Source organism: Leuresthes tenuis, unplaced genomic scaffold (assembly GCF_036924035.1).
Source record: "Leuresthes tenuis unplaced genomic scaffold, fLeuTen1.0.hap1 SCAF_3, whole genome shotgun sequence".
Lineage (NCBI taxonomy): Eukaryota > Metazoa > Chordata > Actinopteri > Atheriniformes > Atherinopsidae > Leuresthes > Leuresthes tenuis.
In genome coordinates, this window is record NW_027325357.1 from 18,641,187 (window position 1) to 18,874,640 (window position 233,454).

A 233,454-nucleotide genomic window follows, 5' to 3' on the forward strand; every position below is an offset into this window, starting at 1 on the left:
AACTGCCAGGCGTAATCCGGCAGGAAGCTAATTTGTCTGTGAAATGTGCAAGCGGGTATGAAATAGACCAAATAAAACTAGTCAGTTAGAAAGCAAGTATTATTTTTAAAACTGTATTTTATCACAGTTTTTAAATATATATGTAGCCTATTGGGTCCATTAATGCAGGCTAATCCACATACTTTTTCATTTTTTTGCAGAGTGGACATGATGTAAATCTTTTCCATTCAGCACAGCCCAGGTTCTCTGGCTGAGAATGTTAAGTTTTGTTTTAATACCTTTAGGCGTCAATAGTTAAAAAGTCCTTCGTTTTCTCAAGTCAGGTATTATTTTCTTGAAGAATTAGGAAAGATGTTAAAAACAAAATCATGCAGGACACCCTGGTGTAGAGGTCATCGACTCTGTCGGCGCGAGTTCGAGTCCCGGTTGGGGCTCTTTGCTATACATCCTATCTCTTTCTCTGCCCCCGTTTCCTGTCAAGGAACTTTAAATAAAGGCCACCATTGCCAAAGGTCCTTAAAGAAAAACGCTTGTCATTTTTTTGTCATTCTTTCTTTGTTTTAATTGTATTTGTTTTGTCCTAAATGTCCTATTGATCAATCACCAAAGGCTCAAGTCATGTCACAGTTATGAGTGAAGTAATAATTACTTGTATTAGAAGTTTTATAAACAGCATAAACATTGCATCATTTACATTTTTTAAAATAATGTAACATTTGTGTGTGTTATCCTAGTCAAACTGTCTTTATATTGAATAAATAAAAAATAGTTCAGAGCCTTTAACTCTTCCCGTCACACTTCTAGGAGCCTAATCTTATGTTTGTAAAGCATTTTAGTATCTGTATATACTCTTTCTTTGTTATCTGTTCATTTTGATCACTGGTTAGTCAGTCTGACTTTACACAGACAAGTTATTTTCAGACTCAAAATTAAATGGTGTCTATTGTGCCAGTTAAAACAATCACACAAGGTTGGAAATTACAATTGATGCATGTAATGTCTCTCTGCATGTCCACTGGCCTTAAAGTGGCAGTGCAAAAGTCTTCAGGTCATGTATGGGTTTCATTGTCTTGTTTTTAACTAGCTGCACCCATTAAGATGTAGATTGCCTTAGGCTTGCAGGGTTTTTATCAGTCTTGCCTTTATCTCTGCCTAGGTTTGGGTAGCTATTTAGTCAAATAAAATCCAAATGTTGTAAGCCACCCAATGTTGTAGCCTGGATGAAACTTACCGATTTCTCAAGAACATTTCAGTTTTTTACTTTTTGCTCTCAGCCCCCTTTTAGTGATTGAGAGACTGACCATGCAAAGGCAAAATATAAAATCATAAAAAGCATTGACATTTGTGAGGAAATGGGAAAAAATAATAATATTTTAAGAAATGGCAGTGAATGACTGAAACAATTAAATGACTCCCTGCAAATGTACCCGAGAAAGTGTGCTAATGAGCCACACGGACGAGTTGACAGGCAGAGGAACAGGTGAGTAAAATATGATTCATATAATCAAAGTTGATTTTAAATGAGCTGATATATGCTTTCAAAAAGTGTGGTTTTAATAATCTTTTATATAATTCATGACTCAGTAGGCCCTTTGTTGGTCAGTTATCTTTTCAGAATTTCCTCAGTTCTGCTTTTATATTTTACACCTGCTGTTTCTACAGAGTCAGATGGTGACAGCAGGCATTACTATTTGCAATAAGCTCTGGTCTTAAGTGTGATGTATTATTATGCTTTTGAATGAATTTAACACATTTTCTCTCTTCAACCGGGTTCTAGTGAATTGAGTAGAGAAAGAGTTAAAAAAAATAGGTGCATCTTGCTATTATGAAGAGGCTTTTTTTTTGACAAAATGACAGAGACAATGATCTCATGTGCATGTTGGTCCAAGGCAGAGCTTCTTATGCTGAGGATAATAATCCTTTCCAGGTGGGTGAGAGTGTTTGGTTGTGTGTGTGTGAGTGTGTGTGTGTGTGAGAGCGTAGAAGATTGTTTTTCTTCTTCCTTGTTTTGGCTCAAGTATGTGTATTTGATTGATTACAGCCACTGCTGCAAATAAAGCAAATGACTCAAACAAACGCTATCACATACTTAAAACTGTATGACTGTTCCCTGGAAGTACGTATAATCTTACAATATATCCTATGATATGGTGTAGATATTACAGAAAACATCAAATTTATGTAAAATGTATATTTGACAAATAGTATACAGTTTGAAAAAAAATGTGCATAACTCCTAATCATAAAACATAGTTTATGACGACGTACCATCTTAATCAGTGGGTCTAGAAAAAAAAAGGACTTTTGTACAAAAGTCGCAGGAAATTAATTAGATATGAAAGAACAGAAATAACAAATCAAAATATATGTCTGAGTGTTTTCATTTCTCTGACCTTTCTACTGGTCCTCTTCTTGTCAGAGGCTTAAATTAACCTTCATTAACAGGGAATAGGTGTTAGTGTTAGTGAGTGCATGTGTGTAAATCTTACATGACCCAGACTAATTTGTGAAAGTCCAGAGACAACACTGGGAGAAGAGAATTGCTCCTTGAACTAGTATTCCTCAGACTCTCAGTGTGTTTGTATTTGCTCATGTGAGTGTGTGTGCACATCTGTGTGTAAGGGTGTGTGTGTGTGTGTGTGGGTTTGGTTAGTGCATCCGTCTGCGCTGACGGGGAGAGAGAGAAGCCTATTGATTATTTTAATCCTCCTATTTGTGAGTCTGTGATCCTCTCGGCTCAGCCTTCCACAGGAGGATTGCTAATGGGCCTGAACGCTTCCCTCCTCAGCCCACTATCCCTGTCCAATTAACTGAATCCCGGAATCTGCAAGGAGAGAGTGCTGGGACTCAGAGGAGGGGTGAGGGGCCTCTGTTGAGACACAACCCAACCAACTGCCCCAGCATTTCTCAAACCAGTCATCTGCACCACATTCAGCAGGAACGCCTTCACCCAGAATAGTATTACTTCTCACCTTTAATTAAAAGTCCTTCTCCTTGTTTTTATTCTGGGGAGGTGAGAACTCCCAATCATGTCTCCCATTTTAGTTTTCACAGGGTGGCTTTGCTGAGAAGCAGCAGAAGAAGAGGAAACAAGCTTTTAATGGGAAATCTACCTTCACGCAGGTTGCTCTAGCTGTAATTCCAACATGTCTCTGATGTTTCAGTATTTGTCCCAGTCGTGTGTTCAGCTCTCCTGAGATAGATTGTGAGAACCAAAGCTTTGCATGGTTATTTACCACAAACTAAACAATATGGTCAGTGTACATAAAGTCAACAGGAGATGTTTTAGGCACTAATACATCTGATGCATTTTAAGCCAACAAAATATCTATTCTGCAGACGCTGTGACATCTAGTGTTGTGGAAAAAATGGTTCTTCAGATGTGACTTGTAGTGCTTGTAGGTATTTGATAGAATGTCCAAGGCTATACTCAGATTCATGTTGATATGTCTTCAGAACTCTACAAACGCTCTTAAACCACAAATGATTGAATTATCAATCTCATTGCTGTGATATACTATCATTTCTATATTATTTGCTTTTCTCTACAGATCTGGTTCAGCCGTTATTGCCTGACAGATTTATCCTGAAATAATTGCTAAACTAGTGTCTAATTGCTGTACTTGATCATTTATATTAGCATAACAATGTGTTGAACTGAGATGGTGAACACGATAAACAGTGTCTACATGGGTCCACACATTTCAACCCAATCATTCCACCAAGTTGACTGATTCTTCTCAAATAACCTTTTGATTAGTGTTAGAAGACACAATGTTGTTCCCCGAGTACATTTATACATTTGCAGTATACAGAATACTATATTGTGCTATCATAAAAAGGAGTGTTTACCAGCGTTAACAAACAAAAGATTCAGCTGGCTATGGTTAGAACTCCATCTGGTTCAAAAGATGGGGATTTCTAACAATATCAAATGTTAGAAATCTCTTTCTGGCTTATTGAGGGTTGTGTCCTGCCCCTTCTGCAAAATACACCGACGTAGTGTTCGCACAAACGAAAGCTCACACTGAAATGTGTCCAATTGAGCATGAATCTTCGAATCCTGTTTTATGCATAACCACAAGACCAGGTTGTAACATCCAACTTCTGCGACATCATCATGTTACCACTGTGAGCAGAGTTGGATATTAAAGGCACTGTGTATGTATATCCTGCTTACATTAATGGTATTTGGTCCCCAGTATTATAACACCTTTCAGTCTTGTCCAGGCTACACAAAGCTCTTTACGATTTGTTTCTCATTTCCCTATTCACATTACACATAGTTTAAAAAAAATTATTATTAGACATTTGCACCGTCTATCTTTGCACTGTCTATATACACACTGCCTTTTTATTTCTTTCTCAAAAATCAAAAGCCATCAAGCATATCGGGGGCAATGTAGAGACTTAACCAAGGACACTTCGACACATAGAGGGGCTGCGATCAAACCAATCTGTCATCATTGTGTGTATGATTGTATCTGACATGATCTCAGAATAACCCACTCACTAATTTGGGGAATTTTTAAAAGTATTTTGCCATAAATTATTATAGTGGCGTCACAATTCTGACACAACTGGGAGGGGAATTGGTCCAGGTTGCTTCTCTTTTTTTTCTTCTCACTCATAATTCTTAGGTAATTCTAAGGATTTACATCTAAGAGGCTGTAGAGTTGCACATTTGAATTCAGTTTAAGCTGTTGCATGAATTCAACACTATGTTTTTTTTTAAAAGTGCTGTATGGAGGTTTTTTTTGTTTGTGTCCCCCTTATATATCCAAACCAGAAGAAAACCAAAAACACAATTCATCATTATTTAAAAAAAAATTGATCATCACTTATATGGCAGTTCCAACAATGCACGTTACAGGAATGAGAGCTTAAAGTTCAAGTGTAGATTCTTGCGGCGTAACAGACGAATTGTATTTAATTGCATTAAATTGTAAAGAGAAAATCTGTTCTTACCTTCTTCAGTGGTGACTCATTATCTGAACTTTGCCATTCAATGTCTTTTAATCAAATAAAAATAATGCAATAAACACCACCCAGTGTGCAGATAAACTTCACAACACCTCATCTGAACATCTGCCTCTTAATCTTTCTTTAATGTATAAGGGGAAAAAAATCAAACACACATTCTACTTGGTGACAGCAAAATAGTCTTGAATTTTCTTTTCTTTTTAATTGTATTTCATGGTCCTCAAGGGCAGAGAGAAATCTATGCAGATTACATAACAAATACACACAACTCAGCTTGCAAAGTACTGTGACAGCAATTTATCCATACTGCTTGCAAACAAAGGTAAGAGTGCCAGAAAACACACACAGTTGGATGCAGCATGGCACAGAGGTTATGTAAAGCCACTCAGGGGGAATGTCTGTGTTCAATATACAGTGTCAGGTTGATTTTCAGTTACATCACAACAATGAAGAGTTGAAGAGATAAATTCACATCCAGATGTGATCAGGGTTAAGTCATGCTACTCACCTTTAAAGCTGGGCCATTTGCTGGGACATGAGTCTCTGTCATATATATTAGGCCAATATGAAAGTCTCTTTTTGCTCGGCACTAAACTACAATAAATATATCCAAAGAAATTTGATATTGTACCCCTCAAAACATTATATATAATTTAGTTACATCACCAAATCTGTCATTTTTGTAGATGTAGAATTTGAATAACATTGTCATGTTGTTTGTTCTCAGCATACAAAAATCTCTGTCATATATATTAGGCCAATATGAAAGTCTCTTTTTGCTCGGCACTAAACTACAATAAATATATTCAAAGAAATTTGATATTGTACCCCTCGAAACATTATATATAATTTAGTTACATCACCAAATCTGTCATTTTTGTAGATGTAGAATTTGAATAACGTTGTCATGTTGTTTGTTCTCACCATACAAGAGTAACGTTCGTCTCAGCTTGTATCAGTTTATGGGGGCTTTTACAGGAGTGACTTCTATCCTGTTACATACAAAGATTCACAGTCACGAGCTGAAGTTAGCATTTCATGAGGTGATATGTATCAACATTCAAAAGGGCTGCCTGTGTTATAAATAGGAAATCCCTGCCAGTTTGCTGTTGTATCACATGGATCAGATTCTTCACGGAGCTTAAATTTAACAAGGGACACAATCTCATGCATACAAATTAAAATAAATCGACAGTATAAGGCACAGAGAACCTATAAGTGTGACAAAAGGCAGTAAAACACCAACAACAGTCACTTGCATTTTTAAGAAACATTTTAAAATGTGTACATTCACAGTAAAATTAAATAAATGCTTTCACATTTTGGGAAATAGACACTTCAAAATCGTTACTTATTCCCACTACTCTCTGTGGCTGTCCTGCTGTGCAGAGTTAAGAAAAGGGTGTTTTGAATCTCTGGCTCTCTTTTACTAATTCAGGTACTATTGAGTGACACACTAAAGAGCTTTCAGAAGAGAATTGTTTAAAGGGAACATATTATGCTCATATTCAGCTTCACATTTTGAGTGAGGGACACCATTGAAACAGCTTTTCAGTTAAAAAAGAAAAAGAAAATCATTATTTGTCTCATTTTACCTGCTATATTACTCCTTAGTTGAGTCTCTACCTAAAAGAGGTGATATTAGCCAAAATGCCCCCTTTTCTCTACCTTGATGTCTTATGGATGGGCAGAACCACATGTTTGGAAGCAACCCACCCCCTGACCTATTGCTGGTGTGGATGTCCCAAATCAGACTTTAAACTTACTATGGAGGATAACTTGTGGCCTTTTATTGGTATTGACAAATTCTCAAATCCATCCACACAAATTGGAGTTGATTCAGTATTACAGGCGGACATCCATTTTTGGTAGATATAATGCTCACACACAATATTGACCAAAGAGGCATTTTGAAGGAGTTTTTCATTACTTGGAAATAATATTTAAATGACGATGACTCGTGCTGTTCTTTCAGGGGTCTGCTAAAACTGTGACCTATTCAACTTTTTCTCGCATTTTGAATTTCACTAGAAATGATTAGGTATGGTGGGCCGTGTCTGCGCTCACCAACAGATGTGTCATACAGATTTGGCTTTTTGGGGAGGGAAGGGGGGTGACCTCCCTGGATTCTGATTTTACAAGAAAAACATAAATTGCAGAGGTGTAGACCCCTCTGCTCGCTGTTTCATGACAACTTTAAAATGAACATCTGACACAGTAACATTGCTTCAGAAAACAAAATTAAGCATAAAGTATCCTCTTTAGTTAATACATCTGTAGCATCTACCAGTATCAGTTTGGAACGAATACGTTTACATTTAAATTCTGATGGAGCCAAACATGCCTCAAAAGCTACTTCTCTTATAGAATAAACCCTCTGAATTGCTATGCAATGGGCAAAACTTTTCTTGCCTTGCTCTGAGCAAGAAAACAAAATTTCAGTTATGCAGCAATCTGTGGATGTAAGGATTGTGTGTGACTGAGTAGGTGAGGCTGCAGAGGACACCTCAGCTCATTAGCAGGATATGATGAGGCTTCGAGGCTCAGGATCCATCTCAAAGCTAAACCTCGGTATTGATAAACTGTGTGTGTTAAGGGACTGTTACCAACAACTTGACAACCTCCTTCCCTTTAACAGGAGTCAGAGATTGTGACAAGAAGCACGAACAATAACATGATACTTTCATACCTCAACAGAACTGACGGGCAAACACATTCATGTGCTTCCACACGGACATGAGCGCAGACATACAACACACTTGGCTATGATCATGGAGTTGGCTGTATTATCAGCGGTGATCAATATATTCATGCTTTTTCTTGTTTGGTGTCTACAGACATATTGAAAATCCATCTCACAGTGAAGGTGAGAGGCTGCAGCCAAATACCCCCACTCGGATTGACAGTCTACATTCAGATATCATTTCAGTCGATTCCAGTCCAGTGGCTGAAATGGTCAGCGTGTCTTAGAGTAACAACTGAGGTTCAATTAATGCGTGCAGATTTGTGTATGCAAAATGTATGCGTGTGGAAAAGGTCTGAATAGTTTTTTTAGCCATGCCTACACATACTGTACCTGGCACTGAATAATGATTACACAGGTATGTGCATCAGAGGTGTCAGTGTAATATATACAATATTATATTCATTTTTACACAAATTCTCCTCAAACTCTTTTCATAAAGTGTTCTTGTTACTACATATTTGCTGTTCTGTGCAGCAGTGAAATCACAAATGATTGGAAGAATGGCGCGGTAAATGAAGATAGGAGGGGAAATGTTTTGCTTGATACAGAGAGGAAGAGACGAATGTGATGCTGTCAATCAGGGTAGACGAGGAAGCCAGAGAAGGTGCTGTATTTGTTGGTGTTTCCCCCGTGAACTTTGCCCCCGTCCAGCTGTATGCAAACATCATCCCCTACGTCAAGGTGCAGGATAACGCTGTTAGAGGCGTAGTCGTAGTTCTGATCTGCATCTTGAGCGATTGCACTCGCCCTCACCTGGAATGACAAGAAAGACAAGAAAGATGATGACACGAAAGACGCATTGACGTAAGCTGCATATGTGTTATTTGTCTCAGTCTGTCTTTGTTCTTTATTGTTTCATTGAGCATGTCAAATCTTCATTATGGTTTGTGAGGGAGAGAAAGATGCAACAGCAGCGTGCTTGAATTGATTTGAATAGGACAGGAAGCCTCATGTTAGTGTTAAATACAAGCCAGTTTTTTTCCCACCAGGATTTTTAGAGGAATACTAGTAAAGAACGGACACTTAAATCTACTCAGTTCAAAAAGAAAGTTTTTTATATTTTAGGTACATTGATCTTTGTGAGCTTTTTTCTTTTTCTTTTCTTTTTTTAAATCAGACCCCTTTGCATGTTTATTATACTCTTAGTGTGACCATAAGTAAGAACATGAACAGTGGGCTTTGTTCAAGACTTAAAAAGAACATTCAAATCCCCCAAATTAGACCTTGAGCAAAGGAAAAATGTTTTTGGAGAAAATATGTCAAGTGAAAAGCAAGAGCAATTTTCTCAAAGACTCCATTTAAACCTGACAAATTCTGGCAACAAGAGGAATTAGAGCCCCAATTATGTTTCACACAAGGAACGCAAATATTATACAGTCCAGTGATCTAATGCAACGTATTGAAGGTAAAATCACATGAATTATGATTGTATAAAAATAAAGGAGAAAAAAATTACTGCAATTCTAAGATGTTTTTACTCTTATTTCTACAAATATTTCATTTGGGTCATCAGTAAAATCATCCTTATGACAGATTTGTTTTGCTTACTTCTATTTTTGTCTCATTTTATCTCAGTATCCCACCACCATCTCGTTGGTTCACTTTATTTGGAAGCGACCGGTGCCATTTTATTTCCTGTTTCAGACTGTGATCTTGGTGTAATGTCATCAGTACTGATACCTTCCTGCCCACTGGGTAGAAAAATGAGATGTGCAGTGATCTTTGGCCTCAAACCTCCATCTGGGAGCACAACCTTTCTTAGTCACTATCAATTTTTCCAGAGGATTGTTGCTCTCACACCTGATCCACCTGTTGCAGAGGATTTCAAAGTCTGATGGGATTACCAGGGATGATGGTATCGGAGAACACATCAGTTCATTTGTCAAGTAGTTACAGAGAGCACGATACGCCTTCACACGTATGCATTCTGATCACTGATATGGGCATGTAACTGCTGATCACTGTTCGTCATCTCCTCTCTGTCTTTTCTTTTGCCCATGTTCATCCTTTATAAGTTGTGTACCAGACATCCACATTTGAAAATGGTTTTCTGATATGAAAGCATTTATACAAAAAACTCTCCATGTGATCCTGCTTCCTCTCACTTCCAAGAACATGCACGTTAGGTTAATTGATTTTTCCAAATGAATGTGAGTGTGAGTGACCCTGTGATGGACTGGTGACCAGTCCAGGTCGTACCCTGCTGGACGGGTGGATGGATTTTAAAAAATAAACTATCTCTATAGCTAAACTATCACACCTGAAAAAATAGAAGAAAAAAAATTAACGTAGCATTAATAAGAATTTAATCTTAATAGAATAACAGATATTTTAAATAACAAGATACCCATGTTGCCCATGTTATCCATGTTAAATCAACAGCCTGTCATTGAGGCTGATTTCTGGAGTTCTATGACAAAAAATGAACGATCCTTAAACAGAAAAGTTGTGTGGGTGACAGACTTGAACATAGTAAAAGAAATGTGTTTTTAATTAAAATATATACAGTATGTATAAGTGTGGATGTATCCTTAATTTTGTTTACAAGAAGGGGAAAATGACTTTAGACAAGCAATAAATCCTACGCTGACCTTTGAAATTGTGAACTATGGATACAATTTCCTATTTACTTATGAACCATATAGAGAATTATAGGGAAACATTATTAATGTTTGTCTCACTCTTGTCAATGTGTTGAGAATAAATCAAGTTCACTGGTCTCTTCTTAGCTCTACAAAACATACTGAACTCTAAATGCTGTGCCATATTCAGTGCCGTATTCACTAGTTTGGCACAACCAAGTCACTGGGACAAAAAAATGCTTCAGATGTATGACAATTTTGCAATACATACATGCAAAATGTAAAAACGCACACACACACACAGTGTTTTCTAACTAAAACGTTCCAGCATCACTCCAACCTGTCACATACCAATGCTTTGAGCCACCTGACACAATTCCAATCAGTGTATTTCAGTAAGATGTGCGGTTTGTGTATCCAGTGGGTTTTCTGTCTTTAGTCGAACGGGTGGATGTTGTCATTGTGTTTTTTTTCAATACCTAACCTAAAGAACAGCAACTGAATCCTAAAATGACATTTCATGTTAAAGTTACTTAGAAACATCAGTGGTTGGGACAGGAGTTGAAATCAGTAGTTTGGCTTGACAGTCGTGTGTGTGGCTCTATCAAACCCTACTGGAATCCAAACACAGACTTCATCACCGGTATCATTAGATGCATCTATTACTTCATGACTTTTACCGCTGTGTAGCTACTGTCCTGTCTAGTAGCATTAAATCTGTGGCAATCATGCCTCTGGACACCAATTAATAATTTGAGTTTTTGCGACTGTTTCATGTTTTACTGTGACACTGGATTTCTATAACACAGTTACAAAGAGTGCTTGAACTTTTAATCGTTATAACTCAGGAATTAATTCTGCCACAGAGTACATGCCAAATCTTAAATTAGGGCTGAACAATATATGAAAAATGTATCATTGTCACAATATCAACGAGAGCTATATCACATAGACTGCATCAATGTTGAACAGTCATTTTGACGTGAATTAGGATAGGCACATGTGTATCAAGTGGAACTACATTACACTTCTTTTGTCTTTTGCGCATGTTCTACAACTAACTGACACGCAGTCTTTGATTAATTCTCTGGTATAAAGACCTCAGAACCTTCAGCCCAGAATATTTTCTAAGATTGAGCACAATTTTGGCAGAATAAAACATTCTTCACAGTTTCATCTATCTACTGTACATCTGGACACTTTTGTGTTTAGAGAAAAAAAAATCCACCCATGTGATACTGAGTCTGTAATTGTATAACCAGCCAATTCAGAGCAAGTGTGATGATTACAGTAGACATTTACATGTCAGTTTGTAATAATATGTTAATGCTTAAGAATGATTAAGTGGTGTCCCCACATTATAAAATGGTGATAATCCCATATATGATGCTAAATAAACACAGCAGTGTTTTCAAGTTGCAAATGAGGACTTGAAGAATTAGTAAGCCCAACCCCCCAGGATTCAGTTACACACATCAATGGTGTAACACAGCATCTTTCCTCATTATGTTGTTAAATGTTCCTGTGTTTTCATCCATTCCACGTAAAATCTGTAACACTCAGTAAGCAAATCTGTTTATAATAAATTGCACTTTCACTGGCCAAGTAACAAACTATTCAAGCAGACAAACAGAGGAGAATAAAGTGTGCATCTGCATACATATTAATGAATGCAAATGCAATGCTCTAACTCCATCCTTGTCTCCTCCATTGGGTCTGAGTCTGACTAAGGATATGGTTCATCATCTGCACCAGTCATCAGGAGTCCGTGATCCCTTGTGATCACAAAGACATCAGATATGTCCAAACTGCCCATTGCTCTTCATCTCGTACCTCTGCTCAAGTAATTAGTTTAATACATTTCTCTGTACAAACATTTATTTCATTTTGAGGTATATGTTTTAGTCCCTTCTTGAAGACAGAAATTAATCAATACATTTCCTTTGTTTTTATTCAGCTCACATCTCTCCATTAATTGTTGTCTCCCTCCAGACATCTTACCCCTTCCATCATCCCTTTCTCATTCACCACCCTATCCCTATCTCTTCATTCTGAACCCATCTATCCATCTTTTTGTGTCCGCACACTGGAATAAGATGCAGGTCACGCACACACTTTCTCTCCCCCGCCATGGCAGTGTTGGCAGGAGCAGCGACTAAGTGTGTCCCTGTCCGGTCTAAATCGGATTGATTAACGACGTGCTGCTGTGGCAGGTCTCCTGAGAACCCCTACCCGACCCCCAAACTGCCCCTCCCCCCCTCTTTCCCCCACCCCCTTACAACACCCCTCACCCCTCCTTACTCCTTACCTTCCAGATGCATTAGGCCGTCCTATACATGGCTGCAGGCTACAGTAATTGGTAGTCTGACAGCCATGGCAGATCCCCGCCTAATAGGTCCAACTCCTCAATAACTCCATACAGTCACAATAAATGGGGGCACAGGATAGGCAACAGTGGTCAAATAGGCCCATGAAATACTAGCAGGAGGTCAGTATTAGATGCTACACACACATCATCCCTTTCTCTCTATACATCTTGATAAGAGCAGCTCTCTTTCCTTTTTGTTTTTATGAAGCTCAAGTGACCAGTTGAGAAAAAAAAATTAGAGCATGTGAGACATTTTGTTACTTTAAGATGTTAGAGTACATTGCTCTGAAAGGACTGAGCAGCTCCCCTGAGGAGACCTAATAGGTTTTTTAGAAAAAATACAACAATAGGAAAGATTTTGACAACATCTGTCTACATGGTTGAATTCCCCTGACAGTACTGTCAGCTCAGTTAGAGGCTGTCAGGCATTTGTAACTAGCTTTGAGTACAGTGTACCAATCAGCTAAGAACATTAATGCCACTCATAGATTAAATAAGTAGTGCTGATTATCCAATACCAATTGTGCATGTTAAGGCCAGGGATACATTAGAAGAAAAAGCTTGAGCAGCTTGAATGACCTTTGTGGTAATAAATCTGAGTAGGAGCATATCTGTAAGAGAAAGATCAGTCAGCAATGGTGAGTCCTTTCAATGGGAGACCAGACTATGAACTCGCTCTGATTGGTGGATGGGCTGCAACATCTGATCCATCGTGGTTCTACCTTCGGACTCAGAGGACTTAAAGGATTCAATGCTTAAGTCACAGTGCCAGATACTGCGAGACACCTTCAGAGATCTTGTAGAATCAAGACCACTTCAACGAATATGAAGGACCAACAACAGATTAAGCTGTCGAAATATTTTTTCTTATTGGTGTGTAACACGTGAATTAATACTACTTCACTTCACTGCATATACAGGATACGTGCTATGGTACAATAAATCATCCTAAAATTTGGTCACAATTCTACATACCTGAAGTGCCCACATTCAAGGCTCACAACAAAAGTCGCAGCAGTGATATTCACACTATCTTATTGAAATGGCCTTTTAAACACGAACATCGGCTAATTATATTTGCCAGACAAAAGGACACAATGTTATTTATGGCTTATGGTTGACTTCCTTATTAGGCACGTGGGTTTTGCTTAGTCTCTACTTAAACAGTGGAGATGCTGACATTTAATGTGTTGTGTTGTGTTTATGATTAATTCATGGTTTCACTCTCCTTTTATACTTACAGTAACCCAGTGATCAGATTTTCTTCTTCAGACATTTTAAGCACAAATTTACAGGAGCGTGACATTTAAGATATTACTGCAGTCACCCTCAGTTGACACAATGGAATATTTATGTTGTCTCAGTATGACTAAGCTGATATGAATAATGTCACAGAACAGAGAAAAAGATGCAATAACTTGAAAAAGATTTACAAAAAATTCATGTGTTCAAGTTTGACAATAAATTACATCCTCAAATATGTGAAAACACATATTATTTGAGTAATGGAATTTATACATACATGTATAAATATAGTTTTACATTGTTGTGTCTGAGGAGTCTTTGTTTAACCCATAACTGAGAAACATATTTCTTAAACCAAGCCTATAATGATCAAAGGTTACGACTCGATTTGGCTCTAATTGAACCACCGTTCTTATGCCAGCATACATGCATGGGATCAGAATCGAGCTATTGGCTAAAGTAAGTCCAAGGGCAGTTCCAACTTTATCTGTCTTAGATCATCTCATATTTAACTATGGCTATAAAACTATATATAAGTTCAAAGCACAGATGTTGTCTTTAAGTTACTAGAATGTGATTTTGTCAGTTGACACTGCGGTTATGACATCAGGATTTTATTAGAGCAGAACAACAGTGTGTAAAAGCTTTCAGTGACCGCAAGCGGACACATTGCTTTAATGGGCTGATTTTAGTCACAATTTTTAATGTTTTTAGTTGTCTGACACAAGAAACAAAAATATGTAATTGAGAACAGCTTTATTGTGAATTTTTCTGCATTAATACACTTATAGTATACCTTTCTTAAAGCAAAAAATATTCAAAAAGAAATAACTTTGAAGCATGACCGATTAGAGTTGAATGCCTGTGTGCAGAGAAGAGAAATTCCTTATGATTTCAGTCAGACTAAGAATTTCATATTGAGTTTTAAAAGTCTAGTTTTGGTCAAGCCAACAGATTTATTTATTTTTTTTTCCTAGTGTCATGTAAACTAACTAAAAGGAACAGAAATCAGTCTGCAGGTTCAGCTGTCAGAAACAATCAGAGCGAAACCTTGTTTTCTTAAAGTGGGCAGGACACACTGGGGCTTTGGGAGTGAAAACAAAGAAGGAAAGGCAAATCAGGATTATTGTCAACAGCAGCGGAGATTGATAGCGACAAGGGGGAGAATTTCTGTCTGTTGGGCCAACGCTGTTTTGACTTGATCTGCTGTTGTTGGGAAGAGGGGAAACCCAAGAGACAGAAGAGAAGATTACACTGCCTACACTTTTCATTAGGGGAGCAGCATTAAATGGGGATTGAGAGCCACAGAGAGATGGTAGCAAGAGGCAGAGCGGGGAAATTGACAGCACAGAAATAATTCACTTACAGTGGTAAATGCACACTAAAATCTCAATAAAATCTCAATTTTTCAGCTGTTGGACTTATTCTATCACTAATCTGTCTTTGAAAAAAAAATGTAATCCTGAGATATTCACCAGTTTTATGGATCCGTGCTAATAAGATGCTTAAGCTATGTCTTTTTGAAAACCATTGGGATAAGGTGATAGGGCCAGGAGGAAATAGGTAAACAATGAAAAGGTGGTGGTGAAACCAGAAATCTGGATAAGGTCACATAGATAAGGAAACAGCTGCATGTGCTCTGGCAGCTGAAGCATAGGGTTCGGGTAAAGTAAGCCAAAGCTGAGAGAGGCCTTGAATGATGGAGAGGGTGCCTATTGGATAACAAACTGATCAAGCATGCCTGTTTTCAGAGGAGGAGGGGGGATAAATGAGGTTGGGGAGGTATGTTGTCCACGTAGTGGGTTATTTTTTCAGTTTTGTTTTGTTTCACAGTGGTGCCTTGATCCTCTGGTAATAAAACTGACAGGATTCATTCACTGTGATGTACAGACCTCTCAGAGCGGAGCGAGCGATTGAGACAGGGTCTCTTAAACTTACCTGAGGGACCTCTAAGGGTGAACTGGAAGAGAGAAGAAGGGCAATTGAAATGGCCTCTTTTTTTGTGTGTGTGTCTATAAAGGCTGCCATGTCTCTGCCTCCATCCATGTGTACCAGCTTGAGGTATCATGTTTCTATTATGCAGGTCGACATGTAACCCTTTGCCTGCACTGCAGACTTACACACTAATTGGCATACTAAATGCTAATATTTTGCCATGACACTCAAGACCCAAGGTGTCAAGATGTTGATTAGAAAGTCTCTAATTGGCTCTAGACTGAAACCTTTGAGGGAAGAGAAGATGGCTTAATTGGATATAAACGGGTTCTCTGGCTGGTCTACCTGCAGAGCATCAGCTACAGCCAAGGTTCTGTTCTTGAAAGTTAAAATTACCCGATTCCTTAACAACATACTTTTTCACTGTGCTGTAATGTGCTGTAAAACGTTTACACCCACGCACCTGTATACACTGTGCATAGACACATATAGCTTGTTGGCACAAATAGCCATACAGTCCCCTGGAGGGACCAACTGCAGAAAATTTATATAAAATATAAACCTCCTATAAAATATGTGCCACGGGTCAAACGTTAATATCTCTCTTAATCATGCATATCCACTCTGTTCTCAAAAAGCAGACCTTTTTTATTTTTACAATTGTTCATGCTCTAAAAATGTATACAACACTGTGGCCCACTGCCGTTTATGAAATAGACAAAACACTGCTTCCTTGATGAGGTGGAAAAATGATATAATGGGGAGGCAAAAGAAAAGCACAACAAAGGCTAGCCTAAGCACAGCAACAACCAACAGCGTCCTTTTAGCCCTCAGAATATAATGGCCTCAGCCATTATAACAGAAATATATAGTTAAATAATGGCTGTGTGCACGAGCATTGACGTAAATGTGTGTGGTCTGGGAGAAAAAACAAGAAGAGCAAGAAGAGCCGCAGGATATATGAGAGGATTCTTTGTGTTTGCTCTATAAAAAAATACTGTCTGAAGAAACTGACTTTTATCTTTATATCACATAATGCCCCCTGTTATAATGCCATACCAATGTGACATTAAAGCACAGTAAAACACAGACAACAAGTCTATGAATTAATCTATCTAAAGTATTGAAGGAAAAAGCAACTGAAAATTTGCCAAAAAAAAACCCAGAAAGTAACTGCCTAATGAAGAGGAACACACTGGCACCTTGTCTGCCTTATACTCTAATTAGCAGCTTTCACCTCACACAGCAGCAGCATCACTCCTGCCTACTTCTAATTGAGTCCAAGCTTGTCATCACCCCAACTTTTAAGAGGTACTTCTCGTTAACTTATTAGCTCAAAAAGCTCATTAATTATCTCACGTGGATGCTTTGGGTTTAAACTAAAGGGATATCTAAAAGACAATGACGTATGGAGTGTTTAATGTAAGCACAAAGCAATGCTCAACATGTTTGCTGCTTAATGCTTACAGTCTGAATCCAAATCCATATTTGCAGCCATATAGTCAATATTATACACTTTATAAAGACATCTTTATTTTCATAGCCTGTCCAACTATATTATGTCTGCAATCTGAAGATCAAATGTCAACTTTTGATTAATTTTATTTCAACATTTTCACCTTATGTTGTCGAAGCTAAGCTGAAAAGGATATTTTGCTGGGCTATTTCCAGTAAAGCACCAATTTTTTGGCCTAATCTTACCACAACTAGGGACTGATCAACTCAGATTCAAGTATAAAAAATCATCCTCTCACTGCATGCTCATCACTGTAAAGGGCAAAGTACATATTGGTGGTGAATTATAAATCCATTTAAAAGGTCACCTCAACACCAATCTTTTGATGAATTATGGAGCACAAAAAGAGAAAAAGATTCTTTTACTGAGTGCTTAATCAATGCAAATGCCTCGTAAACTGAAACATCAGGATTTCATCAGCAAGTTTTTGAGATTTTGTATATGTCTGACTTCTTTCCTTATTTTTCAACTCTTCCTTTTTATTGGAGACCTTCGGTGCGTTCCTCTGTGAATACCCATCTATCCCTCTCTGCGTCTTGTCGGTATCCTGCCTGTCTCTGCAGAGATCTCTCCCCAGGATGTGTCGTGTTCTCAACTCCCTTTGACAAGACATTGATTAACACCTTGAATATCAGTCTGACAATGGTTGTGGGCCTACACACATGTGCACACACATCCGTTCATGCTGTGAATCAGGCTCTACGCTGACAGAAGAAGCAAAAGAAAAATGGTAAAAGAATGGTTTGACAAATGTTTGTTTTTTTCTAAATTTGAACAGCAAATATGTAGTAGGAATTAAGAGGTGTATTCTAAAAATGATCTCAATCAAAAACACTCCATGATGTTAAAATGATGTTAACTGTTGCAACACTAGCTAGTGTAACTTCTAAGGACCAAGAGTCGTGTTCAAGTCCTTTAATTCTTTCAATTAAATAATAAAAAACTACTTGTCTATGGGAACATTTAGAACAGTTCAACTCCTCATGTGGCAGCACAGACACCAGCTATGAAACTGTCTGACTGATCACATCTCTTACCTTGTGACTAATTGTAACATCAGTTCCAAACATCAGGGCTGCCAGCTGTTGAGTATTAAAATATTGCTTCTGTGTTCTGTGATAGCAACACATAGAGGTTAACTCTATTCTGAAAATGATCCCCCCAAAAAAGTCCCTCACTGTGTTTCAGCAGATATACCTGTGTTTAGATAACTTGTAATGAAAAGAAATAAAAAGAAGTAGGAGCGATCAATCAAGTTTACAGCACAGTCAGATGTCTTCACAAGCACAAACCAAAGAAAAAATAAAGCTCCAGGCTAGAAATCGTTTTAGTGTTGATATATTCTTAAATGTAAGCATTTGTTTTATGTTTTGACTTCTAGACATTTTCTTAAATTCATAATTCAAAGTTAACAGTATTCATACAATTTATCTTAAGTGAAAATAGACTATAATGGTCTGACTGAGGTCATTTATTATGTAAAAAATTATTCATTACTTTTCCTTTTCATTAATTTTTTTCAATGTAATTTGTTGCAAGCTTATTTGTAGAGTTTCTGATCAGAAAACATGTTGACTGTTCACCACGTTAAATTCTATTTCTCTGCATTTTAAGCAAATAATAGCAAGATAACATATATAACAGTCATGTTTGGTACTGGGTGTCAAGATCTAATTGGTTCTAACTATCTAACTAGTTCCTGAACACTTGTCTCAGAAAATGTTTACTTTTTACTTAATTTTGCATAGTGCATTGACTTTGTCATTAGATTGCCATTGTCTCATGCCTGCTGGATAGTTTCAGTTTTCTCTTCTAACCTCAGCAAAAATGTGATTGAGAGTATTTCCCAAAATGTCAAAGTGTTTCTATTTTTTAATGTTCTTACTTAAAAATCTTTTTCTCCATGTAGGTACTTTTACTGTCACAATGAACAAAACCATTTCTACTGAACATGAACACAATGACATTTAGAGACAATGTTAAGAAAAACAAACCGTAATGCACTATTGGGTCTTTACCAACCTCATAATCGATCATTTCTTGAGGAAGCTGCTTCACTCTACGACACGAGCAGTTGTCTGTTCACAGATATAAGCATCAAGTGCAATGAACCTGAGAGGGCAAGATCAGCTCTGAATTGGGTTAAATAATTTAGTTGATGGAAAAGATAATTAATGGGGAAGGAGTCAATAGACAGTGTGGACGTGAATGGTGTAAAGTGTGTGTGTGTGGGTGTGTGTGTAAAGGAGGGCACAGGTGAAGGGGAGAGGATCTCATCTAAAGGCTATGAAAGATTTAACAGCAGGAGAAGACAGGAATGACAATGTCAGTGAAGGCACGCAACAAACCAAGACCCCCAATTATATCTGGCATTTAACCATCCCTTCTCTTTACTCTGCACCTCATGCACATCCTGTCAAATCAATAAAATGGGGAATAACTATCTTTATGGACTTGATCAGTCACATAAAAGATGTACTATACACTGATATATGTGGTTGGATAGACTGTGAAATCAAAGCAGAATAAAGAAAAATTCTGTGTCTGAACTTGACATTATATTGCTTTAACTGTAACTTGTGGCGTGTATGTTAGCCAGCCAAGCGCCTCACAACTACAGTGTCCAGTAAAACCTGTCCTCAAACCACATGCCATACAGTTCATGTTGTTCTTGTGTTTGTCCTCTTCGTCTATTCCTAGTTTATTTATTTTTTTGTTGTTATTAAAAATTCTGTATGTGCACTTTTAGATCCAGAAGAACAGGAAGGTACAGCTTAGGTACGATGTGCTTTCCAAATGTTGAATCATTGTCCAAGCAGCTATTGCCCTGTGTGTTAATGTTTTTTAGATTAGGTTTAGGTACCAGATTAGGTTTAGGTTTTGTTTTAGGTTTGACTTTTCACAAAAGTGCTTTCAACATCACCCATGCTCATGACAAAGTATGATGCTACAAGGTGGGAGTGACAGCTTGTTCTTTTACTTGAGAAACACTGAGATCATACGTTACCCTGGTTTCCCTAGATGTAAGACAGTGATGTTTTATTCTTGCAACTTCGTTGTCAGTTTTATTTTTTTTGGACCGTCCTCCTCCACGCTGTCGTCAGTGACTTCTTATAAGCTATTTTTACACATGAGCACAAGTGATGCTCAGGACAACGTGCAGACAGTTTGGTCCGGACCTTTTACACATTTACTGTTCACACAAACATTTCACAGCAGGAGATTTTCAGCTGGAGATGAGCTCTCATGACAAGTCATGCAAGGGAGGGGATGAGGGGGAGTGTTTGTCAAGAGCTTCAGGAGGCAAGTCATGATTAAAAAAGTATGTTGGGGAAATCACTGTGTTTTAATTACAGCAGGTTGAGACCAGGAGATGAGGCTTCCTAATGACCTAAAATGCTCCGATCCCTTGCTATGTTTAGTTACTCTATCACCTGCGGATCTTCCGGGCATTTCACTGCAGGGCTTCATGTTAAATTGTAACAGGAAGTCAAGGACAAATGCTGCAGATATTTGCAGACTCTCTGGAACCTCTCTAGAAAGTTTCTGGACCAAAGTACATGTGTGAAAATGGTTATAAAGAGCAGCTGTATTTCAGTAAGCATGCAGTGCACTGCAACACAAAAGATTGTAATGTGTAAGCAAGCTCCTAAACGTACCATTCTTTCAAACAGAAAATACACCTGTATGCCACAAGTGTTTGCTCAAGGTCTCTAATACTGCTGGCACGGCAGAAGACATCCTGGGGGGACTATGTGTGATCAGGTATCGATTAATCAAAACACCCTAGAGAGTCGTGTCCTTATGGTTAAGACACATCAGTATCTGTGTGTGCAGTTACAACGATCAAACAAAAACTATCCTCTTCCCCAATCAAAATTTCACTTGTCCACAAATTTAAAACCTTTTTGAGGTGTGGGTTCAGCAAAGCATTTCCCTGAACCTGGTACAGCAGTGGACTGCTCAGTGTCACTTTGCTGTCAGTTCATGTACCGTGTGAATTATGCGTAGAAAAACAGCGGCACCGTCGAACACTTTTAACAATGCAAAGCATGTTTCTCTTTTTTCTTCTCCGCTTCTGGTAATCCCCAGGACATCACTTCTCTCTTCTGCAGCACACATGTCAGAATCAGAGCTCCTCAACACACTGAGGGCTTAGTACTTCAAGCTTGTCACTGTTCTCCAGATGGAAGGTTTTTTTCCAGGCATTTGTACTTGTTTATTTATTAGTGTTAAAGTCAGAGTCCCTCAGAGGACAGTAGCCAGCTGTTGCTTTTTGGCTTTGTTCCACAGAGACGAAGAGGACTGTTATCCTCCTGATCGCTGGGCTGTCACTCTCTTTCTCTTCCTCTCTTTGCAAGTTGTACAAAAATAAAAGACTACAGTCATCCCTTCCCATTTAAAGCAGGTCATTGTTTCAGTTATCGTTTGACATATATCAAAAGTAAACTTTTTTTGCAGTTTGAACCGAGTTTTTGAATAGAGTTAGCTCTTCTCCACACTACCAAGATTATTCGTCACCTTATTTGAATTCTCCTTTTTTAGGAGTGTTACGTGCAAACTTTGCTTCAGAATTGTCTTTCTTTGAGACTTCACCACAATGCTCTATTGTTAATCTTTTTTTCTTTTTTTTTTTCAACCATGTCGAAAAACTGAGTGAAAGTCAAAACAAAGCAATACAATCCACCTTGACAGCCTGGAAATAAACATTGCCATTGTGAAACAATGCTTTCCTAACTTTCCATTATCACCTTATATCAATATTTAGTTCTATCATTAATGAAGAAGGGATTTTAACCCAAATATTGCTTTTTCATCGATCCTAGGCAATTATATAAGCTGTTTTAGTGTGTCAGTCTGACAAAAACGGAAACACTGTAATAGCGTTTGGAGGACAAATCATGCTGCTGTGAGAACAGAGACAAACATATTCATCTATCTTTATTTCTTGAAAGGACAAGAGTAGAATATGTATTCTGTCATTTATAAAATTTTATCAAAATTTTCCTGTGTCTGAATTCCCTGTTGTTTAGGATACTATATTAAACTCTGCACCTGTGGAAAACATTTAAACCAATATGCCTTTTTTTTTAATTGTTACTGGCACACTGAGTTTGAGTCAAAAAGAAAATTCAGTCAAGTTCAACTAAGATATCACCCAGACTCACCTGTCCATTCTTTTTCAGGTCTGCCCACATGCTCGTCCCGTCACCGCCTCTCATCAGGACATGGTAGGTGAAGTAGTAGATACCAGGCAGAGGACAGGTGAACTTGCCTGTACTTGGCTCGTAGTAGTTCCCAACGTTGGTCACCACGTCATCAAACTTCAGTATCTCACTCCCCTCGTGTTGTTTCCGGAGGCCAGCATAGAAGGCGATTTTAGGACTGTAGACAGAGGCACCATAGCCACCAGGTCCAGGCCCTGGTGGACCAGGTGGTCCGGGCTTGCCCGGCTCTCCGGGGGGCCCTTTTGGACCTGGAGGACCAGGAACTCCAGGGTTCCCTCTGAAACCCTGCTTGCCCCTGCGATTTGAAAAGTCTGGGGGCTGAGGGGAGACGGCCGTCAGCTCTCCCTGTGGGGGGGTAAAAGTGTCACACACCATCTTGCAGCTCCCGAGCATCTCATAATGTGTGCCACCACCTCCAGACCCTCCCCCCTTAGTGGTGTGGACCAATAGGGGAATGGCCACTAGCAGGACCAGGACCATGGCCACGCCGACTCCAGCTCCGATGACACGCTTCTTTCGGCTGAGCCGTGAGGCGGCCAGCGTGAGGAAGTCCTCCTCCCCTTTAGCTGGAATGGTTGTGCCGGCCAGACTGACCTCCGGGTAGAAAGCAACTACTGAATTGAGAAGGTGGAGGAGAAAAGTGTGGGATTTTGTGGGACAGAGAAAAGAATTACAGGCTTTTCAGGTACTGGCACAGTAGTAGGAGAAAGTCAGAAGTCGGGGGAGAATAAGAAATAGCTTTTCCCATTTCTTGGTGTTTAAGATGTTTGTGTGTATTCTTTTCGTCACTTTTTTCTGGTTCAGAGTCTCGAAGGGCTTCAAAGATAACACATCATATAAAGGAAATATTTAACATTTTCTGTTAAAACAGTTCTCAACCAGAGAGATGTTAGATTTTAGGCTTTTTATATTTAATCCAACTCCGAGGTTGTGGAAGCTCCAGTGAAAATCCTTCAGTTGCTCAGGCAGAGAGCTGTCAGGTGGGGTCTACAGTATTCCCACTGGAGTTCATCTCACCAACCACATACAGGGAAGGGCGCCTTACTTGTCTGTCCAGGAATGAGAAGAGAAGAACAAGGAAAGGGCTAAATCTCTGCTCTGTTCTTTCCTCCTCACTGCTTGTGTTTTGTAAAGGGGTTCACAGCTTTGTTAGATTTATCTCAGAACTCTGATCCTGCATTCAAACCACAGGTTTGTTACAGCTCGTAAAAGGCCAACTCTGAGGAATGGGAATCAAATAGGAGAGTCTGTTGTTTTAAAGGCAGCGAGGATGAAGCAGAAAACATTTTAACACAAGAATCACAGCGACTCAGTGATTCTCTAACATTCTAAAGAAAAAGAGGAGACATATATGTACACACATACAATGAGGTGATGGTCATGGACCAAATTCTTTTTTTTTTTTGCTGTGACATTAAAATAATAAACTTACTAGACAGATGACAATTCAAATAAAAAAATAAGAAACACATAATTTAGCATTTCATAGATACATAATAGTATATTTAGAAATCTAAATACAGATAAAACGTGTTCAGCTTCATATGGACTATTAAGATATTCAAACTGAATGGCTCAAATCAATTTTAACACTTTTTTTGTCATTATATAAAAGTACTGATGAGACTAAAATCAGTAATACATTAGGCAAACTGGTTTCATAGGCTGATATGATCCCGGCCCACATGGTCAACTTATTCAGTTTCTAACAGCAAAAATACATTAATCACACTGAGGAACCCTGAATCCTTTAAACTCCCTTTTAATTACAATGGCCACTTGAAATATTTCCCTCGTCCGGTTTTAATCAGAGAAGAGGAAATTATCATTTAAAAAGAAAACTTCTGGCAAAACTCGTGCAAAAATATAGACCAGCTTACCAAGACCTCTTTTTTTCTAAATCCTGTCCCTCTTTTCAACACGGTGTTCGGTGTGTGTTCATGCTGCAGACTCCGATGGAAACGCCGAAACTGGTCCAGGACCGGAATGAAATCCTCCAAAAGAAAAAAAAAAACAGAAAAAAAATGTGCGCTTTCACCACTGGCTCATCGGGCGAAGTTGCGCTTCGGTCCAAACTCAACTCGACTGAACCAGAACCGTACCCAACATGTTAACTTCAAACATCTTCATCCAGGAGTCCGTCGTGGTGGCTGGACCACTCCTTCCAAAATGCTCAGTCCGAGAGGGATTTTTTTTTTTTGGTTAAAACAATAATAAGACGATTTAACGTGGAAAACGCTCCAGCAAAAAGATCATATATTCCGGCGAGTTACTTTGAGCGACTTTCGCCGTGTAGAAATGACGGTGCACAGCCACTTTAATTGCAGAGCAACAGTTCACTCACTTGTTGTATTTTCTGTCCTGCTTCTCTTTCTTCAGCATTTGCCTATTACCGCTCCCCCGCCTCCCTCTGTAACACACACACTCACACACACGCGTAGATCCATCGTCCCATCCTGCATGTGACCTTTTAACAAACCAAATGACTGTATTTATACTTTGATAAAAAAAATGTCGTATTCGTTCAAGTAGGCATTTATTTGTTGCCATATTTAGGCTGTACTGCCAAAAACACAAACAGACTATTTGTGCGTTAATGGTCTAATTGCGATGCTTTTTTTGGTGGATTTGCAACGTCTGTATCGCACATCTAAATTCTATGGTTGATTAGATCATTTTGAATTTTGTGATTTCAAATTTTTCGACAAAAATTGAAACAGGGCCAACATTTTTTAATGACCACGTAGCCATATTTAACAGGCTATATCATGTCATTTGTGGCAGATCATGTGGAGAACTCAAGCCTTGCTTAGGCAAATGGAGATTTTTAAGTAGAGTAAGGCAGCTACTTGTGGAGCTGGAGGACAGAAGGTGTTAAAAGGCTGAAGTGTAAAAATACGAAATGTGGGGTTTACAGATGACAGACAGGAACACATCCTGCAGGTAGATGAAGACAGAAAAATGAAAAGAGGAGAGTAGTGTTCTCAAGGTTTGTTGTCAATTTCTGTGTTTTTGTGGCTTTCAGATCTCATTAGTAATGAAAGATGTATTAATACTGACAGGTCCCCCCCCTCTTCCATCTCCTCCAGGTCTTTTTCTTAGGCTCTCTCTGATTTTACATTCATAGCATTAATTAATTTATTTATTCTTCGCCTGATTTTTTTTTGTCTTGTTATTTTAGTGAATCCTGTGATATTTCTTATTTCAGTCTATGCTCAGCTGTATCACATAGCTAACATCAGATGTACATCTGTCATTCATCTTGCATCATTCTAGTTGATTCTGCTTACATTGTCTCAAGAAATGTTGGTCTAGGGGGCATTTACACAAAAAAAGAGCCAAGTAAAACCATTTAAGGCACTCAGTCCTACTATACTTGCATGCACTGTCAGTTCTGCTCCTTATTTATTCATCTCTCAACTTTACTGAGCTGGAGAGTGTAGCAGATATTGAATATGGATCAATAGATCACTCCCCAGGATGCATACTGTCAGCCGACAGAGCCCTCAGGCAGATGCCAAGCCTCTGGTCACATTTGCATTTGGAGATAGAAAATAACTACTGCTTGTCAGAAAGTGGGAAACTGGGTGTCTGTGAATTTTCTTTTACAAAACGGACAAATCAAAAATAGAGAAGCTGGAGAACTCTCCGCATTTATGAACACAAGATTTTTAATGTAAACCCTCTGCTTGTGCATTTCCACTGTGCCTCTGTGTGCTTCTTTATGTGTCTTTGTCACAGGTGTGTGAGTGCTTATATTCATGCATACGTGCCAGGATACACATACAATTTACATGGGGCTCTGACACTCTGGTGAAACACTGAGAGGCTCCCTGAATTTGAATTATAATTGCCAAGAAGCTAGGACAGTTTAGAGAGAATGAGGTTTTAAGAGCCCTATAAAATATTAACTAAGCCGATGAATGTATAAGCTCTGGGAAGCTATAATATGTGTCCCTGATTCTGCTTCCATAATGTTCTTATCTGCACTGCATTTTGTGTTTAATCAAGTATCAGGTTTACATTAAGAGCATGCTACACATATTCTAGTTATTAACCCAGTTACTCATTACATATTCTCTCTTACCCTTGTACCCTCAGATACCTTTTGTTTTCTGACCTTCAGGTGTTTGAGCTGCACAAATATGATTAATATAAATTGGGAGACATAAGAATGTAAGCTCTGAGCACCAGAAGAGAACAGGTTTAATCTCAGATTCAATCTGGCTGTTGATAGTTAAGCGATATTTGTGCCGACCAAAACCCTTTTTTCACTGAGAAAAACTGAGGTTAAGTGAGTACACAATGGCCGCTTTCTAGCATCTAAAGATGTGACAGTTTCCCAGAAAGCTGCAGTGTCATACATTTTAATAGATTATTGGTCATTTTATTTTTCAGCTTTAAGAGCATCTTCAGTAAGTCAAATTAATAAGTTATTAAATCTTCAATTAATTATCAAATTATTGCTTCGCACATTTTTTTTCCCCAGAAGGAGTGAAATACTATTTAAACATTACTGCTGTTTAAACAGACAGTAAAAAAAAAACTGATTCCATAGAGTTTGTCTGTCTTTTAAAGTGGTCTTGAACTACTGTTCTTTAAAACGGAAATCTGGTATTTTAAACCTAGACCTTATTTCTGGCATGAAATACGTTTATCCGCTCAACAAGAACAGTTTGGTGAAAGTCGGCGTCCTTCGGAAGCTATTTAGATAACTTGCTATCCATATAACGGAGTGAACGGGGCAAAGACGATGCAGTCTCTAAATCAGGCATTATGTCTCTTTATTTCACCAATACTTTAAAATGAATGAATGAATTAATGAACATGTACTATAGCTCTGTTAGCTCATAGGTGCTGTTATGTGGCTACTTGCGACTACAGGAGAGCTAGCGGAGGGATTTCTACACAGGCACTCTACTGGGACCACTTCATCACTGGGACCACATAGCTATGTGCTTTAGTACAGAGCTTTAGTACGCGTTCATTCATTCATTCATCTTAAAGTATTGGTGAAATAAAGACAGATAATGTCGTATTTAGAGGCTGCATCGTCTTTGCCCCGTTCACTCCGTTATATGGATCGCTAGTTATCTAAATAGCTTCTGAAGGACGCCGACTTTCGCCAAACTGTTCTCGGTGAGTGGATAAACGTATTTCATGCCAAAAATAAGGTCTAGGTTTAAAAATACCGGAGTTCCCCTTTAAGCTTCCTGAATGTCTTTCAAAGTGTTTCTTTAGACATTAGCTGCTTTTTCAGTAGTGCCAGTACCTGACCATTTGAGAAAGAATGTCTGTTTTTTTTTCGGAGTGGGGGGTTGTTTGTTAAACCTCTCAACACTGACATAAGAATCTTGAATGATAAAGATTCAAGATTCAACTCAAGGGATGAATCAGGGTTGCATTTACACATAACAGACAATTTAGCAAGAATCAATTTTTGAATAGTATAAATTGGAACCAAAAACATTGGATTCGTTAGTCCATGTGACATGATGTTCAGTTCAGTTCTTGTGTAACTTAGCATACCTCAGACATTTTCTTTCCCTGTATCCCTTCCTCAGGAATGGCTTCCTGACAGCCAGTGTTCCATGGAGACCATCTCTAATAAGGCTTCAGTGTACAGAAGAAGGATCAACTTTGTGATGTACATGGACACAGAAATAAATACACTAAGGAATTTTGTCTCCCAGCATTTTGTGCAACTGTCACAAAATGATGTCTACCAGATTGAAAAGGCAAGAAGATCAGTATACTGGAGATTGTTGTTGTGAATTCAGACACTTGAAGGACCATTTTTTTATTTTTTTCCACCCAGTAATTCTTCACACTGGTTTTCATTGTGAACTTCACTTTTAAGTAATCATCTACTTTTCCTTCACTGGCTGCTTGGTTACGTTTGGCATTAAACGATACTTGGTTAAATTAAGTAAAACTTTGTGGGCCTATTACAACATTCGACACGTTTCAAATTCCTTCTTTCTTTTTTTGGGTTGTCAGGTATCCATCCGCAAAGAAGAGCAACTTGGTGCAAGTAATACTTCCAAATGAAGTATATTACTTTGAAAGTTGTGCTGGCTGTCATTTTAAAAAGATCCACAATTCATATCAATTCATATAATCATCATCAATACAGTTAAGTCTATTTTAAGTTTTATCTTGGGAAAGGGTTAAACATGTAAAAATGTGTGATGAAAAATCCAATCGAAAAGCAGTCTGAACAATACACTGTGAGTTATAATAGCTGTTGTAAATTGTATCATTCAGTTTACTTTACTTGGTTATTTGTATAGCTACTCCTTACTAGCCTTTTCTAAGTTATAGTTAACTGCATTTGTTAGTAAAACATACATTTCTGTTCCACTTTAATTAATTTCTTAAGGCATGCTTTTTCTAAGTGAGGTTGACTAATTGGATCATACAGTGAAAGTGAAAGTGTCCTCAGACAGAGAGAAAAAATTTAATGAGAAGAAAAAAAGGAAAAAAAAACTCATCGAGAGCAAAACCTCCATTTTTCAGGGGAAACAGACATGTAAGAGATATACAAACCATTGTACTGTATAGAGACTAAACTTGCTGTACATATGAGGACCATGGATCAGGGAATTTAACTATGAGCACAAAACCTTTCACTGACAATAAAAACTAGATGACAAACAAGAAGCAGAAAGAGTAATTTACTATTTTGTCTATTTGCTCTTCAGATAACTTTATCTTTTCTTGTTTATCAACACAATGGTTTCAACCCTGGAGTTATGACAAGTCCAATATGTTGAAATCAACCTTTCCAACTGATACACTGGTCCTCCAGAGAACCACACAGTGAGATAGATAAGACTGGACAGAGATAATTTACCAGCAGGACTGTACGTCTGTCTGGTTAAAACAATCAGTAAAACCAGTCAGACCATGTGCAACGAGTCAGCATGTGATCAGAGAGCTTACCATGGTATCAACCCACTCATTCAACGTGGAGGTGCTATCAATGCAGCGAAACACAAATGCTTGCCCAGCGAGTGGCTTTGGAAAGGTCTTAATCTGACCTGCAATCTCACAGGTTAGACAGTGGATGAGAAGGCCAGAGTAAGAGCAAGAGAGGAATGGAGACAGAGAGGTGGAGATGGTAATGAAAGTGCTTGGGTCATAGCATCACATTTGAAAAAATGTGCAGTTGCTCAGCATGTCCTTGCAGTAGAAACGATATTCAATTTTTTTTCTGAATGGAATGATGAGACTGTCCTCACCAGATATATGCTGATATTGCCATTTTCACCTTTGCAACCTGTAGTACGCAAATATTTGCTTGTTAAGCACCTCTTGAGGCTGCACGAAGAACTGTGACGCAACAGGAGAAAAAGCCAGTGACAGTATGCTGTCCTTTAGGGAGCTTGCCAGTTCTCATAACACCCAGTAACCATGTGGAGCTGTTTAGTCCAAAAATACAAGATGGTTACAATTTTTCTGTTGTGATAGGATAGGATAGGATAACGTATGTCTGGACCACTCACCCTAAAGTTGTTTCACAGAAATGTTTTCCCTCATTTTGGAAATAGTGCCTACTTTGGGGTAAGATCTAAAAAAAAAAATCAAATCTCCAATCAAAAAAATGAATTTGATGAACTCTGACTCTGAACTCTGCCTGGTGAATACAGTGAAACGAGGGGGGGGGGGGGGGTGTACAGTTATAAGTATCGTGAAAAAGTCCCCTTAGTCCAACAGTACCTTGTTTGAAGTCATGATGTTTTCCTAACCCTAACCAATTAACCTAACAATGGCGTAAATGGTGAGTGAAACGAGATAAAGTGTAAAAAGTAGTGTGTCATACATGGGGCAAACCTGGACGTCCAGGATGTCATACATATGTAAATGCAAAATCCTCCAGCAGCCCAACTGACTCTTTGCATGTTAAAACTGATTAACACTTCTTTCATGAAAAAGTTTGCACATTGGTTTGACACTTTTTCAAATACCGTCATACCGTAATACCGTTTTTCCTTAAATGTGGCAGAGGATTTTAATTGTTCTCATGTTCAGTCTCAGCTGAATGTGACTGAGATTCAGCAGAGACATCTGCATTAAGGTGTGACTGTGTGTCCATTTTTTCCATCCTGACTATCAGTGCGTAGCATCTGAATGAGCAACTGACTTACTGTCCCTGTACAGGGCTTTATATAATGTCCGGGCAGACCTAACTTTAATCTTCAGTAACTGAGGCTATTTAAATTGTATTGAAGCAAAACATCTCAAAGTAAATATACTTAAAACAAAGTCAAAGTACAGTACTTATATAGCAATATATTGCTCCCATCCTTGCCTTGTGTTAATAATACTACCTGGATTGTAACAAACATAGACACATGGCTAGATTTTTTTTCTGGTCTCAAGTAGATGAAGAAAACTTTGATACATAGCAAACTGTACAAAATTATTACTCTTTCGCGTAAAAAAAACCCCAATCTTTTATCATCTATACATGAGATCCATGCAGACTTTGTGGATCGACAACACCTCGTCTTCTCATTTGCTTCTGTCAAAGGAATCACAAAAAGTTTTTGTCACAATGAATTGATTGTTTTCCCTTATCCCTTTTTGCTTATGTTGATGTTTTCATTTATTTTGTCAGCATCCAGCTGACATTACAAAACATGAATATTATATCTACAGCACAGTCCTCAATAATCTGCATTGTTGCCGCTGTCCTAGTTTTAGATGTCTCACCGAGGGCACTTCTGCAAAACAAGACTGTTTCAAGCATCCTAACTGCTTCAACATGTCCTCAAAGTTGCAGTTTACTGCTAAGAGTTCAATACCAGGTCAAGAGGAGAAATGCAAGGTTTTTGGTAAGGAATGAATGTTCAGTATGGTCAAAGCAGCAGTGAAAATTCCTCATAAGTGTCGGGGAAAACGTGTGTATGTGCATGAACCCCACTCCTCTGGGGCATCTGCCTCTGTCTGTGTGCGGATCTGATTATGGTCCTTGATTGCGAGTGACAGTGTGCAGATTGAGTTGCACAGCCCCTCTAATTCTCTCTATTAATGAGTTGAGCTCCACACTGCTGCCCCGGACCCCATCTATTAATCACAATTTGTCATCTGTCTTGCTCTCTCCACACTCGCCCTCCCCTCCTCCTTCCCCATTTCTCCCCCTGCTCCTCTTCCTCCTGTCCAAACCACATTATCCCTCCTCTAACAGTCCCATTCCTCCCGTCATCTTCCCTTCACTGGCTTCTGAGTTTTCTGCACAAGGCTTGTTTCTCAATCTGCTATGTTTCCTGGATTTATCCCTTTTCTTTTTCTCTGTCCTGCTGTTCCTGCTTGCATCTCCATCTTTAGCTCTTACACTTTTTCCCCTCCTGCGCTTGTGCCCTTCGACAGTATGGTGAAGCATACAGAGTGGGTTTTCCCCCCTGAAATCCACATCTTAATTCTGCTAGCATTCCAAGGTTAAATAAGTCCTCTTACATTGGTAAATAATGATTTATCACTTCAATTCATTTTCATTTTGTTGCTCTGCAATTACACTTTGTCACAGATGTATGATTTAACAAAAGTACTGAGCAGCTCATTTAAAAGTTTTACATTCTTTCTATTTAAAAAAAACAAAAAACATTTTGACTGCTTAAACTAGAGAGTATAAAGTATTGATGATGTTGGATTTAAAAGAAAGACTGCTGTCCCTGACACATGTCACTGTAACTGTCAGTTACAGTCATCAGTTATAGTATAGTTACAGTGAAATGTATGCATTGCAGAGTCCAATAAAAGTAAAATGCATCACTTGTGCATCAAATGTTGCAGCTGAATCCCCACTGAGCAACTGTGTCAGAAATTCTCCACCCCACGCTGAACATTAATTAAAGCTCTAGTCTGTCCCAAAACCTGCTGTTCCCATCAGGAAATCTGTGTTCTGAATCTCTCCAACATGGAAAACGCAGAGCAAGACCACACCAGCTGAATGGCACACACACATGCGCAAACACTCACATCTGGAACAATGTATCTACAATCCCAACATTTTCTATCATCATGACCTAAAAGAAAATTAATAGAAAAATCAATGTATGTCAGAAATGAATCAGATTTCTTAATTAACACAACCTCTGTTAAGCAATCAATAGTAATGTGATGACACATATGGTAAACAGAAACAATGAAGTATAGGTTACTTAAACAGTAAGCTGAGATGGTGAACACAGTAAACAACATATCTTTGAGAGTATTTCCACACAATCATTAGCATTTAGTCTAAAGTAAGTAAAGCAGACATACAACTATGTTCAGAAAAAAATCATCAACCACTCAGACAAACATAATTGATCAGAACAATCCACAAATAAATAGATTAAGTCTCACAGGAAACGAGCAGTGCTCTCTGCTCTCAGATGCTGGGAGCCTGTCCACTAAACATACTGACTGACAGAGCTCATAATGAAATGTTCTGATGAAACATGCTAATGCATCAAATAGAACTTGTCTTAACCAAGTCAAACTGTTTAGATGCTAAATCACAAACACACACAGCAGATATTAGATATTCTGGTCAACTTCAAGCTTTAGACTAAGTTACCAATAGATGTAAAAAGTGCAACTAATGTTCTCATGGCTAATAAGTCCTGTCGAGGATTCAGCCAAGAAATCACAGCAGCATGAGTGTACCAACTGAGAAGGGAGATACATAGTCCAGTAGTTGCAGTGGTGCATCAATGTCTCCATTAAAATCAATTAAATTCCTGCTTGTAAAAGAAAAAGTCTGGTACACTACCAGGTGAGAGATGAGGCAAATGTTGGTGGTGATCCAAAACTCTCTGTCTGTAATAGTGAGTAGTGACTGTGGTAAGAACATGTGCATACTGTCCAATAACAAGGTGGTACAAAATCCTTAACTTGGCCCTTGAATCCACTGAACATAAATCTAATGATCTAAGCTGAGATGCTGCCAGGTCACTGATAGTGCCACATTTTGTATCCAGTTTTTCATATTCTCATAGTCCTTGTGCAATTTAAGGAGAATACCTACATTGAGATCATTTTGGTATCCAGGCATTTTGGCATTCTATAGTGATGTAAGCACAATTGTTAGCTAGCTAGTCTGTGGCAATTGTAGTTGGTCTATCTATGACATTACAATGTTAGGAATGGGGTTGATTTTTGCCTACCTTAATGTATTAGTCTCACTGAGTCGTGTCATTTTGTGACCTTCATGTAACCTTCCCTACAAATGCTAAACAGAAAATTAGACATGAAAATTGTTTACCTTCCAACCATGCAATGAAGTAAAATGCAGTTCTCAGCCTTTGTCATATTTGAAGCAACAATTGTCTTGCCCATATAACCTGTTTCAATGCTTAATCTTGTTTTCTGGCAAGAATTTGCAAGGTCACATTAGTTTACAGGAAACTGACTTTCCAGGTTATTTCAGATAAAGATGGCTACAGACCCAATCTTACACTGTATCACACCCAGCTACAGAATACAGACATAGATATATGTACTAAGATGACCAGAGGTGATATTGTGAGATTTGATATTACTTTGTGAGAACCTGAGAGGTGATGCAACCTTCTGTCCCCTAAGATAGAGGCAGTCACAAGTTAATTTAAACCCACCCAATAGTCACTGAACCCACAACAACTTACCTCCACAAAATTTTTTTTTATAATTTATCAGCTGTGCAATCAGCTCAAAGCCTGATGAAAGGAGAGGGATCTGGCAACCAATTCTAGAACTTTCTTCGGAGTATCATTTTTTGAGGCTGGACTTACACCCTTTCCATACTCTGCGATGAAAGTGCCTCACAGTCTTACTTTCACAGTTTACAAATACTCCATACCGTGAACTGTGAATGTAGCAAAATATAAATTCAGTTTGCAGGAGGGCAGTTCAACATGGAACAAGATGCAGGGGGAAAAAAAGAAAAAGAAATGGAACACAGCAACCCGTGACGAAGGACAGAAAGACAGCCGGGTTGGAAGAGAGCGCAAGGGATCATCCAGTATGGATGACAGGGGCAACAGAGAGAGGAGAGAAAAGGAGGGAGAGATAGTGAAGCGAGACATCGATGACCTTCTTTTCGCTCTTAAACCATGCTGTTCATGCCATCGCATCACTCAGAGACAAGAACACCTCCTTTACCCAGCTGCTGCGACACGAACATGACAGGGCTTTCTGATACACCGGACAATGCCTCCTAATACACTCCCACACACACACACACACACACACACACAGTTTTCCTTTTGTACATTTTTTCTACAGAAAAACATCAGATTTTCATGTATTCCTAATCTGACTTGCCTCATTACGACAGGATAATATATGCTGCCACATATGGCAAAGAGGTTCTTTAAACCCTGTTACACTCTTGGCTTGTTTTAATTGAGCAGGAGATTTTCAACAGTTAGAAAAATAAAATTGTAGGCTCTATGTCACATCCCTGATATTTTCATTCAATGCATATTTTTCTGTTTTGATAAAGGAGCAACATGAAATACAATCTGGAACGAAAAAAAAGGTAACACTTTAACTTAAAGGCAGCACCATACAAGTGCATAATTACTCTAAAGGTCGAGTGTAACATAATACCAAAACAGTGCATACCAATATAGATATGTTTGTTGGTTCATGGGAACAATTTGTGAAGTATCTATCCATCTTTTACGTCTTGGGCACATGTTGTTTCTTTCGAGGTATGTCAGAAGTACCGGACAAGAGAGACTATCCAATAGCATAAATCTGATGGAATTCTATTCAAAATGACAATGTTGCAAATAAAGAATGCTACCTACAGTATATTTGTCCCAACTAGGTAGGATAGCTACAGATGTGTGTTCATGGCTGAAAAAAAAGGTCCAGGAAAAAGTAATTGTTGTAGACACTATCAGCTTTTGAAGATCTCATCACCTCACCTGCGTACATTTGCAGTGGACATTAGCTTATGCTATTTGTTTAATGCCTGCAGTCAACAGACAAAACTGACTAAACTTTTATTTCACTCACAAATTTTTCAGTGTAACCACAATGTGACCATTTTCAAGTTTATGCTGAGTTCTCACTGCCAGCATTACAGCCCCTCCAGTTGTAGCCTTACCTTTTTCCAGTTGATAAAGCTCAAGTTCAAAGGTACAAAGTAATATATAAATACATGCATCCTTACAAAGACACCGACAAATGCATAGAAAAATACAGAGATGGAGAAGTTTTACCTTGGGAGCTTTGCTTTTGTCTAATTTCTTAAGGAAGATTGTATAGAAGTATGTAGCCATTAAACTCATGTTGTTTTATTTAGTCTAGTTACTGCTGACAAAACAAGATAAGATAAGATTTGAAATTGGGATTAACAGTGTGACCCTGTGTACCTATAGGTGATCAAAGTTGCAATGAATGATGTACTCCGTACCATAACCTCGTGAAACAAACTATATTATTACTTGTCCAGCAGAAAAACGGCAACCATGGTGTCAGTTCTTTGACCCTGGGGTTCCTGGAGTTGTGGCCATTGTGAGAAAGTCATCTTTATGTTGACTTTCTTCTTTCTTAAAAAGTTTTTAGTTGTATCTTATTCTGATAGTCTCATTTCTTTGCTACCTATTAGCTGTGCTCGATATGGAAGATTTTAAGTTTTCTCTGCCATTATACTGTGCTGTCTGCAAGCTGAACCCGCTCTCTGTCCCTGCAGCAGGGGGGGGGGGAATACAATACTTTACATGATAAGATAACTGGCACAGTAATGGTGTGTTTCTAGAGGCTGATGCTTGTTTAACTGTGTAGTGTAGATCATGATGCACATTAACTCTGCAAAACCATTTAAATTGAGGCAGCAGACGCCGCAACCTTGGTGTTAGTTTTGTGCTCGGCTTGCTTGTAATATCGTCATTAGTATGTAATCTAAAAAATTAGATAAATAAACTTGATGATTCACTAAAATCAGTGAACTGCTGTATTTCCAGCACCAGCTGAAATCAACTGTGGATCTGAAGTTGAACTACATTGAAAAAAAAAAGAAAATGTAAAAAAAAAACTTCAAATCACTACTATTTACCTTTTTTAACAAGGTTTTAGTTTCAAAACAGTTTAATTAGAGAAAGCAATGTCTGCAACAGATTCACTGGGAATTATCTGCTCTAAGATGCACGTGAATGCTTTGAGAACTGATTTGTTGATTCAACACGTAGCAGGAAGTTGGTCCAAAGCATAGATAAACTATCACATCAATGTGCTGCATATCAGTATGAAACCATACATTCTGCAGAATGGAGAACTAGTCATAGTAACAGTAACTAACACATATTTAGTATAGCGTCACTTTAAACTTTACACTTTGAGAAACTTATGACAAAAGAACAATGTTTCGAAAAAAAAAAGTTTTTCAGTTAAGGTAGAAATCAACACTACATGGTGAAACTAACTGGTCATCCATCGTTCTTCATTTGGCATAAATGTGCAGTCTAACTGTGAGAAGCCATCCGTCTCACTCTGGCTGTCTCACACTGATCTATCCATCTGTGTCCTTAATCTAAAGCCCCTACCTGCCTTCGGTGCTGGGTAAACAAGTGCTCTGGACACAATTACAGTAACAAATCTCCCCCCTCCTGCACAGTTTCTATTTTCCTCCCACACAGTCTCACACATTCTCCTTCTTTTAAGGCTTTACCTCCAACTCCTGCACTCTTACTCTTGATCTCGCCACAAACCACAAGTAAGGTGGCCTCATTTGTTTTTATCTTGTGGTTAACAGCATTTAATTTAGCCTGTGGTTGGTTGTGCTGAAAAGCTTCATTTTGCTCTATCTGGTGAGCCACTGTTGTACAGAAAAATTGTTTGTTGATTCTTTAGTTATTCAGATGTTCTAGTAACAAGTAAATCACCCTTACGGCAGTGTGAAATAGTTAGAAAATCCAAATGTTGATTGCATTTTTTTAAAGAAGCCTTTTAGAAAAGTAAGTGGGTTTTATCGAGGAGATCTGAGTTTGTATCTGATCAGTTGCTGTTAATTTTCTTACATTTTAATGTTTCATTTGACACTTCACGCCTCCTCGTCGTGGATGCTAATGAGGTCCCCTCGCTCTTCAGTGCCTATTTTAAGAACCTCGACATCCCATAAGGTGCTTATTTCTGAGTCAAAAATACAACGACAAAAGAAAGAGGAAATGAGGTGGCAGAAAGTATAGATTTGAGAAGTGTGGTTTGTCTGGGTTTGACTGAACTCTAAACCTGGTGTCAAATGTCCAGAGAGAGTTACATGTCACTCACTTCCCTCTTTAGCACTGAATTCTTACTTCAATTCCAAAGAACGTCTCGGAACTTTCTATTATCTTTTACACCACTCTTCTGTACTAACCACTTTTGGTGCTTTTTGATTAAACCAACACCCAATGATGTTTGTTTGCCTGCTGTCTAGTATTCATTAACCTTACACATGTGTTACAGAGGCAGCATTGTTTCTTAAATCTTATTTATACTGCTGTTGCCTCACTTTCACAGACACTGTCAGTAAATATCTCCAGGGTGTAAGCTGACTGCTTGTTAAACTGCATGTCTTTTTTTTATTTATTTCGTTTCAACAAATACTTACAAAAAAGATCCCTATGTTATTTTACGACTTTGGATTATTTAAATGATGAAGCTGAAAAAAATCAAATTAGTCATTTCATAATAACTAATATCAATAAGTGAAGCCACATTTAGTTGAATATTAGACTCATGAGCTTAGATGTTGGTTCCTGAAAAGATTACTTTTGTCATCACTGACAGTTTGCCAGTTACAACTTAACATTTTTTTTACATATTTGTGTAAATTGGACACATCAGGACCAGAATTGGGAGAATTTGCGATAACGGAGGGGAATACAGGGCCAAGACCAGACCCAGAGAAAGTGAAAATGGGTGCAATGTTACCTCTTTAATTAGCAAAGTGCTGCAGTGGTCAGAAAACAGAAGAAAAGCAGAGTCACTTCCTTTTGTTTATTCAGCTTAAAGTTCAGATCAACAATTATGATCTGGCTCTTTACTGCCTCTTAACCTGATCCCTGATTCAGCTGTCACTGTTGTCCCTCATCACTTACGATGCTTTTTCTATACATGCTTAAAACTGTCTGTGAGCTGAACACTAGTTTATCTAAGGAGGCAACACTGATGGGGGTAGGGGCTTTGAATAAAGTGTTGTAAGAGCATACAGCCATGGATTTTAAAAATATATATATCAAAGCAGCTTGGCTGGTGACTTATTATTTGCTGCATTCACAACCAAGACAGTAAATCTCAGATGACCAAAGCTGCCTCCTCCCTTTTCTGGTCATCTATCTTTTTTCAGCGGCAGTCTTCCAACATTTCTCTCTGTCACATTTGTGTTTGTCTTTTTCTCCTTTTGAAGAATAATGAGTGTGCACCACTACTTCATTTTAAGGAAATTTTACCTAATCATCTAACCTTTCTCTCTGTTTTTAACTGCCATACAGTTAAGCGTATTCTTTACCAACATGCTAGATAGAAGCTCACAGTCTGAAATTCAGATCTGCCATTGCTCACTGTGAGTGAAATGCAGTGCTGGGTACCATTGGATCTGAATAATTAATCTCTGCTCTGCCTCCGTCCATGCGATTTAAATACTGGTTATAGACCTGGAAGCTATGAATCATTCATCAGAGGCGATTAAAGCCTGCTGTTAATTAACCCTTATCCTTTCACAGTAGTGAGGACGGGGTCAGTGACTCATCCCCGCCCTGACCTCTCAGACCACCTGCTCACTTACTTAATATCTCACTTACCAAATTCAACTATTCGTTTTAACTTCCCTGTGAGGCAGTGTGAATTTTATTCTTTGCTATATACGCTTGTTCGAGTTAAGGTAAAAGTTTTTTTTTTTTCATGAATCACCAAAAAAAAGTTTCTCTCCTTTTCTTTTCTTTATATATTCAAGTGATATGACTTTCGAGAATATATTGTGCTGTTCAATATAAAAGAGTGTACTGAGTATGTTAAATGTGTGTATGTGTGTGCGTGTGAGTGTGTGTGTAATTGCCGTGACGAGACAAGATGTTGAGAGCTCAGCGGTGCATGTCGTTAGAGTGCTTGAACGCTCCACGGATGGCCCACAGAGAGGAGGAATGAAAGAGAGACAGAAGGGGTAGAGGGATGAGAAAAAGAGTGAGGAGAGACAGATATACAGTATGTGAATACACAACATTTATTGTCTAAGCAACAATGAACATCACAGACATCAGAGCGAGTAGCTGCATGTGTAGTATGAATTTTACAGTTTCTAAAAAATATCTGTGTGTGTCAGATGTGTGAGGTCAGATTAACCTAATTACACCCTATTCACAGTGTCTGACACTGGCTAATTATAGAACACAAATAGTTTTATCTTTGTTCTGTAATTAGCATATAAAGGGAGGGGTTGTGTGTATCAGTGTACGCACATATACTGTCGAAACTCAACCAGCTTTCAATCCAATCCAATTCTTTTTCTTAAATGTATCTGCAGGGTTACTTAAACCATCAGAAAGACTGTGGTGAACCAGAACTGACTAAAAAGGCACAACAAATAGACGGTTTATAGTTTGTAGAGGGGGTGCAGTCGGGATACAGTGATTCATGTGGACCTACAGTGACAGTGAGGACAAATTATGGAATACAGCGATACTATGAGAAAAGTTAGAATAATTGTCCATTTGTAGCAAAAAAAATTTAAAAAACTAACTTTAAAGTCTCCGTGAAATCATATTTAATGTTTCGGTATTCTATGGATCATGTTTAGAACTACATGTCACTGATTAAGATTGTTACTTTTCGAAGTTTGAAGATCCATTTGAACATAGGCTAACTTTTTATATCAGTAACTGAATCAAATGAAAAAAAAAGAGACCAATTGTATGTGCTTCATACCATCGGCTTTATAGACAGATTCACAGGAAGAAACTGACAAGCAGTACCCAGGTTACTTTCAGAGTATTCATATAATGGGATTTACGGAAATCAGAATAGAAATTTGTCATGAGAGATATTTCACAAAATCTTGAGCGTGATTAAGCTGGGATTTTTCTGTGATTCTTGCAGAATTCAGTTTTTGTTAACGTTATAGAGTGTAGCAATTACTGACATCTACATCATATGGAGAGAGCAGCCATTTGAAATTATAATTACCCACCATCTTAGACAAATGTAATCTATTTCACTAGACTAAATAGCCTGTCAAGGAGACAACAAACAACATTGGCACAACTCCAAAAAACATTTTTCTTCATCAGCAATTTCCTTCTGGAGAAAGCTGCAGGAATGTTTGTTTTCTGCTTTTTTGCTCATCCCCAAATAGCTTAAGTTATTTCTGATTTTATTTCTTTTATGAGGTTATTCACTAACAAAACTTCAACTAAACTTTCATCACATAAGAAGTATGATCTGCCATTTCTAAAACATGTGCCCTTAAAGATTTCTAAAAACAGCATCCACAACTATTAATTAGCCATCTGAACAGTGCTCATCCACCTGTTTTATTGTGATATTGTCATTTCCCCAGAAGGACCGGCTGTGCAAAAAGGTGTAGTGGCTGGTTCTCCATTCAAGTGTCTGACCTGTCTGTACAATGTAACATGTGAGATTGCATGGAGTCACAGAGGAATTAAATACAGCGTTTACCTGCTCATTAACCAGAGCTTTTAACAAGCTTTTATAACGTTATTCAGCTCGATGTTCTCTTGTAAAGGCAAACAGTAGGTCGGTTCGAGATTCTATGGACAGTATTTCGTTGACAGGGCCTGGGACTGATGGAATGTGTGTGAATGTGTGTGTGTGTGTGAGTGAGTGTATGGTGTATGGCTTGTGGTGGTGGGGGAGTGACAGGCAGTGACGGTGGGTACACAGCGTAACCTTTAGAGTGGAGCCAGAGGAGCATGACGGCCAGACTCCAAGGTAACGGAGAGAGAGAGACAGGGAGAGGTGTTGTGGGGTTGTTGGGAGGAGAAAGAGAAAGTCGACAGGTAAGGGAGATAGAAACTTCAATGTATCTGTGTCATCTGGCCTTCTGTCTGTTTCCTTTGTTATGTACTGTTAAAAGACTCACCGTAGCCTTGAGGGTTGTGATAAAAACTTAAACAATTTAGAAAACATGCTTATATGCGTTTTCTCTAAGATCAAACTTATCTGTTTAGGTCCATGTTAGCCATCGCAGTTCTCTGTTCAATTTACTCCATCACAAAGAAACATATGGAAAATAGGCTTGAAGGCTCCGTTCTCCGTTTGGTTTTTAATAATTTCATGAATTCATCAATTCATTTTGATTCCCAGTTGCTACTATTCAGGTTGTCGTCTCAAAACGGTACAAAGCAGAGTAGCTGTGGGAAAAAAATGAGTGACGAATAAGAACATTGCACAAGCTGCTCAATATATTGGACAACACTACATACCCTCTACACACATAATCATTCAACAACAAAGTGGTTTCAGTCCATTGCTCCTTCAGCTTCAGTGCAATAAAGACTGATGCATCATTCCCACCCACATTAATATCTGTGCCAGGAGAGGGGGGTCTCCCTAAAGATGAAAGGTTCACGCCTGCCTCCCTACTGCCCAGTCACTTGTCCAAAACAGTGCACAGTCACAGTTTATGGTTGTAAATTGTGAGATGGTAACATGTTAGGGTGTTGTTTTCTGTTGGGCAGCCCTCACATGTCATAACAGGAATGGTGAGCATTAATAAAAAAATGTGTAAACTATAACCATGTATTTTGTAACAAGCAGACCTAACTGTGTGCAATAATTTTGGTCTTAATCGTTCACTGGTAAGAGCACAATAGGAAAGTAAAAAATCTCAATTGGGAAAAAGTGGAACACTTCAAAACACTGAAAAAATTGTGCAGGATTAGTCTCCAATCAGCGATATTGTGCACAAAGGTAGCACAGGATGACGACATGCTTATGAAGCCAAACTCGCACTGTATAGCTCAATTCCATATTTACAGGGTGTGATGAAAAACTGAATACAGGTGAGAAGGAAAACAATGCAGGAAGCAAAACTAGCTTAGCAAGTGGCTTAAATTGTAATACCTCTCATGGCTGCAATAGACACTGTTTGGCTCCAACATTCTGACTTACATTCAGATAGCAGCAACTTTTCTAATGAAATATAAAGTCAATACATCACAAGAGAGGCATCACTAGCTAATTCCATTCCTTCTGATATATTCTACTGATGGTAATTCCAAAATTTGATTGATATTTGTGGTGTGGCTCACCTGGCCGAAGTGCCTGGTGGCCAACAAAACTGACAGAAGAGCCACATGAATGACTGAATTTATATAAAAGATAGTGACATCCAGGCACCTATGTCCATTTTTCATGTTAAGTATATGTTTCCACAGGTACCTCATCATCTAATTCTTGGATCCTCTCGACATGAAAACAATTGTTACTGTATTTAACTGCTCACGTGTATCAATGTGACGTTTCCCTTTAATGACTGGAGATGTTGAAGTTCTGAGTGAATTTCTTCATTTGTACTATGTTTAATTACACTAAGAGCCCTAATCATCCCCTCTTGTCCAGCCGAACCAATGCTAATTAGTTTCTCCTTACAGTCCCACACACAGACACAGTGACTATTTACACTTTACACATGCTCACATGCATGCAATGACGTGGCAGAGTAGCTCCCTGCCACATTTTTCTCATTAGGAAATCTGTCCTATCAATCGAAGCTTGGTGAATAATTCATAAATATTTGAGAGAGCATGGTTGACAAAGGGTGTGTCCGCCAACCAAAGTCCCTGGTGTGAGTTTTTAAGCTTCCACAAGCCAAAGTGAGCTTTTCTGTCAATACGGTCAGCGAGCTAAGATTGCCCACAATGATGAGCCATACACTCACAGAATGTATACTTAATGGTACACACACTTTGAGACACACGTAAGCATATATTTTATAGACATTTGCAGTTTTGTTACCAAAAAATGACTGTAATGATTGTAATGTGAAAAATATAGCCTATTATGAAAAGTGAAAAGCTCAAAACAATTTACAAAGACAGTCAAATTTGAATTTTCCAGCCCATCCATGCATCCATTTTCTAAGCTAATCCTATCCTGTTAAATGTCACCAGTGGCTGGAGCTTGAAGACCTCTGGACACCGAGTCAAGTCTGTATTTTTTGTATGCTTTTTTTGGCATGTTTGTTCTAAAACCTCCAAGGTGGAACAGGTCCTCAAGTCATGCAGAATCCCACCAGTTTGAGTAAAAACTATATTGGTCCACAGAACAAAACTTGGCAGTTTAACGAAAAGAATAAACAATTGTAAAACATTTGTATGTATAGCATTTGTTATATGCTTACTGCCGCCTTTTAGAACTGTTATCTCACAAATATTTCCATAGTACTTTGAAAAAATTACATATTGCTATAGTGGTCAAATACTAGATGTGTTATGCAGTTGTGGTTTTGTGACTTAATGAGCTTGGTCTTGGCCAAGAAAAAAATCTCAACAAGGTAAGGTTTTAAACCTCAGGTAAGGTAAGGTTTCATATTTGTCAATAAAGATGTAGAATTTAGCATGTAGAGATCCCATCCAAAGTATGAATTATCCATGAGCTCAGCCTGCATGCAATAATGCCGAGACAAATTAGCACCATTGCTTTGACAAATTAAATTCATAAACACAAGTTCAAACATATTCAAATACAGTACAGATTCATGTGGACCTGTTACTACACACACGCTACACATACACACACTCAGACAAACACAGCCACACACATACGGCTTGGACCGAGGCCTGTGACTATGACAAGCCCTGCTGTCTGCCTCGGTCCTCTCCCAGGCTTTAGGAGAGGATGGAGAGGAATGCTAAAGAAACCAGGAGAAGCCAAGCATACAGTCCCACCGTGGGGGTAGAGGGAGGTGGAGGCTTGAGTCGAAGGAGGAGGGGTGGATGCTGCTTGCCACACCACACAACTCCGTCTCTCTTTCCCCTTCTCTTTCCACATGCTCTCAGTCTGCAGAGACCCCATGTGTGTCAGCCAAGCAGCGGAGCATCCCTTCTGTCTACTTTGCCTATTTTTGTTGTTTCTCCTGCTGTCTTTCTCCCACCCCTGTTATCCTGTTATGTTTGGGGTTTTTTTTGGGTGGCGATGGTTTAATGTTATGGGCAGTGGAGTTGAAGCCATTCAGAACTAGAAAAAAGTCCAAAGCAAGTGGAGTAAATATATGGAAATGTGATGCGTATCAAATGTGAGGAAGCACAGGCTGTAAGATGTGGCGATTGTTTTACAAGTCAGAGTAGCTTCGGAAATGAAGGACTAAATTGTAAAGAAACCCTGAATGGTCCTAGAGACAGCTCTCGTCTGTGTGTGTGTACGTGTACGTGTGTGTGGATTTGTTTCCTGTGAAACTTCTCCACAGCAGGTGTCAGCTGAAGAAGGAAGCTTGGAGGCGGAGACATGGAGGAAGAAGGCAATTACTGTTGTGGAGCATTTTGTTTTGTTCGTGGAAGCAGTATTGTGTGGCCCTCTACTAATGAGCACCAGCAAGCTCGTTAATAATGAATCGGAAAAAAAGTTGACATGGGGACTGTGTGTGTGTGTGTGTGTGTGCACGTCTGTTAGGTGGAGACGTTTGTGGGGTCAGTCTCCCCGGAGGGTGTTGACATTCTCTCTGATAGGCCCCCAGGCTGAAGATGGTGTCACAGCACCACTTTATATTGATCTTGCCACAAATACATACTCTGTTTCTTCCCTAGCCAAACCTGGTGGCTATTTTATCTGTTTCCATGTCCACTATGTTCAGCTTTACTTCCTTTGTTAAAAAATGTGTATTTTTAAAGAACAATGCATTTTTTTTGTGAATATTTCTAAATCATCTTTTCTGAGTGTAGAATCTAAGGCCAATTAGTTTCTGCTCAACTCCTTGTATTAATTTTTACTCTGAAATTATGCAAAAAATGTTCTTGGCACAGTTGATCAACAATCCTTTCAATATAAACACTTTTTGGTGTTTTTGCGGCTAACCTTTACGAAGATTTTCTCCCGTTGACTGTGTTCGTCAATTCTGGGTTGCCTTGAAGAGCCGAGGGATTTGGGTCATATGATATCTCATGTGAGGGCTGACCACCGCAGTAACAACACTCACTGTTACACACACACCGGTGCAGTGTTGACACTTCTTCCTGTGGGTGGCTGTGCGTGTGTGTGGTTTGGTTTGGTTTGATGAGTGTGTCTACACTGAGGGAGAAATATTACTGCCCTCACTCTGGTGTCCAAACGAAGCCCCTCAGATTCTTCCTGACTAACACCTCCCAGGGGGGGCAGGATCAGACAGTCTGCAAGAAGAATGTGTGCGCGCGTGTGTGACCAGTGCCCGTGCTAGACGGTTTAAGTTAGCATGGACCATAGAACCAAAGAGCAGTGACAGCTTCTCCTCCATTACATTTCCTCGCTTCTCGTTGCACTTTGCTCTTCTTTGTCACTTTCCATCTTCATTGTGAATACAGCCTGATCTTTCCGTTTTCCCTCTTAGTCTTTCAGTGTTCTGTCTGACTGTTAATGGCCTCTGTCAATGCCAGAAGTCTTTTCTTGGACTGTGCTTTTTTCTTCCCTACCTTTAAAGGTGAATACTTTCAACATCTTGCTTTTGTCGATGTAGCTGTCTGTTTTTGACACTTTCGCCAGGCTCTTCTTAAACCCTCTTGTCTCCTCTCTTCTCTTCTGAGCACCGCATAGATGGTGACCAAAATATCCAGTCTTATTTTTCAAAAAGCACACTTGTATGTTTCCCTCTCGCCATTATTTAGCTTCACTCTCATTTCATGTCTCCTTTCCATTCTCCGTCTTCCTCTTACTTGTTTGTATCCAGTGGGCAAGAGCAAGGACGTGAGGAGCATTCTCCCCCTGGCTTAATTTATTTGTCTTCTCCTTTCATCTTCCTTCCCCTTTTTCATCCTCGATAAATCCATCTAATGGACAGAGAGATATTTAGACATATCTAACTCTAAATTTCGTCACGTTTTCTTGTTACCATCTGTCAGTACTGAACTGGATTGTGAGTGACTCACCTTCTGACCAGCCTGTCCCTCCAGGGTGCAACAGAGGAGAGCCCAGAGGACCATGCTCGACCACGTCTATTTCCATCCCCTTTTCACCCGGTCCCTCGTTGAAGACACAGGCGTCCCCACTGGTACCATGACTGACCCCTTCAGTCAGCTCCCATTAGCTGAACTGACATCTGCCAATCAAATGTCGCGGCTGCGGTGTGACAGGGGGAGGCATTGATAGACAGCTGCTGTGTTTTTGTGTTTACCCCACTCGACGCTGCTCTTCCTTAATACCAGAGATGTCCGAATAAAAATGTGCATATTGATCCAAATGGTGACACATTACTGAAACTTGTAATAGTTTAGCATCTCTGTGATTTAGATAGATTCAACTTTTTGGTGCATTCATTTGAGTCAGAACAGTCATCAAAGTATATGAGGTGGGATGAATCTTAGCGGCTTTGTCTATTTAAAACACGCCTCTTTTTCTTGTTACCAAGTCAAGTGAACCGTTGCACGCATTTAAGTGTTTTTCTAGTCTGGGGTTAAAGGAGAGCAGATTTCTCACATCATTTCTCCTTGTTTGTGTGGGAGTAACAGACAAATCCTTTGTTTTTCTGCATTATTATTTTTAACCAGCACCAAACCACTAACAAGGGGAACACTGTCATCAAACCCCTCTGTTTAAGGCAGTCAGGTTTTAAGTTGTACATAATCTGCAACTGTGTAGATAAAACGATGACTGAACTATGAGAGCCTGTAATACATGGCAAAGGGGAATATAATAATATTTCTGTACTAGCATGTCACAGATAATTTTTTTAGATATAGCTTGCATATGAATTTTGTGCTCAATATGATATAGTAGAAGACATAATATAGCTTAATAAATGGTAAGTTATCATTGTGTAAAAAAAAGATACCACTCATTTAAGATCATTTGAAAAAGCATTTAGATCCTTTACTGAAGTGAAAGTATGCCACAAAGCAGATTGATGTATTTTACTTTGCAGTATATCTTAAACTTGTCTGTAAGTAAATAAAGTCTAAACTGTAACTGAGGATGAGAAATGGCCGTTTCAGTTTTGTTATGATTATAATAAATTTGATATCGTAATATTGTTATTTAGAACAGATTTATATAATGTTCAATAGATTAAGTGGTGGAGGGGTACCAAAAGAGAGAGAAGTTCAAATACGTTCCTGAAATAAGTCTATCCATTTTACAAGTCCTGCATGACAAATAATGCATAATTAACTGTTGGCAGCAGTCAAAATATTAAACGAAATGGGCTGATTTGGTCCTTCTGACTGATAATACTCATCTGACATCATTACATGATGAAGTTCTGATACATAAATCTGCTATTGGTCTGAGGACATTTATTCTGGTCTTTGATATTTGGGGAGTTTCAACATCATTTAGATATTTAGCTAAATTAATCCATTTAGGAATTTCAGAGGGAAAATCCCTGCATTTTACTGAGATGTCTAAGATGTGAAAATGTCTTGTTGTTTTAAGCCTGACATATTGGAAACCACGGGTCAGTCTTCAACAATGTGTTGTATTTTAAACATACTTACACGTCACAATACGAATTGTGTAAAACTTTCTCATTCCTTCTCTTACCTTCTCAAAGGTAATGCCGTTTACTGAAAGCATTTCCTCTGAAAAACAGAGTAAAACGAAACAGACTTAGCTTCTTTTACTCTTATTAATTTTTCTTTCATTTCAATTGATCTTATGTAAAATGTGAAATGTAACTAATGAAAAAATGATCAAATTAAGGCAGCGAGGTAAAAAACATAATATTTCACAGTCCGCTGCGGTGAAGAGTAGAAGTAACAAGTGGAAGAAAAAGAAAGTACTATCAAAAAGTACCTCAGGATTGTTACTTATAGCCTGCTGTTTGTAAAATGTTCCTTTGATGCCTTCACATAGGTGTTTTTAAGCTCCTTTTTTGACTTTTGACTTCATAATTTTTATGGTAAAGCAGCTGTCATTGACCCCATTGTTGCAGTTTGTGAAATACTTCATCAAAAATTATGTTTATTATGTAAGATACAGTATATTGTTTAAATGTTTGCTTTGCGTCCTTTATGGACATTACTTACTTATGTACTCACTGTGTTCCTCATCTCTAACCTGCAGCTTGAGAGCAGATTTAGCTGGAAAGACCCCCTTTTGAGTCACTGAAACATTTTTAGCATCTTCTCTCTAAACATTTTCGCAGAGATGTACTTCATTGAGACACATCACAATTCCATCAGCTGATTCGGTTTTTAATTACAGTAATACTGGGATCCACCCAGCTCTGAATACTTGAAGGAAAATGTTTGTCTTAAAAAGAAGAAGAAACATTTTTCAACCTATAATCCAGACAGTTTAACAATACATCATTATATGTAATGAAAATCTTATTATCTCAAGCCAGCACAATTAAGATTGTGATTTATATGAATGTAAATTAACATATCAATAAGCCTTAAAGGAAATGTCTCATTAATTAGTCACTGCTTAATTGGCCCTGAACGCCATTAGTGTGCTGTGTGTGTCAACCATGCGTTCATTAATAACATTATGGGGCGGCCTGGATCTCCAGTATCTTCAGCTGCTGCATGGCACTGTGTATGTGTGTGTATGAAGGTATACGGTGTGTTAAGTGTGGCTGAGAATGATTTGACACCCTTGCCCATGCTGATGCACGGGCTGGTTTTTCTTTGACCGATGGCGCCTGGCATTGGGAGGGGGGGCGAAGATGGGGTTTGAACCTCCCACTGGTGCTGATGAAGACGAATGAGCTAACAAGACATGACGGAATTGCTTTTGCAAAGAGGGGGGCTGAATGCCGTGTAGTGATATTGTGTTCAGGGCGGCTAAAGGGGCAGGTTGATTTATTGTTGCAGCTGCAGATAGCCAACGTTTTACCTCCCCTCCCTACTTATTCAGAGAGACCCTACGGTCTTTAATTACAGCCCCAAGCCTCTTCCATTCTCTCATCCATGTCCTTATTAGAGGCGTCATACCACATATCATACATCCATGTGAGCAGAGGACAACACTATATGTGAGACAGAGCCTTAGGGGGAGAACAAATGCTCAAAATGTCACAGCCATGTTGATTTTGCATTCCATTACCACCTTATGGTCAAAAATATAGGGAAACGATACAAGAATTGCAGAAAGTAATGAAACAAGGGAGCTGAAGGTCAAAGGAAGAAATGAAAATAAAATGCTGAACGTGTGCAATCTTAGGAGAGGGGGGGAATGGACTTAAGATATGTACATAATGGGAATAAGGGACTGGGGATGACAAATGTAGAAAAAGAGCAATCCTCAGAGAGAGGAGGAGGGGTAAAGACATGTTAAATGGTGTGGGAGTCCTGGGAGTTAGATGGAACCTGGTGAATTCTTAAAACCCCCTGGACACAAAGAGGAGCAAAAGCAAATAATAAGAAAATACAGAAAAGGGGGAAAGTTTGAGCAGTAATACAGAGAGGACGCTGGAGCAGTAGATCTTCTGTCTTACTCATTGCCCTGTTGGCCAGTTACAAATAAGTCTGCTCTAAAAGGAAAATGAATAATCTATGTGCACATCACAAGAGTCGTCTGCACCAACAAGTGGACAAATAGCTGTTCAGGCATCCACTCCCTGCAGCGAAAAAAGACAAGCGAGAAGAGGGGGAGAAGGAAGAGCATGGGCAGCTCACCCTGTGCAATATATCACAGCATTGCTGTTAGTCTCTGAAATATCAGCCTATTAAAACATTCATTGAGCTGATTAAACTGCAATAAAATCTACCAAAATCTTGACTGACACTTTCTGTGCATGATTTATTAGGGTAGGTCTTTGCATGTGCCTCTCCAGCTCTGATTAAACAAGAAGATAGGAAACATCAGATGCTGCTGCCACCTCTTGGCTGAGTGTGGACTTCTTTTTTGTTTAAAGGACAGAGGTACATCATTTTTGTTCAAATAGAATTAACATTAAAATGTCCCGTCTTGCTTTCCTTTAATCTGATTATTGTGAACAAAGTAGTTTTGACTGTAGATCAGTCTGTGCTTGTTTTAAAACTGTGTGTCTTTCATCCTAAACCCATGTTCCCTGTTGTCATTAGGGGGCATCACTACAGGTCATACTAACTTTTCCATCATTTCAGTTTTATTTTGTGTTGCAACATTTGCTGAAACAGGCTGAAAATGTTTGTACTTTTTGGTATGTTTACATAAAACACATCAGAGAAAAACAGGAGAGATATGACAAGGGCAAGTATCGGGCTGCAACTAATATTTCTATCAATTAAAAAATGAAAAAGAAAAATGGCAGTAATGAGCAATCAGCTCCAGCCGCTGATTTGTCAGTTAATAGGCAGATTATTTCAGTTGCTGTTAGACACTTAGATATTAAGACAACCAATGTCTTATCATTCATGTTACAGAGACTAATATTCTCAATCTGCTCTTCAGTGGTGTAGAAATGTTAGAAATAAAAGAAAAGTGGAATTAATAATAAATAATGAATAATAATAATTAATAATGGAAGGGTACATTTGCATTAGGTGGAGCAGATTTTCTCATAGCTTAAAAGACAGACAGCACTGACAAAATAAGCAAAGACGTAAGTATATTAGGCATCAGCAAAAGTTACATGAGTCATATAACGATGAATTTCCCACCTTTTAATGTCAGATCAGATTCTGCGTGCAAATCTAATCAGCCACTATATGGAGACCATTTTGCAGTCTCTGACATCTGTGTCAGAAATGTATTTGTCATTTTTAAAGAATCAGCTTGAACTAAATATAAAATGATCTAATTACTTACAGAATAATAACTGGGGAGGGCGTCAGGCTGCCAACATATCCAGTCCACATTTCACTGCATTAGCTGAGGGGGAAATGTTTTGTGCTGAACCGGTGTTATATTGATCTCTATGGTTTATTACAGGTGGTGCGAGGTGTTAACAGTGACCGGGAGGACAGGAGCAGGGATTACCTGGAAATGGCGCTATTGATCGAGTGTTTTTCCACAAAAGAGAGTTACATGTCACTCAACCCTCCAGGGGCGCACAACTCTCAAAAAGATGGCACAAGCTCCACCGGAGTTGTGTGAAGGTGTCAAGCTGCTTTTTGTGCACAGTGATGTATCTGCTTTAGAGGTCATTTTATTAGTGGGATGGCATTGTCTGCAGAGAGGTGTTGAGCAGTCATGGCACGAGTTGATGAGTCACAGAAACAGGAAACCGTTTGAGTTAAATCCTTTGTAATTATCATGATGCATGAGGTTGTTTTAGTGTGTGTGGGTGTGTGTGTGTGTGTGTGTGCGTCTGTGTGTGTGCGTGGGTGTGTGTGTGTGTGAGAGAGCCAATTTGAGGTTCAGATCGTGCAAGTGAGAAGATTTTGGCAAACTGATGATATCATATGACTGTCAAGTTCTGATTTCAGACTAAGGCAAAGCTTGAATATGGACGAGTTGTTCTAAAAGGTATTTCCTGTACATGTGTATTGTAGGTGTGCCTGCATGTGACTACGCATGTATTTGTCTCTGTGCGTACTTTAACACTGATCGCTGTCTGTGCTTCACTATTGTAATCTCAAACTGCTCTGGCATGACAGGGACACCAGCGTCACGTTGCTGCATAGCTCGCTGTCTCCTGGCAGCAAAGTGGGTCAGTGGTTTTGAAAACACTGACCCCATTTAACCCGACACCACACCAATACTGTCATATTATACCCCTAGAAAGTAAAGCAGTTCGTCAAGTTATTTCATCGAAAGTTTGTAAATATAAACTGAAGGATCAATGTTAGATACAGCCACACTTTTCTGTTTATTAGAATTGTGTTGAAAACAGCTACATGCATTCATATAAAGATAAACTGAAAAGAAATCTGTTGTTAATCAAAGTGCGTTGATGGATACATGATTTGATCTTTGTAAAATTATTTCACGTAGGCCTGGTATTTGCGTTGGTTTTCTCTTATCAGTACAACGACATTTTTTACAATGCATAAAAAAAGCCTTTCAAACTTTTCTTCAAACTTTTCCACATTTTGAGACTAATTTTCAAACGAGTTGGGTAAATTGTTATTAGTATGCACACAAAGCTGCAAAGAACAAAGCAAAAGTGTGTCTACAGAGTGTTAAATTTGTAGAAAGAAATAAAAGCTTTGAACATTTACGTTTACATAAGTATTCAAATCATAACTCAGAACTTAGTTACGTATATCTGGCAGCAATGACAGCCTCAATTATATAAGGTGAGATCATTGGGAGCAAATATTCTTATTGCCAAGTACAGCCACGTGTCAGTCAGATTTTTTGGCAGTAATATTCTGATGAGCAGCAACATCATATGAGCCATGGAGTCCTGGATAAAAAAGAGTATCCTCATAGTCAATAAAAGTGACAGTTGGAGAAGTGGGAAAAATATTTTAGCCTTAATTGGGATTTTTTGTTTTTATCTAACCAAATAGATTTGATCTATAACACCTAAGCAAGTAATATTACCTAAAATCTGAAATATTGCTAAGAAAAAAGTCCTACACAAATTATATTTTATTATCATTATAGACGTCACCAGGACACTTTCTAAAAGTTTTTTTGTGAATTGTTCTTGTGTTACTGCCTGAACATAAACCCGGAGTGAAAAGATAGCTGTTGAATCTTGATCTCCTGAACTGGAGACTCAAAGTTAAAGCACTGTTTGTAATGGTCCCATCTGCTCAATACCTCCTCCCTCCTTAAGAACCCTTGTAGCTTATTATAAAATTGTTATGAATCACTTCTGCTCTTACATGTATGTATATTTAGCTTGTATTTGAATGAATAGCAAGCACCCTATCAAGTAGTTTATAAATGAACAGTACCTTAGCTTAGTGGACATCCCTATAGGTTGTACTTAAGGGTATGAACAAATGAACATTAAGCTCATGTGGATTTGAGGACCTGTTAAAGTGAAGATTAGAAATGACTGAGATGGATGAAGAACCCAAATATGGAAATGGGAAGGAGTGTTGTCTGACAGAATTACAGTTATATTTAGAACAACATAATTGTTTGGGTTAAGGGCTAACTGGCTCAGATAAATTAGACAAAAAGATTGTTGGATGAAAGCATAGATGAGGGAATTTGAATAGGGAATTATTTTAAGAGTGTGGGAATACAGAAGAGCGACAAGGACAGATCTGCATTAACAGTCAAAGTTCACCATTTAGAAACAGTGAAAGAATGAGCTAGAATGGGTCTTTCTTACTGAACTTGTGCTTAAGCTTCAATGTCTTCTTGGGAGTGATCCAATAAGTCTGGCATTCCTTTCCTGTTTTAGTTTCTTTAATCCTTCTGGGCAGAATTGATTAACTTCCACCACCTTGACTAACAGTGTCAAGTGTTCTTGATGCTACTCTAATGTTGTCTTCAATGTATGCTTTCTGTCATTTCTGAAAACTACAGTGAACCGTCACCCCAGCCTGAGCTTTTGGCACTCTTGAAGAAATTTTTACACAGGATTTTTCTAAGCTATCCATACACCATTGGGAATGAACGGAATCGATATTCCAATCATTGTGTGATCAGATCAATTGATTTGGCTTCATGTAGTCATTCGGGTGTCTTTTGGCAATTCCCTAACAAGCTGTAATGTACCTTTTAGAGAGAGATGGCTCATGTCTCACCTCTCTTCTCTGAGAGCTTTAAAGGCTGATTGGTGGAATGCTGCACTGATCGTAGTCCCTCTGTAACGTTCTCGTGTCTCGTCAGTCTGGGTGACCATTGGCCATCTTAGATATGTGTTGTATCTTTCCCCAGATCTGTGCCTTGACACAGTCCAGTCAGCTTTCTTGATCTCGTGGCTTGTTTTAGACTACCAAGAGTCAGACTTTATGTAAACAGGTGTGTGTCTCCAATTTAAATCCAGTGAACTGGAACAAGTAGACTCCCAAGTGGACTTTCATTTTCAAATTCAGTCTGAAAATAATGGAAATAATGACGAGACCTTCAACTTGAAATAAACTGTATATATCTTAATTGTATATTCATGTCCACTGGACATGGTCTACTGTGTATAAGAACATCTCTTGAAGAAATGCCATTCAAAGCTCTGAAACAAGCTTAAAGCTTAAGCTTAAAAATCTGAGATTTTCATGTGATTTACAGCATCCAAATGGGACGCAAATGCAATTTTCGAAGCTTAGTGTTTAGGTGGTCTCACGTTAACTGGAATATAAAGTGTGTCGTGTTTCTAAATCTCCTGTTTTTTGTTTGTTTCTTCAGTTGTTTGTTTGATTTCTTTAAAATGACTCCCAGGATGAAGCGCTGTTGTGAAATGACAACTTGTGCGCATGATAGGTGCATTTATAGGCACACAAGAAGAGTAAAAACATTTGGTGATATCACTCTTATCTGTCATTTCTCTTCTCACTTCTTTTTGTTCAGTTTTTGGCAACTTTTATGTAATTAAACAGCAAACACAGGTTGACTATAATGGCAGTTCAGACTACATTGTTGAATATTATCTTTCGTCTATTTTTCGGACTAAATTCTAAATGAATAACTTTCATTTTGAAACCATCAATCTTATTTTTTTTGTCTGACTCTTTCCATGCGCTGGTAGGTGTGTTAGCTTACCCGGCATGCTCAAATGGTGAGTGTCACTACTTCACAATGAAGAAGTGATATCAAAGCTATAAATACAGTTCAGACCCACAATGGTTTCTTAGGGAAGAGGGAAGTGTGAGGATGCGGTACCACGGAGCTTCCTCAGCCTTGGGGCTCTTCTGTGTTGTGCTGTTCATCAGTCTGCTGCGTTGGTTCAGAAAGAAAGGTCAAGGTATGTAGGTGGTGTTGACATTTGTTTCTTTGTGTCTATGTGATAGACCTACTCCACCTTTGTTTCAGCCTATGTTAGATTCAAGAGTGAATGGAGGAATGGTCAACTGTGTGCAACTGTGCATTTGCCAGAGATTTTTTTTTCTTTTCTTTTTTTTAATTCTGACATACCGTAATCTTTTTTTGGGGGTGGTGGGGTGCAGAGAATACACAAAGCTGACATGTACAGTTGGGATGACTGTGCACTTTCACAGTAATGGTGGCGGGGAAGGGGAGTGGTTACTGTGAGTCTTATAGATAGCCACTCCTGTATCTATTTACAGTCAGTCTCAATGAGTCTCAATCTGCCTGCAGCAGACAAGCATTGGGCCCTGCACTGTTGTCACATGTATTCTGTTCTGTTTGATTTTAATGAATTGATACATGCATCAATATTAATCACTGACACCTCCGGCATTGTGGTTTTATTTAAATTCAATCTGGAGGTACATGTTGGGTCGAAAGTGCTTTATTGTTCATATCATATACGGTGGTATGCTTTATTGTATAAAAAGCATTTAGTTCTGTTACGGCGTGATTTAACAAGATGTTTTAATCGCTATACACACCCGCAAGTCCATACCTACATTATGCTTTGGCACTATACTGGATCCAACTCCTCTTTAGATTCATCATGTCAGACATTGAATGTGGTCAAAGAAGAGGTATTTTGGAAGAGGATTTCATCATAAAGGGAAAGCAGCTGCCTGATAGTTGTGTCTTGGAGGTGACTTTTCAGGGGGAACGTTTTCCTGATAAAACAAAGCAAGCCAAGAATATTTTCACGTTTTTCCCCACCTCATTTAACCAGCCTATCAACTGTAACATGTTGCAAAACAGAAGATAAGGCCAGCAGGAGTAAACGCCTCCAATGTAGTCTCCAATGTAGAGATAGAAAATGTTGCAGAGTGAAGACAAATTCTTAAAATAAAATGGACAGAAGAAAAAGGAATAATTGTTTTTAGTGGAAAGGCTTTATTGTGTGAGTGAGATGACACCTTGCACTTCAGAGTCAGTTATGGTGAGTGCTGCACAGCTTGGGTAATTGAACATGCATAATTTTCCCTCCTCAGGTGCTGATGATCATGCTGCACCTGAATGTGAAAGTGAGATGTCTCAGAGTTACGATTCAGCGGCGTCTGCTGGTAACACAGACTACAATAGCAATAACTGACATCTACATTTGGGCTGCCTGAAAGGAAATCAAGGCTTTGCAATCAAGATTATAGGCAAATGTGTCTGTAAAGTCCATCAGCTGATTAGGGAGATTTCTGAACAAGGAAGCTATGATATTACATTTATATGCCTAAGTTGATTCTTGAAGAATGACAGTTATTTCTAGTTGTTGAGCACTCAGTTCATTTAAAAAATGTATCTGAGCACACAAGAAACCAGGTAGCTGGTTGAGATAGCTGGAGTTTTCAGCTGATGTTTGAGTTAAAAGAAGATTGATTTTTCAGGAAGACAAGGACCAATCACTGATTAAAATCTAAACATGAATGTGTTAAAATCATCAGTATTCATTTAAATTTAGACAAAACTTCTCCAAGACTTGTAATCTTGAACTTGGAAGAAAAATCTGCTATTCGGGCAACTCAAAATGGGAAAGAAATGTCAAAATAAATTTAGATTGATCACCAAATATAACTTATTTCTTACAAAGAGGAAGGTGAGTTGTACTTTGAAAAGGCACCGTGTACACCTGTGTGTGTGTGTGCGTGCGTGTGAGTGTGTGTGCACACATGTGTGAGTGAATGTCTAAATGCGTCAGCTCAACTATGTGTGTCTCCATGTCTGCCAAGTGGATAGTTAAGCTGGGCACTCTTGCAACTGTTATTACTTTCCATAACAGGCAGGCTGAGTTAGAGGCACCTTGTGCTACACACAGTACAGCAGGGTGGCAAGGATACTTGCACTAAAGGTCCCTTTCTATCAGCCAGCTTCAGCTCCAGGACCATGGCACAACAGGCTCCCACTGACCCCACCAAGATGGGTGTGGGTCGGGCGATCGCCGTACTGACGTCCGGGGGCGATGCACAGGGTAAGAGGAGGATTTCTAAGATCGTGTTAGGGGATTGTAGTACCATGACAGGGGGTTAGATGATGTGTTGTGTAGTAGGTCAGTCCTTAATGAATGAACAGCAGTGTTTAATGTCAAATGAGGATGCATTTAAGAGATAAAGTAAATAAGAAATCAACTGATCCAGAATTGAAGTCCCATTGTCTTTGTAAGTTTTCCCTGGTTGTTCAGACTGTCAGTAACTGACTGTATTTAACAAAAGAATTTCAAACTTGTGTCCACTTTGATAAAGTGTCACTGGTTCTTCTTGAATAGAGCACCAGAAATTACACTTTTTGAAAAGCGCAAAGGTAAACTGTGTCACAACAGCCACATTCAGTTATGATTTCACCTTTTCAAATCGAATCTATGCTCTCGCAAATTATTATCATTGATCATGTTTTGTGATTTCTCTACTAGAACAGAATTATCTTTGCCATCAACTTATGTAAAATGATGAGGTGAGTTACTAGAAACTGAAGGTCCCCTGACCTTTAACTTGATGAGGAATACATCCAGTGTGACCTTTTAAAGGTGTAAGTGACCCCACACTCCCTAAAGTGTGAGCATGTGAGAGGCTGAGCAATCTATCTGTGTTTTTTTTAAACTATCTGAACTTTAAGAAATCTAACCTTACTGCAGTATAAATGCAAATCTGGCTATCCCTTACCTTTACTCTTTTTCATTACTCTTTGTTATATTTCCCAAGTTTGCTCCTTTTTTCCATCTATGACTGTAACAGTTACAACGGCTAATTTTAGAGGCATGACCTTTCTGTCGTGTGTGAAATTAGTGAGGTAGATCAAGGGTGTAGTTCTACTCTTCCTTCTGATACCTTTCGCCTTTGCACTGTAAATGGAGATGCTCCTGGCGCCCTTAAAGTTAATCTATCCAAATCTTGTCCTTTAAGTGACCCCCCCCCCCCCCCCCCCAAAGGGGAGCAAGCACTGGCTCGTTCCCTTTCCAAAAAAATAAGTTTACAGCAATCAGTGACCATTTACCAAAAAAATAAATCAGTTTGTAAAATATCGCTTTGTTGTGTGTTATGTCCTGTCTGGTGGTGATTGTTTCTCGCATCTAGTGTTGAGCAGCTGCAGAGACAAATTAACATAATATCTATTAAAATAATATCTATAATTATCAAGGGGATGAGTTCATCAAGCAAACTGGTGGCTTGGAAGGACTATAAAATGAACCCACTCAAGTTATCATGCTAACAGGGGGTAGTTTGTTTATTTGGGTTTGACATGTGGTGGAAGACTAATAGATGCACTGACCAACAAAGCCAGTGGAACGGTAGATTTTAAAAAAAGAGGATGCATTGGGTTATTTTGCTAACAAGAGGGAGTTCAACCATTCTTCCTAAAACCACATATTGAAATTACCCAAAGAACTCATACAGTCATATGAAAAAGACAGTATCCCATCTTTCAATTATAAAGTTTTATTACTGTCTGTTTTGAAGACCAGCTCATACAAAAAGTGGAGCAGAGAATTGTTAACCAATCAATTAATTTACCAATAAATGTTTTCAAATGAAAAGTGTTCAAATATAGGTAGATACAACCTCAGATGAGCAAGACATGACATATTTTACCGTGTCATGAATTCTTTGATAAAAACTACAAAATGCAGAAGCACAGCGGAAAAAACTGAGTACAAGTCATGATTCAGTATCTTGTAAAACCAAATTTAGCAGCAATAACGTGACGTTATCATTTTCTTTATGACGTTGTCAGTCTCTCACATCACTGTTGTGGACTTTTGTCCCACTGTTCTTTACGATGTTGCTTCAGTTCTTTGAGGTCTTTTTTTGTGCCCATCTCTCTCAGGGTCCTGCCACAGCATTTCAAAAAGGTTGAGGTCTGGACTTTGACTGGGTCATAACAACACCTTAACTAAGTTATTTTTCAGACATTCTGTTGCTGGTGGGCTTGGATCATTATCCTGTTGCATGACCCAATTTCAGTCATGACCGTTGACTGAATACTTTGGAATACAGAGGAGTTCATGCTTGACTCACTGACTGCAAGGTACCCACGTTGTGGCTGAAAAAGAATCCCAAATCCTCATCCCACCACCACCGTGCTTGACAGCTGGCATGAGGTGTTTGTGCTAATATGCTACGTTTCGTTTTCACCAAACATGCTGCTGTGCATTAAGGTCAAACATCTCCATGTCGGTCCTGTCCGTCCAAACAACGTTGTTCCAGATGTCTGCAGACCTAAACTGTGCTGCCATGTTATTTTTAGATAAGAGATTATTTCCTGGCAACCCTTCTGAACAAGGCATATTTTTTCAGCCTTTTTCTAATTGTATTATCATGAATTTCAACATTTAACATGTTAACTGAGGCCTGTAGAGTCTGACATGTAGCTCAGTTATTTTCAAGTAGTTCGTTTCAAGTTTTTTTGGCCTTTGCTGTCTACCTTGGACTGAACTTCTTGGAAGATTGGCAGCTGTTTTAGATAATAATTTTTCTTTCTGTAGAAAGATGGTGCTGAAATTGTTTGGAAAAGGACTTTGAACCTTTCCCAGATTAATAGGCAACAACAGTGGTTTCTCTAAGATCATGTCTGATGTCTGTCCACCTTGACAATTTGTTAATACACACCTAAATGTTTCAGACCAGATAACTGGTGCTTAGCAGCACTTGCCTGCTACATACCCTTTCATTTTTCATGGAAGCAGTAAAGATGTACTTAGTCTTAAATCACTGCTTCAACATTTTCACAAGTTTTTGTTGAAATAATAATGACTTGTTGTAATATGTCATGTTTTGATGCTCATCTGATGCTCATTTCCTGAAAACTAAAAACCGTATCATTGAAAAGGGTGTACTTTATGTTTTTCACATATTTATTATAGTGAACTTCCTGAAATGTACATTCAACAGACAGAAAAAAACTCCTAATCCTTGTCGCAGGAATGCCATATATTCATACAACTCAACATACACACACACACTCTTCCTTCAGGTATGAATGCAGCTGTGAGGGCCACAGTTCGAGTGGGACTGTACACTGGAGCCAAGGTCTATTTTGTCCATGAGGTAAATGTTGTTATACATTTTTATTTTTATTGGATTAATCCTTTGATCTGTGCAATGTCAAAGCAAGCAGAAGTAACAAAAAAAAAGTTTGCATTTCTCCATCCAGGTGATTACATTTTAAACAGCACTAAATGCTGCCAAATGTGGACATGAAACCATTGTTTGATTGCCATTTTGCTTATCAAATTATATAAACAATTAATCAATCGTATGATTTGTTGTTTGTCATCAGCCCTACTACATCGCCTAATTCTGGTAACAAAATACTTGTTAGACTGGCTGCCGGTGCCAGAATATGAGCACGTCTGTATCATTAAAACTTAACTTTCTTCTCAGCAATGACCCATTTTCAAGGCAGTAACACTGGGTTGTGTTTTAATTGTTGACAGGGTTACCAGGGTCTGGTGGATGGTGGAGACAATATCCGCCTTGCAACTTGGGAGAGTGTGTCAATGATGCTGCAGCTGGTGAGAACAAACACAAACAGGCCAAAACTTGTATATCTATTAAGTATCATCTATCTGATTCAGTCTTTAACTTTTCATCAAAATCTAATTTTAGTTGGTATGGCACAGTGCTGTAGGTCAAATGATTAGTTTAAATGCCAAGGTTTATTAGATAGCAAGACTTAATGAATATTAAAACATTTACTCTTTACTGGCCTCCTTGTCATGCTTGTCTGAGACTGAAACCTTTCCTCCTTGGCTGACATCAGGGTGGGACAGTGATTGGTAGTGCCCGCTGTCAGGATTTCCGCACCAAAGAAGGACGCACCAAGGCTGCATGCAACTTGGTCAAGCTCGGTATCACCAACCTGTGCGTTATTGGAGGCGATGGCAGTCTGACAGGAGCCAACCAGTTCAGAACTGAGTGGAAAGAACTGCTGGCAGACCTGCTTAAAGCTGGTGAGATGTATGACCGGAAAAACCCCTCACTGACCAATCGGCCATTCATGCAGAATTCAAATTTAACATGTGACCATGGTGTACTTTAGTCAGCATCTTTGGGTGCCATCATTTTAAAGATGGACTTTTACTTTGGTCTTCAAAAATTATCATCCCAAGGGGGCAGAATTACATCAGGTTTGGTGTATGTTTAAATTCTTATTCAGGATCAATTTATCTTTTATTTACAAGGTGTGGTTTTTTTTTTTAGCCTACTGGGTGACACTTCAGTGGGTGGGGGTCTCCTTCATCAGCTTTGTTGTCCATTGGTAACAACTAGCTCCACTCATTTTAACTAAAATCATCAATAAAATTGGTGACTAACAACCAACAATAACATAATGTACCGTTTTCTTGTTTTGATCTGACTGCTGATAAAGTGTGGGCCAGAAAAAACAGCGACCTTTACAGGACAGTCACTTTGCTTTTGGTCATTTTACTGTTCTCTGTTATTACAAGTCCTTGCTGCTTTGTGGAAGGGGGTTGGTGACAAAATAACCGTTTGATTGTCAGTGGTTTCCACAATTGTTGGAATTTTTGTGTTTTTCATTATTGCTCATCTTATTGCCCATTCCTTTTCTTATATTGTTGACTCCAGGGCAGAGAAGACACTATGTGATGCTATGATTCATGTGCCATCTAGTGGTACAAAGTAGTATAACAGTAAAATACGGTCCTCTATTAAAGTTCCACGGTGCATGGTATATAAGTATTTCTTAATCAACGCCATGGGTATGTTTTTTTTTTCAATTGTTTTGATTGTCTTAGTTGAATTTTTTATGTTGTATAATTTTTTTCTATAAGGAGCATCTTTAATGTGTCCTCAGGGAAAATCACTGCAAATGAGGCCAAATGTTCCTCACATCTCAATATTGTTGGCATGGTGGGATCTATCGACAATGACTTCTGTGGAACGGATATGACCATTGGCACTGACTCTGCCCTGCACCGCATCATAGAGATAGTGGATGCCATTACCACCACAGCACAGAGGTATGCATGCAGGCTTTTATAAATTTGAAAGGTAGACATAGAGGGAAATTAAAATCAAGAATCTTAAACAAAAATTTATTTTTTCAGCCATCAGAGGACCTTTATTCTGGAGGTAATGGGAAGGCACTGCGGGTGAGTATGGCTTTGTGATAAAAGTCCATTTATGACATGAAACATAATCTTGGGATACTTTGCTTTTAACAAAGTTACCACTTTATGTTGGTTTGAGAAGTGATGCTTATCCTATAATAACCTTTTCTCTACAGTTACCTTGCCTTGGTGACAGCTCTGGCCTGTGGCGCTGACTGGGTGTTCATCCCAGAGATGCCCCCAGATGACGGATGGGAGGAGCATCTGTGCAGAAGACTGACAGATGTAAATGTCTTGTCCTGCATCATCACATACATGACTGGTTGGGCTTCATGTTAAACATTTCCTCTGTCCCACTTAGCAAAGAGGCCGTGGCTCTCGTTTGAATATTATCATCGTTGCAGAGGGAGCAATGAATCGCGCTGGTAAACCAATCACCTGTGATACCATCAAAGAGGTCAGTAATTGTGGTACTCTAATATACCAGAACTAACAGCATAGGCTCCAGTTGTGTTTGGCAGATTGTTCATAAGCTATCCGTATTTCCAGCTGGTATCAAAGAAGCTAGGCTTTGACACCCGCACCACCATCCTGGGCCATGTACAGAGAGGAGGAACGCCTTCTGCTTTTGATAGAATCCTGGTAATACCTCAACAAAAACCATTACAAATACTCACCATTAGATCTTGTTACTGTTACAAGAGTTTTACATGCTTTTTTTATTGCTATGATGCAGGCAAGCAGGATGGGTGTGGAGGCTGTTATGGCTCTGCTGGAGGCCACACCGGAAACTCCAGCCTGTGTGGTCAGCTTGTCTGGAAACATGGCTGTCAGGCTGCCTCTCATGGAATGTGTTCAAGTGGTAAATTACCGTAATCTCAAAGCACACGAGAAATAGAATTACTGGCATTCACTTGGGGAGTGGTGCTGGCCTTCACAAAAACTGATATTCTTATGTGTTTTTATGCTTTTATGTGTTTCTGTGACAGACTAAAGATGTCACAACTGCGATGGCTGAAGGACGGTATGATGATGCAGTGAAGCTCAGGGGAAAGTGAGACAAGCACATTTGTATTAATCATTTGAGAGTAAGTCTAGTGTTGTTTTTTTTTTTTTTAAATGTTTGCATGTTTTTGCTACTATGAGAACAGGAGCTTTGAGAATAATTGGAGCACTTACAAAATGCTGGCCCATGTGCACCCTCCGGATACAAAGGTAAGGAAATGCATTTTTACTTTCTTACGGCAGACAAACTGTCTCTCAGTTCGTTGGGAAAATAAACTTGTTCTGATCTGTCTTTACCAGAGTAATATCAACATCGCCATATTGAATGTGGGCGCTCCATGTGCAGGCATGAATGCTGCAGTGCGTGCAGCTGTCAGAGCCGGGCTCCTTCAGGGCCACCAGATGCTGGCGGTGCACGACGGATTCGATGGTTTGGCTCATGGACTGGTAATATACTGTGTTTGCATGCAAATAAGCAAGCAGTTAGAAGAGGGATACTGTAGGGGCAATTATTTGGTTTAATCATGACAATGCTTAGCCTACACATATGACAGAGCACCCACTCTGTGCCTGCACAGATTGAGCCAATTGGTTGGTCTGGAGTGGCAGGATGGACTGGAAAGGGTGGCTCTATGCTTGGTACAAAGAGGTAAGGCATCTCAATTCACAAATGGCACTTCATTTTTCAATGAAGTGTTCACTGACTAGCGTGAACACAAGCATGGCTAGTTTTACCAGAAATGATCTTCTTTGATGTGTGTTCTTTCTGCTATGAAGAGGCCTGCCACATGAATTCTTGGAGGACATCAGTTTGTCCATCACTAAGTTCAACATCCATGGTATTGTCATCATTGGAGGCTTTGAAGTGAGCAACCCTTTGCCGACTTTAGTTGTGTTGCTGGTAGACTGTCAGAAAGTTTCTCCCAACTAAACAGCACTTATGTATTGCTGTTCTACTATTTTCCACTCTATCAGGCATTCTTGGGAGGTCTGGAAATGATGCAAGCTAGAAATAAGTACGAGGAGCTGTGTATTCCACTTGTTGTTGTTCCTGCTACTGTATCCAACAACGTTCCAGGATCTGACTTCAGTATTGGCGCGGACACTGCCCTCAACACCATAACCATGGTATACCTCTAACGGAGAAAAACAAGGTAATCCTAGAACAATGAAGTCATTTTCACTACATCACTCTTCTGTCACGTGTCTCCTATTTGCAGACATGTGACAGGATCAAGCAATCTGCTGCTGGCACCAAAAGAAGAGTGTTCATTGTTGAGACTATGGGGGGATACTGCGGTTACCTGGCAACAATGGCCGGATTAGCATCTGGAGCTGATGCTGCCTACATTTATGAAGAGCGTTTCAACATTCATGAACTTGAGGTCTGTCTGTCTCCCTATTGATGAAAAAAAGAGAGGAAGCAAAACAATGACATCCATCAGTGAGGGATGGATGAATGCTTTTAAAGTCATTGATTTAAAAATGTATATTTTTGTAGATGAATGTGGAACATCTGGTGGAGAAGATGAAGACCACAGTGAAGAGGGGACTGGTTTTGAGGTTAGAGGGCACAAACATAAAACCTTTTATTATCATTACAGCCATTATGCATTGTTCTTTTGGAGTTTGTGTCTCATTTTTGGTTTTACTTTTGTTTTAGAAATGAGAAAAGTAATGCAAACTACACCACTGACTTTATCTTCAACCTGTATTCTGAGGAGGGCAAAGGTGTGTTTGACTGCAGGAAGAACGTCCTTGGCCATATGCAGCAGGTGTGCAACTCAATCTACATCTTCTGATTGGTTTGCCAATACTCAATGTTTGCCAGCCACTTTATGAACTAAACTAAAGAAAATCTATCCTTTCTTGTTAGGGTGGAACACCGACTCCCTTTGACAGGAACTTTGGCACAAAGATGGGGATTAAGTCTGTCCTTTGGTTAACTGACAAGCTGAAGGAATGCTATAGACATGGTGAGGCCTTGATGTCACTAAGAACATAAGATGTTGTATTGACATCTGCTGTTCTCTCCCTCTGTGCCCCCCGCGCTAAAGTATGTTCTATTTCTAAACCCAAACTTCTAGGTCGCATCTTTGCCAACTCTCAAGATTCAGCCTGTGTGCTGGGAATGAAGAAAAGAGCTTTGGTTTTTCAGTCTCTGGCTGAACTCAAAGAAGATACTGACTTTGAGTGAGAATTCATTTGTACCCTTCAACTTTCTTTACTTAACACTTACTCTCACTGACAGGATTTCTATCAAATGCTGTGGGTACTATGAGGCTTTGAGTTATTTTTCACAACACCATAAAGTCTTATGTCTCTTTTTAAACTCCATACCACTTATTTTGCTGAATTATCGACAATGCCACATAGTTACTTGCTTAGAGTTCACAGGGTTTTTTTTCTAAAACCGATTCAAAGAAAAATCTGTTGACATGAATACAATTTTGTGTATGTTTAAGTGTATGCAAAATAATGACGTGAATTATATAATTTAATTTAATTTTAAAAAAAGTTTACATTTAGAACCAGGGTTAGAACATATAAATAGTGCACTGCAGTAATGTGTTCATATTGTTCATGTTCTGAATTTTACAGGCATACAGTTGTTTACAAAGATGATAACTACGCGTAACCCTCAATGTTGTTCAATTGTGAGGTTTTCTGCTCCCTGTAGTGATTTTAAATCACCCAATGCAGCTTTGCAATAAGTTTCCTTAATAATTTCAAGAATATTTCTTGTTGTTTTCACTTTGCTCTTATCATTAATCAATGTTGTTGCCTGCAGGCATCGTATTCCAAAGAGCCAGTGGTGGCTGAGGCTGAGGCCCATCTTGAAAATCCTGGCTAAGTACAAGATCAACCTTGACACCTCTGAGAAAGCTGCCATGGAACATGTCATCAAGAAGAGAGGCCTTGTTCCTCAGTAGCCTTTCTGTGTCTATACTCAGGACTGCACTTGAGCTTATTGTCTTCCTTTAAAGCACTTTGTGAACTCTATTTTAAGGAGAGTGCAATATAAATAAAGAAGCTAATAAAGAAAAAGACTCAGAATCTCATTGAAAAGTTGCGCAAGCGGTCATTCTTGGGGAAAACATTATCATTCTGTTATGATGTAAAATGAGAGAAAGTAAAAAATCTCCATTCGCTAAACATTAAAAGCATTTGAAAATGATTGTTTTGACTTATTTTGCCATCTCCCATCTTCACCACAAATCATGTTAAAAACATTTTTGACCTCTCAGGATCTGCAGCTCAACCAAAGCTAAATTATTAGTTTTCAAGTAAAGATATGTCTTGATCAAGACTTTTTCAAGGTGCATGTAAGCCATGAGGTGGACCTATCTGTCAGGTAAGTGTGTCACATTAGTAATTTTGTACTTCTTGCCCTTTTACCCCTTGTAAAACTTGTTGATGCTTACTTGTTACTTGTTACTATACAATGAGTAGACCAAACATTAAATTATTGAATGAAGCTACTCAAATGAGTTTTGACTTCTTTAAAGTTAAAAAGTTAAACAAATTAAATCAGTATCAATCTTATTTTAGAACCAATATGGGGTTTGAAATGCCTTTGTTGTATAGAAGGCAAAAATGTGTTTGAATCTGATGAATTCTGACTTATCTCTAACAGGGACAGGGACAACAATGTGACAGCACCATGGAGACTCAGAAGTACAAATTGTAAAAACGATAGATTAAGAAAAAAAAGAAAAAAACTAGACTAATGCCCGAATTTGTGTCCCTTTAATTGATGGAGGATGAGCTTCCAGTGCGATTATTACAATCATGCACAATTATCAATGTTTTTTGTTCCATTTCAAGGTATGGCGTGAAATCAAAACTACGATACCCATAAGCCCTTGTGTTTCCGTGTGAAGCGGATGTGCTATCCGATTGGTTAGCAAATATGTTTCAAAAAACAGTGCGCGGGCCGAACTTCGGGAATTGAACACCATTTGAACTAAAACATTTAGTTATAACCGCTTCTCAAACGGTTATCATGTGGACTCAATTGACCAGATTTTTGCCATAAAGAAAGTATTTTCCACAAACGTCGAGCGCTTCAAGTAAGTTCCACATAAGGCTTAAGTACCACTTTGTAAAAGTTAAACCCACAGCGTAACAGCGTCATGCCGTGGTTGACGTTTCATAAACACGATAAGTTTAGCAAATGTAACCTAATTTTTCTTTTCTTTTTATTTAGAACGCGCCTTCTACAGCTGTCAACATGAAGTGTTTGAAAGTGGACGAATACATCAAACGGACCGCCTCTGCTGAAGAGACAGGGACTTTATTTCAAGAACTAGAGGTTAGCATGATCACAGTTTCATTAGCAACTCGCATCTATTCGCGACAACTTTAGAAGTTCAAATTATTTTACTGATCTGAGAACACTTATTTACTTTTTGGCTATTTTATGACATTTAACCATGGTTTTGTTGCCTCAATGTGCCAAGCTCCGTTAGCTTGGTATGGTATTGGGTTTGCTTTCAGTACAATCTTCAGATGTACATAAATTTTCTCGCATTATAAACAATTTCAAAGTCTGTTATGTTTGCATTTTTTCAGAATTATGTCAAGACACAACCTGGACTTCAGGGGCGGACACTGTGTGACAGAGTTATCAGAGCCTGTAACCATCAACTCGGAGTTGGATCTCCAAACGTTGATCATATCAGTCAGTTGGTAAAGCTGGTTGAGCTTTCTCTTCGTGGCTATATCTCTTCAGAGCGTGTGGCTCAGAGCAGTCCATTGTACATGGAAAAGATTATTTTCCATATTATCAAGAAGCTAAGCTCCCTGGAGGTTCATACACTATGCAGTCATGTTGTTGGGTTGCTTTACAACAGACTTTCCACAGCACAACAGGTACGTGTCTTTTAATGTGTATCTGACGGCTACACTGCATTATTTCTGTCCGCTTTTAATAAGTCTGTATGATCTGTAGGTTCAAGAAGATTACAGTGTTCTTCTGCGGAGCTGCTTCTCTGTGCTTTGGAACGGACTATCGGCTGCCAAGGAGAAGAAAACTCTGAATCACCGGGACAAATTGTGCAGCCAGATGCAAGCGTTGAGCTTCCTCTTGTTGTTGGACACCGAAACCTCAGGTCCCTCCTTCTCTAGAGCACCGACTTTCACAGAGGACGCCGTTTATGAGTTTGAGCGAAGCTGTGGAGCAGTGACAAAGGAGGATGCTTCTTTTTTTCTCCAGGAGATGAACACGCTTCTTTGCAGATGTTTTACTGGTTATCGTGGGGGGGGGGTGTTCAAGCAGCGTTTAGCGGCATCAAGTTTTTATGTGTTTTCTGAGATGGTGCTGCTTACAATGAAGATGCTGTGCAAGGCCAACCACCACAGCATGGCTGCCACCTTCTTGAACGAGATGGAAAGCAAGTTTTCAGAATGTGTGGGCTCTCAATGTACTAATGTTCTAATGCTTGGAAAATGGGTCGTAAACATTAACAAGGCCATAAAGGCTGGCAAAGAGGTTGGCCAGGCTTTAACAGAGTGTGCTAGGATCTTGAGGTCTCTCTCAGCTGATCTGAGCAACAGAGAGGTCCACGCAGTTCTCGAAGGTTGTGGTCAAGTTGTTTGGGCTGTTGAAAGTGGGCAAACAAAGGCATTAGGTGGACCAGTGCTCCTGGCTCTGTTTTCTTTTCTTGAGGAGTACAAAGAACTGATAATGAAGATGCTTAAAAAGGTTAGTTTGGCACCCAAACATGAAAAAAGCTTTTCTTGGAATGGAGAATTCTTACTAATTGTTTTTTTTTTCTTTTTCTTTTTGTCTTCCTAGAATTCAACATGTCAGGTAGAGGGTGGCAGACTACAGCAGGCTCTTTGCTACAGTATTTACCAAAGCATCGTATGTGCTTATGATAGCATGATCTCATCACAGGTGAGGCTGCCTCTGTTGTGTTCACTTTTTAAAAAAAAATTTTTATGACCACTACCGTACTGAATGAAACTGGCTTCTAATTGTAAGTCAGTCTTATTACTGATGGTGATATGTCGCACCTAGCTGGAGAGCAGTGACACCTTGGACAGGGTTGTGCTTTACTGCCAAGCCGCAGCTGGACTGCTGATGACCGAACTTCACAAGTTGTCTAATGAAAACCTCTTCATCAAAACAGGTGATTTGCATCATGTGTTATCAATGTCTGCAGGGTAATTGAGTGGTTCTGTAAGTTTCGGTAGTTGGCAGGTGGGGGGTGCAGATTTAAAATGTTTTATGATAGTAACTGTTGTGTTGGCTGTTTGTTTTGTAGTGATTGCTTTGAGCAACTTGACCTGTGGGCTGTATAACCGACGCCTCTATGATCAGGCCCTCATGCTGGTTGAGATTCTCTGCAAGGATCTATGCAAGAACCGTCCGGTCTCACTATCTGTTGATAGAGTAAGTTTGTTAGATTTTTGTTATGGTGGAGGAAGGTCAGTAATACTATTTATTGATCTTTAGATGTTCATTGAAAAGCTCCTGCTGGAGAAACTTATTATAAGTTTTGTTGTAGTCTGTGTTATTCTTCAGAGTTTGTTGGTTTGTGATCGATATCATCTATATTGTTATCATCCAGTTGAGTCGTCCCTTCATGCTGGCTGTGCAAACTTCACGCCGGACTGGCAAATTGGATGGAGCCTTAGATTGGGTGATCCTGTGGCTGAAGGCTCTTGGGGACAAGATCACTACTCACATGGCTGAACCAGTTTCTCTTTGGGTGAAAACAAAGACGGATGCAGCTCGCGACTCTGACGAGGACATAAGACTCAGGTACAAACAAGTAATCATGAAGGGGCTAGAGTTTCACTTGTGTTTGTGTGTTGCAGATTATTGTTGAAAATCAAACCCTTACCCGACCGTTTGTCTCGTGCTGCCGTGTCATGGAGCAGGACGTTGCGCGATGGTTTTGGTCCCGATGTCCCTGATGAGCGAGTGATGCTCGGCCTTTTGGAGGAGGAGCTGCATGCCTATAAGGAGCTGGCGAGGGACACGGCCCAAGAGCGTTACAACACTCTCTGTGATCTGTTGGACATCTGCCACGAGGAGAGTTCTCACACCCATCTACGTGCTGTTTACCTATGTGAAATGGCCCAAGTTGTGTGCTTCCAGGATTTCAGTGAACAGACAGATTGGTAATGACATTTGTTTACTTAGTGATATATGTCTCAACTGTATTTAAAAGATCAAGCAAGGTCAACATTGTTGTTGTGGTTTGTGACTCTGCAGCATGGCGGTGGATTTCACCCACGAAGCTTTACGACTTCTTGATGAAGAGCCTGAAACTCCAGAGAATGCTGACAGACTGAAGGATGACAAAGCTCACGCTTTACTTTGGCTTTATATCTGCACTCTGGAGAAGAATCTCCAGGAGGTGATCTTTTTGATGATGTATTTTAAGTTGTTCTGATAGTATGTTACTTGAAGGTGGAATTGCATTAAGGAGTTAAATGATAAATCTGCCGCTGTCTAAAATCAAGCCTCGTCTTCATACTAATCAAATGCGGTGTCGTGTTTCTGGCCAGGCCATTGAGAGTGATAGAAAACGGAGAGAGCTGCGTGAGCAGACGCAGCCTGTGGCCGATCCAATCGGCAGCAATGATTTTGATTATGAAAACAAGCAGAAGACACAGGACAGCACTCTGGTGTATGAAGGCCTCCACTTCAGCCTGGCTGCAGAAAACAGTAGGAACGCCGTTTTTCAGCTGACATTTGTTGAACATAAACTGTTCATCACTTGTTAACAATTTCTTTCTTTCCTAAGAGTTGTGTCTGCCATTGGAGAAAGCTCTGGAGATGTGGTCTGCTCTTTTCAAGAGTAAAGCCCTGCCCTCTGTCAGGAATACTAAACAGACCTGCAGCTCCATTGCTATGGCTGCAGCTCTCTTCAGACTCATGGGAAAGGTAAAAACAATGAATGTGTCAAAGCTACTTCATGTGGTCCCATTTGGTTGGTTTAGGTTTTGCTTGTCGGTTACAAAATCTATATTCTTCCTAAATATGTAACCGCTTCTTGTGAATCATAAAGCATTTCATTTACTGGAGAATTGCACTTTAATTTAAATCTAATGTATTGCAAGGAATGGTATTACACGTTTGACCGTTATTTTATGGGACATGCCAATTATCATCTGATGTATACGAGAGCAGGAGATGTGACTGACCATTTGCATTCGTCTAATTTGGCATATCCCGTTTGACTTTTATCCAGCCTCTGAATGCTTTGAAAGCTTACCAACTTGGGATTGGATTTTCCCGTCACCTGGCCGACGCTCGGAGTTGTGCGAGTTCACTCTGTCAATCAGCCAGCATTCTCCTGGATATGGGCAGCCCTGAATTAGCTCTGGTAATTCACTTTTCTAAAGATTGATCTCGGTAAAGATGCTGTATTTCACTTCATGTCTGTAATTTTGATTGATGTGTTTTTTTGACCTATTGTTTTTAGGCTCAGGTAGATGAGGCAGAGAAAATGCTAACTTCAGATACCGCAGATGATGGACCCTCTGCCCTCTCAGTGCTGGTCGTCTTACTGAAGGCTCAGTACTTCTACAGCATAGGACAGGTATGTAGCCGCATGTTAACATGTCTGCTTGTATCATTTCTCACATCGAAGGCACTGACCTTGTGTTTGGCCATATTTCAGGTTGACTGCGGTGTGCCTTATCTGTGTGAGGTGCTGAAAGAAGTAAATGATCAAAAGCAGTCGAAGAGCTGGTACCTGCTGCGTGCGCGGACTCTCCAGACCTGCAGCTCCTATTTGAATTTGGACACGGCTCAGCTGCCGCAGGCCCAACGAAGCCACATCACGCAGCATGGTTAGCATTCTCACTTGCAACGCTTCACCACTTCACTTTGTGCCCGTGTAGCTTTGTTTTTAATTTACAGTGTAGATGGAACTTTTCCAGTTATAAGCGATGGTCTGTTTTTTTTTTTTTGTACGTCTTAGGTATTAAAACTCCTGACGCTGCCCTTTATGAGAGTTTGAAGCTTTTCTGCAGCCTGCTTGTCACTTTAGTGGGAAAGGGCTTGTATGGGACCAACAGCAGCAACTCAGATGTGCGCTTCGTCTACCAAGGTGTGTTAGTGCCACATTCTAAAGCCTATCTGCTGCTTGTTTTTGTGCTTTATGTCTTTGACCTCGTTTTGGTGTGTGAGCAGGAGACAACCTGCTGCTGAAGTGGCAGCTGCTCTCAGAGGTGCTGAGTTGCTCTGTGAAGGTGGTGGCTGTACGGAGCAGCAGCGGGGCCGTCAATGACGCCAGACTCCAATGCTTAGAAGCCCTGAAATTGGCCATCAAGCTTCAAGCGCTTAGCCAGTACGTACACGTATTTGTTAAAATGTAATTACCGATGCAGGCTCCAAAGGATTAATTGGGTTTAACATAACTGAATGTCTTAATTTCAAGTTTTGGGTTAATTTGACACAAGTAAAGCATTGTTTTTGTCAGCAATGTGATTTTTTTTGTGTGTGTTTGGTTTAGATGTGCTGAGCTGCTGGTGATCAAAGCGGAGCTGGAGCTGATGCAGGGAGAGAGGGAAGAAAGTAGAACAGATTTAGACATAGTCAAAAACCTTCTGGAGCACTGCAAAGGTTTGTGAATGCTCTCATACGTCAGTTCAAATAGAGCTTGGGTGATAGCTGATTGTTTATGAGTGTGATTATAGTTGACCTGCTGCTTTTCAAGGTAGAAATCCCATTGAAAATGTGTTATTGCATGAATTGTATTGGTGTTTTATTGCATTATTCTCTGGAATTTTTGCACACATTTGGCATATCATCTCATCAGTCCACGATGATGGTCTTTGTATCAAGATAAGGAATCATTTTGCACCGTCAGCTCTTTTGAGTGTAACTTTGAATTAGTTTTCCCCTTTCTTCTATCTGTCCTTAAGATTTTTCTGATCAGGTTCCTAAGGCAGATGTGAAAATCAAACCAAGAAAGGGCCGGCCAGCTCAGAGACCTCAGTCTCCCCTGCCAACCATGGAGGATGACTTAAAGGACATCCTGAGCACCAGGTGGCTTGCCAAAGAACCTGTAATGAAGGACCTGGGCAGCTCCCCTCCTCTCAAAGATCAGCCTCGCCGTTGGCTCTCCTCCCTGACACATGAGCCCGACTGCGTTTGCCCGTGCTGCTCTGAGCCTTGTTTGGGTCGTGCCACCGCTCGCTGGGCAGCTGTACAGGGTGACCTGGTTCTTCAGCTGGATCCCAGTGACATAAGTGTCGGCTCCAAACTTCACTGGGCCGCTTTATTCCGCTCTAAAACCACAACCACTCGGCTTAAAGACAAGTTGGCAGAGCTCTTCCCTCCCTGTGACCCTGCCAAAGGCGTGCCTAAACCCTCCCTGATGCAAGATGTGGTGGGCCACGTGTACCTGAGTATGGCTCAGACTGGGCTGGAAACGAGGCTTAACAAGGTCTGTGGTATATGGAAAATACTGGAAGCTGGCTTAGCGTTTGTAGATTCGACACCTTCTCCTGTCCTAAGGCCTGTAAAAGCAGGCCTAATGGCAACCAAAGCCATAGCTGCGCTGATTATCTTGGCTGCCAAGAAAGGCTGCAGCCCAGAGGAACTCTTCTCAAATGTTTGGACGTGGAATGCACCAAAAGAGTGTAAAGAAATAACATCAGAACAGAAAACGGCCCCTCCCCCAGCCATGCTTAAAAAACCTAAATCTTCTATCAAAAACGCAGATGTTGCTGACCGAAAAAAGGAGGTAACGAAAGTCAAAGTTGTCAAACCCAAGATTCAAGTGCCAAGCTCCTCAACCAAAGAAAAGAATCCTGTTCCCATGACACCCGTAACGGCAAAGTCTAAATCTTCTATCAAAGACCTTGGGTCATTTGACTTTAACACAGTGGTGCCTACCTTGGCTTGTACTCCTGTGCAGAAGGTGAAATGCCCCGCTTCAGTGCAGAAAGCACCAAGGACTGCCCCGAAGCTGCAGTTTCATGTATATGAAGAGACGTCACCAGTTCAAGGCAAAGCTCAGCGTGTGCCTGCGGCTCCAAAACGGACAAAGAAATCACGTTTCAAGGTAAGCGAATAGCTTTTGGTGTTACAGAAAAGATTCAGTACAGCTTACTGGCTGGGAATTTGTCATGGTGACCCCAGTTGGACGAGATAAACGCACCTCAAATTCACGAGTACATCACACTTCATTACCTTTATGTCTTGGGATGGGAGAGATTTAAAAAAAAAAAAAAAAGGCAATTGTAAGTGTGAAATTAGTCCTTTAGAATCTTAAAGGCTGTCTTTTCTTAATGTGTTTTTAAAGATGTCTTATAGAAAAACATCGAACTGTTGCATTTTTTAACACAGGTGGAATTTAGCGATGAGAGCGACTCGGAGGCTAATACCCAAGCAGAGCTCAGAGTAAAGGCGGAGGTCCCGAAAAAGCGAACCACAAGAAGAGCCGGCCCCACTGCTAAAACGGCCCCAGATCCACCCGCTGAGAAGGTCCCGCTCAAGAGGACGACCAAGGGGAAAAAGAGCACCGCAGTCCTTCGTTCTGCCTCTTCTGAGGACGATGAGGCTTTGACCCGTCAGCCTGCCTCCACCAGAAGAGGAAGAGCAAGAAAACAGCTGTCCAAAACAGAAGAACCTATGGAGGATCCAGACACCATGAGGACCATTGAGGAGGAAACTAACGAAGTTCTTGATATAAGCATTGAGCTGCTGAGGACATCAGACACAGAGGCAGACAACAACAAAGACATCAGTATGTATTGTGTGCACACACTGCTGAACCTAAAGAAACCTACATTATATGCACTGATACTGAGTCTCTACCGTTCATGACACCGGATGTGATGCTGAAACATTTCAGAGTCATCGTGTCCCGTGTGGTCGAGTCGTTTTTAAACTCCACGCGCCGCTCTGTTTCAGAGCATCACGATGGGTTCTGCACATCCTTCAGCTTCAGGATCCTGAAATAACCGTCACTGCAGTCTGTGACAGAATTTCTCTTCTCTCACTTAGACATGGACTTTGAGGTGTTGCGGAGGGATATGTGTCGCAGCTTGGAGACAGACGAGTTGGTCGCACTGAGGAGCAGAGGCCAACTGAGAGAAGATCTACAGACCCACATTTCTCATTCAGACAACAGCCCAGGTGAGCTGAACTCATGATGGACGAATCATATGCGATGTGTGTGTGTCAAAGATGAAACAAAATGCGGTTTATGCTTTATTATAATGCATAAATGACTGTCTTCTTTATTAAATATTTATCTGTTCAGTTTGACTTAACTTACTTTGATTTTACGACACCCTCACGAGTCAGTAAGAGCAGTAAAGAAGATGTCAATATCCAAAAAACCTCAGATAAAAAAAATTCTGGATTCAGGTTTATTTATCACTTTTCTTTTTTTCTTTTTTTTTTTCCCTCAGACAATCTCTCTCTGAATGATGTCCAGCTGCTGCTGCGCTCAGCCTGGCTGACTCTTCAGCACTTCCCCAGTCCCACTATCTATCCGACCCTCTCTGCTCTCCTTGCCTTGACCCTGGGACAGCAAGACCCCGTCACCACAGCAATGCTGCACGCCCAGTCTTTGGGAGTCACAAGTCGCCACCGCACCGTTCGCCATTTAACCAGCTCTCTCCAGTAAGCCCATGATTTTCCACTCGCCCTCACTTTGCTGAGATATTTTGAACATTCGATTAACATCGGTCACTCTGACAGAAAGCTGAAGAAGGCGTGCAGTGAGGTCGCAGACAAGATGGATGCGTTGAGTCTGAATGAGCCCAACGGTACCGGGTCCATCCCTTCCACTGAGCAGAGGTTGTCTCAGCTGAGGGACATCTTCTCCTTTCCGACCGCTGACCCTTCATCTTTCCCCCAGGACCACTGCCAAGAGTTTAGACAACAAATTCAACAACTTCCTCCAGGTAGCGATGTATTTTTTTAATGCCATTTGTTTAGGAAGGCACATTTCCACGTGGGATTCCTTTGAAAATGCATTCTGCATGTTACCTTTTCATAGCGATCGACAGTGACGTCGTCGATGATCATTTCTTTTTCTGGGGTTATTTCTCCTGCTGCGGTTATGACACCTTGTGGGACTTAAATTCGCTCCGTTCATTGTTGCACTTTGATGGTTCAGAGCTTGAACAAACGGATTTGTATCACAGTAATGTCACGTTTCTTTGTTCTGTGCGTCTTTTTCACCCGTTCCTGCACAGGAGTGAGCGTGTGTATGATGTCTGTGCTCGGGGTGAAGCCGGGGGAAACGGGAGACGGCGTTATACTGTCGCGTCTTGAGAAGGATTCCGCCCCCGTCACTCTTCACATCTCCACATCGAAACAGCAGGTGAAGGGTGGTACTGTGAAAGGACCCGAGCAGTCCCTCATTTCTTTATATTTTGCTTCCAGACTTTCCTCTAATCTTTTAAAGGGGGAAAGGAACAATGGCTCTCCAGGCTTTCTGAAAGTCTTTCTGTTTAAATGTGGAGATTTTAGGTTTTTCTCTGGACATTGGCTGTTGTTCTTTTTTTTTCCCCACTCATATTCAGTCCAGTTGCAGTACTCAAGCCATTTCTGAAGAAATTGTTTGTTTTTTTGTCACTTAAGACCAGCTTATGTATCATACAAGCATTTGTTGAACCAGTTGTTGTGTCTGCACATAAAAGACAATTTGGCAAAGAACCTGTTATAAATTGGCTCATTGAATGAGCTGTGCATCAGTACAGAAAGAGTGGAGGACGAAAGATGAAGCGACGGTCTACAGCACATTAACAGTATCTGAAAGGGATCTTCTCAAGAAATGGAAAAGGGGGGAGGTCCCGCAAAGACCTGACACTGGACCCGACAGATTCATCTGATCCTTCAGTTGATCCATCGAGTGTTCACTGAGGCCATGTCGGAGGTGGTCTTCATGGAAGGATGGCTGTCAAGAGGCCGTTCTTGAGGAATGGGAAGAACTTGGACTGAAAACCAATGAAAACAGCTCTTTTGTAGAGACCAATCCTCCCCAGAGCTTGCATCTTGCAAGACATGTGGGACCATTTCAACAGAGCAACACAGAAGGAGACACAACATCCAAAGAAGAGCTTTGAAATGTCTTTCAAAAAGCCTGGAGATCTATTTCTGAAGAATGCATACAAGAAAGTTTGTCAAAGAGGGTTCAGGCTGTGCTGACTCTCAAACTCTTTAAAGGTGTACAAACTTAGTTTTTGACTTATATACGGTATTCTCATTTATTTTTGGACGTTTCAGTAGATCCCTGCATATTTAGAGTGTTTCACTTATTTCTTCCTTTCCTGAAAGTGGTATAAAAAAAACAAATGAAGGGGAGCTCTAACTTCTGTTCAGCACTGAAGATGGTTCTACATAAGACTGACATCCATTCAGCACAAGATCATCTAAAAATAGAACACACTGACAAATATAGAGAGGGTATTTAGTGATAAGATGAACACATAAGTTACCATTCCCGCCTCAAAAGGAGACTAAATCTGTACGATGGCCCAAAAAGGCACATTTGTAAGAGCTTTGTCTAATACCTTTAAGGTAGATTCTTGTGAATGTTATCATTTTCGTTTGAGAGAACTCTGACTGTCTCTGTGTTGTGCAGCACAACATTAGCAGGCTGGTGCAGGAGATGGACAGAATTCTGATGGAGCAAAAGGCTGTGAGCTGCGTAGCTGAGAAAGCCAAGTGGTGGGAAGGTCGATGGGCTCTCGACTGTCGACTTGAGGTAAATGATACAGAGAGGACCATTGATGGGGAGAGCAGGGGGTTGTGATACCCTCACCAGGACAAACGGCAAATAAATTTCCACGAGCAGCTGTTTACTGACTGATGAAATGTCACATGAGAGTTGAAACACACTGCCATCTTTCAGCAACTCTTGAAGGAAATGGAGGGGATGCTCGGATGCTGGAAGAGCCTTCTTCTACCCCTTTCATCGGATCCTAAGCTCTCCACACAGGCTCGGCAACTTTACAAGGCCTTATCTGCAAAAGGAGTGACAGCCAGTGAGGAGATGCTAAAGGTATGTCTTTTGCCTAATGGGCCCTCAGCATCCTCCTCTGTGTTCTTCTATTAAAAAGAACAACAAGGCAAGCTGCCTCTAATATGTCCGATTTGTCTGTTAGGCTGTGCTTTCCGCATCTCCTGTGCTCTCTGGGGAAGATCGTAAAAGTCTGGCGAAAGGACTTTCTCCCCGGTGGGACAGCGAGTGTGATCAACTCCTGCATACAGCGGTGTCCCAGCTCGCAGACAGGGAAGAGCCCCGAAGTCACATGGTTCTAATCCTGGACAAGGTCGGTGTCATCATCTCTGTGTAATACTAGAGGGAGACGCGCAGCTGACTGCAAAAGTGCAATTTCAGGTTTATTTGTGCGTTACGTTGGAAGATATTTTCTGCTTATCAGCCTGTTTTCTGGGTTTGATGCAGTACCTTCAGAAGTTACCATGGGAGAGCATGTCCACCTTAAGGTCTCACTCCGTAAGCCGAATGCCTTCTTTGCAGTCGCTGCTTGGACTGAGTGTTGATAAAGAGGTAAGTTTAAGCTCCAGGGCTGTCCCAGTTTGGCCCGTGGTGCTCGTACTTAACTTCCCGTCTTCCCTGTCAGACTGACTCGGACTCGGTCCTGAAGCACGGTGTGAACCCGAAGAAAGTGTTTTACGTGCTGGACCCCGATGCCAATCTAAGAAACGCCCAGGATCGATTCAAGGAGTGGTTTTGCAGGTGGGGCGAGTAATCCCGAGTTAAACCAATTTCTGTTTTTTTTTTTGCATGCGCTTGTGTCACGGGTTTCTTATCTTTCTGTTTAATAAAGATAATTTATATTTTAATAATATATTTAATAATCGTTCTCGCCAAAGTAAACCGGACTGGCAAGGTGTGTGTGGAGTCGCCCCAGATGTGGGTCAACTACAAGAAGCTGTTGCAACCAAGGATTTATACATGTGAGTTTGAGATGAAGTATGTTCTACTAACATTCGAATCAGCTTTAACTAATAAAGGAATCTGGAAAAGGAAGACCCTATTTGGACCTTTTCACATTTTGCAATTGTCACTGTTTTGTTGATTTTACTTTTAAACCATTTAGATTTTTCTTTATCCATTAACAGCGATGACCAAAGACATGTAAAAAGTTTTCAGACCATCTTGTGTCACGTCAGTCGGCCTGAAGCTTTGCATTTAGGACTTTGCTGGAACTGCTTTGAGGCAACCTTTAGCTTTTAAACGGCACTGCCGGACCACACTGGAATCCTTATGCCTTTAAAACTTCAACTCCGACGGCTTGATCTACACAACATGTTATTGTTCAGGGAGACGGTGAACCAAATAACGGGTGTAAAGTCTAAACTTGTCCGTCCATGCTTTAGTTACGTGGGCCACGGTGCAGGTGCAAGGTTCCTGGACAGCCAGTCGGTCCTCAAACAGCAGATGAGAGCCGCCTCTTTGCTGTTCGGCTGCAGCAGCGCTGCTCTGGCTGTGCGAGGCAATCAGGAGGGACAAGGAATCGTTCTTAACTACCTTATAGCAGGCTGGTGAGATCTCTGTCATGCTTTGTCTGATGTGTTTGTGTACGTGTCTGAAACAAATCCCCGAAAATATCGTCAGATCATGATGAAGTTTGTATGGTCGGTCCTTAAAAGCCTAAAAGCCATCTCCGTCTCAGTCCAACTTGTCCCATCCGATCATTCTGCTGTGGTGTCCATGTCATGAAGGTTGTTTATTTGTTTGTTTTCTAGCCCTTTCATTTTGGGCAACTTGTGGGACGTGACGGATCGAGATATTGATCGCTTCACTAAAGCGCTGCTGGAGTCCTGGTTGTCTGCTGAGTCCGGAGTGCCTCTGCTGGAGTTCATGGGTCCATCGCGTCACGCCACAAACCTTAAACACCTCATAGGAGCTGCACCGGTGGTCTACGGTCTACCAATTCACCTGCAGTGAGACTGAAAGCCTGAAACTTCGAAGCGATGACAGCATCTGCATTTTATTGTTTTTCTAGCACAAACTGGAGGATGTAACTTAATTCCCCTGATTCAGCATCTTTATTTAAAACAATGTTGAAGCTTTAAACTGTCTTTTAACATTGTGAATGATTTCAAATGGCTTGGGATGTTTTTAACTTTGAATACCTCAGTTTTTGAATAAACGAGCTCGCACTTTCATTACTCGTCTCGTCTCTTTGCTCTTTTGTTCTCCTGCTCCTGAACCAGAAATCGTTGAACCACAGCAAAATAGTTTGGAAGGATGTCTCGAGTCCTGAAATGCACCCAGAGGAGAGACGAGGCCTGTCAAAGGAGCTGTTTGCTAGGATATACTAGTGTCTGTTTTGTGGAAGTATTCTTCTTTTTAAATTAAATTAAAGGTACATTTCTTCTTTATCATGAATGGATTTAATGCTCGTGTTACGCAAATCCCTCAAGTGTTACGTTGCACCTAAAGACGACATATTTAGTTGGCTTAAAACGACCCTCTGAAGGAAGGATGTCTTAATTTTGTAAAAAGCCTCTTGCCTCATCTCTCCTTTTTCCTGCCCTCGCCTTTCTTTGCTTGCACCTCTGTCGGACAGAACTAGGATGACTCGAGGAGTGGAGTGTGTGCAAATTGGGAAATGAGCTCAAAGGCTGAGACGTGTTGTGAAATGCATTGCCAACATCTGGGAAAATTTAAATCCTTTTTTCTTTTTTCCACATGTTCTCAAGCAGGTATGGAGGGAGATGTGCTGATAAGAAATAAAGCAGCCATTCGTAATGGATGGTAACAGATTGAATGCGCTCTAAAAGAGTTAATTTTATATTTGAGTGTGTGGTGTAGGGACATTGAAATGTAGCATCTGTAATTTGAAAGAATGTTAAGTTTGAGTTTTAAGTTCTAAAAGTTTTCATATTTCATGTTTACAAAATAAATCGGACTAAACAACAATTACTTTAAACAAAGGGGCACTGAGTCCAAATTTCACAATTAACCAGGCACTTGCCCACTTTTACATGTTTCATCTCTTGCTCAGTTGAACAGTAAACCATGAAAAACATCCAAGAAAATGTCACATTAGGATTGTGTTTTTCCAATCGTTACTCACGATGATGTTATCTGGAGAGAAAACAGTAGATTGTCCATTCTGCACATGTTCCTGAACACATTTTATTTTATTTAATTTATTTTTTTGCCTTTATATTTGCTAACATCCCTTCTTTGCATTTATCCTGGAGGTATTTTAAGTATTATCTTAATGATATGCATGAACTGGTTAGAATTTATGTGGATTTTTAAAATAGAAGAGAAAAGTCTGACACAACTGTCAGATTACCGTTTCTTGTCTGTAGTGGTATGACTGAGCAGTGCAGAGTCAGAGATTTGAAAAAGATTAACAGCTGGTTGAGAAACGTGGCTTCTTTAAAGCGTCGCCATAACTATGTCCACACGGGGGCAGTGTTTCGTGCTAACGACTCCCCAGCTGCATCACCCGGAAGCACAACCCGAAAAAGGCCGTTTGTTATCACGCTTCCAACATGGCGGTGAATCTCACAGACCTCTCCCTGCCTCAGTTAGAGGGACTGAAAACCCAACTAGACCAGGTATAATATGTAACTTTACTATATATCTGCGACGGTTGTGTTCTTATAAGATGACTGTATGAGAGCATTAATCCAGGTGAAAACAGGAGGGCGGGTTAGCTTGCTAACCAGAACACCTGACGCTAACGTGAGCTTCATACAAGCACCCATTTGTCTGTACCGCAACAGTTCAACCTCCTTATAGCATTACAGCATCGTTTGTTCACTGTGTGCATCTCTGACCTCTTCTGTTTGTGTTAACTTTCATGTTTCTTCCAGGAGATTGAGTTCCTGACGTCTTCGATAGGCCAGTTCAAAGTTGTCCAGACCAAGTATGTTGAAGCAAAAGACAGTTTGAACGTTCTGAACCAAAACAATAAAGGTGCGTGTTTCCCCGCTTCAACTGCTTTTTTTTTGTTGTTGCTTTATTAATATAGTTAGCTCAAAAGCTTGGCATTTGCACACTGGTTTCACACCGTATGGTGTGGCCATTGTAAAATAGTTATTTAAAAAATACACTGAATTATTTGTTCATGAAAGCTTACATGGATTGCTTCTGACCACCTATCCTTTTTCTCCTCTCACATACAGGAAAAGAATTGCTCGTGCCCCTCACCAGCTCTGTATCCTCCTAACGATCGTTCTGATTTACAAGTTTTTGGAAGCCCATTGAAATCATATTACATTATCACTGACATAAATGGACACTAACTGTAATGAGTGTTTCCGTCACCGTTCCTGATGTTTCCTGTTCACCTCTTGTAGTTCAGCTGTTAACCAACATCTTAAGTATCACATGACATCTACATCATGAACTTATGTGCAACGCACAGTACCACAGCACGATTTAAAACAGTTTGATTTGACCCAAAGTGACAAAAACTGCCCAATAGCTATATTTGTCATATTTTCAGCATATAGACGTTGGTCAAAGATGCTTATATCCCAATATAAAAGTATAGTTAACATGATGGTGAAGGCCCTGTGAAGAGGGATGGCAAACATTCACATTATCTTTCTGCAGTATCCATTAGAAGATGTCATGTGCCTCTCCAGATCTATGTCGTTGTCCTTAAGCATTGCTTCCTCTCAGATGTATGTCCCTGGAACATTAAATGATGTGGAGCACGTCTTAGTGGATGTGGGGACAGGATATTACGTCGAAAAGGTAACATTTTAGTCTTCGAAAAGCCTGTGTATATGCGGCAAACTGCTAAGTTAAGATTTACACAAAATAAGTCATCGTGCATTTTTATCGTCTTGTATTTGTTTCTGTAGAATGTGAACGACTCGAAGACATTCTTCAAGCGCAAGATAGACTTCCTCACAAAGCAGATAGAGAAAATTCAGCCAGCTCTTCAGGAAAAACATGCCATGAAACAAGGTATGTTTATTTTTTAAAAGAAAAACTCATTTTCTATGGTACTTGTTTTACTATTTCTCATCATATTCTGCTGTAAAAAGCCATATATCCTGATGTTATCACTATCTTTTTACCATTTTATGTCCTTTACATGGCAAATTATTGTTCCACATGATATTTCAAACTATGTTTTTTTTTTTTTTTTTTTGTTTCTTGTGGCCTCTTGATTCAGTTCAGTTTTATGTGCTGGATTTTACAGGCTATTGAGGATTATTCAATCTGTCTCAGAGAACTGTCGGTGTCCTTCTGGACTGATTATCTGGACACATTAAACCGGTTTTAAACCATATAGATATACAGGGCTGTTTGTCTCGCATGGGACACATTTAAAAAGAAGCTGACCTCAATCACTTTCCACTTGGTGCATATGGATTAAGAATACATTAGTCAGAGTTCAAATGAATAAGAAATATCACAACACATTAGGTTGGCAACATGGATTGATAAGATAATTATGGGACAAAAACCTTTGGGGGGAATTCCTTAAGCAATTCCCAAAGCAAATTCAACACATCAGTCTTGCTTAGTGTCGCAACTCGTTCCTAATACCTACATTATGGTTATTCTCTTTGTCCAGTGTACATATACTGTTAATGAAGGCCCAGATGAGCCAGAACATTAGAATGATCAACATATTGTGCTTATGGAGCAAGAGCAGTTTGTGGCACTCTCCCATTTTATTTTTTTTAAACTGCAGTGATTCCCTCCAATTCAATTCCATGTGCGATATCTGAATGGGGGCATGTCCCTTTTAAATCTGTATAAAAGCATAAAAAGAAATCATTGGTCAATTTGACCCAGCTCACATTAGAAAGCATGTCTTGCACCGAGAGCCTAAAGCACACGTAGCACCTAAAGGATGCCATGCAGGGGAAAAATGTCAGTTCATTAATGCTCAAATGAGGATGTAATTGGAGCTTTATCAGCTAAACTGTGATGGGAAAAGGAATCACATTTGTTCGAGAAACTAGTTCTCTCAAGGCCTCGACTTTATGAAGCAGATCTGCAAAATAAGGGATGGCACATTGAACACGAACACACTGCTGATCTCCAGTGAAGCCAGCGCCAGGTTGTGCGTTTTGGAGCGTTGAAAGTGACATTTTAGATCATCTGTGATTTAGGCGCCATAAAATGAGTTAACTAAAGATATTTTCAGCTGAATATAATGATGGTATTTGAAGCAATAAGTGGCTGTTTAGTGAAGACCATATTAGATGCATATCTACTTCATGCTCTGTGTTCTGTCTTGCAGCTGTGGTTGAAGTAATGAACGTGAAGATCCAGCAGTTACAACAGAGCCAACAAGCGTCACAGATGGTTGGAAGCACCAAGGCCTGATAACGCAGTTGATTAAACTGAGCTTTTCATGACAGGGGCATTTTTAAGTTTGTGTCCACAAATGACTAAATCTGAAAAACAAAAACTTTGTTTCACGTAGGCTATTGTCACAATGAAGAAATAGTGTTGGTCCGTTTTAAATGAATTGAATTGGGTGTCCAGTTAATTCTGAAAATTAAAGCTGTCACTATGGATACAAGTAACAAAGTGTTTGTGGTTATTGTTTGTACATTACTGGGTTCAGCTGACATTTCCATTCTTGCTGGAGATGAAACTTTTTGACAGTTAAAAGTGAACTTAATCCTCATCGGTGCAGTTTACAGGACACACTTCACCCAGAGACGGGGTTTTAATTTTGTGTGTCAGATTCTTTTGGGCTGATGTACTTTCCTTTAGCATCTCACTAACTTAGCTGCAGTTTTAAACGGATCTAGCAAAAACCTGATTGTTTTAGCAAATATGAGCACGTGGTTACCTGAGCCGATGTCAGAACCTCCCAATGCAAATATGTTATAATCATTTCCCTCAGTGATCTTCCACAGTTTTATTAGTCGACAAACATTTAGACTTGTATGACCAACACAAAGTTCCCCATGGCTACTGAACTCAAGTTTACCTCACAATGAAAGCAAGCCAGGGAAGGTCTGTATCAATCATCTTACTCACACGAGCAGGCCCAACCCACATTAATGCTAAAATTCTACTTAGATTTTAAAGTTTAGAAATCAGTTCATTGGAGGTGCTTTCTGCAGAGATGAAGGAATGAATCCAACGTTTTCCAGGAAATGTCAAAGTATAAAATACGATTCTACATACAAAACTTGTATGATATTCAGGCTTTTAGGTGAGGTGCTATGCAGGATGGATCACTCAAAAACACTTAATTCCGCTAAATTCAGTGCAAGTTGTTATTGTCACAGCTTTTCCTGTCCACATAGTTTACAGATGAGCACAAATGAGAAATTTAATTTAAACCTAACGTTACAACTCCGAATTAATAAAGAAATAAATAAAGTTATAATAATGTAGCATTTGTTGTGGTCGCGGTAAAACCCTTTTAGTTTGCATCAGTTCTGTGAATTTGATTTAATATTCATCTGTTTCTTTCCTGGGACATTCAGAGCAATCGCCTCTGAAATGTGTAAACTTTGTTATTAATTAAATATAGCAATGAAAACTGATGTGAATTCAGAGCAGTTCATACAAGGTCCTCATGAGTGCATCAAGCGCACTGTTTCTGCGGTGAACGGCCTCCTCGGAGGTCACAGACGCTACGCGACCGTTAAGGTCGATGCGGGCGGGGTGCAGCAGCCTGTAGTTGGGTAGGAGGGTGTCAGGCAGGCAGGCAGGCAGGCAGGCAGAAGACGCAGCTGTCACATGCTAAGTTAACCGCGGCGAAGCTGACATGCTGGTTGAGAAGTTAACGGAGCAACACAACTGATAACATGCGGAGCGCTTTTCGATAACTTATAGTGCAAAAGTCGTGAGTGCTACACGTTGGTTTAAGTTGTGGTCGGAGCGACTGTTCGAAGCGGACGACGCGCTGGCGTAACCTTAACGGCTGACTGGTGACGGCGGAGAAAGCAAGGACGAGTAACTCTAAACAAGTGCGACCGATATATATATATTTTTTACGTCTTTAAGTCTTCCTTGGACAAGAAGCCCGCCGAGTCAGTTCAGTTTACCGGAGCTGAAGAGGACAAAAATCGAGGATTAAATCAGCATGGTAAGTGTGGGCCCTGAAGCGGCTGGACCAGCTAACGAGTGCCAACCTGTTTCTGTTACGACTTTGCAGGTTTACGCACTGCATTGTTTCAGCACACCGCATCAGCCTGTTAGAGTAGTACGCCAACATTTTAGTTGAAGTGCCTTCTCCAAACCGAACCACTGCTTTTGTTGTTCTATTTAGGCAATTTTCACAATTTAACTCGACATGACAAACAAATTGGCTTCAGTTAGTAAAGTAAGTCCGGTTCCAACTGGTCTGCTAGTAAACATAAGCTAGTTAGCTTAACGCCGGTGTTGGTAGTGCCACATGTTAAGATAAGTTACGTGACGATGAAAGCTCTACTAACCAATTACAATCAATTAACACATTTATATTAGCAAGTTGAAACTGTAGAAACTTCTATTGCCCCGCCGCATGTTGCGCTGAACGATTTGACATTGCACGTGTAGCAACTACAGCACGTGATTAGTGTTAAACGTTAGCTGTTGCACAACGGTAGCTGAGTAGCTACCAAAGACAAAGGTCGATGGGGACATTAACTGGTGATGGTAATCAAGTTCATCTTGACTTGTGTATCTATTAATTGATAACGCGTGTGTCTGGAATGCACAGATGTGAGCTTTTTTGATATCGTGCCACTTTTAACATAGCAGGGGCACATTTGCACCACGTGCTCCTCCCTAACCTCTGAGTCAGACTACTTTGCTTCACATTAAATACAGGGCTGCCGTTCGTGAGCCAAAGTTTTTTTTTTTTTTTACAGCAGACAGGTTGGGCGTTATAGTCTTGGGGTTTAAGATAAACATATTCATTTGCTTTCTTCAAATGATCATTGCGCCTTAAAGGTTTTGCAATGGGTGACAGGTCGCAGACGGAGCCTTGTTGAATCCACATTGACGCTCAGAGGCGGATCCGCGCCATGTATGGTTGCATGTGACCAACGGAGGGGCGGGGTTAGAGTAAAGAGGAAGCCAATGAAAAGTCGCGCTTACGTGTGTTAGTGTTCTGGTGCAAGGCCTTTGCAAAAGCTGCAATAGGTGCTCCATGCTTGAGTCCCTTCATTCACTGGTTTGGATAAAGTATATTTAGATAAGGAAGTTGTTTTTGTGGTGAAGCATTTTTGTCCTTGTTTCATAGGACTTTTGACACTTTTCCCTTCATGTAGGCCACGCACAAGTTGATATTTATTAGATTTTTGTTTACACCTCTTGCCTGTTTTACTTGTTTCTATTTAGTAACCATTTATTGATTTATTCCCATCCACAATTTCACAAGCTGAGGCTTTCAAAGGTCTTAGTTCACTAAACGCTATATTTTTCTCATACTTACGGAGAATTTTGAAACTGACATCACTTTGTGTTAAATTTTGAATATTTGGGTTTGTTTATGTGCCAGACTGTAAGCATCCCACTCGCACTGAGGCTGTTCTTTGTATACAGGGTGCCTGCATAATAGCCTTCAGGATTATGCTACTATAAACACACTGTAGACTAACTTCTAAAATTCAATGTTTTGGCCAGTTTCTTCCTAACATACTCATTTGATAATGATAATCCATCAGTCCACTGCAAGTGAAAAGAAACTTTAAAAAAAAACAACAACACAAGCTTGTTAAATGCAGATGCTGCACAGTATTACTGTGAAAGAGTTTGTTGGCTTCCTTAAATCTGTAACATTTCAACTCGCACAGTGTACTTCCCCCAAGTCCAAAAGTGTATGTTGCCTTGAGCAGGAATCTGAGCAGAAGTATAGCATTAAAGTAATCCAGTCCAGCTCATGGGTCTAAGTTATTTATCTCGTTTGGGTTTTAGTTATTACCCGTCCAGGTGTACATTTCCCAATGCCAGCTGGAATAGGCTCAGTCCCCCGCAACCCTGAACCGGATTAAGTGGGTATAAAAAAGAAAAATGGATCGATGGTGATTCAGTATCTTTAGTTAAGGTCCTTTTTCTTTTGCCATCTCCAACTTACCCTTTCAGCAACGGTGGCAGGTGCAGGCAGGACAGCGTTCCTTACAAGATGGCATTTGCAAATTCTTTGGTATTATACATGTCTGAAATCAGTTGCAGGACATATCAGGTCCTCACCACACTGTTTTAAAAAAATACTGGATAGTTATGTCTAACATATAGTCACATTATGTTCTGGTAATTGTGCAGGTAACCACAAAGGGAGCAGGTCTTAATCCCAATGCCAAAGTGTGGCAGGAGATCCCTGCCCAACAGAACGACCTTCCTGGGGGACCAGAGGATTCTCCTTTGCTGCAGACCTACACCCTTCCTGCTGAGATGACTGAAGGTATGAGCATGTGTTTTAAAAAAAACAACAAAGCCCTGTTTCTCCTGTTTGTGCTGCTTTTTCCTTGAATGTGGAGAAACTGTAACGAGTGCAGGCATGAATAGTATTTACTGAACTTTATCAAGATAATTGCAGGTAGACATGGTATTTGAGGAAATCATGTCTGCTGGCTTTGGGCGTATGCAGTAAATACAAAGCATGACAAAGTAAATGTTTAGTATGGAGGTAATATCATATGTTCATTGATTATTATTTTATTTTGGGTTTTTTTTGTCTTGGGTTTTTCAGATGTTCTCTCCTCGGGAGGCAAAGGATACTACACCGAATATGTAGACGGCACTGCTGACGGCGTCCTTGTACCTGTTGGCAGTGTGAATGACATTGACCAGCTTGATTTGGGGTACACAGGCTTTGATCCACAAGGCGAATGTGCCACAGATAATGAAGTGTCTAAGGAACAACCTGTGACTGAAGAGAGTCTGCGCGAGTCTTTAAAGAAACGGCTGGAGTTCTGTTTTTCTCGGTGAGTCTTTTTAGATTTTTCTGTAAGATGCTTTTTTGTTTTTCTCCAGTATCTTTCCAGCACCAACTCAGGCTTATAGATGCATAAGAGAGTGGGTTTCTTACAAGATGATTGACAGAAGAGTTGTTTTGAACTACAGCTTCATAAGAAACATTTGCTGTATTGACTAAGGCTGTAATTGTGGAGAGGGCAATAAAGTAGCTCATGATGGCTTGATGTATCTATAATCTTTGGGTGTTTACAGAGAAAACCTGTCTAAGGACCTGTACCTGATATCCCAGATGGACAGTGACCAGTTTGTTCCTGTCTGGACCGTTGCTTGCATGGAGGACATCAAAGCTCTCACCACTGATATGGATCTTATTTTGGATGTACTGAGAGGTACTAATATTGCTCGACTCCTTCTATTCATGAGAAACTCTTGCAGATGTGCAGCTACACGTTCAGACGGCAGCAGTTTGATTTAAATACTCGGCATTTATATCAAACTGAAAAATCCATACACATAATGTGAAGTTTTATGGAGTCTCGCTAATTAAATCGTTGAGTTGTTGTGGACATGTTGTCAAGATTGACCAGTTATTGGTGACAAATCAAGGCAGTGTCACTGCTAATATCTCAAGATGATGTCAGGTTTTAATAAACTTTACGGGCATTGTTACTGGATTAAAGCAACGACTTGGTTTTATCGTTTTATGCCACATTCCAGTGAGAGAATTGAAGCAGCAGATTATGACCATACAGGAAGGTAGATGTGTAGTATCACTTGACACGGGGCACAGAATCTCTCGTCAATCTCACAAAAATCATGAAATGGTTTCAGCAAATTAAAAGTAGTTCATGTATAAGAAGATCCGTTGCACAGCCTGAAGTTTTCAGGACATCTTCAGTCTCTTATTCTGACAGTTTTGTGACGCGAGTTATCTCTTGTCCTTTGTTAGAGAAAGAATATTTCAGGATTATACACGGAAACTCAGAGCTAACATTTGACCATGTGCACTGAATTTGGTCAGAATAGCTTGAACCACTTTGAAATGTCTGTAAAATAGACTCCAACTGCACACTTTTAGAAATATGGCATTACAAAACGGTGGAGCAAAAATTCTTCTAAGTTTTGAGTGACCTTGTCCTGATGCAGGAACTGTTTTCATATTTCTTGAAACTGTTTGAGGAAGTTTCCCTTTTTTGCTTGTCTGCAATGCAAGAGCTGTGGTTGTTTGTAGTTCATAGAGCTGTTTTTATAGAGTTTTAGCACCTCCATCAGTGACAAAACGCCTGCGTTTGCATGTTTTTGTTTTCACAGCCTCTCCAGTGGTGCAGGTTGATGAAGCTGGTGAGAAGGTTCGACCTAACCACAGTCGCTGCATCATTATTCTCAGAGAAGTGCCAGACACTACCCCAGTTGAGGTAAAGATCATCTGTGCGTCTTGTTAAACTGTAAGACAGTAGATGTTTCTGCTTGCTTACACCTTGATGCTACTCAGCTATTGCACACAGATACTTGGTGTACCTGCTTTAGTGCAATGTCTCAATATATTTCCTTTCTTTGATTAATTTGTTGTGGTGTGTGTGCTGTGGTTCCCTGCCAGCTTACCATCAAAGCCCCTGATATTCTATATAATAGAAAATCTATAATGTTTTCTTTGCGTTCTTTTTACAGGAAATAGAGGCTCTTTTTCAGAGTGAAAAATGTCCAAAAGTGTTAAGTGCAGAGTTTGCTCACAACAGCAACTGGTACATAACATTCCAATCAGATATGGATGCACTACAGGTATGTCTGTTTTATTGAAGTCAACATGGCTAATTAAAGCACTGGAAGTGAAAGCTTTTGGTTTATTTTTGTATTTTAAAGAGGACAAAATTGAGTTTGCAGAAATGTGAGCTTTTTTTTTTGTCTTTTTTCTCAGGCTTATAGATACCTAAGAGAGGAAGTGAAAATGTTCCAGGGGAAGCCAATCATGGTAAGTAACACAATTTTAGCCTCAGCCTTGATCTCTGCTTAATTCTGGTCATAAATAAAACGAGTTCACCTTAAACATGTTTGTATACAAAAACTTAATAAACCCAGAATCTTAGTGGTCTGTGTGTCAGTGTTTGTCAGGATTGTTACGAATGCATTTCTTCCGACAGTTTCATTGTCCCCAATATCACAATATGCATTAAAACAATTTGTTTCAGCTGGACTTTATGTGTTTGTACTTTATGAAACAGATGAGTCTTTAACCTGTAAATAAATGTATCTGTACCCCAGTGATGATCAGTATCGCGCTTGGAAGGACCCATATGCACTGTGGCTATCTGGGAGGAACTTTGAGTTGCTTTACATTATTCTGTATCTCTGCTTCTATTCTGTACCTCCACCCTCACCCATCTTCCTCCACCCCCACTCCCCCCTGCCCTTTTCTCCCCATCCCTTCCTTTTCTTCCCCTAGTTAGTGCAGTGTTTTATGGCCTTATGACCATGAGATTATGAGATCTGAGGGGACTAAAGAACAATGGAGAAACAACTGATAATTGTAGTTACTCTGGAAGTGTTGCCTCTTCGCTCATTAAAAAAAACCCAAACATCTTTGATTGTCTTCTCTTTAGGCCCGCATTAAGGCCATTAACACGTTCTTTGGAAAGAAAGGCTTCCACAGAATGGATTCAGGTGTGTACCAACAGCACGTCCAGCCACAGGCCCAATACGACTACATGCAGCAGGTGTACAGCCCTCAGCAGCAGTACCCTGTTTATCCTGTGATATCATCTTCCTGGAATCCTTCCGTCATGCCTCACTTCGAAACACCACTGGTGAGGATGTTTAAAATGCCTTTCATGACAAATTGTGAAGAGAAAACTTGTGTTGAACTGTTGACGTTAGTCATGCATAAATGTCAGTCTTTGTTGCAGCTGTTAGGATATACTTAGCCCGTCTATTTACAGTTATTTTTGTACAAAGCGTCAGAGATGCATCTTTTGGCTGTAACTGAAAATGTCATTCTTAAATTAGTATTAATTCATTTATTTAAATTATTGTCATATTTAGGCACCCTTCCCCAATGGTGGGTTCATGAATGGTTACAGCGGCCCAGGAAGCTACAAAGCAAACTCGAGCTCTGTCAACACCCATCGTCCCATTGCAAGGAACAGGTAGGTTCAAGTTATGACATGATAAAAGTCTCATTCAAGTCAAGTCTTGATTAGCTTTTGTCATGAAATACAGGCGTATGTGGGTAGTTAGTGTTTTTTGTTGTTGTTTTTTTTTTTTATATAGGCGAGGGGGGCATCGGGTAGATACTTATCAGTCTAAACCTTTTTAGTGCCTTGAGCACAAAGTTTGGGGTTTCAAAAATAATAGTTGACAGAACCACATGTTCAGTTAGACCTCTTAAAGCTAAAAATCACAAAGGGGCCTTTGAGACTGTAATGCTAAACCATATTCCTTTGATTTTCGCATGTTTTTCTAAATCGTGTTCTTTGTTTGGACCTAGAAACCACGTCAAAGGTCATCCTAGGCCTGGAGATGTCCCCTCATCTTTGGCCCCGGGGAGCTTGATGGACGGCATGTCTGGTTCCTTGAGACCACTGGACCTCCAAACATCAGGGACACTGTGTGGCTCCACAGCACAGGCGCTTTCTCTGTCCTCCTTCAACCTTAAAGGCATTTCTTCCATGGCCACCATACCCAGGTGAATTGATATCATCTTTTGTGTTAAGATTATTGCTCATTAACATTTTGATAGTATTCAAAGCCAGATGTGATTTGCTGATCTGCACCGAGAATTGTGTTTATACAATTTGTGGACATTTGACTCAATTGGTGTAAATGGCACGTTTATCAGCTTTCATTGTCAGTTCCACTGAAGGTGTTTTTTGTGTGTTTTGTTCCATTAAAAAAAATCTGATTATAAATTTGTCTTTCTTTTAGGAGAGCTCCTCATAGAAGCGTGAGGAGAAACCGAGATCAACATATAACGGTAGTCATAAATCCTTTTTTACATTGGTCTCAGTACTGTGGAAATCTTGGTGTTCTTTCATGTCTCCAGTTTATTGTAATATATTTATATATTTTTTTTTTTGATCACTCATGAAATCAGAAACCTGTCCCTTTGATGGAGGCCAAAGCACCGCCCCCTAAGTTTGACCTTGCAGCTTCCAATTTTCCTCCTTTACCGGGATCTGTGGCCACTGTGCAGGGAGAAGCTGTGACAGAGATGCGCCTTTCTGATGTTGTGCGTGGACTAAAGGTTCCGACCAAGGTACTCTTTTTAACTTTAAATATATATATTTTTTTTGAGTAAAATGTTTCGCAGTGCGTGTAAATAATGAGTTCTTTTTTTGCTCTCAGGCTGTAAGCCAAGACGACAGTTCGACCCAACAAACAAAAGACTTGGGAAGTCCTGAAAGCAAAGCGGATCCTATGACCCAGGTTGCCAAACCTTCTCCTGTGACCCCACAGATGGCGGCCCCACCATCATTAAGGTAACTTAAACTTCAGGATGATAAAATGCCCTTAAATAACAAAAGTACATGCATGAAATAACTTATCCATTGTCTTTTGTTTCAGTCCTTTGCAACCAGTAACAAAAGAGGATAAAACTGAACCTCCTCTTACAAAGGGAAACATTTCACCATCCACAGAAGCCCCCTCTCCAACCGTGTCAGAACATCCACTTAACATGTGCAGTCAGGCTGAGGAGGAGGGTGTTGCTACAGAAACACCATCCTCATCTCTCACTTCTCCAGCCTCTGAACAGGTAAGGCCTGCTATCCAACTCTGGATTAACACGTTGTGATAGTTTGTAGTTGTGTGTTGGTTTGTGGTTTATTCCCTTGATGGAGAGAGGCTTTCTGAGCTTTGAAGTGCAGAACAATACAAGTATTTAAATATATCAAATGTTTATAATAATGTTTATTGTCTGTTGGTTTTAAAAAAATCAACAAAAAACTAGGTCAAACCACTGCGCCATACTCTCCTTTACTCCTTAATGAGAATGCTTTTTTTAATGTAAAGTTAAATATTCAAAGGATATTTGTTTGTTTTTGGGCTCTTATTATCACCAAGGATTTTTGTGATCATTTACTTTATAGATCTGTGTATATTTGTATGTGTCCCTGCCTAATATATTATGATTTTCTGCGATTATTAACTCATCAGGAACCAAAAAAGCTCAGCTATGCAGAGGTGTGCCAGAGGCCAGCTCGAGATCCCCCACCACCACAGATGCCGTCTCCTGCTCCTTCGGCCAGCCAACCACTGCAAGAGCTCAAGGGCAACACTGTTGAGGAGCCTCGGCTCAGCTCCAGGCAAACTCCAGAGAAGCGTGGAGATAAACGGCCTCCTCGGCAACCGTTGCGCTCCGTCAGAGGAGCACCTGGCCAAACCAGAGTCAAAGGACCAGGGATGAAGATACGGGAGCATCAGAGGGGCCTAAACGCTGGCAAACAGTTTTCCCCACAGCGAGGAGCGAGACGCAGTGGCAAGGAGCAGAACATTCCCCCAACGTCACCAAAATAACTAAAGGGAAGAGGGGGGAAAAAAACTAAGGAAGCTACAAATGTAAATATATGAAATATGTACATAGACAAATGAATATATTTGTTTTGATAGACTTTATCAAAGAATCTCAAAGTTGTTGCCAGCTTGAAATTATTGTGAAAGACTGGATTAGATATTCCTCTTTTTCCCCTTTTATTACCCCCCCCTCCCCAAAAAAAAAAAAAAAAATTAGGGTTGTGGAAAACCAAAAAAAAAAGATGCTGGCAAGAGGGGGCATGCTGTTGCCCCTGGTGCGACGGACATGTTGTACATTGCAACTTTTAATCAGTCTTTAACAGTTGCTCCCGTTGACTTATCTTTAGCATCTGAGAGACGGTGAGAGGAGGATTTTATTTTTTTTAAATTTTTTTTTTTAACGGTGTAATCTAACAAACTAGCATTTTGTTAACATCAGAAATGACAATAAGGTAAACGTGTCATTTGCATACTCTGCAATAGCTTTTTATCAAACAATTATACATCGATATCTAGGCTGGATGACTTGAACAAAGCAGGAAATGGAACATATTTAATCCATGGCAGCACTGGGGAAATAATAGTTTTTTTTTTTTTTTTTTTAAAGCCTTTGTAGATGGTTTGAAAACATCAATGTTCATAGAAAGCTTTGATTTGTTTGTGAAATGTTGCTGTACAAATAATGGTAGCGAGTCCAGTTTCTAATGGTTGGATTTATGTGCTCCTGACATAGTATTAGTTTCATCTGGCAGGTTTTGTCCTGGTGCTGAAACTATTAGATCAAAACTTTTAGCTTTTAAAGTAAAGTCTGTAGCAGATTGTAGTGTTGGAAAGTTTCTGAACATTTTATAACTTTCTTTCTGTTTGAATATATCCTCAAACAGCAGTTTGTTTTTTCACATGAACCCTAAAGTAAACCAAGAACTCGCATGGAAAAAAAGACATCTGAACAGCTTAATTATGTGAACCTTTGCTCTGTATTCACATACAGAAATTTGAATCTTTCCTCCTTAAACAATTTAAACTTTGGGCTTTAGATGGGTCGATCACCTCATGTCTTCTCACTGCATTTCTTTAAGAGCGAGGTCAGGACATTGAATGTGCCATTCCAAGAACATTAACTTCATTTATCTTTTAACCTTTCTGAGGAGGAGCAGCTTGAATACTTTGTCTTTAGAAAGAGTCCTAACATGCTGACACTTTTCTTTTGAATGTATTTGTTTGACCGCTGATGCCACTCTGACCCAGATGGAACAAAATGGGTTCAAACCACGACGATAACGTCCCTTTTTATTTTCACAAACTCTTTAGTTTGGGTATACATGCTCGTTGTTTGCCAATTCACATGCTGTTGCTTGGTGAGAAACTGAAAAATCTGTGTAATATTGGTGACCCTATCAGAGCTAAACTTGGTTTCAGTTCTGGCTTAGGATGCTGTGTATCATTCACAATCGTACTTTACGGTCAATTTTGCACTGCCTAATGACCCATCGTAAACGTCATTGGACTGTGAGAGGAAACCAGATGGAGTCCAGACAGAAAGGTCCCGGTCTAACTTCAAACCAGAAACCTTGTTTATAGCGTATTGTAGGATGTGGGTGGTTCTTTCATCTTCTGTAAGGTGGTTGGAGTACAGTGGCGGTTATTGAGAATCCCGTCTTGCATCATTGGCGACTAGCATCTGCTTTAGCACCGTTTAATTATCCGAAGGCCTTGGAGCAGGTGTATATGTTTTTTTTGTTGTTTGTTTGTTTTAGCTTTTAAATGTTTTCACCACTTGATAAGAGTTGCAGTTTTATGGTTGACTAGTTTTCTCCAGCTGATTTTGTATCGGCTGTCCTTGAGTGTGTGAGAGGGGAAGTGTGGCGGATAACATGGATGATGCCCGTTTCCATTTCTAAAATAGTTTTTTTTCCTCGTCATTGTATTCGGAGCGTCTTTGTCATTTGTAAATTGAAGTCTTCACTGTTCTGAGAAACTGTTTCTTTCTTTCTTTTTTTAACCAACAACTGAGTTGGACAAGGACATGTACCGATGGCCTAATAATGAATAGAACATACTTGTGGTTGTAAATAAAATGCACTCAATTTGATTTCAAGGCTTTCTGTCTTTACAGAAGATGTGGGAAGAGCTTACACAACACATTTGTGTTTTGATTTCATCTGAATAATATTTGCATATAGAAATAAGTTAAAGAGAAGTCAAGTTCAAGAATTGGAGCTATTGAGGGGAGAAAACCTTTCACTGTCTCTGTTCTTTTTGTCTCACAGACTGAATTTGGTTTCTGCTTTAGACCTTCAGACATGGAAGTGTGTTTGGCCAAACCTCTGGTGTATTTTCAGCTTTTTATTTCGGCATAATAACTTTGAGCACATCCTCTTTCACACTGAGGAATGTTTTTTAATATTCAGTCAATTCATTAAGTTATCTTGCCAATAACATTTAATTTATATTAGAATTCTGTTAATGGCAGAAACATAGGATTGCAGTTTTCAACTTAGCACATACTGGTTTATCAAGTGAATGTTGAAATGCTGATTGGATGTATGTTAATAAAGATATATTTTTTAAAGATATGTCTAAAGATGTTATGTGGATTTTATATCTGATGCAAACATTTAAAACGGACACATAGCAGAGAGGATTAAGACAGGCGCCTCAAACATGGGAACCCTTATCGTTGTCTTTTTGCTTTATGGCAGTTCTATAGCACCAGAACCAACCATGCCAAGATCTGCCAAATAAACATCCGGAAATAGCCTAAAACATTATGCAACCGCTGTAGGTACATTTCCAGTTTTTAGTGGACGTGTTCAAGAGACTTCACTGTTGCTTGGCACATAAATAACTGATCAATGTTGATTTGTGGTTGACATAAAAATGTTGTATAAATACAAAAAGTCGGACGACATGTAAAGATTTAGTTGATGATAATGGATTTGGCACCAACATTTTTCTGACAGATCAATCATGTTACGTAATACACTGCCAAGTTCTAGCTCTCGCGAGATTTGGGTAATGGAAGTGTCAGAGTGTCAACAACGGACAGGCAGAAAGCAGTACAGCAGCACTGTCCGGAGCAGGGAGGGAGGAGTGAAGAGGCAGTTTAAACGTCGGGTAAGGTTGGGCAGATCTTGGGTCATATAACATTTCTTGCAATATTCAGTGAATCATATTCTGTCAATGCTGACGAGACATGTGATACACTCTTGCCACTGCATTTCAGCATAGCTCTCATTAGCATTAGCATGCTAACGTGTAATGCTAGCTACCTACCGACTTGGCGGACCTGTTAGTGTAAATTCGCATGGCAAGCTAATGGAGCTTCGCTTAGCAGTTAGCATGAACATGGCTAGCAGTGGTAATATTGTAAGATACTGTAAAAAGATTGCTTTGCGAGGCGTATCCAGCTGTCCGTTATTTGTTATTGTTTTCCATGACAGCAGCTTACACGTTCACAATAATGACATCAGGTCTGGATTAAATTGTTCAGATGTACTAAACTGTAAGGATATGATAACTTGCGGCCCATCTTTCAGAATGTCAAATATTTACCACCTTAGATCTCAGACTGAAGCAGTCTAGATAGCCAGTGAAAACAGCCAACAGTGGACGAGTCGAGTACACTTTGTGACAGATTGTTTGGTAACTTGCTTGGGCTTCTAGTGCCTCATCGTTGAACGCTTTCTCCTGATGGTCCACAAATGAGTCCAGAGTAAATGCTTCAAACAGGCCGTCAGTGTTCGGCCTGTGTACATCCCTCCTAACCAGCTGTGATGTGACTTGTTTAAATGCTTTCGGTGACAGGAAAGCACATGGAATCGCAGACACAGATCGTAACTTTCAGCAGGTGCATGGTCCTCATTAAAGTCATGCTGATGCTGCAACTTTGACACAGACAACGGGCCTTAATGACATTGACAGCATTTAAAAAGAGTATGGATCAACAGAGAAGTGCCCCTTTTGAAAGCTTCCAGTCATATTTAGCCATTGCACAGCACTCACCCAAGTTCAGTATGTAAAAAGGAAAAAAAAATTAAACCATTTGCTCTATTTCTTGCTCTTTTTTGCAGAACATTTTTCTGAGATGGGGGATGATCGACCCTTTGTCTGCACTGCCCCTGGGTGTGGGCAGGTATGATTTCCCTTCTGTTCTTTTTCTTCTTTCTTTCAGTTCACTTCCATTAATACTCAATAATTGTGCAGCAAAAAATGGTATAATAACAGAAACTGAGATGCACAGATTTATTTGCCAGTGACCAGATTAGACCAATAAAACAACTTAATCTTGACCAGACTATTATGCTGGTAAAATGTACACATATGGGCATGGATGGTTTATGCCATGTGCACAGCTTCACATACTGTATAATTACAGCCTTGCAAACGCTCTTAAAATGTCATCTGTGTGGAACTTCTCCTCTGAGTCAAAAAGTGTGTTCACATGAATTCTCAGTTTGACTGATGTGATGATTCATTTGTGACTACATATGAACTCGGCGAGGCAGCACAACAGATCAGCCTTTTCTCGCTGTAGCTTCAAGTGCGCCACACCTGCATCTCACATTTGAACTCTTTTGATTATTAAGTCGTTATCAAAATGCTAAAGTGCAAACGTCTTTCAAACTATGAGTGTACATTGAGTTACGTGATCATTTTCATCAAAATGAGCCATCCTCTGGGCTGATCTCTGTGCAGCTGCCTGTGAGAGTGCTCAAGGACCATCTATGAGATGCGGCACTATAAAAAAATAAAAATAAAAAAAAGATACCCCTGCTATCTTTCCTGTTGGATTTGGAGTTCAAAACAGCACTTTCCTTTAAACTGGAGCTCACAGAGACTAAGAGAGGGTACTGTGATTTGAAGTTATTTTTAGGAAATTGCTTGATATTGAACGCTTTGTTGTGACCATGTTGTCAAATCTTCTTTTATTAAATCAGAAGTTGCAGCAATGTTTGTGTTTATTCTCATTTCTGTTTTTTGTAAAAAAAAAAAAAAGACAAATGGAATTGCTCAAAATTTGAATCAGCTAGTCAGATCCAATCAAATAAAATAGAAAAACAAAATGGGTAGTTGGAACAGGCGTAAAAAAAAAAAATGTGCACGTTCAACCCCTAATTGATGATTTACGAAAATTTAGGCTTAAAGCTAATTTCTATCTGCACGGAAACGAAGATGATCGACCACATAGGTTCATAGTGGCCTACTTCAGTGTTGATCATATGTTCAAGAAGCAGCTGCTATTATTCGTCACAAGTCAACTATGACTAAATTCTTTTGATTAGTTATTTGTCACTCAGCAAGCAGAATAATAACATTCTTTGTCTCCTTTAGATCCATACTAAACCTGTATATTGTCTGTATGTTACTGACTGTTGTCTCTTGCAGAGATTCACAAATGAAGACCACTTGTCAGTCCACAAACACAAGCATGAAATGACTTTAAAATTTGGTCCTGCCAGAACAGACTCCGTTATCATTGCAGGTAATTATATCCTCTTTTTTTTTTTTTAGATACCTAAACTGAAGAGTGATAAAGTTATCGATGCTCCAAGGGCCTATATTTATTTATACCACTGCATGTCTGTTTGGAAGTCGATAATTCTGTGCTCTAATGTGTATGACTAATGTCATTTTTCTTGCAGACCAGACGCCTACACCCACACGTTTCCTGAAGAACTGTGAGGAGGTCGGTCTATTCAATGAGCTGGCCAGCTCCTTTGAACAGGAGTTTTGCAAGGCACATGATGACGAGCAACGGACAAAACACCCTGTGAGGAAAAAGGATGAATGTTGAATCAGTGGCACATTGTTGGCTTCTTCTTGTTACTAGATGATGTGAAGGCCTTCACCGTCTCATCTGTGCTTTTGGTCTTTAAGGCTACATCATTACAAACACCATCAGAAGTAAAAGAAGAGGATGAGGGACCTTTACAAGTTGATTCCTCTCCTCCTGAAAGCCCTGATTCATCATCCAGCATGTCTGATAACAGCAGAGACTCAAGGGTGAGAGGGGAAAGTACAATGCGTCGCCGCAAACTGTGTGGTCAGCAGAGTGCTTTCCAGACTTGCTGTTCATGCATGCATGTGAAGTTAGATTATGAATTTGTTAACAGGAGATTCCCACAAAGCCTTTGGCAAGTTCGGCTCCCACTCCAACCATTGTGCGTCCAGGTTCTCTTCCCCTTCACTTGAGCAATGACCCACTACACCCGACTCTGCCATCTCCGACCTCCGTGATCACACAAGCTCCACCCTCCAACAGACATCTTGGGTAAACTTCATCGAGTTCCTGTTTGCTTTTATGGGGCATTTGTTGGCCTGCAGCCGTATCTGCAAAACTCAAGTAATGACTCGCAAAACGTACGAAAAAAAAAAATACAGCCATCACAAGACTTGCTAGTGATTAAGAGTCCTCACCTACCTAAACAGTCAGTCAAATCATTTTGCAGCATCAGTTTACTGTAAAAGTGTCTAATCTTGTTAACAGCTCCCCCACAAGTGCATATCCACTGGTGAGGCACCTCCCTAATGGACAGACTGTGCCTCTTTTGCCCAGTCCTGTACAGATGACCTCTGTTATATCTGTAAGTCACTTCACAAGTGGGAGAAAACTGCAACAAATTGTACTTGAAATGGTATTTTACCCTCCCATTTGTTTCTACCTTTTCCTTTTTTGTGAATGTTTGTTTCTACATGGAGCTTGCGAGGCCAGTGAACACAGTGCCAAACATCCCTGGGATTCCAGGACCCCCTGTTGGAGGGGCGAGCAGTGCTTCGTCCTCACCTTCCGGATATGGCCTTCACTCTGAGACCAAGATGGTGAGATCACTCGTCAAATCGTCATTAACTGGCTGCAGGCTCTGAGCAAGTGTCCATTTATGTACATACAGTTATTACAGGTGTTAGATTGCTCCTACACCTTCACTATGTTATACATGGGTTGTTGTTTGTGTGTCTTTAAAGCGGCTGAAGGCAGCTCTGTCTCATCAAGGCCCAGGAGCGCAAGATGGAGCAGGTGGCGGATCAGGATCCATCCCCGCTGTCCCCCAGCGGCAGGAACAGAGCCAGCAGCCCTCTCAAAACTCTGATGCACCATCACCTGCCCAACCACAGGTACTCACCACTTAAGCTTGCGCACAGATAAAACTAAAGACCACACTGCCATGCAGAGAAAACCCTCGATTGAGAGGAATGTAAATCAGAACATGGTTCTCTGAAGTAATACTTCAACATTGGATTCTTTATTGGCCGTGCTTGCTCACATAGCAGATATTAACTACATATTAAAATACAGCAACAGCCACAGTGTACTTTTCCTGCCTCAGGTACGCTCTTCCAAAAGGACACCGTAGTATTTCTAGTCACGAGAACGCCTCTCCACATAGTAAAGCTGAAGAGTCGAGACGGTTTGAGTTGAACATGAGCCACTGCAGTCAGGCAAGTGGTGGAGGTAGAGATGGAGAGCCACATTAAAGTCATTCTAAGGCGTGAAGGATTTTTTAACAGAAATAACTTAAACGTGTAACTTCGATTATGTTGCTGATGTCTTCTTTTTCCGGTTTGATAAATACCCAGAGGTGACGCTGAACAGAGCACTAGAATTATTACAGTTTGTGTTTCTTTATGTAGCATAAAGCATTCATCTGTTCAACAGAAACATAGAAAATTAAATCAAGCCTGCATTTTAATCATAGGAATTTCCCTAGGAACTAGAGACTATTAGTGGATCTTACTCCTTGAGACAATGCATTTTTACCACAGAAAAGCAAGAACTAAACAAAGTATAGGGGAGATATTGTACCTTCCCGTATAGCCATGGTCAGGAGATGGGACTTTTGAAAATAGCTGGAACATTCTGGGTAAAGTTTGCAGTAAAAATCATTTCTGATAAGTCGGGTACTCCCAGTGTCTTATTTTTGTTTTTTTGTCAGTCATGTGTTGGTCAGTTCCCTCCATAACTCTTAATATGCGCCTCAGAAATAGTTGCTACTGTTTGTATTTAAATATTCATACAGGGCCAAGTCATGTCCGGTTTAACGAGTGCGACACTCTGTGCTTCAACGGGCTGGTGAATATGTGAGGAAAGAGAACAATTATAGGAGCAAAATAATGAATCAGAAGTGAAACATTAGTTTCAGGTTGTTCCACGGTGGTTACGTTCTAAAGCACAAATAAAACAGAAGCTACGACACAACCCTGTTAGAAGGTGCTGATTTCTATTCGGTGTCTCCTCTTCCCTGTGTCTGGAACTGTCTGGAACTCAGACAGATGTGCAGCCAGCTGTCGGCTTTCTAACGTATCTAATCAACTAACATTGCATTCAGTGTTTCAGTCGTGAACTTTACCCTTCTCTTTCTCCAGGTGTCCCCTGCTCAGCCAACAGGGGGTCGCCGGAGGCGTGCATCGGAGATGGACCCCGACGAAAGGAGGCAGCGTTTTCTGGAAAGAAACCGAGCGGCTGCGTCCCGCTGCAGACAAAAACGAAAGCTGTGGGTCAACTCTTTGGAGAAAAAGGCAGATGATCTCGCCAATATGAACGTCTCTCTAACGGTGAGTTGTACACAAAACCATTTAAACGTGATCTTGCAGTGATATCCTTGACAGGGCTGGGATTGACATGTGTGCTGCATGTTTTGTCTTTCCATTAGAATGAAGTAAGCCTACTGAGGAATGAGGTGGCACAGCTGAAGCAGCTCCTCCTCGCTCATAAAGACTGCCCTGTCACAGTCATGCAGAAAAAGGCGGCTTTCTTAGGTAACCATTCAAGATACTGAACTGACGAACAAACGTCTTGTACTATATCACTTCTCATGTCAGGCTTCATCCATCATCCATCTAATGTGCTATTTTTACTCGCTCACCTCTCTAAGGGTGAATGTTGCTCTGTCTGTCTGTAGCTGCAGGAGGAGAGGAAGCCTCCAGGGACACTTCGACTGAAGCCATCGGCTCCCCGGCGGCCGTTATTCAGCACGGGCCGCCACCCCCCGCCTCCGCTTCAAGCCCGGGTGCCACCATCAACGGGCTGAACGTCCGCGCTGCAGAGGCAGTGGCCATGTCCGTCTTGGCTGGCATGGGGTCGGGCCAGCCCGGTGGTGTTGTCATGGCAACGCAGTCACAGCCAGCCCCGAGATGATGTGCGGACAAGAGCAGCCAGAATGAACTTGAGGGGCGTTTGGAGGCCGGAGAGGTGCAAAGAGTTGTTGTGAAGAGGGATCCGCCCTCAGCCCACACCCCAGACTAAGATACTTTATCCCCTCACAACCTGCAGTAATCACACAAAGACATGGTGCAGTGCCTCTGTCCACCCTCCACTTCCAACAGGCACCCTTTTCAGAGAAGCTTTGTCACTCTGCATATGTAAATACGAATAACACGTGGATCGCTCGCTCTACAGGGTTTGGGGTCGTTTCTTATTCAGTTAAGACTGTCTGAAAATGTTTTAGGCTTGGAAGAAAACAATGAATGAAAATCTTATCAGTTCTTTTCACTTCAGTAAGCAACAGCTGTCCAATTTCTTCCCACACGCTGGCTGTGATGAGGCCTGTTTGTTTCCAGGCGGGCGGTTTTACTGTAAGATATCCTGCGTTTTGTCATTTGTAAGAAAAGATTTTTCTGCCTGATGCAAGTTATCGACGTCATGTTTCGCTTGTGTTGTTAAAATCTGATGAAAGATTGTCAGGCTGGCTGCAGTAAAAGGCAGCCTGGAAAGTCTTTAAGTTGTTTTTTTTTCTTTTTCTTTTGAATGTTTACTTCCCAACCAATCCCTTAGTTTTTATACGTTTTGTTTTTCTTTTGAATTAATTCTCCGTATTCACACTCGATGGTCAAGTCAACCGAGTTCATAACAAACCAAATTTTAGATGTGAACACTGTTTACCCTGTGATTGTGTGCCTGACATGTCTTTTTTTTTTTTAACTCATTTAGAATGGATGTCATGATATTAGTCCTTTGTAAACCCTATCGACTGCATGAATTATTCAAGGCTGAAGAATACCACTGTTTGTGTGTAGTCCATCATACTGTCACTGTTTTTTCTCCTGTAACATGAAACTATTGATGCAAAAAAAAACAAAAAAAGGAAGAAAAAAAGATGTTCTTGTTATGTAAGGATTCCATCCTCAGTCCTAATGTAACGCACTTGAAAAAGGCTAGTCTTTTTAGACTTTCAAATGATAATCAAACATACTAGATTTTAAATCCTACACCCAAGCATTTCAGTTGAGGAAAGAGTAGTGCAATATATTTTTCTATTGAATATCAATGTTCTTGCTTTTAGCTGATGCGTGTAGTCCAGCTGCTAAGAGGGGTTTGGTCTATTTCAGTCAGAAGCTATAGTTATGAGGCGACCAAAGTAAATGTGAAGACGAGTGTTTTTGAGTGAATGGGAATGTTGATTAGAGCACATTTGTAGTCGGTTACAGATGTCCTTTCTTTGGTGCTTTCCACCATGATAGTAGGCAGTCTTGTATCATGAAGTAGGCCTAATACTTGTGCAAGGTGCTTCTTTTGACATTTAGTTTTGAAATGCAGATTATTTTATATGATGTTGTACTTCCAAGACTGTCATGTTGGGTTTTTTCCCCCTGTCCCCCTTCCTTTTTTTAAAAAAAAAAATACAGCATCTTGTTTTTAAAGGTTTTATCTTTCTCTGTGGGAATGGTAGACTTTTTTTTTCTTCCCCTGTCACACAATATTATATCCCCTTAATTTGTTAAAGGATGTTTGTTTTTTTTTCTTTCAATGTTTGACAGATGTTGAACTAAAAAATGTGTTAGGACTATCTCTTCACAGGGAGTTTGTTCAATACTCAGGCCTCAAGATGGGAAAAAATACTTGTGTATAGTCTCAACTAATGAATAAATTGTCTCGGGCAAATGGTAAAAATAAATTAATGAAAAATTTCAACTAAAGTTGAGTTCTATGTTTTCTCTTGACTTAACTGGAGCCAGAATAGCACTGAATAGAAAGTCTCGAAACAACTCAGGCTATACAGATTTTTTTTTAAAAACATTTAGACAGACAGCTGTCACTTCCGGTGGCCATGTTTGTTTGGGTACAGTAACTATAAGTGGTCCAATTTAAAACGAATAGAATTTTTATTTCCCTTTTTTGGTTTAATATTAATCACACAACTATAAAAATCGAAGTTAATAATCGTTATGTACCTACACTAATGGTTAAATGCTTTTCTACAACTACTAGGACTCAAAGTTTATATAACCAGATCCCAGTTATTTGTTAACGTATAGAGATACATGTTGATACATGAGATACATGTTGAGGCAGCTCGTTTCCACCTCAGGTGAATGCGGCAGGTGAGTTGGGTCCGGTGGAACGCTGCTTTTCCTCCCAGCTGTGAAAACAAACGGCAGAGGGAGCAGAGAGCCTGCCGTATCCCATCATCTTGTCACAGCAATTAACATCAACCCCGGTCACGTGACGGTCGGACTCTGGCGAGTTGCTCCTATCCTCCACAGTCATGGCGGTGTCAGGGAGTCGCGGAGATGGAGTAAACACCACGTCAACCTCTTGATTTTATGCCGTAGCTTCATGCTGGACTATACCCACCGTCATTTGAGATATTCCAAACATCCTGCAGGCTGCTGTGCTTCCAACGATGAGCGACCGCAGCGTTGATCTGTCGGCTCTGCCTAAAGAGGTCAGGGACCAGCTGGCGGAGTTGGATCTGGAGCTATCCGAAGGTAGGGCGCTCATACAAGGGTTAAATAGTTAAGAGGTGCGGCGATATTTGATGCAAACTGAAGTAAAGTAGGGATCCTGAGTGTGTTCATGTGGAGTCGGGCACAGGCAGCCTTCCCGTGTCAGCTGGGTGAGACTCGGAGCTGCTGCAGTGGATCGGGTCACGATTATAAGAAATTATAAAAACACACACTGACCTCTTTTTAAGCCTTTATTTCTGTCAAATGACATCGCTTCTTTTAAGCCATACAGGGATTGTTATCTGTATAGGCAGCGACTCATGAAATGAAAAAAATGTTTATTTTATTATTCTGCCTTGTCACCCCCCCCCCCCCCCCCCCCCCCTGTATGTTGTTTATCACTGACATCGTCCACATACATATTTTCCACACGTTGCTTTATAGTTAAATGAGCACACACTCCTGTGGAAGAATTTGGGTCAAGTTTGTCATGTGTGCAGTCTCTGAGATCAGTGGGCACTAAATGATGCTGCAACCCCCCCCACCCCCCCAAAAAAAATAAAAAATACTCAGCTCTGCTGCTCTCACAGTATGAACCCTGATCTGCAGTAGATACAGGAGGGTTATTTATTTTAAAAAGCTGATTTTAGGAGAAGGGAATATGGATCGTGCTGTTATGCAAGTCTCCTCCTCACACTGTGAATCACAAGGCAGCAGTTGGATTGGTGCTGTGCAGCTCTCAGGTGCCCGGGGGTGGATGAGTAATGTTATGTTTCTCATAGAGCCAAGCAGGAGGAGGTATGTGTCGCTAATGATGTCTTCAGTCCCCCCTCCATCATGCACTCGTATGCATAACTTGAGCTGCCGTGCTCGTAGGAGGACAGGTGAAACTTCACCTCACATGTCGGAACCTCGGTGGAGACGGCCCCCCTTTATAGCCTTGCACATGTTGTACTGTATGAAAGAGTGCATGTGCGTTGTGGTTATTAATAGACTGCGATTAACAGTCCCAGATAATGAGTATAACAATGGTGGATTGATTGAATGTTCTGTGTGATCGACTCATGGGTGAGATAAGGTGGACATGACATAACTGATCATGTGTACAGCACATAACAATTAGGATTAATGTTATTAGTGCAGCAACTCCTTTCTTGGTAAAATACAAGAAGCTTGACTGTGAAGGATGTAGTCAGTCCAGTAACAGATGAATAAGGCCGTTGTGGGTTGGGGTTTGAGCGCCGTCATGGGATTGCATAATAAGTAAGTGGCACGGAAGCATTTAATGACATTCTTTGTGAAATAGTTTTGGTCCATTTCTATAAAGAACTCACCAGCTGTTTTCAGATTGCTTTATACACTGCCCCCCCCCCCCTAAAAAAAAATATTTTTTTGATTTAGCAACGTAAAAGTAAACAAGCTGCTTGCCATCAAATCGCAGTTGCATTGTTTCAAGTCCCCTTGTATTGAGATTGATCGATCAGTTGACAGTTTCTAAATGTCAGTAAAAAGGATCACTGTGAGCACCACAATTTGATTTGAAAAAAGTCTAAATTCTATGAATTCCACTTCTTAATGCTGATTATTTCTGGTTCCTTTCCTCTCTTTTACATGTCATTTCTAATGCAATTCATTTTAAGTCATCATCTTGGGATTTGTAAAAATACCCATCACCATTTTCTGTCCATTTTACAAAAAAAACTCAATCGATTGTAAAAAAAAAAAAAGAAAGAAAAGAAGTCTATGTATTAATGTATATTTGCAGATAATTTCACAGAGACAATAATTGTTAGTTGCAGTCCTTGTTTACAATAATTTTGCAAGTGGCTCCCAGCTGTTCTGCAGCTGGTTTGCTGGCAGAGCAAGTGGAAATCTATGAGAACTTCTATGAGTCAGAGTTACCTGTGATGGTTTTAGTCTTTTAAGTGAGACCGACTGGTAAAGTGACACCGCTTGTCTCTCTGGTGCACACTCACCCAGCCTCTGAGCGCCACGGTGTCATTTGTAACTTTAGACCAGACACATTTCTTTTGATAACGAAAAGGCTCTGCTGTCCAGATGTCCTGCTCCTGCATTTCCAACTTGTAGAGTGATCGAGTGCCTTTGCCGTCTGCCCAAACGTGCACTCAGCCTGCACAAGGCCGATGGCACAAGCCAAGCAGCAGCTGGACACCCAGTGAGTCTCAAACTTTCTCATGGATATCTTTAACATGACAACAATCCCCCTCATTGTTTTCTTCAAAGATGGGTATCCCCTAGCAACGTAGAGAGGAAAATGTGCATCAGCATTTTGTTTTCATGACAGAAATAGAAGTGGGCTTCAGTGCAAGTGTGTTATGTGTTTGTGTGTATCAGAGAGAGAGAGAGCTCCACCTGCTTTAACTTCCATGACTGTAAGGACACAAAGAAAACCTTTGTGGGGGTCAATATCTTGGTGACTGAGCCAGACTGGAATTTAGAGCACTAAACCACAACTGTTTAAGCTGCTCAGCCCCAGAATATCTGTGGGCATCGAAGTGTCCGCGGAGCCTTTGTTCATTACCTCTGATATGGTTGTGAAAAGTGAAGGTGAATGGCAGAAAGTTCAAAGGGATCACAGATCAAAGTTGTGCAAGTCTAACCTGAACTAGTTAATCATTTGCAATTCCACACTAAGTTCACAGTCTCGAAATAAAACTAGTTCACATTAGTTTCCTCACATTTACAATCTTGTTTATAACCTCCACTGAACTGTCCTCTTCTATGATGGTGTTGTGGAATGCTGTGGATGCAGGTGCATGAGCATCACAGCCATCTTTACAGACACATCTTTCCATTTGTCTGTTTCAGTACAAAACTGTTGAGATATTCAAAAATAAACTGTGATTAAACCCCTGTTTTTATTGCATTGCCTGCTTGATTTGATCATTTTTCAATGCGCACCGATGAAAACATATTAGCCGGCAGAGGCCCAGTGACACGCTTCAAGCTCACAATTAACATCACACTGAAAGTAACAATAGCAGCAAGTAAAAAAAAAACAAGCTGCAACAGCAACAGCAAACATGTCATACGCCTGACGACATTAAGGAAACTGGACAGAAGCTGATGTCCGAGCACAACGGCAGATAAAATCACTCTCTGTGGCAGTGATCGACACAGGTGAGGACAGAGTGGATCAATGTGCAGCTGTCTTTGTCAAAGGCAAAACAAAAGCTACAACTCGCCTTACATGTATCCACGTCTGGCTTTTTGCTGTGCAAAGTCTGTTACATCTTCCAGATTCTGCTGGCGGGCCTCACTTTTTTCGCTCCTTTAGCTGCCTTCTGAAACCCTCCTTTGTGTTAGTGCTCTTTGTTCATTTCTGTTAGCTGTGGGAGTGTTGTGTGCTGCTCACATCCATGTAACCAGATGTCTGTTATCGTCCCGGTGCAGGTGCAATAGCTATATATATTGTTTATGCTTGTTTATGCGGAGAAATCATGTCAACATCGGAAGGTTCTGCCAGAGCGTGCCATCCACTGGGTGCGTCTGGGCACAATATCGCACGACATGTTTGTTGTCGGCAAGAACTTCATTCTGTGCAGCAAGAGAGAGCTGTGCTCACTTCGTGTTCGTTAGAAATACCAAAATAATTGATTTTCAGTCTCAGAACTAACCAGCTTCATTGTACTAGTCCTCAAATGTTCACTTTCTGGTTGGCTTTGGCAAATAATTTGACTTGGTTAGGGTTAGACAAAAATGATAATGCGTAGGGCTAAAGAAGCATTCTTTACAATGCAGCTGTGCTGTCGTGGATGCCATTTTTGCCCTTCACAGGCGATTACTTCCATGACCCCTAAATGTTCCATATTCTTTGAATGTAATTATTGCCCATAACTGCCTGCATGAACAAACAGCACATGGACTCTTTTTTGGAACAGTCCGAAATGACCACGGATAGCGACATGTTCATTATTGTGCTCCATCACCCTTCCTTTGAATTATGTCTTTTGATCATTTGGAAACTAGCTGTTGCAGTTTTGCAGAGGAATCTGTGTCCATTCTTGCTTAACACAAGATTTTAGCTGCTCTTTAGCTCCATGGTTATTGTTGTCTGATTCTCCTGATCGTGTTGCCTCATACAGCTTCAGTAGGAGACAGATCTGAACTGCAGGCAGGCCAGCCGAGCACAAGCACTTTGTCAGCTGTGCTGTTGTAAGTCACGCACAATGAGGTCTTGCACTGTTCTGCTGTAATCTCTCATCCCCCCCCCACTCAAAAAGGAGTTTCCTTGATGATAGCATATGTCTATCCAAATTCACATCTGCACCTCTGTTTCAGTGATACCTACACAGATATGAGAGTGTTTCTCATCTTTGGCATTAAGAACCCAATGTCAGCTGAAACTTATTGACTCATTTGACCACAGAACATGTGTCCACTGTTCTGTCCATCTGAAATTTGCTCCTGCCCAGAGAACTCTGCTGCATTTCTGTGCACAGTTGATATATGCGTCCTCCTTGCATGATACAGTTTCAGGATACATTTCTGGATGAAGCAGCCGACTGTGTTGATTAAAAATGTTATTTTCTAAGGTACTCCTGAGCTCATATGGCTATATTGATCATGATGGCATGACGGTTTCTCATGCAGTGCCGCCTGATCGCTGTAAGGTCATGCGCATCAATACTGGTTTCTGTCCCCGTGCAACCAGACTCCTTGAATTTTCCCCAAAATTTGTACACTGTAGATGTTGAAATACCCAGGTTTTGTGCAATTTTACCATGAGAAAAATATTTTTTATGTATGATTCTCACCCGTCACCATTTAATCTGTTAAATCTTTCAGAATAGTGTTATTTTTATATTCTATAAACTTTTTTTTCTTTGCCACTCTCCAAGCCTTTTTTGAATGTGTTTTGGGTGAGTCCACAACATCGTTGGCTCCGTTAGCCAAACATTGCTGGTCGTCCTTCTGAAATAAATGCCATAATTCAATAGACATTGATCCTAAAAGAATATGATTTTGCCTGATTAGGTTTCAAGCATTACTTTTCATCTTACAGACTAAACACCTCCCTGATGGCCCGGATGTCTATAGCTACTTTTAGCTGAGGCATATTTTTCTGTCATTTGAAAAGGCATCCCACCAACACAGCAGAAACTGCTCAGGGATCGTTCAGTGCTCAAAGCAAAAGAATGCAAGACACTGACATTGCCATTAAACCAGTAAACGTCCAAGACTGTAACCCACAGAACCCAAAAGATGCAATGTCAGCAGCACATGGCTGCAGCAGATGTCACAGGTCAACTCCTTGACTGGTCACAGCTTGTCTATGCCAGTACTTTTAGATAAGTGCTCACACTGGCATGCTAAGCCTGTTACAGTGACGCTAATGTTTACAATGCTCACCATTGTAGTTGAACTTGTTTGCAGGCGTACTCTTGCAAACTACACACAATGTACAGTTGAGATTGATGAGGATGTCATTAATTAATATATCCCATTGCAGTTGAGATATTTGAGTGGACTGACAAACAGAGGTTAACAGCTCAAAGACCTATGCTGCTACTGTTGCTCAACAAAAGTGTTTTGTTTGTAGTATTAAAAACCACATGTCATTTCAGCCCTTACATTTCTAAAGGTTCAAAGTATGTGCAACTCTATGCATGGCCGATAAAGTATGACATCTCTACTGGTCCATTGTGTGCACCTGTGGGTTTCTATAAATGCATCACGTGTCCAATAAGCATACAGTTCCCCACAAGCTGCTATTACTTGCTGTCAATTTTTCTGCACTCAGTAATTTAATTAGCGTCTCGGTCCTTGCTGTAAAGGCCGGGTGGATAACCTCTGGATGTGTGTATTATCTGCTGAACATCCTTCTTACTGCTGTCTGCCCAGGATAATGTGCAGGACAGGCCGGTTTACATGTCGGCATGTCGTTCCATACTGACGGAGAGGGAGAGAAATGAGAGATTATAGTCCTGCCTGCGTCTCTCAATCTAGGTCACACAGCATCAGGGGGCAACATGCCTGGCTCATTTAGCCTTTGAGTCACATTAGGCTTGGACTGCTGCTGGGGATTTCTCTCTCTCTTGCACCCTCCAACTCTAAATGCTCTCTGTTGGTTTTAGTTTTTTCCCCCATCTTGCTGCATTGTTGTAGTTTCTCTTCCATTAAAATTAATAAAATGCATTCTTCCTGGATAAGCCTGGTATTATTCAGTGATGCCATTCAGAGTCTGAAACCCACTATGGATTAATCCATCTCTGCTTATGTGCCACTTTTTTCTGCCCTGTCTGTCTAAGACCATTCTTTCCAAAAACATAGATCTTTAAAATAGATTGCAGCATGAAAGGGGTAAACCCCCCCCCCACACACTTTTTTAATCAGGGGTAGAAGATCTGATCTAAACGATATATTATGATGAATTCCCCTCACAATTTTAGCTGAAATCATGTCATCACATGGTTGCCTGGATGCAGAAGAATTTTACTCGTGATACTCTGATGATTTTGTTTCGTGTGTAAAGTTCTTTCCATTATTTTACACTTAAGGCAGGATGTTGATGTAGTTGCGGTTATAGAGAATGTGAAGTTGACCTCGGTATGTTCGGATGTCACACCGTCGCGTGTGCACAGCTAGTATTTCTACCCCCAAAATGTAGGATCAACCTCTAAAATCAAATGTCTGTCCATTTCTACTTCCAATAAACAAATGCTAAATGTATCTGTCCACTGCAAGTTAAAAAAAATACGTTTTTCATTCGTTTCTAGATTAAAACATACATTTGGAACTCAGTAGTAATGCATATACGGTAACTCCCTGTTATGTACACTCTGCTCTGCTGACTGTATTTGGAAGTATAATATTTCTATTAATAAATTGGATCATATTTTGTGAAAGATTGAACTCTGGCACAATAGCGGGTTGATTAATGGTTAAATCCATTTCTTCTGATAAGGGCCATCTTTTCTCTTGCTTTGTATTCTCCATCGCTTCCCTTCTTCAACACATTTGTTTCTAGTGAAACAAAACTAACAACATCAGCATTCAGAGTTAGTGGGTGAGCAGTCCTTACAAGATGGCGCACCCATCCCAGCATGCAACAGGACACGGCGTGCCTTTCACAAACTCTGTTCACCATCCGCTTATTAAATGAGTTACCCCTGCCATATACATCCACTGAGTATCATCCGAATCGTGTCACAGCCAATCACACTTTGCCCAATCAGTGCAGGAAAGGAAAGTTGGACAGTTCTGGTATTTATTCACTTAATGATGTGATTTGTACTCTCCCTCTGATGGCAGATCATGCTAGATTAAGATCATCCATGATATGAATTTGTCAGATCTTTGGTGAGACGTAATACATACTTCCCAGTTCCAGGGCGTAAGACGGATTAACCACGGTAACTGGTAAGTGTTTAAAGTGTCTGTGATAACAAAGCTCCACCCAGTGCAAATATGAAACTCACTCGTTTCTTTTTTCATCATGAGTAGATATGTTGGCGTTATTAGATGAAGCAGTGGAGGTAATTAGGAAATGGAATAAAGAGGAGAAAACATGCAGCTAATTAGTCAAACCCAATAATTGTCTGTTTACAACATTTTAATCCATGTAGCACTTGCCCCAATCTCTTGACCACTTTGTTGACATCTTTGATAGCAGTTTTTAGACGATATTGGAGTCTGGTTCTCGGCCACGTAGGTGTGTGTATAAGTTTTTCCTAAAAAGATAAAACGTTTCACAAGGATAAATTTAGTTGCTGGTGATATGCAATATAATATATAATATAACTCAATGAGGAAGTGATATGTTACCCGATATTTCATTAAGAAAAACACTGCCGCTGCCCGTTACACACATCCTCGATCTTGGCTCTAAAAGCTCCTGCGTGGAACTCACTGCATCAACGCAGGTGACCATTAAACCATCCGTCTCTGATAAAATGGCAAGCAGTTATCTTTGCCAAGTATTGGAGGTATTTATGCACTGAATCTGTTGCAAACAGTCCATCTAAAGCAGTGTTATTGTTGTCACTGTGTCAATATTCAGTATTGAACTGTCCCAAACAATTACATCATTCTTTATTACAACTGTGTGACCAACAAAGTGCTCTCCCTCCCTGCAGCATTTCAGCATCAGGGAACAACAAACCCAATCAGTCTCAAATCAGGAGTCTGAGGTAATAGTGAAATTCAACGTTGCTTATAGAATAGCAACAAAACAGACGTCCTTTACTGGATTTAAGTCATAAATAATTATCTCGAAAAAGAAGAGGTTCAATATAAGCCCGACTCACAGAATACCAGCATATATACGCTCTGATCTGAATAAAGGCAAATGCTTACCAGCACCGTAACTACCAGTGAGTACAGGAGATGACAAAATTGTAACCTTTAAAATTATTAGTGGCACTGAAAGCCAGAATTTGGGTGCACTCAAATTTTGTGCTGTTGCATCTAAAAGAAAAAATTATTTATTTCGAAGAATTTATTTGTGTGTCAGTTTACCCTCGTCCATGTCAGGGACAGAAAGGAAGCTGATTTAGCTCCCTAACTGTTGCAGGAGAACTGTCCTCTGATCTTCAGCGCTCCAGGCTACATATTTGGTCTCGCCATGAAATGAGAAACTCTTCCACCACTCGTGTCACACAAAAACACAACAGCAGGTTTCAGGGTTTCGGGTTTTTTTTTATAATCTAAACCGTAATGTTTTCTAATTTTGCCACAAATGAAGACCACGCACAGGAGCGCTGAAACCTCGAGTAAAAAAAAATGTCTGAATTATTTAGATGAGACTCGAGTGCACGCCTCCACACAGACACACACTGTCTCACTTTTAACTCCACAGGGAACCTCAGGTGGACTCTCAATCTGTTTTGCCTTTAAAGTTTGCCATTTATGAAACCCTTTGATAATTCTAATCAAGCTCTCTCTCATTTTGTCTGGGTCCTTTCTTTGGCAGCAACTAAAAAGAAACACAACTCAAACAAGTAACACAGGGAGGATGACGATGGTTGAGAAGAGTAAGTGGTGCTTGGGTCATTGTGCTGTTCACTGAATTATTGAATAGTGCCGAGTAGAAGAAGCAGATCTCAGTCTTCCTGCAACACGTGCTTTAGACCAGTGAGAGCACTTTCATTTAATCCAAGTTTCTTTCACCCTTATGACAAACAGAAAGAAAAAAAAAACAACTCTTGAGCTTGTGATTGTGCAGGTGAACAAGAGCTGCAGTGATTTCTTAATTATAAGCAGGCTGATCAATTTTATTTGAGGAACGTTTGTTGAACTGTTAATGTTTTACTTGACTGATGGAATTGTTTTAATCATTTCTGATGCAGTTTATGTAAATTGAGCAAATATAACCCTAAAATGATAAGCAGCATCCTTCTTTCATCTTATTTCACGCCCCTCTTTATTTCTTAAGCGCTTTTTTTAATGTTGATTTGACGTGTCACTGCTTAATCACGGTGGATGTACATTTCATGTTCCCTCGTGAATCACCACATGGATCTTGTTGCTATGGACATGGCCCATGAGGAACCCCCGCACCGCTGCTCACACACACCCCTTTACTCTGTGAATTTTCCATGAAGCCTTTCCAGATTAAAACAGCCATATGTTGAAGCTAGCACAATTAGATGCTGTGCTAAGCAGTCAAAACCTTTAGAGTAAACATGAGGCTTCTGCTGCTCCAAATGTGTTGGAGAATTAACTGTTTCTCGGCTGACTTTGGAAGATCGTAAATCATAGTAGTTCAGTGAGAGTTTTAAGGTGATTCTCATCAACCCAGTCAGGAAAAATGTTACTGTATTCTGTTTATTTAATCTTTTTTAGGTATCTGAGCTCAGTATGAGTCACTTATGTAAAATAATCAGTGTTTAAAATCCTCTGTTTTTGACGTAGTTGTATAGATTTACCAAAACTTGGTCTAGATTTTGTCATATGTTGCCATACTTGCTGTACCTGGCCCTTGCACTTGGTCAGCCTCTGGAGAGAAACCTCACAGTAGAATTTAATTTGAATTTGGAAAGTAATTTGCTTCGTGTGTTGATAAAGAGTGCTCATTTTAATGTTGGTCCTGTAATGCTGGCTGTGTGAGGACAAAGGGCAGGGTCAGCCAAGCTTTCAGGTCCTCTGAAATGACTGCATCCAAAGATCACAGCCACTGAGTCCCTCTGAACCTTGATTTTTTTTATTTTATTAAGACCAAAACAGATGGTCACTTCCTCAGTGATGTGGCAAAGGTAAGTGCATCTATTAGAGGGTTTGGGTTTCTTAGACAACGTGCTACGTCGTACTCTAAGCATCTTTAAGTGTTCTCGAATATCTTCAGCTGTATTTCATATAGTTATTTGAACATTTCACCCACCAAGGCAACTCAGGCAGACTGCAGTCAGATAAGCAGCACATGCAGTCAAGAGATCTGACAGGTTGCAGCCAGATCCCAGAGTTTAATCCAATTATTTTAACCTACATAGCCTGGGTTTCAGCAACAGGTACATCATCATCAAGTCTCAGCGAGACAGCTTGACATGTCATCATCGCAGAAATGATTTTGAAGAAATGATTAAATAGAACTACCTTTCCCTCTACTCAACCAGAATTTCTCATCAGCTATGCCACACATAGCTGCTTTATTCATTGATCATTTTCTCTTTCCTAAAGTCCTAATGAGCCACTTTATAATTCCTTTTGTAATTGTCAGTTATGAACAGGGTCAAGCATGACTGCTTTTGCAAAGCACTGAATGTTAGGCTGAGCTGCACAAACACACCTAACTGCTGCATTTGCTCAGCAGACCCTTAACGAACAGGAGCCGTACGTGTCTTTAATTCAATCTGTATTCTTTTCACTATTTTTCCCCACATGTAACACTGTCACCAGGTAGTTTCTTTGTCTTAACTGTTCACAGCGTTTCCCAGTGTTGACCCAAACGGCAGTTTGGGAGGTGTGGTGTCAGGTGTGTCGGCCACACCTTCTTCCTTCATTCTTCCTGCTGCAGAGTAACCCAACGAAAGACATGACAGCAGGAGATGGAAGCTGGTCCACTGGCTGAGTGGCTGTTTCCTTTCAGTTACCTCCTTGCACTTATTCGCCTCTCTGCTTTGTAAGCCTTGTTATTACTGCTTCATGCCCTCTGGGGCCTGCGTGTGAGTGTGCGCACACATGTGTGTGTGTGACTGTAGTGTGGTCACTCCCACTTTGAGTTGAGCTTAATAACCGTGTGGAGGAAAACACGACTCGCTCTGTTACCTGAGTTGGCCGCACCCAGAATCATTTGAGACCTACAGAGAAAAATATGTGTGTGCGTGTGTGTGTGTGTATGTTAAGGCCCTAAGCTTTTAAAAAAAAAACAACACTTCTTTCACTCACCTGTGCCTGTAATACCAGTTTTATTGTTTGAGCCAGTAAAGGTGGGCATGAAGCTTCTCTTTGTGGAATATAATGCCCGTTGACAGAATACTCTGATGTTTCAGTGTATGTGGTAGACTTGTCTTTTTGTTGGTGTGTCTCTGCTGTTTAACTTCTGAAACAGAAATAATTTGCTCGTTTCAGTCACAACAAACATCATTGCTGCACTCTCCCAACATTCTAGTTATGGCAAGCTGACACCTGTGAATGAATGATGATGCAGAGTGTATTTCCACTTTTAAAATAGAAGACAAGGTTCAACTATTAGGGCTTTAGGCTTAATAATAGCTAAATTGGTTCTGTGAGTAATATTGTCACCCAGAATATCATCCACACAGCTTGACACACGTGCGGTCTTGTATCAACCTGCACGCTGAGCTCATCATTCACACAAGTTCACAAGTGCGGTGCCAAGAAAAAAGAACCCTCTGAAATGGCCGGCATTTTTGTGTAAATTTGCTTTGAAATCAGAGCTGCTTTGACTTAAAGAAGAGCAAAGAAAACTCACAGGTAGCGTCTGCTGATGTGAACTGTGTCTCGCCAAAGATTTAAGCTCAGAAAGTGATGTTGGAGTTTAGATATTTCCCAGTCCACATTTAAATAAGCTGCCTGTCTGTGGAGATCATCAGTAATGTGCCTCCAGCTGATTCCAAAGGATCAACACAAAATGCACATTGATGAAACTAAGAAGCCCAGAAGCCCAGTGTTAGTTTAGACTTGATTAACTTTTGATGTTGATTTGTACGTGGATTATGATGCAGGGATTTTTTTTTTTCATTCAGCCTTGGGGGAGGTATGCAGTCTGAAACTGCTCTTGTGTGAAAAATCAACAAATAAACAGACCTAAAATAGTTAGAACGACACTGTTCTTGGACCATCGTGATTTAGAGGCTGCTTCTTCTCTCGGCCTGGTCAGCTCATCATTTATTAAGATCTCTAACTAGTAGTCTTGTAGTCCAGCAGAAGTTTGACAAACGGCTGCAGCAGGACAGTGACCCTAAACTTCAAAGCAAATCTACTGTAGAGAGACTTCAAGCATCGAAACAAAGGAAACCGGCATGTTGCAGTGCTCTGTCTGAGCTCAGACCTCAAAGGTCCTGCCACACAAATAACTATATTGATGGTTGTTAATTTTGTTCCAGTCCAAGTGGATTATGGAGTCCGCACCACAGCTACATATAACGGCAGCAAAAGTGCTTGCGTGCGCTCCTCCGTAGTGCTGAAAGATGAACAGCTCCAAGTCTGTTTTTATTATCATTCGTTATGATATTCAAGAGGCCGTCAAACTGATCATGCAAATGAAAGTGTGAATATAATTTGTCCTCCTTTGAAGACGCTGTTCTCATAACAGAGTCGCAGATTCTCCTCTTGTCTCTGTAGAATTTTTTTGAACCCCCACCTTTCTGTTTTTTTGTTATTTTTTCCTTTCTCTGATCAACGTCCAGCAGTAGCAGGTTATCCCAAATCCATTTTGGGACATCGGTGCAGGTGGAACGCACAGCACACGCTTGGTGTCGCTGTTTATAGAACATAATCGCCTCTTTATAGTTGCTGTTACACATCTCTGTTAGTTAGATTGGTCCGAAAGTTCTCTCTAATGTTCTGCAGATCTGAACCACAGCTGCAGCAAATTCTCAACCACTTAGGTCCCCTCTGCTGGTCTGCTAAAGACAAAGGCACATTGTGTAGAATTTCTACATAACCAATGCAGCCCAGTTATTTCTACATTCAACAATAGAGTATATGAAACTTTTGGTGGCTTGTACTGGGTGTGTGTGTACAGTGGCTGGTGTGTGTGAGTGATTTGGTTGGGTTTAAATGCTGCTTTAAAGAGGCCGCTGGGAGGCTTCAGTAGGATGTTTATTCCACAGATAAAACTGTCGGCCCTTTAAGCTCCAGGAACGTCAGTTTGCTAAATAAACAACGACCCCGTTGAAAATAACAGACTTGAACTCAATTGACAAAGACAGGCACACAGCCAAAATGGTGTCTGTGACTGACATGGTATGTTACACTAGGAAGATCTGACTTCATGCTTGGTGTTGTGTGGTTACAGTGTTTGTCCTATCTTCAGATCTTGTTGAAGCGGTCTGTTTTTTTTTTTTGTGACAAAACATCTGGAAGCCCACGTGCCACGAGCTGGTGTTGACATGACTGCAAATAGTTGGTTTTGAGAGAGCAACTGAGGCCAATGAGATGAGGGTGAGCAAGAAGCAGAGAAAGAGAATGGAGATTGGTAGCTAATTACTATTCAGACTGAGTGCCTGTGGGGTAAAAAGACGAGTGCAGTCCTACCACAATTCAAATAATCCGAAGTTCGAAAGGGAGAGAGCGTTCAGGGCTGAGAGGAGGCACGGCTTTGATGTTTCTCCCTTTAGCTGGTGAAAAAATTAAAAAAGACTATGAGGTGGGGTTTTTTTTTTCGACAAGGCAACTGTGAAACCAATTTGCAAGAGGGGAGACGTGACGGCCTCGCGTGAAGCTAAACACTGAAATGATTTGATCGTGACCTCCAGCATTAGCACAGACACGTCTGGGTCACTGTGAGAAAGTGGGTTAACGAGTGAGGCCCTCTTCTCCCCGATGGAGCTGCGCGTTGCCTCTTAAACAGATTTTATTTATCCGAGTCACAATTGTGGGAAGACTGGGCACCTTTCAATGGAAGATTCCTCTCAGGGTGTCATAGTTTTTTTTTCATGTGCCAGTAACGTGTAAGATCCTGTTATGATGCAACCGTGTTTACCTGGTAGTTCACTGGTAGAATGCACTCCTTTCGCAGAGGTTTAACCCTTCACCTCCAACTGCCGGAGTCCCATGATGCAAGCATGAAATGAAAAAGGAAAAAAAAACAAAACAGATGATTTCCAAATCATCCAGATGGAAGAGTGATTACACTGAGTTTCATTTAATGCCACACCAGCCCCTCCCCCATCACTGACTCCATCCCTCTCCCTAAGTCTTTCTGCAGAGAAACTGCATGTTCACACAAGCTAAAAATAAATCACGTGACTGAGTGTGGCCAACTGTACCGCTCATGCATTACTTATGGAAGTGTGTGCTTTTCTTCCATTTTTTTTTTCTAAGAAAAAAAGCTTCCTGGTCCCTGAGGAAATATAATGTTGGAGTGGGCTCTCCTCTCAGGCGATATATTCCCTGAGTGACCGTAGTCATGTCCGGCGCATTGTTGTTAGTGTGCCTAGATGCGTAAATTGCTTAAGCGCTGCTGCTGCTTTGTCTGTTGTGGTAAAGAACTGTGATAGATGTCAAGATGCTCTGACTGAAGCTAAGTTTACCATCCAAACCTATTTTAAAAATCCATCACAGTTTACAGATGAAAACCCAGGTTCAGATTTGAGACTCTATGTCGTGTTTCGACCACACAAGTTAGGTTTTGTTTTATCACCAGTGTCCATCGGTGGAGTTTTCAGCTGTATTTCATGGTCTCCATCCTCAGGAACTTGTTTTTACTGGCAAATCCTGTTTTTATTCTCAGTAAGAACTAGGACATGTGTTGTCTGTACATTGATAAAAAAAAAATATATATATATATATTTATCATATACACATTTTGTAAACCCTGGTTGTGTTAGAACTTGTTTTTTATGTTTGTTAAAAAAATTATTAGTATCTTCTGTGCAACTTGTGTGATCACCACACTCTGGCCTCATCATATTTCAACAGGCATTATTTAATTAAAACCAATAGAAATTGTGTGCAAAGTTATGACATTGTAATAATCTTAAATTATCGGTAATTGTTGTGATTTCTTTCTACCACAATGCCCTCATAGATTAGTTCAAAATATGGCCTTTACATGTAACTGCATGGCTGACAGTTGTACGCTTGTGTCTGGATGCCTAAAAATCCTCATCTAATGTCTGTTGCCCTCTTTGGTGAAACTTAGGAAAGGCGAGAACTTCAGGAGAGGTACGACCTCAGAGCAGTGATTACTTCTCAGAGTGGGATCAGTCACTGGCCAATATTATCACTCAGAAGTACAAACTGTATTTATACTCGAGAGCTCATTGAGGGGTCAGCTTCTTTTCCAGTGACATTCATTTGTGAAAGCAAGATGAATAAGACTCAGGCAAACAACCAAGTGGTAAAAAGACATCGATACACTTTGTTAGATTAAATTAGATAAACTTTATAATTAGGGAGAACAGTTTGTTTGATAAACTGATTAAAATATAAAATTATATACATTGATTTAAGAAACAGCAACCTTTTTCCTAAAGAGTATGGGGTAGAAGATGATAAGGGGATAACAGGTAGGTCCCTTGTTGTTGTGGCAGTCAGTATAATAAAGGTAAGGCTTGAGAGGAAGCAAGTCAGCCACTGGCAGGCATATTGAATGAACCCTCACCACTTGCTGCGACCAGCAAAGCGAGGGCAGCTTCTACACATAGATTTTTTTGTACGTCTGAAAATCTGACAGCTTTACCCTCAGAGGAGTTTGGCAAGGAGTGTTTGCAAAGCATCAGGGCCAGCGGGGATCTCAGTGAGCCTGTGTTGGGTCTGGTGGGATGGAGGAAGATACAGATGGGCTGTCAGCAGGAGGGACTGAAGTAGGCGTCAAAGGAACTCTTTGCTGGCCTCCCACTTGACTAAGGTTTAAATCGGTCCCCCGACTCAGAATTCCTCTTCTTCTGTGCTCTGGTTGCACCATCGCTCAGCTCTGCCTTTCTGCCCTCTCCTCATCCTCACCTCTTCCTCCTTTGTGCTTTTGTCATTTCCATTTAATCTCCATGTGTCTCTTCAACATTCATACCGCTTGGTTTTCTCTCAGTGACTCTGAATCATCCCGTCTCTTGCCCACGCTTCCGCATGCGTCCGGATTTAGTCTTGTTTTGTTTCTCACTACACTGAGGCCGGAACTGAGCCACATTTTTGACGCCTGCAGCCATCTCTAGAGATTACTGCAACACTGTGCGCATCCATCTGTTTTCATTCTCTCCCTTACTACTTTTCCTACCTGCATCTCTTATCTTATTATCTTATCTTATCTCTTATCTTATCTCTCCTTCCTTGATCACAACTCTTGTATTTAAAAAGATGTCCCCTTTCGGGCGTATCGAAGAAAATCCAAAAGTAGCTGACTGAAGTTGAATCTTTAAAACATTTCTTTGAGATCTTAATATGCTCAACATTTTTTTTTCTTTTTTCTTTTACAGGTGACATCACACAGAAGGGCTATGAGAAGAAAAGGACTAAACTCCTGGCTCCTTACATAATCCAGACTCCAGGTAAGAACTGAGTTGATCTGACATTCAGGGGAAGGCCATGTGAATGTTGTTTATCATGCTGCAAAAGCACATGTCAAGAAGTGATACATATTAGACAGCAAATGAGCAGTCTGTTCTTGAAGTCAGTGCATCAGAAGCATGAAACATTAGAGAGCATGATGGACTTTGACAAGCGACAAATTGTGATATCTATCCTTGGTTAAGGCTTATCCAAAGCAGCTGGTCTTGTGGAGTCTTGAGAGTGGTTAGTGTGTGCTGAGATTGGTTCAAGCAAAGATGACCAGTGACCCTGTAGTGCATGTTAGGAGTGAAGGGTCTGATCCCATAGAAGAACTTCTCCACTGCACTAGCCACACATTGATCAGTGTCCATGCTGGCTGTGAATATTATGAAAAGTGAATATCAGAACTTGACCAAGAAGAAGATTTGAGATTCGCCTCTTGCCATGTCGACATGGTCAGTTAAAGTTTGTTATGTTGAGCTTCACACAATGAATTGTGTTTTGAACATATTGCTGACAAAAAAGTGGGAAAAAATAAAAGTCACAGGCAAACACTTTAAAAATAAGTGTTTATAGAAAGACAACTAAAGTCTTGATCGAATGAATAAAAAGAGAAGCGTTCACTGACCTCGGTGATGTATAGTAAGATATGAGGAGGAAACGCTCTCCAGAGTTGTAGCAGATCTACCACAACTTTCAAAACCACTTTTTTATGAGGAGCTTTTACAACTTTTTTTCTATTAAGAATTATGAAGTAACTAAACTCTTGAAAAGCTGTTTTTCTGTGTCATCCCTTGTTGAAAGCTTCAAGCCTTTTCAATCATTTACAGCCTCACTGTTTGGTGTGGTTGTCAGAAATGAGCCCTGCTGCAGTATTAAACACACCCAACTTTCATGCTGTGGGGTCTTGAAGTATTCTTGTGCATCACCGAGTTAAACCATGAAGGTGAGCAGATTTTCAGAGGATGATAAAAGATCTTCCACTTGTTTCGGGTTACCAGAACTGAAAAATGGAGACTTTGCTCTCGGCACTGGCCACCGATGTTTCCGCTTAGTATGTGGAGGTATGTGCTTCTTGTACTAAAGCGTGTTTGTTGTGTTTGTTTGACAGTGTCACCACCTCAGAATGACATACCGCCTCCTGCTCCGAGCTCTTCTAGCCATGCCCCTCCCCCTGCCAGCTCATCTCGGTATCGTGAACGTCGCTCCCGCAGGACACATCGCAGTGGAGGAACCAGGGATGACCGCTACAGATCAGGTCAGCAAGAAAAAAAGATATCAAGAGTACACCTGCATCCTGCTTGACCCTGTTCCTCCAATGCAAAAGACCTTTGATGGGCTCACATCAGCTTCACCTATTGCACCCGTCTGTTTTTAAGCTCAGCTGTCTCTGTGGGGCCAATTATGCAGACGTTTATTGGAAGTGCATTTGTGTTTGTAAGTGTGAGGGGCAGATGGCAGTGCATTTCTGCAGCTGGGGAGCCCATCAGTGAGGACCCCCATTCCTACAACAGAGTGATGTCATTGCTCGACTATGTCTGCTTGGGCTGTATAGAAAGCAGGACAATGCTGATCCGGAGGGAGAAACCCGATGCTAGCAAAACTAAGCTGTAGAGTTAAGGTGAAAGAGCAAAAAGCACATAAGGATGTTATTAGGAATGTTTTCTCACTGAGGTTTAGACTAAGAATTCCCCTTTCAGATAAGCATCCTGCTGTTTCTTTTTTTATATAGTAGTGTACATCAACTCATCCATTTTTGTGCAGCACTTATCAAACGCATATCCAACACAAAGTGCTTTAGATCAAAAGCAAATGCTGGAATAAAACCATATAGAACATTAAAAAAGCCCAAACGTATGACTCATAAAAGCTATTTAGCTGTAATATATGAATACGAATAGCAATAAAAGCTAAATAAATATGCGAATCCACAGCCAAACACTTTACCTTGAGCGTGTATTTTTCTATTATATATGCATCTAGATTCTTTACACCTTTTTTACCAAGTTTCATGAAATTTAGCCGCTTAGTTTTTGCGTAAATCTTCTGAGTAACAAAAGGTTAAAAAAATGTCACAGAACACATACCTCTGCCAAGGAGACTCAACAGAGGAATAAAGTGACTGTCATTTAATGGATGATACAAGTATCATTTAGTTGCCTTTACTTTGCTTTGGCTTTCTCAGCCGTTGCACCTTTTAAACAACCTGGTCACTACTACACTCACACTATTGACTGGTTTCAGATGCTCTGTCTGAATTTCTATGTCCTATAAATGACGTTGCCGGTTTTAGACGTATATCAAAGTAGCATTCATAGAAAGTAATAATAGATTCAAACGAGCTGCCCACTTGTGTCCGTGTTGATTAGAGCTGGAGTAAAAGGCACTGCAAACCTCTACAAAAACCCACTGTGCTTATCGCCGTGGAGACAGCCCTCATCCTCTCGGACTTGTGTAAGGTGTCAGGCTCTCCTGACGCTCCTGTGTGAGGGAGGACTTCTGCACATTATGAGAAAGGATGATTTAGCCCTTAGCAATCTGTTAAGCAGAGCGCCAGTTATGTAATTATGGTCCCCGCTGCTGCTGTGAAGTGAGCTGTGCTTGATGATTTATTCAAATCAGTTGATGTTTGAGCAAAAATTATTTTCACTCAAATAAAAAAAATGTGTCCTTTCTTTTTTTCAGTGAGCTGTCTTTTGTTGCGCATGTTTTGTTGCGTATTCTGAATGTGTTGCTGCTTCTTAATGCGCCTGTGGGTGTCATCAAGTGAAAGTGTTTCTGTGTTTATTGCTGTGTGCATATGTGTGTGTGTGTGTGTAGGCATGTGAGTGGGATAATGCACAGCTTTGTTCTCTCCTTGTGGATTCCTGCCACAGCAGGAAACACTGTCATCTTCTGAAGATATTTCCTCTTACTCCTCTAAAGATTATAACACAATCTTGCTGGAACAAGGCTACAATATTAAGACTGGAAATAACTGGAAGGAAGTTTGAGGCAGAGGTTACCTAACTATGCAGCTTGTAATCACTTAAAACAAAGGAATGCTTCCCATCAAGTCAGCGCAGGTTGAATGTGTTTTATCATCAGAGAGATTTTCTTCTCTCAGACTTTATCTGAATAATGGCTTCATAAAAGAATAGCTCCCCTCTGGATTGATTTCTTAGGACAATAAATCAGTTTTATATTTTCTTTCTTCTCCCGGGACCCTGAATTGGATTAAGTGTGTATCGAAAATTAATGGATTGATTTTCTTTCTTCTTTCTGGATGAATAAAACAAACATTCCTCTTCAACACTTCTTCACCTGCCACAGAACCTCTTATGGAAACTAAGGCTCAATTCCAATTTGTCCCCTTGGCCCCACCCGTCTGCCATTTTTCATTCTTGAAAGCAGGCTTGGTGCCCCTTTTTGTGTCGTGAAAACAAAGAGAACAACTTTAGAGGATGGGGACCCAAAGTGGGAACCAGTGATCTAGCTAACTATCTAAATGACCCCCACCCCCCTGTTCAAAGGGCTGGTTGACCTCTACCTATTGATCCCTAAAAGGAAAGGGGCAAATTATATGCATAATGAAGAGTGAGGACTGTAAAATTTGAGTGTAGAATTCGTTATCTGCAAGTTTTCCTGTGTTTCCACCTTATTTAGAAATATTGCAGCTTCCAGTATTTTAAACTGCAGGGACTGTGCAAAGGATACAAAAAAAGGAAGAAAAAAAAGATCAATCATCCACAGATATAAAGACCTTGGACTCAGCAAGAAATAAACAAAATATGCTGCATCCATTTAAAAAAAACAATCTTTTCGTTTTCTTTACTGTTTTGCTGGGTTAAATTACATATAGAGCCATCAGTATGAAGCTATGTCGAACTAAAAAGTGTATATCGTCTTCTGTCAATGCAGATATCCATACAGAGGCAGTACAAGCTGCCCTGGCTAAACATAAAGAGGAGAAGATGGCACTTCCTATGCCTACAAAAAGGCGGTCCACCTATGTGCAGTCTCCCATTGAAACTCGCACACCACCAGGTAAGACACAAAAAGGGAAAATCCTCTTGATCTCCTCTCCTGTGATGACATTGCAGTTGGAAATTTAGCCAGGAGAATACAATTCTGGATATTCAAGCTTTGTTATCTTGTATTCAGACTCCTCCTCAGGTTCTGAGGATGAGACATCCGGGCGCAGACAGTCCTCAATGGTCGCTCCACCACCTTTGGTCAATCCCAACCTGCAGAGCCCGGACTGGGTCAACCGCTCCGCACAGGGCTCCTCCACCTCCTCCTCAGCCTCCTCCACCATGTCGCACGGAGAGGCCAAACCACAGCCCCAGAGCCAGCCTCATGCTCAGCCACAGCCTCAGTACAAGCCGCAGTACCAGCCTCTGTATCAACCACATTACCAGCCCCAGCACCAGCCACACGAGCAGAGCCGCACTGCAGCAGTGACAGACATGCTGGCTCAGAGTCGCATCGGTGAGGCAGAGTTTTGTAAAATATTTATGGACACCAAGTGTTGCTTGCATCCATACAACAAGTTTCCAAGTTGCCCCTGATGGCATATTTTGGTCAAAAGTTTGTGTCTCGGCTCATGCAGAGGAATCTTTCACTATGGATCTCTACATTCGTAAAAAAAAAAACAGAATGGTGTATAAAGTTATATTTTACACTATATTCGTTAAAGTGCTTATTTAAGAGTGACAATTTAACTGAACCTGTTTCGTTTTATTTCATTATTTGGTCATTTTGAAGTGTCATGCGAGTATTTTTGACACAGACTTGAAAAATGCAATCAGTGACCTCCAAAAATTGGTCATCCAAAACAATGAATAACTTAATTAAGTTATCATTTACAATGATACATTTAAAACAGAAAGATTCTTTTGTGATAACTCATTTAAAACATCCTTTGTTGGTAAATAAAAGTTAATAGCTATATAACACAAAGCTGTAATGATCTGATGAGCTGTATCAAACCATGCCCTCACACAATGATTCAAACAGGGATTCTTACATTTACCTTGACTTTCATTTCATTGAATGCCTGTATGCAGCCAACATGTTTCCTTTTTTGTCTACCTAACTCTACTAATTTTTGCATTTGAGGCATGCAGCACATTCCAAAAACGGTTGGGACAGTACATTTTTACCACTTTTGCCATTCCTTCTCATAACCTTTACAAGACATTTTGGAATTGAAGATGCCACGTAATGAAGTGTTCGGGTGTTATTTAGTCCCTTTCTTCATGAGAACGCATTTTAAGGTGTGCAACAGTCTGAATGGACTGCACATTAACATGAGACAGTTTTTTGCACATAAAAGTGTTAAGTGGTACTTTTGAATGTAACTTAATATTGTAGTGCTTGACGAAGGTTTCTCAAAGTAAAGCCTTGCCTAGGTGGTTACATCAGCCAATAATGAATGACGGCTCTTGATGCAGTGCCGTCTGGGGGAGTGTGGATCACAGGTGTCCAGCGTAGCATTATGCCCTTGCTCTCTATGCACTGAAATTCCTCCAGATAGCTTGAATACTTCAATGAGGGTATGCACTGGAGAGGAAGACATGTGCAAATCACCTTCAATCGCTCTTTATGGAACATCATTTTCAAGTGGTTCAGTCATTTTTCTCACACATTTGTAGACAAACTGGATGTCATCTGCCCATCTTTGCTCCTCTTTTCATTGTCCTCCAGCACTGCTTTTGTTACATAATGAAATCAATACTTATTGGCATCACCTGATTGAAATAACACCATTATATTGTCAACATTAATGTAAAATATGTGTACAAATGAAAAGACAAAACAAAACATTGGGTTCATACTGTCTGCAGTGAAATTAAGTAAATGTAGGGAAGATTTTTTTGATTTTCATTTTCCACACAGATTTGTGCTCGTAAAAGCTCAGACTGAATATTAAAGTCGCATGATATTCTAATTTCTGGTGCTCCCACGTAGCTTTCTCCTTCCTGCCAGCAACATGAAAACTTCAGGACATCTTGTTTTCCCCGCAGCCCACTCTGAGAACAGTGCCCCCCCTCCAGATGTGACAGCTGTGGCCCCTCGAGCCAGAGGCCCGCGGGTGGACCTTCCCTCTAACGCCGTCGTTCGAGGGATGAGCCGCGGGCAGAGCCGCTCAAGCATGATGGAGACCGCGGATGGTAACAACTGTCTAATAGTTTGTGTGTCTTGGCGTGAGCTTGTGTCTGATTACTCTTTTTTTCAATTAAGTGTTGACTCGCAACCATTCTTCTTTAATAATCAGACTTTACTGCTTTTTTCTCTCCTCCACCCTCTCATGTTTAATTGAATGGCTGATAGGAAGAGGTAATTTGCAGAGTAAGGAAACTCCTTAATGTGTAGTGTCCTCAGCCCTCTGTGTTTTCTGTTGAACCCTTACTCTTCCTGGTGTTTTTAATTGATCATTATAGAAAAAAATGCAACAAAATCACTGTCCACGCACAAACTTAATCCTCATGTGTGATCCCAAACCAAAATACCTTTTTCCCAGCTCACACCATGTTTTTCTCCTTTTTGACTACACCCACCTATGCTGCTGCTTTTCATTCCCAAAATATATTGCAATTGATTTAAGTCGAATTATTGTGATTGGTTGAATTCTTCCTAAAAGTGTGGAATGGAATGAAGAATAGCAGACTATGCTATGGTAAGATGATTGGACAGGTCGTGTTTGACAGTTTTTACGATTCACGGAATGAGTGACCGTATGTTTCTCCCTGCTGCTGCTCGTCTACACCTTCACCCGACTTGCAGGAGTTCCTGTGAGCAGCAGAGTGTCCACTAAGATCCAACAGCTGCTCAACACCCTGAAGAGGCCCAAGAGGCCCCCGCTCAGTGAGTTCTTCACTGATGATTCTGAGGAGATCGTCCAAGGTACGCTGCCCAAAGAAACACTTTAATCAGGATTATCCTGTAGCAACGTATGCAAAATACAGTGTCTGCATGCATCAGTTGTTGATAAGAAGCGAAATATTAAAATACAGTATGCCTAAAGAGGCATTCTTGATCGTGTGTGCAGATTTAACACATTTCTCAGTTTTAGGGTGTGCATGCTTTGGAACCATGATGGAGTTGCAGTTTTTCAAAGATGTTTTTAAAAAGCTTTTCCAGTAGATGATGAAATATTTTCTGTTGCTTTATTGATCATCCATCCATCCATCTATCCATCATCTGCCGCTTCTCTGGAGGTCGGGTCGCGGGGGCAGCAGCTTGAGCAGAGAAACCCAGACGTCCCTGTCTTTATTGATCAGATATGAGCTTATTTATAAGAAAGGTGTTCATACTCATGCATCAGTGTTAAACCTTGAAATTTTAATTCCTCATGAACTGAGGATGGTATTTAACTTCATTTTAGGCCTAATATGTGCAAAACGAGTCCAACTTTGCACCACAAATGTTCTATTAAGGACTTTTAATGGAACTGTGTAAAAGTCTTAACCCACCCTTTAGTTCTTTATATTTTGCTTCCAAGCAGCCATAATTCAGACTTTCAGGGGCATGGAGTGATCACACCGCTCCACCCCTCTCCAGCAGTGCATTAGCTGAAAATGAGCATATCTCAACATGGTAGGCAATGTGTCCTTAAAAGATTGAGCAAACTGGACAAATAAAAGACAAAAAAGTGGCTAACAGAGAAAAATGTAAAAACCACAGCAGATTAACAGTATCTGAAAGTGATGTCCTTAAGAAATGGGGAAAAAAATCTAACAAAGACCTGACACAGAACCTGAGAGATTCCTCTGGGCCTTGAGTTGATCCATCTACTGTTGGGCCAAGCCTCTTCAGAAATGGTCTGCATGGAAGTGTGGCTGTCAAGAAGCCATTCTTAAGGAAGGGAAACAGGGAGTAAAGTGTGGTGTCTGCCAAATGACACAAGCACTATACTTAAAATTGGAGACTACAGGCCTTGTGGAGGAATGAATCCTCCCCAGAGCCCAGAGCCTCCACATTGTTGAAGCAGTGTGGGATCGGAACAAAAGGCAGCCAACATCCAAAGGAGAGCTTCATGAAGCCTGGAGAAATATTCCTGAAGAATACCTAAAGAAACTATAGAAAAGCTCGTCTGAGAGGGTTCAGGCTGAGTTGAAGAATCATGGTGGTCACACCAAACACAGACTTTAAAGCTTGTTAGAATTATAATATCTCTGTTTTTGCCTTATATACTGTATTTCTATTTCTGTTTAGACGTGTTTCAATACATCGCTACACATATTTCCCATTTTATTTAATTAGATGTAAGGAACCAAAAAATACCCAAAAAATCTTTACATATGAACAATGCTTAGTCGCATTACACTATTGTTTTTGTGTGACTTGAAGTAGCTTGTACGTAGATTTTTGTTTAAACAAAAAAAGGGATAGCATTTTCTTTTCTATAGAATGTATTTTATTTCAAGAAATAACAATTTAGGTGGCAGAGACAGTGACAGATGGGGAGTACATACAAAGGAGTACAGTATAGGCAGCTGTGATGTATGAACTTTATTTTACTTTGGTATCGATGATGAATCTCATTAACCTGTAACATACCCAAAAGCCCTTTGTTGCCTCTGTTAATAGTGCCCCAGCCGGATCCCAACACGCCCAAGCCAGAGGGCCGTCAGATCATACCAGTGAAAGGGGAGCCTCTGGGAGTTGTCAGTAACTGGCCCCCGGCCCTGCAGGCAGCATTGGCTCGTTGGGGGGCCACTCAGGGGAAGAGCCCTGCTCTCACTGCTCTGGACATCACGGGCAAGCCACTGTATACACTTACTTATGGTGAGACACAAGATTGAATTATTAAATGTGCACAAACCACAGTCAAAGTGTTAACAGGGTCGAATTAGTAGTGAGCCAGTGCTGCTGAAAAATGCTGAGTTCTTTCAAAAGCAGTTCGTATTAGGAGAATGTGTGAACTCTGTGACATGAGAGTTTTTGGCAGTGGGGATGTGTGTTGCCTGCCCTCCTAACTGCATCCTTCCCACCCCACCTTCTGTCTGTTAGGGAAGCTGTGGAGTCGCAGTGTGAAGCTGGCGTACACTCTCCTGAACAAGCTGGGAACCAAGAACGAGCAAATCCTCAAACCTGGAGATAGAGTGAGCGAGCAAACACACAGTTAGAGCAGAGATTTATTCAGCACAGCGGAATGCAATAAATCATTTGTCAGTCTTTGATGCGACAAGCTGCTGTAGTGCTTCATTTTATCCTGTAGATAAAGTACGCTATTCAGCCCCGACATTAAATCCATAGACAAGTGACATGAATAACATTGTTGAGAGAAGAAAACACACAAAAGACAAGCTGTGATGACTCAATGACTGACGGTGAATGTTCAAAGCGCGTCATCTCAGCATGTCAGTCTATCCAAAACTTTTTGAGTTTTTATGTTTATGTTTATGTATTTAGCAGACGCTTTTATCCAAAGCGACTTACATGTAGGCATGTAGGGTAAGGGGGTCTTGCCTAAGGACCCCTAATGGAGTCATGCAGGGGATTTGAACTCAGGTCTCCCACATGGAAGGTGGCAATCATACCACTACCATTACACTATCCAGTCCCTAATTTTGACTAATTATTTCCAAGATTATTAGAATGATATCTACATCAGACTCACCTGTGCGTCATATTTACTGCTAGTCCGTGAAAGTTATTGTTCTACGGTTAAAAAAATCTGAGACGAGCCCACACATAAAAGGATCCTAAACTGAAAGTTATCGTCTTGGTAGGTGGCGCTGGTGTACCCCAACAGTGACCCCGGGATGTTCTGCGTGGCCTTCTTTGGCTGCCTGCTGGCTGAAGTTATACCTGTACCCATCGAGGTACCACTGTCTCGCAAGGTATGAAGACCATCGCAGAAATTTGTGCACTTTCAGAAATATTCTAAGTTCAGAACACGAGTGTGGTTCTTTTTCTTTTTTTTTCTGGTGTTTTTAGGATGCAGGTATCAGCCAGGTGGGCTTCCTGCTCGGTAGCTGTGGTGTCGGTCTTGCCCTGACAAGTGAGATCTGTTTGAAAGGTTTACCCAAGACCCCAACTGGGGAAATACTGCAGTTCAAAGGTCAGAAATATCTGTTATGAATATGAAAATATATTTAATGTCACATGTAAATGCAATAATTAGTCAGAGAAGCTCTTAAAAAAACATAAAGTGGCCTTGTTGAAATCACATTCAGAATTTTTTTACATGAAACTTGGAGGGTGTTGGAGGATGATGTAATATTTTCCTGACCTTACTTTTCCTGATTACTTTCTCCGATAGGCTGGCCTCGACTAAAGTGGGTGATAACAGATTCAAAATACTTGACCAAGCCATCGAAAGACTGGCAGCCGCACATTCCCACTGCAAACACTGACCCTTCTTATATAGAGGTAACAGAGCTGAGTTTGTTGTGCCACCTCCTGTGGTTTCTGTTCCTTTTGCTGACAGCTTAGTACAAGATCTCGTTACGAATTAATTTGGGAATTTCAAAAAACATTTTTCCCCCTCTCATGATAAAAAAAAAAGCAGCTTTTAAATCCAGTGCGTTGTGCTTTGTATGAGTATTCTCAGCTTCCCCTCATGCTCCCTCTCTTTGTAGTACAAGGCAAGCAAAGAGGGCACAGTGGTGGGTGTGGCTGTGTCTAAAGTCGCCATGTTGACTCACTGCCAAGCATTGACCCAGGCCTGCAACTACTGTGAGGGTGAGTAATGTTGCAGTGTCGTCATCATACATCACTGAAGGGTTTCCTCATCGGCACAGCTCGAGTCACATCTGTCTGTCTCCATTTTAAGGTGAAACTTTAGTGAACGTTCTGGACTTCAAAAAGGATATGGGCTTATGGCATGGAGTTCTTACGGTGGGTGTTTTTGCATTTAATGCATTGTTTGTACCCTGTTTGATAAAGAAAATCCCTCTAACTATAATACTTGAGGCCCATTACATTAAGTTAAAAAAAAAAGGGAAATTTGACCAGTTTTGTGGTTTAGCGATTAAGATTCAAACAAGCCAACACAATTTTTAGGGTATTTCATGCATCGATTCTATACTGAATGATGAGAAATAAAAGAAAATATAGAGAAACTCAGAGGGTCTTCTTATTTCCTGCCTATGGTGTATCTACTCCAATTAAGGCAAAAAGCCCCTCAAATAAAAGGACTCTTGTGAAACAGTAAAAAGAGAAATGTATAAATTTGATCCGCACAGTTTTATTTTGTTGCTTTTAGCACTTCATCATAATGCATTCACTTTGATTTTTCATAGCTGCGATCTCATCACTTAATTGTTGAATGAGAAAAAAAATACAAAAATAAAAGTCACGTAAGGACATAACATATTACAGTGTCATAATGTGTGTTGTCTTCCACGCTGCAGGCAGAGGCACATATGATTTTTTTATGTGCTGCTTAATGAGGCTTTGTTTCTTTTCCAGGCTGTGATGAACAGGATACACACTATCAGTGTTCCCTATGCAGTAATGAAAGCTTGTCCTCTGTCATGGGTACAGAGAGTCCACATTCATAAAGGTAAATCCCACCAATCATTTTAGCTTGAGTTACGTTATACGAAAGAATTGTATAATGATATGCCGAGTCACTTTTATTGCTGTGCAGCTCGTGTAGCTTTGGTGAAGTGCCGTGATCTGCACTGGGCCATGATGGCTCATCGGGACCATAGAGATGTCAGCCTGGCTTCGTTACGAATGCTCATTGTTGCTGATGGTGCTAACCCCTGTGAGTACTTTGTGAGCTTTGTTAAAAATGGGTCTTTTTTTTTTTTAAGAGCCTAAATTGGACCGAACACACCGAATCACGTGTCTCTTCTTTTTAAGGGTCGGTGTCCTCCTGTGACGCCTTCCTGAATGTGTTTCAGTCACATGGGCTGAAGCCTGAGGTTGTCTGTCCCTGTGCCACCTCTCCTGAGGCCATGACAGTCGCTATACGCAGGTATCTCACTGTTCCATTTTTCTAGATTTTTTTTTATCCTCTATTTTCCATCTAATTCCCATGACGGGACACCACAATTAAAGAGGCCGTGTGCTTTTTTGAGTTTCCCCTTTTCCTCCAACACATTGTATTTTTTTTTTACGTGAAAGGCCTTTTTTCAGGTCCAGCCTCTTCCTCTGCTACTCATCTACATCAACATGTAATACAATGCATAATGTCTGCCGAGTGGCTAGTTTGGCCTTCAAAGAATAAACAGCTGCCACACACTCTGCCATTTTTATCTATAAATGGAGACTGTGCTTTTCAGGAGTTCTTTTCAGTGTTCCATTAAAGCATGTAAAACCGCCAAAACAACACTAGAAATTTGTTAAAGGTCCCAACGTTCTTTAATAAGGCTGACAAAGACAAAAACATGACACAGTTTTACTGGTTCAGCTGATGGCTATATTGGCGGGTGATAATAGCATGAACAGATGGGATGGATGTAAACAAACATGTTTGATCCAACGATATCCTTGTGTAGATCGGGAGTCCCGGGTGCACCCCTCCCTGCCCGTGCCATCCTTTCCTTGGGCGGCCTGAGCCACGGTGTCATCAGGGTCAATACGGAGGACAAGAATTCTGCCCTGACTGTACAAGATGTGGGACACGTGATGCCTGGAGGTGAGGATAGAAAGAAAAATACATGACTCAACAGAAAAGCATGAAAAAAACAAGACAACAAGCAGGCTTTCAGAAATTTCAACTCAAAAGCTAACATGAATGTTATGGAAAACACTGATTTGAAATCATCTAAAAGAGAGAGGATCTCATGCTTTTGTTTCCTCACTCACATTATAAAGATAAAGTAAACATGAGGGTCGGATCAGCTCGCCTTCACATACGAGACAACAAAAAAAATGATGGACGACGCACATTAAAGATTCAGAGCATACATGATTAAACAATACTTCAGAGTTACGATTTTGAGCCAATCATGATTACAACAAAACAAATAGGTGATTGATAAAATATAACATTGTAGTTACAACCATTTTGGCGTTCTCATTTGGACTTTTTTACCCATTAAAAAGAAACGTTACTGTGCTTCATATAAAAGCAGCTTCTCTCTTAGGGTAGATGCCCACTTGTAAAATGAATCCTGTTCATTTAGTTGATGTTGATTTGGTTGATGTAACGTCATTAAAATAGATTTACATCATACTGATTTAGCTCCTGTTTGATCTGTAGTCCAGCCAGCATTTATTGACTGGTTGTGCTATCACTTTTGACCTCATAAAAGTAGCCAACAAAATTCCACAACACATCCAAATGATTTTTTGATTATTTATGTTGTTTAGTTTTGTTTTCTTTTTCTTAAGCACACTTTTTGCAGAAAAAATAAAAAAATGTGTTCAAGTTTGAACTTTTTGTTGGTTTTCTTTAATCAACGCCGAGTATAAAGGAAATAGAGAAATAGGCTCAACAATATAAATAAATGTCTTGACAAGATGCTTTTGGTGGCCATAAAAAAACTGTAGAAAAGCTAACTTTTATGGTCTAGTTCTGATAATCAAAAGCTTTAATTACTACTAAACAGCTGTCTATTATTGATCAGCATATACTAAATAGAATTTCCTGTTTGTTTCAGAGTATAACTCAGGTCATTGTCACATAGTCACACGATTTAACGGCTTTTTTCCCAACTTTGGGTAACTTTTTTTCCACTGTTCGTGCGTTTCTTTTACATATATCCACAACTTAAACAATCTACATTTGTCCAGGATGCTTGGGAGTCTTCTGACATCAATAGCCAGAAAAACAACATGAGATTTTAGATGTGCAGCTAAAGAACGTTGGCCTCTGGAAAGCACATGAAAGCAACACATTTCATTATAAAGAGGGAAAGAGTTGTTGTCAAATGTGTCGAAGCCAGGCTGGTATGTGCTGTTTGATAGCTTCAGTCTTGATTGTTTGATAACGTCCCCATCTTTTCTTTCTAGCCCTGATGTGTATAGTGAGACCTGATGGACCTCCACAGCTGTGTAAAACTGATGAGATAGGAGAGATAATAATCAACTCCCGTGCAGGAGGCACCATGTACTACGGCTTGCCTGGACTCACCAAAAACACCTTTGAGGTATGAAAGGAGAAATGAGATGACAACCTACACGAGCAGATACAATCTACATTAGGAAAGCTGAGTAGAGCTGGTTCATTTCCTTTTTGCGTGGCTATCCTTTCTGTCTGTGTGTCATTGTGCTCAGGTGATACCGGTTAATGCTAATGGTGTTCCCATTGGAGAGATTCCATTTGTGCGGTCAGGACTCCTGGGGTTTGTTGGCCCAGTAAGTGCCACTCTTTCATTAATGAGAAAGCAGTCCCATCTCACTTGCAGTATGATGACACTGCTGTGTGTTTGGCCTCCTGCAGGGGAGTCTGATCTTTGTGGTTGGGAAGATCGAGGGTCTGCTGCTGGTGAGCGGGCGGAGGCACAACGCTGACGACCTGGTGGCCACTGCTCTCGCTGTGGAGCCAGTTAAGACGGTGTACCGTGGAAGGTGAGAAGAAATTCTCCATTGAGGGTTAAAAAAAAAAACTTGCTGAACTCTTAGGTGGGTCAAGTCCAAGTCTTAATTTAACACTGCTGACATCTAGTGGTCGAAAGGAATTACAACAATCCCACAACGAAAAAGTTGGTTATTAACTCCCAGTCAATTTACATATTTGTGTGCCACTTCCAGAGCGTTTGAATAGTCCTCGCTACATTTGTGTGTGTTTCTGTGATCGTATCTGTCAGGATCGCGGTGTTTTCAGTCACAGTGTTCTATGATGAGAGGGTCATAATTGTGGCAGAGCAGAGGCCAGATGCCAGCGAGGAAGACAGCTTCCAGTGGATGAGCCGAGTGCTTCAGGTAAGTCTGCTCACTGTCTACTGTCATTATTTTAAGTTGAGAAACTTTATGTGTCTATTATTAGAAGTATAGCAAGTAAGTAAGTAAGTTAAAAGTTAAAATCATGAAGTTTCCACCTCACTTTTGTTAACTGATTTGTCACATGTTTTCTCAGTACATCCAATATCTCCAAATAATTTTGGTTTACTTGTGTGGTTTCTTCTGTAGGCTATCGACAGCATCCACCAGGTGGGCCTCTACTGTCTGGCTCTGGTCCCGGCCAACACTTTACCCAAAACCCCCCTGGGTGGCATCCACATCTCTGACACTAAACAGTTCTTCTTAGAAGGCAACCTGCACCCCTGCAACATCCTGATGTGTCCCCATACTTGTGTCACCAATCTGCCAAAGCCCCGCCAGAAGCAGCCGGGTACGTATGTTTGTCAAACAACATGCTTGAAAAATGCCTTTGAAGAAGAATTTATCTCCACTGAGATACAGCTAGCAAAAGCCTTCTGGAGAAGCTGAAGGAAATTACATTTTTTTTTAAGAAAAAGCTCTTTTCCATTCTAAAATTCTCAAGATAAAACTTTTTGTCACTGAAGGACATAGTTTCATTTTGCAGGATATGATTGATGTTGTTCTGCCACAGGCAGTCAACAAGTTGTGTTTGTGAGGAGGTGAAGTGAAGTGCAATCTGATAAGTTGGGCTTTAATACAAATCCCATTTGAACTGACTGTAGATGTATCCAGCCAGATCCTTTCATCTGCTCATTATGTTAGTAGTTAAAGGCTCAATTCATTGCAAGGTCTCTTAATAGTCTGGAAGCTTAAAATCATGTGGTGATTCTGGACTTAAATTACTGGCATTTTCTTCATAATGGTTCATTTGAACTTGGGGAAACATATATAAGTAAATAACTTAAATCACATGGTACAGTTTTTTGTCCACACTGCTCAGTGTTGCTGTCATGTGACCTATCCTGACACAGAGTCTTGATTACCATTTTGTCATTTTGTGTATCCTGAATTAACATTTGTGTTACTCTCATGAAAGATAAATGTACATGCTATGATTAATTCCAACATGGTATTTGGGTTTATTTGGGTTTAAAAAATGTTTATCTGTTAGATATCCTAGTTATATCTACCTCCTCTCTATCTGTCCTTTTTCCCTTCTTCTTCTGTCTTTTTCTCCCTTTCTTTGGCACTCTCTTTATCTTGTAGTTGGAGTAGGTCCTGCGTCAGTCATTGTGGGCAACCTGGTGGCAGGGAAGCGGATCGCTCAGGCTGCAGGGAGGGACCTCGGCATGATTGAAGACCAGGATCTTGTCCGGAAGGTAGTTTCTAAAACACCAAAAATCCCACTCTCAACCAACTCTAAATGTGATGAATTATTAACAGCGTATCCTCCAGAAGCTGCAGCGATCATATGCATGTGGCTAATAGCAGTGTTCAAAGTGTGTATAGGCATTGTCACACATGCACTGGGGTGCCAAAATGTTTTAGAGATGTTCCAGAGCGATGGCATATCTGAACGCAAATGTCCGCAGCATTCGCTTCGACCTTCATGTGGAGATCTTTCACCTGGTCCCCTGGTGAAATCTCTGGAAGATCACCAGATGAGACAATGCACAAACATAGCTACAAATCTTCTGCAGCATTTACTACATTTATTTGAGTGATCAAGTATTTTTGCTCGATGTTGCTTCATTCTCCTTTCTGCCGATTACTGTGTTGCTTTCTGCTCGCTCCTCGCTATTGTGGATGCGTTCAGGCACGTGCGCTACTCATAGCAACGCAACAAGGGGCCAGCAGAAAGTCTCCCGCTGTGAAACACATACGTGAACAGCAACTCTGGAAACAGACTGGACCAGTTTGTCCGCACTGTCTCTGGAAAAGTTCTCATGTTCATGTGTGTAAACGGTTTATGTAGAGCAAGTAGTGGTGTTTGAAAACTTCCCTCTGCCGTTGTAACAGTGCCCCGAGCTCCAGCAGAGGTCAGTTTTATAGAAAAATCTGGATTCTTCTTTTCTCTCTGCTCCCGTCTCTCTCTGGATGTAGCTCTGTATGTGGCCTACTGTGATGGTAAGAACTACGGTCCCCTCTGGCATGTTCCCCACACCCGTGTTTATTCTGCTCATACCCTCATCTCCTCTGTATTGTGGCTTTATTTTGTGTGATTGTGTTCAATTCTGACATAAGCAAGAAAGTGCATGTTTTTTCTTTTCTTTACAAGAAAGACATCTGCACCTTCCTGTTTATTGCAGATGTACTTTACCTTTCATTAAGTTATTGTTCATTCAGTAAGCGTTATGAATACTTTGTGTATTGGTAAGCGATGATTTATGCTAGCCAGCTATCTCCTGAGGTATGGAGTCTCTAAGCACCTCTTTACTTTTCTTTTTTTTTTGTGTGTATTCATTTATTTTCTTCCATAAGCACAAAATCTCTACTTGAATTTGCCCTCCATGGTTATATTTGCAATAATGTGTAAACTGTTTTTAAAGCAGGCCTTCAGATGTACTGTATATAATTATTTTTCTCATTTTGTCATAGCATCAGTATTTGACAGAGGCTCTGCAGTGGAGGGCCCAGACAGATCCTGACCACGTCCTCTTTGTTCTTCTTAATGCCAAGGTACCAAACTGATCTGTCTGACTGAGAGGTGCAATATTTCATCAATGTCCACATTTACGTCACCTTTAAGTGCTATTGATGTGATATTGATGATATCTAAGATATTGCCACATGAGTTGTACCTTGGGAGGACTTTAATCTCTTCCTCTGTCCAACATTTCATCCTGTTCTTCAGGGTGTAACCGTGGGCACAGCAACTTGCGTCCAGCTTCACAAGCGTGCAGAGAAGATAGCTGCAGCGCTCACTGAGAAAGGCAGCATCAACACTGGAGAGAATGTAGTGCTTCTCTATCCTCCTGGTAGGCTCTTTCTGGATTTCTGTCTGTTACTCCCAAAGAGATTATTGTGAGACCTGGGTGAATTTCTTTTTTTTAACATTATCCCTGTCCTGCGTGCTTCTCTCAGGTATTGATTTGATTGCAGCCTTCTACGGCTGTCTCTACGCTGGATGTGTTCCAGTTAACGTCAGGCCTCCGCACCCTCAGAACCTAGCAGCCACACTTCCCACTGTCCGGATGATTATTGATGTATGTATGAGCTCTACAAATATTCATGCATTTGTCTGTAGATGCATGTGTGTTATTTGTTAAATTTTTGTCATTTATGTGCAGCTATTATAAGTAGTAGCTTGGGAACTTTGCTTTTTTTTTTTCTTGCTAAATACATAAAGCATTTTTTTGCAATTCATTTAACATTTTGGGCTTCATTGTCTTAACTTAAGTAGGCTTCTAATGCTCAAACAGAAAAAATGTTTATAGACTTAACCTTATGGAATTCAGGTACAAAGAAATCTTTTCCATCTACTTATATGCTGGGGGCAGTATTTGTAAATGAGGTGGCTCAAGCTACAATGATTTTTTTAAAGTACACACCTTGTTCACAAATGTATAAACAAAGAGACCAAAAAAAGGACGAGTGTATGGGTGTTTTTATCACACATTTAATTTTTAGCGCAGCTTTTCATGTTCATGTGATCACGCTTGGGTTTTGTTGCCAGGTCAGTAAAGCTGCGTGTATTCTCACGACACAAAACCTCATGAGGATTCTGCGCTCCAAAGAGGCTGCCGCTTCTGTCAACATTAAAACTTGGCCAACAATCATTGACACAGGTAATAAACCGAAGAGATTTGACCTATCCTTACCAGAATCCCATTTTATTATGGTTTCAACGTGACTTTTAATTAACTGATCAACACGTATCCTAAACCTAAATCCACCAGCCCCATGAAATAAAAGTAAGAATTCAGAACTCATTGGTCACTGTAGCTGAGTTTTGTTGTGAGTCAAACTGATGCCAAAAATGAGGCTCCTTGATTGTTAGTAGTTGACATATAAAGTATAAGTTTGTGGTGTGAAGTGAGGGAACTATCACATCTAACGGAAAACACCTTTGTCAGTCTTCGTGGAAAGTTTGATTGTTTTGCAGCATTTCAACAGACAGGAAGTGGGCCATTTCTCTTCACTGCTATCTACAGTTATAACTCATCAGTGGGTAGATTTGTGAGTCGATAGGTGCTTGGTTAGCTTTTGATCATTTGCTGTTTGCAGCTATTCTGTATGTCAACATTTTTCTTTCAGTATCAACTATATGTTGTATTTCTTTTACTTTTCTGTGGGCAAAGGTTCTATTGGCAACATTTAAATGTAATGTCTGAGTGAAACAGAAAGAATTCTGCATTCTTAGTTTGTCACTTTACTGAAAGGTGCATCATTAACCACTCAGCCATATATAAATTATTAAGATAATCTTTCACGCTCTCTGCTTTCAGACACTTTGTCGTGTGTCTGCTGAAAATACTGTAGATCTCAGATCACCCCATATGAACCGCACTAATCCAACATTGTTAAACTGTGCAACTCACGTTATAGTACCGGATTTTACCACCAAGTTACTTTGGTGCAATATGAGCACGCCAGTGGGGGAGGGAAAGACTCCGAGCGGTTGTCTCAGAGGTGTATCGGTGTCTGTGCTGATCCCAGCTGTCTCCAATTAAAGTTTATAAAACTAGCAAGTGAAAAATTAGGCGGATGTTGCTGGTAATCCACAACTATCTATCACTGTGGCTATGCACAAGATCAGTTCTCCAAGCCTTCACTGACCATAGTTACTCCTAAAACGTGCTTCCCTGAGTGGGTGTTCAGCCCTTGAATATCTGCGATGTGGTGCTGGCTCTGGTGTTGAGTTGTCAGATCTAAGTGGTGCCACATTTCAGCTTCACTCTTCACAAAATTAATTAGACAAAGTCTGGCATCTGGGGAAGATGCATTTTTGCGATGAAAACAAAACTGTTAGCAAGCTAGTTGCTCATCCTAGTTGCTTATGAATCATAGAAGGTTGTTTTATAAAGTTCTGATGTTAGAGGTGGGTCACTTTTGCTTGCCTCGTGTACTCATCTCACTGTATTATGGAATTGATTTTAGACATGCCCTTAAAGTCGTGAACAGAAAATTAATGAATGTCTATTTAACTCTCTAATCCTAAATTCATTAAAACACAGTTCTTGACCATTTAGCACATTTTCAGTTCTAAAGAGAAGAGAACATATTTTATATTCCTATGCAAATCTCCATAAATCCATCACATCTGATTCTTCTGTGTGTATCAAAATGAGCCATATACATCTGGTGATATCTTTTGTATCTTTAATTCTTAATATGCCTTCCTGTTGACTTTGTTCCCTGCAAATTTTGCACTGTTGTTGCTTTACAGATGACCTTCCTCGCCGCCGTCCTCCTCAAATCTATAAGCCCCCCACAGCAGAGATGATAGCTTATCTGGACTTCAGTGTGTCCACTACAGGCATGCTCACCGGGGTCAAGGTCAGACACACCACTTTTTGCATGTCTTTCACCACCTCGGGTATTCATTGGATGTCACCAGTTCAGATTGTGAAAGTTACTGCAGTTAAGACAGCATAAAGATTGGTCATATTGATGTTCTTACTTTATAATGATTTATAGCAGGTTAAATGTATATATTCAGCAATACGCATTGAAATCCCCGCAGGGACTGTCGGGTTGTGCTTTTTCAGTCCCACACAATCACGGATGCACTTATCCTGACGCCTACAACAACCCCAGTCAATAGTTTTCAACAGCTCAACACTATTCAATGGGCTGGGCTGTGTCCATGTAATGTTTTACATGATAATTACATTTTTATTGCTCTTAGAAGCAAAACATTAAAAAACAAATTCTGAAATTTGAAATTTGATTCAGAACCTTTTTTTTTGCTGTTTTTCTTGTTTGTGTCAGATCTCTCATGCAGCAGTCAGCGCACTTTGTCGCTCCATAAAGCTTCAGTGTGAACTCTACTCTTCTCGTCAAATAGCCATCTGTCTGGATCCTTATTGTGGTCTGGGCTTTGTCTTATGGTGCCTCGCAAGGTACAGTAAACCATCACTTACCATGCATGTGTGTTATGCACTGATGTGTCTTTCCCTCACAGGCTTTTTTCTTTGATTTCTCGCCTCACAGTGTTTACTCAGGTCACCAATCCATCCTGATTCCCCCCTTCGAGCTGGAGACCTGCTTGTCTCTGTGGCTGAGCACACTCAGTCAGTACCGCATCAGAGACACCTTCTGCTCCTACTCTGTTATGGAGCTCTGCACTAAAGGACTGGGTACTCAGACTGATCTACTCAAGGTGAGGACTCCAAACACAGATGGCCATTAATCAAAACATGTAAAGTTGTGGATTTGATTGTTGCGTTTGGGTGTGTTTTAGGCCCGTGGTGTGAACCTTTCATGTGTGCGGAGCTGCGTAGTGATAGCAGAGGAGCGTCCTCGCCTTGCCCTCACACAGTCCTTTTCCAAGCTGTTTAAGGATGTGGGGCTCTCGTCCAGAGCTGTCAGCACTGCTTTTGGCTCCAGGGTTAACCTGGCGGTGTGTCTGCAGGTACAGCGACCAGCAGGACATGGCTTCACATATAACTTAAAATGCAATCCAGTGGGACCTGTACGTAACGTTTTGTGTGTTTTAGGGCACCACTGGTCCTGATCCCTGTACGGTGTATGTGGACATGAAGTCTCTACGCCATGACAGGTGACAACACAATAAATGTTACAAATCTTCAGTATCCAAAACTGAGCTTCAGATATTCAAAGCGTCACAAAAGTAGATTTTATAGATTTGTGAAAAAATAAAGGAAAAACCCTTAATCCTACAGTGAAAGGATCTGTAAGTTATTTTATGTAGTGGGAGGCATTTTTCTTGTATGGTTTGGATCTGTTTGTCCACTTAGGAAAAAGTGCCACTGTAAATCATATGCAAATATGTTATATCCAATTTGGGGAAATGGCTCCCATTTTGGCTTTAATGGAAGGGGCCAAATATCTGAACATATATTGGAGATTTTGGACTGACGTGTTTGAGAGTGCTCTCCACCAGCATTAAAACCCTAAATTAGGGAATATCTTTTTTAAGTAAAGTCTTCCACTTGTATAGTCAGTGCTCAGGCACATGAACCCCGTTCTGGCCGTACTTGGTAGCTCAAGATTATGCTTCAATTTTTATATTTTTATTAAGAATGCTTTATGAAGAAAATAAATTTTATGGCTTGGCTGATACCTTATATATCTTAATGATAATGCCTCTCCTTTGTGGTTTGTGTGTTATTTTTCTCACATTTTTCACAGTAAAAAGACTTGAGAGTTTGATATTTAACCAAAGGCTTTAGCTAATCTGTCGTTAATCATAGTGAGACTAAAAAAATGCTTTGAATTATGCATTGATAGAAAGACACACATAACCCTCATAATCCTGGGTAAGTAAATGATTTGCTGGATAACCTTACCTGTATAAGAAAAGGAATTGTACCTCAGACACTTAGCCAGGAATAACGAACATAAGTCCTGAACATACAATCCTCTTTTCAACCGGGTGGTTTGATGCTTTGTGAAATGTAAATAAAAACAAAGTGCAGTGACTATCAATTTGCCGAGTGAAGTTAAATTCTTTAAGCATAAAAATCTTTCCCAGTCTTTAGTCTCACTGTTTTTAATTTTGTTGCCCTCATCTTAAAAATCAACATAAAAAAGTGTTGTCTTTGCACAATTTTACATGAAATATAGAGTTTCTAATATACTAATCATACATTTTATTCAGTGACATGACTTTTTTTTAGTTCGAAATACAGGATACTGCAAATACTTAAAAAACAAATTAATTTGAGCTTTAATTATTAACGATGGCATGTATCTGCCATGTGTTTTTTGCTGTTTCAGAGTGAGACTGGTGGAGAGAGGAGCGCCTCAAAGTCTTCCTTTGATGGAGTCTGGAAAGGTGGGATACATCATCTGAATTTCAGTGGTGTAGATTGTTTGTATAATCTTAAATTTAAGGCATGTTTGCAATGTATTTGTATCATTTACAGATACTGCCTGGTGTTCGGGTGATAATTGTAAATCCAGAGACCAAAGGCCCACTCGGTGATTCTCATCTAGGAGAGGTGAGAGCAATGAGCAGACGTCCCCCCTCTGTGTGACGACAGCGTGACTATATTAAGACAAAAAGCCTCCTGGTGAGGTGGTCTTTACTCTGAAACCGTGAGCATGTGCTTCTTCCTCTCAGATCTGGGTGAACAGCCCTCACAGTGCCAGTGGTTACTACACCATCTACGGAGAGGAGAGTCTTCAGGCCGACCACTTCAACACCAAGCTCAGCTTTGGAGATCCACACACTTTATGGGCCAGAACTGGTTACTTGGGTTTTGTGAAGAGAACAGAGCTGCTGGATGCCAGTGGGGGTAAACCAATAGAGCGTATACCTTGATGCCAAACATAATGGACAACTTTCAGCATTGAACTAAGCACAGTCACAGATTATACAATTTCCTCTATTGTGTCTGCAAACCTTGTCGGGTTGATTATGTTCCCTGCATTTCTGCACTCAGATCGGCATGACGCTCTGTTCGTGGTGGGCTCGCTGGACGAGACATTGGAGTTACGAGGGTTGCGCTACCATCCTATTGACATTGAAATATCGGTGTCACGGGCTCACCGAAGTATTGCTGAGAGGTGAGAATGCCACTAATACTCCACACCCTAACCCTATATGTACTAGGAAAATCTTTTTTAGACATGCAAAATGTACCTCTAAAGTCTCAGCTGCTAAACAGAGCTCATCACCATAAGTAGCATGATCCTGAGGAGCCTGGGTATATATAACACCAAGTCTGGCCTTTATTGTGTATTGCTCTTGTAGATAAGAATTAAAACACTTGCAGATTAGAAGGAAAAATGTGATTTATTTATTTATCACATTTTGTTCTAAAGTGATTGTTTATATTGTAGCCTATGAGACAAAGAATTAAGAAGTGAGTTCAACTGAATCAAGAAAAGAGGAAAAAATTTAAGAACTCAGAAGTTTAGTTTACGAATAAATACATTTTATTTTAAGAAAGACAAATGAGAAAATTGTTGGGATGTTTTTTTTTTTTTTTTACCATATTGTTCCAGCAATCAGATAAATCTCTCAGGCTAAAGCCATGAAGGAGTTTCTGGTTATATCATTTGTAACCTTCCCATTGCCTTTATGCACCTTGTTCCTCACAGTGCTGTGTTTACATGGACCAATCTGCTGGTGGTGGTGTCGGAGCTGTGCGGCTCAGAGCAGGATGCGCTGGACCTGGTGCCTCTGATAACCAACGTGGTGCTGGAGGAGCACCACCTCATCGTGGGTGTGGTGGTTATTGTGGACCCGGGGGTTATACCCATCAACTCCAGAGGAGAGAAGCAACGCATGCACCTTCGGGACTCGTTTCTTGCTGACCAGCTGGATCCTATCTATGTTGCGTACAACATGTGAGCGCTTGTGGAGGTCTGGGTTTGTTAGCCCATCATCCACTGTCTTCTGCACCATCATCTCAACGACTGGCTTGGGCAGAGGGTGTAAAGCAAAAGCATGACCCAGCCCTGTGTGACACCAGCATATCTTGGCCATTGCATGATTGGATCTGCCATATTTGGAGTTGCTCACTGTGTTTTTTTACATAAAGATTACATTTTGTAAAAGGGACAGAGGTGGTATGGTACTGCAAAAATGAAAAGGCTCATAATAACACAACAGGTCCACTTTAAAAAAGAATCTTGTAGTACTGTCTTAGTAGAAACCTGATCTCTTATTCTGTAGTCACCACGAACACGTTCCCTTTTGTGTCTAAAGAGAGCCACTAATGTTCACTCAACAACTTGAAATATTTTTACATGCAGCTTTCAAACAAATGCACACAACTGCATGTGCTGAGCCCTTGTTATTTCTCAATTGCATGGATGAATAAGAGGGCAAGCTATGAAAACATCTGTCCGTCTCAGTCAGTATGCAAATTTAGAAAATCTTATTTTTCTTTTTCCCCTTATAATGAAGCCAAAAAGATTTTCCTGCTCTAATACTTTCCTGCCTTATTAAACTTCAGCCATACATTCCTAACTTAACTTTTATGGAATTTACTATTGATGGCTGTGCATTATCCTTTTAGCGGTAGAGGAAATTTTCACAGATATCCAAAAGGGATCAGAATAAAAGAGGAAAGAGGCTATATTCTTTATTGTAACTACAATGGTCTCTTTGTATTTTAGATACTGTATGTTGCTATGTAAATATTTTTTGTACAAATGCTTGACTCACCTCTCTCAGTTCATAGTTTCTGGATGAATAAGTCAGCTGAGAGACTATAATAGTAGCAGAAAGAAGTGTAAATAAGATTTAACAGTTGAAAGTACTTTTGATGTGGGGATACTAGCTATACATGGGAGGGTAAGGATCAATAACTTTAAAGCATTGTTAGTCCATATAGATATAACATTGCACTTTCTCAAAAATGGTCTATTTTATTATAACAATGAGGCATTATAACTAATGTTGAGGAGCATATGGGATATTTAAAAAATCTTGTTCGAGGAGCTTTTAGAGTTTACTGGGAGGGCTATCACTGTTAATGCTCAAAACCTTTCCTAACAGCCACTGTGGGAGTGGGGGAAGTGTGTGTGGAGAAGGCTTGAACCAATATTATGACTGTTTTCAGGCTGCCAGGTTATTTTGTAAAAAAAAAAAAGATTTAAAAAAAAAACAGAAAAGAAAGAAAGGAAAAGATAAAAGAAGGGCCATAACTGTCCATTTCATATCCATAGCCATTGTGCTGCTGAACAGGCACGATCTTCTCAGTTCGACCCGTTTTCTTCTCAGAACTCAAAGATTCACTCAGACTATGTTTTTGTGTGTGTGTGCAACTTTGTAAATAATGAATTTGAATTCCAAAAGCGTTGTTGTTGGTACTGTAGTCAGTAGAAGCGAGTCATCACGTGTCACGAGTTATTTTCTGTGTTCAGTCACTGGATTTATAAGCGCTTGTGAATGCAGCAGCAAAGCTGAGCCACATTTGATACATAATTGATTGGCAGAAGAAAAAAAAAATGTCTGAAAGCAAAGGGTAAAAAGAAAATAATGATACTTGCATCAAGACGTATTTTCAAAGTATAATTAATTTCCTGAAATCTTGTGCTATCCTTGTGCTCCTTGCCATAATTCAAAGGTTCTTTGTAATGGCTTCTACTGTATTTTAGTGATGAACCCTTACTGTCAGCCTGTAAATAGTTTTTCATTGTTTTTGGACTTGCAGTTGTCCTGTTGTAACATTTATCCCGGCCAAACACAGTTTTAGGGAGAGTCTTTAAAGATTAGAGGTGAACAGGAAGGATTATCATTTTATTAATGCACTTTGCACTGGTACTACTTGCAGTAGCTTTCTACTGTGTGGACTGTAATTAACGCAATTTCGAGTTACATTAGCGTGTTTAATAATTTTTGACATATACTGCTTGATATTTGTTTTTGCCCCCATCTAAGTCCACTTAGAAAAAAAAAAGAAAAGTCCAACAGCACTTCATCTGAGCTTTAACGTTGCGTTTTGCAGTTGCAGCAGAATGTTTGCATGACTCAGCCAGGCACAGGAAGAAATTGGCTTGAGGTACATTTCGTTTTGAGGCACAAGTAGGGAGATGAATATGTTTGAAACTGTATATTCAGGGAGCAAAACTTCTAATACAGGGATGGACCAAGCGGTCCCGAGGTGCAATCTGTGAATAGAACCCATAAAATGTAGACATTTGTCAGAATTAATCTCTTTGCCATCACAGATCTTGCAAATATAAGGAGCAAAAAGAGGGATTACTGATGATCAGAGTCCATCTGCCTGTTTTACTGGGAAGTCTACAAGGGCTTCTTCTGGTTACCACTCTTTTTTTCTCACCATCAGAGCTCTTATACACTATGCAATCCTTCTGACGGTGCAACTTAATTTCAAAGCTTGCACAGTCTGGTTAAAAAAAAACATGATGCTTATAAATTTTTTAAAAATAACTAACAAGGACTGATGAAATTTAACCAGTGGTGTACTTAAAGTTCTATTAATCTCTCTTAAGTTGTTCTGTTGATATTTTGTGTATGCACTCTTAGTGTGTTGTATTTGAATTATTTGGGTAAAATCAACATTTGCTCCTAAAGGGTGCAATCCACTGAGAAATCTTTAATCATGGAGATGTGTTTTTAACTCATATAACATAGTTTAAAAATCAAGGTAATACAACCCTTTCCATTTTTCTCACTTATTTTCTATTTTGATTTGATGTACTGTGTTTTATACTTTATGTCAAAGTAATACAGAATAAACAGAGACACATAATCATTTAACGTGTCTGAGTTTTTAATGATGACGTAACGGAGTCCAGGGATAGGTTGAAACAGACCTAAGTGTCATCATTACAACTGAGGTATTCAAAATGATCAAATATTCAATTTCATATGATGTTGTCCAATAGATCTTTCACTGAGGACTGGATTTGAACTTCATTAAGTACATAGCTAAAAGGACACCCAGTGTAATAGGTTACATTTTTCTATATTTCTGCACATTTTCATATAAATAAATGAGAACCACAGACTATTTGGAGATTTACATTTACCACATAATACAGATTATGTGTGACAGAATGTAAACAATGCTTTATCTAAAAGAGTAGCAGTGTACACATAACTTGTAGCATATTAGTAAAAACAGAAACATGACTATGCTGTACTCCCATTAAATGTAGTACATATGTTTGAACTGACGTAACGATAGATCAGTCTAAAATTTGGAAATGCTTCAGAGGCATTATCTACAAAAAGGAACTTTAGAATATAAAAATAATGAGTAGTTACACAGAAAGACCCTTGTTAACGTGCATTAAAAGCTATCCTTTTTTCAAAAAGCACTATTGTGTATGTGTTAAAACAAATCTTGTCAGCCGTTTATCATAAAAATCCACCATTTTTTCAATAATTGTATGTTAACAGAGTAAGTTGTTTGCTTGTTGGCGCTTTAACTACTGTAAATACAAAGCGTGCCGATGTAATTTTAAATACAACTAGAAGAGGAAGAACGTTTAAGTACTGTAGTTCAAACTCCTCCACCAATCAAAAAGCCTAAAGACACCATTACGTAATGCCGTCTTTGCTCAGCCGCCCCGCCCGTTTCCTTTGGGGAAAAAGTGGTCAGCTATTTTTTTTAAGCTGACATCTTTGTGTTTTTAGCTGTTAGCCATTACTGCTAAGTAACTTTCTAGGTTACTTTTTGATCAAAAGTCTGCAAACGAATTGTCCGAATTCCACGCTGTGAACCAGGGCAGTTCCACGTCCTTTGGAAAGGTAAATTTGTCTGGCTGAGATGTAATTTTGTGCTCGTCTTGCTGTCTGCTCCGCTGTAACCGTAATGGCGGCTGTAGCTTCGTCAACTCCTCGCCGTTTTACGAAAAGGGAAGGTGCAGTTAGCTTAATGGCTCCCCGTATCGCTGACGTCTTTTGACGCGATAAGTTGCGTGCCAGTGACAGAGTTTCATATATTTACTCACTGGGACAAATGCTCGCTCATCCAGTAAATCAGACTAACGAAGCTTACCAAACGCCTTGTCCTAAAACAGTTGTTTTTAACGCTTTTAACAGTATAACGTCCGCTTAACTGGTTAGCTGCCGTTAACTAGCTGGGTTAACGTTAGTGAGACCGAACTATCAAGAAGTAACATCCCTCTCTTTCCAACAACACATGTATTGTTGGGATAAAGTCGCGCATTATATAAAGTTTGGCATTAAGCAGTTCAAGTAAAAAAAAAATTTTTTTTAAGTTAGCAGTATTGAAGGCAGGAGCTGGATATGTTTCGTAATCCGTTGTTAACGTTAGTTGCTATTGGACCAATGAGGAAGTCAATTAATAGTTAGCTCAATTTCCCTCATTTAAACTTTAATTCCTCAGTGAAGCAAAATTCCTGTTTCACATCTCTCCCATTTGTTTCATAGTGGCAGACGAGAGTTGTGAAGGTGTCTATTATTTAACAACAAGCGCAGAGGCCATAGCTTAGTGGTTACATCACAAGCAGGCAACGCACAGAGGCAACTGTTGTTACGCTAGAGCTCCTGCAAAGCAGTAATATTGGTTTATTTCTTCCCAGTTACTATGGAAGAAGTACAGCAGGGCAGCAATGGCACTGAATCACAGACTGCAACCATCACACCCTCTCAGTTCTCACAGATAGCCCAGCAGGTAACTAATAGATCCCTTTGAAATTGCCATATGAGAAGAATATTTTATTTGGTATATGGCCATGGTAACTCTTGCACTGATAATACCATAAATACTATGGTGGGGTTGAAGGTGAGGTACATTTTAAGGCTCATTTATACAGTGAGGTTTGATTTTGTTTGTTTTATCACAGACACATCCAGCGTCACCATTATTATAAAAGTGAACCGAATCGCCCCAGAGAGGTGGGCTCAGCAGCTATTAATCCTTCCAGAGACAATGTCCAGACTTTGGGAAATCTGCAGCCGTAATTGTGAACAGTGTTTACTGTACAAAATTATTAAGAATTAGTCTGTATGATAATCAGATGTTTTGACTTCAGACAGGATCTTGAACTCATTCTGGTTCTTATGGTGGGAAATTAAGAGGTTTCTGGTAATTCAACAAAAGGCAACAACAGAGTGTCTTTGGTTCAAGATTTTCCTTTTCTTTTACTATTTCAGTTGGAGCCATGTGACAAGAGTTAATATAATTCACTTTATCAGTCTGATGCATGCGTCAGAACACAAAGTTTTTCTTACCTTTGTTTTATTTTTATTTTCTTGAGTTAAAGTGAATTTGGTTTTGTGTGTACAAACACTATAAGACTGAGTCACTTTGACAATTTTTTTTTCTTTATGTATTTATTTATTTGTTTAGTTTGAATTTGTATTGTATTTGTATTGCATTTTTCTAGATGTCGCTGGGTGGTTCTTCTGTGGCTGTTGTGCAACTACCAGGGGGTCAGTTTCAGGTTCACGGAGTGATCCAGTCTGCACAGTCATCGGTCATTCAGTCCCCTCAGGTTCAGACTGCACAGGTGAGACCATCTGCGTTAACGTGGCACTGATGTTGATGACTGTAATGACCACTAATATATCATCGCCTAATGTGATTGGTAAATGCAGTCATTTACTGTGCAGCTTATTTGAATGGTGACGTTTGATCATGATTCAATACCTAATGTTGGAGCAACACCCAAACAAATGCCACTTGTAATTATTTGAAAGTGTGCTTTCAGACATTAGCAACTTTGTCATATTTCTTATAACTATTGGAGCTTCTAACATGGAAATGGGTCTTTGTAGGGTCTTGTAGAGTCCACTTCATAGGAGTTATTCTCCCCGCACAAAATGAACACTTTGAGAAATAACAGTCCAGTAAGTAGTCCAGGTGGCACGAGTGCATGTTGACTGATTAAACACGACACCAGTTACTGTCGCTGCAAAATCATAGGTTGGATTTCTTTGAAAATCTGGCCTCACAAACAGCAGTTCAGAACTTTGGTATTAAAAACTACACAAAACACAAGAGTGCTGGGCCAAACGTTAAACCAAAGCTTTATTGAGTATAACGCACTGCTGGGGCCATCAAGAAAAGTCATACACTCTAATGTTTTGTCGATTACTTTTAGCTTTCACTACGGCATGCATTTGTTGTGGTATTGTTTGCAAAAACTTGTATAATGTAAACATTAATTTCTGGCCACAGTTGCATTAATTTTTGTGTTGGTGATGGGAGAGTCAGACGTGAAGTCTTCCCCAGCACATCCCAAAGATTCTCAATAGGGTTAAGGTCTGGATCTGTGGTGGCAAATGCATGTACGAACATGAGGTCTCATGCTCTCTGAACCTCTTATTCACATTTGAGCCCCATGAATTCTGGCATTGACATCTTATTATGTACCCATGCGGTCAGGGGAAAAACCTGTTTATTCAGGTTTTCCACAGAACAATTTTTTGGGTCACCAACTGGATTTAACTTAAATCCAGTTGATGACCCATTTTGGCCAGCGTACAACACTGTCTACCAACTGAAAGCTGGCTTTTACATTACTATGGTGACTCTTGCACATGTAAACAGAGTCATTAAAGGTATTAAATGCTTGTGGAAGCTTCCCAGTTATTCTCAGGAATTTCATAGAACTGTGTGGTCAAAAATGTCCTATTTTGTGGCAACTCGAATGAATATTAAAACACATCAGACACACAGAATTTGTATGTAAAGCCCTAAAATGAACTATCTTTGAAATGATTTGATTTTATGATTGTTTGATATAATCCTCCAAAACTAAAATTCAATCAAAACATCTGCAGGTAACTCTTGCAGAAATGTGGTGTCAAACTGCATCTGAGTGCAATCGGAGAGAGAAAAGCCAAGTCAAAACTCAGATTTGAATCCCATTGAAATGTTTCAGATTTTGAATTTTATCCAAAGAAACCCTCACAAATTTCATCAGAAGGAATCCGGCATGAAAAAGCAAGAAAGTCAGCAAATCGTTCTGTAAGATGGAGGCAATACGGGCCTCTGATCCCAAGGATAACTGACCAACACCCCCCGAGAAATATCAGGTTATTTTTATTGAATGAAAGTATTGAGGAAGTTATGTTTTTCCCAATTACCTTGCCTTTATCAATATGCACAGCTTCAAAGGGGATCCAGCGATTACTTCTCAAACTATACAGGAAAGGCATGGGATCTACTTTTTTGTCGTATGACTTCATGCACTTATGAATCTATCTTCCTCTGCCAAGGCCCAGGATTCAGATAGCGAAGATTCACAGGACTCATCAGACAGTGGAGCAACAACTCAAAAGACCAGAGAAATACTGGCAAGACGGCCATCATACAGGTAAGAGAAATACATAAATGAATAAAAGAAGAATCAACATCCTCTTATTCCAGTAATCACCTTCCTCTTCTCACACATTGCAGAAAAATCCTAAATGAGCTTTCAGCTGAGGAAGTGTCTCATATTGAGGGAAAGGATAACAGCCCGGCGTTGACAGGTGTTACAGTACCAACCACCCAAATCTACCAAACCAGCAGCGGCCAATACAGTAAGAGCTTTTCCCTTTTAACTGCTCATGTTTAAAAGAAAGAGTGATGTCAGAGTGGGGTCCATTGACCGCTCAGGTGAATGCATTCAAAGGTTAGAAATTCACAATTACTTTTTAAACTAACTGTGTTTTGGGTTTCTGCAAAAGGTGGCGGGTTTTGGGATAATGATCATTATTGGATATCATCTCCTACTGTGTACATTCATGTTAGTATGCTCCCTTCACAGTGCTTTATGCCATAAAAAAACGTGTTAGGTGTTAATTAAAATGTGTGGAATACTCAGAATGATAACCTGACTTACCCATTTGTAATTTTATCATTGTGCTTATTCTAGTTACTATTGCGGCTAATGGCACAATCCAGCTGGCAACCCCAGGGTCAGATGGAATTCAGGGATTACAGACTGTCACCATGGCCAACTCTGGTGGAGCTCAGCAAGGCCCCACCATCCTTCAGTATGCTCAGACACCCGATGGCCAGCAGATACTGGTGCCGAGCAATCAGGTTGTTGTACAAGGTGAGCTGTTAACTTTGATCAGTTTTTGGGTCAGTCTTATCTGACAGTATAGAGCTGTTATGTAAGTGAACTGAGGCAACTGGTTAAGCATCATGCAGCCATGCAGAACGTGTTTTGCTTCACTGAGACTAAAATATGCTGTTTTGCAGAATGCTCTCCCCAGTCTATTCCAGTGACAGAAGGTTGCTGACCTCAGTCGCATTTTAAGAGAATGTTTTTGTAAACCAGTTTCTTCTTTCTTCGTCTTTCTGTTAGGACCTATCCCTGTAGATAGTGTTATCTGCCATGCTCCAGAGATGGTGTTTACTTCCATTCATTTACACAGTTTAAAAAACACACACATAACAAACTTATTGATTAGCAAGAGTTGACATTCACTTGAGAAGTCAAAGTAAAAGAAAATGAATTCTAGTCAAATGATGAAAGCTGGGTCACATCGTTCCTTTAATCCATCTTTTCCTAACTTGCCTGTCGGGTTTCACTAAGGTGCAGGAGGAGAGATGCAAACGTACCAGATACGCACAGCTCCCACATCTGCCTCCCTTCCTCAGACAGTTGTGATGACCTCTCCTGTCGGGCTATCCCAGGGTAAGAGTGATGATCCAACAATGAAGAGAGAAATCAGGCTTGCAAAAAACAGGTAATGACACAGTTAAGTTCTTGGTTACAGAAAAATCTGTTGTGTTGCCTTTGATGTTTGGTTAGCAGCTCGTCGGTGGGTTAACAGAACAACTTTTACTGTAGAAACAAAACTAAACATGATTAAAAGAAAGACTCGTCCCTTAAAAACATACAAATTTATTATATATGCGTTACTGCCAGACATAGGTCGACAATATGCACTGAATTCTTCCCATCGTGGTGTGTGATTTTACCGCTTGTTGCTGTTGTGAGATGCTGTACATTTTCATATATTTTAGGCCCGCTCGCGACATCATCTTTCAGTTTGACGAACTGCACATTTTCCCCTCTTTTAGGGAGGCGGCTCGTGAATGTCGACGGAAGAAAAAAGAATATGTCAAATGCCTGGAAAACCGCGTTGCTGTCCTCGAGAACCAAAACAAGACACTGATTGAAGAACTGAAAACATTAAAGGATCTTTACTGCGTTAAAACAGGATAACCTGTTCGATGGAGGATTGCGTGGACGTGGCACAGCTCAGCCATTTGGACATGATGGGGTTTTACGGGAACACTTCATAACAGGCTGAGAGTCTCCAGTTTTGTTTTGTTTGTTTGTTTTTTACTCTGTTTGATAAAAAAAGAAAAAAAAAAAGTGACTTATGGCAGCGAGATTTACTGGACAAATAAACAATTGGCCATTTTTTTTCCAACTGCTGTTTTTTAAGAAAAAGAAAATTGCTAATGCTATAACATTTATAGTTGTGTACATTTTTAATACTGGGAGGATGAAATTGTGAGCTTTAACGTTGAGTCTCAGTTTCCAAACGAGTCCCTATTCCCTTCATCTTGTGTTTTTTAAAAATGTCGCTGTTCGACATGGCAGCAAAAGCAGAAATTTTGACCGTACGGTTATCCCACGGTCAAAATGTTCTGTTTATTGTGTGAACCAGCAATTCCCCTCATTTCCTTTTAAGGAGATGTTACAATTGTCATTCCTTTTGTTTGTGCAATGGAGTATAAAGGGCAACAGAAAAGATTACATTAAGTGTGATTTGTATTGTTGTTACTTGGCGGTTACTTAGACAATCAGGGAAAAAAAAAAAAAAGCACAGTGTCCAGGTAATATTTATTATGTACATCTTGGGAGGAGTGGGGAAGAAGAACAAACAGTGTATGAAATGTTGCTGATTCTGTGAGTAAATAAATATATTTTCACTCAATATCATGTGTGGGGAATGCAATGTTTGTTGGACGGGAAAGTCCTGCTTTTGGATCTTTGATCCTCTGTTTTCAATACGAAAACTATTTCTTGACATTTGACAACACTGCAACATCAGCTCTGTATTTTTTACAAGTTCGAAGCTCAAAGTAGTGTAAAATACCGAAAACTCTTTTATCATGTTCCACAGTCATTTGACTGAGTATCCCAGAATGTGTGGCCTTATCATTAAAGAGACCTCCGGAGCCTCGATGTGTTTCAAGTGAAGCTCAGCAAAACCAGCAGCTTCCAGGTCTTTCCATGTTGTCCTGGTAACCGTGCATCCATCTCCAAGGTAGTACCATAGAGGCTCCAACGCATACTGAAAGAAATACGTCCACGAGGAGGGATCTGAGACAACATGCTCCAGAAAATAGAAGGCTCCACCCTGAAAGAGAGAGCCAACAGAAAAAGATTTTCATCTCCCCGCGTTCATTTCACAACTACCGCAGAGCACAGCTCCCTGGCTGTTTATCTGTGCCGAGGCCTTCTGCCTTCAAGCCAAAGGTCACCATGAGTTTATTCATGAATGCAATCTAAACCGATAACAATATGTCTGCAGTTGTTGGAACCAAAACTCGTCAACGACTAAAGTGGTTTTAAATGCCAACGTTGCAGTTTGGGGCATCTGTCTCGAGATTCAAGAATTTGCTATTTTATAGCTGAACATCTCTTGCTTTAATACAAATGGGGAAAAAAAGTTGTTTTTTTTTTAACCTCAGATGAGCCCAGGGACATTGAACGCATCGTTTATCCCAATAAACTTGATGGACTACACTATCACAGGATGTTGTCCTGACCCTTCATGACAACCAGTGATACAGTAGTGTTTTATCCTCACTTACTTAACGTAAAGTACTAACTTATGGCGGCTGTCATACAAATGTGTTCTACGAAGTCGCCCAAAACTGCGATCATCCACTATTGTGACACTGTTGTGAGGCACAAAGCAAATGCATCCTACTGCTCGTCAGGACGGCACGTTGAGACTCACGGTCCTGAGAACACGTCGGGCCTCCTGCAGGACTTGCTGCACGCTGCTGACTGAACACAGAACCAACGTGCAGACAACGACGTCCACCGACCCATCCTGTACGTCCGCCATGTCCTCCCCGGACACAACTAAAAACTTCCCATAGGTCAGGTGCTTATTTGCGTCCATGCTCCACCGCAGGTACTTCTCAAAGTGCGGATTGGGGTCGGTGCAGGTCACCGTGCATCCGTAGGGGTAAAACCCGAAGTTCGCCCCGCTGCCACAGCCGATCTCCAGCAGACGAAGCGTGCCGTCGGTGTCTGCGAATGCGGCCACATTCCGAAACAGTTCCCTCTTCATTTTGTGCATTTTGTCGTTGTATGAAAACGTGACACTGTAGGCGAGCCATGGAAACAGGCGTTTGTACATGCCATACAGTCCTACTATCTCCATCAGTCGTAAAGGGAAACAGAACGCCAAACAAAGCAGTCTGCACAGTTTCATAAAACAAGACCTCATTTTTTCCACTGGAGATATCTGTAAAACCCCGAGACACATCCAACCGAGAGACTTCAGCAGATCAAAAGATTACCTTGTTCATTCTTGACCGACTTATGTCGCACTTTGACCACTAGATGCCGCCAATGAACGCATTTACAAAACTTCTATACAGTCATTTACCTACAGGAGAAACTTGAGACCGAGTTCCTCCCACTTTGAAGCAAATACATTGGAAAAGAAAAATGCTACAAAGTAAAATGCTTTAATGGTCAACCTTTTGACACAATGTTGTTATCACAGCAGAAATGTAATGAACTAAGAAATGCACCAGCTCAAAGAAAATGCACATACTCAATTCCCTAGGTTAAGTATTATCGATTTCTCAGCAAACAGGTTGAAAATGAGCAATGGAGGAATAAACGAACACAAAGTTCATTTAACAGTGTTAAAATTAGCGCTGGGTACCAATCCCGAAAGAAAAAACAACACAAAAGGTCTATTACACGGCAGTAATAGAAATGAGTATTAAAGCAACGGCTCTTATCTGTATCGCTGGTAATCACAACAGTGAAAAGAAGAGTGAAACGCTTGGCATTTTCATATACTGGTTGTGAACACAGTGCAATACATGGCTAATAAGGCAGGACTTATTTGACAGCATAGCCCACGATGTGCGGTTTGATTATGAACATAAGTGGCGCTTCGACGTGTCTCAGTTGGAGCTCAGAGAATCCAGCCGCCTCCAGGTATTTCCAGGTTTCCCGGATGACCTCACATCCATCGCCAAAGTAAAACCATACTGGCTGGAGGACATGCTGGAAGAAGTAGGACCAAGTCGAGGGGTCCGCAACCACATGCTCCAAGAAAAAGAAGGCTCCACCCTGTGAAACAAAGATTTATGACTAATTTACAACGTGCTTCTAATACACTTTGTGCACATCGCTCATTCCGTCTTTGGCTGAGGTGAGTTTCCACACTCCTCTTTTATGAACCTGTTTGTCTTATTTACACTTACTGTCAGGCCCGTGTTGCAACACATGCAGAATATTGAATGAAACTTGGACAATGAAGTCTGCAAATAGAATATTGGCACTCCTTCACTCAAACCAAATACCAGCACACTGCTGCACTGCTTTTGTCTGTATATTTCTGTATATTTCAAAGACACAGGTCAAAGGAAGGACAATTTATCTGCCTTAGATGTTTTAACCCAAAAAAAATCCCTATACATTCCTATTAAAACCACACTGCATGGTTTAATATTCTATGATTTATAAAAGTTACAGCAGCGCACAAACCTCAACACAACTTCAGCTTGTTCATATTCATTTACATTCTCAGACCAGAAGCCGAACACATTTTTCAGGCCAGTCTCCGTTCTCGGTGCTAATAATTCAGAGTTTATACAGAATGAGGAAATCTGGGAAAACATTTGAGTCTCGTCTCCTCTTGGGACTTGTCCGCTCCATTGCTTTGTTTAAAGATTGAGCATCTTTGTGCATGTTTAATAGTCCATCTGCTGAAAGTGGAAAAAAAAGCATTCCTTTGCTGGCCTAAAGTCTGAGTTTAGGGTGTGTGCAGCTGGTCTGGATCTGTGGCTGGATTTGAGGGCCAATCGCTGTCCAACAGGTTATGTAACTAATGTGAAACCTGAAGTCCAAACTGACTACACACAATCAGGGGAGTGTTGTCACCAGTAATTAATCTTCTGATATGCAAGTTATCGCACATTTCTAGGCTCAAGATTTTCTGTGAAGGACAGACTGTCCTTCTCAGTAGTGTAATTAGGCCATTTTACATTATAAAAATCTTATCAGTGCTCTCTGGTAAGCCAGCTCCTCTGGTGTTATTCACCTTTCCAACTGTCTGTGTGCGTCTCATGTCAAAATGGTTGCACAAATCAACTGAATCGCCTGTGGGGGATCACTTCAACTTCAATAGTTCATCATTTCCCATTCCAGGTTTCTGTTTTCTAGTCATAGTTCTCTATTTATGACTCGGCTACAGTAGTTGCCGGTTGCGCTTTGTTGGTTTAATGAGTTAGCTGAAACCTTCCAGAAGTGAATGATTAACCTGGAGCCAGAGTGTTCCAGCATTACAGAGAACCACCATATCTGCTGGCTGGGTTGCCTGACCCTGTCTATAAGCAAATACTTGATGAAAATGTTAAAAAACTGAGCCCATTTCAGCAGTAGAGGACCACTTACTGGCCGCAGTATCCGGTGCACCTCTCGCAGGGTTTGTCTTATGTCGGCGACGGTGCAAAGCACCAGGGTGCAGACAACCACGTCCACCGAGTCATCCTCAACCGAACTCATGTCCTCCCCCGACGACACCACGAAGTTCTCATACGTGAGATGGTCATTCTGGTCCATGCACTTTTTCAGATATTTCTTAAAGTGCGGGTTTGGGTCGGTGCAGGTCACCTTGGAGCCAGGCGGATAAAACTCAAAATTTGTGCCGCTGCCGCATCCAATCTCCAAAATTGTGACCGGTTTTCCATCTTTGCCGAACTCCGAGACGCTGCGAAACAGCTCCCTTTTCTTGTCGCGCATTTTCTCGTTGTACGTTATTGAAATACGGTAGACGCAAAACGGGAAGACGCGTTTGTATATTTCATACAGACCAACCGCTCTGATCAGATGGAGCGGCAAGCACAAAGTGTTGACCACTAAGGTCCAAAATTTCATGGGAAAAGTCATCTTCGCAGACCCTGATCCTCCTATCGAGTCCAAAAGTGGAGACAACAACAAACTGTTAAGTTGCCCACAAAGATGACACCAAACGACAGATCCGGTTGTGCGTTTTCAAATTAAAGTGATCGCGCGGACTACAGTCTGTCCGCAGGAGGAAGTTCACAAACCTTATTTTGAATTTACGTCACCCTTGAAATCCACTTCACAGTTAACTGGATATCTTTGATCTTAACTTTCTTTCGAGGCTCGTTCCAAAATACATAAGTGAAGTAGTTTAAAAGTAGCAGGACTATCATTTTCAGCATTCATTTTTTTGGGAATCACATGGCGCAAAAACGCTATTTTAAGTATGTCAGACTGGCTTTTTTTGTACATTCAACAAACTAAATGGGGACGAATGAGGTATATTTGTAACGGGCGGTCACAAAGTGCCCACAGATCAATCCAAAGTGGGTTTTTTGCTAAATTTTCTGTTATGTTTAGACCCAGCTGGTCTAAACTGGTGCATTTAGGTCTGCCTTCAGTGGTAGAATCCACGTTCCGCCGAAAATGCTCAGGTACAAGTGCTACACTGACAAAACAGCCAATGTCCAAAGAAAAAAAATAATTGAAAGACCTTCAGACAGCCTGGAGAACTATTGTTCAAGACCACTTTAAAATGTTACAAGAAAGTCTGGCTGCTTGTAAACATTTAGAAATGAGGGCTTTCACCATTATTTTCCCTATTGTGCACCAAAACAGCATCTGTCCACTGTCTGGGATTCACATTCATATTTGCACACAGCAGGCAATAACATAAGAGTTTGGAAAGCATCGAAAGCATATTTATCTATTTGTTTATTCATTCGTTCAGTTGAACATTATTGCACAAAACCCGTGGGTCACGCTGAAAGTTACATTTCCAGAAAACCTTCAATTCCTGATTTCTATTACGTGATCTGTGGCAATAAGCCCTTCCTCTTTTTTTTATTTTTTTTTACTTGGGCTATTTCCTCATCTATTTTATAAAAGTAAATCTGATTGTCGGGGCACCTTTTGGCCTGCTGGGTTAAGCCTGCACCCCCAGTCCAGCTCTGGTCCCATTGCAGTATGTTATTCCTGCTAAACCTCCCTGCCAAAAAAAAAAAGAAAAAAACATAATGGCTAAATCAAACATCTCTGTCTATTCCACAGTGTATTCTATAATGATGAAATTCCCCATGCTTATCGTTTTGAAATGCGAGGGGGTTTACGGAATTTCATGATTTCCTGTATATAAAATCTGCATTTCTTCTGTCTCTCCACCAGAGAGAGACATTGTTGGATCACTTTGAAAACCCTCCCAGTAAGAAATCCTTCAACGTTTTCATTCCAAGAGTGAGGGGTATAAGAAAAATAAAATCAATCAAAATACTGAGTTATCCTACTGTAGATGAAGCATTCTCACAAACTATGTCCTTAATACACAAAATTGCATTGGCTTATCGTTTGGAAGAACTGAACAAAGTAGAGAGAAGTTTGAACTCTTAGATTATTAAAGCAAACTGTACATGTATGATATTGCATCACCTGCATCTGTTGTAATCACAGCAGAGATGCCATGTTTTGTTACCCAAATATCAGCAAATCTATAAGCGATCATTAACAGTTATATGCTGTTTCAGGAGAATTTAACACATATTTTTGCTGGATCTTCACAGCTTGGATCACATTATTGCATTTAATCTTTTTCACATATATAATTTGGACGTCCAGGGAAGGAAAAGCACATTATTATTAAATATAATTTAAAATAAAAAAGCGATAGACTTCCTAAAGCTGGTTTAATTTAAGGATCCTGGAGGTGGGGTTTATTGTAATTACTTCCTGAGACACTTGAATGCAACAGAGCAAAGACTGATATCCCTTTGCTTTTCAAATGAAACCTCAAATGTGTTCTATGAGCACTTTACATTGACATGACATTGTACAAATATGAATAACTGATGATCGGTTGATCCACTTTGAGAATACGTGCTGGTTTCACTCAAGAATAAGCTACAAGAATCCAGAATAAAGAACGCGGCCTCACACGCAAACACTGTTTGTTTGAATTTTCCTTTCTCTTCTCACGCTTTTTATTTGCACTTGTTAATATGAAATTCTAATAAATACCATCCGTTGGGTACCATCTGCTTAAAGATGAGCATTAAACTCTCATGATAAGTTCGGAGTTTTATATTAGTGTTGTAACTTCCAGATCCGGTTTCACCGATGGTAAGTCATTAAAGATTCGCACTAGCTACCTTTTTTGTAAAAAAATAAAAAAAATAAAAATAAAATAAAAACAAATGTGTTACCAATTGCAATACCAGTGGCAGCCAGATTATGAGCGACCGTTGTTACATGAATAGTCTTTTATGCTTACGATGCTGCGGTCTCTTGTCCGTTATTGAAACTGAAGGCATTTACCGACACTCCCTTACAATTTGCTGAGAGTCATCAATTATGCAGGGCAGCGGCACGCACCGGGAAGGAAGATAGCAGCTACAATATGGCGACAGCCGCAGTTACTCCCGACTCTGTTCTACATCTGCAGTTCAGTGACATCTGTCGGGATATCTGTTAATGCGCGTAAAAGTAAGTAGACAATCTGTTCTCTGCTTTGTCTGATATTTTGGTTCGTGGGATAGATCTCGGTCGCACTTTGTCGACTGACTGCATCCCATTGCCGCAGAGCGGTCCCTCTCTCAGCATCTTTTTCTATAGCGTTTGTGGAAGGCTCCTTGCCAGTGCACGGCCAGATAATGCATGTGAGGCATCAGTGAGAGGTATGTGATTTTAAACGGGAAAACGGGAATTTATGAGGCGGCGTGGTGGAAAACGGACGGAGACAGCGGCTTATTTGGGGAGTTGGCCTGCAGCTGGTTGGAATGACATTTCAGTGTATCAGAAAGGGAAACATACGCATGTATGGGATGTTGAAGTGAGACGTCAAACTTCTCTGAGTGGCGAAAAACGACAGTCTGTATACCTCGAGCACATGAATAATCCGTCGCCTTGAAAACATTTCAATTCGATTTTTTTTAATCCCCTCTAGCATTGTTTTGTAACTATGATAGTTTCGCCCCCACCCCCCACCCCCTCACTGCTCATCTGTGGCCCCCCTCCCGCTTGCAGTCTCCCCGGAGACTGTATTGCGTGAGGAGGTAGGTGCGTCTTTAGTTTGGCAGTACTCGAAAGGGACCGCGGTACCTTTTTTTTCTGATCTTTTGATGTATTCTCCCCTAAGAAATAGAACATGTATTATCATAATACCATCTGGTACCGCACAATTGGATCTCTGTCGTTTCGGATTTATCTATAGGGGTGCGGTTTAGTTTCTCCACCCCCCCCCCCCCCTCCATTAAATAATATCACTTTCTACTAAATGAAAATGGGTTGTGCTGACTTCATATGTGTTACCCGAGTTCATGCGGGGATTAGTTGTCAGAACATAGATTGTGCATTTAACTGACCTACTAGGAGTTGGAGCATATAGCAGCAATAAACCACACTGCAGTATTTTAGGCTTTGGCCCTATAGAAGAACGACGCGCCCTTGTATCCTACTAAACAGTGCACTTTGCCGAGGACTGCATAGGCTATATATTTGTATCAGTCAGTAAATTTCACTTACACGATAAGAAATAGGCTGCATTGTGATGGGGAGCGGGCAGTCGTCATATCAAAGAGAAGTTCTCTATGACATAGAGGATGGTTGTCTTTATGCGTTTAGCTCCACTGATCATCGGCCTATAAGATGTGCTCTAACCTGCTGTATTTCTTTCTCATCCATCCTCTGTCCTCTGAGGGAAAATGGGTTGAGCTGAATCAACATAACTCAGCGTCACAACTTTAGCCCAAACGGACACAGCTCAGGCTTTAAGGATATCTCATTCGATCATATGGGATATGAGCAGTTATCTGAGACTCCTTTAGTATTAAGCAGTTTCTTTTCTCTGTGTTGTCGCTTATGATCGCAGCCTGCTGTGCTCACCTGCGTTCACTGACGCTGTAGATTTGAACTGAAATGACATAACAGGCAGCAGCACGACATGCTGCAGGAAGCGGACGGTGAACTTAAGTAGAGATCCATGTGACTCTGATGCAAGCGCCCTGTACACCTCCTCCTCCTCACAAGCCCCGTTAACTTCGCGGTGTCCGGTAAACCCCATGAGGTGCTGGGTGAGCATCAGAGCGCACAGAGCAGAATTAAAGGAGTTTCTCTGCGATGCGTTTGGATGCCTCACCTCCAGAGGACGCACCGCCACAGTAGATTCCTACACGGCGCAGAACGGGACAGGGAAATGCATAGCCATCTTCGCTTGGGAGGCAACTGAGGCTGCAGGAGTTGTTAGTTTTCCTCTCCATCTTACAGCTTTTCCCAATGTTCCAAGGCGGATTTAACTGAACTGAGACCAGTTTGGAGCTGCGTGCTCTTCACTGGAAATGCTATAAGACTGTCCCGAGCAGCAGCCTATTTATTAATCGACACATGTAAGTTGGATTGTTGCTTCTTATGCAGTGGCTCTCGAGTAAATTGGTGGATAAAGTCTAAGATAAAGCCACTTAGCCTTCTGCTAAATTTAAAGCACTCTCGTCATGGTCACCTTTTAGTGTTGCAGCTTGTTATGTGTCAATTGTACATGGATTGCTGGTCATGCTATTGCAGTCTGTTTTGAATCACCTTGACGGATCAATTGATGTAGCATTGGTGGAAGGAGACTTGGAGGTTGCGCCGAGGCTGGGTTACTTAGATCGGACTTTCCCACTTCTTACTTTGGAAAATACGGGATTGTTGGATCCTACTCTGCCTTTGGATTTCCTCAGACTTTTTCTTCTCGTTATATTTTCTAATTTCTTTTCAGGTCTGTACCTTCACTGTTGTTTATACCAATTTTGCGCTCAGTGAACAGTGATGTAGCCTGAGCTGCGTCTGTCCAGTGCATTAAACAGAACTAAAAAAAAACTAAACCAGGGAGTACAGAATTCTTGGAAGATTGTTCTTTTAATTGTACTGTTTAAACAACCAGTCAGAGCCACAGAGGTTTAATAATTGCTCGAAAGTTCATCAATAATGCACAACCTGTTTTGTGCTGCAGTTTTACAGCTTAGATCGTAGTTGCTGTGTATCAGGAAATGATCAATTATCCCTTAAAAAATGTAGCAAGCATAGCGTAGTGACGTTAGGATAGGCTTTTAGTGTAGCTGGTACAGTAGAAAACAACTTAATAGCTATAATTTGTAATAAAAGCAGCTCAGACTACTGCTTGTTAGCGATGAACTTTCTGAATTTGACTTATTATGAAATAAACTTATGAAATAAACCCCTCTATTCCCACAGAATCACATTCTTTGTATCATTTTCTACCACTGAATAATCGGTTCTTCTCCTACTTTGTTTTTTTTTTTACTTGGCATGTTAGCCAAGTGTTACCTAACTTTACTTAGAACAGAAGAAATGTACGAGCTTAAACTTGCTTTGCACTGGAGATTTTTTTACTTGAGTCAAAGTGCAGTCAGTCCCTCTTGTTTAGCAGTGAAAGCAACTATAGCTCAGTCTTTCTATATCAATCCCATTAGCTAAAAGCTGCTTATTTCTGCAGACCTGGATGTCAGCAGTGCTACCAACTCGTTAGTGTTACAGGATGTGATTTTCGTCTTTGGTGAAACTACACCATCAAAAATACAGCATGGTATAAAATATTGAAGATAGTATACTGAATATAAATACTGAAAGATTTTAGATGAGATGCTTGACAAGAGGCTGTTAGATAAAGAGCACATCATTTGTGAGCATAAGCACAAGATGAGAAGACTTGAGCAGTAGGCACATGTACATGGATTTTGGGACTTCATGATCAGTGTTTTAGTCATTTAAACTTGATAGAAATAGTGAAATTGATGCAAGAACTGACTGACTGACTGTTGAAATATTTGTATGTTTCAGATTTATTTAGCTTTGTTTGCCTTTTCCTGATGAACATTTGTGAGAAGCACTGAACCTGAAAATGAAGGAAGAACTTGTTCCATCACAACCCTTTATATCTCACTGAAATGATAAAAACAACACTGGATAAAAGAAAAAATAATAAAAAAAACCAAGGTGACAGCATTTTGAAATATTTTTTTTGTTTCGCTTCTAAAAAATTTTGTCTTTTCTTTTCACTTGTCACTCTGTATCTCTGTGTCTCCTCCTCTCAGAGCTGTATGTCGGGGATGGAAAACAAATAAAAAGGAAATAGCTGCAGGATGAAAACATGGCCGCACCCCTTATTGCACCCCCAGGACCTGACAGCTTCAAGAAGTTCACCCCGGAGTCGCTCGCTAATATCGAGAAGCGCATACAGGAAGAGAAGAACAAGAAGCCACCCAAGCCCAGATCGGACAGTAGTCACCGTGACACATCTGACGACAATGAACCCAAGCCCAACAGTGACCTGGAGGCTGGGAAGAGCCTGCCCTTCATCTACGGCGATATTCCTCCTGGAATGGTGACCACACCGTTGGAGGATCTGGACCCATACTATTTGAACAAGAAAGTGAGTTGTTATACCGACATATTCTATCATCCAATTTTCTTTGAAAAGGCAGCTGAACTCTACATTGTCTTTACAGACAGTTCAAGCTTTGAACCGTCTTTCACATGTTTGTGAACGTTATTCAACTGTTCTGCTCAACCTCCTCACGGGGCATGTCATGTCAAATTGCCAGCACCATAAACTATTCATGCAATACAGATGGGTCAGTTGAAATACACTGTCACAAATACCACAGACTGAATACTATTTAAGTCAATATAGAAACATTATACCTCTAAAGGGATGGAGATATTATGCTAGCTAAATTGACCTTCAGACATTTAACTTGCGTGTACTCTCTCAGGTACTGGGACTCAGCCCCTGCATTATGCACACTGAGATAATAAAATACTTTCCTTTTTTTTTTAATACACCTCCAAAGTACGACTATGTGTAGAGGGAATTATTGTGGCTCTGTTTCAGCAACATTCTGGGTTTGTGTTGGATTGCAGTTCTTGGGAAGCAGTAAATGTCTCTGTTGTGTTGATTATTATTAGGTGTTAATGTGTGGTGAAGATGATGTGACAGCTGGTGGGGATGACAGTTTTGCCTTTGCACCTGTATGCTATCAGTGCCACTGATAAACACATTTGTTTTCACGATAAGACACTGTCCTATGACAAGTGGTCTGTCATGTCAAGATGGCAGGAGATGACAAACCGATTGGACACGATTTACCTTTATCTGTGCGGCTGAGTGAACATTCTATAACTGCTGAACTGTTTGTGTACAATTCTAGTGACGTTTCATTGCTCTGGTCTTCAATCTTGCGCGTACCCTGCATATGAGAGCATCCAAAAATGGAACTTAAAAGTGTTGTTAGCGTGACTTTAGCAATAATGTTCTTTATGATCTAATTGTGATTTTTCACAAGTCACATAGACTTGATAATCTCCACATTTAAGGAAAGAACCTGTGAATTAATGTGATATGGGCACAGATGAGACAGACCTCCAATCTTCTTTCCAAATGATGTTTTTCTTATCAATGTGAGAGGAGGCTGGATTCTGTCCTCTCTCTCTGTGAAAGGAATTCGGAGTTACGTCAGCAAACAGAAGGACAGGAAGTGGAGAGAAAAGTGTAGGACTGTGCAATGGTACCCATCAGCTGTGCAGATGTGTGGCGTAGCCAGTCTCCTGTGTGGTGGCTGTGATAATGTGTAAGAGAATCTGTGGCTTCTGTAGAAGCAAGAAAGCCAGTCAGCAAGACTGGCAATCTCAGTGAGCAGCACTTCCTCGAAGGGCAGATGGAACAATCAAGTGCATGTGCCTTTTGTGATCTATTGATCCCCAGCCCCAGTTCAGTGTTACCACAGGAAGGGTTACATTATTGCCTTATTATCCTTCCCAACTTTTCTTAGTGCTTAGTGCATTCTTTTTTAAGTTTCCTCACTCTCCTTTGTGGCACCTAACTTTGGTGATTTACAGAAAGTTCCCTGTAACATGGTCCCCTTGTGCAATGTATTTTCTTACTAAAACCTTGCTCAGTGCACAACTCAAACAAAATCTAGATTTCTATGTAATGAATGTGACAACAAGAAATTTCAGGCTTATTCTCTCGGATGAACAAAATACATCCAGACAAAAAAAAAAAGTAAAATAATAGCGTTTTCCAAAACTTCAACATGTTACAGAACAAATGTTGCCTTTGTGTATGAGCCCTAAAGTGTGTGAACTGTGAGGAGGTTACTACCAATCAGTGTAGCCGGTAAAAAAGAAAAAAATGTCTATCTATGTGTCTGTGTGTGTATTCTAAGCTCAGAAAACACAGAAAAAAAAGAATCTACCGACTGTAGATATGCCCCTTTATTTTTGTATTCAGGCCTTAAATCATGGCTACAGACTTTTGTGTGAAATCCTCTTTGTATCGAGGTCCTTTTTGCTGAAATGGTTCAGAGACATTTTGCCGTGATGTTTGTGTTAAGGTTAGATCCCAAATAAATCTGCATTAATGACAAAACAAACAAACAGTGCTTCATTTAACTTTAATTTATTGCTGTGGTCTTATATTTTCTCTGATCTGCACAGCTCCACTGGTGCAGCTGTGTCTGTGATGCCTGATCGAAGTGCATATTTTCAGGGTTTTACTGAATAGAAAGTGTGGAATACTGAATGTTCTAACTGGACAGCTTGTGCGACTCTTAGTTCTCTCTTTGTATTTCCATATATCACCGGAGTTCCTGCCTTCTCCTCAGTCTCCGTACCTAAAATCTGTACCATACTCATTCGTGTGACCTGTCAGCAGTCACACGCCATTTTTCTGTCATTTAAATCAATCATTCGCCCATTACACGAATGTCTTTGTCCTTTGTCACACCTGACGAAGAGCTTCTGAGTATATTCACAGTCAGTGACCATCCCTGCTGCTCTGTATGCGCCCTCACCTTTCCAGGCTGTGTGTCTCCTCTACTCGACCGACAGTCATCCAGTCTTTCAACATTGCACTGTATGTCAATGAGTGAGTCTAAGTGTATGTGTGTGTGTGTGTGTTACCATCAGCTGCAGGAAACCTGATCACAGCACTCATGCATAAAAGAGGAAGAGGGAGCAGTGGTGAGAAAGAGAAATGCAGAGTTGCAGTTCATGTTTTCCCCTGTGATGGGGAGAGGACTGCCTGGGCTTTTCAAATGTCTGATGTGATTAGGCAATGTTAAAGCTGCTGTAGTCACACAGGAGGAGCGGCAAAGAATGGACAGAGGGCAGATAAATGTTTTAGGTGGTGCCGTGGACACGCACGTGCGGATGTGTTTGTGGAGAGGATGGATTTAAAAAACAAACAAAACAATCAAACTTCAGGTTTTGACCTGAACTGTCAAAACCTCTTGATGAATGTGGTATTTTCTGGTGGCCACGGCATACGATCAGTGTGCAGTTGACGAGTCATTATAACACGTTCGTGCTCTATAGCAGCTACTAGTGGGCAAACAGCAGCAGCCTCTGAAACTCAGCGTGTAGCATTGTACATACCATTACATTATGTCCCACCAGCTCTCTCTTGGAGTGCATCTCTGACCATTACTCTGCTTTTTGCTCTCCCTTCCGCTGCCTCATCTCTGGCGTTTCTTCTTCCAGGGTGTAGTAAATTAGAACGAGGGCCAGGCTTTAGTGCTCTGTCTGAGTTCTCAGTCTCTGATGACACAGCATCCTCCTGTACTGGGCTGAGTGAAAAAGGGATGGGGTGGGGGTTGAATGTGCTCTCACTGCTATCCAGGCTGATAGAAAGAAGGGAGGTGGAGTAAGGGAATTTTTTTTTCTCTCTTTGCAGTGCAGCATATTGGTAAGGAAGTGGGATGACATTGTTTTCTTTTGTATTTTTTTTTTTACCAAACCCAAAGAAAATAAAAAAATTTATCCTCATGTTGCCCTTGTGGGTGATCATTTAGGCTGTTAATGATAAAATATACTAATATACAGGTAACAGAGTATATCTACCTTATGTGTTATTACCTTTGGCAACTCTTAATGTTACCTCTGATAAATATATTTTGAAAAAAGAAACTGAACATGATGCAAAACTCTGATCTATAAGAGAAAAGATAAGCCTGTTTTCCAGATAAATACACCAGAATAGTTGAAGATTAAATTTTTTATCACGTACTGGAAGACACATATTTCTCCTTTCAACACACATCTTTATACTCCTCAAAGACTAAATCTGGATTTAGTTCTATGAAGGAGTAGACCAGGAGTAGACTCAGCTTTACATCTTTCCTTCTCTTATGCATGCTTATTTGCACTCTCGCTTAGATCTCATTGAGCTCTTCCTTTCTCTATCCTCCCCACTTCTCCTCTTTCTCTGTTTCACTTTCTGCTGCATGCTTACCTATGCCTCCTCCTCCTCCTCCTCCTCCTCCTCCTCCTCCTCCTCCTCCTCCTCCTCCTCCTCCTCCTCCTCCTCCTCCTCCTCCCCCCTCCGTTTACCCATCTATCTCAGGTTTGGCTCTGTTCTCTCTGCAGCTCTTTGGCTTTCTGCTCTGCATCACTCCCCCACCATCCCCTCATCTCACTCTCTCTATCCGTCTCTCTTTGCTGCTGTCCCATACCCCCGCAAGCCCGTCTCCATATCCTTGTTTAACCGTTCCTCCTACCCACCCAAACACACGGAAACACAAATACTCATCACTGCCCCTGCAGTTGCATTCTGCTACCTGATTCGTGCATGTCCTTATGTTCCTTTAAAGATTTTATGATATGATATATGAACATTTCTACAGCTTTGCATCAGAGATGGCTTTGTCCAGTGAAGCCTAACCTGCTGATGGGTGTGTTGATAAATGTGTCTGTACATATGCATTCAGCTTCTCAATATTCACGTGAATCACTTTTAAAGCAACGCGTGTGTGCACTAAACATTCAGGCACTTTATGTAAAAGATACTATTCATTGTTGGGTATATATGTTTTTGTTTTTGGAATGTGGGCTTTGTTGTAAGTAAGACTTTTAATGATGTTGAAACCCAAGTCAGCGTCTCAGTGTGATTCACAGAATTTATGTAAAAATTTAGGAGAAGGGGCCAAAATATTAGATCAATCAGCCTGGGTCTCATCACTCCACCGCTTTAAGTGAGTCAGCTTGAAGACTTTAAGTAATCGGCAACATATGAGTGCAATAATGTTATGACGTGCTGGGATTTTCAGTGGTTGGATTTATGATTATTGCTTTTTTTTTTACAAGGATGACATGCTGGACATTGGAGTTGCAATAGATGCCCATTGTAGCTGCTTTCTCTTATGTCATTCCTTTTTTTATCATCCAATAATTCAAAAAGTTTGAAATTTTCACACGTGACTCATCTCTGATCATTTTGTTTAGCACATGCTCATACATGATATATTTAGTTTTTTATTCAAATTGTGTTGTGGAAATAGCCAATGTAAGCTTTAGTTGAGAGCAGTTATTCCTTTAGTTTCTAAAAGGATCTGGGAGTTATTGATTATCGATTAATGTAGCAGATGATCAATTAAGGAGATTGCCTGACATTTGCATCCTTTGTAGTAATCATGCCAAGCTGCCAAGTTTGAATCAGCAGCACATTTTTCTGCCTGCTTGTCAACACTGAGAAACAGAAAACACTTTCCATCTGAGTGTTGTCACGATAAAGACTTCTGACTTTAAACATGTATTGACACTTGAACTAAATAAATATTCTATAGTTCTTGGGGTCAGAATCTTTATTAATGGTAATATTCTCCTTGATTAGCCTATGGAACATAATTAGGTATGTTTAGCAAATGTAAACTGCTAATGGGTTATTACTTTCATTTCCATCTGTAAACAGTATGCGCCTGATCAGCAAAACATTTCACTTGACCTTTGAGAGAGATGCATCCTTTGGACATGACTAAAGATCCTGTGTTTTCCTGTTTATACTGTGCTCACTGAGCAGATGAAAATAATGTTTTCATTTCCCACTCCAGCAGTTAGTAATCCTCCAAAAGATCATTTGTGTTGCATTTGCCACAAATAAACCTCTAATGGCCTTAAAATGGCTTCTGTATCACTGTGTACCCTTTTCCTCATTCAGTCAATGGGGATCTGTGAATATGCTAATCTGGCCCCTCCCATAACCCCACCCATCAGCTGCCTGCCCCATTTCTGCTGTGACCAATTTTAGTACTGGGACAATACATTTACAGCTGTAAATGTTTGAACCGGAGAAGGATTCTCAAGAATTAAAGTTTGCTCGGTTGCATGCATGTGGAAGTATCAGTAAGAAAATATATATTGTATTGCTTTTCATATTAGAAACTTGCAATGTGATGCTAAAGTTAGCGAAGCTCTGAGACATTCTGTAGCACTTGTTGTGAAACCAAATGATGATCAGGGCTGCTAACTCAGTAAAAATATTGGCTGGTTACTATGTTTTTCATATCAGAAGCAGTACTGACTTGAACATAATGTACTTTGCAGGCAAAGGGTGCCAAGCAGCTTAGGTTGGTTGTCAAGCACTGCTGGTATGCAGAGACTCATCCCCTATGTGCAGGAATTGCAAAGGAGAGTAGGACTGAGATAAAAGCATGTTTGAAAAAAAACAACAAAAACACAAAATACAACATACCAGTAGGTGATCATACCCAGTCATTTTTGGATTGTCTCCCGAATAAATGGTTGGAACAGGCTTTGTAAGTCACTTAGTGGCATTGTTGGGTCAAATTTGCAAATTAAGATTGCAGGATCTCTGGTTTTTAATGAGACAGCAGTGTTTCAATTTCTGTTGTTGTTTAGCTTCTTTTGGTAAGAACTGGAGGCTTGCATAATGTGATTTTGTGTTATCACAGTCATAAACTGAACACGTCAGGCCTACCATCTTTGCACCAAGAGAAAAACATCAACTACCTTCTCCATGGACCTTGTGCTGACTTCTACTCTACCATGCACAACATTTTCATTTTAATTTATTACTCAGCATATGCTAATCAACTCTAAAGGTCCAACCACCAAGTAGTCTGATTTGGTTCCTCAAATTTTCTATGAGCTCTTTGATCTGAGACTTGAGGTGGTGCACCTTCTTGAAGCTGAGGTGGTGCACCTGAGATTCAAAATGGACATTCCCAACCATATTGCAGATAGCTGATATCGCTCATGATATGTCTTGTAAAACAAACAAACAAAAAAAATCTTAGGGACATCTTGACAAAGTTAAGGGGACTTTATGTATAGCTTATGCTTTATGGGGGAAAAGGAACAAGAAGAGATAGAGAGGCGCCCTCTAATGCAGAGAAGAAATTGAGATTGTGTTTGAATTATCCACGCCTTCACTAGATAGTGCACTATGTAGTAAGTCAGCCATTTTGTTGAGCTGTTTAACATTTCAGCTGAAACTTTAATGCACTACAAACTCATCATACGGTACATCGAAGCTGTACTCTACGTTAGTTACAGTAGACCAACATGCATTGCATTCTGGAGGCAGGAGTTTACAGTGTGCTACCGCTAGCTACTGCTAAATGACACTAACATTTACTTGTTAAGAATGCCTTAAGCAAATAATTCTCCTTAGACTCTTCAACCATGGAATGACTATATCTTTTTCTGCCTGAGACCAAAGATTTGAGAAATTATTAATAATTTAGAAATACAGGAACCTTGTTTTAGGGGGTGCTAATCGCAACATATTCTCAACCGAAAGCAGCAACTTTGTGCCTCAGATTTGGTGTGCACCTGTTCTCCCAGCATTTGTTTTTTGTACACGATTGTGAAAATCCGGTGCATAACTATGAAGCCCAACTGCGTTCAAGCAGTGCCTAAAATGCATCAGCAGCAGGCTCTTACTGCAGCACTTACTTGTAAGTCCTCAGTATTGTCAGCACTATATAGTGGGTTGTGTGAGTGAACACATCTTTTTCACTTTAATCAGATTTTTGGATACTAGTAGTTTCTGTTTATTGTTTCCTGGGAGGTTGGCACCAGCTTGTGTATATTTACCCATTTCCTGGTGTTATATGTATAATTAAGACTAAATACATCCATGTTGAATACATCTATCATACTTTATATTCTCCATATCAGTGGGTTATTATTTGTAAGTGTTCTTGGTATAGTTATTACCAATGTGATGAAAAAAACTGTCTAATTTGATAAGAACCTTTATTGATTATTTGATTTTGATAGAGGTGTGTGTCCTCTTTGTATCTTTCCACATTTAACACATAACACCATGTGTTTATTGTAAATACTGGCTGCTGACATGGGCCAGTGGTGTCAGAAGCATATGGGAAGGGTTGTGGTGAACAAGGAAAATCACTCTAGCAATGTAGCCATTCATAACTCACCCACACATTTTCCTTCAAAACCTACATTTGTAAATTGTCAGAATAAATTCTAAGCTGCACTGGGTGGATATTTGAAAAGAAACTTAGAGCAATGGTAACAAATACTGTAATGTATCTCAGTGGTCTGTTTGTTTGTAAATTAGAATCATACTTCTCACTCAGACCCCACATTCCTTTTGTCCAAGACTGGGCACGAGCATCCTCAGACCACACGGAAATGCACAAACAAGCAGACACTGCTGCCTCACCCCAGTGCCCATCCCCACTTGGCCCAGTGCAGTTTATGGATAGGGAGTGGTTGTTGAGAGCCTAGAGTCAGCAGATCTGCCCTGATCGATGACAACATTTGCGGTTCCTTTCCAGTAAGAGCTTTAAACTTGGGATGAAGACAGTCATTTGGCTACAAAGAGAGTTGAGCTTCCCGTGTCCCTGTCTGCTGTTCCTGAGGAAGCTCACAGGTTTTGTCACAGTGTAAAGCCAGCCAGGACAGAGGTGTACTCCCGCTTCTTGGGTGACTGGTCACAGAAAACGTGATGTCAGCAGAGTTAAACACGGTCTCGCATAATCTCTTTCTCTGACGTTGTGTCCTTTTCTATACATTTATATTTCCATCATACTGTTTTTATCCTGTTGTCTATAGTTTAGTTTAACACACTAACATTTTTATGTACTGTCCAAAGCTCACTTATCATACAGGAAATATTTCAGAATGGGAAGTGATAACTCTCATCAAATAGCATTGTTCAAGTAGTTTTCAGTATCTGTAGCTAAAGGGAAACCAATTCACCAGTGCCCTGTGACGTAAAAGTGAGCTAAGTCCGCTCCCTTTAAAAAAAAAAAAAAAAGCCTTTGAGAACATCTATCAAATGTTTGCGCCATACGGTGAGCTCTGTGATTTGTCTAACTCTCTTTTTTATCTGTCTCTCTTCTCTCCACAGACATTTATAGTCCTAAACAAAGGGAAAACGATCTTCCGCTTCAGTGCCACGCCTTCCTTGTACATCATAAGCCCTTTTAATCTATTTAGGCGAATAGCTATTAAGATTTTGATACATTCATATCCTTTCAAATGATTCATGATCGATGCTTTACTCTCAGTGATTACAGATGCCATGGGTAACACCTTACTACATGGGACACAAGATTTCTTTGGCAGTTGTCTGGGAACGAATGAAAAAGAAGAAGCAATTTACCGCTGGTTCATGATTAACTCGAAGTTATATTATATAGATATTTTCATTATATTATATATTATGTAATATAATATATATATTAGTAAATACATGATTTTAGGCTTGAACCAAGTCACCTGAACGCATCCTTATACAAAACAGGTGATGAAAAAATTTACAATTTCTGCACCTTTAATGTGACACTAATACAGTTTGAACAAACATACCTATTATATGTACTTTTGTGCAGCTAATCTCCTGCTTAATAAAATCAAAATGAACTGAATGAATTTATTCTTTTTTCTCCTAATTTGTTTACTGTAAACTAGCCAACCGCTTATGTCCCTTATATTAAAGTGTTACAAATACTGCATTTGCCTGAATGTCTTTTGCTTATTGTCAAAGTAGATTTTGTAGATTTTGAAATTGCTATCATCCCTCCGCCCTGCCCTCTTCTTTAAGGTTTGTGTATGTCTGAGGTGTCATGGGTGAAAGTGTTCAAACTTTCCTTAACTTTCGTGTTTTCACGTTATTCAGCATGATCATCATGGCCACCATTCTGACCAACTGTATATTCATGACATTTAGTGACCCTCCAGAATGGTCCAAACAAGTAGAGTAAGTACACATCCACACTTCTTCTTTGCATTCATTTTGTAATTGATACCTTACAACTGTTTTTAATCTGCTTTTCTTTTTTTTTCTCTTTCTAAGGTATACCTTCACGGGTATCTATACATTTGAGTCGCTTACAAAAATTGTTGCTCGAGGTTTTGCTATCGATGGCTTCACCTTTCTCAGAGACCCATGGAACTGGCTTGACTTTATGGTCATTTCGATGGCGTAAGTACATAAACTAATTATTATTCATTGACGAAAGAAATGAACAATGACGGCTTTTACATGAAAGGACTTATCTGTAGAAAGGAAGATGCTCTGAGAGACCAACAATAATTTCAACACTATTCAAAAGCATATGAAAGAAGTTCATGCCAACATTTTAGTGAACTGTCTATTAACTACTCTAGACACAAGAAAAGAACAAATAAATAAAAAAAATGGCAACAAAATTCTTTTATAGCAGAAATCCTGGCTGGTTTGAAGTCTAACTTCTTGGATGGGTAGCATCTGCATTTAGAAGAGCTCATACCAGGGCCCTGATATCCTGATGTGCACTGGCTCACTTTTATAGCTTCTGATACACTTCAGCGGAGCAGTGCTATCATTAACTTACTTACAACGCCTGCAGCTCACTTATATCACAGTGAAAGAAGTCTGAGGCATCTTCATTCAGCTAGAAGATTTTGCAACCAAAAAAAAAAACATTTGCATTTTACATACTACGATTAACTTATATAACACATATTCATTGAATGTTTAATTTTGTTTGAATCAACAAAAATTCCGGCTTTTTTTCAACAAAAAAGTTGTTTCTGAGCCAGCTGGAGTAGGTTATAAAAATGAACGTTATGGTGGTTATTTCATATAATGAACAAAGACCATTCTACATCCAAAGAAGATAAACTGTACACCTGTGGAGAAAAGAGAAAGAATCTGTGGGAACAAAATCTAGAAAATATTTTAAAAAAGCTCATTCCAGTCAGCAAAAGTTGAAACGCATTGTCTCAGCTTTCCTTGACACTGTAGGAAATCTTTTAGAGTTATTAAAAATTTCTACTTTATGAGCATCACAAACCAGGTAATGCTGGACATTTGATGCCTACTCGATATCTATTGCAACTGCACTAACCTTACTAATTTTAATTTACATTAGTGCCAGTATTTACATGAAATCTCTGTGGATATGGACCATGGATTTCTTTTCCTGCTTCCATTTGTAGGCTAGTAAACACTAGACTGAACTGGTCGTGTGTTTGACAGATATCAAACATGCTTCCCTTCACATTCATTGGCTATCCCCAATACTTTTATTATTTGGAGCAGTCCCTGCAGAGCCTTCAGTCCACATCAGTCCATCACACCATGTTGATTATGCTTGTTAAAATATTCTGCAACAATATTTTCTTCCTCTGATCGCGATGACTGCTGAGTAATTGTATCTGATCCACCTTGCAGGTATATAACAGAGTTTGTAAACCTAGGCAATGTGTCAGCTCTGCGTACGTTCAGGGTTCTGAGGGCTTTGAAAACAATTTCAGTTATCCCAGGTAAGACAGGTGTTTGTGTTTGCGGGCGGGCGATCCACTGGGGTTGATGTTAGGTGTGGTTTTGTTTCAGTCCCTCTCCTTCTCCTCTTCCACCTTCGTCTTCTTCTCACTGGTCGGACAGGTGTTCTCTCCCCCACCGTGGTGTCCCCTCCTGGTCTTCGGTGGTGGTGCTGGTGTCGTGCTCTTGCTCAAACATGCGCGTGTGTGTTGTTGTAGTGTGTGTTGTGTGTCATGGGGTTCTGTTTTGTGTGTCATCCTACCTTGTTACAGATATATAACAGAGTTTGTGGACCTTGGGAATGTCTCGGCGCTGAGAACGTTCAGGGTTCTCCGAGCATTAAAAACAATATCTGTCATTCCAGGTGAGACTCCCATTTAAACACTAAGGCTGAGCTTACAATATTCTTCAAGCTTCCTTTATTTCTTTTGATTTCACTTTTCTCTTTTTAACAAACAGGATGTTTTTCTATTTTGTGTCATGACAATCAAAAATGGTAGCAATACATTTTTGATAGGCTTCGCAGTCTACTGGCAGTCTTCTGGTCACATGCACATCTATCTCTGGGTACATTTTTCCCTGCAGTGAAGTAGAAATGAATGCCCCAAACTTTGGGGTAACTTAGAGGAGGGTTTTAAGGGAATTCATTCTCAGGAGTAAACTTTTAGGATGTTAACATGAGTTCTTAAATGGCCAAATGATTAGGAAAATAATGTGAGCCATCTATCATATTACTGCACAAATAATTTGTGTTCATGCTTTGGCCCAAATTCCAGTGATGCTGCCTTTAGCCTTTTTTTATTTTGTAAGACTGCCAAGCCTGATGTAATGATATCTTGATGCTGCATGAAGCTTTGAGACACATTTTTAACTTTAAGAGTCTATTTCTTTTTCTTTTTTTGAGTCCTAAAATTGATTAGATTTACAATCCAGATGTTTGTTTGTTTTTTCTTTTTTGATTCCTTTACTTTTTTTTAGACATTTCTCCATCATGGGTTTGAAAAAGAAACATATTAATGAATCAAAAACACGTACAAGGAAAATTTATATCATCAGAGAGGCAACTACCACTTGTCTTGACTCGTTTCAAAGTTGTTGGCTCATTCATAGTCAACAACTCGAAACACAATGCTCTCAATAAGGACAATGAGTCCTTTAACGATTCAGTGGTGTCCGCAGAGCCCTGATCGCTACATCTCTGATTGATTTTGGGATCACAGGGAAAATACAAAATGACAAAAACAGCAACAACAACAAAATAAAAATAAGCAAAAAAAAAAACACTGAGACAGCTTTGATTCACAGGGGAACTTTGACAACTTCTCCAAGAACAGAACAGCAGAAGAACAGATCTGCCAAATTCTCTAAGAAAGTGTCTGGACATGTCCTTTGGAGAGCTGATGGCTTTAAAAATGTATCCATTTCATGTACTGCACTATCAGTGGGCACAGTAGTTAGCTACTGGTCCATATGTCTGACAAGAATATGGAGTGAGAGCACCAGAATGATGCTGATAAAAACAAAATTGATTGAACTGCTTGTAAAATAATCGCACAGACATTAATTTTCTGTAATTCAGCACTTATACGCACATCTTTATACACTGTACATACATATACACATACATACCACATCTTTAGTGCAGTGCAGTAAGTTCATTGTCCAACATAAACTGCTCACTAGTCCAGTGGGTTAAACCGTCTCAAGGTCTCAGACGACACCGTGAGAGTAGGACAGGGGGACGCCTGGGCTGGGGACTGTTCTTTTAATTCAAGCAAGGTCATCATCACTGTTTAGACGGGTGATGCTGACAAAGTCCTTTCCTTCAGCCTTGGCGTTTAAATGACCTGCATGCAACCTCTCATTGACCCCAAACTCCACCCCCCACAGGCTCCAAATCTTCCTTGCATGCCCTCTCTCTCTCTTCTTCACTTCTTGCTTCCCCGGCTAAGCCTGGCTCTGTGCACTGTTTGTGGTGATGCTATGTGGATTTGTTAGATGCAGCATAATTATCAGCAGACGTTGCTCAGGGATGTTTCCATAGATAGACAGAAGAGGTCAAAGGATATAGCAATACAGGATTTCGTTTCTCCCCTCCCGATGCATCTTAAATGTAACTGTAGGGGTGACTGCTTTCCTTAAATGGAAAATGATCTACATGAATATACTTTATGTTAATATGTAAAATACCAGTGAAGATGTCTCTCTCTGATGGAAACATCCCATATGGCTTTAATATTTGTTGTGGTGTTTTTAAAAGAAAAACTGAATGAAATTTCTGTATCTGTGACTCACCTTGATGCGCTATTTCAAAATCAGTGAGTGATTACTACAATATAATTCATATGCTACACAACCACAACTTTATTGCCTCTTTCCATAAATATCTCTTTTTGACAGTCACATTTTCTTCAAAATACCATGAAATACATCAACCTCACCAAAACTGAATATTCTAAGAAGACAGCAGACTAAGAACAGTTTTGTCTGAAACGTAACATGATACTGTTCTGATTAGATTACTTAGAATGATTTCTTAGTTATAGTAAAATTATAAGTGTGCAAAGTTCTGCCAGATTTAGCTGTTGTTCGTGTGGACGGGGCTTGATGAGACTTGACTGACAATGGTTTGGCCAAATGAGCAATCTACCTATCAACAATCAAAAGGTTCAGATTCAAATTTACAGAATTAGCATTTACCAAACACAATGAAGACATTTGACAGAACAATAGTTATCTAAAATGCTCCCATGATTTTCACTTTGTTGTTGTGTTTTGCACATCAGGGCCACTGCAGTGCAGGGAAGGTACTGCATGTAAATTACAGTTTGACAACTGAGCCCCACCCGCTTTGAACGAGAGTAAAGACAGACCAACAAATCTCTCAAATGAAAAAAACAAACTTGTTTCAACATTGGCAGAAAATAATATGAAAGAATCTGGTTGATATCCTCAGCTTTTGTGGCATTTCAGATGCAGCTTTTGATTTTAGAAGACTCAGCATTGGCAATTCTGCATCCATTACTGTACAGCCATAGAATTATACCTTATTCATTCTTAAAAACAATGGTGGGACTAAGCTGATCAGAGTGAGCATGGAATGAATAATGGATGTCAACAGCTAAAAGATTAGCACAGAAAAATAGACACTAAATAACTTTCACACCCCAATTGGGGCCCCCTTTTATATGATCTTTCCTTTATATGCCCTGCTGTCATGCCACTCTGTAGAAATGTGTTATGTTCCAACTAAATAATATTGTAGTTTACATCTACGTGATGCTATGATAAACAAGATTTAAAATCAGGTTTATGTATATCAGGGTGTAAAACTAATCAGTATGTATGATTGTATGATGCGGAAGCCAACATTCAGATCTCTACAGCGTTTATATTTTTGAAAGATATTTAAGTATGACATTTTTTCAAGAGTGATTTGACTCAATTCTGAAATTCAGCCATCAAACCAAAACAGCTCTCACACAGGCAAAAATATGCCAGACATTTTATTTGTGTCTATCTGTGTATGTGTCTATGTGTGTGAATGTGGGTGCCTGTGTGCGTGTGTATGTGAGTGTGTCTGTTTCCATGTTTGTGCATTCATGCACATTTGTATGCATGTGTGTGTGCTATGTGTGTGTTAATTCGCAGGTCTGAAGACCATTGTTGGCGCTCTAATCCAATCGGTGAAGAAGCTGTCGGACGTGATGATCTTAACTGTCTTCTGTCTCAGCGTCTTCGCTCTGATTGGACTACAGCTCTTCATGGGGAACCTTCGGAATAAATGTGTATTCTGGCCAATCAACATGACTGGCCAGTACCTGGAAAATGGAACCAGAGGTTTCGATTGGGACAGATATATCATGAATGACTGTAAGTGAAACCTTTGGCATTTGAGGAAACTAATGGCATGTGACATATCTGTTATTTTTTTTGCTAATAGAAATGCTTAATCTTTCCATCCTTGCCAATATGAAATATTAACAAAACATTAACTAATTCAAGTAATAGGCAGTGGCGAAGAATTTTCCTGTTTGTTTCTTTATTTTTTTGTCTTTCATAGCTAATTTCTACTTCATCCCCGGGATGCTGGATGCTCTAATATGTGGAAATAGTTCGGACTCTGGGTGAGTATCTCACTAAATGTCTGCTATATTTGAGTCTTCTAAACCTCTGCTGTCAAAGCACAAAACAAGTTCATGATTCTGCAAACTTTCAGGCCCTCAATGATCGACCTTGTTTGTTCATTGCATCATACAACCTTCCTTTGAGATGTCAATATAGTTGTTCTTCAAGAGTCATTCTTACAGGCACTGAGCAGTTTTCAGTCCATGCAATCATTAGCCATATCCTCTGAGCAGGGCTCTTAGGGTTTTACTTCAGTTTGATGTGACATTTTTTTTACCAGGGGAGTTATCATGTTGCTTTTGTGGCCATTGTGACTGAAAAGCAGCCCATTAACACAACACGTCGATCCGCAGTAACTGTCATAGCATTTTGAGACTGCCACTCTGCTCTAATTAAACTCTGTTGTTATTACTGCTGCATCATCTGACAAAGTCACTATCCACATACGTCAAAGACAATATCTGGGCAGTGATTTCAGCTATATAGGGTTAGGAGTGACAAAACATCTCAAATCCTTTCTCCACACACACACAAGGACGGCACTGTGCATGTGCAAGCAGCTAACAGGCAATGCTGCCTTTCACTGAGCAGTAGAGTCGAGGCAAGAATATACAGTCCTGCAGAGAGACCTTGCTCTTGCAGGGAAGTGCCGGTGATGTTCGTCCTAAATTGTTAGTTGTCATTTAGGAGAAAAAAATAAAATAAGTTACTGAGAGGGTCTGAAAAGTAATTAAATATGGCAAGAGAAAATGCAAAGTTGCCAAGAGTGACAGTGCCAGTCTCCTCTTTTGCCGCACCTTCATCAGTTATATTTGGTTTTGACTGCCTAAGAAAATGGATGTGTAGCATTAGAACATATTAAAAATATAGTCTCATGTTGGATGGATGAACCTTGAGAGCCCTGTCCTACAGAGACCAACAGGGAGATGGACCATTTCACACCTGTGCTTTGGAGACTCACGCAAACACTTAATCAAGACATTTGCGCTGTCTTCGAACGTGTAATGAAATTGTTCATTCCGTTTAAGCCGGGTCAAATTTTCATTGTTTTCAAATTTCAGCTGCCCACTACAAAAGATGTTGTGGAATATTAACTGTAATGTTATTACTGTACAGCTTCTGTCCATGCGTGTCTCATAAAACAAGCACACATAGAATTGCCTCGTTTCTTTCCTTGAAAGTGTTGTAGAGAATATGGCGAAGTGTGTTGGTTTCAACTGGTATTACAACCCAGCAGAGCAGTTCTTTTAATCACAGTTAACGCCCTACTTCCATTGTAATTTAAGTATCCTATAATGACTTTGGCTCTGTGGACAACAAGCCCGTTTTTAGGCTTTTTGTTGCAGCCAGTGTACACCTGTGAAACAGATATTGGAGCAAGATATTCTTTGCCAATCATTGAGTGCAGATTAATTAAAAAAAAAATCAATTAAAAAGCTGATAATAAGCTAAACTGTAGTCAGACAATACTACAGCCAGTGGTTTTCAGAAAATATTTGAGCAAACGAGCTTTCTCCGCATCTTTGCTCTCCACATCACTGGCATGCAGCTCATTCTGGTCTCTTGCTTTCTTGCTCACTTTTTTCAATATGGCACTTGTTTAAGAGTAATGACCTTCCTCCTTTCCTCCATTGGTACAGACCTTAACACTGATATTTAAAATCGGTCCAAACTTATTTGACAGGGTTTTGTGTTATCTGCTGGTTAATACCAAGCCTCTCAGCAGCAATGTTGGCAAATTATTAAAAGGGGAACGTCAATAACATTTAATGTAGTATATTTAGGCCAAATATTTTTCAGATATTGAAAAAAGACAGGAAACTGAAAGGAAGTGTTTAATGTTTTGTTATACATCCAAGCAATCATGTGTTATAATTAATTGATTTAATTATTTTGAGTCTTGAATACATTCTTCGCTGTGTAAAAAAGTCACTATTCATGAACAAGACTTGCTTACTCTTGACAAGGTCATCAAATATTTAATTCATCATTTCAATATCCCACACACTAATAAATACTTTTTCTCCTGGTTAACTTATAATTAGACATTTTATTTAATACTGTAGTTTCATAAATTCATCTTAGTTGATGATGCCAACTGTGTTTAGTTTCAGTGGAATATTAAAGTGTTTTTTGTATTGCTGTGTTTTCCTTCCAGACGATGTCCAGAGGGCTTTACTTGCATGAAAGCTGGAAGGAACCCCAACTATGGTTACACAAGCTTTGACAGCTTTGGATGGGCTTTCCTCACCCTCTTTCGCCTCATGACACAAGACTTCTGGGAAAATCTCTATATGCTGGTAAAGCAGTCTTTTCCCTAATTCTTATTTCTCCACTCCTTATCTAATTGATATGTAAACAACCAGTAGAGACAATATTGGCCTGTAAAGAAACTACGGTCATTGCATCTTCTTTCACCCATGGTATATCCCTATATGAAAGCCTCCCCAGTCCTCTGCAACTACCAACTCTGTAATTAGTGCTAATAATTCATCAGCTTTGTACCTGAGTGAATCAGCAAAATGCATCTCAGCTGCAGCCCCTCAGTTAATTTTCCCTCTGAATAAAAGGGAGGGAAGGACAGCTGATCAGGAAGGCTGCAGCTAGGATTGTGTGACTTGCCAACAGGATTTTTCTTGTCTTTCAAGCTGAGAAAATATCTTAAGAATATCAGGATTCATAAAAAGGGTTGGATGTGTCACATTTGAAGCAATTAGTATAAAGCTTTTTAAAATCAACTTTTAGTCAGTCGTCATTAAGCCTCTTAATGCTCACCCTAGCCTTCTTAGTTTTTGTAAATTTTTTCAGACACAAGTGCATTAAATATCTGTAATGCTAAACGTCACTACGATGACTCTGCCCTGGCATGTGTGTGTGCGTGTGTGTGTGCGTGTGTGTGTGTGTGTGTGCGTGTGTGAGTGTGTGTGTGTGTGTGTGTGTGTGTGTGTGTGTGTGTGTGCGTGTGTGTGTGCGTGTGTGAGTGTGTGTGTGTGTGTGTGTGTATGTGTGTGCGCATTAAAAGGGGTTGTTTGTGTCTGGAGGTTTTCCCGGAGAAAGCCTTCAATTGGATTTTGAAGCACCAGAAATACTAACCACATACAAGCGATACCTCTTACAAAATGAGAAAGTACTGATTAAAGAAACTCCTAGACCATAAACGACATCTTAAGATGCATTTCACCTATATTTTTCCAGTTGGACAATCTATTGATTTAAAAAGGATTTTCTTGCATGTTAGATTTCTGGGACCTTCTAATTTTTTTACGCGCTTTGTCACAGACTCTACGAGCTGCAGGGAAAACCTACATGGTGTTCTTTGTGCTGGTAATCTTTGTGGGCTCCTTCTACCTGGTGAATCTCATCTTGGCTGTGGTGGCCATGGCTTATGAGGAGCAGAACCAGGCCACAATGGAGGAGGCGGAGCAAAAAGAGGCAGAATTCAAGGCTATGCTGGAACAGCTCAAAAAGCAACAGGAGGAGACACAGGTCAGTCTTAATCTTTCTCTCACACGTAAACACCTTTACCTGTTTAACATGTCCTATACTTATCGTGTGTAATTGTTTTTACCTCTCAGGCTGCTGCTATAGCAACATCTGCAGCTTCAGTGTCAGAGGCCGCATTAGAGGATGAAGGAGGGGGGCACTTGTCTCGCAGTTCCTCTGAGGTCTCCAAGCTGAGCTCCAAGAGTGCCAAAGAGCGCCGCAATCGCAAGAAGAAATCGCGCCAGAAAGAGCAGGAGAAAGAAAAAGGAGATAGTGAGAAGGTAGTTAAGTCTGAGTCAGATGACGGCAGCAAGAGAAGCACCATTCGTTTCCCAGGAAGTCGACTTGGGAGAAAGACGTCCATCATGAACCAGGTTAGTAGTAAAACTATACATTTTCTTGCATCAGCTTACTGCAGGATGATGTGTTTGATAGATTTCGACAAGGGAACTATAAGCTCATAGTGGTTGGGGAAATGAGGGCTTGCCCAGACATCATGAACTCAAGTTAGAAAGAATCTGACTTCTTGCACCAGTCTTGCAGTCATTTGACTGAATGAGTATGATTACATACTGCCTGGACAAGGTGTTTAACTGACCCAGAAACTATCCTTCTTCACTGCAGCCCTCTTTAAGTTGCTGTACCCTTTCAAGTTCAGATTTCAGATCAAGTATTATTGGGAAAAAAAAGGTAGCCATCAAAAGTAAATGCACTTAGTGGAAATAAATGACCTCCGTGAATGTTATACTAATAAATATTTTATTTCAAAGATGTTATTATTAATTTAATCATTTACTCTAGTGGCTGGTTCATATGAAGCTAGTTGTAACTATGTTATATGGGCTCCACCTGATAACAATTACGTAATGGAATAATATTCCTCTTTTTTGACTGACTTGAGTGGTTTGTACAACACAAGCAAAGTGTGAAGTAAACAATGCAGAAAAGATGGGAGATGCATCAGATACCCAGAGCTGCCTTTAGATGGCTTTATTTTTTCAAATGACTGTTATTAACCAGTGTTTACAATAGGAATACAGTAAATCATTGCATAAGAGAGGGTGGAACTCAAACTAACCATCAAACATGTCATGCTGTTTACACTGACACAAAAGCTGTAATCACAGGAGAGGATCCTCCTCCAATGATGTGCAGTACTTACATGAATTCCACCACAATCTCCATTGTACCTGGTTGATCTTCACACACTTGATCTTGCTATTCTCGTCAACTGGACTCTGCTTTCTTCCTCCATAGTTTTTTTTTTTGATCTCCATCACTCAGATTGGGTTTTCTAACTCATTGTGTCCTTGTTTGCGTCTCTCTGTGAGTCAATGTCATCGGCAAACAGTCAGCTTTCCAATGTACAGAAGCAACAGTTACCTTGAGGCTCTTCTGGCCATGTCAGTCAGGGGGCTGCTTGTGTTGTTTGTTCCAAATTGAGAGCGTGCTTCATTTTGTTCTGCCCTCTCTTCACTGACCAGTCTGTTGTGGTTTGTTTATTCTCAAAGATTTTATTCAACTGGGCTTCCCTTGTGAGTTTCAGCTCCAATAAGATGATTGGTTACTTAAAGTCCCCATGAAATCAAGTTCAATATTCAATAATATTCAAATTCACACATATTCTGGGAGTATATTTAACTTGTACACCAGTATCTCGATCAACAATAACAACAACAAAGTACATATGAGTGTTTTAATGATGTTTTAGAGTTAGTCATTTTCTGTGAAATTAGCAAAAAATACTGATGACTCCTTCTGCACTCGGGTTTATATTGACTCTATGTGCGATGAAAGGCTTGTTTTGTATGTTAAAAAAACAAAAGTAGGATCTCATAAGGTCACCGAAGCTGACCAGTTAGAGCAAACTGGGTTTTTTTGGGAGCTTAACCCCATTTTGATATAACATAGAGGACCAGACAAAACAACTGCATTCCATTTCCATGACTTGCATTAAGCTTTGATTGCTGTTTGTTCTTTTAACAAAAACACAAAGTATGCTGAAATACAATTATCACATTTGGGGAAATGTTCTGTTCAGGTAGTTTATTCCTGTGGAATATTGTTGCAGCCTTGGTATCTGTATAAAGCCAAATATACTGTCTGTTGTTTAGTTATTTGAAAAGTCAAAATTGTACTTTTCAACAAGCGGGATAGCGTATTTTTATTCTTGTGTTGTTATGTTTGGGCTTTTATCCAAACTGCTTTTCGTTTGTCTCTGTCCTCTGGTTCTTGGTTTTAGTATCCCACCAATTGATTCTATCAGCTGTCATAACTGATTAACTCCTGCTGTTTTTAATAAACCCTTAATTGTCTTTCTCCTCGTATATTTCTCCTTCTTCAGTCGCTGCTTAGCATCCCTGGCTCACCCTTCATGTCGCGCCACAACAGCCGCAGCAGCATCTTCAGCTTCAAAGGCCGCTCCAAGGACATGGGCTCGGAGAACGAGTTTGCAGACGACGAGCACAGTACGGTGGAGGAGAGCGAAGACCGTCGAGGCTCCCTGTTTATACCTTATCGTCGCAACAGCTACAGTGGCTACAGCCAAGGCTCATCACGGATTCATCCGCTGGGACCTCACTCTGGAGGGAAGAGGAACAGCACAGTGGACTGCAACGGCGTAGTGTCTCTCATCGGTCCTGGGCCCGGCAGACGGCTTCTGCCTGAGGTGAAAATAGATAAGGCAGCCACTGATGACAGTGTAAGGACGTCCATGGGACACCAATACAGTTTAGGCATGATGATGGTGGTGGTGGTGGCCCTGGTCTCTGCAGCTCCTCCTTTACAGCCTCTTCCCCTTGGCTCTTGTTCCTCTTTTCTCTAAACTCAGTCACTCTCTTTTCCTTCCCTGAATATCTAGACTCTGTTTGAAAACTTCACTTTACGCTGCCACATACACTTCTAATAATCTAATGACCTTCCTCCGTCACTTCTTCTATCTTTAACAGCTCCAAAAGGCCCTAACAATCTAGAACAGGGATGTCAAACTCCAGTCCTCGAGGGCTGCTGTCCTGCAGGTTTTAGATGCTTCCCTGCTTCAACACACCTGATTCAGATGAAATTGATCTCTCCGAAAGATTGTTAAGTTCTGCAGCAGCCTGCTAATGATGCATTGATCTGATTCAGCTGCGTTGAAGCAGGGAAACATCTAAAACCTGCAGGACAGCGGCCCTCGAGGACCGGAGTTTGACAACCCTGATCTAGAACAATATCCACAAAATAACTGTTACAAACATAATGATTATTTTGTGAAGATCATCCTCTCTTGGTTGCCACTACACTTAGCTCTAAACCCTCACTGTCATTCATATAGAAACCAAACTGTTTAAACAATTTACGACCAAGAAGAAACCTTTACCTTTACTTTCCCTTCACTCTTAGGGACTTCGACATCTGGACTGATTCTGTCCCATATTTCAGCTTCTCATTTCTGTTTCTTTCTGCATCTTCTTTCATCTACACTCTCTTTCTGCTGCTGTTGTTCTCCTTCCTGTCTTTATTTACCCTCTGCTCTTTACCCTGGATGGTGCAACAACATACCTGGAACTTTTTTTTCGATAACAAAATTTCTCATAATTGTATCTAGCATGGTAGACCTCTCTTTTATTCTCAACCAGTTGATCTGCTTTTGCCTTTTTGCCTCTCCCTGAATATAGCATGGTGTAGCAGCAGATGATGCCTCGAATTTCCCTCTGTTGACATGACATGCATGCCTCTGCATGCAGTTTAATCTTGCGATGGTTTTCCACAGTATATGTTGAAGGATTTTAGAAATTGTTTCGTAAATTCTCAAATGAATGCCACTTTTTTAATGAGGGTCCCTCTTAGGAGAAATTATGAAAATAAATGTTTCACATAAAGACCTAGTTCTCTCTTCTGTTGAATTCAGGCATCGATCTGAGAATTTACTGTATGAATTTGAAATATGTTTTGTGGTATATTGCAGGAAACGTTTCAAGTGAGCAAATTAAATGACCTATTAGAAGTGTTCAGTGTAATTTGCAGATTTGATGTAAAGGAATGTGTCAGTCATTTTTTTGTCTTCCGAGCAGAAAATGGATTTAAGATTTTTTTTCGAGCATTAGTTTTAAAGTGCGTTTGAGTATATGTTCACTAGTATCTCAGAGTGACATCTTATGTTTCTGTGAGCACAGACCACAGACGTGGAGATTAAGAAGAAACACTCCGGCTCTCTCATGGTATCTGTGGATCAGCTCAACTCCTCCTTCAAAGGAAAAGACCGTGCTAACAGTCAGATGAGCGTGGTCACTAACACACTGTTAGAGGGTACGCCTCGTGCACATATTTCCCTTTCCCTTGTGAAAATGGTATAATCCTTGGCCATTAAATGTTCGATGTACAGTATCTCTATAAATGTGTACATTAGATATAGAGGGAACAGCTTATGGGCCAGTGCTGTCTCTCAAATGCTGTATGGGTTTGGATTTTATTTAGACATAACTGAAAAATGATTACAACTATGTTTGCACTATATCTTTATTTATAGTTAGGTTTAAACATCACTCTTTTCTCTTCTTCATGTCTTTTTGTAGAGTTGGAAGAGTCTCAGAGGAAGTGTCCTCCCTGCTGGTACAAGTTTGCTAACATCTTCCTCATCTGGGAGTGCTTCCCCATGTGGCTAAAGATCAAGCACATAGTCTACTTGATTGTCATGGATCCATTTGTTGACCTGGCCATCACCATCTGCATTGTGCTCAACACCCTTTTCATGGCTATGGAGCACTACCCCATGACTGAGGAATTTGAAGGCGTCCTGGCTGTTGGCAACCTGGTGAGAAACTGTTATTCCCCCTTTTTGCCTCTCATGCACTACTTCTGTTTGCTTTTGTATTTTTTGTTCCTGCATTAACCTCATTACTCCCCCAGGAGTAACAAAGGCATTGCAGATTTTGCTAACGTAACCTTAAACCAATTCATCGATGCATCATTTAATACGTGCACTTAAGAGCTCACACGCTGACCATATACAGTTATCAGATGGGGTCTCATTAAAGATTTAGTTCCATTTTAATGTCGCCATCTATCCTGCTCCCCTGTCTCTCATCACTTCCACTTAGATCACTTACCCTTTGTCCACTGCATGCAGATTCCCAAAACTGTGCTGAACTGTCTGACTGACCTGTCAAACTCTTTTTCACTTACAGTATAGGTATATCTCCATACACAGACATGTATAGGGCTGTTCAGAAATGCTTTGGCAGGGTATATAGGAATGTCATCTGTAGCAGACATTTTTGATTTGTCTGTGCTCTGCCCTTGCTTTCAAATATCATTGGAGCACAGCTGTCTGAGTGCAGTGGTATTGGCTCTGTGTCAGCACTAAGACAGGAAATGAGGTCATTGGCACTAGTATGCCGTCCAGAGTGAAACAGGAATTGAACTCAGTCTGCGTAGAATGTTGGCTGGTGCAGTGTGAATCATTGGGTGTCCTCTGCAGCACTGACTGAACACATGATTAGCTGTTTGGTTAATGGTGGGGAAAAGGCTCAGAAATACAAAGCACTTCATATTGAATTGTAAATAGTGCAAAGATGGCATATCAGTGGAAGTTTTGTAACTGTTAGAATACTGTATGTTCTTATTTTGATGTGATACCAGCATCACAATTTCAGAAAGCTGGGACTGGAGCAACAAAAGACAAGTAAATCAAACAAAAAAAAAAGAAAAATGGTGGAGCTGCTCACAACTAATTAGGTTAACTGTCATGTTTGAAAAGAGCACACCAGAGAGGCTAAGAATTTTCAAGTAAAGACGGGGATGGGTTCACTATTCTGTAAAAGGCTTCATGGGAAGCAATTACAATAATTTTAGAAAATGTTTTTTTTTTCAGTGTAAACTTTCAGATTATTATCATCCACAATCCTGGTATAAACTTTCAGAGAATCCAGTTAAATCTCAGTGCACGAGATAATATGTTTTATCAGTTATCAGATGGGGGTGCACAAGGCATGGATAACTTGTACGTCTTTGAAAACACTATTGATGGGGAATGATAAGGAGCGTTTTTTGCCATTAGGAAAAGGCCATCTTCTACTCTTCTAGGTTTCTTATTTCAGCAAGACAGCACCAAACCACATTCTGCACGTATCCCAACAGAAATATTCTCTAATGACAGAGTTATGTGCTAAACTGACCTGTCTGCAGTGAAGACCTGACACCCACTGAAAAGATTAGGTAAATTATGAAAAGAAAAGCATTTGTTGAGCAACTTTAAGTTCTGTATTGGGCAATAATGAAAAAAACTAACAAAAGAAAGCTTTTTTTACAGAACTAAATAGAGTCATCGGTTGTCCCACCAAATCCCTGTAAAATCCCATTAGGTTACATTAGCTTCATTTGATTATGTAAATCAAAAGTTATTGAGTGACTGCAGTCTGGACCCATTTTAAACTTTGTTTTATTCGGCATGTATCTACAGGTTTTCACCGGCATCTTTGCTGGGGAGATGTTTGCCAAGCTGATTGCCATGGATCCCTACTACTACTTCCAGGAGGGCTGGAACTGCTTTGATGGTTTCATTGTGACCCTGAGTTTGGTTGAGCTGGGACTGGCTGATGTGGAGGGTCTTTCAGTTCTCAGGTCTTTCCGATTGGTGAGTGGAAAAGAGGCAAAAAAGGAAAAGAGGAAGAGACATGTGCTGACAATGTCTCAGCATATATTATTCATGTGAGATGAACGTGTCAGACGTAATGAAATTTCTTTCACCCAGTTTAGCTGAGTTTAAGCCTTGAGGCAGCTTTGCAAATAATAAACATTACATTGTGTTTTTTTAAATGCAAAATCGAAAATTGTTGTGTTTTCTGTTTTCCTTGAAGTTAAGAGTGTTCAAACTCGCCAAATCATGGCCCACGCTCAACATGCTGATCAAGATCATTGGCAACTCAGTTGGAGCTCTGGGTAACTTGACCCTGGTGTTGGCCATCATTGTATTCATCTTTGCCGTGGTGGGCATGCAGCTGTTTGGCAAAAGCTACAAGGACTGCGTGTGTAAGATTGCACTAGACTGTGAGCTGCCACGCTGGCACATGAACGACTTCTTTCACTCCTTCCTGATTGTGTTCAGAGTGTTGTGCGGGGAGTGGATTGAAACCATGTGGGACTGTATGGAGGTGGCGGGGCAGACTATGTGCCTAATTGTCTTCATGATGGTCATGGTCATTGGAAACCTTGTGGTAAGAAATTATACATATTACATAGTGTGCATGATGCAAAGATATAGTAGCTTTGATGAATTGTGGGTGCAAGGGTTCCAGATTTTGTGATGTTTTTTCCTGAGGTGCTGAACTTGTTCCTGGCCCTGCTGCTGAGCTCATTCAGTGCAGATAACCTTGCTGCCACAGATGATGATGGTGAACCCAACAACCTCCAGCTTGCTGTTGCACGCATAAAGAAAGGGATTGCGTGGTTTAAGGTCAACATGCGGGTCTTTATAGCCACAGTGCTCAAAAAGGTACGTCATGATATGATACATATAAAAATGAGCAGCTCATGATTGTTTGACTTGACTATTGTCAGATGAATGTGTGTCTCTGTCAGACAGCTCGATGATGGTATTCATGTTTTCTGATTGAGTTTTTCTCCATCTTATTTTGCCACTCTGACAAGCAGCCAATAGAGGATGAACAGAAGCCTCTGGATGAAATGTATGAGAAGAAGCTCAACTGCATTGCAAACCACACAGTGGACATCAATCGTGAGCTGGACTATCCTAAAAATGGCAACGGCACCACCAGCGGCATTGGAAGCAGTGTGGGAAAGTACATGATTGATGAGGACTACATGTCCTTCATCCACAACCCCAACCTCACTGTGTGTGTTCCTATCGCTGTTGGCGAGTCGGACTTTGAAAACCTTAATACAGAGGACTTCAGCAGTGAATCGGATGTGGAAAACAGTAAAGATGTGAGTAGAAAGGATATCCGAGAGTGTAAGAATGGCATCAGTGCTGTGCTTTGCTGATCGTTCGAGTGACGTTTAGCCCACCAGAGAGGAACAATGTTGCACTTTTACTTTGAAAACCTGAGGCCAATTCAGGCATTGCTGTGGTAATCTCTTTGTTTATTAACTTAATTACAAATTAAGTTATTTTCACTACATACTATGCATGCTTATCAAAAACTTGACATCATCATATGATATAAGGTAAGCAAAACTAGTCTAAGCTGCCATGTAGAAAACATTTAGTTTACCTGACATTTCAGAACATCCATTTAGACAGGAGCACTGTAACACGGATCCTGAGTGCTGAGCACGCAGACAAAGACAGTAGGCGGACAGAGACAAGTCCGACAAAGCGACAGAAAGAGAAACGTAGTCTAATGTTCATTATCAATGTAGGAGAAGGACAAGCCAGAACCAAAGCTTTTTAAAGACGTATGATATGCAGGTCACCTTGACCTGGTTTGTTGTAGGCAGACAGAGAATAAAACAGCTGCATCACTACTGTATCTGCACCAGGTTCAAATTCCATAGGGCTCCCTCAACCGACCACACAACCACCTTCTCTGCACCACATCCACCCAGAGGGTACACTGCGGGGAGAAAATGCACTGAGAGCTGCTAACAACCAGTCAGAAAAACAGATCCAACTGGCTGTTTAAGAAAAGAGAGGAAGATGAAGAGAGCAGGAATGCATTCCTTTTGTGACAGTTTGATCTCATATCATGCTATGCCGTTCTCTTGGCTGTGTGGGCAGACTTTACCAGAATAAGGTTTCTGTTATGCTGGTTTTTCAATAGTTTCTTCTGCATTCTGTTTAAATATGACATGGTTTATTTATAAAGCTGAGCTTCACTAAGCTGTGGTGTTAAGATTCAAGAGCACAAGCCTTCATTCTTGATACAACTTATTGTAGCACTGATGGAAGTTAATTACAAATGTTTATGCTGTAAAACCGGGCTTTGGATTGGGCTGCAGTTGATATAAATGACTTTTTCATGTGACGCTTTCTTAGTTTTCTGGTTCAGTGTTGGCAGTATACCTTGGTGGAGTCAAACAACTTGAAAATTACACTTTTTCCTTTTGGATAAACTTTATTCATTAATATAATGAATCAAATGAATATCAAGTGAAGCGAAGTGATTTAAGTTTTTTTTTTTTATTATTGTATACATTGTATAACTTATTTTTCTCATGCGTTTTGCTTTTCTCTTTTTGCTTTTAATGTGCGTATACATGCATAACATAGTTCATTCTCTCATAAGAAATACAATAATCCTTCATCACTGAACAATCTATAGTATAACAATGGCCATCATTGACAGTGTAATCAATTACTGGTCAGATCTACTGTCATTCTTTCCATGGTACTCTGTTAATAATGCTGCAGAATACATAATAGCGGAAGGAAAAACAGCTATGCTACATGGCTGCAACATGTATACCTCTTGCAATAAATCATGGCAAGCATTTAAACCCACAGGGGCATTAGAGTAATGGTTGTACTGGCTCTGTGCCGCATACATACTGTATGCTTTCAGCATCTAACATCCAGAGAGCAATTCAGAGGTTGATTGTGGTCCTTTTTGTCCTAGCTGGATGACACCAGTTCGTCTGAGGGCAGCACAATAGACATCAAGCCTGACGTGGAGGAGGTGGCAGTGGTTGAAGTTGTGGAGGAATACCTTGACCCAGATGCCTGCTGGACCGATGGTACATGGTGACAATTATCCTATACCGTGTCTTTGCTGATAGTGCACAATATATCTGCTTCAGCAGTTATGCTTTTATTTGTCATACAGAATGTATAGCCAAATACAAGTGCTGTGATGTCCCCATCACTCACGGCTGGGGAAAACACTGGTGGTTTCTGAGGAAGACCTGCTACCTGATCGTAGAACACACCTGGTTTGAAACCCTCATCATCTTTATGATCCTGCTCAGTAGTGGAGCCCTGGTAAACGCACTAAAAAACAGAAGCTCACACACAGACACACAAGAGTGCCTGTTTCATTTACCCATTATTATAATGAAGCTCATCGCAGCAGAGTTGGGTTTACACCAGTATGACCTATGTAAGGAAAATTGAGTTAGCAACAGTGGGGAAAATACATTCAGAGAATATGTAAAAAGATGCAGGTGACATTCATTCATTGAAGGTAAACATCATCTTTTTCTAAGGAAGTGGGCAGGCAACAGCATCTTCTGCAGTTATTCTGCAGCTGCGCTTGATATTATTGTTGCTAATGGACAGCAAAGTGCTGTAATGCACCAACCTTTCAACCAGGGAAATCCAGCTTAGGTTTGCAGCTTTCTATAGAGAGAAGGCCTGTGGCCAAATGTGAACACTTATGTGCTGAAGAATGGATATGGAGGATATGGAGGGACCTGTCAGTCATCAACTACTTCTTCTTTAACTATGTACAGAACGCATTCTCAAAGATAAAGTAAATGGGATATAAGAGGAGATCCAAAAGTGTGACACCTTTCTTTCAAAAACTCCTTTCTTGGTTGCTATAGATTCAACACATTTTTAATGCAAGTAAATAGTTAAGTGTAGTGAGGCATATGTCATAATTTAATCACTGTCCACTGTTTGTTTCATGCCTCTTCACTACTCTTTAGGCCTTTGAGGATGTTTACATTGAACAGAGGAAGACTGTCCGCATCATTCTGGAGTACGCAGATCGGGTTTTCACCTATATCTTCATCCTGGAGATGTTGCTAAAATGGGTGGCTTATGGCTTTGTCAAGTACTTCACAAATGCCTGGTGCTGGTTAGACTTCTTCATTGTGGATGTAAGTATACGTGCATTCTGTTGTTTACGTACAAATTATGTGTTTTAAGACCACAGCATCAAAAGCAATACACGGATTTCGCAGAAAGCCTCACAAGTCCATTTAAGCATCAAGCAAGACTGTGCAGTAACATTTCCAGAGCATATGGAAGAAACATTATTTTGTTGTAAGCAGCTGCTGTAACATTGAAACTAACAGAAACGCAAAATAGTGCTAGATGCTAGATTTCTTGTGTAATCGGATATTTGTCACTCAGTTTTCAGCTTGTCCCATGAAACAAAGTGTCTTAGATAAAGTGGCTCGTTTTATGACAATAACATCAATAATGAAATCTGATCAAAAAAAGGGCCACAGCATCAACTCTCCAGAGTTGTAACTAATCTATTATGAATGGGGAAACATGAATTAATTTTTTGTCTGTCTCTTTTTTGCAGACGTTGATCAAATCAGTCAGGGTCAGTCAGGGATAGACTCGTCTATCCCTTGATCTAAAAGCTGGAGTACAATATAGTTCTTATCGGGTCATGGCCTGAAAAACATTTTCTATTTTCAGTTGGCATTCTGTAGAAACACCAGCAGCCATAGGAATTTAGATTCTACGTGACATTAATGGTTAATACAAACAAGGAATGCTTCCTCACTCTGCTCCATATCAGTGCCATGGCTTAGATACACTACAGCATCGCAGACAGAGTTAATATCTTTAAACCCTAGTATATTTCCAAGTGCCTGCAGTTTTTTCCACACTTGAGAATTACTGTAGCTCACATAAGATATGTCCTTTTCTGCCATTTGTGCATGATGTTTTTCTTACTTGAGATTTTTTTCTCCACCTTTATTTGAAAAGGGAAAATTGAGGAAGTGATACTTTTGTGGGTCACATGTTGTTTAACAGTGTTCTTAACTTTTTGTGGTGTTGTCATGCAGTGAAGAAGAAGTTTATGGAAGAGATGTTGTGGCTTTAGAGATCACCTGTTCTGAGAAAAACAGAGAAAAAGCCTTGTGGATTAATAAATGACTGACTACTGTGCGTACAGCAAAGCCCACTATTTTGTTTCTGTTATTTCAAGCAAAACTATCTGAAAAAAAACCTCTGAATTGCTGAATAAGGGATTGTCGATAAGAAATCAAGTCCTCTCTACTATAAAGCTTTGTGAATTAACTTTATAAATGTCTGATTTTTTTCTTGACAAACTACCTGTTTAGTTTAAAATTGTTTTAAAAATCATTTGAATCACTTCTTTGGACATTTTCTAAAATGTATTCATTCTCTTCTCAGAAGAATGAGCCTCTCTGTCTGTATATGTGTCTGTTTGTTTGTCCGTTCATTGCTTTTCTTGCCAATCTAATGCCCTTTATAATTAGTGGCTAAATATTTTTTATAACTGCTGTTCTATCCTTTTATACTTTCACAATAGTGAGAGATCAAACAAGGAAATTCAGTCAAACAAAAAGATGCCCTGATGGCCACTCTAAGCCCACTGAAACCGCCCATAAAAGCCTTGTACAGGATAACGATATACAGTTAACCACTGTTGGCCCAAACTCCTCCAAGTTACTAAAAAAAAAAGTCCCTGCTTTTCAGGGGTGTCTTATCAGCAAATCCTTCATTGCAGGAGTGGTTTAACTCTATGGCACCATCATTCTCTGATGATAATCCACACTTCTGCAGACTTGAAGGAATTGCCCATAGTTCACAGTGAAGTTGGCAATAATTAAACATTGCTGTTCTGACCCCCCCCCCAAATATTCTTTACCTTTTGGGGGTTTCTGTGTCAGATTAAAATTACTTTCTTTTCACCAGAAAAAAAGAATAAAATTAAACGTTTGAGATAGAAAATTAAAGAAGTTGAACTGGAACAGAATAATCACGGATTCAAATCCTCGCCTCTCAAACAGAAATGGAGACAATATCTTACTGTCCTCCTTTGTTGAGGTCTACGTCATACATATAGATGGTTATAAATTCCGAAAGAAAAAACAGATTCTGATTCCTGATTCTCCAACATGAACTCTCAGATCAATAAAAATCTTAGTTTATTGTGAAGATAACTTCATCCTCTACCCTAATACTGACCTGTCCTCTCTCTCACAGCAGGTGCCTATAACTGTGTCTCTCTTTAAGTTAAGAGAGACATTGTGCAGCTGTCGAGAGGGACTGAGAGGTCGGTGTGTGGGGGTCCAGGGTAAGGTTTGTGTGCTGTGGTGGGGCTCCTACTTTCACAGGTTATCCTCTCTTCTAACCCTGAAAGTTGTCCTCAACCTCCTGGGTTTTCTCTCCCCTCTTTAAGTAAAACGCCCTCTGGTGTGGAAACTGTACTGTTTCGTACTGTGTACTGTGTGTATATTATTGTGTCACATTGATTTAGTGTTTGTGAACACATCTCTCCTCTAATTTATCCCTTCGTTTGACTCTCTTCTCTTCCTCTCACTGTGTCAACCACAAGTTTCTTTCCAGGTGTGCTCACCGTGCTGTTAAGCTGGTTATCATGCTAGACTGGCTTGCCAAACTAAACCAAACACAAACAAGTGCAAACACATTTTAAAAACAGGGTGCACTTTATTGACCTCTGTATTCTGTAATAACCTTGTTTAACCTTTATGTTTTAGAAATATTCTTACACATAAATCTTTTTTGTACTTATCTAAATGTAATCATTCAGCCACCCTTACAGCTGACATAGGGTCCGCCTTTCTCTCTATATCCCCTCTAACTGTGTGGGCTCTTTCTTTCTTTGCTTCTGTCTTTCCTTCTCCCTCTGTCCCTATCTGTGTAGGTGTCTATAGTCAGCCTTATAGCTAATGCTTTGGGCTACTCCGATCTAGGCCCGATTAAATCTCTCAGGACACTGAGAGCCTTGAGACCCCTCAGGGCCCTGTCACGTTTTGAAGGGATGAGGGTAAGACCTAAGACACCAGACAGCTGGTATTTTTGCATGCCAAGTAAATAAAAGCATTAACGCATGCTAGAGATGGCAGTATAAAAGAAATCTTTAATATCTCTCTGAAGGCTGGGGGGAAATTTTTCTAGTAGCCCCTTTAATCAGTGAGAAGCTTTTTTTGCATGGACGCAGATCATCTCAGATGGTCGTAATGCATCTGATTTGATTTATCATATTTCATTTCATATATGATAAATTTAGTTAAGGCTACTAGCAATGACTTATCCATTAAGAATATTACCCAAAACTAAAGTCTAACTACTCTCTCTACCTGAATGATGCAGCACATTTCAATAAAAACTCAGCTCTCAGCTGTTCAGTGCCAGCTGAGAAACAACCAGAGGATGGTATGAACTGTCACACCTAAGTATTTCAACCTGAACCACAGGACAGGGTTATTATTGACTGAAATGCAATCTGTGCAAGACGACCACTATCTGTTTAAGTGTTCCTGAGGTGCAGAGTGCCCCTGCTGTCACATGAGGGACAAATGAACAGATATGGAAATCTGTGCACATGGTCGCTAAAAAGTTTGTTCACTTTCATTTAACCATGTACACACACTTTAGTAGTGTGTGTAGAATTTTCACTGAAAGTCAAGGAATCTGCACTGAATTTTGCCTGAAAAAGCTGAGAGAAAATTTATCTTCCCACAATAATAAGATAGTTCACTTCTGAGTGTCACTTAAACGTGTGATGGGTCGGATCAGCCTCTGGTTGTTGTAGGGCAGAAAAAAAGAAAAAAATATTTTTTTCGTGTCTAGGCTCAGCATCTTCTGACTTTTGCTCTGCCTCAAGTGTCCTGTTATCTGATCTTACCACAGTTTGGCTTTGGCATTGTCACACTGGAAGATCAACAAACTTCTGGTTGCATAACCCCCTCCCCTGCCATCCTTGCTCATCACTCCTCAGTGATTCTCATCATTTTTATTATCACAGTTTTGCAGTAATGTTAACTTATCGCATAAGCGCATTGTCTCTATACTATGATATTAGAAAGAACGCTAGAATGTCAACAAAGAATTTTGACATTTGATGTTTGTCTACATGGTTTTGGTTTATTTGGTTTTCTGTTTCCATAGCACCTCTGTGTGTGGAAATGCACATTAATTTTGTCTCCTCCCAATAAGGGCCCAGTAAATGCTCATATCCTTACTCTAATTTGTAGTGGAATTCATATAATTCTTTCATACAAGCTTTGGTGCAATGTTAAGACATCCAGTTTTATGACAATGACATTTTACAGGAGTGTAACAATATGTTGTGGGACAATACATTCCAATGTGAAATTTGTAATTAGTTACAAGTGAAGACTGGAGGATGCAGTTAAATGTACTTCTTTAACACACAGACCCGTAAAAAATCTCAACCATTGCGCGGATATGATGAAAGGTGTAAAGCCTCAAAGGATCTTCAATCTTACTCTGCAAATTTATAAGTGAGAATGTATAAAAAGTGGCATATGGCCTGAAGAATTGAAAGATACTGCATTGCTGCAACCATTTTCAGACATTTGTATGTTTGTTTTTTTAAGCCAAAGGTGTACACCAAAATGTACTTACTTCAGTACACATTTAGCTTTTTAGAGTTTCTCAATAGGAGAGAAAAAACTGAATCTGAATCACAGTTGGACATTGACTGTTTTTTTGTGTCCTGCTGAGTATTGTCACACTCCCTTGTAGTTTTCATGTTGATCTTTAACCTGTATAAAGGAATCAAGTAACACAAGTTGAGCCTCTGATATGGAGGGAAAGAGTGTGCATTTCTATCTTAGTGTGTGTTGATGTTCTCGTGAGTGAACATCTGTGCAGCTGGTGTGTGATCGCAAAGTCACACTTTTGTTTCCTCACTGCTCTCTTCAGGTTGTAGTGAACGCCTTGGTGGGCGCAATTCCCTCTATTATGAATGTGCTGCTGGTGTGTCTCATCTTCTGGCTCATCTTCAGCATCATGGGTGTCAACTTGTTTGCTGGGAAGTATTATTACTGTTTCAATGAGACGGCTGAGGAGTACTTTCACCCAGATGAAGTGAACAACAAAACCCAGTGCTTGGCACTCATTCAGCAAAATTTCACAGAAGTCAGATGGAAAAATGTCAAGATCAATTTTGACAATGTGGGTGCTGGATACCTGGCGCTCTTACAAGTGGTAAGGAGTCTTCTTTGTAGATATACACTTGTTTTGCTCTGCTAATGTCATGTGTGTTCTCTTACATTGTGACTGCTCACCTCACAGGCAACATTCAAAGGCTGGATGGACATTATGTATGCAGCAATAGATTCTAGAAGGGTAGGATTTTTGCGGATTTGATGTCTGACAGTCTATAACTTCCAGAATATCTTTCACTACAGACGTTAACATATTTTTGTTTTTGCCACTTTACAGGTGGAGGATCAGCCCCTCTATGAGGACAACTTATACATGTACATCTATTTTGTCATATTTATCATTTTTGGCTCCTTCTTCACGTTAAACCTCTTCATTGGTGTCATCATCGATAACTTCAACCAACAGAAGAAAAAGATAAGATTTATTTTCCTCACTTTCACCTGTATTACCAAAAATATCATGTTATCCCTTCAAGCTTAGAATCTGATCAATGATAACAGATGCTAGTGGCTTGTTGAACACAGTGTAATGTCGATAAAACTAGGATGAGCCTGAGAACAAGGGGTCCAAATTTGGGAAGATTGTAACCATGTTGTTTTTGTCCTTTACTTTGGAGGTCAGGATATTTTCATGACAGAAGAACAAAAGAAATACTACAATGCCATGAAAAAACTAGGGTCAAAGAAACCACAAAAACCAATACCCAGGCCCCAGGTAAATACTATTGCTCTCATCACCACTAAAGAAGTTTCTAGTTTTTCATTTCTTAAAGATAAGAAAAAACGACTCCAAACATAAACCAATCCACGCTGTCACTTTCTCCACAGAACAAAATCCAAGGCATGGTGTTTGACTTTGTGACGCAGCAGGTCTTCGACATCTCCATTATGATTCTTATTTGCCTCAATATGGTCACTATGATGGTGGAGACAGACGACCAGTCAGATGAGACAGAGGTTGTGCTTTACTGGGTCAACTTTGTCTTCATTGTGGTCTTCACTGGCGAGTTTTTACTGAAGCTCTTTGCGCTGCGTCACTATTACTTCACCAATGGCTGGAACATCTTCGACGTGGTTGTGGTCATCCTTTCAATTGTGGGCAAGTATTCAGAAGGGTATCTGTGCATACAGAGTAAAGTGTGAGACAGCTTGATTAGATGCTGTTCAGGTAGTTCCCATGTAAATAGGCTTGAATGACACAGCACATAGAGATGGTTAAGAGGACAAATGAACAGAAAATATTTTAACTGATATGACACTATACATGTCATTCTGGTTTTGAGGCACTTGTCTGAAATATGCTGCTGCTTTCCTGATACAGATTCGGTGCATGCAAATTCTATTGTGGTGCTCTATTCATGGTAAAAGACGCAATCTCCTCTATCATGAATAGTTAAATGAATGTAAAATGATTTGATCTTTTATGGGGTAAAGTTAACATCATTTCCCATATTCTAAACAAGGCTATTTAATTATTATTGCATTTTATGATATTGTTTGGGTGCCCTTGGAGATTTGTGCTCTCATATAACTTTTTCCAAGGTCTTAGACCATAATGAGGAAAGGCCAGTCTCAAAGTTTGACTTCTTAAATGTTGTACCAACAATTAGCAACCATGGACTACGAAAATTAAAGTACATGATGCCCACCGAGCTGGTGAAGCTTGTTAAAATGATAATGGATTGTTTTGGACACGATGAGCAAAGTTGTTTGGAGATAGAAAAAAAAGGTTTGTGTTTCATGAAACTAGTACCTCTCCAACTGTAAAGCACAGGGGTGGATCGATCATCATTTAGGTTTGTGTTGCAGTCAGTAGAACAGAGAAACATATCACTCGTAAAGGCAACAAGATTTTAATAAACACCAACAATTTCTGGATACAGTCATCACACCAAGATGAAGAGAGAATGGCTCACCTGACAGATATATGAATCCTAAACACACCATAAAATCCCCCAAAAAAAGACACTAAAAGAGCAAGATGACCCAAAAATTGCAGAAGGAATGAATGAACATTCTCCCAACAAGAACTGAAAACTCTTCGTTTAATACAGAAAGCATTTACAAGCTCTGATGCTTGCCAAGGGGAATGTTACTAGGTAATGACAATGCCTCTGCCTTTTCTTTTTTGTTATCTTAAAAGAGAGGAATTTTAATGTTATCTTGTTTAAAATATTTAGGGACTGCGTCATCTTTAATTTAATTCCGCTTGAATTGTAATTTGATTTGTAATTTGTGCTGGTCTTGCTTGTTTTAACTGTGTGTGAATGAAGTAAAGCTGTCTGTGGGCAACATTTTAGTAATATTTCCTTTATCTTAACCAAATATATGCTGTCTCCTTTCTTCCTTTTGATTGCAGGAATGTTTCTGGCTGAACTGATTGAGAAATACTTTGTGTCACCAACGCTATTCAGGGTGATTCGTCTAGCACGTATCGGCAGAATCCTGCGTCTCATCAAGGGTGCTAAAGGAATCAGAACTCTGCTGTTTGCCCTCATGATGTCACTTCCTGCCTTGTTCAACATTGGCCTTCTGCTTTTCCTGGTTATGTTCATTTTCTCCATCTTTGGCATGTCCAACTTTGGCTATGTGAAACACGGGGCTGGAATTGATGACATGTACAATTTTGAGACCTTTGGGAACAGCATGATCATCCTGTTTATGATCACCACATCAGCTGGCTGGGACGGCCTGCTGCTGCCCATCCTAAACTATCCTCCAGACTGTGACCCCCTTTTGGAGAACGCTGGCACTCCTTCCACTGGAGACTGTGGCAACCCATCTGTCGGCATCTTCTTCTTTGTTATGTACATCATCATTTCTTTCCTAATTGTGGTCAACATGTATATTGCCATCATCCTGGAGAACTTCAGTGTGGCCACAGAGGAAAGTGCCGACCCACTCAGTGAGGACGACTTTGAGACCTTTTATGAAATTTGGGAGAAGTTTGACCCGGATGCCTCCCAGTTCATCACCTATGCCAAGCTTTCAGACTTTGCTGATGCACTTGAACACCCACTCCGTGTCCCCAAGCCAAACACTATTGAGCTGATCGCAATGGACATGCCTATGGTGAGTGGAGACCGCATCCACTGTCTGGACATCCTGTTCGCCTTCACCAAGCGTGTGCTGGGTGACAGTGGTGAGTTGGACATGCTGAGGCAACAAATGGAGGAGCGTTTCGTGGCAGCCAATCCTTCCAAGGTCTCTTATGAACCAATTACCACCACTCTGAGGCGCAAGCAGGAGGACGTGTCTGCCAGAATCATTCAGAGGGCCTACCGTTCCTACCTGGCCCGGCGGGGTTTTGTCTGTAAGCGCAAACCAGCCAATAACAAAGTGGAAAATGGTGGTAACAATCAGGAACAAGAAAAGAAGGAGGGCACTCCATCAACTGCCTCCCTGCCCTCTTATGACAGTGTAACCAAACCTGACAAGGAGAAACAGGATGACAACAATGAGGGCAAGGGAGGGAGGAAAGAGAAAGGAAGAAACCAAAAAGACATCAGGGAATCTAAATGTTAGGGCAGTGGATAAATAATCACAGTAATAACAATAAAGATTATAGTAATGTAACTTCAAGCAAAGCGAGAGGGAACTCAACTCACCCACACCGATGTACAGATTATTTCATTTGCAAGTCAGAAAAAATAGTATTCAAATAATTTTGTTTACAGACTTCATTCCTATACTGATGCGGAGGGAAGCAGTTCGGTCTGTGACAACTCGAGGACTCGTGAACTTTAGTCAAACCAAACATAATCAGCATACTGTGTGGCATTGTTGTATCTAGACTACTGATCTCAACAAAAGGACATGAAATCAGACAAGGAAATATATCTGGGACTCACGTACCACTGGTCTACAGATAAGACAAGTAACTCTACACCAAGTGGTGGAATGAAAAACAGGAATCCAGCGGCTGGATGCAAGTAATGGATTCCTCTGGAAGACAGTATTGTTAAAGAAAGGATGCTGCTTGATGCTGAAGAAGTGTCCTCTTAAAGCAGTAACTTAGAGTTTCTGTGTCATTTAGAACTGCAATATATAAGAGAGCAAATGACACACTCACTCTTTGAACAACTAGAAGGTTGACTGGTGAGTGAAAGAAAGACAAAAACAACTGAGTGTTGACAGTACTTTTCGTTTTCTTCAAGCTAGAAATTGTTTATTTGAGCAGCAAAAATGCAAACTTATAAAAAAGAACAATATTCAACAGTTTGCCCATGCCACTCAACTCCTGTACTCATTTTATCTTTGTTATACCCACATCAAAATGCTTTTTTTTTACATGGGCTTTCACACCAAATTGGTAAAGGGTCTCTGTTTATTATGGGGTCAACTTGGGCCAAGGGCTTACATTTACTCCGAAAACTTTCCAAACAAATACATAAATAATTGTGCTTGTTCAATGCATAGAAATGACTTGCATGATGGCATGTTTTGATCAGAAATCTTGCATGAATTATCATAGTCCACAAGACACTAATACTCAGACCACGACGGTGGCTCGACGGTACGATCAAGACATGGTCAAAATTTGAAAGTTCACAGTAATTTGTTCAACGATGAAAAGTGATATGCAGGTTGATCATTTAAAATAGATCAAATTTTTAGCTCATCACTCCACACATTTCAGATGTTTAAATGATGCCTCGGTAGACAGAAGAATGAAGCTCATAATACCGCCACAGTCGATCAATAAGTGAAATGCAAACACATTCTTTGCTGCTCTGGGGATTTGTGTGTAAGGTAAAGAAAAATATACCTGCGTGTATCTTTGGACTGAGATGTTTGTTCATTTGGACTGATATGTTTTCAAGGGCGCAACAGTTTGAAGCTAAAAAGCTTGTGTTTATCATTTGTATGCACCTATGTGATATTCCATACCATCTGCCTTTTTTGTGTGAGCAGGCATCTTGGGAGTCCAATTGTCAGTGGTATGTGGGGATTTCACAGGTTTGGCAAACTCCTTCCTATTTCTTGATGTTTCTCTGTGGGTGGTTAGACCTTTCTGAAAGGGCTGAGAAAAGATGGAATTCTTCCTTTACTTTATTTGATTTCCTGTAACCTATTTACCTACGTGTAAATGTAAATCTGTGTTTTTGTTGTTTTCTTTCTTTTTTTGTCTGTTTGTTTTCCTCCCTTATGTAATTTCCATGTTTTTGGTGAGTGGTGAGTCTTATATCACACAGTTTTATAAGCCACATCAAGCCAAGAGGGAAGCGGTCTTGTGCTGGAATATAATCGCCAGGTGTTAGTGGTGTCCTGTTGAAGCTAGAAACTCAAATTTATGAATGGGTGACGAGAACATTGTATGTGGAGAAGCCAAAGAGATCTGCCTTGTTATCCCTTGTTGCCCTTTGTCCATGGAGTGGGACTGGGTGCCCATTCTGTTTTTTTGCTGTCGTTATTAGACAGAAAGACCCTAGAAATGTATGCAATGCTTGAAAATTCATCCCTTTTTCTCAGGAGATATTATAGATGTACTATTATGAGCTCTGCAACAAAATGCAAGTGAATGTGATGGGAGTATTTATGAAATCATGTTTTACACTTTTGTTTTATGCCATGCTGGTGGACAATGATCTCGGCTGGCTGTCCCTATCTGACAGCCACCCAGTCAGGGGCCAGTTTAGTGCTTCCTGCTTATGATGCTTAGAACTATAGGGCTAGAGTCATCTCAATGAAACAGCAACATTGCGCTTGCTTGTAATGGGCGACACTTATATTGATAGCGGATTCCATTTTTGGCTTTGTCATTATGGACTGAAGTCTGGCCTCGATAAATTTCAGTAAACAAACCAATAATGTTCACCCTGTTAGCAAACACAGATGCAGGAAACACTGTGAGGAGATGTCATGAAAGTGAATTGGGATATGTTGGTTTAAGCAGCACACACACAGAAGTGTAATGCTCCGTGGATAGGCCCCAAATTTCAGGAGTTAATAATAAGTGCTCTGAGCTTCTCATTTGCCATTTTTGCTCATACTGCTCTCCTGCAAAACAAATACCAAATACCCAACAGAGCACTGGATGCATTCTTATGGTACTGTGAGCCTAAGCACCACACCAGAGCTTTTGCACTTCCTGTTGTGCAGTGATGTCACTTTCCTGTTTATGAACAACTCCATCATCCGTTTTCAACTTTCCATGGTCCATTTGCTGCATGAGATCTCCAAAATCAGTGTGGGTGTTAACTTGAACCAAATAAAACTCTGAATGAAAAGTATAAAAGCTACTGCCGTCCATTTTCTCCAGCAGGATATCCACAGATACAAGAATTGTTTTACAGGGAAAAAAAAAGCAAGAAAAAAAAAGGCTACCCATTCATTCATTTGGTAAAAAAGACATTCAGGCTATGTTCTATAGGGCACAAACTGCAAAAGCTAAGACTGGACTTTTTAAGAAACTATAAATAATGTAATATATTATTTTAACAGCATGTGTAGTTTTTTTGTAAATACAGGATTACCTAAAAAAACTACAGCTATTAATCTAACACTAAATATTAATAACCATAAATAGAATGGCTTCCAGCTGACACCCCTTGTCACACTTGTTAGGCTGTGACGCATTGTTAGATGGAGTAGATTTTTTTTTAGTCACTTTTCACAAAAAAAGAGGGAAGCAAGCAAAAAGAGTCTATATTAAAGAGCAGAAATTGTATTTAAAACTGTATAAATCAATACGTGCATATACAGAGTTATATTACATATATATATATTATATATATATTCTTCCATACATATATATATATAGTATATATATACATTAGAAAAATGTCTGTAACTCAACTCTCCTGTCCACTTCTTGCATTGAGATGAAGCCAGAACCACAGAGTGTGACTGATCATGCTTCTTTCTTTGTGTGGTATGTTCAGAGAATAACCAAAACTCTGGCCTGCCCAGGACTTCTGCATACTGGTTACCGGCGTACAATGCATGGTGTTGTACTGGCTGCTTGCTGAGAATTGTGGAGCCTGCCTTGGTGAGAGGATTGCACTACCAGCATACCCTTTTGTACCTGTGTGAAGATGTCTCCCCCCTAGTTTCCTATGTTGTAAACACAAAGACAAACAGATGCTGACAGACACACACTCATGCTCAGAGCCTTTTGCAAGCAACTGCTGGTTAGCCAGTGTGCCCCGGTATGAGCCACAGCTCACTTTGTGTGACAAACTTTTGCTTGCTGCAGCTCGAACCTTTCACATCTCCCCCTTACACACTGCTGCAGTTTGGAGTTGATCTTTAATTTTGCTGTCACTTTCAATATGATATATCTAATGATTTAAAGGTTAGTTGTCTTAACTGTCTGTGTGTTTGTTTTATGGTGCAATATCTCTTAACGGCACGTGCCTTTTTAGCTTTCTATTTAGTCGATCAATAAAATCAGCAATGAGGATCTCAGCACCCATGGAGTGAATCAAAATGGAGCACGATAGAAATTGTACTTTGAGTTTAAAATGAACTCAAACTGAAAACTCACCACCTAGATTAGACTGTCTGGACTAACATCATGTAGAGTCATGTAGTAAGTGCTCTGTCTGTGTGATCTGTTTACTGGCTCGTGTGCTAGTAAGAGAACAGCTTGCCTTCTGTTTTACACTTTTGTTCATTTCCAAATGTTGGTTACCAGTCGGTATATGAGGCCATTCTTTTGTAGCATGACTGAGATAAATTTCTTTTCTTTGAAAATAGGTTAACTGAAAAAAAAAAAAAAAGAAAAAAAATTTTTTGACTGTCATTATCTCTTGCCACTAATACAGTCAGAAAGAGGACATGTGTTGCACAACCACATGGGACATTTAAATGACAAACAGTGAAAGAATGTCTTCATTTGAGCACGAATCTATTTCCAAACAATAAAGCAGCCTTCCAGTTATCCCTCTGGCTGGTGTCATTTTTGGTTAAAGAATGAATGGCGTGAGGTTCATATAGAATATGTCCCACCCTATCTGAGAACAGATGGTTTAGTTGCTATTTGATAAATGTGAGGTCTTAAATGGATACACTTTGAATTGAGACATCACTATGAATAAGGTCCTTTTGTCACTGTTCTTTGTAAAATTTAGGTAAGTAACAAACATGACAAGGAATGTTTTTAAGCCGCACAACACGGGGATGTGCAGAGACAGAGCTGCTTGACAAACCTACATTGTGTTCAGGTTTGCAAACAGCAGCGCAATTGAATTACAGAAATGCCCAAATTACATTGTTTTTTACCAACACCTGAGTAAAAATGACTTTTTTTTTGGGTGTGTCATGGTGCAACAGTACTAAGACTGCAGGTGTATGTGCATGAGTGTTTCACCCCCCTCCTGTATGTGTGGTGCACTGAATGAGGGAGGACTGCGAGGGGTGGGGGTGGGGGGGGTAAGCAGAGACAGCACTGCAGTGCAGATAGATGAATGCAGTGGCCTGGGCTGAGTCAGCAGCATGTTCCCAACAGGCTCAGACTGTACAGTGCACTGTAAAGCACCTCCTTACCCACAGCTCACAGAGGGAGAGTGAGCTACTTCAGGAAGAAGAGAAGTAATGAGAACAATGAACAGAGGCTCACACGATTCAAAGCAGGAACACTGCTACAGATTTACCCTTCAGCTCCCTACAAGCGATGCTTCCACTATTCGAATTGCACCATTTATTTTGTGTGGTTAATTCAACAATATCTTCACACTGTGTTTCTGAGCAGTGTATGGCATGATTTTAAAACATTCATGATTAGATGGTATTTCACCTGAGATCGTTTTTGATAATTTTGGTCTGTTAGTTGAAATGAAGCTAATTTTAGTTGTTGTTGTTTTTTTAAATTAGCTAGAAATGCTCATTTTCACCCTGACCTTCTCTAAATGTGTTGTTTTCCTTTATAGATATTCGCTGCTCCATACACATACTTTGTTTTGTGTCTTTATGTTTCTGTCCTGGATGCATCTATCTGAATTGCAGGGTTTAGCTGCAGAGGTAGGACATGGATTAAGTGGGACACAAGTAAGATCTGTCCAGTGGTACAAGGTGGGAGCAGGTTTGTGAAGGAAAAGGGGAGACCATGTGTATTTGTGTGTAGGAGGTACAGGAAAGCAAAGATTGTATCTCTTTAAGGTAGGAGTGCAATCTGCATCGCTGTGATCAAGTATCCGGGTGGTTGTCTTTGTCCATTTAGCACGTGCAATACTCTCTCGGTTTCTGTGTCAAGTCTCTTCTAGCGTGCCATAGAGGATCAGACCATCTGTGCTCATGCATGGGGGCATGAGCCTAACATGCAGGGGTTTAAAAGTTGAGAAGGTCACCTTTTTCCATCTATGACTGATAAGGCACCAGTTTTGCCAAAATGAAAAAATGTGACACATTCATGTCTTCAGAGCCCTTTTCATCCCTGGTTTGTCGCTCTACATTGTCACAGAGGATAGCAGTACACTCGTACTGCGTATCACACTCTGTCCCCTCTGTTTTTTTGTTTTTCAGCCTGATGATGTCTGCAGATAACTGTTAAATACTGTGTTTATTGCTGAAATGTCCCCACCAGACTTGAGAGGAGTCCTTGAAATTACATCTCACAGCTTTCTGCCACCCTCTGGTGGGAACGAAAGGAAATAACTAATTGTTGTGAAACGCTTCAGCTGTGCCAGTTATCATGCCATTGCATGATAACTGTTAATCAGTCCTTCACAAAATATTTCAGCCCATCCTCAGTACATAACTGCAACCATAGGCTGTATTTGTGGACCTCCCAAAAACTGTGGAAAATCAAGATCAGAACCTTGACTTGGCCATTTCAGTTCATGACAAAAATATTTCATTTTCCAGTATCCACTGGTATAACGAGGAACTTACTGTCACATCAGTAAAAGGGATGGGAAGTGTAGTTATACTGAGCAATATCCAGAAAAATACAAAGAAAGAAAAAAAGAAGAATGATACCACCAACACAGTGTTTCACAGATGGAATAAGGTTTTTCTTGTTGTTTCAGTTGTGTCTATTTACATTAATTCAACACAACATAAGTAATATAGATAACGTTCTTTTGTTACAGTGAAGGTTATGTTGACACAACCCAAATATATTAACTGGACACAACAGAATTATTAAATGTTAAAAGAAAACCATACAATGGTGTGTAATTCTTTGTTTTTTCACTCAACAATTTTTATGCATTGCTTTATCTTGGTAGCCCTGCCAAACAAACCACTGTTGTTCAGTGTGCTGCTGATGTTTTGCTCTTTTTTTTTAACACAAAACATCAAGACAGGCCTTCACATTTCTATAGATTACCTTGTGTCACTATATGGCCATGAATGTTGTTACACACCTTGCTTACACAGTGATATCTGTTAGTTAATCACTGTGGAAACCCAGGGGAGTCATAGATTTCCTCCATTTGTACACAATCTGGCTGACTGTAGATTTATGTAGTCCAATAAAATCTGGAAGTCATGTCATTTCTTACAGATACTTGGCTTTAATTTCACCGTGAAATTAATAGAAAAATAATTATCAAATTAATCACCAAGCATATTTCTGTCTTGTTTAATTTAACTCAGTTAAAGCTACTTTAGCTACAATTATGTCACAGTTATGCCTCAGTCTGTTAGCTTCCCAGACAAAAATGAGCAGCCCTCACAGTAATTTAGAATTGATTCAGGGGCATTTATTTTTTCAAATTTGGATTTTTTTTAAGCTGACAGACTTGGTGATGTTTATGGTGATGATGTGGTGTGGTGGTTAGCACCACCACCACCTTAAATAAGTGGTTCCCGGTTAAAATCCTGGTTGTGGCCTTACTGTTTGTAAAGCCATCCATTTTATATACCCGCTTAAACTGTCAGTCGGGTTGCAGTACTACTTTCAAAGTCTTCTCCCATTTTAAAGAACAAATTCTGTTCTGTAAAGGTGGTCCATAGCATGGCAGCTCCATTTTGCTTATTTGTGCCAATGTTCATTTCATCATTGATTACTCTGCAGGAATTGATAGTGAAGATCAGCAGCAATTTGTTCCATCCCTAATGGTATTCTTACTTATCCTACTTAAGGATTCGTGCTTGTTTCACCATTTACTCCCCAACTGTCCACCTAATAGATAAGTCTGGACATTTGGAAATAAATATAGTTCCCACTGAATCAGCCTGAAGGAAATCTCGAAAGGAACCTTAGAAAATATATAAAAGATCTACCTATATTAAAATACATTGTCAGAAAGGAAAAAATATGCATTTAAACATATATGTTTATGTATATATGTATGTATGTATATATACAATTGGAAAGGTCTACTTGTATTAATGTTTATTCAATTGTTGCCATGCATTTTTTTTACATAATTTTGATGATATTTAACAACCATATTTATGTCTATCTATCTGAATGTCCATTAAGCTTATGTTCACAGTTGTTTTTATCGCTATCGTTATTGTTATTTGAAGTAGTGGTAGTATTGCTGTTGCAGTTTGTTTTAAACTTAAAAAACAGCCTGTAGGTGTCACTGCTGCGCTTGTTTTCAGCACTGATGCACCTGCTGCAGTGGGACGATCCTAAGGCTGAGACACAAAAAACTCAGCAAGGTAGCCATAGATCAGAATCAAAGTGAGCCGAGGTTTTTAATTCTTAATACAGCTAATTAAATTGAAAGTATTAAAGCTAAACATGAGTTAAAAGGGAAAGCATTTGGGTCCAGTAACAATATCCTCTAAAGCATCTCATGACCCAGAGGCACACATGCATTACACCTGAGATAGGCTACACTGATTTAATTCACTCACAAGTGATATGCTGTAGTCTTGAGCTACCTGTCTTTTATTATATATTGTAAGTAATAGGTACAGTGATTTATTTAAATCGAGCAAACATAAATGGAAATACAGTAAAGATGGCAGAAAATTGAATTTGTACAATTCTAAGGAGAATATAAGTCAATATTTGGTATGACCACCTTTTTAACACAGCCTGATCCCTCTCAGACAAGCTTTCTTGTAACTGAATAAATCTCAAGAAATAGTTCTCGAAGGACATTTCACAGCTCTTCTGTGGACGTTGACTGCAGTTTGTTCAGTTCTGTCAACATGATCACACACTGCTTCCATAATGACCACTCAAAACCTGTTGCTACTGATTTCCAGTCCAGTTCTTGTGTAACATGGCACACCTTAGCATTTTCTTGTTGCTTAAGACCACTTTAAAGTATTACAAAACAGTCTGATTCATTGGAAATAAAATATAAAGAAATGAGGACTGGTTCAATGCTTTTGAACAGCACTGTAAAATCAATTAACTCAATTTGGCAGTTCTCTCTTTTTCTAAAGATTTTTTTCAATGCGATAATATGATTCAAGTGATGATAATGATAAGGACATGTAAGATAGTTGACACAGCATAAAAGTAATTTTCCTTACCTTTAAAGAACATTAGTTCATTAGTTAATTTATTATAAAAGTATATGTGCATACATTTATATATCTTTTTCCCATTGAATTGTTGTCATCTGCCAATTAAAATAGTTAACACTTTAACCTGTTTAACCTGTTCTGACTTATTGTTTACAGACAAACGGAGTTAACTCAAATAATATATGGTTATTGGCACATATGGTTATTTTAAGAAAGTTTTATCACATAATAGTCAGAAATAAGGAAAATATCACAGTAATATAAAGACTTTAAGATATGAGGTGGGCCATCAAAGATCCGGCTACTGTATGATCACAGCTTGAGTGATGACGAATAAATAAGAATCGTGTAATCACATACAAATAAAACAAAAATCTATAAAGAACGATTTTATAATGAAAATAGTTTTGAAATTATAGGTAATTGAGAAAGGTGTAACGAGAAGACATTCCAAAAATGAATACCGTTTAAGATATAAATTTGATAAAATGAACAATATTTTGATGGAAAAAGACATTAAGATGATAATCTCCACGAAAATATTCTCTCTCTCCATTTTTTCTGCTCAGTTGTGGGTCACTAAAAGAAAGCTGAACCTAGGTAAAAACCTGAAATACAAACGTGAGCTGTATTTCACACTAAGGCATTTTGTCACTGCCAGGCTGCAATAAGATAAGTCAGCGTGATTTAAGCGGACGAAACACCAATTCTGCAACAAATTTTTGTATTTTTGTTCAGTCTTATTCAGGGAGAGTTAAGAACATTACATTTTTACAGACAAAAAGACAAAGTCAAGGAAGTTTCTTTTTTTTTTTTTTGGTATATCTTCATTTCCATGACACAATAGTCTTTAGTGAGGTAGACTATAACAGATCAAGATTAGAAAAAACATTTCTGCTTGAACTGGCATATGAAAATTACATGAAATAAATACTTCCATGTACAATGTCTTCAAAATGAGGTAGAAATGGTTACAGAGAATGTACAAGATACAACAAAAGTAAAACTGAGTTACAAAGATATCACCTGACGTTTAACTTTGGCTTCACATCCTTCACTGAATCAGGGTAACAACATAAAAGCAAATCCGTAGGTTACTGTGGAGCAAGTTCTTTGTATGGCATTGAAGAGCATTCATTTGCGGTAGCTAAGCGCTTAAAAATGTGAAAATTTGGGGATACATTTATATTATTATTCGCTGAACATCTGTCATTTTTTTTCTTCAGGATATTTTTAAGCTTTGATTGATGAGGTCCTTTTTTCACAATGTATCACATCCTGAGAAGGTTAACTAGCTCCAAAAGTGGCATCACAACACTTTTTCTTCACACTGAATTTCAGACGTAGCTTTTTAGTATAAGTCTCACTATCAAATGGGGATCTATTCTCCTGTCATATAATGGGCACAGTTTCTAGGGGCTGGCACTGAGGAACTACTAAGCTACAATGTGAGGGGTACAGAGGGTTTAGACTGTAAACTGCCTATATCTCCTGACAGCACACACAATTGGTGAATATTTCATGGTATAAATTCAATTGACTGAAGCTGACTGACCGGTGATTTAAAAAATACTGACATTAAAATTGGGCTCTTTAATAAGACATTTAATAAACATTCCGATTACAGAGGATATACTGCAGTGTTCTGCATCTTGATATGCCAAAATGTGTTTTTCAGGAGTGCTTTGTTTTGACAGTTTGATCACAAAACCATTTCCCCCAACACTAACTACACTAACACTTAACATATAATTCATTTTTCCACCAAAACCTATAAGAGAATTACATCTATACATGAAGAAAATAGGTTTCATATATCTAAAAACATCATCGATGTACATTATGGCATGTATTGTCCTTTTAAAAAAAATATCTGAATTACATTCAACATTTCGGGCTTTGGTACAAAAACTTCACGTTGTCCAGAGCAAAGAAGCCAAGTGGATAATGTTTACATGTGTGCACATGTGTGCGAATGTTTTACATTATTGAAGGCCTTGTCAGTTCATGGTTTCCCTGAAGTTTTAGCCGTGGCTCCATTTTGTCATGTTGCTCCAAAAAGCTCTCAGCCGTCACCCTAAGGTCATAGCATACATTCTTATTTATCATTCTGAGGTAACAGTATTCTTCCTGAGTATTCAATAACACTACTATAAATCATCCTTCTGTGAGGCAAAAGTAAAAAGAATGCATATCAAAAAAAGTCAACTATAGCTGATATGCAGGCAAATCTTCACAAAGAATGTAATGTTGAGCAAAAACTATTAGAGGCACTCACTCCGAAGCACGTAACCTCCACTACAGCCAACATGCCTCTCAGTCTGGGCTGTGCATCCAAATCATAACGATAAACAGCCTTCACACACCTTTAAACTGTAAATTTTAGCAGTATTTAGAAATATGTCTTGATTTTTTTTCGGTATGGATTTGTATATTCTTTCATTTTTGTAAGATTTTAAATATAAAAGACAAAGGCATAAGCAGGGTAAGTTAACGTATTATTCATATAATTTTGAGAAAAGTTAAGCAGAAATTGGCATGTAAACTACACGCTTAGAAGTTGATCTGAATATAATTGGATAGTGTAATTCTGTGAATGCTAAATATTTCATTTAGAAATTAAGAAAAAAATCTTAGCATGTTTGTTTACCCCACTCTTTCTTCACATTGAAAGGTAAAGAATTTAGATTTAAAGGGCGGCTTCATATACGCTTCCACATAACCACTTGATGAGCAGCTTGATATGTATAAAGGATACAAACACAAAAGTTGTTCAGCAACAAGAGAGATTGAGCAGAGAAGACAGGACTCCAGGATAGAAATTAGGTAAAGAACGAGATAAAGAGAATACTACCAGAAAAGAGAGGTCAAGAGTAAGTAAAAGGGAAACATTCATCTCTCAAAGCCAAGTGATGCACCAAGCCTTGCAGTCAGCTGTGTTGCAGTGATTGTGCTGAAGTAGCATGGCAGTATCACCATTTCAGTTATTGCATTCTTTACTTTTTGGTCAGTAATGATTTTTTGTTGTGTGGCAGATCATGTTGCAGTCAAAGGCCTTCTTGTATACATATCGGCCCCAAAAAATTACACCAACTTTTAAAAACAGCAACGCTGCAGTGCTGCTGCCACAGTAGCAGAAAAGAAATAAATAGGATCCTGAGAGAAACAGACATTTAGACTGTCTTGATGCTATCTATATAGAGAATGCCTCAGCCTCACTCCTATAACTTACCTCAATCTTATAGGCCAAAATGCCTCCTGTGAATCTTTGGATAAGCATGGGCGATGAAAATCTTAAAAATGCACGAGAAAAAAGAGTCTTGTGCCATCTTGTGTTTGCCAGGGAAATTACACTTTTCACAGACAAATTAAATGTTATTCCTGAAAGTCTGCCTGGCTTAAAAACACTGTCTGGATTTAAAGAGCAAGGGAGACCTCTAAAATTCCAACTGGGATTATCAGCGCCCGCCGGTGGGGTCGTCAGCTTGTGTGTGAGATGCAGGTATCTTCATAGACATTCTTTGCTGTTGAGTAAAGTTGTGCTCCCCTGACACACTCTCACCTGCTAGGCCTGATGGTGGGCTGTAGTCCCCTGGTCCACCATAGGGGGGTGACATAAGGGGCTTGCTTGGTTTGTAGGCCTGAGGATCTGAGGCAGAGCCACTAATATCATAACCATTGCTGTGGCCGTTACCGTTGCCTTTGCTGTGACTGTTTCCATTACCGTTGCCGTACTTTCTGTAGCGCGACCCCTCTACCTCTGGCCCTTCCTGTCCTTCCTCTGTCATCTCAAAAGCTTTACGTTTCAGAGGCACCCCTGCATCAGAGCTCCCCCCAAGGTTGTGGGATGGGTAGCTGTAAGTGCCCCCTGCCATGGTAGGCCTAGGAGCCAGAGGAGTGGGAGCACTAATTCCAGAGGGCAGGTAGGAGGCACTGGGGTGGTTGTATCCTGAGGACAGGCTGGTTTGTGGGTAGCACCCAGGCGGGTAGTTGTAGACAGGAGTGCTGGCGCCGTAGCTGGGCACTAGAGTAGGTGTGGCCTGCAATGAGTGCAGAGGGGTAGGTGGAAGTGCTGCACTGGGCTGAGAATAATATCCTGAGGATAGATAGGTGCTGTTGTATGCAGGAGGGTATTCCTGAGATGATGGGGCATTACAGGAGCCTGCGCCACTATATCCTGGCTCTGAGACCAAGTTACTGGTTACTACTGTTACACTTCCTGTGGCTGGGATACCCACAGATGAAGACCCCACCTTGGTGCCAGTTAGTGCTTCCAGTCCAGGGTAGCATTCTATGCCCTGACTAAGAGCCCAGGGCTCAGATTCAGTTTTTAGGAAAGTTCCAGGCTCTGAGTAGGCCCCCGTAGCAGAGCGCTCATACGACAACTCGAGGCCTGAATACTTCTCTGCATAACGTTTGAGCAAAGAAGAAGCAGTAAGGGCTGATATGTCATCACTGGCCCAAGGATAACCTGTAGGGGCATAGCTGCGACGAGCAGCAGTAGTGTGGGGGTCATGTTTGTGGGCAGATGGTGGCGAGGTGGTGGATGTGACATCTAGGTGCTGCTCAGGCCACTGAGATAAAGGGGCAGCGTGCTCCGGAGACCAGTGCATCTTCAGACCTGACAGAAACAAGATGAAAAGAGTTAACTCACACAATTATACAACAAAAAAGTATATACATCAGAAGACACATTTACCAAAAGTTTTTTTTTTTTTGCAATCTCTGTTTTGCAAGAGCATTTAGCCAAGATGCTATTGAAAGTTTTCTCAGATTAACTGTTCTCAAAACAACCTTAGAAAGCTGAGCCATTTCCAGAATCTTGTCAATGCTTTGCTCATGCTCTTCTACACAGTCTCATCCAGGCAGGGGACAACTGTTCTAATCTTTATGAGAAGCTGCCAACATAGCCCCCAGCCTGGTCTCCACGGCGATAAGCCTCTATCAGCCTGTGCGCTACCCTCTTCTTTTGCTTTACTCACATTGGAGCCATTGTTGCCTCTCTGTGAGTCTCTTTAGTCCACAAAGCCACCCCCCCTCGAGCGTATGATCTAATTCGGCCAAAACCTCAGGGGTCTGCTGGACAGGGGGAAAAGAGGGCGGGATCACTGAGGACAGAGATCTAGTTTTTCCTTTATTTTACACAGATATTAAATCAGAGCTTCGATGCCAGTTAAATGACTGATTAAGCAGGAAGAAGTCTGATTTTCCTGTGACATGTGCAATTATACATGCACATTTACACATAGTAATCCACTGGTTTAGTGGCTGAGGGCTTGTCTTTTTGAACTGGCATTAGGCTGACATTCCATGCATTGCAGAGTATTATTAAACTGTCCCGACCCCAGGCCTGGGCCAGAGGGGTTTTCTGCAATAGCTCTGGGTTAATGAGGATGCTTCTTTTAATCAGATTTTTACTGTTTCTTAATCTCAAATGTTTGAACATTAAAACTGTGTTTATTTCTGATTAATCTGCAAAGATGAAACTCTTGCAAAATTTGTTTCTGTTTTCTGTTTGCAGATGTTTGACAAACGCATATGATAGTCATTTTGTTTAGTTAGTTAAAGGTTTCTGTCAATGTCTTTTTGAATGTGGATTATTCTGCCAGTAATATTCCGAGACATACATTTGATAGTCAAATGAAACCCTTAAAATGAAGAGAAAAATTCCCAAAGCATGCCTACATATTAGAGGTGCTGGACATGAAATTAGTTGTGATCTTAAAAGATAAATGAAAGATTAGCTACATAAAAATTGCTGCTTGAATTGATCAACAAATAAATTTGTCGCAATTCAAGACCCTAATTAATGATGCATTCATTTTCACCAGCAAAAGCAGTAACTATAGTAATTGCTAAAAAGGTAGGGTTTGGCTTTTATTCATTATCATACATGGACACACACTTGCTCGCTCTCATGTCCAGTCTGAACCGGTCTACATGTGGATTACACCAGGTTGTGTCACATGTTCACAAGGACCACCAGATGGGCCTTTAAACAGTCCACATGTTGATCCCTAAATCAAATGATCCCTCAGCCCAATAATCCCTCTCATCCAGTCCGGGGATTGCAGTGCTCTTGAGCACCACAAGCTCCACCCTGGATTTGAGAAATCCCTATACTCCAGGGAATTCTGTCTGGCCACAAAAACATTAAAAGAAAATATTCCCACTGATGCGCATTCAAAGTAGTTACCAACAGTGATCAAGACTGAAAACTCACTGATGGCAAATATGAGCTATTCTCCTTTATAATGCATTCAAAATTAAAATGATATCTGATTTAATACTGACTGGAAGATGTTGATGCATATTTTATAGTAAATTGCACATCATGGAAGGATTACCTACAGCCCCAGGAGCCCATGGGCTTATGCCCTCCTAAGCAGCTGTGCCTGCAGTGAACGTGACATTTCTCAAAACGGAAACAAAGTGCTCAGTCATTCATCAGAGATCCTCTCATTCTGAAGGAACAAGTGAGCATTTACAAGAAAGGAGGCATCATGAAATATTAGGGGGTTTGCTCAAGAATTACACCAACTCCACACTCCAGTGCTGCTAAAAAAACACAACAATCAAAGTGTATCATGTAAAGTCAGTGCTACTGATATACAGGTGGATGTAGTTCACTCTTTATCTCTGTCTCATTACCCCCTGGCATGTCAGAGAGAAAAAGAAAGTGTCTTTTGATGCCAGTTCCTAAATGTTTACTTATGAAAGAGTGACAAAATCCTAACATGATGGTTTGATTGCGTGAAGGAAAATAACGGAATGTGAGACTTTAGTTGAAGACCAACATGGAACAACTATTTCTCACATAATTTCACTTTTACTTGCTCTTTCTCTCACTGTTATGTTAGGTTTAGGCATCACAATTACTTTGTTGTGTTAATACAATGCAGTTTCTTGGTTAACGTAAGCCACTAAAACCACAAAAAAAAAACAGTCCTCATGTGCTCTGGGCATCTACGGAACTGGCAAACCAGTAGATTACTATCATTTTAAGTAATATAAAATATATAATTCTCAACCTTGAAAACAGTGGCGAGCACCAAAATTGACATCACAATACATACGGTACTACAGGCGCTTGCATGTCACTTTGTTTGGTTGTGTACGTCCCTTGCAACCCTGAAATAAGGAAGCGCAGAGGGAAAAGCGTACAAGCAGGTCTTTCTTTCGTTATTGCAAATCAGAGAAGCCTGTATCTTATGGCAGCATGAAGAGATGGCGTCCACAATTTAAAAGCTAATGTGGCTAGTTTATTACTTTTTTGATTCAACCAGAGATGTCAGCCCCACACAGGGGGATTGAGTGCCAACTGTCTTGCAGAAAGGTAAAACTCTTGTCACGTTTTTGTCTGTAAGTTGTTGCTATCAGTTTCAGTACCTCCACGAGTGACATGAACATGTTTTTCTTCGTAAAAAGAGTGACCTGCGCACACATTTGGGGTCCCAAGCACTGCACGTTAATGGAAACTGAGCAAGTGCACCCAGGTGTTGTGTTCCCATCAATGCTAATCAGAGCTGATAACTGCCCAAAAATAAACAAATGTCATTTGACACAGTCAAAACACTCCTGAGGGAACACTGTTCTATTGCTCTCCAGGTGTTGTGACCAGCGTGAAAAGGTCATCTTGAATTGTCTCGTACAGTCTCACAATGCCTTACACTTCTGACACTGTCTGATGTCACATTGCCAAGCTGTGTAGGAAAATCTCTTGTGTTTCAATATTGCAATGTTAATGTGGCAAACATGAGGTCTATTCTATACCGTAATCGAAGGACACATATAAATTGTGAAACCATTAAGACTACTTTCAAAACAATAACAAAGACTGTGGGTTAAAGTCACTCATGTCACCTACGTTCTGTGCTTCAAGGAAACTCAGCTGGCCGTGAGCTATTAGCATTTCTTAAACCTCTTATAGGGCAACACTTATAGCAGATAACCAATAATGCCTTATCGTTAGTGAGCCAGCTGACCAATCAAAGCAATGGGGGAAGGTGGTTTAAATCGGATAGACAAAACGGTAATAGGGTGAAAAGACGTAAAGCAACACGTGTTCTCTGAGTATGACACAATGACAAAAATACATGTTAATATAATGTTTATATAAAGTCCAGCCTCTCAAAGCTGAAATAAAATCCAGATAATACAGCTGAATTATCACTGTATGTATGCGCTCAACTAGACTCAAACTGACCTTGGTTTACAGTTGAAATAACCACAAGGGATAACGTGCCTCTTTTTTTTTTAAAAAAACGTTAAGCATAGGTTTATATCAATAAAGGTGAATTCCCAATGAACCTGCTCTCATTCACACATTCTAAAGTTTCTTTTGTCTTAGGACTACATACGTTGGAAATCCTGACTGAAAAGCGGCCCATTGAGACCATGTGTCAACTCAATGACACTTACAATGTTTCAGGACTGTCTGTTAAAAAAAAAAAAAAAAAAAAGAATTTATGACTACAGCGTCATCTGACAAAAAAGCACCGTACAAGTAACTTGAAGACAACTTCTAGCTGTGTTTCAGCTATATTCACATGTACAATGACCTCCCACAGAGATAGTTAGCAGCAGGAGAATGTCTTCAACATTTTCTTACACAGTCCACAGCATTGTGGTGCCAGACTGACCTCGGTCAATAAATTGATTCCTAGGGCACCATGAAGTTCAGCAAGTTGACTGGGTGCTCCATGTATAAAGGCTGACATGTGTGGCACTGAATGTGTGCTGAATGTCATGCTCCCTTCTCTCTGCTTTATTTCCTGTCATCCCACCCCTACACACTACACTTGACAGAAAAAATATACATCAGGTTCAGCAATAAGTGTTCTTTTGTGGATTCTGGCTACATGGTAATCATGTTATTCAACTACAAACTCCATATATTTGGCAGAATCACAAGCTAAGAAAAAACTGTTTATATTTCTCCAAAAAACTGCAATGAACATAGACTATATAAAGATGCATGTCGTCAATAAGAATAAAAAGTGAAGGCAATACAGAAGTGCCTTAAAGTACAATACCACTAATAGTAGCCAGACTGAAAATCATCTCAGGCTGAGATAGACCCAAATATATCAGATGAAATACTGCATCAATACATTTTTTTCCACATACTATCACAGTGTGATTAGCACTTTTCATTCATGATCAGCATGCAAGAATAAAAAGTGTGTTGGTGGTCTTTCTGAAATTAATTCCATAATTAAGCACTCTAAATTAGCCCTAAAAGATCTGTGTTTGGGGGCGTGACTGGCTGAATGCCTGGGGGGCCTATCGGAGTGATTGACAAGCAGTTTAAGGAAAAAGCGGGGAGTCATTTAGTGAACTTAACCTGCGGACTGCTGGTTGTTTTGTTTCATGCCTGTTATTACGCTGTCATTTGACAGTGGGCAGACAGACCTGTTTTTCTCTGGTTTCCTACTTTTACATGCTATGAAAGATATTGAAGCATTAAGTAGTATGTGTTGCTGTGTTTTTATAAGAAGAAGAAATCATTAGCGTTAACTAACAATCACAACTAACAAGAGATTTAAACTCAGACCTCAATGTATTTCATTAACTTTTCTGATAAATGGAGGCATTCAGTTTTCTTAACCAGACATCATCCTGACTGTCAAATTCAATGGATTTGTGACAGTTATAACGCATGCATTCACACTTGGGCATCATAGTTGCATACAGACACACGGCCATTCTGATTGCGGTCATAAGCCACAATGACGAAACTATTTTTCAAAAATCTAAATCTTTAATGAATAATAGTTTTGCCAAACACAAAATGCTGACTATTCTGCAATAGACAAAAACAATTATATGTATTATAATTATATATACAATTATAAGTAGATTTCTTAATTTGCAGATAGAAATTTGTATTATTTTCATAATAAAAGGCTGGGCCACATTGTCTGACATGCCTTAGAAATGTGAAAATACAATTCAACTCTACATAAACACTGTTGCTTTCTTCATCAGATGCATGTATCTATCCTCACAATATATTCTCAGAATTCATATTCTTTAACTTTGCACGGATAGTTTTAGATCTGATTTTACAAGGACGGAGGCTTAATTAGAGATATTTACAAGAGTGTCATTTCATTTTACACAATTACAACTGTGAATTTCTGTAATTAATCTAAACTTCTTGCTGCTCAGGAGTGCTGCACGATCAGACGTCTAAGTTTAAGAGAGGATTTTGTAAAGCAAGGTTTGGGTGTTAGGTATAATGAGAGGGAAGCCTGTGACCCTAAATCGTTACTTCATGTTTGCCAGGGGCTTCGAAACACTCATTGCTCTTGGCCACACTTGACTTACCAACGTATAAAGATGATCTCTAAGCCAGCTTGGTACTATCATTATGATTACCATACTGATGACTCATGTTTCCTTTGTTTTTTTCCTGCAGCCGATTGTTTACTGGACGTAAATCACACAGAGAAGAACAAAAAGTATGCCGGGGTTCAAGAGTAGATGTGGACAAAAATACAATATATTGTAAATGCTGCACTCATCCTAAACTGTTTCTATGTGCCTACTTCAAATCTTCAAATCAAGTCACTTTGAAACTATTCAAAAGGGAAAAAAAAGCAATGACACCCTCCAGCATCTGGCTTTTGTCTTTCGTGGGAAAGGGTACAATCAGCATTCAGCCCGGCATCAAATGACTCTGCAGTAGTGCCTAGTGGACACAGCTAAAAATAAGTGGTGAAAACACACCTTTACGGACTACACCATCTCAAGTCGTTATGTCACTATGAATGCCTGTTCCAACACAGTCAAATGTCGTTTGAACCTCCTTCTAGTGTACTCTGTCATTAGCTGAACTAACTCTGCGAGATGAACACTCGGAATCATCTGAGTTGATGTGTAACAGCTTTGGCAGTGATGGTAAATGAATGTTTTATGTGACCTGTCTATGCATCTGTATGTTCCTCGAAGTAATCTTAAAAAGAATCACCTGCTAGTCAGAGTGTGGACCATTGCAGGTTAGAGAGGTCTTGTACCTTTATCATTGACCTGAACGTTGTTGTGCTCAGATGTTTACACTAGTGACAAGTTTTGTATCCCCATTCACAGCCCACAGCTCCACTATTTACTTCTAAAGTTAAACATGTGTCCTGGAAAATTTGTCTACGGTGGGATCTTTTTGTCTCGTTAAAATATATCAAAAAGTTACATTCTTAGAACAGAAATCTGAACAGTGCGTAAGACCAGGTTGAAAACTATTGTTATATATGTTCATATTTTTAATCACTTTAATCACAACTATGAAAAAAATGGATTCAGTTTGAGCAGCATTACTGAAACTCGCCTGTGAGAGCGCTGAACATGTTGAAGCAAGAGTGGACCAAACAGAGTGGGCTTTGAAGAAAATGCTAGCATCCCACATAGATAAATCCTACAAGAGTGACAACTTCTGTGAACTAAGGAAACTCCACAGTCAGAACACTGCATTCAGAAGAAAGGTGCAATGAACAGTCTCAACACCTTCGGCCAAGTGAAAAATTCTGGCATCATGGTAAACATGTCACCTCTCTCTTTTTGGCTCTGTCAGATCTCATGAATTTGTGCATTCCATTGGAAAATATAGGATAGATCAACTGGAAAGCCCCACTCAAATTGAATGTCCAACAAGTCATTGATATCAATTCCACCTTAAAGGAACATTTTAGGAAAATTAAACACAGATTAAGCACAGATGCTACACACTTTCAGAGTTCATTAAGCAGCAAAATGTGCACCAGTGGATGAAGAGTAAAGGATGCAAGTCATTTTGGGGTTTTTTTGTGAATTAGTGGCTCATTTGACTCCTGGTTCACTGCATGGTCAGTATGAGAAATTAGGGGTTAATAAGATGGAAGTACATGTGGGGGAAGGGGCTGACTGGGATGGGATTTGGGGGTTGTGAAGCATCAGAGATAGGCAGTGGGTTGGATGGGGAGTGGAAACAAAAATCACCCTTCTGTAGCTGAAGGGTCTCTGTTAGCGCTTTTACTCCCCTCACAATAAACAAAGAGATCCCCTGAAGACGGACAGACAATTGGAAATACACACACACACACATACACACAAGTACCAGCAAAGTACACTCCCACATTTTGGTTTTTATGCTGTGTTCAGCTTCAGCTGGCCAACAGGCAGAGGGACTCTTGGTCATCTATCGGATGAGTCAAGCTGCTGGAATGCAAAGAATCTAACCTGAGATCTATTTACCAAGCGCATATCCCCTCCATATACTCAACACACATTGTCCATTGCTAGCCTCAAGGAAAGAAAGGAGGAAACTGAAAAAAAGAGAACATTCTTGCTTACAGTGTATATAATCAGCTGTTTGCACATCATTAGGTGACCTGTAATCAATACAAAACACATTAGATTACAAATAAGATATGAATATAGATGGGACATGTCAGGATTACCGCTACAACAGACAGACTACACACACATCACCTGATCAATCATCTTTGCTTACAGGTTAAACGAGGGCTAGATTATTATGTAAGCAGTGGCCCATGCCTAAAACATAAAGTCAGCGGGAGGGAGAGGTCCCTCCGTCTTTTTTTTCTACCTTCCCCCAGTTATCCTGTTCTGAACAATCCAACAGGCCACATTGCTGTCAGTTAAGCAAATACTGTACCACATTATATGCAGGCTCAGTCAAATCTGAAGTCAGAATGAGCTTCAGACACAACCAGTCACACAGTTTACCCCTTAAATCACCACCTAATTTAAATCTTTTGGACCCTCGCTTTCTATTTGTTTCACACACACTTTGCCCTACATTTCTGTCCTTGAGCCTCCCTTTCTCCCACTCCTCTTATGCTGTGTAGTAAAGACATGACTGTGTGTCCCAGTCTGTGTGGTCAGTTTTACCCTCCCCCACTCCTTTAGCTCACACACTCACATGTGGCAGAGGCTGGCCTGGCCCCCCTCTTGGCTTATTGTGTCCACTCATATATCAGGCTGCAGCTGACCAGTCCCTGTTCACGTCTTCTCCATCTGTCCTTCACTCTGCTCTTTCTCCGCCTTGGCGGCACACATCTTAACCAGGACTCCTAATGAGGATCTAAGGTGTGCTGCAATTTGCTTAACAAGCTCTCATTATTTCTATGGAGGGCTGGTGTATTTGCGTGTGGAAGCGGAGGGGGTTGTTTATGTGGCACACTATTCAAGACTAATGAGAGGCTGTTGACACCAGGTTACTAACGATCTGGCTTTCATTCACAGAATCACTTCACCCTGGTAACTGCTGACTAAAAAGCGCTAACGCTGATCATCTCTCTTTACGCGTCACACAATCATCATTATGTACAGAGACCCTTAATGAGGTCTGGTTGACAGTGATTATATGTTTACCAATTTGCATTTGGAAATTGATCAAAAATATGACTGTGTGAGACTTGATCAAAGGGGTTGGAAACATTAACAAAAGCCAGGTTGTCAGCATGTTCAGTCAAACAGAAGGAAAACTAACATAATGCTGTGAGTCAGTTTGAGGAAGGAATGTGGCAGATGCACGTTACTAAAACTTGTATCTGCTCAGACAACTCCCTTATTCTCCCAAATAGACTTCAGGGGGAAAAAGCTTAAGGGACATTTCACTGCTTTAGAGTGCAAAACATGTGGAAGGAAATCCCCATTGCATTATTCCAATCAGGTTAGTGTTGTAATCCTGTTAAAGCTTGGCCTAATCAATAATCTAGTCAGTCAATATAAGCATATGAAAAAGCCTGGATAGGAACCTTTTGTGATTTTACACACTTATGTTGCACGTTTAAATAATATAAGACTGGCCTCAGATTGCTAACGTTGTGCAGAATAAGGCAGAATTTTGGATCAAAATGTCAGCTCATTACCACATTCAACAATCATACAGCTGGAGTTTGTCCATTATTTACTGTGCTGTTCGTTTGAAGGAAATGTATCACCAACATAAATCACCCTTTATCTAATAAAAGCCTTAGAAACACACACACACACACTATATTGCTCCAGCAACATAAACCGATGAGCTTTAGCTGCAGTCTATTTAAACAGGCAGCTCACTGAACTCTATTCATATGGAAAAAGAAAAAAAAACAGCGACTGAACACTTTCTGTGAAATTCCCCAAAGCAAAGCCTGGAGACTCAGCTGTTAAAGCCATTAGCATATCTGCCTTCTCAACATGCCTCCTCAAAGACAACCCCCCCCCCCCCCCCTCGCTTCCCTCTACACAACCACAGGAGATGGACAAAAGAGGAGACAGAAGAAGAATGTGTACAGGAAAACAAACTCGAGCCAAGCTGGCTCAAGGACATGGCATTCACGCAGTGCAATACATACACATGTACACTTACTGTATGGGGTGACAGGACTGAGCATTCTGCAGCCCTGGCCCCAGGTGAGGAGGTGAGGACCGGGTCCACTTGGCGTTAGTGAGGGCCCAGCTGCATGCTGCGGGGTCTTCCTGGTTGACTGCTAATTCTTCTGCTGACTTGGCTAGTGGCTTGTCTCCTGTATAACTCCATGGTTCATCTCACACTTCAACACCAGTTTGACATGCTGCCACCTGAAGAGTGTAAACAGACCAATAGACACCTTCAGTCATCTGTTTACTCAGTTTCTGGGTTTTTTTGGTTAATGTGATGCAAAAAAATAATGTAAAATAGGCTAACTTATTTGCATTTACTCTACTTTAAGTTAAATATTCCCTCATTATGATAACATGTGGAAAACTATGGGAATTATTTTTTAAATACTTGCAGTTGTACCAACAGATATCAAATAATAAATGGGTTGTCATGCAATCTGCTGCTTATGCTCGTTTTTCTGTGTTTGATATGAGTATCTACATAAGTGAAAAAGCGACTGATCATAAGAGTTTGAACAATCTGATCGTAAAGCAGCCAGAACAGAAACGGTTATTCACTTATTAACTCATTACCGCCACTTGTATATTTCAGCACAAAAACTATGAACCATAACTGCAAATGGAACTTTGAACTCTGTCCTGCAAGAGCACACCGTCCTGTCGTACTACGCATGCATTTTGAAAGACAATCAAGATTAAGTGCGGAGAGACGGGTTAACGTGAAATTACATTTTCGACAATGTTACACTAGGACACAAATTATGAGGTAAACTGAATGGGGAAAAAAAATCACACATATAGGTCCTATATTCCATTAAAAAAAAAGAAAAAGAAAAATACGACAGCACCGGAATGGACAAACATTTGCTAGAGGCATCGGGTATATTGACATTAATGTTCAAGTAAAATCCTTTTGTAACAACAAGGTAAATGTTTACTGACCTGACCATGCCTGGGTGCGCACGTTTAGTGCTTCAGATACAGAAAAGTAATCCACTCTTCCACAAAGTAGGAACAACAACAGGGAGAGTCGATGTAAACGTGTTTGTGGATGCGTGTGTAAGTGTGTGTGCAAGTGTGTGTGAGGAGAAGGGCTTGCTCTCTCTTCTGGGATCCTATCCTTTTTCTCCTACTCTCCCTCGCTCGCCCTCCAGCTCGCTGCTCCCTCCCCCCTCAGGCTCTCCCCCGCCTGGTGACAACAGAGCAGCACATACATGTCCCCTCCCCCACCCAAGCAGCCCCCCCCCCCCCCCCCCCCCCCTCTCTCTCACTCACTCACACACACACACACATACACACACCCTCTCTCTCGCTCTCTTTTGTTCAAACTATTTCAGCAGGAAGGGAGAGAGGAGAGGGGAAAAAGTGACCAATCATGCAGTGTCACAGAAGAGCCTATTTTCCCTGCCCTGCATGTGTGTACGTGTGTGTACATGCATTTCTGCATGAGTGCACTCCTGTGTGAAATAATTTGCATGATTGCAAAAACATCATTGGGATGAATGGACATATTGGGGTACATGCGAGTGAAAAAATTGTGAATTTTCTCCCTCACTGATCACATGAGAGGTTCAGTTATTGTCAATGACTTCTATTGATCTGGTACATTGATCTTAGTATTGTTGGGAGGGGTGGGGTTGAAACAACCATGCCAATATTACCTAATGCCTCTGGTACCCCATCCCCCAACCCACACTCCCAAACACACACACACATTAGCCCGCACACATGCAAAGGCAGAAGCAAATGACCTCCACATTGGCCTCAACATTTTTACTAAGAGGTGGGTTAACTTCTTCACCTTTAATTTATCAATATCATCACAATATATCAACACGACCTTTTTTTTGTGGCTCTTACTATTTGCTGTACAGTTGTGCTGCTCAAACACAGAATTACAGCTGTGGCTTGATGTTTAGCAGCATAGGCTTGTGCTCTCTTCATATCACATTCTGTAAACACTCAAAGCCCGGCAGAACATGTTCTTTCTGCTTTGGCCACGCTTTGCACGGGCCCCTGACCCAAGCGCATGCACCGGCACGTATGGGACCAGCATTTTTGGGGCTGGTTGTTCACAGAGTAAATTTAGATTTTCACTTAAATGTTATGAGTGTATAATGGCTGAAGTCAGTTTCTTTTTACTTTATGCCAACTAGAGCAGATCACCAGCAAACCGTAATCTGAAAAACTATTTTAGAAATGGGTTTGATCAGTAGAGGCTTGTTATAAGACCTTCCATTAGGTGACACAGAGGAGTAATGGCTAGTGCAGCGCTCAGCTCTTTCTCCCCTTTTTCTCCCTTATGTGCTTTGCTGACAGACACTAAAACAAAGAATAAAAAAAAAAAGCCATACTGTTATTTTGCAGGCAAGAAAACAATACATTTGAGCAAAAGCTAAATGTGCTGCAGAGGCTTTTCCTCGCATCACAGATAAGATGGGCTGTTTGTTGCCTTCTCACTGCCCGAGTTGAAACCCCAGACCGTGGTATCTCTTATGACGTTAGAAACACCTTCACATGTAGGTGGGCAAGGCCTAAAGTGGGTCACGGGGAAAATCACATGGACAAAGGCCAGCATGTGTGGCAACAACAGTCAAACAGAAATGTGACGTTATCAGCAGGTTAGAGGAAAAGTTTACTGGCAACCGTAACATGACACAAATGTCCACAGGAAGACAGATTTCCATGCACAGTCATAATGGCCATAGTGGAAACTGAACATGGTAACTCTAACCCGGCGTTGCTTTGGTCCTGTGGGTGGGATAGGTCACATGATAGCACCCTGGAGAAGCTCAGCTGTTAGCCACTCTAATTCTGTCTCAAGCAGCTGAGTGCTGACCCACTGCTCCACTGAACTGTCACCGTAATGATATTGGCATCGGTGTGTGTGTGTGTGTGTGTGTGTGCATGAGGGTGTTGGAGGCAGGAATGTGGTTAATGATGAAAATAAACTAAGCACCTTCAAAAACTGGATTGTTGCCGTTTCTGCAGAGTTAATTCTGTACCTGGAAAAAAGCCTTCACTCCCACAAGCTCAAGCACGTTCACAAAAGACGTGAGAGGTCAATTACGAGGCAGAGACAGCAACAGACCAAGAGAAAGGGCAAAACAGGAACAGGAAAACTTTAGGAAAAGAACAGGAAATGTATGTACTATGGGTATTGTCTCTTATAGGCGATGTCAGTGTCTTTCCAGCACTGGGCTTCTACTTCAAGGCTGGTCAAAATCCAACAGTTTAATGCTAGTAAAGTGTTTTTCTGTGTAGCTTAGGCCTTATAAAGTCTGCAGTCACATTTTACCAACACACCAATAAGCCAAACGGCTGGACTTGAGCACATTTTTATTGTAATGAACATGAATATGAGGCCTTATCTAGCACTGTCTCAGAAAACCACTCTGTTACTACCATCCATGGTAGTGGAAGTCAGAGTACATGATGCATATTGGTTCTTGGTGTTGGTATGTTGTTGTCACAATGTTTTCATACGAATGAGTGTTTTTGCACACGGAAACTGAAGAGAACCAATGTCAAATGCATGGACATGTACCATAAACCATTAATCTAATTATATTGCCAGTCAGGTTTGTTTTTTCTTGCATGGTTCTTAAATCTGAAAACATATGGATGTAATCCACTGTCTTTAAATCATCAATAAAAATGAGCAGAGAACAGTGACCCACACTGCAATGTATGCTAACATCCTTATTCCCCATGTGATCGTTTTAAAAATGTTTTATAACTCTCCTTCTGTTCATAGTCTTCTGCTCAAGGTTAAATGGCACTGCCTTTCCAATTTTAAGACTTAGCCAGGGTATCAAATATCTACCACCGGCTTTTACTGTTATTTACAAACTACAAAAAGGCAATAAAGTACACAGTAATGCTGAGCACAGCCAGTATGAGCAGGAAATACTGAACAAAAGAG

The 233,454-nt window shown here is 40.1% G+C and overlaps 12 protein-coding genes across 22 annotated transcripts; 8 read left to right on the forward strand and 4 right to left on the reverse strand.

Moving 5' to 3' along the window:
• Positions 1-5,170: 5,170 nt before the first annotated feature.
• c1ql4b (complement component 1, q subcomponent-like 4b) lies at positions 5,171-23,167 on the reverse strand. The gene is made up of 2 exons (XM_072383165.1): positions 22,544-23,167; positions 5,171-8,482 (listed from the first exon to the last, which is right to left on the reverse strand). The coding sequence occupies exons 1-2, from the start codon at positions 23,081-23,083 to the stop codon at positions 8,303-8,305; spliced, it is 720 nt and encodes a 239-aa protein (XP_072239266.1). The 5' UTR covers positions 23,084-23,167; the 3' UTR covers positions 5,171-8,302.
• Positions 23,168-57,354: 34,187 nt separating this feature from the next.
• On the forward strand, positions 57,355-66,798 carry pfkmb (phosphofructokinase, muscle b). The gene is made up of 22 exons (XM_072382297.1): positions 57,355-57,518; positions 60,515-60,588; positions 60,978-61,055; positions 61,304-61,493; positions 62,360-62,525; positions 62,613-62,657; positions 62,792-62,900; positions 62,977-63,072; positions 63,165-63,257; positions 63,352-63,477; positions 63,605-63,669; positions 63,767-63,830; positions 63,921-64,067; positions 64,199-64,269; positions 64,398-64,485; positions 64,596-64,748; positions 64,841-65,005; positions 65,122-65,183; positions 65,284-65,395; positions 65,497-65,596; positions 65,708-65,813; positions 66,412-66,798. Exons 1-22 carry the CDS (start codon positions 57,434-57,436, stop codon positions 66,551-66,553), a joined length of 2,337 nt encoding a protein of 778 aa, XP_072238398.1. The 5' UTR covers positions 57,355-57,433; the 3' UTR covers positions 66,554-66,798.
• Positions 66,799-67,834: 1,036 nt separating this feature from the next.
• espl1 (extra spindle pole bodies like 1, separase) lies at positions 67,835-80,737 on the forward strand. Its single transcript, XM_072382298.1, has 31 exons — positions 67,835-67,935; positions 68,196-68,495; positions 68,575-69,327; positions 69,421-69,522; positions 69,646-69,757; positions 69,893-70,020; positions 70,199-70,392; positions 70,512-70,754; positions 70,849-70,993; positions 71,145-71,304; positions 71,384-71,523; positions 71,831-71,965; positions 72,065-72,181; positions 72,263-72,434; positions 72,566-72,694; positions 72,778-72,934; positions 73,100-73,209; positions 73,512-74,656; positions 74,941-75,340; positions 75,601-75,732; positions 76,011-76,224; positions 76,303-76,508; positions 76,803-76,930; positions 78,194-78,316; positions 78,464-78,613; positions 78,717-78,884; positions 79,019-79,123; positions 79,197-79,312; positions 79,450-79,533; positions 79,957-80,121; positions 80,326-80,737. The coding sequence occupies exons 1-31, from the start codon at positions 67,855-67,857 to the stop codon at positions 80,525-80,527; spliced, it is 6,516 nt and encodes a 2,171-aa protein (XP_072238399.1). The 5' UTR covers positions 67,835-67,854; the 3' UTR covers positions 80,528-80,737.
• Positions 80,738-82,059: 1,322 nt separating this feature from the next.
• On the forward strand, positions 82,060-85,105 carry pfdn5 (prefoldin 5). Its single transcript, XM_072382299.1, has 6 exons — positions 82,060-82,158; positions 82,417-82,519; positions 82,729-82,760; positions 83,231-83,305; positions 83,416-83,521; positions 84,813-85,105. The coding sequence occupies exons 1-6, from the start codon at positions 82,093-82,095 to the stop codon at positions 84,896-84,898; spliced, it is 468 nt and encodes a 155-aa protein (XP_072238400.1). The 5' UTR covers positions 82,060-82,092; the 3' UTR covers positions 84,899-85,105.
• A 1,098-nt stretch (positions 85,106-86,203) lies between these two features.
• On the forward strand, positions 86,204-97,035 carry larp4ab (La ribonucleoprotein 4Ab). The gene is made up of 15 exons (XM_072382300.1): positions 86,204-86,624; positions 88,787-88,925; positions 89,214-89,448; positions 89,693-89,829; positions 90,752-90,855; positions 91,109-91,219; positions 91,356-91,409; positions 92,038-92,241; positions 92,477-92,580; positions 92,922-93,119; positions 93,359-93,407; positions 93,528-93,689; positions 93,779-93,912; positions 93,998-94,187; positions 94,589-97,035. Exons 1-15 carry the CDS (start codon positions 86,622-86,624, stop codon positions 94,946-94,948), a joined length of 2,184 nt encoding a protein of 727 aa, XP_072238401.1. The 5' UTR covers positions 86,204-86,621; the 3' UTR covers positions 94,949-97,035.
• A 929-nt stretch (positions 97,036-97,964) lies between these two features.
• On the forward strand, positions 97,965-105,850 carry atf7b (activating transcription factor 7b). Of its 2 annotated transcripts, XM_072382301.1 has the most exons (12): positions 97,965-98,062; positions 99,019-99,080; positions 100,334-100,430; positions 100,591-100,718; positions 100,826-100,951; positions 101,062-101,219; positions 101,436-101,532; positions 101,648-101,767; positions 101,912-102,061; positions 103,310-103,498; positions 103,597-103,702; positions 103,846-105,850. In XM_072382301.1, the coding sequence occupies exons 2-12, from the start codon at positions 99,033-99,035 to the stop codon at positions 104,079-104,081; spliced, it is 1,455 nt and encodes a 484-aa protein (XP_072238402.1). In that variant the 5' UTR covers positions 97,965-98,062; positions 99,019-99,032; the 3' UTR covers positions 104,082-105,850. The 2 variants fall into 2 exon arrangements, with proteins under 2 accessions (XP_072238402.1, XP_072238403.1); XM_072382302.1 differs by lacking the exon at positions 97,965-98,062 and having other exon boundaries at positions 103,819-103,936.
• A 543-nt stretch (positions 105,851-106,393) lies between these two features.
• On the forward strand, positions 106,394-150,354 carry dip2bb (disco-interacting protein 2 homolog Bb). Of its 5 annotated transcripts, XM_072382303.1 has the most exons (40): positions 106,394-106,651; positions 123,169-123,240; positions 124,353-124,499; positions 127,142-127,267; positions 127,385-127,711; positions 129,250-129,396; positions 129,557-129,574; positions 130,010-130,129; positions 131,816-132,013; positions 132,239-132,330; positions 132,961-133,071; positions 133,169-133,292; positions 133,494-133,603; positions 133,813-133,915; positions 134,007-134,071; positions 134,645-134,738; positions 134,826-134,945; positions 135,044-135,158; positions 135,682-135,821; positions 137,141-137,277; positions 137,405-137,485; positions 137,571-137,698; positions 137,938-138,052; positions 138,260-138,461; positions 139,259-139,371; positions 140,096-140,119; positions 140,591-140,671; positions 140,847-140,970; positions 141,077-141,198; positions 141,669-141,780; positions 143,382-143,491; positions 143,927-144,057; positions 144,149-144,317; positions 144,399-144,569; positions 144,655-144,716; positions 145,898-145,955; positions 146,047-146,121; positions 146,244-146,418; positions 146,566-146,689; positions 147,227-150,354. In XM_072382303.1, the coding sequence occupies exons 1-40, from the start codon at positions 106,567-106,569 to the stop codon at positions 147,477-147,479; spliced, it is 4,881 nt and encodes a 1,626-aa protein (XP_072238404.1). In that variant the 5' UTR covers positions 106,394-106,566; the 3' UTR covers positions 147,480-150,354. The 5 variants fall into 5 exon arrangements, with proteins under 5 accessions (XP_072238404.1, XP_072238406.1, XP_072238405.1 ...); XM_072382305.1 differs by lacking the exon at positions 140,096-140,119; XM_072382304.1 differs by lacking the exon at positions 129,557-129,574.
• Positions 150,355-151,131: 777 nt separating this feature from the next.
• atf1 (activating transcription factor 1) lies at positions 151,132-157,463 on the forward strand. 3 transcript variants are annotated; one of them, XM_072382309.1, is made up of 8 exons: positions 151,132-151,355; positions 152,153-152,244; positions 152,960-153,082; positions 154,797-154,894; positions 154,978-155,102; positions 155,438-155,620; positions 156,113-156,260; positions 156,598-157,463. In XM_072382309.1, the coding sequence occupies exons 2-8, from the start codon at positions 152,158-152,160 to the stop codon at positions 156,740-156,742; spliced, it is 909 nt and encodes a 302-aa protein (XP_072238410.1). In that variant the 5' UTR covers positions 151,132-151,355; positions 152,153-152,157; the 3' UTR covers positions 156,743-157,463. The 3 variants fall into 3 exon arrangements, with proteins under 3 accessions (XP_072238410.1, XP_072238409.1, XP_072238411.1); XM_072382308.1 differs by having other exon boundaries at positions 151,133-151,355; positions 156,107-156,260; XM_072382310.1 differs by lacking the exon at positions 152,153-152,244 and having other exon boundaries at positions 151,136-151,355; positions 156,107-156,260.
• On the reverse strand, positions 157,351-159,261 carry LOC140303530 (thiol S-methyltransferase TMT1A-like). The gene is made up of 2 exons (XM_072382311.1): positions 158,496-159,261; positions 157,351-157,889 (listed from the first exon to the last, which is right to left on the reverse strand). Exons 1-2 carry the CDS (start codon positions 159,030-159,032, stop codon positions 157,653-157,655), a joined length of 774 nt encoding a protein of 257 aa, XP_072238412.1. The 5' UTR covers positions 159,033-159,261; the 3' UTR covers positions 157,351-157,652.
• Positions 159,262-159,275: 14 nt separating this feature from the next.
• On the reverse strand, positions 159,276-161,743 carry LOC140303531 (thiol S-methyltransferase TMT1A-like). The gene is made up of 2 exons (XM_072382312.1): positions 161,183-161,743; positions 159,276-159,856 (listed from the first exon to the last, which is right to left on the reverse strand). The coding sequence occupies exons 1-2, from the start codon at positions 161,675-161,677 to the stop codon at positions 159,623-159,625; spliced, it is 729 nt and encodes a 242-aa protein (XP_072238413.1). The 5' UTR covers positions 161,678-161,743; the 3' UTR covers positions 159,276-159,622.
• A 2,293-nt stretch (positions 161,744-164,036) lies between these two features.
• Positions 164,037-210,663, forward strand: scn8ab (sodium channel, voltage gated, type VIII, alpha subunit b). 4 transcript variants are annotated; one of them, XM_072382314.1, is made up of 28 exons: positions 164,037-164,269; positions 167,875-168,212; positions 176,961-177,078; positions 177,722-177,812; positions 177,909-178,037; positions 179,271-179,362; positions 183,012-183,233; positions 183,424-183,487; positions 185,647-185,788; positions 186,768-186,974; positions 187,064-187,345; positions 189,316-189,672; positions 191,126-191,258; positions 191,525-191,763; positions 193,411-193,584; positions 193,808-194,164; positions 194,269-194,442; positions 194,601-194,894; positions 196,526-196,643; positions 196,733-196,887; positions 197,556-197,729; positions 200,507-200,629; positions 202,534-202,818; positions 202,906-202,959; positions 203,056-203,193; positions 203,389-203,493; positions 203,607-203,877; positions 205,138-210,663. In XM_072382314.1, exons 2-28 carry the CDS (start codon positions 167,931-167,933, stop codon positions 206,301-206,303), a joined length of 5,946 nt encoding a protein of 1,981 aa, XP_072238415.1. In that variant the 5' UTR covers positions 164,037-164,269; positions 167,875-167,930; the 3' UTR covers positions 206,304-210,663. The 4 variants fall into 4 exon arrangements, with proteins under 4 accessions (XP_072238415.1, XP_072238417.1, XP_072238414.1 ...); XM_072382316.1 differs by having other exon boundaries at positions 164,038-164,269; positions 189,316-189,639; XM_072382313.1 differs by lacking the exon at positions 179,271-179,362 and adding an exon at positions 179,633-179,724 and having other exon boundaries at positions 164,038-164,269.
• A 6,069-nt stretch (positions 210,664-216,732) lies between these two features.
• Positions 216,733-230,689, reverse strand: LOC140303534 (fidgetin-like protein 2). Its single transcript, XM_072382317.1, has 3 exons — positions 230,472-230,689; positions 229,516-229,727; positions 216,733-219,780 (listed from the first exon to the last, which is right to left on the reverse strand). The coding sequence occupies exons 2-3, from the start codon at positions 229,538-229,540 to the stop codon at positions 218,618-218,620; spliced, it is 1,188 nt and encodes a 395-aa protein (XP_072238418.1). The 5' UTR covers positions 229,541-229,727; positions 230,472-230,689; the 3' UTR covers positions 216,733-218,617.
• Between the last annotated feature and the right edge of the window lie 2,765 nt (positions 230,690-233,454).

Excerpts from the sequence above, each read along its gene's own strand:
- scn8ab (XM_072382314.1), top strand. The coding sequence starts at position 167,931 with ATGGCCGCACCCCTTATTGCACCCCCAGGACCTGACAGCTTCAAGAAG. Across the intron at positions 194,443-194,600 it reads TAGCCACAGTGCTCAAAAAG|CCAATAGAGGATGAACAGAA; the intron begins GTACGTCATGAT and ends TCTGACAAGCAG. Across the intron at positions 197,730-200,506 it reads TAGACTTCTTCATTGTGGAT|GTGTCTATAGTCAGCCTTAT; the intron begins GTAAGTATACGT and ends CTATCTGTGTAG.
- LOC140303530 (XM_072382311.1), bottom strand. The coding sequence starts at position 159,032 with ATGTGTCTCGGGGTTTTACAGATATCTCCAGTGGAAAAAATGAGGTCT. Across the intron at positions 157,890-158,495 it reads CCCGACGTGTTCTCAGGACC|GGTGGAGCCTTCTATTTTCT; the intron begins GTGAGTCTCAAC and ends TCTCTCTTTCAG.
- c1ql4b (XM_072383165.1), bottom strand. The coding sequence starts at position 23,083 with ATGGTCCTGGTCCTGCTAGTGGCCATTCCCCTATTGGTCCACACCACT. Across the intron at positions 8,483-22,543 it reads ACCTGAAAAAGAATGGACAG|GTGAGGGCGAGTGCAATCGC; the intron begins GTGAGTCTGGGT and ends TTGTCATTCCAG.
- LOC140303534 (XM_072382317.1), bottom strand. The coding sequence starts at position 229,540 with ATGCTCAGTCCTGTCACCCCATACA. Across the intron at positions 219,781-229,515 it reads CAGTCCTGTCACCCCATACA|GTCTGAAGATGCACTGGTCT; the intron begins GTAAGTGTACAT and ends TGTTTCTGTCAG.
- espl1 (XM_072382298.1), top strand. The coding sequence starts at position 67,855 with ATGAAGTGTTTGAAAGTGGACGAATACATCAAACGGACCGCCTCTGCT. Across the intron at positions 67,936-68,195 it reads CTTTATTTCAAGAACTAGAG|AATTATGTCAAGACACAACC; the intron begins GTTAGCATGATC and ends GCATTTTTTCAG. Across the intron at positions 72,182-72,262 it reads ACTTCTACAGCATAGGACAG|GTTGACTGCGGTGTGCCTTA; the intron begins GTATGTAGCCGC and ends GCCATATTTCAG.
- atf7b (XM_072382301.1), top strand. The coding sequence starts at position 99,033 with ATGGGGGATGATCGACCCTTTGTCTGCACTGCCCCTGGGTGTGGGCAG. Across the intron at positions 100,952-101,061 it reads ATAACAGCAGAGACTCAAGG|GAGATTCCCACAAAGCCTTT; the intron begins GTGAGAGGGGAA and ends ATTTGTTAACAG. Across the intron at positions 102,062-103,309 it reads CATCACCTGCCCAACCACAG|GTGTCCCCTGCTCAGCCAAC; the intron begins GTACTCACCACT and ends CTCTTTCTCCAG.
- pfdn5 (XM_072382299.1), top strand. The coding sequence starts at position 82,093 with ATGGCGGTGAATCTCACAGACCTCTCCCTGCCTCAGTTAGAGGGACTG. Across the intron at positions 82,520-82,728 it reads TCTGAACCAAAACAATAAAG|GAAAAGAATTGCTCGTGCCC; the intron begins GTGCGTGTTTCC and ends TCTCACATACAG. Across the intron at positions 83,522-84,812 it reads AAAACATGCCATGAAACAAG|CTGTGGTTGAAGTAATGAAC; the intron begins GTATGTTTATTT and ends TCTGTCTTGCAG.
- dip2bb (XM_072382303.1), top strand. The coding sequence starts at position 106,567 with ATGAGCGACCGCAGCGTTGATCTGTCGGCTCTGCCTAAAGAGGTCAGG. Across the intron at positions 133,604-133,812 it reads CTGACCCTTCTTATATAGAG|TACAAGGCAAGCAAAGAGGG; the intron begins GTAACAGAGCTG and ends CTCTCTTTGTAG. Across the intron at positions 144,318-144,398 it reads CTCAGACTGATCTACTCAAG|GCCCGTGGTGTGAACCTTTC; the intron begins GTGAGGACTCCA and ends GGTGTGTTTTAG.
- pfkmb (XM_072382297.1), top strand. The coding sequence starts at position 57,434 with ATGGCACAACAGGCTCCCACTGACCCCACCAAGATGGGTGTGGGTCGG. Across the intron at positions 64,270-64,397 it reads TCTATGCTTGGTACAAAGAG|AGGCCTGCCACATGAATTCT; the intron begins GTAAGGCATCTC and ends TCTGCTATGAAG. Across the intron at positions 64,486-64,595 it reads TCATCATTGGAGGCTTTGAA|GCATTCTTGGGAGGTCTGGA; the intron begins GTGAGCAACCCT and ends CCACTCTATCAG.
- LOC140303531 (XM_072382312.1), bottom strand. The coding sequence starts at position 161,677 with ATGACTTTTCCCATGAAATTTTGGACCTTAGTGGTCAACACTTTGTGC. Across the intron at positions 159,857-161,182 it reads TGCACCGGATACTGCGGCCA|GGTGGAGCCTTCTTTTTCTT; the intron begins GTAAGTGGTCCT and ends TTTGTTTCACAG.
- atf1 (XM_072382308.1), top strand. The coding sequence starts at position 152,158 with ATGGAAGAAGTACAGCAGGGCAGCAATGGCACTGAATCACAGACTGCA. Across the intron at positions 152,245-152,959 it reads TCTCACAGATAGCCCAGCAG|ATGTCGCTGGGTGGTTCTTC; the intron begins GTAACTAATAGA and ends GCATTTTTCTAG. Across the intron at positions 156,261-156,597 it reads ATCAGGCTTGCAAAAAACAG|GGAGGCGGCTCGTGAATGTC; the intron begins GTAATGACACAG and ends CCCCTCTTTTAG.
- larp4ab (XM_072382300.1), top strand. Across the intron at positions 93,408-93,527 it reads ACCGAGATCAACATATAACG|AAACCTGTCCCTTTGATGGA; the intron begins GTAGTCATAAAT and ends TCATGAAATCAG. Across the intron at positions 93,913-93,997 it reads GCGGCCCCACCATCATTAAG|TCCTTTGCAACCAGTAACAA; the intron begins GTAACTTAAACT and ends CTTTTGTTTCAG.